This window comes from Dermacentor silvarum, chromosome 2, assembly GCF_013339745.2.
Source record: "Dermacentor silvarum isolate Dsil-2018 chromosome 2, BIME_Dsil_1.4, whole genome shotgun sequence".
NCBI classification, from domain to species: Eukaryota; Metazoa; Arthropoda; class Arachnida; order Ixodida; family Ixodidae; genus Dermacentor; species Dermacentor silvarum.
Genome location: NC_051155.1, coordinates 236,186,168 through 236,430,720, shown reverse-complemented (window position 1 = coordinate 236,430,720; position 244,553 = coordinate 236,186,168). Strand labels below are relative to the sequence as shown.

At 47.2% G+C, this 244,553-nt stretch overlaps 1 protein-coding gene and 1 non-coding gene across 13 annotated transcripts; both read left to right on the top strand.

Moving 5' to 3' along the window:
* Positions 1 to 19,304: 19,304 nt before the first annotated feature.
* LOC119442887 (electroneutral sodium bicarbonate exchanger 1-like) lies at positions 19,305 to 234,576 on the top strand. 12 transcript variants are annotated; one of them, XM_037707936.2, is made up of 25 exons: positions 19,305 to 19,818; positions 172,652 to 172,758; positions 173,289 to 173,432; positions 178,700 to 178,835; positions 181,305 to 181,465; positions 182,227 to 182,424; positions 184,369 to 184,512; positions 187,573 to 187,721; positions 188,751 to 188,996; positions 190,228 to 190,374; positions 191,307 to 191,407; positions 194,629 to 194,803; positions 195,341 to 195,474; positions 196,337 to 196,514; positions 202,007 to 202,285; positions 204,734 to 204,847; positions 206,507 to 206,668; positions 208,140 to 208,318; positions 210,999 to 211,071; positions 211,977 to 212,045; positions 213,307 to 213,483; positions 214,114 to 214,266; positions 218,137 to 218,178; positions 220,897 to 221,129; positions 230,542 to 234,576. In XM_037707936.2, exons 2-25 carry the CDS (start codon positions 172,674 to 172,676, stop codon positions 230,738 to 230,740), a joined length of 3,678 nt encoding a protein of 1,225 aa, XP_037563864.1. In that variant the 5' UTR covers positions 19,305 to 19,818; positions 172,652 to 172,673; the 3' UTR covers positions 230,741 to 234,576. The 12 variants fall into 12 exon arrangements, 11 of the variants coding, with proteins under 11 accessions (XP_037563864.1, XP_037563863.1, XP_049518394.1 ...); XM_037707935.2 differs by lacking the exon at positions 19,305 to 19,818 and adding an exon at positions 59,215 to 59,822; XM_049662437.1 differs by lacking the exon at positions 19,305 to 19,818 and adding an exon at positions 87,150 to 87,319.
* On the top strand, positions 129,798 to 129,979 carry LOC119443277 (U2 spliceosomal RNA). Its single transcript, XR_005190228.1, has one exon. It is a non-coding gene; the product is annotated as a U2 spliceosomal RNA (small nuclear RNA).
* Positions 234,577 to 244,553: the final 9,977 nt, after the last annotated feature.

Sequence of the window (244,553 nt, the reverse complement as noted above, 5' to 3'; positions counted from 1 at the left end):
CCCAAAGAACTAGCGTCGAAGCCACTGCGCATGCGGAAGACCAAACTGTGCTTGGATTTTGCGTCAGGCACGCTATTTCACCAGATTTAGCAGGAGCCCCAAAAGATGCCCAAAAAGCTTTTGTCAACAAAACAAGGCGGCGCCCCTCGAGCGACGGATCTAACCTAGCACCGAAACTGGGCTCAATTCGTGGTAACGCGCAAGTTCGTAAGCTAGGAGAAGTGATGCGGTTATCGCTTTCTCTCAACTACCATTTTAATGAGGATTGATTCATTAAACACCGCTGATTCCGAATCATGGCTCGTAGGCCTAACACGATAAGACTTGGCTGCGTGAAGGTACGTAAGGTGGTTACTCAAAACTAACCGCAACAAGTTTGCTTGCTGCTAATAGAATATTTCTGATTTGTAATAAACACGTAAATCTAAATTACTCTTATATAAAATGTTATATTTTATTTTAATATTTATGACCCAAACCAAACACCCTCAAAGCTCTTTGGGGCCCCAAACGTTTGGGGCCTCTATTCTAAATCTTTATTAGCACATCAACATAATTTGCTTTTTGACAGCAAACCGGATTTTCACAGCATAAACACTACAATTTGTTGTTTACCTTTGCTCTTTGTGTGCTGTCGCGGCTTTTACCATTTCGAGCGAGTTGTGTTTCGGGACGTGCTCGTCGCCGAAAACGACTGCGCGAAAACGACAGCGTGTGCCGTTTTGCGCAGTAAATTTTTAAAAGCTTCGCTTATACCGTTCGAGAGCGAGTGGCATCTGCTGTCTGAACACTTTCATTTTAACGCAAGTTCTTGCCGTGCTAAGACCTAAGATGGCGGCCAGTTTTGAATGTAAATGACCAGTTTAATGAAAGCTATTAAAAAAAATGAAAACAAGACAAATAGGACGATGAGACAAATAACACGAGAATATCATAGCGCGAAAGACTTTTTTTAAGCTCATAAAAAAGAAGCCGCCCTCTGCAGTACCTGGCAACGCTAACTACGCTGTCCCGCAGCATCGTTTATTTTAATTGTTAATTTTACTGATTTACCCACCTCATCAGAGTGGTTGGAAACAAAGTATTGTGCAAAGCGCTTTGGTGCATATAAGTTCTGTTTTGCTTTGAGTGGATATATTAGGACAAAAGAATCACTGAAAGCATCTGCATAATAAGTGCTCTAAATAAGTTTTGCCATCGCGGGATTTGCGTCCCACGATGGCTATTTCCATCGTGCACCTACCGAAAGACCGAAAGGTCGGCTCGGTTGCGAATGCGACGACTCTCGCTATCATTCAATTAAAGCCCTTTGGAATGCCTAAATTGCCATTTATTTTTTCTTGAAAATAGCATGTACTTGTATTTGTTGTATATATTATGTATATAGTGTAAATTGCCATTGTGAAGTGCAAAGTTGATGTCACATGTATTTGCTTGATCCTTAACAGATGAGCGGGGAATCGTTGTAAATATATCATAAGATATATAATATATATATATTATAGAAAATATAATATATATTTCCCACCTGTTATGGTCTCAGAGAAGACTGGCAGTATGGGAAATAATAAATAAAGAAAGTCACAATTTGATTGCTTTGCTTAATATAACAATTGTCTGTCCCAGAGGTTATAACCATTCTCTTTCTCTTCAGAGTGAATGAGTTGTTCGTCGGTTGTTGTTGTTGTTGTTGTTGTTGTTGTTGTTGTTGTTGTTGTTGTTGTTGTGTTGTTGTGTTGTTGTTGTTGTTGTTGTCGTCGTCGTCGTCGTCGTCGTCGCGGTTTTTCGAGGTGGATTTAATGCATGAACAGATTTAGCAATAAGGTTGTTCCGTGGAAGCATAAAACGCCCCGCCAAAACCATGATATCAGTTATTCGAGTGTATAATTTGTTTGCGGCACTCTGAATACTCATGAAAAATTGACTACGTGTTCGGGAAGGCGACTTCCCAAAGGAATCGTGTCTAGCCTTAATTTTGTTAAACGGATTCTAGACGCGCACTCAAATGAAAAGTGACGCCTTTTAGATGCATTTACTCGGTAAACCATTTCGGTCCACTAAATTTAACACCGGGTGGTTTTTTTTTTTTTTCAGAGGCTATACAGAATTTATGAAACTCGCCTGTGGCAGATAGCATAATTCTAGACACTTTTGTTGAAACAGTAAGTGGAACAAGTGAGCATCTTAACAGCGAGAGTGATGGCGCATTTCTCGAAGCACGTGCCATTATTAGAATTCGTTCCAAGCGACTTTGGTTCCAAGTGGATATGCCTTGCAAACTCACCGGCTACAAATCGTAAAGTGCAATATATGCCGCCAAGTAATGAGTTACAACTTATTTCATCATCATCATCATCATCATCATCATCTTCATCATCATCATCATCACCACCATTAGCAGCAGCAGCAGCCGCAGCAGCAGCAGCCTATATTTATGTCCACTGCAGGACGAAGGCCTCTCCCTGCGATATAGAATTACCCCTGTCTTGCGCTAGCTGATTCCAACTTGCGCCTGCGAATTTCCTAACTTCATCACGCCACCTAGTTTTCTGCCGTCCTCAAGTGCGCTTCCCTTCTCTTGGTATCCATTCTGTAACCCTAATGGTCCACTGGTTATCCATCCTACGCATTACATGGCCTGCCCAGCTCCATTTCTTCCGCTTAATGTCAACTAGAATATCGGCTATCCCCGTTTGTTCTCTGATCCACAGCGCTCTCTTCCTGTCTCTTAACGTTATTCCTAAGATTTTTCGTTCCATCGCTCTTTGTGCGGTCCTTAACTTGTTCTCGAGCTTCTTTGTTAACCTTCAAGTTTCTGCCCCATATGTTAGCACCGGTAGAATGCAATGATTGTACACTTTTCTTTTCAACGACAGTTGCAAGCTCCCAGTCAGGATTTTGCAATGTCTGCCGTATGCATTCCAACACAATTTTATTCTTCTGTAAGTTTCCTTCTCATGATCAGGGTCCCCTGTGAGTAATTGACCTAGATAAACGCACTCTTTTAAAGACTCCAGAGGCTGACTGGCGATCCTGAATTATTGTTCCCTTGCCGGGCTATTGAACATTATCTTTGTCTTCTGTATATTAATTTTCATCCCACTCTTACACTTTCTCGGTTAAGGTCCTCAATCATTTGCTGTAATTCGTCCCCATTATTGCTCAACAGGACAATGTCATCTGCAAACCGAAGGTTGCTGAGATATTCGCCGTTTATTCTCACTCCTAAGCCTTCCCAGTCTAAGAGCTTGAATACTTCTTCTAAGCGTGCAGTGAATAGGAGAGATTGTGGCTCCTTGCCCGACACCTTTCTTGATAGGTAACTTTCTACGTTTCTTGTGGAGAACCAAAGTTGCTGTGTAATCCTTGTAGATATTTGCCAATATATTCACGTATGCATCCTCTACTCCTTGGTTACGTAATGCCTCTATCACTGCTGGTATCTCTACTGAATCAAATGATTTTGCATGATCTATGAAAGCCATATAGAGAGGTTGATTGTACTCCGCAGATTTCTCTAGAACCTGGTTGATGACATGGATATGATCCATCGTAGAATATCCCTTCCTGAAGCCAGCCTGTTCTCTTGGTTGGCTGAAGTGTGCCCTGATTCTATTTGAAATTGCCTTAGTGAATATTTTATACAATACTGAGAGCAAGCTAATGGGTCTATAATTATTCAATTCTTTAACGTCTCCCTTCTTATGGATGAGTATAATGTTGGCGTTCTTCCAGCTTTCTGGTACACTTGAAGTCTTGAAGTCGGGAGGCATTGCGTATAAAGGGCCGCAAGCTTTTATCCCGGGCAACACCTGACAATTCTTCAAATAGCCCTGCTAAGCTAACCTCACTCGAAAGAGTGCGCGTGTTCAACGTTGCCTGGTTCAGTTTCCATTGGCGGCCTGTCCGGACCCAGAGAGTCTTATCACCCTCTGCCGCGTAGCAGGTCTGACCACTGCCTTGGTCAGGTGCTCCTCAGCCACTGGGGAGTGAGGGCCATGGGTAAATTGTTGGAGTCATTACGGAGGTAGCGGCCGAATACTGCACCAGGGACTTCTTGTACAAGTAATGTATGCCGCTTTGAGTAATTAGTCTAGCTCAAGGGCTACAATTATCCAAGTTTAATGCAGCAATATCTCTCGCCAGCTGATTAAACAATTATGTATAGCATAAAAAAGAAAGAAAAAAAAACACCCCGTATAAGACAGTCAAGCAGCTTGACTTGCAGCATACCATAACTAATTTCTTATTTGTATCCAGTTATGGTAAGTCTATCTGATCATTCTTTTTTTTTTTTTTTTAACACGATGGTGCTTTATTTCAGGTTCCACCGAAAATCTGTCCCATGTACTCACGTCACGCAATCATCATCATCATCATCATCATGCAAAGCCCCGAGATGGTGATACTTTGTCGTTTTGTGCCTACCTAATGGTTATGAAGGTAAGCATATAAAGGTTAGAAAGGTTTGCTTTATTAAATGAACTGTGCTCTTGATGATGAATATTTGTTGTGATGAGAACATTTAAGTATCATTTGTTGTATCAATGAGTAATTCTGTAGAAAATATGGCCTGCAGCCGTCAGCGTCTACGGGCGACGGTGTTGGGGGCACGCGATGCGGCCGGAACTCTAACGACGCAGTTTCTACCACACACGCACTCACCGCCATGACGCCTGGTAACCTCCGGGGCGCTGTTTACGTTGCACAGCAAGTCGTACAAGTAGTCAAGCAATATAAGTACCTCGGCGTATGTAAGGAAAGACTTACATAAGCACCCACCAAGATAATCTGAAAATAAAGGGGAAGCGGAATGCAGCAATAATGAAACATGTAGAGCACTGTGGGGCCACAGTAAATATGAGGTGGTGCGTGGAATCTGGAAAGGAGTAATGGTGCCAGCGCTAACGTTCGCAAATGTCATTCTTTGCTTAAAATTGGACATCTTGTCGGGGCTGGAAGTTAACCGAAGATCGGTAGGCCGGTTGGCTTTGGGAGCCCGCGGGAAAAACTACAAATGAGGCAGTGTAGGGTGACGTAGGTTGGACCTCGTTTGAAGTCAGAGAAGCGCAGAGCAAAATTAGTTTTGAAGAAAGGCTCAGGAACATTGTTCAGAATAAATGGGCGGCTAAAGTGCACAAGTATATGTTCCTGAAAAGCGTGGACACAGAAAGGAGGAAGAGGTCAAGAATGTTGGCAACCAAATACAGGGAAAGTGAAAATTTATTTAGACAACCAAGATTCATCAAAACGAAAGTGAGAGAAACAGAGACAGTTAATTGGATGTGAATAATGAAAACAAAAAGGACCATGAAGATTTACAAGAATTAGAATTAGAAGAAATTAGAAGGTAAAATCAGTACGATAACACGAAGGGCAGTGCCTTACTATTTGAGGCTCTGAGCTGGTTGCCTGAGGACAAAAACATACCGGAGCAAATATTCGCACCAAGATGAGGCGCGTGTATGCTGCAGCAAAAATCCGGAGACCACTAGGCACATCCTAATGGAATGCGAAGGAATTCACCAAGTGAGACCCGTAGGTAACGTACACTTTCCAGAACCACTTGAATTTACAGTGGACGGAAGCATCAACCGGTCAGCTGTCGAGATAAGCAAGAGACATTTATAGTATTGGTGGAAAGAATGCAAGGAAAAGATTCATACGACCGGATCCGTTACAAGCATAGGTAGCGGCACAAGGTATAGATAGAGATGTATTCGAAAATGCTCGAATAAAAAAGCATGTATAGCATACCTGAGTAACTTAACAGGCTAGGTGACCATCCCCGTTTCAAAGGGGATGCGATTAAATCATCATCATCATGAAGCTCGCGTTCAGAGGTTGGTGGCGCAGACCACCGCCACGGTTGAAAGCGGACGCTCATAGCATCCATCCATCCATCCATTCATCCATTCATCCATCCATCAATTTTTTGTTTCCCTTAGGGTTTTTTTTTTTTTTTCTGTGGTGCCTGTGCACCAAACCCTACAGTTATTTGCATTTAATAATCACGTATTGTTTGTTCACTCCTGCATGAATCTACGACAAAGAAAGAAAGAGAAAAGAGGGCCGCACTATATCACTATATATATATATATATATATATATATGAACAAATGAACAGCAAACACGCAATTATTGCTCTAAGTAACATTCTTATGTATCCTTTTGTTCTATTTCTCTCTCATTTTTAGTATTTGTGCACGCTGAATTCAAGAAAATCTCTATTTCTTTCTGTTGTGCTTGTCGAAACTACGTCTCAGATGAAAAAAAGTCTTTTAGTGTTCTGGTTTTCTATCTCTCCAAATATTGGGGCTGCAATAAATGTTTGCATATACACCCTTGAATTTATCTATATGTTTCCTACGTCCTGCGTGTGGGCTTACCCGTCATAGTTGCTTTGTAGCTGTGGTGTTGGGCTGCTAAGTACGAGGTCGCGGGATCAAATCCCGGCCACGCCGGCCGCATTTCGATGCGGGCGAAATGCGAAAACACCCGTGTACTTCGATTTAGGTGCTCGTTAAAGAACCCAAGGTGGTCCAAATTATTCCGGAGATTCCCACTACGACGTGCCTCATAATCAGATCGTGGTTTTGGCACGTAAAACCCCACAGTTTAAGTTAATTTTTTTTTTTGCGTCTAGGCTTGCCAACTATTACAAACGCAATGGTTAACGTCCCCGCATTTACTTTTTCTATCGTCCCGTCTCGTCTCCGTCTTGCCTCGGCGGCTTATTCACGCGTTCCTGACTAGTTTATCAATCAGCAAACTTCCTATAGCACACTTTATTTATTTCGCTAAGCGATCGTCACGCAAAAAAGCTCGCTATAAGAACTTATCTTGATAGCGAAATCAAAAGGCTAATCGCGTATCGTCGATGGAACTATGTCCTCATCCATCGGCAAGTGTCTCGTGTTATCTTTCTGCTTGTTCAGCGAGGAGAAATAAAAAAAAAATATGTTGTCTGACTTAGTTTGATTGTTTCTTGAGGGCATGTCACTTACGCGGTGGAATCAATGGTGTCAAACCACCAGAAAAAGAGAAAGCGTGTTGTTCACTTTCGAAGAGCACGTGGATGCATGTCTGACGTGACGCGCGCCGTGTGTTTTCCGCGAGATCTTTTTTTCTGGACACTTGACAACTTTCGCATGGAGCAGCGGCGGCTGACTGCGGGACACGGAAGTGCGCGAGACTCGCGTTTTTCCATCGTCGGCTACCGAATGGCATTCACCGCGGAGGCGATACCATCTGCGACTCAGGCGCGCGTGCAGCGGACTTGATATATGGAGAATGCTGCCTCGATGCCTCCTTCTTTCCTGCTCCGCATACAAACTCATTTTGTGCATGTGCGCGCCCGAGAAGGAGTCCGAAAATCCGTGTTTGCACGTGCTTGTTTGTGCACATGTGTGTGTGTGTGTGTGTGTGTGTGTGTGTGTGTGTGTGTGTGTGTGTGTGTGTGTGTGTGTGTGTGTGTGTGTGTGTGTGTGTGTGTGTGTGTGTGTGTGTGTGTGTGTGTGTGTGTGTGTGTGTGTGTGTATAAATGCACATAGATATATGTAGACGTGTGCGCGTCTATAAGAGGGTGCGCTTGTATTGTGAGTACATGTGTGCTTTTAGGAAAAGCGCGAAGGAACAAAGACAAAAGAACACAGGATGAGTTATGATTCTGCACAACCTCGCCCAATTCGCCATTTAGCTGAAGTACACGTGTGTGCGCGTTCACATGGATGTGTGTATATGTATGTGTGTGCGCGTAGGTGTGTGCGCATGCATTGTGTGTGTGTCTGCGCAGATGGGTGCGTGCCTTTGAGCATATGAGTGTATGCAGTTTGTACTGCGCGGACCTGAAAGCAGCCGCGCCTCACCGAGAACATATACGCCACGTTTATACGATCTGGAGATAAGAATTCCACGTCGGGGACGAGACGTCAGGTGACCCGGCCGTGTTTACAGACCTGGTCAACGTATCGGGAGCAGCGTGACCACTCGGCGTCTGACGAAATTAGTCCCTGAGACCGGTGTGTTTTCAAGAAACGATGGCTTCGACCTTCGACCAAGCCTTCGACCGTAAACAAAGGAAACATGCCATCTAGCTATGCTCTATGCGTGGCCCATATATGTCCTTGTATAAGACACGTAGGTCTTGCGCAAGAAGTTCATGCTTTCTCCGTGAAATTCAGGACAATTAATCAGCAATATCTCTGAAACACTTGACTACTTTAGAGGGAGATGGAACGAGAACACACACGCGCACGCACAGCTTCGATCTCCGTTGCTACAATATTTATATATTGATCAAAGCTGTGGAATCATTATTATTGGCACCACCATGGACGACATTTGTGAATCGGCTTGAGACTACGTGACAGCCACCTATCACCATCATCATCATCAGCCTATATTTATGTCCACTGCAGGACGAAGGCCTCTCCCTGCAATCTTCAAAATAGCCCTGTCTTGCGCTAGCTGATTCCAGCTTGCGCCTGCAAATTTCCTAAATTCATCACTCCACCTAGTTTTCTGCCGTCCTCGACTGCACTTCCCTTTTCTTGGTATCCATTCTGTAACTCTAATGGTCCACCGGTTGTCCATCCTACGCATTACATGGCCTGCCCAGCTCCATTTTTTTCTCTTAATGTCAATTAGAATATCGCCTATTCTCGTTTGCTCTCTTATCCACCCCGCTATATATTCCTGCCTCTTAAAGTTAGGCCTAACATTTCTCGTTCCATCGCTCTTTGTGCGGTCCTTAACTTGTCCTCGAGCTTCTTTGTTAACCTCCAAGTTTCTGCCCCATATGTTAGTACCGGTACAATGCAATGATTGTACACTCTTCTTTTCAACGACAGTGGTAAGCTTCCAGTCAGGATCTGGCAATACCTGCCGTATGCACTCCAACCCAATTTCATTCTTCTGTAAATTTCCTTCTCATGATCAGGGTCCCCTGTGAGTAATTGACTTCGATAAACGTACTCCTTTACAGACTCTATAGAGGCTGACTGGTGATCCTGAATTCTTGTTCCCTTGCCAGACTATTGAACATTATCCTTGTCTTCTGCATATTAATCTTCAACCCCACTCTTACTGTTACAGCCACCTGTCATATAGAGCCAAAGAAAAGTAATCAAAATAAATGGTGCGCGATACAAAGTTTTAGGGTCAGAGACTCAAAATTTCATCACCTGTTTTCCGAAAGCGGCTTTAGCCTTAAGATGCCCTATAACACTATAGCTCTAATGAATCGTTTTCATACAGGAATGTAAGATTCGACACCCAGTCTACGGGGTGACCGAAGTTTTACAGAATTATTAAAAATAGGCTGTTGCAGATGACATAATTGACCGAAATTGTTACTTGTTGACAGAAGCTTGTTTCATCCTGGTAATTCATTTCAAGCAGGCATGTCTTGCAAGCTGACTCGCTACAACTTGTAAACTGCAATATTTGCTGTAAATTAATTAATTAAGGAGTTAATTAGGGAGCTTCTTTAATTCACATAGTATGTGTTTCGATTTCTCGTGCTGTAATTAATGTCCGCCTCTTTAAGTAATCCAGCTCAAGAACAAGAATTATGCTATCCGCCACAGGCGATTTTTAAAATATTCTGTAAAACTTAAAAATGATCACCGGCATATTTCGTGTATAGAGTTGCGGTTGTTCAACACAAAAGGCATAATTTGCTGCGTCAGGATGCGTTTTAACATTCGATATTCTTGTATAATAACAATCATAGCGGTTCAACGGCCCAAAGTTGCACAGCAGGCTATGTGACTATCTTTGTGGACGGATACAAATTAATTTTGAGACCGCTTAGTGATCTTTTTTTTTTTTTTGCCACACATATAAATTTATGTAGACGACCCTTTTCGCCATTCGGCTCTTTAATTAATTTATTTTATCCTCAGGTTCTGCACATTTGCTCTTATTAGCTCGCCGCGGCCGCGGCAATCGTACCTGCGATCTGGCGCTCGGCAGCATGCAGAACGGCATACACGGCGACGTGGAAAGCTGCCGCCGGCTGGCGATATTTTTCCAGCGTTCGCAAGGATTCTCAACGCACGAGACACTGCACTACGTGCTGTGCCCTCGCTTAAGCCCTACACAAACCGAAAGGAGAAGTGATAGAGCTTCTGTGTATATATAATCTGCTGATCGTTGTCTCTGCAGCGATTTGGCAGCACTTATAAGTCAATTGAATATACAGCGGGCAACAAATTTTCGCGATTGGCAAAGCCTCCCGCTGGGTGTCCGACCGCTCGCAGCGATGTCTCCGTCGCTCAAGAAAGATGGCTGTGATTGCCAACTCTTTTCTCGCGCGCGCGGCGCTTTCCAGCTTCACGTGTCAGAAGCGCATCGCGCGAGTTGGTTACGCGGTGCCAAACGGTGATCGGCTGTTATTTGATTTACGCAGTCGCAGCTTCGCGGGAACAGATATAGGAAGATAGAGTAATAAAAGAAAGCTGGACGCGGGGCGGTGCGAGAGCTGCGCACTTTCGTCGGAAATTCAATGCAGCGGAGAAGGTTGCGCGAATGCCAATGAACGGCAGCTGAGAATCGAGAGATAACCTTGCTCGCGCGAACGCCGCCGCTATATACTCGCCGCCGAACCTCGCGCCGTCTATAGGAGATACGACGATCGCTTGGAGCGTTGTTATCGTTGGCACGGAAGTCGACTGTGGATGTAGTACGTATAGGTAATATACGGAGCTGAACTTCATCGACTTAGCGGGGCCGTATGCATTCTTCTTATATCACGCGCGCTATATAAGAAGCCTGCGGTATTTTAAAGCCTTGCGATCATCATATTTCGCGCGTACGCGTGATAACTGGGCGACGCGAATGGGTGTTCCAAGGTGAAAGACGGGAAGCGGAATCCGGGCTACTTGTCGTGCATGCGTAATTGACTGATATCACCGCCGGTTCTTAGAAGTGGCGTACGTACGAACGGAGGGCAATCGCTGTTCGTAGTATACGCTTGCAATCCGTGCCGGAACCTGACTGTGTGGAATCTGGATTTATGTGGTGGGGGGTCATCAAGATCTTACAATTGGATGCCTTTTTACGTGTCACCTTCGACGACTCCGTCTTTGTTCCTTGAGCGCCTATCGTCAATTGAGAATAGCATCACTTCCTACACAATGTACAAATTTATAGAGCTCAAATATTTTAGCGCACCTGGAATACAATAAGATAGCTCGTGCATATCTGCCTCTAACAAGTATGCAGATCTTCACGACACAAACAAATGATCATACAACAAATAATCAAATCTATCATACACAGAAAAGAATCATTCTCTTGATTTTATTTCATTCAACAACCTGCAGCAGTTGAAACGCATGAAAAACTCGCATGGCAACATATTTTACTTGTGTTGGTCACATATTGAAAGTGTGCGTGTCTCTCGGGATGACACGGAACAAACTTGTTCGAAAAGGCAAGCATCACGCCTCCCTCTTAATTGTGGCACCGCTTAGTCGGGACTCGGAAAGAAATGCAGCGAAACAATCGGCATCCGCGAAGTTAAATTTCGTCGCTGGTGATTACATCAGCTTCTATCACTACATTCTCAATGTCGACTGGTCGCCTAGCTTAAAACTAACGTCGAAGTATGTCAGTTATCAAGTCCGAGAATTCGCTGGCGTCCTGCAGGGGGGAATGCGCATGTACAGCGGTGAGCACTGTTAGGGTGAACACGCGAGCGCGTGGCCGACGGCACTGTCAGCGCCCCGTTACGGTCATCACTGGAAACATTGCGCATGCGCATCACGCCTTCCGCGAAATAATTGTTCCACCGCGCGCATGACGTCATGAATGCACTTGTTCGTCGTCTGCTAGCCGCATTTTTGTTTTCTAAGCCCATGCATCCCGCATTTTAAGATTTCTTTAAACATCTGTGCTTGAACAGAACAAGACAAAAAAAACTTGTATATCTATGGGGGCGTGTCTATTCGTTCCCTTCAAAGTTGTTGTGCATGCAACGCCGTATATAAAACAACCAAACATCTTTCGCAGCCGTTCATTCTGTCGCCAGATCGTATTATGGCTAGGGTTCCCGATGATGAACGGCGCTCAATTGTCGATCTTTCCCTGAAAGGTTATTCCCAGCGGTATATTGGCGCTTTAGTTAATAGCCCCTGAAGACTGTGAACAGGATAATTCAAGCCTACAAGTATGAAGGTCGCATTCAGGATGCACCCCGCGCGCCCCGCCCTAAAGCTACCACAGACGATGAAGACGCCCTCATAGTTGCAGCTGCTGTTCGTAACCCTTTCTTGCCAGCCCCAGCAATACGCGAGGACTTGGATTTGGACGTTTCGGACACCACTGTTCGACGTCGCCTGCGTACTGCGGGCCTTCGCAGTCGCGTCGCAGCGCAGAAGCCACTACTAACGGCGGCAAACAAGGACGCACGACGGCAGTTCGCTGAGCTGCACGAAGCATGGACATCAGAAGAGTGGGGTCGCGTCATCTTTTCGGATGAGTCGACGTTTTCGACGCGACAAGACCAAAGATTGCGTGTTTGGAGACTACCAGGCACACGGTGAGGCAAACTTCCTGCTTTGAAAAGCAATTGTTTTAGTTAACGTCACAATGCCACGCAGGAACGACCCGGACAACGTGCAAGGTGTTTCTGCCAGTGGGAGATCGAGTGTGAACGTGTGGGGTGCTGTTTCAAGATATGGTTTAGGGCCCCTGCAACGTATACGTGGACACTTATCGTCGGAACAATACTGCAACATTTTGAACAATGTGCTGTTGCCATATGCGAGCAGTTTATTCCCAGACGGTGATTACCTGTTCCAACAGGACCGGTCACCGATACACACGGCGCGGGCTGTCAAGGAGTTCCAGGCGGAGCAGCACATGCAGCTACTGGAATGGCCTCCGAAAGGAGCGGACCTGAATGTGATAGAAAACGTGTGGGGCCGTCTGAAAGCTTCTTTGGCAAGGAAGCCCCTTTATTCCGCGACTTCGGACCAGTTGTGGGCGCAAGTCAGCAACGAGTGGGAAAGGCTGAAAGCCGATCGGGAATATGTTCGATCACTTTACGACTCGTTACCGTCCAGAATAGCTGCAGTCGTTGCTGTAAGTGGTCACATGACTCGCTATTAGATTTGCTCATGTTTTTATATTTGTTCTCATGGTCTTGTTTAACTTGAATTGCAAAAGTGCAATTTTCTTGAATAAAAAGTTTAATAATTATCCCTCTTACACTCACTTTTTTCCTTCACGCGCCAATCTTCAATCCAGATGGACCTTGAAATGCAGAAGGTATCAGCTCAGCGAACAAAAAATGCGGCTAGCAGACGACGAACAAGCGTATCGATGACGTGATGCGCGCGGTGGAAAGAGTGTTTCGCAAAGCACATGCTGCGCATGTGCAATGTTTCCAACGATGGCTGTTACGCGGCGCTGATAGTGCCGTCGGCCACGCGCTCGCGTGTTCACCCTAACAGTGCTCACCGCTGTACATAACGGTAAAACAAAATCGGCCTGAACGGTATCTATTTTCGTTTTCGACTGCACTCTGCAAATCACTAATATGTAAAGGGCCCACAGGAAAGCCAAGAGCGCATCGGAGAAATCGAGGGCTGAATTCAGGGTGTACCGATATCACTAAGAAACTTTATGACAGTGATCACAGCATAACTACATTACCTCAATCGAAAAATATTTTTCTGGAAAACTTTGAAATTTCTGGAAATATACTCAAATCTGGTCAACATCAAGTGGAGCAGATGATAGCTATATCTCTGTTAGCTAAGCAATCTTGAAACTAACGATGCCGTCTCAAGTATGTTTGCAAAACGCTTTCATTCAGTTTTCAGCACTTCAGTACCACTTACTATTGGCGTGCGATCAGTAGTAGTCTAGTAAATAGTCGGTACGACATCTAGCGTGAAGTTCTCCGGACAGCATTGAACCGACTGGACCCAAGACCATTTTCGGAAATGAAGATCCTTGGACCATGGCCATACGTGTCGATGGGACAAAAAGCCACAAAAGCATCGTTGCAGTACCTGGAGTAAACAGGTCTTGGCGACTGTGTGTAGACTTGGTGCGAACCTTCAAATGTGCGCAAAACTGTGCTCTCTCTATCTCCTTTCGCTCTATTTTCATCCCTATATCCCCTTCCTCTAGTGCAGGGTAGCAAACCGGACGTGCGTCTGGTTAAACTCCCACGCTTTCCTTTCTTCTTTTTTTTTTTCTCTCTCTCAATAGGCCTAAGCCACTAAGCCACCACGACGGGTTCTCGTTCCAATCCTGAGAAAGCCGGCAAACGCGACAGATTTGCGAAGAAAGCATCGAAGCAAAAAAAAAAAAAAAAAAAAAAAAATCTCCAGAGATGACAGCTGAGCAGAATGCTTGGCAGCTCGACTGGAAAGAAGACGTGGTATAGCGCTTTCTAGTGCCCTTCATGGAAGCCACATTGTGTTCTTCACATAGGTTAGCACGCACAAACTGGTAAAACATCGCGATAGTACGTGCTTTTGTTAGCTTTTTCGTGCCGACGCGAGGTGGCGTCAAGACGTAAAGACGTCTTTCAAGTGCTTTCCGTTACTTGTGCTCGAAGCTGTCTTCATAGTAGCCGAATTCGACGCCGGCGAGAATCGGAACACACCCACAGTCGAATCTGGTGCGCATACGTATAGAGTCTGTAACTTTATCAATCCTAAACCGTAACCCAGCGACTGCGAACAACTCGGCAGGAATAAATCGCTGGCCTCACTGTACTGGAATGAACGTCAAAAGTTATGACGCGCACCCATCCGCACGGTGTCGGCAGAGCTGAATGGCGAAGGCAAATTGTCCCGTTTCTGTCCTTCTAGTTATCGTGGAGCTGCGTATACAGTGTTCGTGTGTCGTACGCTTCTGATTAATGCAGTACGCCGTGCAGTCTTGCAACACACGTTCCTCTTCTTCAGCAACAGGCCCGTTGTTTAAGCCTGGGCCTCGCTGTTCTCTCAAGCGCGCCATGTCTTTTCCTCGTATTGGTATGGTTAATAATGTTATGCGCGATAAACATGCGCGATAAATAACATGCGCATACTCTATGGACTGCGCCAAAAGGGCCAGACGTAGCGGAAACATATACAAGCAGAAAAATATAAGCAGGGAAAGTGCTAAAGAAAAAAAATACAACAGGAAAAACACAAAAGTAAGAAATTACGAATAAAAAAATAAATAAATATAGATTCTGTCAGTGACGTTGAATGAACTGAAGTCATCGCATGGCAAGTAGAAATGTTTCTTTCATGCACTTTTTGTTTTTAGTGCTGTTGTCGTTGTTGTTGCGCATGTTGCAGTAATCAGTTGTTAATTAAAAATTAAATTATGGGTTTTTACGTGCCAAAACCACGATCTGATTATGAGGCACGCCGTAGTGGGGGACTCCGGAAATTTGGACCACCTGGGGTTCTCTAACGTGCACCTAAATCTAAGTACACGGTTGTTTTCGCATTTCGCCCCCATCGAAATGCGGCCGCCGTGGCCGGGATTCGATCACGCGACCTCGTGCTCAGCAGCCCAACACCATAGCCACTGAGCAACCACGGCGGGTCGTAATCGGTTGTGTTTAATTAGCAGTCCAGATACAAGCAGTGAATATCTATTTGCACTATCGCTCAGAACACTGCTGTGTGCCAAATTCAAAATACACTGCGGCGACTCGTTTCTGGTATAGACTCCCGCTGTTGCCGCCGCAGAGGATGTATTTGCTCGCCAAATATAAGACGTTTAATTGGTCGTTTCTTCATAGGCGTACCTAGTGAAAGTCTATGTCCTTGCGCCATGACTGAGGATCAATCGTGTAATATAAAAACGCCACACACGAAGACACAGAGACGCGGGTTATAGCAGTTGTCTTGTTCAAAGGGGCACCATGTTCACCCGATTGAACATTCACATTCATTTCGTTTCGTCACTGTGGTACATTTGTAGCACAAAATGCTGGGGGTGCGAACTAAGAATTCAGCCACTGAAGGCTTGACGGATTGTGTACCCCATCATTGGGACTCTCACAGAGGCAAAAAAAAAAAAAAAGTTTGTATGCGACTAACATATACGGTTGAAAGCTGTTTTTAGCAAGCCAGATTTAATGAACTTCTAGATCTAATAAAGAAATTCAACTTCCCCAAATGTTCTCGATCGGGTATAGTGTATTTACCAATTCAATCTTACGAAAGAAAAATGATCATCGCTCCTTATTTTACGAAGCTACCCCGAAGGGGCGGTAAAACAACTAAAAATACCACAGGCAACGCGCGCATGGCAGAAAGAAACGATAAAACACAACCGCTTTTCGAATCAGCCTATTATTGCTCACCTAAACGGATTGCAGGAAAAGAATATATATCTCATACACGCGCCACGCTAGTGCGTGTTTTTGTGTGTGACAAAACACTGGTGCGCTCCTGCAGTGGCTGTGACTACGGTATCCTGTGGCAGGAAAGCGTACTGATAGCGTACAGGACTCGAGCCAGCTCGCCGGGAAGTACGTCAATGAAACAAGTTCGCTTGGAAAGTTGTAAGAAGCTCTTTTTGGGCGTGATATCTAGACACGCGATATAGGAACGTTCCCCTAATGGGGCTCTTTTCACTCTCGCGATCTACGAGAGCTGCGTGACGCCCTTACTGGAAAACTGTATGCAAGCCAAAACAGTTGACTTTTTCGCTGAAAATGACTTCTCCGTTTAACGTCGCCGTTCTCGTATTTTTTTTTTTTTTTTCGATTTTACGAAGATTCGACCATTCTCCGTCGACTTCGTGAAATCTGGGTTCAACTGCAATGACACAACCATACTTGTCAGATATAATACTATAGCAGTCTAGAAACAGACACTGCAACGAAATATTTTTTCTTGGCAACATCAAAATTCGAAGAGAAAGAAAACCACTACAGCAAATAATACTGATTGTTTAGGAAAGTAGGCTATATACGTAAACGACTGAAGCGTGAGAAGCGCTGGAAAAGTGGCATATAGAAGACTGCTTTTGTTTCATTCTTGTACAACACAACAGTTATCTTCACTTGTATCTATAGTTGCGTTAAAACGCTGTGTGTGCTGTCCGAATTGCTTTTTGAAGCATTTTGCGTTGTCTGATTAAGTTACAATCGTAGGTCTTTCAACAAGCGAAGGTTAGAACGGCGGCGACATTCGAATAATGTGTATACAGGGTGTCCCAGCTATCACGCAGCGCGATTTAGAAAAAGAGGAACGGCGCGTTACGCGAAGCAAACCTAGTGCGTATTGTTTCCAGTGCAGTGGAGTAGCCGCCATTAATTTTTTCGTTACTGAGATTTAATTAGGTAATGGTAATTAGTCATCTAACTCGAGTAGTACTGTCCTAATTATCAAAGTGTCAATGAGAAAAGTGTAGAGCAGCATGCAAAACTCCCGATATAGCTTTCTGTTGCTCAATACGTGCTACATAAATGTGGTTTTCCGAGTGTGAAAGAAGTCCGCGAATACACGCAGAATTGCCGCGCGACTGGCCACTCGAGGCAACTTGCGTGTATTCGGGGGCTTCTTTCACGCTCGGAAAAAGACTTTTATGTAGCACGTATTGAGCAACAGAAAGCTGTATCGGTAGTTTTTCATGGTGCTCTACAATTTTCTCATTGACACTTTGATAATTAGGACAGTACTTCTCGAGTTAGATGACTAATTACCATTACCTAATTAAATCTAAGTAACGAAAAAATTACTGGCGGTTACTCCACTGTACTGGAAACAATACGCACTAGGTTTGCTTCTCGTAACGCTGTTCCTCTATTTTTAAATCGTGCTGCGTGATAGCTGGGACACCCTGTATATCAGCCGGACAGACTTCAAAACTGGTGCGCGCTGGTATACGCTGTTGCAATCGGCGATGACAACTGGCGGGCAACGTCCTACAAGGAAGGTAATATAATTAGAAGTCTGAACGGCTATACTGCCTGGTCAAGTAAATTTTAAGCACGCGAGCGCGCACTTACACTTGCTTGCTTGCCATTGCCAGCCTTCGACATACGTCTGGTCGTTTGAAATCTTAACAAGTAAAGAAACTTTAGTCGAATAATCTATTCACCTAATTAGTTTTGCCACGATATATCATTGTATAACGGTGGCAGCGGGAACCGTGTGTAGAGTAGTATTTTATTGTCAAAGAGTTATGCCTTTCCATAAAAGATATTTTCTTCAGATATACGTATTTTTGTCTATGTGCAATTCATATTGATTGGCGGGGACGATTTACAAAGCTGTGGGATGTATGCAGCATTACTTGAAGTAGAAATAAATACTTTCTGCAGTAAGCAAGTAATATGGTTAGAGCTTCGATGAGTTCACGCATATTGTTGTGTCGATGTTGGCATTCAGACACTGGCCTTTTTAACAACATGCGTAACAAAATAGTCGAAAGAAAAAGGAAAGAATTAATAGTATCGCGAACATTTTTCTGTAAGTCGTGACGGGGTTGATGACTCGACACCTCACACAAATGCTGAACATTTATCTCGATCTGCGCTTAGCAGAAGTTCATAAGACCCGAATAAAATATAATATTCTTGTAAAACACGTGTTATCATCAAACTAATCACGAGCTCAGTGAATATATTGAATATATCCCTATCCACCACGTCTAAACGTACTCACTGCGTTCCCCGTACTCTTCGCATGTGGTTGCCTGTTCTGAAACTCAACAAAATCTGATAATTAAAAATAAATACTTAAACTTCGAAGCTTCTTGGTGTCTCTTAACGATTATGCGCAAATTGTTTAAAAGACGTCCAACACAAATGGGAAAAAAAGAAAGAAGAAACTTAATTAGCGTTAAGCCTCAAGGCACTCGTGCTTTCAAGATATCGCATGGCCATTCGCTGACCTGCTTTCTTTCGCGGATAATTCGGGTCGACGTAACAGGACCTCGGCTTATCGCGCCCGGCGGAAAACCCCGGCCCAGAGCGAGAGCTGCCGCAGTGGCGAGAGCGTTCACTTTTATGCGAAGCCGCCTCTATCTTTCAAACTAGCGCGCAGCTTACTCGAGTCGCCGAGATAGCCAAGGTCTTCGCTTCTTTTTTTTTTTCGCGTCTCTTCTATTCCCACGGAACCGCGCCGGCCCGGCAACCGGAAGCATCCGGTAGCAGACGACGCGGGAGCCTTGTGGCGGGAAGAATCACGTGGCTACCGACGTCACCACAGAGCCTTAGCCTCGGTCCCGGCGCCCAGCAGAACGTCAGCGGAAAGCAGCGCCGCCATTGGCCGGAGCGGAACAAGCGTCGATCGCCGGCCATCCGACCGCCTTCTGCACTGCGGCGAAACCAGCCAGCACCTTCCGCTGGAGGAGCCGTTGTAGGGTTTCAAACGAGGATAACCTCCCCACAAAAGAAAGACGAAAAGGACGCCTTGCCCACCCTTGGAAACAGGCAACCAGCCTTTCGACTGGTCACACTCGGCCGGGCTGTCTGCACGGCCCTTCGATTGTGCCGTTGTTCGCTGTCCGGCCGACCGCCGCGGACCGAGTGCTGCTGCGACAGTGGTGTAGCGTGTAGTGCGCGGCGCTTCGCGAACTGTGGTTCACGTGTGCGTTGCAGTCAGTGCCGCATCGTCACAGATCGGACGACTTTCTGGCGGCATCGTTGTCGTGCCCGCAACGCCGTGTGCTGCTGTTAACGTGACTTGGTGAACGCTGCGGACGCGAATGAAGTTCGGAAGTCACCGGTACCTTGGCGATCCTCGGCCCAGTGGAAGCTGAGTGACGCTTGCCGTTGCCGCCGCCGCCAGCACTTCCCCGACACCGTTGCGCTCGTTGCTGTCTTTAGAAGAAGCTGTGAGTACCCGGTAGAGCGCAGACCTTCTCACCCTAATCTCCCTGTCCCTCCCGACGCTGATAGATGGTGCCACCGCGCATTACCGGCCGAAAGTGTTTGCTCGGCGCCTCGAAAGACGTCGTCGGCGACATTTTCAATCGATCCGCAGCAAACCATCGCGGTGACGGACGGTGCGAAACGGCGCGCTGAGGCGCCGGCCGAGGTTCATTCAACCGTGTGCGTGCCGGTTGAATATGTTAGCCATCCCTTTGGAACCCAGCAACAAGCAATCCCTCCCTACTCTGTTCGGTGTTCTATGAACAGTTCTTTCGCGCGCGCGCGCGTAGAATGCCATTTCGCGTCGTGACGGCAAAGTGAATCGCGCCTCCCGGCAGCATTTTTCTTACGGCGGCCGCGTCAGAAATGTCAAGTGCTCTTGAAGAGCCGCCAAAACCTTGGGCGCGGGCGTTTTTCGGGTCTGGTCATTTATAGCTCCGGCGGCCGCAGCCTCCCGTGGCTCAGGCGGCTCCGAGCAGCTAGCCGTGCTGCAAAGGCTGAGTCCTTTTTTTTTTTTTTCCTCCTCTCGACTGGCGCCGCCGCTTTTCGTCTTCCTCTTCCTTCCCGCCGTCCGTCTCGGGAGGTGCGCGCGCCAAGTTTCGACAGGGAAGCTCTCTTTCTGCATAACTGTCGGTCTGGTGTGGTTGAAGTTGAGGCTGCGTTACAAGGTGCAGCAAGCGGCTGTCACGTGCGTGCGCGTTACGTCGGTGACATCACTACGCCTGTGCGGAACCTCGGTCAGATGTGTCGGTGCGCGCGACTTCGGCCGCTGCGTCAGGAGCTGCTCGCTTGTTTGAATCATCCGGCTTGATTCTTCAGCTGCGCGTAACATGTGACGCATGACCTCCTTGTACGAACTGATCTTTGCTTCTAGTATAACACCGTATGAGCTATGAGTCACAAATGAATCATTCTTCGCGGTTCTTCGATGCGCAGCAGCCTCGTGTCAGCGTGAGTACTTCGTGACGCTGTGCTGATGTGTAAATTAGGTCTATGAATGGCCGGATACGACTGTGTCACTCGTGTGGGGAAGTGCTGCTGTAAAGCCGGGTGATCGGTGGAAACTTCTGCTGATGTGTCCCCGGTCGCTGTAACAAGGTGTCACTGACACACACGCGTATGAATGACATCGTTATCGTTTCTGTTCTCGAAATCTGCGAGGCTACGTCGTCAGAGCGTAAACTGGATTTAGTCCGTTATCCACGATCTACAAATAACCGCGTATAGCAGTTGGGACCACCGGGAAAAGCGACATCTGATATGTTGTCGTCACGTTCATTTTACGCGCTGTTATTTGCTGGCGACACGTGCAACGCGAGTGCAAAAACACGTACGTGATAACCTTTTGTATCAGTGCCACTTGCCAGCAAGCCGGAAATAAATCTGAACAGCCTTTCTCTTGTGTCGCGACCTAAACTGACAGCTTGCATGGGCATCACCTACGTAACGATCCCACGTCCTCGCGTTACGTAGGCGTATGCCACTAGCAAACTATATGCTGCAGTGAACGTGAGTCTGTATGTTCAACACATCGGAACCACGTCCCGGCGTTTCTATTTGTGCAGATACACTCGTCTCTGTTTTGCCATTTTTATGTGAAAGAGGTCCCTATTTTTTTTTATTAACTTCTCGTTGATGTTAATGATGTCGAACCTTTGATAAATCCACACCGTCCTGTCCTTCCCGTTTTCTTCCCCATCTCAAGTTGATGGGGACGGTCGAATTCCGCGTTGTGTCGTTCCTGGCTTTAAAATTGTCAGTTGCACCAACTCTGGGTGCCGTGACCCATGCATACTTGTGACAGCCCACGACAAGTTGTGGACCAGCGCTTTGTGTCGCGTATCATCTCATCTAATGTATTAGGAACGTATAACGAAAATAAATTGGTGAAACATTTTACGGCCAGATGCTACGCCAGCCAACCCTCAACCTTTTTCCGGGCTTGGAACGTACTGGACAGGCTGAGTAGATGAAACTAAAGCCCCTCCATCCAAGCGTGTATGGAGGGGCTTTACATGAAACCATGGTGAAGGCTATACTTTTGGTGTTTTGCTTTCAGCTTCATTTTCATCGCCCACTCGCCGGCGCAGTTTTCGTCGTCTCTAGGCCCAGCATCCAAGTTTGCTTTTTGTTTTTTTCCCCTTTGAACTTAAAACTCCAACGTGAGCACCTTCGGACCGTTCAATGTATGATTATTCTGATCTCTATCCCTCATCGTTCCTACAGGTCATTCCATAATTGTAATTTCAACCACACTGAAATTATTGATTGGTGGGATTTGAAGAGAGAGGTGGCAGAGGAAAGAAGGACAAGGAGGTTAATCGTGTCCGCGTCCGGTTGGCTGCCCTACTTTTGGGGAAAGAGAGGGGGAGAATGGGAAGGAGTGGCAGACGCACGTCCAGTTTGATACCCTTCGCAAGGGAAAGGGGTTAAGGGATGGTAAAAAAAAAGAAGAAAACACTGCAGGTGTCGCTTCGTCCGGAGGTGCACATTGAGGCTCAAGCTGGGGCCGTATTCTGAAACGTTCGCCTAGGCGAAATTTCTTTTTTCGCTTTCAGGCGTGCGCCGATTGGTTATTTTAGCAAAATTGGATGAGCTGATTGGATGGTTGAGCCCGACGTCATTCAATTTTGCTCAACCAGCCAATCAGCGCGTACGGTGATTTCGCCTAGGCGAACGTTTCAGAATACGGCCCCTGATGGCCGCGGTATTTGAGGCTCGAGCTAGTTGCTTAATGACAAAAACATACAGGAGCAAATATTCGCAGCAAGACGAGAGCGTATGTCTGCTGCAGCGAAAGTCAGGAGACCACTGAGCACGTCCTAATGGAATGCGAAGGGATCCACCCAGTGAGAACCGTAGATAACGTAGTACATCTTCCAAAAGCGCTTGGATGTAAAGTGGACGGAAGCATCAAGCGTTCAGTAACCGAGAGAGGCAAGATACATTTAGAGTATTGGTGGAAACACATCGGGGAAGAGGTTGATACGATCGGATCCGTTAAAAGGCATAGGTAGCGGTATATCAAGTAGACAGAAAACTTTTGAGGCTGAGAAAAAAAAAAAAGATTAAGGACATGTACACAGAAATGCTAGAATGAAAAACATCTATAGCATACCCGATTAACTCAAGTAGTCTAGTTGACTATTTGTCACCGCCCGTTTCAAAGGGGATGCCAATAAGTCATCTTCATTGTCTTCATCGCATCGAAACTATACTGTCGCTTAAGTCTGTCGACTTCAGGAACTGCAGTAATGCACTTATAGATTTCTACGCTTGGGAATCATATGGTCACCACGTGATCAAGAGAATCCAGGTGAGCTAAAATGGTACGGAGTAGTAGGCTCTGGTTATCACAGAGGGGACAGGTGCAGATGAAATGTTCGATAGGCGCCCCAAATCGTTACAGGGGCTATAGGGAAACGTCGTATAGTGAAGGACTCCGGAATAATTTTGACCACCAGAGGTTCCTTGACGTGCACATTGCATTCATTTGCCATAGCCGTGATTTGAACGCGCAACCTTGTGCCCAGAAATCACGTAGCCGCCCAGGCAGGGCGGATCCCCAGAAACGTTATTGACTAATGACTCTCCTGCGTCGACTAAACTAATAAACTCGATACCTCGCTGCCCTGCCTTTCAAGAGCAGTGGCTGCAGACTATAGATGTCGACCGTAGCATCACCGCGAGAATGTACAGCGTCGGAGACGGGATGTGCACATATCCTTACATTGTTCGCCTGCTGCGCAATTGGTCAGCGTCCTCGAAATCCTTCCTGTCTCGAGGACAGTGCCAGCCCCTTACTCCACTGCGCGAGTCTCAATGGCGGGCTCTCTTCGACCGACGACCTTTCTTTCTGTAATTGCCTGAGGACATCGATCAGTCTGACGCACGAGGGAGATGCAAGAAAGTGAGAGAGCAAGAAAGGTGTGATAGTAGTACGCGATAACCATGAGGGAATGAGTAATGCTTATTCGATCTGACATTGGAAAATGCCCCTTTGTCATAGCCGGCCTAAAAAAAAAAAGAAAGAAAAATTAAAAGGAAGAAAAGAAGAAAAGAAAAATACACTATACATACACGAAAGCATGGAGTTACGGAGGATCTGAGCAGTTAGAGAAACTGACTGCTTAGTTGTCTTCTCTTCAACTTTTTTTAGTCTTCCTTTACTGCTATCATATTTGTTCGCAAGAAACGTCTTCGACTGCCGCGCGATGGCTCGGCTAGGAAGATAACGTTATAATTTCGCGTTTTGACATCGTCGGGGTAATTTCGGCTTGTAATTAACCATTATTTTCTATAATTGATAAATCTACCTATCTTGCGTACATATTTGTGTTACTTGGCCGGGTGCCCTTGAACTCTCTTCACTGCAAGACAGCCTCTGTGATTGATCAACGATCTGATATGCGCAGTAAACGTTTACATGCGGGCTTGGCATGCACTGTTCGAGACAGCCGAGAGATCTGCTATGGGTATACAGCGGTAACGTTAAAATCTCTGTTGATCAAATATCACTCGTCTTGTCCCGTCTTTTGCGCTGTTCCGTTCAAAGATGTTGCCGTTTTTACCAACTATGTATAGCTCCGATTGAGATCTTAGTGACATACGAGCCGCAAAGGCAGCAGCTAAACTTTCGCTGTAAGCGCAGTGTAAAACACAGTTTACTTTATGAATGAATGAATGAATGAATGAATGAATGAATGAATGAATGAATGAATGAATAATCTTCAGTTCTAGAGGATGGCCCAAGACTTATAATTGCGGAGAAGGTAACAGGAACTGTTGTACATTGGTAAATAACAAAAATACAAAAAAAATCATAATAGAAAAAGAAGTAATGAGAAATGGGTTTTAGACACTTGCTTAGGACACTTGGAACACTTGCCGCTGTGTAGCTCAGTGGTAGAGCACCGCGTACGTAGTGCGGAGGATGCGGGTTCGATTCCCACCATGCAACAAGTTGTCTTTTCGTCCACTTTTCTTTCTCGTTTCCACGTTTCGAGTAAAAACAGCAGTAAATTTCCCCTGCAGTTTCCTTGGCTTCAGTGTCTTTTTATTTCACGTGTTTGTAACTGCAACTGAAAATACAGTCCCTCGACTTCCCCTATTATCTCTTGCTCATTTCATTAAGGATGATTAAGTTATCCACAGTCTCCACATTTGCACTGTCTCGACGCCCCCATCTGCGCTCGCAGTGTTGGTGAAATGCCGCCTATTTGTGTTCGCTCCTGCAAGACGCACGAATGTACTATACCTCTTCTACATAGCACGCGGCCTTGCACGCGACGTCGTCGCAATGTCCCTCGTCATCCTGCAGCGACCGTGAGAGCGCGGCTGTTGCAGCGCAGGGGGCGTATACGTGATCCATCACGTCGTCTTCGCCTCCGAGCGTGGGCGGAGGATCACGTACTCTCCACGTGGCGACCTTACTCCTTCGGGATGACCGGCGCGGACTCCTGTTTGTGCTCTTCGCAATGACCGCGACGCAGTAGCGGTATCCGGGATCCGTCGAGTACATTGTATGCCTGCATTCCGGATATGTCTGTACCCGCGAGTGCCGCATTCACGTCGCGCCGCCTTGTGCTATATATATACGCCCGCAGTCAGATTCGTTTAACCGTTTTGTGGCTTCATTAGGTGCCGCCCACACACTGTCGACTGCAAAGTCGCCCGTAAGCTTGCGGGCGTTTTGAAAGTTCTTCGCTGCTGCGCCCTTTATTCAATTTGTACTCCGGGAACAGTTCTTTAGTGCGTCGCGATGGAACCATTAGTATACTCGTTGCTGTACTACCTGTGTTTCCCTGCTTTGAGGTTGATTCATATGGCGTGTCTGAGTGTCTGCTTTTCTGTGTGCCAGGCAACAGTAGTCAGGAAAGAAAATGAAACTAAAACGTTTGTCCATCAGCGCGCTTGGTAACGTCGGAGAGATCGCGACGGAAATCTACACCCGAAATTTCTCGTGATGGCTCGATTTGCTGCCGTTTCCGAAGTCATCTGGGAGCGCCTGGTTGTAGTAAAGCGAAATTCAAACGGAACGCAATAGTGGGCAACGGGGGTGGTTGAAACCAAGCACTAAACTTACGAGCGAATACGCCTGGTTTTCGTACGGGAACGTCCCTCGACGTACCCCCAACCGTTGAAGCATCATTAATCTCAAGCCAACGTCGAGTATCTCTTAGTGTAAACAAGTTTAACGCGGCCTGATAAAACTGAACAAAACAAAAATCGGGCAGATCTCATCTACGTTGACTAACTATATCCAAGTATGCTACGAGACAGAACGCGTCACGTATCAGGCGTGTACTGAACTGAACTGACTGAACTAAACTGAACTTGTGGTCGTGCCCTTTGTAACGGGTGAGCAGTATTCAAAAATACTCAGGCCAAGAAATAAGGGAAAAAATGTAAAAAAACAGAAAAAGGACAGCCGGGCTCCTGTCGTCATCTAGTTGTGCTCTAGCGAAGCTCGACATAGCCTCCGAAATGCGTGGCGCGCCAGTGCGTGCGAATTAATTACTCCCTCCCCGTGGCGCAACGTGTTAAAGCGCCGGGCTGCTGTGCTTGAGGAAGTGGTGGGACACGCGGTGTGACGCGAGTTCTGTGAACGAGGTTAGGCCCGCTTAATAAGACTGCGCTACCTTCGGGATCGGCCGATATTTCTGGTTGGATAGTTAGATAAGCGGAAATAAAACTGGTCCGACAATGCCAAGAATGCTATATTGGCATTAAATATCCGCAGACTTCAGCGATTACTCTGGCGCTGAATCAATTTACTATGACAGCAGCATCGCACTCTCAATACATGCACGGACGCCACCACTGTCAGCAGAGTAAATTCCAGACAATAACCAGAAGCGAGCTGCAAGCTCTGCCAGTACGAACACGCAGACATGGCACACGTCTTATGGAAATGCACAGAGGTCAGAGAGGACAACATAGAACCGGGCCTTCTCGAGGAGCGATGGCTAAGCGCTCTGACTATAGTTAAGATCTACACGACCAACTATGGGCAATCAAGCGGGCCCGAGCAGCGGTGGAAAGGCCATGCCTCACCGCACATGATGCCCGGGTGGCCTGAACCCGGGCCGGCAACCTCGCAGGTGCTTTTACCAATAAAGTTTTTTCCCGTCCGTCCGTGAGTTGATGTGTGGCGCAAGACCTTACAGGAATAAGTATAACACATTATGTATTAAGTGTACGGGCATTAAATTCTTATTTGATGACGGAGAGAAGCAATGCTCTCACTGGCTTCACAGTGTGGCTCAAAATGCCAGGATAAGCCGCTTTGCTATGGCTTGATTGTCTGCAGCGCAAGCACAGCGGTGGTGGCATAGTCTTCTTTTTCTTCGCCCTTTATGGCGAGAGTATAGCTGAGGTTGAGGAAATGGGTGGACGACGACACGGTAATGACGACGACATCCATTGTCGTCGGCGGTGACGTATAACGGAAAGGACGGGCGTACACAGGAAATGCTCAGTCTCGTCGAACTTTCGCTGTTTTGACGAGACAGCGAACTTTCGCTGTACGACGAGATTAGGGGCGCGATCTTGTACGCGTTCCAAAATGGAACGGAGGCGTTCCGTTCCATCGAACCGCACACGATTGGTCAATTTGAACGTCGCGGTTGAAATTGACCAATCGTGTGCGGCTCGATGGAACGGAACGCCTCCGTTCCATTTTGGAACGCGTACAAGATCGCTCCCTAGCCTTCAAACGCGACTGATATGCCGCTGGCCGCTAATGGTGACCGTCGTATTAGAAGTGCTTTCGGTCTCCATATTCGTCATGGAGCTGGTTAGGCCAGGCAACGCATACGGCAGATTATCGGTGGTCTATTAGAGCTACAGAATGGGTGCCAAGGTAAGGGAAGCGCAGTCGAGGACGGAAGAAAATTACGTGGGGTGATGTAATTATTAAATTGGCAGGTCTAACTGGGAATCGGCTATAGCGCTAGACAGGGGTATATAATTGGAGGTAGCTGGAAGCGGCCTTCGTCCTGCAGGGGACAAAAAAAAAAAAAAAAAAAAAAAAAAAAAAAAAAAAAAAACAGGCTGATGGTGAAGATGATCCGTAAAGAAAAGATGTATGGTACTCAACTGATTCAAGTCGTCCGAGAGCTGGCGGATCCAGCTTGCTGTGTGTCATTGTCAAAGCCAGTCGCGCTCCCGAAGGCCTTGATACGACTGTCTAGATAGCACTTGTCGCTGTTTAGTGCGGATAGCTCCACGGATCTGGCCAGACAAATGCAACTGGCGCCGCATTTAGCAACACTTATACCAAGTGTTTGCGTATAGCACGTGTCGGAACGGCAGCACGCAGCACGCAGGCCTCAACCAGGGCCTGTAAATTGTCTCGCGAGTCTATCTTTGTGAGTGTGTGCACGCACGCACGCACGCACGCACGCACGCACGCACGCACGCACGCACGCACACACGCACACGCACACGCACACACACGCACACACACACACACAGTTGTGCTTGTGCGTGTTTTCGGTTTATCAGGCATATGGCTGCCCGCACCGTGCCTTTTGTTTACATATCTTAGTTCCTTCTTATCTCAGCAAAAGAGAAGTCTTTGAGGGCTTTGATCCGATGATGCCGACTACTGTTCTATACGCCCATCAGCAAAACAGAAGTGAATCGCGATGCTAACGCTTTAAGAGGCCATGGGCTTTCGAGAACATGCGTTATGTTCTTTATAGTTCGACGTGGTGATGAAGAAGGAAGAACGTATGCCGCGCCCAGCTGCTTAATGTGAGCGATCTGCGAGATATGTCGTGCTTGCGTGCGTATACGTGTGTGGTTGGGTGCACAAGCTAAAACAATGCCCTGCGTGCGATCGCCAGCAGTTGGTGCGATGTCTCCCATCTGCACGTGTCTTGTACTCACGTAGGCTCTGACGATTGCTTGTTCTTCGAGAACGGCGCCGTGTCGTTCCCTCTAGATGGCGCCGGTATGTACGGACATAGCCTCCTATGGTACGGGTCGTGATTCCGGGCGTGATATTCCGCTATCGCGACTTTCCGCTATCGCGAAGAAATTGTCCGGAAGATGACAGCGGAGAGAGACTTTCTCGAGAAGTCGAAAAGGAAAGAAAGGAAAAGAAAGAAAAAAATAGGGAAGTTCTTCATGCACAGACATTCAAATTCAGCTTTACATTGATGCCCTGGGCGTAATGCCTTCTCTGTTCGAGTATAGTCCTATCGTGCGGCGCCCTCGTCGTCTGCTCGAAATGGTCGTAAATTCTGCAGACCGTCGATCGCCGAAGCGGTCTGCCTTTCTCTTTCCTCTGAGCATGTTGCTCGTGTCTACCGGTGAATGCTATAGTCCTGATAGATGCGTGTTCACACTGCGTCCCCTTGTTATAGTTGTCCTTCTCACCCTCACCTTTCTCGCTACTTTCAGCGCCGTCCGCGCTTGTGCTTTCGGAGATGTACCCAAAGTCATAACCCGTGTTGGGCTATGAAGGTCGGGGCTTTTGCTACAGTCTTGCCGCCATGTGTTGAAGTGGCCGCGGGTTGTGCTGCAGCGAAAACGAAAGCAATATGTAGAGAAGAGGCGTAGGCTGCATGCATGCACTGTGTGCACGTGACTTTGTGTCTATATGCAAAGAACAAATTAACGTGCGAGTCTATACAGAACGCGCTTTGTCCTTTTGCTTGCCTGGTAAATGTTGCAGTTGTTTTACTTGTCCGATCTTAAGGCATTGCGTTGCTAAGCACGAGGTCGCGGGTTCAAATGCCGGCCGCGGCGGCCGCAATCGATGGGGGTGAAATGAAAAAAAAAAAAAAAAAAAAACGAAAAAAAAACGAAAAAAAAAAAAAAACGCCCGTGTGGCCGTGCATTGGGTGCACTTTAATGAACCCCCGGTGGCCAAAATCATCCCGGAGTCCCACACTACGGCATTGCCTCATTCTGATATCGTGGTGTTGGAATTCAAATTTTCAAGTTCAGGAATTTATACTTCGTTATCGCTCCTTATTTCACCGTGCACGCCCACGAACGACACTATCGAGGTGGATGCGCAATTTCGCCCGGAAGCGTACGCATAAAACAGCGCGTTACTTGGCATTCGAGACAGTGTTTTATACGTCCGGACGCCTGGTGAGAAAAAACATAAAAAAAATTATAATAATCGTAAGTGCCAGCTCGGATGGGGTTAAAGGTTGTCATCGTACGCGCCAAGAAAAGGGGCGCGTCATGTGAGGTGCACTTCGGCGACCTTGTGCATGTTCATGCAGCGCGCGTATGGCTTCGTTCGTTAGCGAGTAAACGCTTACATAAAGAAACGACGGCCACGTCTTTCCTGGAATCGCGTTGTGTGTGTGTGCATCGCTTTCGCACGCCAGCAGCCTTCACGCTTTGTGACCTTCGCTGTCTGTCGGAGAGAAGGGAGGAAGAGTTGACGATGATGGAGCCTCGCAGCGATGGACGTTGTGGCATTTACTACTGTTGACGGGAGCACGGGGCAGCAAACACACGTCTCGCGATTCGATTATCGTGTCCGATCGGTACGCTTAAATTGGCCGAGAGTTGCAGAGAGAGATGTACGTAGTCGCTCGTCAAACACTGCCGGTCCGCGCGTGTCGCGCGTAAACATACACACTTCGCGCGTTTCCTAATCTTCGCGCCATTTCTGTGATCTGTACGGACGATGCGTGTGTGTAGCGGGCGCAAACACTCGCGATGTGATGTGTTTACCAAGGATAGGTATGCAGCTGCTTTTGGATTGGCATGCGTGTTGCCAGCGTCGCGCACGTCACATGACACTTCGGTTTGTTCCGGAACGTGCGCGTCGTGGCCGAACTGCGCACTTATACTCTTGCGCGGAGACATATATATTTCGCTGCTCATCTCGTGGGTGTGGGACGCACGCTCCACCGGGCGCCGCCGCTCCTCATCTCTTATTTGCCAGCCGCTGCAGCTCCTGTAGCGCCGTTCAGTACTGCGGGACGTGGGCGTCCGGCCATCGTTCGGGTGTTACCGCAAAACAGCGCGGCCTTTCTGACTGCCAGTGGTCATTAGAGAGTTGTTTCTGTTCCCCACGGGATGGTGCCGCATTAGCCGCGCTCGGACAATGCGGTAATATACGCTGGCCTGCAGCTGTTTACCGTAAGGCAGTATGATTTGACAGAGCTAAAACGCCATACTTCGACTTCATGTAACACAAGCGGAAACATGTTGCGCCGGCCGGTGGATTGCATCGGTGCCAACGTCTCGTGAAACGTCAGCAACGCAGAGCTGCCAAGTGCGTTCCCCATTGATCCACGTCGCTTGGTGGCGTATCGCACCGAGTTACGGCCTTTATATGTTCATCTGTATGTGCAGATATATGGTGCACGACGCTTCAAATAAATATGAATTACCGAGTACATGCTTGCTGACAAACCTCCGGTATTATTTTGGCGTTACGATGTTCTGCAACACGTAATCGACACAATAAGAAATTTACAATAAGTTCTGCTCTTTCAATCCCCCTTCCCGAGTGCAGCAGGGCATATAACCTACCGGACTCAGCCTGGTTAACCCCCCTTTCCCTTATCACTTCTCTCTCTCTCACACACACAATAAGTTAGCTAATTGATTTTAATTAAATAATTGAATGCCAAGGATTAAAATGTAACTGGCGGTTTCTCAAGTGGACTCTGAATGGGCTTGTTCGCACTGAATGACCCGTATTTTTTAAAGGTTCGTGCATAAGCACCCGACCTGTATATAGAAAAAAACGCGGAATAATAATAATAATAATAATAATAATAATAATAATAATAATAATAATAATAATAATAATAATAATAATAATAAGAAGAAGAAGAAGAAGAAGAAGAAGAAACAGGAGTAGAAGGCGGAGGAGGAAATAAGATTTATTAGCTAGACCTGAGCTGCGGAGGGTTGAATACGGGTGTGAGCCGCGCATCTAAATTTAAGCATTTCATGTCAATCGCTCCACTCAAGTTGAGACTTCGGAAACCCATCCTATACATGTGACACAGCATAGGCGTGCCCTATATACCACCGCGAGTGCCGCATTCCATCGCGAAATTGAACGGTGCGCGAAGATATGGGCAGCTTTATTTCACGCTCAGCTTACTGCAATTAGAGTCCAAGTTAGGCTCTTTTGTCTTCGACAAGACGAGTGGGAAATGCGTCCAGGCCGGCTTTGGCGCCGAGAATGCGCAACGCCCACTTCCTGCTGCCTTTGAGACCTTGGAGTAATCGCACTGGGCAAAAAGGAAACAAAGGAAAATAAGCGACAACTTTGACGTCTGGCGCAAGCCACACAAGTGGTCGACTGGCGTGCAAAGCGGTATAGTATAGTGTTGACACGCAGAACGCAGTTAGTAATCCGCGGTTGTCCTTCTTGTGACTCGCACGTTTCCGTTTTTGAATGGAAAAAAAAAAAAAGAAAATCTGAGTCTGCTTTCGGAGTCCTTCGCTTTTGTTAGTGTACTTGTGAAAGCGCTAGGCGTTGTTGTCCGATGTCGTATAAAGAATTATAATAACAGCTTGGCTACGCGATCTCACGGTCACCGGAAGCCGCCGTGTTGCCATAGTTCTCCGTGATGCGCGCTTGCGATGCTGCGGTGACAGACCGTGGACACGCGTATATAGTCAAAGCGAGTGCAAAATAAATAGCAGTGTCCTTGAAGCATTTCAAGCCCCTTTGATTACTGGATGCGGCGCGTTGCTGCATATAAACTTGCACAATTGTCGACTGGTTATTCGCATTCAACGCGCTATTGAAAAGCGAAGCTTCAGGTAGAAAAAGAAAAAAGAAGCGTCGTTGCCAGAATCTGCATGCCGACTTCGTCGTATGCAGATTCCCCGTCCGATTGCCTAACCTAACACGTGCGCCCCTCCACACTAGAGATTATCAGCAAGGCGGAGACGTGCTGTTGTGAACGTGTTTTGTACTTGGGGTATCCCGGGAGGCCTATATAGGCGGAAGCAACATCGCTGGTGGCGATGCTTTGCGACATTGTCATCAACTAATGACCTCTAAACAATAGCTGCTATGACTGCATTTTCCTACTTTTTTTTTTTCGCAAGCGTTTTACATACTTAAATTATATAAGAACACCAAGGCCCGTTGTCTCACAAAACTTCCTGGCTACGCCATTGTGGTGTAGCCAGAATGTGCTTACTTTGTGGGCCTTCATTTTCGGGCGCAGGTTGCGGGCGCGTCACCACAATAGTATTACAGCAGTTTAAAACCTTGACCCAGATTTATTTATTATCACCACTCCTTCGCGGGGAAAGAAGCAATTCGCCCCATAGAAGGGATTCCCGCATGTGCGTAACAAATAACATTATAATATATAAAAAAAGTACGAGTCGGTCATTTCCCTTGGACGGTATGGTAGACAGAGGCCACGCTTTGGCCACAAAGCCAATAAAAATGCACTGGCACGCGTGTCTCAGGGCGTACGAGGGCATTTATGTGCAGATTTATTTCACTGCCCGGAACGCGGAAAAGCTGACGTTCTCTGACCGAGTTGGCTGAAACGTTTCGTATAGGGATTGCGCTATCTTCGGCACTGGACGACACGTTCGCTGTAATTCACTTTCCCTCTTCGGTGCCAAGAAATGTGCGAGCCTATGTCAACCGCGGAGAACGAAGGAATGCTATCAGCTAGAGCAACGTCGCGTGGGTTCCACTGGTCTAATAGGAAAGTCTATAGTGTTGCCCCTCCCTCCTTCCCCTCTTTGCGATGTTTGGTTTTGTGCTGGGCTGGAGTTCGCCGTCGCGAAATCGCATCAGTGCCTTCAATTCCGCCATTTAAACAACTGCCCCTAAGGCACTAATGAAAAAGTTAATGAATTCATTTTTGTTAATTAGTCTTCTGAAGCTCACGTTATTAGCAGAAACGTAAATGTCCGCCTCACCTAGGAACTCGTCTGCAAGTACGCCACGTTCACTGCGCTTATAGCCTTTTAATAAAAATGTGCATTGTCCTAAAAAAAAAAAAAGTGTATACATTCATGGTGACGCTGTTGCTTCAGGTGGTAGTGCCCCCAGCAATCACTGCCAGCAACTGACCCGTCTGAGCGCCGCTCTCTGATACACAAAGTGCGCTATTTCTCCGCGAGTCCAGATAGTCCCGCAAAAATTCGAAAAGGGTGCGAGACCTATGCTATCGCGCGATTCGCCATGTGCCTGCGCTGCATGTGGCGATCCGGTGACATATGTACTGCCTGTCTCCATCCAGCCCGCAAGGACCGGGTGGAGCTTTATAGGTTTGTATGGATATATTATAGCAGCGATGGACAGTGTAGAATACGTCCAAGGTGCCACAAAAACCCCCATTCCGGAGGCTATACGTGACAACGCGGCAGACCGGCGGGACGACCGAAGAGCCGATTGAAGCAAAGTTTTATTATTTGATTCAACTTTGCACGACTCCCCCGCCTTCTGATATTGGCAGACCGTTACGTCCTCGGCCAATGTTAGTGGTGATGACGCGCGGCGATGCTGGCCATACACCAGCGCCACCGCCTACTTACAGCGTCTCATTCACGTCGCGGTCTCTCGTCGTCGAGCCGGGCCCTTTCATCCCTCCGCGCCAGTTCTCGGTACATAAATGCGGGGTATTGGGACAACGGTTCGGTTGGCAGAGATAGGAACCCGCTTGTTGCACACGGACCGCACAAAAGGAGCAGCGGTCGTGTCCGGCCTAGTCCGACCGCGTCGTCGTCCCCCCTTTTGTCGGCGCGGCGAGCAGTCACGCACGCTGGGCAGCATGCTGTCCAGTGCCACAATCGCGCTGTCCTCGTGGTATGTATATACGCGGCCCGCCAGCGACGCAGCACGGAAGCGCGCGGTTGATAGTCGCGTGCGTTGCACGCGCCGCGACGAAAGGCGAGGAAGTGGGTTGGTTCGCGGAAGGCGGCCTCGTGTGGCTCGTTGTCGCTGTGGCGCCGCTGAAAGTTGGCAGCCAAGTACAGTGTAACTGAAAGTGTAAATAGACAACCAGGGAGTCACCAGAACGAGAGTGAGTGAAACAGAGACAGCGAATTGGATGCAAGGAATGGAAACAAAAATGACCGTGGAGATTTACAAGAATGAGAAGCAATAAATTATAGAAGGGAAAATCTGCACCATAACACAAAGGCAGGTGCCTTGTTATTGGAGGCTCGAGCCGGTTGCCTGAGAACGAAAACATACCGGGGCAAATATTCGCACCAAGATGAGGCGCGTGTATGCTGCAGCAAACATACGGAGACCACTCGGCACATCCAAATGGAATGCGAAGGGATTCACCCAGTGAGACCCGTGTAGGTAACGTGCGGCTTCCATAAGCGCTTGAATTTAAAGTAGACGGAAGCATCAAGCCTGTCAGCAGTCGAGATAAGCAAGAGACGTTTAGAGTATTGGTGGGAACAAAGCAGGGAAGGGATTGATACGACCGCATCTGTTACAGGCATGTATAGGTAGCGGTACAAGGCTAATTGGAGAAGTTTTGAGGAAGAGAAGAAAGGTTAAAGGGAGGTGTACACAAAAATGCAGGCGCAAGTTGGAATCAGCTAGCGCAAGACAGGGGTGATTGGAGATCGCAGGGAGAGGTCTTCGTCCTGCAGTGGACATAAAAAATAGGCTGATGATGTTGATTATGATGGTGATGGTGACACAAAAATGCTGGAATGAAAAGCATGTATAGCATACCTGAGTAATTCAAACAAGCTAGATGACTATTTATCACCGCCCATTTCAAAGGGGATGCCAATAAATCATCATCATCATCGCTGTCCTTGTTCCACGTGAGCTGGCCCGATCGGGGCTGTATTACGAAATCTCTGCAGCTTCGAAAATGTCGGTTCGAAAAGTTACGCTTCAAGATTTGTAGAATACTACAAATATACCGTAAACAGTATACACGTTTTCTTTTTCTTGCAATTGTGGATATTTAGGCTTCTTGGAGCGACATCGTGACAGATTGTAACGCAAATACACAGAAAGAAGAGGCGACCACAGCGCTCGTCTGTCGTCTCACTCTACATGTTTGGCGTAAATATATACCGAATAAGACAGCAGTCTCCGCAGACAAAAAAGAAAAAAAAAAAAAGAAAAGAAAGCGTAATGAAATTAGTGTCCAATTGTTGGCTTTGGTTATTTCCTTGCTTTTGTACTTTTCTCTTTAGAGATATTTGTCTTATATATGTGGTTGAGGCTCCTTAGCAGTCGAATTGCCCGTATTGTTGTTGAACAGCAGCACTGTAAGGGGGAGGCTAATGTGACGTAACACTTTCATGCATGTGAGATGAAAGAACTAAAAGAAAAGGAATGAATGTAGGAAGGAACAAAGGTCAAGACAGAGAGAGAGAGAGACAGAGACCAGCTTGAAAACAGCCGCGGGAGGGAGACGCTATATGTTCAATGACACCTGATGAGATTAGCCCATCCACGTTCTTGCCACTTCCCCTTAAGTTGCCGTAAAACGTTTCCTCTATCATTTTCTCGTTTGCCTGACAGAAGGCAGCTTCGCTTGTTCGGCGAGTACGAGAATGTCTACAATCAGCGCCGCACGTTCAGATATACCGCGCCGACAGTCGACCGCGTCTCTGAACACAACGTCGTGGATCCGATTTCCGGCCTCTGAGACAGCATTTAGATGAAGACAGAATGTAAGAACTTGTTTGCGAGCCCTCGGAACACGGTTGTTCTTGCATTCTATCCAATGCTCCTTAATTGCACGTTAAAGGTTGTCAAATTTATTGCGGAGCTGTCCACTATATGACTTTTCTCATTGCCCCATGCAGCCCAGTGTTGCTTTCAGACGTTGAGCACCATAAATCAATCAATCAATCAATCAATCAATCAATCAATCAATCAATCAATCAATATATACATACGTACATAAATAAATAAATGATTTAATTAATTGACTGGCACCGAGAGTGCAGGGGTATACTCACAGCGCCTTTCAAACTATAGCAGTCTGGGGCTCAGTCAGCCAGCACTCATCGACCGAAATTAAAATGCTGCATAGAGAATAAATCAAGGCCGCAGCATGACAACGGACACAGCTTGCGGTCAGCTATAATATATAGTTAAAGCTTTCAGCACGTGAAACCTGTGCACGGAGCAAACCCACTATCACGACTGTTCGCCTATAGGGGGAAAAAAAGAAAGAAAACGTTGCAACAAAGATACTGGGATGTTTGCATTTGTTTTGTTGCGTTCTGCCCACCGGCCCGTTTCATTGTTTATTAGGAAAGTCAACATTGGTCCATCGATCGAGGCGCACAGGCGGTCTAGTAATGCCCGCGTCCCTCCCCTCCCCACTTGAAACCCTGTAGCCCATCGGTTGCGTGTTCGGTCATAGTGTCGACAGAAACGCGCTCGTCCGCGGAACTTGGATATAAATTATAGCCTGCTTCTCAGTGGGGAAGAACTCGGTGCGTTGTCTCTGCGGTGTTCCCCGAACGCTACACTACACGCTCGTTATTAGCTTTTGCAAGTTTATGCGCTTTCGTGCTTTTGCGCAAATCTCCGTGCGCCGGGTGCACGCTGACTGAGCTTTCTCGAGCGGAAAACGACGACCTCAACAGAAGCCGATGCGCGCACACCGCGGTGCTGGAGGAAGTGCGATCACACACCTTGTCTCTACTGTTGTCTAAACGGTGCGACGTCTTTGCTCGTCATTACATATACGCATGTTCGCATTCACCTGTTCCATTCGGCGCGGTCATTTACTACACGAGTCGATATGCCGCTTCCCTGGTCGCACCGTTACGCGCGTATTGCACCATTTTGAAGTACTGACATTCCCTTTGCATGCACTGTCTATCGCCAGACATTCTATACGTATGCAGCGCATACAAGGATGATACGCAAAACAAAGAATGAGACACGCACCAGCGCTCGTCTCGTCTTTGTGCGCGCTGCATGTACGTATCGTGGATGACCTGTACTCGCCCGAGCCACCACCCCGTCACCAGACGTTCACGGAATGATATGAGCAGATGATATGAGAGTGATATAGAAAGCCGGGTGTAACCAAGCTGCAGGTTTTTTTTTTTTTTTTTTAACGTTACTCCATTTCTCTCCTCGAGATAAACACAGCGTTAATCCATCGATTGAGGCCGGGAAAAAAAAAAACCAATTGCCATGTGACGGGTTCACGAATGACCTACTGTCGCGTACAAGTGTCAGCGTGACGATACCGATCGAAGGAAGCTTAGCGGAAATAAACTGGTCCACGCGACGCGGGTGCCAGCAGGCTGGAGAACTGCATCGCTCTCTTCCTTTCTTTTCAAGCTCGGAAGTGCACAGCGCGTCGTGATCGGTAGTGTGTATACGAACTTATTACCCGCCACTGGCCATGTGCTTGCATGTTACAAGATCGTAAAGGTTACCATATAGTATAGTACGCTGCCCAAGTACAACCGCTCACATAGCCTTGTAAGGAAGCTGCTAAACTGTAAACCAACCGGGAAGGTTCATGTCCCCTGCGATGGCGGTAAAGGAAGATCGAGGTTTGGTGGGTGTGGCGAGCTCATCAAGCAGGTGACGTTGATTACATGGGCTATCTGTTTATTATGAAGACTGATTTGCAAGCGACGGAAAGGACAACCTCTTACAGAAATGTCCGATGGCTACGAGCAGCGTAGATCCAATCGTGTTCCAATTTTTATCTAATCCGAATCAACCCCCATCCCATGGTCTCCCAGGTCTTTAAAGAGACCCCAAACATATCGGTCTCTCTATACGTCAGTCGTCCGATCACAGAGCGACGCAAGCGGTGTATATAAACATATCGGGGCCTCGAGGGGACGATGTCCCGAGTTGCACAATGTCCGAGGCCATTATCATAAATTCTCGCTGCGCACGGGCCTCTTGTTTCATCACCTGGGGGACGCAGTCTTCGAAGGGAAAACGGTCCCACGATCCTCGAGACGTCTGGGCGGTTTACGGACTGTTTTCGACAGAGGCGCGGGGAAGTGATTTGGCTCTGAAGCAATGACATTGCTTTTGTGAACCGCACCGCTGAAGTTGCGCCTCAGCTCATCCGCTCGCGCGATGTCCATATCCATGGCTCCCTCCACGGCTATAATTCACCGCAGCCGGCGCTCAAACTTCACCGGGACTGCATACGATCACGAGTCTGCACGTATATGTGACGTATACATGTGTCTGAGTACGGCAGAGTACGTCTGAGCCGCCGCAATTATACAGTCGCAAGTCGCCAGTCACCGGCGAACGCTAAATCAGTTCGGCCCCTGATTTGACGGTGGCCGCTATAGTACACCTTCTGCAGTGCTGCGCGGTATTAGAGAAGACAAAAAAAAAAAGAAAAAAAAAGAAAAGAAAAAGAAAAAGCCCGGTTCGGACGACCCGTTTGACGTGCGCCGCCTACGAGTCCGTTACACTGGGCGTCTCCGCGCTTCAGCCCAACGAGAGCACGGCCCTGGGGATGGCCGCAGTGACCTGGAGACGAGCACGTTTCGTGCACGGAGTGCCCTTGAGCCGCTGCGCTGCGCCCAGATTGCTGCGCGGGGCTGGGGCACCACTGCCGCAGGGCTGCACTTTGTACGCTTCTTTCTTCTGCGCGGCTCAATGTCGGCGACGGCCGGCGGGGCTTCGCTTCCCTCCCCCGTTCAAGGTCCAGAGCGCTTTTTCTGTCTCTCGACTTTATTTTTTTTTTTTTTTTCATAGCCGCTATGCATAGCGCGTAGAAGCCGCTCCAGTGAAAGCAAGAAAACAAAAGGAATCAACAGGCTCAGACCTGTCAGGAAAAAAAAAAAAAAAAGGTAAGAAACAAACAGAAGGAACAGGTGTACAAAGAGACAGAAACAATAACTCGCGAGCGGAAAACAAAACAGAGCGTGGAAAGATGCGAGGAAGGGAAAGAAAAGGCGCGACGATGATCTTGATGCATGCAGCGGATAGCGGGCCTGGTTCCACGCCGGCCCGCCGGAATTCCTCCGCTATATGCGGGCATTACGCGATAGTGTGTGGGCGAGGACAAGAGGGCGTTATGTATGTACATTGCTCGCCTGTTGACTCGCTCCTTTGTCCTGCGATCTATGCACTGTTGCGAAGTGCACAGAAGAATAGCAGCTGCTGCAAGAACGAGCCCCCGCGTCTGGCGCATTTTTGTGGCGGGTCTTTCCCAGACTAGAGAAAGTTTGGCCAAGAAAGAAAGAGGAACAGAGAGAGACCTGCCAAAGAAATCGAAGAGGAGGAAATTGAAACACGTCACGGAATTCTCTCAGTGTGCATGGTGAAAGAAAGGGGAAAATAAATGAAAAGGAGGAGGCGGCTTACTGCAAGCGATTTTGACAGCAATCCTTCTCTTTGTTACTTGTTGGTATCAAACGCAGAAACTGTATACTCGTGATTGCTAGAAACAGTATAGGCGCAGACGTTTTGCGACCGTGTACTGATTCTTGAATGTCCAAGTTACGCGGCGTTCAGGCGCCGTCTCTACAAAAGAACGCGCCGAGTTTTCAAGTTAATGGTTCGAGGCCAGGTATAGTTAAGCTCCTCTCAGATACTGCAGCTCCGCCCTGGTCCCGCCCTTGATGTCCGATGTCATGATACACCTCAAGGTCTGCACCTCTCCACAAGTTCGCCGCCAGCGCGGGCACGCCGGGAGCTAAGGGCACTGTCACACTACAGACACGACGCCGATGAAGACGCGACGTCGGTGGCGATCGCTAGACTGTCGTGGTCGTGCAGAAGTCTGTCCTTTTAAGTCGGCACACGGTCTGGAGATGAACGAGGTGGCAGACAGGCTTACTGACTTGTGCGACACCGACAGCCGAAAAAAACTCTTCGCAGTGTGACAAACCTTCGAGTCTGATTTGCGGACAAATCCAGTCAGCCAACCAGCGACTCCATGGTGGCTTTTCCGCGCATAGTTCTGTGGGCTGTTTTGCGTCGTTGCGTGACTCTTGCAACGACCGCTCGCATTATTCAGTTTTGGCTCATTAAATCGGCCGTATCTTGCAGTATATAGTGTGACGGCACCTCAACTAGATCGGTGTGAGGAAACACTTTGCGTGGTTGAGGCGAGGGCTGCACCACTATATATACTCCGATGACAAACGTCACCGTGGCAGATGCGCCGATGATCCTGGCAAATGTGATTTCTTTCTTTTAACGAATGACGTTTATGATACAGAGACTCGTTCCAATCTTGACTTTCAACCTTGACACCTCCAGCGCCGCGCAACTAAGTTTGCATCGCGTTATTGTTTTTATTTTAATATTAAAAGCCAATGAAGCCTGTGAAACGCTCGCACACAATGCCACGGACGTCTCGCGCATGACGTTCAGCCGAATTTATTTAGCTGACCGTTATCTACGCCGCGGTTTTCTCGAGTTCGCGTACCGCTACAGTGACGCTCTGGTGAGCCGTATACTTGCTCGCCGCAGGAAAGAAAAGCTGGAGAAAATAAAGGTAAACGTTATAATTAAAGGACAAGCTCTTTCGACATCGCGTGTGGCTGCTGCCGGCCGTTCGTGCGTGGACTCCTCCCACGCCACCAGTTATGTTCAGTCCGCAGTCAGCGCGACCAGCTCAGCTGCTATTGCCATTCGCACTCATGGCCGTTTGTCGGGCGATATTCGCTTCCTTGCGAAAGCGGAGTGTCGAAAGACGCCGTTGCGCGCCCAGCGTAGTACATACACCTCTGTAACGGTCGCCTGCAGCGATCGTTGCCGTTCGCAGCCGCGCGCGATGGCGACCATACTTTCGACTCGAAGGCGTTATGTTTGCCTGGGCGGTGTTGCACGACGATCGTTGGCTGGTTTGCGACGGCGTATCTGCACCAACCTTTTCCGTGGCCACTGTCACTTTACTTCGCGCAGGGACTCCTGCATTTACTTCGTGATACGCGCAATAGCATTATCGACGCACCATATATACGCAAGTGCGCCGCCGGCGAATGCTCTGTAAATAATACATTTGCTGGAGCGCATTGTGAGGCCGCCTGCGGGCGATGAGGGCGTTCTTGATGACAGCACGTGAATGGCAATTCCTCGACGCACCACCAAAAGCGGCAGTGGAAAAGTGAATAAAGGAAACAAGAGAGAAGGAAATGCGGTAACGACAAAGAATATCGACAGGTAAAATGTAAGGTCACTGCGAATAAAGCGTGTTCCCCGCCCTCTCCCTTTAGCCACAAATAGCTAGGACGTATTGATATGAGTTCAATACAGTGCGTCTGTTCCTTCGCGGCGTCTGTTCCTTCGCGGCGTCTGTTCCGTGTAAATCAGCATCCGTTCAGCTGCAGTTCCTATTTCTCTCCCGCTCTGCGCGTGTGTAGCTGGCCGTGTGACACCTACATTGACACAAGCGCCCCCAGTGTCCTCCGGGTAAACGTTCGATAACTCGTCTCCGGTTCGCTTTCTCCGACCTTGGAGCGGGAAAGGCGTGCCGGTGACTCGCCGTCGCCTTTCTCTTCTTATATATATATATATATATATATATATATATATATATATATATATATATATATATATATATATATATATATATATGAACGAGAAGGCAAACCGAGGGGCTCGATATTTTAATCATGACCAAAGCTCAATGCGACTTTGGCAGGCCTACCATGTATTGGTGTATCATGTAATAAATTATTATTATTATTATTATATTATTATTATTATTATTATTATTATTATTATTATTATTATTATTATTATTATTATTATTATTATAAAGCCAACAGACAATGAAGCCAAGTAAAGCATCGGGGGAAATATCTGTATTTCTACATTTCCATTTTTCCACCACACATCAACACTTCTACATCATGCACTATGCTTGGATCGGCAGAGAGTATGAAATCTATGTAATTTATAGTTTCTCCATTAGGGCTTTTCCAGGTCCACTTCGTGTTACTGCTTTTCCTGAAGAAGGCATTCATTATTCGGAGGCTATTCCTTTCCGCGAATTCTACCAAAATCTCTCCTCTAGTGCTCCTAGAATCGATGCAGTATAGTTGCCAATTGCTTGTTCTCCAACCAGCTTTTCCCCACTTTTGCATTGAAGTCGCCATGACTGCAGTATACTGAGTTTGCACCTTTCTCATTGCTAATTCAACATCTTCACAAAAATGTTCTATATTTCCTCAGCGTCATGACGGGAGGTTGGAGCGTAGGCTTGTACTACCCTTAATTTATATCTCCTTTTTAGCTTGATTACGACGGCTGCTACCTTCTCATTAATACTGTACAAGTCATCAATGTTGCCCGCTATGTCCTTATGGATGAGAAATCCTACGCCGTATTCTCTCTTATCTGGAAGACTTCTGTAGCAGATGACGTGGCCGTTAGTCAGCGTATGGATAGGCCTCACCAGTTCTTCTAACCTCAATAAGGCCAATAACATCGCAGGCAATGCCTGATAATTCCTGAAAGAGCCCTGCTAAGCTAGCCTCACTCGAGAGGGTTCGCGTGTTCAACGTTGCCAGGTTCAGTTTCCAGGGGTGGCCTGTACGGATTCAGAGATTCTTAGCACCCTCTTAGCCATGGACGTCGCAGGTCTGACCGCCGCCTTGGTCAGGTGCTCCGTAGCCGCTGGGTACTGAGGGCCATTGGTTAATTGCAAGAGTCATGTGGGAGGCATGTGTCATGAGCATGCGTACTTGGCCATTTTTATATCTCGCGCACTCTGCCTTGTCATGAGCGATGGAGGTGTGAGTCAGGGCAAATGTTTATCTCGTCCCTTCCATTTCGCTCACACCACTGCTTACACGCTGTGCGTTTTGGCGCTACTGTCAACTCTGGAAAGCTTCGGCGCAAAATGATCATCTGCAGCGCTGCCGAAGACGTCACGCGTTTAAGGCGATCGATACACGGCACGTTCTCGCTTGTCCTGGCGGACGAGTCTCTTTATGCCGAACAGGCTGTAAGCGGATGTGGACGCATACAGAAATGTCAAGCAATAAAACGTCCCAAACACAACGCCGTTTCAAACGTCCGCACATGAACTTATTGTTCTTATTGTGCTTACGTACTATATGATACAAAAAAAAGATTACGTGCCTGTGAAAATAAGGGAGAAATATATGCTGGCTATCCCGTAATCGAGAGTAGATGTAAGCATGAAATGGCTACCGGTAAGGCAGATTGGTTGGAGATGGTACTAGCCACAATCTTAAAATGGGTATAGTGCACGTTCGCAAGGGCACACCCCACCACACAACCATCCGCGGCGCGCCGGACGCTGCTGGCCGGGTCTTACCGGGTCACGCAGCGTGGCGCCATCTCCCGGAAGGCGGCGCAAAACCCGCGCCGCGGAACTCGCGGACCGCTGGCGTTGGAAAGAGCACGGACAACCATGCCTCAGCGCCAAAAGATGACAATCAGGTTCATTTGAAAGTCGAAAAGATGACAAGGATACAGAAATTTGCTCATCAGGTGCAAGAGTGAGTGCAATTACCCGCTGTCATCTGCGCACGTTATCTGAACAGTTACGATATTATCAAGAATAAGAGATGAATGCGCACTGTATACGCGCAAATAACTAGCTGAATCGTGAGGGTCGAGTACTAAATAGCTTACAATGTACTACGTGACAGTGAACTATTTAGTGGAACCGCACCGAGGAACTTCACTTAGCAAGGCAACCACTGCTGGAACAAAGAGCAATGACTGAATTCATTGTTAGGATAACATAGTTTTAGAACAAGGCACATAGCTTAATCAGCTCCGAACTACTGTGAATACCTAGTCACCGTCTATTTAAGCGATAGGGTTGGGCAAGGCCGTCACCACGTGATCAAACATGGCAGCCCCACGCAGTTCGCCGGCCGGGTCACGCAGCGTGGCTTAACTTTTGAAAGAGCTGGCTAGGTGCATGGTGCCCTGTATCTGCCTTTTGAACGTCGATATTAGAGATGACAAATAAAGCTTCAGCGTACTAAAAGTTACAGCTTGAGTGATATTGTGAACAAACATTAGCAAGAACTTGGAAGCAATGTTTTTATAACTAGTTTGGGCACTAACTAGTGTACGTAATACGGTCATTTACGAAGGGTTGGGGGCCAGAGAGCGCAGTTCCTTAACTTTTGACTGGCTACCTGGTTGATCACGCGTACGATGCCCGAATAATGGCTCTGGCGTTTGCCTCAAGGTCACTTGAAGGTAGCCGACAACGGGAGCTAAAATCATGTCATGCTTAATAACCGCCACTTTAGAGAATGCATCAATACAGAAGCGCGTAGCGTCGCTTCAATGCCGCTGGCAAAAAAAAAAAAAATGACAGTTTTTCCTTCAGAGCTGAGTGACGCGTGTCGTGCGCGGCCGCTGCTTCATTTGCATGATGCCATGCTCACAGTGTCCGGCTGCGTTGCGCGTGCGTGCCGACGATCGGGCGCCAGCGTCGCGCGAGAGGACAAGCGAAGCGGCGCCTGCCGTGCGGGAGGCACGGACGCCTTGACGTCTATTGAGCGGGCGGCGACGTCGCGATGGTCAATTGGTGCGCTCGTTGACTGCCGCCGTCGATATTACTATTATTATTGTACTCCAGGGGAAGGCATCGAGAGAGCCACGCGTCCGCCCAATCAAATCGACTGACAGTCGGGGCGCAGCTCGTTGTTGCTTGGCGGCTGGCCGCCGTCCAACTGTGCGCATGAATGCATGCGGACGACCGCAGAACGACTCCGCAGGATCAGTGGGGACTACGACGTCTGCATGCGGTGGTTCGGCCGCGTACGGTATGACTGCGTATAGGACACGCGGATCCTTGCTGCGCGGTGAAGCCATTTCGCGGGAGATGCCGCTTTACCAGCAGAAAGGCTGTCCCGCGCGGGTTTTAGAATGCGAGCCAAATTTTTTCCGTATCATGTGCGGTTCCTGTGGTCGCGATAAAGCCCTGTTTGTTTATCAACATGCCCAACTTCCCGCGCTTGTTTGTTTCGGTCTTCCTAGTATCTATCGGCCTTCGCATTACTTTCTGCTCTACTGTTAGCTACACATGTGTGTACATGCATATACCAGATCTATATGTCTTAAAGCGTACTAATTATAAATAAATAAATAAATAAATAAATAAATAAATAAATAAATAAATAAATAAATAAATAAATAAATAAATAAATAAATAAATAGCGTATACATGTGTTATTACACATGCGCCAGTACCTCTCTCCACTTTTCCAAAAGTCCTCCTCTTCCTTCACTATAACAACTTTCGCTGGCAGGTTGTTCTGTATACTTCTCATAATATTGCGAAGAATCATTTGCCTAATTCCAGGCGCATTGCGGTATAGGTGGGTAGGTTCTTGTCTCGCATCGTTTCGGGCTTCCTCAATAATATTAATACTACTACTACTAATAATAACAATAGTAATAATAATAATAACAGTAATACTAAATTGCCCGATGCTGGGGTCAGCTCGCATTCCCCACCTCGTAGTGCCTATAGCGCTATATGCGTATAGCCTATAGACGCTCTGTGATACTGCACTGGATCCCTACTGGTAACGGAACTGTGTGCAACGTTTCTTCGCCGGAGTAAAAGCCACACACAGTCGTCGTGCCGTCATCGTCTTGCTGCTGTCGTCACACACGCACCCGCCCGCTTCATGCGCACAACTGCTCGCCTTACGCAAAAGTGTTGGTCCATCTGGTATATACCGCTTTACTGAACACGAAACGGTGCTATCCCTCTCTTTACTTTTTTCCTTTTTATCCCTTAAACGCCCTTCCCCCGGGTAGGGTAGCAAACCGAACGTGCTTCTGGTTGACCTTTCCTTCCTTCTTGTCCACCAACCTCCAAACGGTGCTATAGATAGCTAGCTACCTGCAAAATTATATATATATATATATATATATATATATATATATATATATATATATATATATATGTGTGTGTGTGTGTGTGTGTGTTTATGTATGTATGTATGTATGTATGTATGTATGTATGTATGTATGTATGTATGTATGTGTGTGTGTGTGTGTGTGTGTGTGTGTATGTATGTCCTTGCGTGCGCCATGGTGATGAGGCTTAACGCTACGTGAACTCGGCGCTTTGCGTCGCAGTCAACGGAATACGCGTACAAAATTTGCGAGTTCCAGGAGAGAGTGCGTGAGTCAGCACGTTATAACGATGCACCCTATATAGCAGCTGCGGCCCCTTGGTGACCGCAGCTGTGGAATCGTGCATTGTTTTCGCGCCGCGGTGGTCCCGAGGTGTATGCCACTGAGAGAGCACCGCCAGCTTGTTGCCGTGTCATGCAAATATGCAAATGGGCGTGTCGACGTTGCGGTGATTCATCGCAGTGCAGCTGCTTGTGCAATTTGTCAAGAGCTCACGCAAATCGTGCATGCAGTGCAAATCACGCAAATCGTATACCAGTTGGAAGAGTCTCTCGTTTTCACCGTTGCGCACACCATTCAGAGCGACTGGTTTGTCGATAAGGCACAATCTGCCGGCAAGCGTCTCCGAGGTCTCGCTGTTCGCGCCGCCGATCTAGACGCCATTACGAGGTCACCGGCCGCGTGAGCGCAGACACGTCGTACGTTCGCGTGTTGCTCTGTTGTGTTTCGTATCTCACTTCGTTGTGCACCATTCCTGCTACTCTTTTTTAAAAATTTAATTGCCTGAGGCTGATACATGCTACGGTTTACTGTGATGAATACTGTCTTTGTGTGCTCCACGTGGAACTCGCGGCGTCCGATGGCTAAAGATACGTCCGCACACGCCGCAGCGAAAGTGGGCAGGCAAGAAAGGGTCCACCGCATCCAACCTGTAGTTTGCGGCCGTTAGTGTGAATATTGATCTGCCTGCAGCGTTGCGCTGACTGCACTTCGAGCTCGTGGGCTGTTCTTTGTATTTTATTTTATTTATTCAATTCACTGCCAGTTCCGGCATAGAGAAAAGAAATGCTGTGAAAGAACTTCGAGCGTAAACTGTACACTTTAGTAAAGCGTTTCCCATTTGTTTTGCACCATAACATATACGTAATGGTAACACGGTAACAATAACGTACCTCTATAGCTGCAGTCCTCATTTTCTTTTCTTTGCAACGGTTTTGTTAATTTTGTTTTTTAGCTTCGACTTCCCATGCTTTCGCCGATTGACTCTTCGCAAACACTCCTACTTCTTTTACCGACGCACACACAAGTGAACACACACTTGTTTAGCCAACACGCACAACAAGGAGTGCACGTGTAGACGGCCCAGCGCCTGATTCCCTCCGTACTCCTTTTGTGGTCGTCTGTCTCGCGCAAGAATCTGCTTGTTTACTCTCACGCACCAACTAGCCCAGTAAGATGTTCTTCGCATCTCTCTCGCCTCTTCGGCCGGTGACGTTCGCGCTGCAGGAACTGCGAGGAAGATGACGCGGGAGTGGGAGGCAACAACGATCTCGGTGCGAGCGAAGGTGCCCGAGATATCCGAGACGGGCCACTTCCTCTGCGATTCTCATTTCGCTGCGGCTTGGAGGACGCGTTTGATAATTGGCTCATTTTCGATGCGCGACCTCGATTTCTCGAGCCCTCGGCAACCACCGCGCGGAGGTGAAGGACACACTCTGTGGCTTTGCGAGACGCGTCACCGCGATGCGAAACCGATTGGATTGTCAGTGCCTGCAGGATCGAAGGCGGTCTGCTCATCGACTGCTTGCGTCGCGGAACACTTTTAGTGGACTTGTGCGCGGGGAGCCGCACGAACGTTTTTTGGGCCGGCAACCGCGGATGGGTGCTATATATCCTTGTCTTGCGATGACAATACCACCGTGTATGCGGCGCGCCTCTATGATAGAAAACGCCAGATTTCTACTTTAAGCATGAATTTTGCTTTGTTCCTATACGCTGAAAAAAAAATTAATAATTGAGGAGGCTGTAGACTTAAGTTCTTGACCTATTATTGAATATGAAAGAAGGAAAGCTTCTGGAAAGTTCTTCATTTGGTAAATTTTGATTTGACCTAGCCGACTTTTTTTTTTTCTTAATCACCGAATCACCTCGTGCGGTGTAAGCATGCATCTGCGGACGCCGGCACAAATACATCAAATAACGACTTGTGTCCCATTCGGAAAGGTGAGACACGTCGTGCCTCTGAAGAGCGAAACGGAATGAGTGAGCCGTATCTGTAGCATCCTGATTGGACGAATTTTCCGGCTGTTATTTTGGGCTCCTCTACGGTTCCTATATATATATATATATATATATATATATATATATATATATATATATATATATATATATATATAGGAACCGTAGAGGAGCGCAAATAAAGCCGGAAAAAATATATATATACACAGGTGAGAAGGTGAGATGTGTTCTATGTACTGCTGCACATGCGCACTCACTGGACCCCAACATCGTTCTTGCGGCACGTCGCGATAACTAAGGCAGCCAGGTCGGCGTAATTACGCAGCTCCCTACTTTCTATGGGACCTGGGTCATTCGTTGCGATTGGACTCAAGATTAACTACATTGTGAGAATTGTCCGAAGTTCAATTCGGAATTCAACGATGTGCGTCGGCAAATCCAGCTGGGCAGTACGTCATATACCGAAAGCGGATGGCACCCATACAGTGTTAGCAGAGTCGGAAGCGGCTCCTGGAAAGACCAGCGGAGACATCAGGAACTTTAAATCGTAAGCCGTCCGTGCGTCACGCTTCAGAGCGATGCAACAGTTTTGCTTCCGCCAGGCACGGGCGTGCTTTCGCTTTATCGAGGATCAAACATCGGATTCGATCGTGCGTGCCAAGCGAGCCGTCGACGCTTCTCAACCGCACCCTCGATTTTTTCCGCGCCATTTTCCCGTGACGGCGGTGCATCCGGGCAAGAACGATTTTTCCGTCATCGAGGAATAGCGCTTTGTTTACGCTCCGTTAATGGATTAATGGAGCAGTTCCAGCTGTGCGTGTGTGTGTGTTTCCCATTAACTTATCGTACTAGCATTGGCAAAAAACCGATAGAAGTTCTGAACCTATACTACGCGCGGCATCCGGGTGCTTTTCAGTTGTTGAACGATCGCCGCACGCACGGTTATGAGTGGTTTCTTCTTCCTTCTGCTGGTGCGAGCCCGGCTTAAAGTATTGTAATGTGCAATGAAACAACCAAGTGAACGAACGAACGTCGTGGTCACCGAGAGAATACCACAGGGTCGTCGACACCGTTTCGTTCATCCTCACAGACCTCAGTCAGCCGTGTGTGTAGCATGTAGCCCGGCTCTGACATCTTCGTACGGCGCATACCTATATGTACAATCAGGAATTGGCCGCGAATCGGCTGGCAAATGCGAACGGGAAGAGTCGTGGTCACGTGCAGTGTGGAAACGTGAAGTACAGGGCAAAAATGAAGGAAGTGATCATCCGTGAAGGATTAGAAGAAGAAAGAAATAGCAAGGCACACTAGGGCCGGCTGCTCGACGGGGCTGTCGTCCTCGTAACGTGTTGTTGGCTGGAAATTTTCCTGCCGCCGCCCCGGTCGCCCGTGCCCGCGGAGAAGACAGCCATCGTTGTTGCGTCGTCGTGGATTGATGAGGGGCGACGCGCCGTCTGTGCCGAAGACTGTTGTCCCTGCCGTTCCTCCTCCCCCACGGTGCGCGTGCTGTGCTGTGCGCAAGCTCTTTTCTGGCGTTCGCAGCGGACAAACACCACACACTGACGCGCGCACTCCTCCCATGCACACAGTGCACATACACACACGCACATACGCGAACTCGTGCAGGCACTCGCTCGCTCGCACGTAACGCCCACCACAGCTCGCGACAGCCGCTGCTCCCACACCCGGGGCCATGCCCGTGGTTGCCGGCCGCCGTGCGCTAAGTACCGCCAGTGGGCCGGCCTCGGTGATTAGCCGGGCACGCGTCGACAACTTGTTGCGCTCGCTCGCGTGGCAGCCGCGTGCCCCTCGCGCACGCCGCCGCCGGCGTGCGCGCGCTCCCGTGGCCGACAAGCCAAGTGCGTCCCTCGCGGCGCCTGCGTCCCGTCCCGCTGTTACGACGCTTGCTGCGGTCGTGCGGCACTCAGACGTATCCATTCACATCTGCACGGTACACCGTCTTTACTGTGGCGTTGATCATCGGGTTCTTTGGCGGGTGTTTAAATGCATACTGCGCTTCGAGGTCCAAAGGGCCATCATCCGACAAGCAAGACGGCGCGCGGAAGCCAGTGGGGCCCTTGCCTAGGGATTCCACCCATTGAGCGTTTTATCCTTCAATAAAGTTGTTGTTCTGTTCCCGTGCACAGTTGTTTTCCAGGAAGTTGCTTTTCCACTTAGGTAGCTTAGAGGGGGCGTGCTATAAGACTAGTAGCGTTATGACAGCTGGCTCGCTTCGGGCTTCCTTCCCACGCAGAGGCGTAGTGTTGTTGTTGTTTCTGCATTCCTGCGAGTTTTGGGCCTGCGAACAGCATTTTTGCCGCTGCGTGCTGACGCTTATCGGCGCTGTTGCACCCCAACACTGGTCTTTGTGAAGCACTTTAGAAGGGGCTAGTAGGACGGAAAGTACTTTGAGATGATTAGAGCCATCGGGACCACCTGAGCAGCATTGAATGTATGGAGCCTTTCACGCTTCGAGGGCGTATATGGACGCGAAAGACGCGCGGCGAGCAGAACGAAAACCGGCTGTGTACACCGAACGGACGGGGTGGCCGCCATTTCGCGCACCATAGACGCTTCCTCCGAGGTGGAGTAGGCGGGTAGGTCTCTATTGATGACAAGTCTGTACCACAGTGCGTCTACTGATGACAAGCACCTGAGTGCTGCGAATTGGCCCGTAGCACGTGCGCGAATAGGCGGTCCCGTTCTCCTTTCCTTTCGTGGAAGGGGGGGAAGCGGTGCTGAAAAGGTGCGGCCTTCCTCGCTCGTATACTGGCATGAGCAATATTGCAGGTCTACACGGAGGAGCTCACAAGGTGTCCGCCAGACTGCTGCTTCAAAGCAACGCGAACACAAAGCCTGCGAAACACGCGCACGCACAAGCACGCAATCACTGACACACTCAACACACACAAGCAAACGCAAGAAGCGAGCAGTATAGCCGAGAGAAAAAGTTTACTTTTCGCTTCCAGTAAATGCACGAGGTGGACGAGGGTGGTTCTTTGAGTGACAGCAACGTAATTTGATCGCGCCAAGATGAAGCTCGCGATAGAAACCTGATAGTTTGCCGCAGTGCCGTGTCACCGGTGCCGCTAACGAGGGACTGGCCTTCGGATAGCGCCTTTTGTCAAAGCCCGTCGTCGCTGGCCGGTTTTCAGAGAGCCCGCGTGGTCATGGGTGCCTCCATAATTAAAGGAACATAATTGGCTCGCGATTAAATACACTTAGCGGCCTGGCATTCGGGCGAGTCTATAACGTGTCTGCATCAGCTTTGCTCGCTAATACTGATCAAACAGAAACACGAGCGTTTATTATCTGACACTCGTTTTTCTTAGCTCAAGGACATAAAATGAGGGGTTGCGAAGAATTAACGAGAAAAAACAATAATAAACAGAAGTAGTCGGGAAAAAAACAAGAAAACAAGCAAATAAGAGCGTGTCATGGTCGCTTGCAGCATCCCCGAGGCATCCGTGAGGTAGCGGATCTCGAGGCGCGAGCAGAGCATGCTGTATGTACAGTGAAAGCATGGCATAAAAATAACGATAATGACAAAAAAAAAGTAGCTGATGAGGCTCATGGCGTAATTGACAGTCCCTTGTCGCGCTGGTTCTATAATATAGCCCGGGAGCGCGGTTTACTTATATATACGCTGACAGGTACGCACGGAGCAGCCGAGGGTCCACTGCAGCCACAGGCCGAAAATGCTTCGTCTGGTCGTTTGCTTTAATTGGTCGCTTGTTCCTAATTAGTTGGCTATTCGCGCTTAGACCTATGTCGCAGCGGTGTTGGACATTGAGGCGGGGGAACATGTTTTGCCTAATTACATCACCCCAGCGATTTTGTTGCGATGCCTTCCTCTCGATTCTGTGCCATGCACTCTTATCATCCACCGTTCACGGCCAGCTGATCCGTTGATAACGCGGGCGGAGCGTCGCTCTGACCACTGACGGAGGGTGCATAAGAATAGCATCGGAAAAGGGCATCGGTCATCGATCGCTACAATATCGCCGCACTGTTGGGGCCAGCTGTGTAAGATACGCGCGCAGGCTGAATGCCGGACTATCGAGCCGTCGCTTCTGCTCTTCGAGTGCCAGACGATGGTGCCCGAGAACGCACGACCCGTAATTTGCATGCACTATACGAGCGCAGAGAGCTCATAAGCGCGGGCCTCGTTTTCTGTCGGCAGTGTCCCTTGGATTGCATTCATTCCTTATCACCTGTCGCGCCGAGTGGCCGATCGCGGCTATATAACGGCGATGTGTCGCTGTGCGAACCAGTGACGCGTCAAACTCAATTGAAGATTCACTGCAAGATAAGACCTCTTGTAGATATGCTAATGGCAGCATACGCGGGATCGTATATCCGGCGCTAATGCCTGCTGCTGTCCACCGCCGTGGCTTGTGGCTATATCGTTCTGGATGGTGAGCACGGAATCGCGGGTTTCACTCTCGGGTCCGGCGGCCGCATTGTGATAGGCGCGGAAGGCAAACACGCCTGTGTATATTTATATAATCGCAACCCAGGTGGTCAAAATTGATCCGGAGCTACGCCCCCCGCCCCCTTCTTTCACCCACACTGCAGCGTCTCTGATGGCCCCCGGTGTGCTCCTTTAGGAAATTAAACCTCACGAATTAGAAAAGATCACCGGCGACGAGCGTGTGCTGCAAAGGTTAGGCGACCATATTTTCACCGCGTCCCTATTGCAAAAACATGCACGTAGCTAAATATAGCGTAACCGCTCGTGGGGACTGTTCAAACGGAAGGAAACGGACGCAGGAACCATTTGCCCTGTCCCATGCACTGCCACTCTATTTAACTACCACACGAACCAACCAATCCACAGTTAGCTCCCTTGTGTAAAACAACGTAAACAGTGGTTTTCGCGTGCACTGCAGTGACGTCGGCACGCCGGCAGAAACCGCCGCTGAGAATCGGGTGCTCCGTCATCCAAAGTTATTCAATCATAGTGGTTCCTAAACTTCACTTGACACTGTGGGCAAGCTCGGGTACCTTGCTGGGGTTAATTGATTGACGCGCCACCAGTGAAATCATTATGAAACACGTCTTCGCCATCTCTTGCCTCAGGAGTGCTTGAAATGGCTATAATTTCACCTAAATGAAGGTGCTGATTGAAAATGTAGTTTATTTCGCTTTGCTAGTAGATATTTTGTTTCTTAAAATGAATGATTGGTGACGGCAAGTTGGTGATCCGTCATAGCTAGCGCAAAATGCAGTCAAGGACTGAAAGAAGAAAGCATAGACAGCGACGAAGCGCTTCGCTCGCCCTTCCGCTTTTCCATCCTTGTGTATATAGACAGCCTGTCTGCGCGCGTGTGTATCCTTGTGCGTATTTGTGCGCCAGCTGTCAACTTATTTTGTTGTTGTGCTCGAAAAGTGGCGCTTAATATAGCCAGTCTCGTTGTCCATATAGCTGACGCGACAGACAGCAGATCCCCTTCCGCACCCTCGCGCGCTGTCCGCTTATGTCACTATATGTTGTCTGGAATTGGAAACACGTACGGGGCCTGTATGGGGATTTTCGCAACTGGTATACATGATTGAGGAAGTCCCCGGCTTACTTTCTTCGCAATATGGACGCGGCTTCAACACGGACGTCTGGTTCTTGCAGTCCGCTTGCGTACCGTCGCCGGTAGAGCAGGTGGTCATCTGCAGACGGCACTTTATCTATCTATCTATCTATCTATCTATCTATCTATCTATCTATCTATCTATCTATCTATCTATCTATCTATCTATCTATCTATCTATCTATCTATCTATCTATCTATCTATCTATCTATCTATCTATCTATCTATCTATCTATCTATCTATCTATCTATCTATCTATCTACTCACGCCGTCGTGTCGTTTCTTTAACTGGATATATATCAGGATATACATGACATGTATGCATAACATGAGATGACAAGAATGACCTACGTTCATGATAGGACATGAATGACTGTCATGCCGTATACGTCATGACATGCATGGCATGGCAGCATGCTATGATGCATTTGTGGCATGAATGACAGAATATGGATGACCTAACTGATGTCATGCCATAACATGTATGGTATGAATGAATGACGTGCATGCGTCGACATCAATGACATGACATGCCATGACATAAACATCATCATCGAAGCGCGAGAGAAGGGCCCGGCTGCATGCACGCCTCATACAACATGACGCGTTTCGCCGTTGTCATTACGGTGTGTCGCTACATTTCGTCGACAGTCAACGTGAGATGATTCCTGCCCGATTTTTTCTTCGCAAGTTTCGCATTCCGCTATTGCGGTGCTATTCTGGAGACTCTCCAGTTCCTCCAATATGTCGAAATTCGCCCTGTCGCAGCTCCCGGTGGCCGTGCGCCATCTCTGATTGACTTAGCATCAAAATGCAGGCATGACGGACTTTGACAGTATGACAGACTTACGAGGTTTAACATCCTCACAACTGCTCAGTGAGTCACGAGGGAGACGCTAGTAGAGGGCTCCGGATTAGTTTTGACCATATGGGGTTCTTTAACACAGCCAAACCACGGTATAGTCGAACGTTTCTGTCACTGCACGAATGGGGCCACCGCGGTCAGGAATCGAACCCGCGTCCTCGAGCTCAGCAGTACAGTGCCATATCCATCCACTAAGCTATATATATACATGTCCTGTTCTATACTGCTACCGCCAGCGATTCGCTCACCTGCCAACAGCTTTCCACATAGCTAATCCGCGCACCGTGCATGCACATGACGCAGCGGCTTTGCGAGCACAGGCGGCGGGATCAGAACTTTTCACGAGCGAAATTAACCATGAAACAAATTGTTACTCTCACAAGAGGAACTTGCAGCATTCCAATGCTGCCTTTGTTATAGCAGAGTATCGTCACGGCGACGGACAGACCCGTCGCGCGAACCGCCTGGCCGAATGGTCTGAAAACTTATCGCGTAAGAAGTGTATATATCCGGCCATTCGCGCTGCGCACTTTCTCGCCGACGCCGTGTACTCATTCGCGCGTATATTTGTTTTGTTCTGTTGGCCGAGCCGTGCGTCTGGGCACGTGTGTAGCCACGCACGGCTGCGCGAGAAAGTGAGAGAGCTCCTCGAAATAGACGGCTCGCATAGTTGCGCAAGTGCACCTCCCTAGGAGCGCATCTCTGTAGCTCGCCTATGCTTCGGGATCACGGATGCTGTTGAGCCGGCTATGGCGATGGCCGTGGTACGGGTATAAAACGCGTCTGCATTCAGCTTTCTTCTGACGCCTGACTGATGGGCTGAAAGCGGAAAAAAAGAAAATAATAATAAGAAATGAATATATTCGAGGAACCGGCGTTGTGAACAGACGGTCCACGTAAGCTCTGAGCTCGATTGCAGGTGCTTCTTCGAGCAGTCAGGTGATCCGGCGGTTCGGCCCTGACGAAACCCGCTTCCGTGTATTCTTAGGGCATGGAGACAGTAGCGGAGTGAACCTTGAAGTTCGCTCTTGCAACGCACGGTTCGGAGAGAAGCGTGTGAACACCGTGCCCAAAACTTTGCTTCTGTGAGTGCACGAGAAAAGTTATTGGCACCCTTTTTTATCTTAACCTCTAACTTCTTATTCACTCATTCCCTTTCCAACATCCGCCGCTTTCTTGCTTCCTTTATTATGGCACATACGCACTGCGGGGCACTGGCCAAGAAGACGGCGGTTTCTCGCACACTATCCTTTGTTTCTAAGTACTCTATTTTATTTTATTTTTTCGAGCAGGCAGGCGTGGTGCCCCTCCTGGTGCCAGTTGCCAGTTAGTTCTTTTTCTTTCTCCTATCTGTGACCATTTTTATTATTTGAGGCAAAAAAGAGGCAAAAGTTGCAGTGGAATGCGAGTGTACCTAGTGGCCCATTTTGTGGTCGAATGTTTCGAAACTGTCTCGGGGCTTAGATTGAACGGCTTACTACTGACGGGATTCAGTTGCGCAATTGCAACGGGCGCCCCAAAATTGTAATTAACTAATTATAAAGCAGTTCATACTTTTGCTCATAGCTTTACGTCGTAATTTATAGTTCAGCTTACGTTGGCCTATTCAGGTAAACGAGCTATAGAGGCAAAACAGCGATTTACAGCCGCCGCCTGCTTTTCAGAAAAATACGTTCGAATACGTGGAGAGAAAAAAAATTATAGAAAACATGAGAGGTATAGAAAACAACACTCGTATCAAACCATCGCGATGGCGTGTTTAGATAGGGGCGAAAGTGACCGTGCGGTTTGATTTAGGTGTCCGTTAAAAAAACCCTGGGTGGCTACAATTAATCCTCGGAGCCCTGCAGTGTCTCTTATAGGCAACGTGACCGCGTAGCATTTGGACGTAAATGCCCATGAGTTACGCTATTTTGTACGTACTGCTTGGCTGACACTCCAACAGAGATACGCACGATGAAATGTTTTCCCTTCTCGCGTATATTTCTCGGCTATCGCTGCAAATCGCAGTTTTTCCCCAGTTTCGTCAAGGGGGGCGACTCGTTCGTCGGGGCTATAAATGCACACTTATCCCCGTCGTAATGCTCCATCGTAGCACGCCGAGCGTCGTTCGGCAAGCCCGAAACGCCGCTTTTGTTCGCTTTCCGCCTCTCGTTATAGCTCTGTAAGACCGCTTTATTCCTCGTTGCGAGTGCCGATTCAAGCTATGCGACACTCATCGCGTAAAACCGTGGAATTCCCGCGGCAAGTCCGAGCCTTGCATAACTACGCGAGTGGGCTTTAATTTGCTTCTTCGTTAATTACGCATGCCAGGTTTCTATGGGAACGTTTTCTTTTACGTTACCTAGCACCGGGCCCGGTTGTCAAATGCTCGCATTTGGCTTCAGATTGGTTTTCTTGATCTGTTTTTGCTCGCAGGTTCTACGAAGGCAGCTCTGTACTTGTTGCGCAAAGCATTGGTTACGTGACTAAGGTGCTAAATTTGGATGTTCCCAAGAACTTTGTGTAAGAATGCGTAGATTTGCTCCGCCGAAGGTTCCCTTTCGAGTCGCTGTTCGGTACGCACGGAGTGCACGAGCATCACTGTTTCGCAACCCCATTGACGTCACTGGAGCCGCCGATGCGCTGCAGGTCCAGCGTGGCCCAATAAAGCGCATCAATTGCAATAGTTGTGGTTTCGTTGCTGTTATCGCTCTACATTTTTTTTTTTTGAATGCGTATCATCGCTAGAGTGAAAACATTAGCGTGGCATTATACATAGAAATGATACTGAGCAGGCTGAACAACACGATGAATGCCGCCTTACACACCTTGTGGATAACTCGAAGATGTGCGCCTCGAGGGAGCGTGTAGGAAGGCTCTTTTCGCTTTTGCGCTGCCGGTTTTGCGAAGGCACCCGCTCAGCGAGTGTTCGTGTATGTGGCATCTCCGGCGAAAATGTCTAAACGCTTGGGCCGAACGCGCATTTCGGCCAGCTGAAGATACTCGTGCTAGTATAGGTCGCGGGTACCAAGATTTGTGAATAGAGTCCTTATTTACCTCTTCTCTTCTTTTGCGTGTGCGCGTCCCCCGTACTGCATTGCTTTAGTGCGCCTTCTTCCCATCCCGAACACTCCCTTCTCTTTCGTATACAGGATCGTCTCTCTCCCTCTCTTTATGGACCACAAATCGTAGCCCGGTGCCAGACGCAGTGCATGTTCTCCTCCCCTGTCCCTTCTCCTCCCCTGATCCCGTCCTGTGCTTCGCCAAGAGCACCTCTTTCACCCCCCCCCCCCCCCCCCCCCCGCCCTCGTCTCACTCGCCCACGAGGCGCGCCCCGGGCCCTGTCTCACGGGGGCGCGATAGATCGCTAGAGGCGCAGAAGCTGCTGGCACGGCCGACGCACCACCACCCACGCCAGCGCGCCGCTGCCACAGCAGCAGCAGCAGCAGCAGTCAACGCCGCGCACTGCGCCTCGGCCGGCGGGTTGCACTGGCAGCCCTTGTCACCATGGGGCGGCTGGCCGGTTGTTGCTCAACGAGTACTATACGAGCCGCGCCGCCAAGGGCCTTCCTTTCACTGGCGTTTCTGCGGGGGACACACCACTGTTGGCCCCCCCTCCCCCTTCACTCCCCCGCTGGTGGTGGTGGCGGTGAGAGTCGTCGTCGCGAGGATGGAGAGGCACCTCCTCCTCCCCTCCCCCACCATCCTCAGCTGTGCGCACACACACCGCGCGTCGTCGTCTCCCTTCGATTTCCCCGCGGGTGCAAGCGGGCGCGGGCGCGAGGGAAAGCGAGAAAGAGTGAGACAGGGGGGGGGGGGGGGGGGCGAGAGAACCTTAATTCCTCCGCTTGAAGGCACCACGCCAGCGTCGCGCTTAGCGTAACGCGGACGCCCGCCGCCTCTCAGACGACACCGTCGCGCGCTCAACGCAGATCCTTCCGAGTCGCGCCGGCCGCGGCTGCCCTTTTAATTTGTGCTCGCACCCTCGAGAAAGCAGGGAGCCGAACCGCATCAGAGGAGTGCTCCGGATCGCCGCCGCTGAGCTTCGTCGTTTTCTGAAACCGCTGCAACGCTACGCCAGCTGGTTTTGCAACTGCCGCAGTGATTTTTTGTTTTCTGTGTTTGTGTGGGTGGCGCAGTGCCTGCGCTGCTGCGTATACGTGCGCGTGGATCGTAATCTGTCGCCGCGTCAAACTTCCATCGCGCGGCGGATGCATGCCGGGCTCGTTTTAATAAACGGCTCGGTTGTTCAACGTGTGGTTTCGCGGCGCTCTTTTCCGGTGCAGTGTTCCTTACCAGTGCGCATTGTGTGCTCGGGATTGAACTGAACGACCCGAAGTTTACCTTGTCAGTGTCGAACCTTGGTTGGGTAACAGCCAGTAACAGCTGCAGCCGCGAAAGATCGGTAACCGTGGAATACGTCCAGCCGCAAGCCGCCGAAGTCGTCGTCGTCGCCCCAGCAACGCCGAGAACCGGCGGGAACTGCAGCCATGTCTATACGCTTACCGAGGTTAGAATGCAGATTTTTTTTTCTTAATTAGCGCCGTTCACAATTGTTTCGTTTACTTATATGGTTTGCATCTTCCGTGCTCGTCTATATATAGGGCTAAGGAGTGAATTGAATTTCGTCGCACAATAGTATATAGACTTACTCGAAGACAGATTCTTGATGGTTACACGAGGTGATATAGAGCGCCAACATCTTCCCGAGTCTCGAGTGCTCTGTCGGGAGTCTTCTATAACCGCGACCCTCTCAGCTTGGTTTCTTGCCTTGTCTGTGGATTTCGAACCTTCAGCTATAAGATACCCAACTCTACTAAACCATTACGCGGCAGATTAATGGCACTTGCTTATTTAACTGAATCTGAAATTTCTTGACGACAACGTCGTACTTTTTCCCAGACAAGGGCTCTCCTGGCTCGACTGTTGACGCTGTTCGGGCCGGTAAACATGTTTACCCGGCTTGTCTGGCTACTCGCCGTGCCTGCTGAGCGAGTGCTAAGTGTTCTGCTGTCGTCGCTGGCTGCTCACGACGCGCAGATTTATTGCCCAATCTTTATGTATGGGATAACCACGGCTCTCGCTAGCCGTTGGAGGAGTAAATGCCTATGCAACCCTTCCAGCTCTCACTTTCGTTTCTTGTACATTTATAACACGTGGCAGTGATCAAGAACAAGAAATTTAGCCACTCACTTCGTGCATGACCGCTTCCTGTCAGGCATGGAGATCACCTTCAGTTCACCCACCACCGCTAACATTATTATTATTATTATTATTATTATTATTATTATTATTATTATTATTATTATTATTATTATTATTATTATTATTATTATTATTATTATTATTATTATTTGGTTATGTACATGCGACGGTATAATTCTAGCAGACCAAGCACCGAGGGATATATCATAACTTTAAGCAAAATGACAACATATAACCCGAACCTGTGACAACAGTTAAGGGACTTCACAGCAAATAAATAAAACGACACCACTCACGTAGCGCCCCCTCACAAAGCAGACGTGCGGCATAATGCGACTGTTAGGAGCACACGTACTGCAATGATAGCATTACATGCAGTGTGCGTGTTTCTTTATGGGCCAGGAAAGGGCGAAGGACGCAGATAGAGAATGGAAAATTCTGAAATAAATCCGGTTTGCACGCAGCTGAAGGGCATTACGGCATACTGGATTTGTCGTTTCAAAGCGCTGTCAGAGCTCTCTGGCGGTCGTGTACAATGACAGTGAAGGTATATTGCACATTATAGGACATTGGAAGTGTCGGTGGCGTGCCTATTTCTGCGATAAAGCTTCGAAGGAGCACTCAAAAACGACCACTCGAATGTGTCGGTAATATTCCTCTTCAATGTACCTTTGAGGGTATGCACGGCACGCGCATTTGCGGCGCTTACGAATACTCGATCTTCACTGGAGTTGTCGTCGCGGAGCAGCTTCGAGACATTTTTTTGACAAAGATCCTTCGTGGTGTGAAGGCTTCAACAGTGCCACCGCCGGCTGTGGCGTTCTGCTGGTTACTCAAGCACGAGTCGCGGATCGCGTTTATATTGAGACGAAATGCAAGAACGCTCGTGAATACTTGGATTTAGGAGCACGCTGAAGAACACCAAGTGGTGCCCTTCGCTACAACGTCCATCATCATAAACCACTGCGCATGCAGTGGCCTCGTCGGCGCCATGATTTTTTTGCCAGTGAATTTTAGGGGGAAGTTGGAGGGTGCGCCTCTTTATTCTCGCCATTCAGCCTTTTGATCTCGAGGGCTATTGAAGGGTTTGCCATGGTACAAGCACAACACGCTTCTTAATAAAACGTCCTTCATCCCACTAGGAGTTACTACTACTATACCGGCATGCTTTGCGGAACCGGTGCGTAATGAAACTCGCCGTCAAATCGCTCTACCGAGATTTGAAGAGTGCTGGCTTCGCTTAGCCATCAGGTTTCGTCACAGTATAGAAAGGCACCCACTGAGCGCGAACCATTTACGATAAGCGTCGAAGTGATCGCTGCCGGGACCGCGAGAGGCAAGTACCAATCAGTGGTATATTTTACGGCAGTTTCCAAGGCCTAACGAAGCGGTGACAGAGGTGAGGAAAAAAAAAAAGAAAAGAAAAGAAAGTAAGGAAGAGAAGAAAAAGAAAGGATAAATGGTTGATTCCCGCCGTTTAGTTAACTCGTGATGTCGATGACTGCGCGCCTGCAGTATATACCCAACTCCCCTCTTTGTTCCCTATTTTATTTCCCCATATATTGGCCTGCTTACAAGATTCATCCTGCTTCCCTAATTGGCTCACTATGCAGAAGTGTTGGTGCGCCAGGGAGGCTACAGCGGCAGCAGCAGGGCAACGCTGCTGTAACTGCATGTTCGCACGACGCGAAGCTAATGCGCGCGAGACGGGTCCGCTCGTTCCCCGGCGACGTGCGTATAATTAACGTTGAAGTCTCTCGCGCGGCCGCCAGTCAGTGGCACACGTCCCGGTCTACTCTGTCCTCTCTGGGGGGCACCTTTTTTCTGTGTGCTTTCTTTATTTCTTTTTGTTTATTTCTTTATGTTTTTTTTTTTTATTTTTACGCGCGGTGTGTTTCCACCTGTCACGACTTCGCGCCCTGTTGCCTTGCGAAACCCTGAAGGCACCGGATTCGAGAACGCGCTGTGCGTTTGAGGAAGGTGAATCTATAAGTGGAAGAACCAGGTGGAAAGCTTCGAGGTAATGCGCTACTTCGTTTCAGTTGTGTGGGAGTAGAATAAACTGAGGAGACGGAAATGCAGGTGGTTGTGTACAACAACAACAACAACAACAACAACAACAACAACAACAACAACAACAACAACAACAACAACAACAACAATAGTTTCGCCTGAGCTATACTTGGTTAGAGGCAGCATGACAGCCATATGTCGTGATGCCTCTTCTTTGAAGGCTGTGCGCTACATGAAGGCTACGCACAAACGCTAACGGACACAGACCTTCGTCGCCAAGTGATATACTAATGAACATTGGATCGAAAATCTTAATGATTAAGAAAGGACTCAGTACAAATAATGCAATGCGTGCACGATGCTGGACCCGTGAGCATCAACGCCTTCTTTTGAAATTCTGAAACAACAGAACTGCAGGCATCACAACCACATAACTTTTGTTAATACTTGTGCAGCTACCGTCGTTTTCCGATTCGCTTTATCTTCACCGATAGCTGCCTACTTTCTTTCACCGTACGTAGTTGATCGCCGAGATTGAGAGAGAGAGAGAGAGAGAGAGAGAGAGATGGTAGGGGGAGAAAAGAAATTCAGGTGACAGGTGTGAGTGGTAACCAGAATATTAAACTGTTGATAAATGGGCCCGTTTGAGTGTCTCATGAGAACACCTGCTCTATGAGAGGCGCCCGAGAGGAGGGAGGCCCTTGTTTATTCTTTACTATCGGGATTCATTTAACGTGCACAAAAAAATTAAGTGCAGTGGAGTTCTTGCTTCCCGCCCTCGTCAGATGAGGCTGAGAATCCAACCGGCGACCTCGGGCTCAGCAGAACGCCCATGCTATTGCGTAAGCAAGGGCCACTGGTTTTAGCTGGAGGAGCGTACGGTTGGTTACCCTATACAATGGGGCCAGTCGTTCTTAAAGAGCGCAGACGCGTCTTTAACGCTGTTTGAGCCAACTAGGGGCAAGAGCAGTGTTGTATTATATTATAAACGGAGAGTGGTAATTTCCCAAGTGCTGTTTTAGGGAAAAACATCTTAAGAGACAGTGACTGGCGTACTGCGTGCCAGTATTCCGGATTGAGCTTTTCGTTATCTTGCCACACTTGACGAGTTGAGGTTGTGAACTCGTTGATGTACCTGTATGCTTTATTCATGCAATGATCTGGTGGAGAGAGCACCGAGGAGATCGACATTTAATGTGAGGGATACTTGCAGTCACCTGTAGAGCTTAAATGAAAGTGCTGCAGAACTAGAACCATAGACCAGCGCGCGGACGGCGCCACATGAACGCCAGAGAGAAAGGGGGGGACCTGAGTTGGCCGCTGTCAGAGTCCGGCTGGCAATTCGGTTGCGATGCCGAGTACATTAGACTGGGCCCGTTGATGCGATTTATGTGGGTCACCAGCTGTGCCACTCTGTGGTACAAGGTCCAAGTTGGTATCGTTATGTAAGAAGGGCGTTCATTGTCTCCGCCTTCGTTTGATCGCACCCGCATTCCTCGCTTAAAGCTATATACAAAATGCTCTTGGCTCGCCACGACTTTCGTGGCGTGAACGACTTTACTACCCGCCATTTGTTGCGTAAATCCGTGTTCTTGAACTGCGCTTGCGATTTGAACAAAGGCCGGATATCTGAGACAAGCGCATACGGCGTGACAGCTACACATAAGCGGCGTCCGCGTATAGCTTCCAGGCTCGGCTTCACAGTACAGCGCGAGCCTCGAAAACTGCCGAGCCTCGCACCTCCTGCATGGGCGTTGGCGGATCACGCGTAGCGCGCGACCTTTATGGCCCGCGGCATTTTGCATCGATAACGCGTGCTGGAAGACTTTCTCTCCGGAGGGTTTTGCGGGATGCAGTTTTATATCCCGAAGATCGAATTCGCGAGAAAGCGACCGCCTTATACAACCATTACGCAATCGTTTCTCTGCCTGTCTCATGCATAAATGATCCATTGCAGTTCCTGCAGGCTGCCGTGAACAATCGAATCGCGTTATATATATTTGTTGCGCAACTTTGGCTGCCACAGTTTTACGGTCGCTGCGGGGAAAGTGGCCTCCGGCATGCCTGCAGGATATATCTCGCCACGAACGCGTCTTGAGTGCCTCGCCGCGAAATCCGCGCGGGTCTGTCTGTATAGTTTGCAAGAACGCCATCGGAAACTTGTCCGGGGATCGTTTATTATTTCGCTTCAGATACGAAGGCCGCAACGTTTCACGGTGGCTGAATGGTTGCGATGCTCCCCTGCCATATGCACGCGGTTGCGTGTTCGACCTCCTGACGCGGCGATACTGGCGCGGATTATAAGCACCAAGCGCCCGTATATTTTCGTGTCAAGTTCCCGAGGAGGCCCGGCATTCGGTGCGTGCCTGAGAGGACCGAAGTCAGGCGTAACAAGCGTCGAAGGTGCCGATTACTCAATCGTTCAGGTGTTCTCGCGCCACCGCAAGTTAAATGATTGCAGCGACACCCGACGTTCTAAATTTATCGATGGTCTTCAGTGCGGCGTCCTTCATTAGCCACGGTGCAGTTCTCAGATGAGAAATCGATCAATGGAAGGATGTTATATATATATAGTTTGGAGGTCGCCCGCGGAGACTGAACGTTCCGGAGCACCCGCCTCTCGCAGTGGCTTTGTTTGGCCTTCAGCTGCTGAACACAAGGTCGAGGGTTCGGTTCACGGCCACAGTTGCCGCATTTCCATGGGGGGGGGCGGAATGCGAAAACGTTTGCGTACCGAGACTTCGGTGCACGTAAGAGAAAGAACGCCATGCGGACAAAATTACTCCGATACCCTCCACTAGGATACCTGTAAGGACCGTCACCTTTGCTCCGTGAATCAAATCATCTCGTGGAGCAAAATCTTGCCTTTGCCGCGAGCGCGAATGTATCATGTGCACCTTAATTAGCTCATGACCTCCTCCAAGAATGCGCGCTCCGTGCACGAGAATGGGAGCACAGTTTAGAAGGTTACGTGTACGCATCTCTCTATGCTTCTTATCATCTTCAGCTTACTTTCGTGTTTTCTCAACATCGCCATTCTCTCAACTATAGTATATATAGTATAGCAGTCCACAGTCAGCGTCGCCCGGTAGAACTCTCTGTAATATATATATGCTTACGATGCTCACACGCTTTGGAAGCAAGCCCAAGTGTTTGCCGTGTGAGAGGTGCAGGGCTTCGTTGAACACAAGCTCACAGTGTGTGTGTGTGTGTGTGTGTGTGTTGTGTGTGTGTGTGTGTGTGTGTGTGTGTGTGTGTGTGTGTGTGTGTGTGTGTGTGTGTGTGTGTGTGTGTGTGTGTGTGTGTGTGTGTGTGTGTGTGTGTGTGTGTGTGTGTGTGTGTGTGTGTGTGTGTGTGTGTGTGTGTGTGTGTGTGTGTGTGTGTGTGTGCGCGCGCGCGCGCGCGCGCGTCTCTCTACAGTTTTCTTTTTCACTTCAATCTATATGCATGCCCGTTAGGGTAAATTGAAAGTCATAACTTTAAGTAGACGCTAGACAGGATGTGCTCTTCGCTTGCCATAATTTCCTCGGGCGCTTGGCAGCACGCCGTGTGTGTGTGCGTGCGTGCGTGCGTGCATATATACCTAGAGAACCAACCTAATGCCGGTGCCGCTGTCGCGTGAAACATGGCGGGGGCAGCCGTTGCCCTGCCCTCGTGTGTGTGTGTGTCTCGCAGCACCCCGGTGTCGTTGCAGCCCGTGGGCCGATAAAGATCGACGTTCGCTCGACGCTGGCGCGCGGAGGGTAATCCACGGAGTGGCGGTGCGCAGAAATAAGAAAGCAACAAAAGAATAAGGAGAAAATAAGAAATAGCAAGTAGGGTGGCCAGTGTCCGTGGCGGCGACGGTGGTGGTCAACTCCATGAGGGGCAGCCACTGCATTCTCTCACAAGGACAGGGCACGGGACAGCTGCAGGCGCTGCCTCCGTTTGGCAATTGGTGGCCGGATGCCTTGAAAAAGCTTCGTTTGTTCTTTTACTTCGTATACCACTCTCGTTTCAAGGATTCCCCGCCGTCGTCGGGCGACTGCGCGGCCGGCTAAGTAGCTGGCCGCGTGACGGCGCTGTGTTGAAACCGAAAGGGCAAGGTTAACATCTCCGTAAGCCCGAGGGGGGTGACTGAGCCAACTGAAATGCATTTCGACACGGGACGCGGCCGGGGTGACCTGCATATAGTACACCGCAATTCGTCGTTTCACCGAGCTTCTGTTTGTTTGCGTCCAATTTCGATTTCGTTGTCCCTCCGACGCGTCGGGAACGTTTGCCGCTTGTATAGGGCGGCCTCGTTCCGTAGGCCTAGAGCGCAAGTCCTTTAACATACGTTTATTTTGTATTTATGTTGTTCGTTTTCACTTTTCGATAGCCCAAAATCACTTTTTAATTCCCGTTGCGTTGCTGAGAACGAGGTCGCGGGTTCTATAACGGGGGCGAAGGGGCCGGGTTGCAAAAAGGCTCGTTTACCGTGCGTTGAGTGCACGTTAAAGAATCTCCGACGTGGTCAAAAGTAATCGAGGGTGCCCCCACTAATCATATCGCGGATTTGGTACGTAGAAACCCAGAAGTCATTAAATTAGTAAATAAAATAATGATTCCGTTCATCGGCAAAAAAATAATAAAAAATAAAAAGAAAAGGAAAGAAAAGAGAATTATAGTCATCGCCTCGCCTATAAGCAGTTGGTGAGAGCGATAATGCTGTAGAAGCCATGTTTACGGCGCACTTCTTATTGACAGATTTCATCACTTTCCCTTGCGTCCATTTGGTCGAAACATTTCTGACGTGCGCGAATGGTGTGCGTCATTCTTTGTTTTTTACGATCGTGTCCGCACGACTGGCGAGCCGATAAGTTAGCTTCCATGTATTCAAACGCAAGCACCTAACCGTTGCGCCATTTCCTTAACAGAGGTTTCCCGGGTGTTTTGCCAACTTCAAGTCTCTCGAACACGTATTCATTCCTTCCGGAGTCGTGACCTCTGTTAGCGCTACCAGAATGTTCTTCTGAAGCGCTGCTTAATGTGTTGAAAAGCTCGTCGTATGTTCGTGACGGCAGTCGAGTTGATTGGCTTTGAAATAGCACGCACGTGTCGTGTTGCTTCTCCACTACCGCGAGGCGGCGCCTTCGCATTTGTCAAGGCTGTCGGTTTAGGCTCCGCTGACCTCCTTGAAGCTCTTGGGTTCAGGGATCGATAGCAGGGGGAAAGTAAACATGTCCGCAATAGAGATTAGCAAGAGGCGATTGAAGGTTTGGTGGCAGAAAAGTAGGAAGACCACAAACAATGCAGGAGTACAAAAACAAAGTTCCCAATTATGGTTCACAAAGTTTGCTGCAGGAGTTTGTTTTTATAAGACAGGTGAGACATTAGGCAAAATACATACAGAGAGCTTGATTGCACAACCCAATGCCCCGTTTCAGACCACGCTCATACCATCCATCCATCCATCCATCCATCCATCCATCCATCCATCCATCCATCCATCCATCCATCCATCCATCCATCCATCCATCCATCCATCCATCCATCCATCCATCCATCCATCCATCCGTCCATCCGTCCGTCCGTCCGTCCGTCCGTCCGTCCGTCCGTCCGTCCGTCCGTCCGTCCGTCCGTGCGTGCGTGCGTGCGTGCGTGCGTGCGTGCGTGCGTGCGTGCGTGCGTGCGTGCGTGCGTGCCTGTGACAGAACAGAAGCCATATTTAACACTTCTGCCCCGCACCTAGTCACAATCTCACAAATAAATTTCACCGTCGTAAGTTATACGAATAGTTATCGTATTTGCACTTGAGGCAAGTGATGCATTAAATTTTTCTTGAAAAGTGCAAAAAGATGTGTATCGTAGGTTGAACCAACTTGCGCACTTTTTTTTTTTCTTCCTGCTTAGCTGCTTGGTGGGACAGGCCACCGAAAGTTTCTTGGATCGCAGATTCGCTGCCAGCTACCACGGCGTTCGCACTGAAATACTCCAATACCAAAATGGAAGAGCAAGAGACTCGATATATCTCGTGTTCATTGGGTCATTCGTCGAGCTGGCGTTGCGTTTCACGGATGTATGGGCCGACGTCCGTCCGCGGCAGCATCACGACTTCAGTCTCAAGTCCGTGGTGTGTACAGATGAGGCGCGACAGGCCACTGAGGAGACGAACGCTCACCTTGTTCTAAGCGCTCCTCCTCTCCATCCACGAATAAATTCACCACCTGCTAAATAGGTGGCGCTTCATTACTGATCACCTGCAATTCCGCATTTGGGACATGTGCCCTTAGGAAGATAATGAACGGAATTTTGTTAATCAGCAGGACGTCACAGTTCGATTTCACATAAGAAACATTGCTTATGGCAGTTGCCATATAAAAAATAAATTGCCATGTCTCTCGAGCAATACGCTTATGAATAACATCCTCATTGAAACTACTGCTCTTAAACTAGTGCTTGAGTATTTGCTTTCCCGGGATACTTAGCATTGTTTAGCTCTTCTTAAGCTGTAAAACCGACATATATGCACGCATTGTTTTTGTATATCCTTGTGTTGGGTCTTCTGATATTTTGTACTCATTTGTCCGCGAAGTTTTATTTCACGGACTTGCCTGTGACTAAGTTTCTTTTTTAATGAATGTCTTTCTGCTTGTATGTCGACTTTTCTTATGTAATGTCGAACTTTATGTGATTATCTTAGTTTAACTCTTCGAAAATATTAGCTTGCTAACTCTTTTTAAAATATATTTCACCTAATCCACGCGGCTGTGCTGCCGCCAAGGTCTTTTAGGCGTCCAGGGCTCTGGTAAGCTGTCGAAAGATAGCTTTTACCGTTGGCTGAATTGTGCTATTTGCCACGGAGGACCTACAAGTCTGTGCAGTTCCAACGCCCATGTCGGTTCCTATATGTGAAGCGAAGCTCTCGTGAAGCGGGTAATTAAACGCTATAAAACTAAATGCGATGCGTGAAAATGTAGTCTAATGGTTAGATCATCGGGCTGTTGAGCCCGATGATCAGGTTCGATCATCGATGAGACAGGCTCGGTCGACCTCGCCCGTCGGACACGTAGCACTTAACTGCGTGTGTGGTGGACAGTTCAGCAAGACAGCAGCATTGTAGCATCCTCGGTAAGCGAAGTCCGCGAGTGTTCATAAAGGAATCTTCGCTTTAAAAAGACATCGCCTGGCATTATATGCGGCGCCAGTTGTTTGCCGCGCGCATTTCTCTATTATACACGTTTCGGTTCCACGCGTGGAGATCCGCATTCCCGCGCAGTCGCGTCTGTCGCTTCTGCATGTGCAACAGTGAAGCATTATAAGCACGACGTGGCTCGCACTTTCCGCATATGCGCCGCGTGCCGCGCGCAGGGTCGACCGCGAGTGCCGCGCTGTTTCTAAAATAAAAGCGGCGACGATCGCCTTTTGGCCCTGCGCTTGCGTCACGCGATGCAGCGCGCTAATCCGGCCTGGCCCTCCTGCATGAGGCGCCTCCGTAATTCGAGCTTGTCGTTTGTCATTTGAGTGTATACTGTGCGTGCACCGAGGTCTTGCCAAGACGGTGTATATGCGAAATCGGAAGGATATATGTTGCGTAGAGAGAGCGCGGAAAAGGGAATGTCATAAAACCGCGCGAAAGATTCACCTTGCTGATTCCGTACGCGTTCGCCTTTTTTCTGGCCCGCAGTCGTGGTCTGGTTAATAGATAGTTATAATGCGTCAGCTTATGTTTATCCTTTATTCTTTCAGATTCATCTATCGAATCTCGAATGACTTCGCTTGGATCCCACGTTCCCTTAGCTCTAAAGTATATGCGCGAATGCTTTTAGAGAGCTTAAATAAGGATCTGCCTTACCAAACTATAATTCGTCCCGATTTTGATGCCCCCTCCGGCTCTTTATTTCCGGCTCGCTGTATGCCTTTGCCTTTCGCCGCATTTGGCGTCCGAATATGTCGACGCTCCAGTTTTGCGTTGCACAATCGTCTCTTGTCACGAAGATTCAGCCTTAGTCTGTCAAGGACATAGGCTGGTCGCTGCAGGTGTATCAGGGATCCGTTCACAGCGTTCGAAACAAGCCTGCGCTGCTACACCGCCACCACCACGCACCATCGAAGCGCCCGTAAACTCGACGTCGGGCCGACAGTTATGGTCTAATTGCCTTACGAGTAATATCTCGGCCGCTTTCCTCAATGGGAGCTATTATTATTATTTTTTTTTTACTTTCTCGAAGTGTCGCCTACTATAGTACGCGCACGGCTGTTACAAAAGTTGTTGTTGAGGCTAGGCAGATATAGATAGGCTCAAAGTAGGCAAATAATGCTAACGGCGTTAAAAGAAGCGAAACCGTCGTCCACGTGGGCGATCACGCCTTTCCGCGCATGCCCTCGCGCCACCTTCCAGGCCCACGCCACCAAGGTCGCTTTCAAGCTCACTGCAGCAGCTGGCGGCACGCAGTTCTATATACGCGCTATATGGTTTCGCATTAAAGCGCGCGGCGCTGCCTGGCGCTCAGTAAGCGCGCGCGATTATACAACGCAGCGGGCGCACTGAAGGCGCGAGGCCGCCCTGTTCCGCGTGCAGTGCAATGCTGCGCGCGTCGGCAATCGCTAGGGCGGACGGTGCTACGGCGGGGCTTTTCCGCGGGACCGACGTCGCGGGGCGATCTCGTTCGGCGTGATTCAACTCTATGCGCCGTTTTGTATTCGGGCCGCGCTCTGTGCCCGCTATATGGAATCGAGCCTCATCGCCCCGCCGCCGCCTTCGAGTGGCGCCTGGCGCGCGCTGGAAAAAAAAAAAAAAAAAAAAAAAAAAAAAAAAAAAAAGCAACGATCGCGCGGCGTTTCGTCGGCGCCGAATAATGGTCGGGGTGCCGAACCACAGCGCAGCGGCGATTTGGCTCTATTTCTCGCGTTTGTCCGCGTATACTTCCATAAGGTGCCACGACGTGCGAAACTTATGTGGCCTTGTCGCCACCGCCGCCGCCGCTGCGAAGAAGGGGCGCTTGCAGTGCATCGATATATATAGTATAGCGATAGCGCGCGTGGCCGTGAAGCTCCGTGGACGTACACGGTATATGAGTATACCTTGTACATCAACCAGAGGGCACGACGACGTTTTCATCTGCATGGCCCCATGAGCTCATAGATAGTCGATCCCGGCCGTTAGGCAGGTGATGGAAATGAAACATCATTTCATCCGAAGGACCCACGCTTCGCCCTTCGTCTCGGTGCACGTTACGCACCGAGCTTTGCCGATCTCAAGCTTACAAATGTTCGCGCTTCTGGGCCGGAATACTGTAGGGATTCTTTCAGCTCCATTCTATTCCTTTCTTATCAACCGTCGTTTATACCGCTGATAACGAGGGCGGAGAACCTCTCGGACCACTGACGAAGCGCGAAAAGGAATTACATTGAAATAGAATCTCGATCGCAAACGTGTCCAGTCATATGCGTTGTTGTTAAAACGTTTATTAAAATAACCATAGAAGTTTCCGCCCCCAGAAAGTGGATCCATCAGGGCGGTGGAATGGATAAAGGAGGAGGTTAGTTCAGATATTATTGATCATTTTTGGGTCTTGTAGAAATTGAAGTAATGACTGGAATATTAGGAGCCGTCTCTCGAGGGGACTAGTGGTCAGGCACCATGCAGGCGTCGAAATCCTGAGGCCTCAGAGTAGGGGGGTGGCTATCGCTCTTCTCCGGTGCTCGGCTATCGCCTAGCAGCCCCAGAGCACATATTGCTGATCCATAAGCCCCTGGACAGGAGCGGCAAGTGGCTGATTGCCGTTGTCTGGAGGTGCATCCTGGCGCAGCGGGCTGATGTCACGCGCACTTCGACATTTCCACCTCTCGGACACCATTGCCTCGTGCACAAGCGATCGGGGGTGTCACAGTGAAGGGTCGTCCCGTGCCTCCCATTTTGTTTATACCACGCGCAAGGCTGTATATATACGTTGCGACGCTGTTGTCAATTCTCGCTACCTTTCGGGCTTGCAAGGTGCCTGCATAGAGCTTGACGGCCGCAGCACAGCTTAGCATGTTGGCCGTTTCATCTATAGCGTCGTGCGCTGCAGGGGACTCGACACCACACTTGGCGGGCGGAAATGAACATCTCGCGCTGCCGTAAACATTGCGTATATGCATAGGACCGTATTCGCGATTAATCACCTCTCGGAGATACCTATGCGTGACGTGGCGTCCGCCGAGTGACGTGCATCAATTTGCTGGCTGAGGCAATCAACGCAACGCGAAAGTGATATCCAGCTGGAAGGGAACGACCGTAAACACGGTCCCAACTATATAGCGCGTAGGGCCCGATAGCGTGACGCTCGGATATAGACGATTCGTTTCACTTATTCGCTTTGCCAGAACGGCTAATGTTGGATGGATAGACGAAAACAAACGAGAGTATACGTAGAGGATGTCCAGAAAGAGCTTATTCTAATTGGTCTACTCTAAATGGTCGCACTATGCATAAAAGGGATACAAGGGAATCTCTCTCTCTCTGTCTCTCTCTCTCTCTGTCTTTCTTATATCTAGCATTAGGAATGTCAAAGTGGAAGTGCGTGAAGTGTAGGAAGGCGGTGTGTTTATATATATATATATATATATATATATATATATATATATATATATAACGACGCCGGATTTCGTGGGACACGAAATCCGGCGTCAGTGTCGGCGTGGATGTCGGCGTCCGTGGCGGAGATTATCATCGCGAACCACCCCGACCGCGCAGACCCTCCGCGTGTTTCATCCACTTTCATTTCCGTTTTAATTTTTTTTTCATTTCTTTAATTCAATTAGTGAGTACAAGTAATTTCCCCTGTAGTTGTCCTTGGTGTCTATGTTTGTTGGCTTCTCGTATGATATGATTAATAAAAATGTCGCCCCTCGATTCCCTTTCTTCTCGCTCAGTGCAACTGACAGTTGCACTTCGCTGCTCGAAGAGGTATAGGACGTGTGTCGAGGTCGAGTGAGCTCCTGAAAAACACTTTTCAATTTGGTGAACGTGGTTTAAATCATGGATCCGACACCTCGGGGAGGTGCGATCGACGCTATGCTAGCGCATTTCTCTCGCATTTACCGCTAAATCGCCACTACTTGGGCGACGTTGGTGCCTCGAGGCGGCGCTGGCTAGTCCTTTTCACGTAGACCAAATATATACCAAAAGACGACGACAAGCTGGCACTGAAGAAATGTAACCAGAACAAAAAAAAAAAAAAAAAAAAAAAGGGGGGGGGGCAGTCAGATGACGCAAATGTGAAATAAACAGTTCTCAACAGAAACCACACAAAACACGTGGAACGTAGCCATCTTATACATAAATGTAGAAAAGACGCCATTCCTTAATGTGGAAGCCTAAGCCCGTAATCTGTTTATATAGCACGCCTTCCGTTGCATGCTTTTAGTTGTATTAATCTATAGCGTCGCCAGAAATTGCGGAGACTCGACGCTGTTGATCGTATTTATACAACTCAATGATAGACCGGCTTGTGGCAAACCGCGTATACAGCACGCCGCATCGATCGGCACTTATACTGTTTTTTTCATCTCATGCAGCGAACGTTTACCGGCTAAACATATTTCAGAAACAGCGCTTTCTTGATGTCGGCTGGGTAGCTCGAAAAATGAATGTGTTTCGTAAGAACGTTGGAAGTCGGGCGAGTGGGTTTTCATTAGCCATCGAGCCTGAACTCTAAAGCCGCAAAGAAACTGCGGACAAAACACGGGCAGCGTTTATCTGTTTCGATCTCCACTTGCTCGCAAAGAGGTACAGCGATCAGATCGCGGCACTGACGAGCAATCATGCTGCCTTGCTAAATAGACTCCGAGATCTGGCGGCGCGTGCGGGCACCGTGCACCGCACAATCTTGGAGGCTGTGGATTGATTCCTTTTGAAAATACCAGAGGAAAATATGGCACTGTATGCGTGTGCCGTGGGTATGGCGGCAAAGTCAACACGAAAATGGTGGGCAGTGGATTTCTTTTAACTTTATTATCGTGGGCTTCGAATGACCTTGAGGTTACTCGATCACACGAAGGTTTGTGATAAAGTTCGTTGGGCGGTACTTATTAGACTCATTTAGCCGTTTATTTTCGCCGCACGACTGTTCGTTGAAAAACTGCAAACCAAAAATGTATATTTAGTATTCTACTAACAAGAACATTTGTGGTGACTGTCACGGCCGAGCCGAGTCTTTAGCAACACAAGTACACTCGATGTGGAACGAAATATTTGTGGACGCAATACATCTGCCCTAAAGAAACGCTTAAACGAAGGACAACAAAAGAAGCCGAGATGTGCGTTCTTAATTGACGTGCGTTCTTAATTGATGAAGCTTCGCCTAATCGTGAAAAAAAAAAATCCCTCGCTACTTTATGCGTGATTACCGCGGCTGCTGAACGATTGGAGCATCGGAGTTCCCTCACGCAATCTTAAGTCTTATATGAAATACCGTGGCTTGCGCTGTCCGCCATGCTGCTGCTGGCAGTCGGCGTGGGGGCGTTGCGTGGACGCCGCCCGGCATGCGGCTTTGCGTAAACGGTTCTTCGCTCCCCCAGCCTGGCACCCGCGCCTCGTTTTCCAGCTATATATACTTAGGCGCTGCTGTTAAGTTTCCCGTGTCCTGCATCTTTCGGGCTACCTCGGAGAGCGCCAAGTCGCGCGCTGACGCTGCGGCTGCATTGGACTCATGCAGTATATGAGAGTGTTTAATAGCTTGCCATTAAATGGCGCTATTATAATATAGCGTCCAGTGGCAACATACGCAGCGTAATGAAATAGCGGGGCCGCACTGCCCAGGAAGGACGTGTTTTGCAAAGTCAGCTTTGGGCGTCGCGCGGGTCTCCCCTATTTTGGGAATTAAGCGCGGTACTGCTATAGCGCGGACAAAGAGCTAGCGCTTCGCGTCATAAACATATGGCGGCGGCCTTCGAGGCGACTCGCACCGACCGAGCCATCGTTAGCTGGACAGTTGTCCACCCTCAAATCCGAAGTAAATATATACGGGAACTTCATTTCGCTTTGTGTCGTCTCGCTTTAGCAAAGTTCTCTATTCCCGGCGCTTCTAAGCCTTAACAGAAGGGTACGCGTTACCATAACAACGAGCGAACGGGGTTCCTGGGTTTAGATCTTTCCGCTGATTTTCAGCGGCCCTTACAACGCGCACGCGAGTCAACGCATGCGCAGACGGTACAATGAGGGGCGCGCCAGCGCGTCACTCCGTGCGAGCATGCGTGACCTAGATAGCGATTACTACGCCTCGGTGCGCTATACGTTACTTCGCCGTACCACGCGCTTTTGTCTCGGATACACTCATTATTTCTTAATATTCCTTCGGTGTTGTATAATACGAATCTGTATGTATTGAGGAGCACGCGCATTCTGACAGTGGTTGAACGGGTATCAGGAAAATGAACGCGGTGAATCGAGTGTGACCGCTGGTACGCTGCCCATTCGAAGGTCGGATCCTCAAAGCCGCGGACTCGCTTGAGACGCTCGCCCCTTTCCCCGGTTTGATGCTTTATGAGCGGCTAGTTGCGCTGGTGCGAAAAAAAAAATGAAGAACAAGAAGAAAGAGAGAAAGAAATACTGACCTTCCCCTATTACGAGAAGACCTGCCAGCGCCGCTTGAAACAAGGTATATATATATAAAGATGGACTGGAGCGTGTTATACGATGGAGCTATTGCTCTGTGATGTGGCCTTGATGCCGCCGGAGGCAGTTTTAATGCCTTCGACGGCGCATTAACCGACTGCCATATATTCATCGGCCTTCAGTAGGAGAGCCGGATATGTGGCATCGTTTGAATAGCCTGGAACGACGTTGCCTGCTGTTCATTTTACTTAAAGCAAAAAAAAAAAAAAGAAAAAAGAACGAAATGCTTTCTAAAGGCGGACGTGAAGGTTTCCAATTCAGTATTTCTATAAGAAAGCGCATTGCTTCCTCACAAGTGTAGCATCAGTGTATCAAAGAGAACAACGCCGCAAACGTCAGTGAATAGAATATTTGCTCAAGGCTGTATACATTTCGGTTGTGAAGAACGCTACGTTGAATTATATAGGATGATGGTGTTTCTGCACTTGTACACTCGCGAGCAAAAGTTTAAAGGTCAATGGGGCCACGATTCTTTTTTTTTTTTTCTAGCAGCCCGGGCATTTGTGCCAGCTGAAATCAAGTCGTACAGCTTAAGTGTGCCTGTTCGACCAGCGTAATGTATTGGAGCAATTGCACGTTGCTGAGCTGTGCTAGAACAAATGTTATTTGCTGATGGCGCCGTATAGTCTCAGCAAACTCTCACACTCGCCGTGTATACGTCGAAGCGCTTATCATTTGCTCGCGCCAATTTATTCAACGACGAGTGCGCGATGCGAATTCACAGCGCTTCATTTGCGTCCTTGGCAGAGCGATAGAAAGATCGGGTCATCTTTGCATTACAAGGAACGTCGCCGCGCGCGTCTCATCTTTCCGGTATGCTGGAGCCGTGCGAGGGGACATACAGCATTCAACGCCGCACTTTGACCGTGCGTCCCTTTTCTTCTTCTTGCATGCTCCTTCCTTTCGCATTCCTTCTGTAAGACGTTACAGACGACTTTGGCATGATATCTAATTCCGCGATCCTTGTTCTTTCGGCTCGCGTTACCGTGGATATTACATGTTCTTTCTTTTTGCGATTCGCGATGTCTTTCTTCCTTCTTTACTTATTTTTCTTTCTTTCTTAATTGGTTTGAACAGCGTGTGTGTCGTGTAATTCGCGCTCTGTCTATATAAGCCAAGCACGCCTGGCTCATAGATGTCTCGTTGCTCCCGGAACTGGTTCTCAGGAACCCATTATACCGGTACGCCTCCGTAAATATACGTCCGATTACAAGCGAGGCCTTTGACGAATCTCTGGCCTTTTGCCGTATCTCCCTTCTGCCGTCTTCGTCCGATGAGACAAACTGAGAGAGGGGGAGGGAAGCGGCGAAGTTTACTCGCAAGGTAATCAAGGCTGTGCGTTCTTCGAGCCGATTGGTTCAGGCCGACCGCGTTTTCTATTATCGTCTTTGCGTGCGTCATGTTTGTTCGGGGGGAAAGAGAGGATGGAGGAGGGAAGTAAGTTTCTTCTTTGCTCGCTTTTTGTGTGTCTCGCAATTTCAGTTCTCGGTTCGCGAGACGTTATTGGATTCGAAGGAGGGCCTAATTCCGAAGCTCTATTTGTTTTCCCGGCGATGGGGGAACGAAACGAGAGAAAGCAGTGGATGAAATTTCTCACCGCGCCCACATTTCTATCGGACTGCGCTTCCGTCCGCTGTGCGATAGAATGCCGTCTTGCTTCTTCTTCTGCGTTTTCTTGAAAAAGAAAAGAAGAAAAAGTTGCTTCCGTTTCGAGCTCTTCTTTCCAGAATTGCGGCGTAGGTGCGCCGTTATCCAATAACTCCGTGCATATATTGCGGCCATGCATGATGGATTTGGTCGTTGGTATCCAATATTTTCCTGTTTTATTTTTTTTCCCTTTCTCCTGTGCGCAATATTGCAGCACAGCGAGCGCACATGGCTGACAGGCAGCCTTTGTGATTCGAGCTCTTTATCAAATGCAATGTTTATTTGCTTGCCCTGTTGTTGTTGTTCTTCGTTGGCATTACATCGGGGACGCGTGGCTAGCGATCCTACGTTCTTGTCTTGTCAAAATGAAGTTCATCCACCAATAGAAAGCGCTATAACATGCACCGGTACTGCCGACACGACGTCTCGGTACGACGCTAAAGAAGACGCGTCCTTCGCCCCGTCTATTCGCACTGCACGTATGAATTTCTTGAGCGACGCAACACCGAGCGTCCCAAAGCAATAATTTTTCACATTTCGTTCGAGCAGTTGTCGCGCTGGTGCGGTGCATAAACGAGAGAAGCAAGGAGGCTAAGCTTAAACCTCAGCTGTACTGCATGTCTTCGTGCTTCTCGCGTATCTTCGACGTTCTGATTACGTATACCTGCACGCATGAGTAGAGCTTTACCCCTTGCAAAGCGCTTCTACCGAAATTCAGTGGCTTCTGAGCCGGTAAAAGACGTAAAAGGTCAATATATATCGCTGCTGCTGTCGATAACTTGAAGTCGTTCGTCGTTTCTGAAAAGCGCTCGTCTTGGATATTCAGAAGCCGAATCTTCATTCTCGCATGGCAGTATCAAGAAGAGATGCTGATGCATTTAACGGCGACGAAGGCTTCCATATAATGCAGCGACAGGCTTAGCGGTGATAAGGGGTGTCTACGGATATATATATATATATATATATATATATATATATATATATATATATATATATATATATATATATATATATACACACGAAGGATGCCAAACCGATAACAAGTATATACCTTTCGGGCGCCTAGTATGCAAGGTCGCCGCGTACCTTGACGCGACGGAAGTTTTCTCTCGGTCATTGAATGAATATTAATTCCGGCATTACAAGTTGTCCTCACGTACGGGCGATAACATCATGGCAATTGCAGCCGTGCACGTAACGTGCACTACGAATGCCTCGTCGGGCCAGCTATATACATATATGCGCATGGCGCTGAGTAATTTCGATAGCGAACCTTGATCGGGCTCTATATATCTTGCTACGTACCGGCGACGCGCCGTTGCGACATGCGTGTTACACGAAGGCACACGCGTGTTGCGAAAGCACTTCACGCCGAACTGTTTACAAGCTCGACGGCCTTCCGCGTGGAGAGGAAAGAGAGCATTCCGTGAATGCTCTCTGCGCATGCGCTGCAGTTGCTTCGTAATCTTCTGCGCGTTAAAGAGAGACTCGTCCTCTTCTTATTCGGTATACGTAAAGTCCCTATATAAGAAAAGTACCGCCATCCTTTGATCAACGCCGCTTCGCTCTCTCCTGTATCTCCGATTGGACGATGATAGTGCGCGCTTTGACTTATATATATATATATATATATATATATATATATATATATATATATATATATATATATATTCCGCCTCAGAGCCATCTTGAAAGTACCTCTGCGCAGCCGCAGTCTCCGGCGGCGGCGGCGGCTGCGCCCGGCCTGAAAGTTTCAACGTGGACTTTCTAGAGCCACCACCGTCCACTTGCTTTCGCAAGCAAAAAAATAAAGAAAAATTCAAGCACTTTAGGAGAGGAGACGACGGAGGAAAGAGTAGATGGCGATACTTTTGCTATATAGGGACTTTAGGTATACATGTAGACATATGTCTGGCGCTGAAGCAGAAAAAAGAACTTGAAAGATTGACCCTGGCTATGTCAGTTCGCTGTGTAGCTCTCTACGCAGGAGTTTAAAACTTGCAAACCCACGTTCACTAAGCACCGCAGACATTCAAAAACCCAAGATTTCTCTTTTCCGTTATTGCTTTTGCAGTATAAAATTATCCAGTTTTGCTGGAAACGTTGCTGAGATTAGAAAATGTCGAGGCTAAGGTAAGGGAATGGCTGTGGCGTGTGTGTGGTATCGTTCGCGAATTCACCAGGAAAGAGTTAGTGCCTTGTTAGTTCTCTAACTGAGTGAGTGAGTGAGTGAGTGAGTGAGTGAGTGAGTGAGTGAGTGAGTGAGTGAGTGAGTGAGTGAGTGAGTGAGTGAGTGAGTGAGTGAGTGAGGTATGGTAATGAGAATATCAAAGTTGAGCTCCACGATGGGGGAGAGGGGGGGGTACGATAGTATGATGGCGCCCATAAAAACAATACAAATAATCTAAAGAGATTGGGGAACCAGTGGCTGTAGGATGTGATAGTGCGTGCGTTAAACCGAACTGCAGTGACATATACCTACGAAATAAAGGTCCCGAGCTGAGGCCGTCAGTGAATCCTAGAGCTGGAAGGTGGCCTGATTAACGACCGCGCAGCATGACGTGCCTACGCCCGCGATTGCGCGCGCTGCTACTGGCAGTCGTCGCTGCGATCAGAGCGGTCAGAAAGAAAAACAAAAACAAAACACGAAACAAAGAAAATGCGCAAAGAAGCAAGTGTATGCGTGGCCTATTACACCAGTTCTAGAAGGACCGCCCGGGGCCCGATATAGGCAGAAGCCAATATGAACGAGCGCGCACCGAAGGTCTGGCTGGGTGACCTCGATTGTTGCAACCGTGCATTTTCCTTTAGTGTATACCTTTTCCATTTTTTCCCTCGCTCTTTTGATCACGTTCTTTCTTTCTTTCTTTCTTTCTTTCTTTCTTTCTTTCTTTCTTTCTTTCTTTCTTTCTTTCTTTCTTTCTTTCTTTCTTTCTTTCTTTCTTTGTGTGCTGGCGGGTACACAGCTGCCCTTGCTAACCTGCATCGCTGAGATATATTTCCTGGTGACTGACTATAAAAATTGATGAGCACTTCCGGAACGCTGGAAGCACTTTTTTTCTTTCTTTCGCATCTGTAGCCTGGTTTGCAGCACCTTACATTCGGGCCTTGCCAAGTGTAGCTGCTAACGAGAGCACATTTGTGCCCTGTTGCGAGCCTTGCGCATAGTCTTCTACCTCAGTTCTGCTGCCTCGAGCAATGAGCCCCCACCCTTCTTCCTGTCATTTCTTTCTCTACGTCCCTCCATCGAACATAGGTCATTAGCTCTCAGAAGATGGTATCCGCCGATCTAGGCAGCGCGACAGGATGACAACATGGAAGGAGGGAACAAGCAGGACGAGTGGCCTCGAACGTTCCCTCCTTTTCTGTGCTGTCGCGGCCGTCCTAAATCAGCCACGAATCCACAATTCGCCAAACTATCCGTTCTTTCATATAAGGGATCACTGTGCACAACTAAATACAACAGTCAGTAATCGCACGCTATAGAGGTGCTGTAGTGAGTAAGGACTTAATTGAGAAACAAGGTGTTAGGGTGGGTGGCCTTCTGGTTAGGCGGCCACGAGCCCCTGGCCCCGCGGGCGGCTTCTTCAGCGCTCTTGATGACCTTGGCCTGCAGGTCAGGGTGGGAGCTGAGCGACACGGCCTCTCACTGCTCTGTATTATTTATTTCGGGATTCGCTTGATCTTCCGCTGGGCACGACCGCATAATGTGGAACAGATCCGCCTTTTGCTTTCAACAGTTACATGTATTATAGGGTATTACTGGTCCGGGTGGTAGTAGTGGTATGCTACGGGATTGGGGTAGGTATTTGTCTGGAGTCGCCTCCAAGCTTCTTCTTGTCAATTGTTGAACGATTTGTGTGCTGGCGGGTACACAGTTGCCCTTGCTAACCTGCAACGCTGAGTTATTTCCTGGTGACTTACTATAAGAATTGATGAGCACTTCCGGAACCCTGGAGGCACTTTCGAGAGAGACCGAGGAAGCGCTCGCGCGCGCGCTCGTGTGTATTATACGTCCGACTTTCGTGTGCTCTGCTTCCGGTCTCTGACTTCTTGCGGTGAATTGCACGCGTAATACGAATCACATAATAATAATAATAATAATAATAATAATAATAATAATAATAATAATAATAATAATAATAATAATAATAATAATAAACACAATTTGTGGCCACCGAATAGAATTACATTACATAGTGATTTACATTACTAGGTTTGACTATAGAGAGGCTTCAATCTTGGTCATAAGATCGAAGGGACACCGAATATAATACGCGAAGCACGTGTGACGTTCAACAAACCGAAAAAAAAAAAACAGAAAGGAATTTTTGCGGTATTTTAAAGTATACTTTTTCTTTATTAATATCATTATATATACTAAGAGAAAAGGAACGGCCTCGCTTGTTCATTTTTAATAATAGTAAAGAAGAGACAAATCAACAGCCCGATGGTGAAGGTGATGACGGTGGTGAAAGATGGAGGCAAGAGCGATTGGGAAGCTGCAATGCGCGCTAGTATCAACGAAGTTTGGCTCTTTCCCACGAGAAATTGGCCCGGCGCGTGCGACCGTTGCGGGAGTCACCACGTCGAAGGTCGTATACTGGTGGGTCTTCCGACGCTTGATGTATGCGGGTCCTATCAATAGCACCTGACGGCGTGAGATCTTATATAGGTACTTCCGCATTCTGAAGGTGAAGGATATAATTGTACAACGGACACCTTTCCGGAAGGAGATGTGTTACATCATCAAAAAGACTTGTTGCTGAGCTATATATGCTGCTGGAGGTGTGAAACACACACACACACACACACACACACACACACACACACACACACACACACACACACACACACACACACACACACACACACACACACACACACACACACACACACACACACACACACACACACACACACACCACACACACACACACACACACACACACACACACACACACACACACACACACACACACACACACACACACACACACACACACACACACACACACACCACACACACACACACACACACACACACACACACACACACACACACACACACACACACACACACACACACACACACACACACACACACACACACACACACACACACACACACACACACACACACACACACACACACACACACACACACACACACACACACACACACACCACACACACACACACACACACACACACACACACACACACACACACACACACACACACACACACACACACACACACACACACACACACACACACACACACACACACACACACACACACACACACACACACACACACACACACACACACACCGCAGAGTAGCGCGAAGTCAAACAAGCTAGAAGTATCAAGTTCGACGTGTTATGGTCGAGCTAGGTGGAAAACGGGAGTTAGGTGGAAAAATGAGAAATAAAAACGAGTGAAAGAGAATTGCAAGCTGTTTGTGACGCTTTTTCTCAATTGCTGTGTCTTCAGCTGAAAACCCAGCACTACAAAAACAACACACGATCACAAGTTACCCAGTACACAACTTTTAATCTCATAAATTCAGAGTGCTAGATTGAGAAATGCTATAGCTGTAACTTCATTGAACATTCCAATCTGGAAAGGCCAGTATTTTTTTCCAAGAAGCTTTCCTTTCGAACGGTCCAGTCTTCCTAGGTTGATTATAGCTTCAGTATTTCTTTGTTTAATCGTTGTCCATGGCCAATGTCACTCTCCTTCGCTCTGCGATGCTGAACTTCAGTTTAAACGTTGGATCGAGATAACAGGATATCACTGGTCGGTGCTCCTATCCGCTTCTCGGGGGCGCGTTTATCTCAGCGTGTAAATGCCGACCAGCGGGGGCGATAACGCGGCTTTGTTTGCCATCGCGTTGATCGTCGCTAATCCTCTTAACCGTTAACGCGTTTGCATTCGCCATCACATCCCTCGCCTTTTTCTTGCTCGTCTGTCGCGCCTTCTTTAATTGTTTTCTTTTCTTTTTAGCTTTATCGAAGCTTCGCGTCCTCACTCTAATCGTGTGGCTGTCGACGTTCCCAGAGACTGCCGCGCTCTGGCGCCGCTCCAGCTTAGTCGGCGGCGAAGCTCAACCGAAGCGTTGTCGTGAATGACACTTCACTGCGCGCCTTCGACGCGTCGCAGGTAAGCGTGACGGCTGCCGTGTAGGAAGAGAGCTTTTTGTAGCGATGCCAGTGACGTCGTCCGCTTGGTTGGTGCGAGGGATTCAGATTAGCACAGACTCCCTTTAATGCGTTGCATTAGGAGTGTCAAAGTGAAAAAAAAGTATGTTAGTGAGTTGTGGGAAGCCAGTCATGGTGGTAGAGGTAAAGGAGGATGGGGGAGCTTAAAGAGCGTGTATATGATTGTGTATGTATGTATGTATGTATGTATGTATGTATGTATGTATGTAGTGTATGTATGTATGTATGTATGTATGTGTGTGTGTGTGTGTGTGTGTGTGTGTGTGTGTGTGTGGTGGGTTGTGTGTGTGTGTGTGTGTATGTATGTATGTATGTGTGTGTTGTATGTATGTATGTATGTATGTATGTATGTACGTACGTACGTACGTATGTATGTACGTACGTACGTACGTATGTATGTATGTATGTACGTACGTACGTACGTACGTATGTATGTATCATCATCAGCCTATATTTATGTCCACTGCAGGACGAAGGCCTCTTCCTGCGATCTCCAATTACCCCTGTCTTGCGCTAGCTGATTCCGACTTACGCCTGCAAATTTACTAACTTCATTACCCCCCCCCCCCCCCCTATAGTTTTATGCCGTCCTCGACTGCGCTTCCCTTCTCTTGGTATCCATTCTGTAACGCTAATGGTCCACCGGTTATACATCCTACGCATTACATGACCTGCCCAGCTCCATTTTTTCCTCTTAATGTCAGCTAGAATATCGACTTTTCCCGTTTGCTCTCTGATCCACACCGCTCTCTTCCTGTCTCTTAACGTTCGGCCGAACATTTTTCGTTCCATCGCTCTTTGTGCGGTCCTTAACTTGTTCTTGAGCTTCTTTGTTAACCTGCAAGTTTCTGCCCCATATGTTAGTACCGGTAGAGTGCAATGATTGTACACTTTTCTTTTCAACGACAGTGGTGAGCTCCCAGTCAGGATTTGGCGATGCTTGCCGTATCCACTCCAAGCCAATTTTTTCTTCTGTAAATTTCCTTCTCATGACCAGGGTCCCTGAGCAATTGACCTAGGTAAACGTACTCATTTACAGACTCTAGAGGCTGACTGGCGATCCTGAATTCTTGTTCTCTTGCCAGGCTATTGAACATTACCTTTGTCTTCTTCATAATAATCTTCAACCCCACTGTTACACTTTCTCGGTTAAGGTCCTCAATCATTTGTTGTAATTCGTCCCCACTGTTGCTGAATAGGACAATGTCATCTGCAAACCGAATGTTGCTGATATATTCGCCGTTGATCCCCACTCCTAAGCCTTCCCAGTCTAAGAGCTTGAATACTTCTAAGGATGCAGTGGATATCATTGGAGAGATTGTGTCTCCTTGCCTGACCAATTTTTTGATAGGTAACTTTCTAGTTTTCTTGTGTAGAACTAAGGTAGCTGTGCAGTCTTGGTAGATATTTGCCAAGATATTCACGTATGCCCCTGTACTCCTTGATTGCACAATGCCTCTATGACGGCTGGTTTATACTCACGCACGCACGCACGCACGCACGCACGCACGCGCACACACACACGCTCACACACACGCTCACGCACACACTCACACACGCACGCACACGCACGCACACACACGCACACAAACACACACGCACACACGCACGCACACACACACACACACACACACACACACACACACACGCGCGCGCGCGCGCACACACGCACGCACGCACGCACGCACACACACACACACACACACAGCGCGCGCGCACGCGGATCCGGGACCTCAAAGAAGTGCGACGCACTGCTAACGCATTTCTCTCGCATTTACCGCTAAATCGCCACTGTTCTTTTTAAAGGTTTAGACGGACGCTAAGAGGAATGATAAGCTAGATTGGCATATTACGTTTATCAAAGTACAGAATAGGATATCATTGCCGCGAGAGGAAGCATAAACCACAAGCACATACGTGACGGTCGCATATTTTTTTCGGCTTCATTTGTGTGCTACTGAACTGTTCACGAATAAATTAAATTGCGTTCGTAAGTAAGCAAATGCTCAGTCCGTCAACTTTCGTCGACTTTCAGCAGCATTCACTCGAAAAAAAAAATAGAAAGAAAGAAAAGGAAATGGCTGCGATGCTCAAAAGTACGGTGAAATTGGCAACGCCAAGTTTCCGTCATCGGTGCAGCTGTTTTGACGTGAATAATAATTTTTTTTTAATCTGTGTTTTCGCGCGCCAAGGAAACGCAAGTAGCATGTTGTGAAAGAAACCCGCCGTGGTGGTGTAGTGGCTATGACATTGCGCTGCTAAGCCCGAAGGTGCGGGATCGAATCCCGGCCGTGGCGGCCGCATTTCGACGGGGGCGAAATGCAAAAACGCCTTTGTCTGGCGAATTCTCAAGGAACGACATCCTCGTGACGCCTGCTTTGCTGTTAAAAAAAAATCAGTTGGGAGTAGGTTCCAGGAAGCAACGATAAGGGATTGCCTATAAGTAGCGCTATTGCAGATAGAACGCGTGTGTATGATGCAATCGTCGCTTTCACACTACGCGTAACCGCGTCGTGGTGCAATATGGAAAGGCGGCTGCAATGCGCCTTGCTGCCCATTTTACAACGCGATAACACGAATACAAGCGTTGGAAATTTAGTGGGAGAGAGCGGAGCCAGGAGATATCTATCTATTTCTCTATGGCGAGGGGCCCATTGTCGGTGTGTTGTGTTTGCTAAGCTCAGCCTGTGTCTGCGCGCACGGAACTGAAACACGCCGGGAGTGCTTCATCAGCACTTGTAGAAAGAAATCGCCCCCTCTCTACGCAACCACGCTGCTCGACTGTCCGGCGATGCCACGTTTTATTCCCTTTATCAGGCGGAGAGGGAGGGAGGGGTTCTGGCAGGAGGTTGCACGATTTGGTTACTCAAGCGCGCCTCGCACACGAGCCAGCCAGCTTATCTCCGCGCCTTTCATTACGAGCCAAGCACCTTTCGCTCGGCGAAGATAAACGCGCCGCGTCACGTCACTGCTTCCGTCGTGTAAACGTTAACTGGGAGAGCCCTCCGAAGAACGAGCGGGGCCGCGCCTCAATGACCCCCCTCCTCCTACTCTTTTTTGACTTGGCGTGCAACCCGCTGCCGTTGTCGACGTCTCCGTCGCCGGCCAGTTCGCGTCGCGCCACACGGCAGCTGTCACGCCGTTGGATCCCTCCCGGGGCCGGAGAGCGAAGGAAGGAGCGTGGCCGAACGTTCTGCGTCTCGCCAAGAACGCGCGTCGAGTGAAAAGCCAGCCCTGCTTCGGCCGCAGTAGTGGTTTTTTTTTTTTCCGGCGCCGCTGTTCGCTCGCCAGTTAGTGAGTATATATGCGCCGCCCTTCTACATTTTTTTTTTTTCTCGGACGCTTTCTCGAGCATGCATTGTAGGAGCTACTCTGATGAGGACTGTAATCCTGTCCTGTCCTATGGTTCTGTCATATTTGTCTATTCGACCTTGTTGAATTTTGCGCGGTACGTTACTTGCTCAGCATCGCAGGAGCTTACGGGGAAGTGGTGCTTCTACTCCCAGTTCGCGCACTTCAGCGAGCCTTTGTAAATCGGCCCGAATATCGAGCGGCAGATGGGGCGAGTTTATATTTGGAGATTAAAGTTGGAGGATAAGAAAGGAAACTCGAAAGAAAGCTAAAGCCAGTGTAAAGAGAGATGAAACGGGAACTGATATTGGTGATATAGCGAGATAGAAAAGGCAGCAGTTTGGATTCAAGAGCAAACGCGGGTACCCGATATATTCTACTTTTAAGGGGAACAAACGGAGTTGTACAGGTCACGTGATATGTGGAACATAGTATAAACGGCCTGCTGTTAGCATTGAAATTAATATTAGGAGTAAAGAAAGGAAACACAGTAAAGCAGTCGAAGGTGGATGAAGATAAGATCGAAGGGCGAGATTAGGAAGTTTTCAGTACTAGGATTGTGTCGACCGACTCAGGAAAGAGGTAACTTCAGATCGCTGGCACAAGTCGTCTTGCTGCTGTCGAGTTAAATATTCGCTTATGACGACGGCGGTGGTGATATATGTACTAAATGAACGCTATAGATTCGTTGAGCTTCGTGTCGTACTCGTGATCCTGAAACACCGTTGTCGCGTGCGGTTTCCTTCGCTATTATTTGTCATCTGCACCGAAAATCTAGTGAAGAAAGGAGCAAGCCTTCGAGGGCCTACTGAAGGATGCTGTATAGGGTCGTTGAGCTGTTTGCCGTGGCGCGCCTCAAGGATCATGTGATAACTGTTAGCTCTATACAGCCTACGTTTACAGCACAACGAACTTAACCCTGCGTCGTGTCAACTTCCTAGACGTTCATGCGCGATGCAGTGATAAGGCTGCTTGATTTCGCGCTCCTGCGCCGAAAAGGTTCAAGGCGCGAATCTTAAGCACGGCTGGGGTTTGACCTCCCAAATACAGCACAAAGACAGTGAAGTTCGGAATCCATTTATCTCCGTTGCGGACTGCTTCTGTGAAATACAATTCTCGTAGACTGCTGATGAGACGCAGGCTGGTGATAAATACAACGTGGTTTACTGTATAATATGCACGCTCGGTGATTTCCAAATCAAATCTGCCGTGCCTCGCCCCTCAGGTATGATTAAAAGTGCTTGAACTCACGGATTCTACCGTAGTTAAACGACCGTCCCAAGAGAAGCGTATTTGTCCACTCCTCTGGCACGTTACAGACACGTATTCACTCGCCGTGCATGTAAACACCAGCCTAAACACTGGGTCGCCGAACTCGACAGAGTCGTATAGTCCGTGGCGTGTCCTCCCCGAGACCTCGAAGCCGTAAACGGGGTCTCGACCGCTCGTGATGTAAACAGGCGCCGCCGCTCGTGTCCTTTGGTTCGCGCCTGCCGTGCGGCTTTGCAACGTGTTGACGGAGGCACTTCATCCCGTCGAACACTGTTACTGTGCTCCGAAGGCGCGACCGCAAACGAATGCTATATTTACGTCTAGACCTCTTGCTCAGCCTTAGCCATTCAGCGACCGCGGCTGCCTTATGCTGCAATAAAACGTCCTCTCAACCTTCCACTAATTTTAACCAGCAGCTTTCTCTCCTTAACACCTCGGTTTGGTTAAGTACGTAACTGAAGTTTCTCGCTTAATAGACGACTTAGGTAACAACGAAGGTTCGCCTGTGGCATGCTACTACCTATCGAAGCTATGAAGTATGAAACGACGCCCGCAGAACACACACACCACGCCCGCCCAAGGCTTGTCACGGTACACCTGGTAAAGGCGATTGTCTTTCACCAAATTTAAAAACGCCTTTACTGCGCATGGCGCACAGGCGGGGTTGTTCTGTAGTCCAAGTATACTTACGTCTCGTATAGTTGAGGATGTAATGCGTGGTCTATGTCGTGTTCGTTGCATTAGACTCAACCTGCAGTACCTCGGCTCCCCGCGGTGGCGATGCCGCTGAAGAAATGTGGGACACTTGCGCTGCTCTAATCGCCTGGTACCGCGGATGACTGCGCAGTACCAGGCTGGTAGAGCAGCGCAAGTGTCCGGCCATTCTTTAGCGGCATCCCCGCCAGACTGCCTAAGAAGAGAGAGAGAAAAGACGTTCTCGAAGGCGTCTGTCACATTCCTGGCTGCCGGTGAGACTTGAGAGGCCTTGAACGGTGCGCCAGCTCCTGGCAACAGCACAATCAATGCCCAATGTGTTTGGCACGTCTTGTCGTGGAGAGAGAGAGAGAGAATAAACTTTTACCTTTACAAAGGCCTAATTCTTGCAGCTCGTTGGGTGGTAAACGCACCTCAGTCGCTCCATTGTTGCTTTTAACATCCCTGCCTTCCTTGTATCCCTCTCTCTCTCTCTAGCTGTTGCTGTTCCTGCCGTCTTAAAGCGTGCAGACTGCTCAAGAGGAAAGGGTGTTCTCGCCACGAGCAATTCACTTGTGGAATGATAGAGGTCGTGTCTTTCTTGGGCTCTTCGGATCCACAGTAGGGGCAGTAGGAAGGGTATAGAGTGGGATGAACGACTTTATTTAAGATGCAGCGTCAAGTTTAACTAGAGGCAAGGGAATGAATTAGTCTGCAGTTGCCGCCAAGCGACGGCATCTGCTCTGTTAAGTGAAGGATGGGGAGGAGGATACGTATAACGTCTCTGTCGGTAGTACTCCAGCATTGCGTTGTAGTTTAGTGGTTCTGTCGGTGCGTCGTCTGAATTGTACAGCTCTTCTGATGGAGCCCGGCCGGTCAGACCTCGGGCAACGGAAGGGTCACCTTTCACCGACCGAAATGTCTGGAGCAGTGCTGTTGAGATGCTCGGAAGTCAGAAGTGACAATGACAGCGTTTTTCTGTGAACATAAATTGTTTATACTCCTTCTCGTATATCGCGTTGCCGCTCGCACTTCCGTTGTCTGGTTGGAACATGGGCGAACGGTAAAAGCGAGGACGTGTACATTCGTTGCAATCCTGAGCCGTTCTCCCATATTTCGTGCGCAAGGTCTCAGTCTTCCGAGCAGTGCCTCATCTATGCCGTGGCTCTGCTTTCCCAGGGTTGTCAACCGGACGAATGCCCTATGCGTTTAACTCCTCTCTGTCTCTCTCCCTTCAATCCAGCGATTCATTATTCGGCGTGAGACTATAGGTTCGTCCGCGCTGTATAGCGGCGGCCTTAACTGCGACACAACAATCCAGTCTCGCGGCCGTGCACGGATGGTCGTCCTTGGTTGCCATGGTGAATGGAGACTCGTCTTTGACAGGTCACGTGCCGTGATATCGCCCGCGTTGTGCACCCCTTCCTCGCCGGTCCCTTCTCCGTCGGCCCCTTCGGCAGCCGTGATGCCACGCCGCAGCCGTCGAAGGGCACTTGGCCGTATTGAGTCGTCTCACATGCTGGTTGCGTTCGCGTCGCGGTGGCCTTCGAACCGTTTACCGAGATAGCCTCGAATGTGTGTCGATCCGGTTTCGCCGCCCGCTTCCGTCTCCCACCCGTCTTTCTTCTGGGGCTTTTTTCCCCCTCTCTCTTTCTCTCGCCCTTTTCAAATAAACCAATTTCTTGTCTCTATCTCGTCCTCCTTCCGGACCATGATCCTAAAAGCATGACTTAGTGGCGTCTCTCCCTCCTGATTGGCTTGATCTGTTTGCCTTGAGCGAGCGCATAGCACGGAAATTCCCATTACTACGTATACAGCCGATCGGAGAGAGCATATATGTTGTCTCCGCTGGGCTGCTAGTGTCATCCCGGTTTGCTGCACGGTTGAGCCGAGTAACAGAAGTGCTTGTGTGAGCTATGCAAACTCAGCTCTTTGGAAAGACGTACCTGAAACCATACCGATAACACGGGGTGTCCTGGTATATAGTCGCATCTACTAATAAAGGTCGCATTGGAGTAGCCGTCACTGTTGTGAGGCGACCAAACCTCTTTCTTTTGATTTTTTTTTATTCCACTAAAGAAGAAGATCGCATTGGTGTGCTGCAGCCAGGAGGTTGCCTTGGAGGCAGCTCTCTGCTGAAGCTGTCTGTGTTATTTCTGTAAGGACTATACAGGATAAAACCGCAGAGGGCAGGTCACGCCCGAAAACACAGGGCAGAAAGCGCACGGCAGGGTGGTAGAGGGGGCTACTTGCTGAAGGCCTTGACTAGTTGAGGAAAGCACCCATTTTTCAGTAATTATTTTCGGTAAAAATCGCAGCATGTAAATTATGTGACTTTTTAAATGCTATTTTATTACTAGCTTTATATTTTTAGTTTTGAGATGAATCTTCCTAATAGTATAATATTTTTATGCGGACGATTCGTCTCAATAGATTTCATTAATAAAAATCAAACAGCGTTACGCAGCGCCGTAGGACATGGGCACGGAAAGATATTTTTTTTTTTTTCATGGGGGGGGGGGGGGGGGGGGGGAGGAGAATCGGGCCTGGTGCACGGAGTAGACGTCGGAAATGTATACGTTTTAAGTAGCTGCCACTTAAAATGCTGCGTATACAGCAGGTGGCCTTCTCTGAGCGATGCTATCGAGGTCCACGAGTCTGTATAGCTGTGCAAGGTGTACCTCGTTAGCAAACCTAGTATACCTGGTTAGTCGGTGTACCGACGACACCGTATGTACGTACGTGTGACCGACGCACGGAGTGTAATTGGCGTTGCGGCAAAACGAGGGCAGCTCCTGGCGGTGGCAACCCCCCCGCGTTGTCGCAGCCATTCTCCCTCCTTGGCCGTGGCCGCGTGGCGTCCTTCGGAACGCCCGGCGTCTTCGACGCTGCCGTTTCATTAAGGATTCCGGTCGCCGTCAAGCTGCTGCGCCGCCGGGAATCGAAGAACGTAGCCACCCGCATGGCCGCTCATTCCGTGCGTGCGCGGTGACTTCGCGTCTTCGTGCTGCCGCCGTATACAAAGAGCGTTGGCCAGCTCGACCACTTTGCCCTTTTGATGCAGCGTTACATCGACGACGCCGCGTGCAGTGCCGTGTTAACGGAACTTTCCGGCTCCGCTTATGAGTATGCCGGTCATATGGCGGATGCAGCGCCATCATAGAACGGATCCGCAGTGGTGTTGTCGCGGAGCGGTGGGCTGTTTCTCGCGACCGTCGCTTTCAGGGCCCTCTCGCTACCCAACTGTGAGATAGGCTTCTTTCTTTCTTTCTTTCTTTCTTTCTTTCTTTCTTTCTTTCTTTCTTTCTTTCTTTCTTTCTTTCGCTGATTTGAGCTTCTTGCCATCTGGCGGACGCGTGTGTTGGCAGGTTAATTTGGTTGACTGCTGGAACCCAGTGCCCAGTCGAACTCAACTTATATTTCCTCCTTGCCTACGGTGTGTTGTTCTCGGTTGATTGTCGGTCGAGACAGATGGAAAATGTTTTCAGAAAGCTTTTGTGGTATCGGCTTCGACGTGACATGTTAATCTTGTATATTTTTGCCGCAACTTAATATTTTCTGATCTAGTTAAATCTGGTAAAGCAAGGAGAAGCGGCTATCCGGGGCTGAAGCAGCTGATTCAACTCTCCGAAATGTGATCCAAATGTGGTTGGGCTTTCTGTATTTGCTTGTAAAGGGCCCCGTGGTTTGCGTGTAAAGGGCCGCTAATATAGTGTGTTACGCGAAGTCTCGTGTCTCTCGATTGACTGGCAAACGTTGGCTCCCTTTCACCGCGTGACTTATCCCTTGAGGCTACGACCGCATGGTGACGCTATTATGTACTATCGACCAAAAAAAAGTTTACGGACCACGGGATCTCAGAAAACGCTAAATATCCGAGCAGCCTTTAAAAGTAGCCAGTAAAACCGTACATCGCAATGTTGTTCGCATATACCAGTAGAGGCTGGAAATGGGAATACTAGGCTGCGTTTTGAGGCTGCGGAATACTCAGCTATTTGTCAGATCCGTTGGTCCGTAAACTTTTTTGGTCGATAGGACGTATCAAGGGGGGAAAAAGAGAAAGAGAAACAAACTGAGTTTTTTTTGGCCAATTCGTCGTCTAGCTTGCATGATAGAGTTTGGGTAAGTGACCTGGGGTTTCTTTCTATATATGTAGAAGGTGAAGGGAACGCGGGAGCTGTGTGTGTGTGTGTGTGTGTGTGTGTGTGTGTGTGTGTGTGTGTGTGTGTGTGTGTGTGTGTGTGTGTGTGTGTGTGTGTGTGTGGTGTTGGGGGGGGGGTGGAGGTTAGGACGCGGAACTTTACACTTTTTGCATCAACGTGTGCCGGTGATATGAGAGTCTGGGTGCGGTGGCTGCCACCATTCCTATGTCTCGGTGCAGTGTTGGGAGTCGCTATCCTTCGCGATGTCTCTGCAATCGCGCGTGAGTGTATGCTGCCTTCGGAAGAGAAGCATTCGCGTGCTACAGTTCTTTGTTCATCGTTTTGATGACTTAAACGAAACACTCGAGCACGAGTGACCTCGGATCTGTCCGGTTTCTCGAACCATGTGTCGCTGTCTCGAGCTGTTTGCGGGAGAGAGACACGACTTCACTCGAGGAAAAATGCGCAGGTCCGCGTGGCACTCACTGTTTTGTCAGTTGGAGGAAACAATATATGCCTCGCGCGCTTCGAGCGCCCCTGTGATGCATGCATAGCGGCCGGCTTCCTTGTTTTAGGGTTACTTTGTGATCGCATTTCCATTTTCTCTCTCCACATTGACTTCACCGGCGGGACGATCGTCGACGGTATTTGCAAAGCTAAATACACCTCTCATTTTTTTTTCTCTCTCTTTTTCCAAAACCACGCAATCCACACTGGGGCCGTTCTAGCCGCGCGTGCGTGCGTGTGTTTGTGTCCAGGTCAGTCCCTAACCAAATTTAACCACTCCTCAATCTTTTGTCATCAAGTTAAGTCTGGTTTCGGAGTCCCGTCGTCAAAAGAGAAAACAGGTACGGTCTAGGAAGAGAAGTGCCAGCAGAGAAAACAGGTATACAACAACAAAACCATAAAGCGGCTCACCCGTTGGTAGGGGCAGCAAGAACGCATTTTGATACAGATAAACGACTCTTACGCTAATGAACGAGCATATATTACTTGTCTCCTTGATAGGCAGGATGGCATGTTTGTCTACTGTACCGTCTCACTCAAAAGCACGAAGCATGTCTTACCGGCAGCGAGCTCGTGCTGTAAATTGCGGCGCGTACGTCCTTGAGGGGCGATTGCGACGCAGTTCCGTAACCAACGTCACTAGATTTTAGTATAATGTTGATGTTATCTTGGCGCGTTGTACGCGTTCCTTTGAAAGCTATATGCAAATAGAGTGCCACACCGCGTGATGTGGTGGATACGCGGCTACATGGCCACGAGACATATACATACCCTGCTCGCTCGCTCTGTTTTTTTTTTTTTCTTTGTGCCTACATAAACGGAGGGGTGCTCAGCCATATGGTAATAAAGGGGTCCAACAATTATTGAAACCAATAGTAATTTATCGGAACAGGGTATAACGGGAGGGATACGCATTAGTTTTGAACAGCTGGGGTTCTTTAGCGTATACGCCAGCACGTATGAAGGCTCTCGCGTTCCGCCACCATATATCAATGTCGCAGCCGTAACCGTTACTCGAACCAGCGACCTTGTGTTCAGCTTCAGGACCGCTGAGTCATGCACTATGCACGGCAGGTATAGGTATATGGAAACCAAGGAGAACATAGGAAAGTTTTTTTCTGTTTCGAATGGGAACAATTATGTGTACCGGGTATTTTAGGTAACTTGAACCAAGCTTTAAAAATCAAGTGCTACACCTTAGACTAATGGTGTATTGTTTTTAGTCGCCCTTGAGGTACTCCGGCTATTTTTTGAAGTTTAATCAGTTGGCTAATTAGTTGCGTTTAATTATTCAAGAATTTTAAATATTTCTTTAGGGCATAAGTGGTATTTGAAAATTTATGGAGGGCGCCGTACCAAATGCAGTTGTTTTCGGGACGTTATCTTTTACGTGGTTCTTTATTACGGGCTCCGAACAAAGCCCGCGAAATATGAAAAAAAAAAGTCACTGCGCTCTTTCGCGTCTCGATGACAACGTAAGCGATCGATCACAGCGTCCGGCGCACGCCAGCACCTATACGTTACTGTAAGATAGTAGAAATCCACCACGGCTCTGAATGATGAGCGTCTGCTGAACACGGACGCAAACACTCTTACCGGCTTCTTTTTTTATTTTTACGACCTGCATTTGTAGACTTCATTCTTTGTAAACACGATTGAGGTCGCCGAAATACGGAGGCGCTTTTCAGGGGCTTTATTCACATTGGTAATAGACAGCGCGAGAAGAAACACATGGACGTATGAATATACCAGTATGAATAACAAACCAGCCCAGTCAGCCACCTTAACAAGTTTATTCACAGCCAGGAAAAATAAATACATAGAAGATAACATCATGGAAACAACTTGATTGGATGTTTTTGAGGACATTTTACAACTTTTACGAGCAACCTCAATTATGCTTTACAACGAGTACTTAATATTTAGAACATTTAAACGTAACTAGCTTATGACACGCCAAAAATTGATGAACTCGAGACTACTGTGGACAGCTTACTATTGATCTCATTTGCTTAAGTTGCATCACTATATTTTTAATATGTAGGTTAAGTTACGTGAAACACCCGGTGATTTCTCTCTCTCTCTCTCTCTCTCTCTCTCTCACTTTGTGATAACGAAGGCCCGCCAAAATGAAAGTTCTGGTGTGGAGAAAAGGAAGAAACTCGCACGCAACAGACACGCTCATTTTGCTCTCATTCCATCCATTCGCGACAATAATTAGATGTAAGCTTGACAAACTTGCCCCCAACAGCCTTTATGGGCCACTCGACGAAACTCGTTGCCAGTGGGCATTGTCCGTATAGTATGCGCGGTTATGTTATGGCCGTCTTTTTTGCCTATACACACAAACGCTATATACGACGAAACTGACCGCAGCGCCGCCGCATTTTCGGGACCTCACAGTTCGTATTATCTTCGTGCGAGAGCCGCGCGTATCGTTTGGCGGCCGCGAAAAAAGCGGAGCGAACTTGACCGCCTCGTCTCCCGGCTGCCCGATCGGCGTGTCGTTCAGGGGCGGCCCCCATAACCTCGACGTGTTTGGCTTGTGTTCAGCGGCTTGAGCGTCCCGGATCACGCCAGCAGGCCGGCGCCTCGTCGTCCATCGTGGCGGGGCTTGGAAGGCCCACCGCGAGGTCCGCAAACGTCGTCGAGCGCACGCGCCCTCTCGTCCGCACAGCTGCGTTGTGTACACGCACGCGCACCGGACCTCGCAAACAGTCGCGTGCCTGCGCGTGCTTGCACAGCGGGCAGTGTATAAGCCTGCCACACTCCCTGCAAGCACTTTACTACTATAGCACCCCCCCCCCCCCCCCCCCCCAACCCACAGGCGGCCAGCAGCAGCAGCAGTCAGCCACGCGCTGTGTTCTCACCTGCCGGCGTTTCGAGCCTCGGCGCTTTCTCTATCCTAAACCCCCGCTGATGGTCAGATGCGAATTGATAGCGTGATTTGCCGCACGAAGCTACGGTAGCTCTCCTGCAGACCGACCTTCTGTGGGGGAGTCCTCTTTTGTTTGGTAAGCGGCAGCGTTGTCCTCTGCACTCACGCACGCTTACTCGGTAGGTACACACGACGCCGTAAGCACGTGGAGAGTTTCCTTTCTTTCCTTTTTATATTTTGTTCCTTCCGTTTTTTATGTCTGGCGTTCTAGAGAACCGTTTAAGTACGATTAGGAAGTTGATTTGGATTGCGATAGCGCGACCGGGTTGCCTATACATGTCTAGCGCTCCCATTTGTCAAAGCAGTTTAGGCTTTTATCATATGCAGCACTGCGTCTTCCTATGCTGTTATTTGTCTTTCTTTTTTTTTTTTTTACGCGTATCGTAAACTTCTCGAGCGCTGCTGTAAACGCGCTGCAACGAAGAAAAGCATGCATCCTACACGAAGCGTAAACTTGCGTGGAGGTGCGCGGATGCTGCGAAGCGTATGCTTCTGCGTGTGTGAATTCGCAGTAAATGTGTACTCGTAGTCTGCGTCGTCTTATGCGATGGTGACCAGCCTGGTTTGATACAGCGTCGACCACGCAACCTTATTCTATGTCTCTCTCTAGGAAAATGTCTCAAGGAAAGGGATTTAAGTAAGCCAGAAGATAGCGCCAACCTTTACCTTCCCAAATGAACCACTTAGTAGTAGGAATATGACTCTATCGGATCGCACGCAGAATAAAACACGCACGAGGGCACTTTGACGACTCGCCGAAGCTGGATGAGCCCGAAAAGTAGTTGCAAAACCGTCAAGGCGACAAAAAAAATGAAAACTATGCCAGAAAAAGAAATTAATAATAAACGTGCTCTATCGTTTAATTATTAGCGACTGTAGGTCTTTGAGTGCAGAAGAATAAAAAACTACGACATCGTGACGCTGTAAACTTCCCACGGTCCTTTACATTCTTTCATTTTCGGTTCTCAATAACACCCCGACGTAGCCGTTTGATCAGTTTGTCAAAGCGCTGTCAGAGAACGAACTCTTCCTCTCGGTGGTGAACGTCGCTCTATACAGCTGCCACCAGGCGTGTACCTTCCCGTCTTATATACCATCACGTATGAACAACAGCAGCCCGCAGGCGTCCCTGTCTACAAAACGTGGCGGAATTTATGTCTATAATATGCGCTTCATTTTGCTTTCAATGCCACGGCCAATGTCGTCACCTCTCTCTGATCAACAGCTCCTCATCTAGACACCGTCCTTCAACGAAACCGTGTTCATTGGGCCGTCATCATCCTCTTCCTGTTGCGGTCTGCGATAGTTAGGGAGGGTCACGTGTTCGTGGCAGAAGCGCTCGAAGCTAGAGGATTGCGTGTTTGGGCTTCGTCATGTGAAACCCCACGGGCCATAAGCGTGACTTCTCGGGTCACCCTCTCACCGCCACTGCGTTCGCATACAAGGACAGCGCTAGGGACGTCCGTATAATGATCGGCTCCTGTATACATAGGCGAAAGTCGCGCGCGCTCGGGCGCGTTGATTAGCCACGTAGGTGAAAATTTGTTTTCTTATCCACCTTCTCCCTTCGGCTATGCGCCGTCCTTGGTGGCACTCGACAAGCTGCCGAGGGCTATACGCGTACCACCAGTTCAGATTTGTGGCTGCGACGCCGCACAATACTCACGTACGGAGTCCTTTGCGTGTACGTGTGCGTCTTTTTCTTGTCTTCCCGACTTGCTACCGGCTGTGCTTCTTTTACGAAGCGCTTCACCGCATCTGCCGCTCGAACAACAGTGCGGGTACCGCTCACGTGAGTTCCTGAATCTTTGAGCTACCGTTTATTTCTTTGCTGCCTACGACTTCTCGACGCTGGGAACGCTACCGGGAACGTTTGGAGGGCAAAGCTACCGCAGAAACAAGGAAGTGTGAGGCTGTCGATGCCTTAGAACGCATAAATAGTGCATGCATATAGTGAACGTACAAATAGTCAACAGCAGCAGGATGTGCGCACGCGAATAAGTGTGGCGAACGCGCCGCGCTCCTGCACACAGTGGGATGGGGCTTCACTGCAGCGCAGCTGATTCAGCGGTAAAGCGAGCTTGCAGGAGGAGTGTGCGCAAATCTGTAAAAACTGGCTGGATTTCTTTCTTTCTTTCTTTCTTTCTTTCTTTCTTTTTTTTTTTTTTTTTCGTTAGTTGTTACTGTGTGAGATGTTTAAGCATGGTACACTCATTAGCGTACACTTAATGTCCGCGTGTTCTGATCAAAAATCAATTCACTCTCACCGCACCGTTCTATAGCTCTGGAAGAGGGATGCGAATTCCTATCGAAAGACGCTCTCCTCCGGTGTCTAGGGCCAGGACCAACGGTGCGACGCGATGCCACAGGTACGCAACAACAAAAATGGGCGCACGTTGCTGAAGGTTAACGATAGTTCCTGCGGAGATTTGGGGCGTAGTTCGCAGCCTAATCGCGAATTCTCGAGACAGGTTGGCCGAAACTAGTGACGCCGATACATTTTTGCAGAATGCTGGGATGCGATGAGCAGTACGGCGACTTGATCGGGTCGCTCCTCTGATTGCTCGCTGCAGTTGTCGTTCCGTGGAGAAAGAGCGATCGCGCAGGCAACTCTCGTCCCGTCGGGAATATCGACGAACATTCGCGCCTCCCTTCCCTTTCCTCCAGTCTCCTCCACTGCTCTGGCTGCTCTCGGCGGAGGAGAAGCTCGTCGCGCGACATCTGTTGAGCGGGCTCGCAAGCCCTGCCAGTGCGGTTGGCTGAAATGCGGCACGCGCGGCGCCACCGTGCTCGCCCGTGCCCGCAACCCGTTTCTTCCTTCCTTTCTTTTTGATTCCTCTCCCCCATCGGGCTGAATGACGAAAAACCGAGGGATGCATGGTCACGTGGGGACGGTTGTGTCGGCATCGGGCGTGCGTGTGCGTGACGTCAGTGCCTGGAAAACTACGCATCTCGCGCCGAGCTGGCCATTTTGACCGCGCTCTTTATCACTGACGGAAGGAAAAGAGATTCCCCTCTGTTTGCAGGACAGTATTTGAGGAATTGGCTTTCGCACGAAGGAAGATTTGGGTTGTGTCAATTTTTTTTTAATCGCCGTTTTATTGGCTGCAGCAACGAACCTTCCCGCCTGCTGATTACATCTCTTAAATTTAGGGGGGAAACCGCGGGGAAACGTAGAACGGAAGTTGACTACTTACGCACACGCGTATGCACGTAGTCGTACGTATGCGTACACTACGCTGTGTGGGTGTGTGTTTCCGTTATCTTGTCCTGCGGTTTCTAAGGCAGGCCACGCTACCTATAGAAACTTTGGGAAATTCTAAAACATATTTCTCGCACCTTACAAGAATGTATGGAGGTTTGGAAAGACGCATTTTAATTTGACGCTACAGTTGGTATCAAAATGCAAGACTTTGGTCACCGACATTATCGTCACCGTCATAACATAGACAAGTGTGGTGACGTCATGCAGCGACAGGGCTACATGTGATGCTGTTACTCATAACAATAAGAAGCAGAGTGTTGCGCGCCTTTTATCTAGCAGACGCTTGCGTGTGGTAACTTGGCGCGATTTTACGTCGCGTTTTTCGCAGCTACTATTTGCACAAATGTGAACATCGCGTTGCCGTTTCATACCCACCGGTTGCGGCAGTTGAGATTTTTGCATTCGCGGGCGTCTAGCGGCGGACTGAATTATGCTTGGCGTCAGCTGAGGGCTTGGGTAAAAACTAAGAAAGAAAATTAGATCTGGAAGAGAGTAATATCGTTGGAAATTGTTGATTGCAGTTTCTATTCCTGGTTCTGCCCATAACCATTCAAATGGCTGTCACATGACTTGGTGTTTTCTGTATTTAGTGTATGACAGCTGACTTTACGTTCTAGGGTGTCTTATATGACATCTATTGTGATTTGCATTTATTGCTTGTGAGCTGACTTTCCGTTCTAGTGTATTGTGAGTTGTCTATTCTACATTTATGTGAGATGATCTTTTGTTCAAAATTGTTTTTGATGCGATTTGCGTGGTGAACTGTTTCGTGTATTTACGTCGCCGGACTGTCTGGCTTTTTCGTTGCTACCTTTCTTTTGTTAAGTGCCGGCTTGTAATGTCATATTAAGCATATGCTTGTTCTATGAGTAACCGGTGCTGCTAAAGGCGCCAGCGTCTCCTAAATATGATGTAAAAGAACAAAAAAAAAAACACGTTAGACACCGTTTTCGTGAAACTGTTTTTGTGTTTGAGCTCGTTACTTTATCAGAACGAAAAATTAAGCAGGCGTCAGCCACGGGACGTGTCTGACGATTCGCGAATTCGTAATGGGGAAATCGCAAGCAAATTCGCACCATGTGAAACATATTGACGCATATGCATCTTGCCAACATGATGCATCTACCTCCTGTGTTCTGGAACTGAAACTGGTTCATATAAACAAGTGCAATCAGGTGCGGATCCAGGTTTTTCTCAAGGTGGGAGTCTGACATCGAGATGGTTGTTGATGTTGATGACTGCACGTATGCTTACGATCAATAATAACAAGAACAAGAAGTATAATAAATGTATTCGCGTCCCAGTGAGCGTTCTAACGACACGTTTCTTTTTTAAACAAGAAGCGGTACGTGGCTTTCAAGCATGCCGCTCTACTTCTGCGCTGGCCCCGGCACTATACTGATTTCCTGAGGCATAGAGACAGCAATAATGCAGCTCTATGGCAGTTTTGGCTGGACATAAAAGTAACAAACATATTTTAAGGTTAAATGTATGCAGGCCAGCTGTGTGCGCTCCGACAGTGAAGGGCTAGTACTAAGTTAAAAAGAAATAAAGCGCTTATAAGGACAAACTTGCAACGCCAAGTGCACTTTCTTTTAACGGAAGTGCAACTTATTTACGACATTACCTAATATATTAACAGAACATTATATATTATGTTCTATTTTGTCATTACGTCTATTATATTAATAGACATGTTAATAGAACCTTGCGTTAATCCTGACAGCGATGCCGGGCCTCACATCGAGTTCGCGGGCGCCAGTTGACCTGAGTCAAATGCTGACACGCAGATGAGCATGGCATTGATTTATTACGGGAATAAAGGCATCGAAGATCAACTAAAAAGTCGGAAATACAAATTTAAAGTACTTTGTAATAAAATTAAAACTACGAAAGTGTTCTGCGGCGTCTTTTTTTAATCTTCAAGTACAGTGCGCATTGGTTGCTTTGGCCGAGCGAGAAGCGTTATACTCGTTGCTTAACAGGCACCTCTTAAACACTTTGCGGCGATTCGTCCTGGCGAACGCGGTTGCAACTTCATCCACGTCGATGACCATCGTCGCTCAGTGTATATGCGCTCATCAGGAGGATGCCCGCCAGGCGTTCACCGGTCATAGCAGCCCGCGCGAGTGTGATGGTTCGGCGCAGTGCAGAAAAGCTTGGCGCAGTGGGTCCACAGCGCCTCGAAGGGAGGTGGCCGCATTTGGTATAGGTCTACCAAGCAAGTAAGCGCTCGTGTGCGTTCCACAGGCACCAAACAGGCATGCCGGAGGGGCAGCTACCAGCGTTTCAGTGGTCACGCAGCGGGGAACCCTCCCGTATACGAAGCAGAGAGGTGCTTCGTATACGGGAGGGTTCCCCCCCCCCCCCCCCCCCCCAACCCCTTGTAAGTTGGCGGAAAGAGCCCAGTTCGACATCCGTGCCAGCTTTCTTTACTGCGAGTTTGTCACGTGCTGGTTGGTTCTCTTCAATAATCATTAAACCTTTCTTATTTATACATATCAAAAAAAAAAGAAAAAACACAAGAAACACACACAGAAACAGCTGAGAAGAAAGTCTTCATGAGTTTGTCACGTGCCATACGCTAGGCGACTGCAAAGACAAATTTGGAACGGGGTGGGGGGTCAGGACATCCGGACATCAACCCCATTGCATCCGCGCATGAGGACAACAGCAAATTGTCGGGGGGTATTTGGCGCTCACCGGTGATTTTTCTAATGCGTATAGGGCCTCTTGATCTTCACTCGACGCGAAAAATACGGCACGCTGGAAATGTCATGAACTTCGTTGAGCGGAAAATATGGTTGTAGGGAGAAAGAGAAAGACGGTGCTTCATTGAAAAAAAAAAACAGATGTTTCCGAAGGCGGTGTGTAATAACCGCCTCTGCGTGGGCAAGGAAACGGAGCTTGGAAAAAACCCCAGAGAAAAAGGGAAAGAAAAATAAAGAAAGAAGGCTCGAAAATAGGGGTAGATCGATGTGGCGGTATAGGAGGAAATTCAGTTATTACTGACAGGGTAGAAAACATTTTCTTAGTGTTTGTCAGCAAATCATTTGTCAAGTTAACAAGATATACAGACAGTATATATAAAGGTCTGGCGCTGGGTTGAAGGTGAAGGTATTATTATACCTACAGTGTTTTCTGAATATTAGCGAGGCCTGTGATTTCTATTTTTTTTTTTATTTTATTTTTTTTTTTTTTTTACTGTGGTCGAATAGTCTATCACCATGTATTATCCGGAAATTTTAATAAAATACCGTGTTGATACAGGACCACAGTTATTGCTCTAGGGGAGTTGGTGGTTTATAGTCCAAGGCGGCAAAAACAGCAGCAGCTTATAAACGCCGTGCAGTTGAGGCGAATAAGAATCAGATAATGATTCAGATTGCATTGTTGTGTAGAAAGTGTAGAAAGTCTGTATTTCGGACTCGCTCCATGCGCTCGTCACCAGGGCTTTCGGTTACATATTACTGAAAGTTGGGCGATCTGGTGTTGGTTGAGCATTCACTAGACAGCGCAAAAAGGCAGCACGTAAAGTAAAGTAAAGGCAGTGCCTGCTATCCTATATTTTTAGGGCGCCTCGATACCAAGCCCGGCACCTTAAGCTATCCAGTTGATATTCAGTGCTGTCTTGTTTTGCCTTTTCTTTGCATCACTGCCTTTTCACGCTGTTCCGTAAATGAACTATCGGTTAGTGCAGCTTGAAACATTGCCGCGACCGTGCTTAGCGCGGTATACGCGTGGCTTAATTGCATGCCTGTTTAATTTCGCAATCGCTCTTTCCACGGCATGGCGGAGCGGCTGTGTTTTCGTCAAGCGATCGATAAACGAGCTGACATTTCGGATGCCTCTCCTTTTCTCGTCGTTGTTGTCGTGATGTCGCACGTAGGTATACAGCGGCGGCAGCCCCGCGTGAATGCGAGTCGGGTGATTGTGACGTTGCTAAATAAAGTGTGCTTGTTCTATATGCTCTGCAGCTCATCAGCACAAAAATGGGTTTCGCTATAAGCGAGGAAAGCGATGAGATAAGGTCAAAGGATTAGAAAACACCCGAGTATTGGTGCATCCGTATCAGTGTATGAAAAACGAGGCGCGCCGCAGGGTCACCGTGAAGGACGCGCGAAACCTTTCGGGAAACAGTCGCCAAGTCCAACGTTTATTCAGTAGAGATATGCGGCGTCGAAAGTCTCCGTGGGGCGTGCGGTTCGCGAAAAAGCTGGATTTTCGCCCACGTTTGGCCCGCAGTCAGTATTGAAACGTCACGACACAGTGTTGGTTGTTGCCAAATTCCACTTTGCGTCCCCAGTCCTGCTAACGTTGGTCTTAGACAGTGCCTCGACGCTCTGTTTAGCTAGTAGTAGTCTACTATAGTAGAAGTAGCGAGTAAAATAAATGCACGGACACAGCTCGAAGGAAGAACTCCTTAACTTTTACTGTCGTTTCGTATGCCCCGTTTACATTAACGAGGGAGTAATTAAATTATAAAGAGAGAGACAGAGCTGTCCGGCCAAAGGTAGCGTTGTTAGAGGGACGCGAACAACGTATACGCACGGACACGGACATACAGCGCAATCCGTGACCGGCGCATGTTTGGGCGCTAAATATACAAAACAAGAAAGTTTGGCCTTCCTCGGATGGGCGCGGGTATAGAGGAATTACTTTAAGTGCTTTTCGGACTCTTGCTTAGCGTGGCTTTCAATCGGAGGATTTCGTGATGCTATCCATTTAGGCATGAGCGCAGGCTGTGCTTTACAACTGTATAGCCTCTTTTCGCCGCGTGGCACGCTGGCCAGGGTAGCCGTGTTCCATTGTGTTGCTTTTCTGTCCAACCGCCCCCTTCGTAATATGGTGGACTTGTTCACTGCGAGGACCAGCGTCCGTTATAGCAAGGACACCACACCTCTCGCACTGTGGCTCGGCCGTGACACTCTGCTTTCAAAAGTACTCAGCAGTACTCGGGGACAGCCGTTGTAACTCCTCTCTCCAATAGCTATTCCTGGCGCACTAAGACATCAGCCATCATCGTCACTACTCTGCTCTTTATTTACGGTTCGGCTCAGCAGAGGTGATATAGGGACCGATCACCGTGTTCGTATTTTCAGGAAAGTAAAGAGAGAAAACTAGAAAAGCCCACGTTTCCGCCAAGGTTGGTGGAACTTGCCATAAGAGCATCCTATAGTTTCGCTTCGCTGTTGAATGCGCTAACGCTTGAAGTGACTTGCGATGGTGACTTGAGATGTTTTTGATTAGCTGTATTGGGATTTCATCGGGCCCTGCTGCTGTGTTGTTAGGGACATTTTCTGCTGCCTTTTTCCAATAAAAGTTTTCTATGCTAAATTTTGATCTCTCTGGCCTCTCTGCTGTTGCTGGATCTGTAGATGTCGCTCGGGACTGCACGAGCGACATCTACAGTTTGAAATAGGCCACATCTGAGCATGCGCGGTGCCAATGACGCGCCTGCCTCACATTTTCTCTCCTTGTTTATCGCCGTGGCTGCAACAACTGCTTTGGCCGGCAGAAGCGCTGTCAACGGTGTAGCGCCGCCAAAAAAGAAAAACGCGCGGAATCGTCCGGCTCGGCGCCCTTATACTCTAGTTCACTATTTATACTGCAGGCTTATTCTCAGGTTGCGGTATCGTCATACCGCCATTGCGTCGGACATATATCTCGCGCATCGCGCCGTGGATTTTGCATAACGCATTGCTTTGATTGCCGTCTGTTAGAAGTGAATTTTACAAACCTACTTTCATCGTTTATTGGTCGTCAACCCGCCAACGTTAATTGCGAATAATTGTAGGTTTCGATCGCACATAGAGAAAATTGCTGCCTAGATATCCTGAACTTATGAGATTTATTGAAATCAACACATGCAGGTACCTCAAGAACGCTGTCAAATGTAAGCACAACATACATGAGTAGTAAGCGGAGGCATTTCCTTGTGCGTTTCGGGAGCGAACGTTGTCAATGATAACATTGTCAATAAGAATAAGCTTAAAGCATAGCTTGCACCGGGTGCCGAGAACGATTCGCTGCGTTTTTTGTTTGTTTGTTTACTTGCTTGTTTGTTTTTGTTTTTGCGCTACATCGTTAACAGCGCTTTTGACGGCCAAAGCAGTTGTTACAGCCGCGGCGATAAAAAAGGATAAAAATACAATGCCGGCGCATCATTGGCGCCGCGCATGCTCAGATGTGGCCTATTTCAAAGCTGCATACAGATGTCGCACGTGCAGTCTCGAGCGCGACGTTCCGTCGTTCTAGACATGAGTGTTGACCTCTGCACATTAATCGCCACTTCAGTCTCGCATATGGACGAACTTAAGTTATAGCGCCATCTGTCATGTACTCCGCGAATGACGGATGTTGCCTCCTAGGTCTCGGTGCAGTATACTTCGCGTCTTTCTCTGCCTTCTTGCTTTCCATTTTTTGTTTTGTTTATTAGGATATTAGATATATGACATACAAGAAGCTTCGTACAAGATGACGCGAACAAGTCAACACTCTATAACTTGCTACTACGTAATATTTTCCATGATCAGGTACCTCGGAGGCGTTTATGATACACAAAAGGCTTGATGCACAAAAGGACAAGTAGGTTCGTGAACCATATTGCAAATACTAAATATAACTTGCAATCACATGCGTGCGAGAACTATCGAGACCACCCGCGGTGTGATTCAAAAACTTACGACGGCGTTTTGGTGGCTCCGAACATTTTTTGGTGTCTCCGAACATTCTGCTTCTTAGAATACGCAGCCAGATGTGCACTGCCTCGCCCTTCGTGTTGCTGAGTGGTGCACGCAAGTAGTTTGGTCACGCTTATGCGCGAGAAGTTTGATCATATCCTTTATATGAGCCGCGTTTCTAAGTTGGACGCATCTGTCCGACGCTGTCTGTGCGACATCCGCTGATGTTTTTCTGTACAGTTGTGTTCCTTCTCTCAGTTCAATATCGACTCGAGAATGTTAGATTGTTTCCCTGGCAACGTTTCGTTTGATCGGGCTTCTGTTCAACACGTAAGGCACGCCAGCCGAGTGTGTCCGTACGGGGATCACGCGGACTAATCCAATATAGCGAGAAAGAGGAAAATATGAGGAGACTTGTTCTCCTGTTGAACAGAGCTGTATTTCGTAACTGTAGATGGTTGCTTTCTTTCTTTCTTTCTTTCTTTCTTTCTTTCTTTCTTTCTTTCTTTCTTTCTTTCTTTCTTTCTTTCTTTCTTTCTTTCTTTCATTGTATTGAGCAAGGAACCGGTAAAAGCAGCGAAGCCATATATAGGAGCTGAGTACAGGGCGTTGAAAGGGATCGGGTTTGCGCCTGGAGACAAGCAATCCGCGGCGCTGCGTTTGAGGGTCACCGCGACCTTGTCCTTTCTTGCCATGGTGTTCTTCTACCTCTGGTTTCGCCTCCCACCGGTACTCCCGCAGGGGGATTTTGCGTAAATATGCTTTCACCTTATTGCGATGGCGTTCTTTTTTGCGCGTGCTTACCTATATACACATATCGACGTTCATCGGGTCGGCGCTCTTCTTTGTAGCTATAATACCTCGGTACAAAATAAAGGTAGAAAAAAAAAACAAAAAAAAAAGCTCGCTTTCCACGATCGATCGCCCGCTTCTTGCCGTGGCCGCTGGGGCCGCCGTGGTTGAACGGAGCCGATATGTGCTAGTTAAGGAAGGCTGCACAGTGGACGCACGCGCTCATAGTATATAAGCGCATTGGTCGCCAGCCACGCTGCATGGGCGAGCGTTCACCCCGCGGTCTCGTCCCATTTTCTTTGTCATTTTATTTCGTCTCGGTCTGCCGCCGCGGCTGTCTGCTGCAGCAACAAACGGGTGAAAGGACCGCGTGTCGCTGGTCGAGTGGACGCCGGCGCAAAGCGCTCTGGTTTCCTCACTCTCCTTTCTCTCCGTCTGCCGGGGGTCGAACCACCGCGGAGGCATCGGGGCTCCCGCGATTGTGACACCGCGCTGCGCGTCGGTGGTCATGCGTGCTCCTGAGGAGGGAGGCGATTGTCGGCACGGGCTGTGGTCGCCGGCCGCGCTTGCGCCATCCGTCTGCGCGGAGTCGTGTCGTCGTGCGCTTTAGATCGTTCTGTACTGCAGGAACGACCTGCGAAGGGTGTCGGGAACTTTGCCCGGTCGCTCACCTGCCTTGCTTTGAAAATAAATAAGTATACGCGTATAGGCGCCACCTTGCGCACATTAAGTGCTGTTAGAAACGAGGCCAGCAGCCAGGACACCTGTAAGGGTATAGTAAAGATGGTAGTGTTGTCGATCCTTCAGTTGAGCTATTCGGCAAGGCAGCAGCCCTCAGCCACGGCCAGGGAAGTCCGAAAGGGATCGCAAAGAAAACTTAAGGGCGCCTGTACCGACAACATACGATGCTGCTTACACGTCGTAGACTCGGGATTCATGCGCGGGGGGCTTTCTATTTTGCCAAGGAAGCATCACGATTATGATGGGGATAAACGGAGGCCGACAGCTCCACGGGACGGACGCAGATAAATCTGGAGGAGGTCTTCATAACATCACGTAAAATGCGTCTCGAGCGAAAGTTGCACCGGCCTGCTCCTGCAGTTTCTCCTGCGCCCACATTTAATGCGACTTGCATTCCTTGGACACTTCTGGCATTTTTCGGTCTGCCTGTGTCACGTCTTTCGGTGGACTAAAGACAGACAGGGACAAGTCGCTCGTTTAAGACAAACATTTATAATTGCAAAAAGAAACGATAAAGAAAACAGCACAAAGAAAACAATTTACAACACGAGTGAATTCTAGTAATTCCACAGTCATCAGCTATCTTGAATTGAGTCCAAAATATTTACATTAAGTCCCTCGACGTGGCCACGTCACCTCGTCGTGGGTTGTAACCCCCCCCCCCTGAGGCCGAGTGTTCTTCTTTCCCTTCTTTCCTTGCGCCTTTGAGTACTGAAACTATAAGATGTAAGACGCGCAATCGTCTGCACACTCGCAAACTTGTGCAAAAATCGAATTTTTTGACAATTTCCCGTGAAGAAATTGAAATTAGTGCTGTTTAGATGGTATTGGCAAACTGTCAACCCCCCCCCCCCCCCCCCCCCCCCCCCCTGGCAGAGATCCTGGGTGCAGCTACTGAGTTGGGAGGCCGCGTTTAGTGAAGCTTCCTCTGTGGCGTCCGAAGGTGTACACGCTGTGTGTGCATGGTGGTGCTTGTGGCACATGCGTGTATATTAAGGCCGATTAGCATTCTTAGCCAATACTTCCCCCTCTACGGATTGTAAACAAACGTGACCTCAGCAGTACGGTTTGCCGCTGCTTTGCTTGAATGATAATCGCATTCAACGTCGACAGTTATCGTGAGATGGGTTCTGCCGGGATTTTTCGTTCGTCTTATATATACCGTCGGCCGGTTTCCGCACGTGCTTGCTCCGTCTCGGTTCCTTCCAGAGATCCGCACTTTTCGTATCGTAGCCGCAGCGAGACATGTCCAGAGCCAATCATTGAGCGCTACATGGAACGCGCATCCAGCGTATAATCTCGGCAGGGCGTCGCCTCATTGGTGCCGTGCAATGCCTACATTGTCTCTATATCCTTTTCCCGACTTTCAGAGCGCACAGACGCGATGAGAAGTGTGTCGCCTCCTCGGCCTTCAAGGCGCGTTGTACTTGCGCCGATACGCTCAGGCCGGTGAGCGCGCGCCGGCATGCAACGTCGTCGTCCCCTTTGCGCTGCGAAACCGCGTCGGCGCCGCGCCGTCGGTTGGCGATAACCCGTTCTTCGACCGTGGATGCCCTTCTCCACGTAGTGGTGCGCGTGTCGGCGTGTGGCGCAGCACACGAGGGCGGGTTTCAGCCCCGAAGACGGCAGCAGCCGTTCTTTTCAGGACCTGCGGCTGGAGCTTGGGAGCCTGGCTGATTTGCCTCACAGCCGATGTCGGCAACTGGCGTGTTTGGAATTTACTTGGCTCGGTTTGGTTTGGCGCCTATATGTATGGCACAACCCACTACGGGGGATCGGCCATGAATCGGGTGGCAGTTGGTATAAAAGGGAGAATACAGGAACTCGGATTTTCTAATTTAAGAATGAGATATTAAGTGAATACTAATCGTTAATATTTTCTTGGCGCCCATTCGCTTCTGCTCCTCTTTCTCGTTCAGGATATACTGCATGCTTGATTGATTGATTGATTGATTGATTGATTGATTGATTTTTACGTTCACCTTAAGTGTGAGGGATGTTGTTGTGGTGGTCACCAGCTGATTTCGACTATCAGGGGTGCTTAAGCACTCGTCGAAATCATTAAGCGCGTCGGAGTTATTTTACTTGGTTCGACACTGTCGCCGTTGACGGCTGTGGTCTGGAATCGAACGCACGACCTCGGGCCCAGCAGATGACCGCGGCGGGTCCGGCCTGTTTCGGTCGGAGAAAATGATTCCAATAGTTATAGCTATAGTCTTACAACATGCGCATGCCTGGAAAACCAACTTCGTCTTCAGGCGTTGCGTTCTTCGTCCTGAAAAACCAGCTCGCTGTCCTCGACCTGGCGCGCCCCCAAATTCGCCGTATCCTACAGGATGAAAGCTAACGTCTGCATCCTCTTATCATACCATCACACTCCGCTGAGCTAGGGCACAGCGCATGTGTACGAAACAGCTGGAAGCTGCAGGCATAGGATGAAGCAAGAAGTAATGCTCTTCGCAGTCGAATATAATCTATACCTTTGTGTGCCGTGTCGCTACCTTCCTTCTCGAAGGCTTCTCCATTAAGTGCATACTTGAGGTGCGTGACTTTTAAACGCCGATGTTGTACCGTTTTCCTTTCTATCTTTCGTGCGGCATCGCTGGAAAGAATGTCGTATGCGCCACAGCAAGCGATGCCGCGACCCTCAAGTCGAAGGCACACTCATGACTGCTGCTGCTCGTTGGCACCTATTCGATCAAACAGCTGCGCGATGACAACAGTGGACCACTCAAGCCGTGACATTCTATAGTCTCAAGCTTCTGTACGTGCGTGTGTGCGTGTTCTTTCTTTTTTCCGTGACGTATACGGCAATTCGCTCGCATTCGTGGATGAGCGTTGGCGCTGACAAGGCATAACTGCCATTTCTGCTTCGCTTCCACTTGCCATATGGCATTGTACAGACTTCTCGTATAGGGAAAGAGACCGCATTTTTGATCGGTCGCTTTCGGGGATATCGCGCATTCAGCTCACGCCAATTGGCTAAGCCAGCTGAAATGAATGTGGCTGAAGGAATGGCGCTCCTCCCGCTATAGTGTTATTTTCACGTCGCACATTCGAGAGTGTATTGAGACGATTCCCGTCACTTTAGCAAGGCGCCGCTCTATAGGCCCCGCGACGCGCGGTATCGTGAAAGTGCCTCTGAGAGTGATCGATGCGCTGAGAAGACGGCCCCAGCAGCACGTTTTACGATGCTCAAAATGACGACAGTCGGGACTACAACGCACCCGGCGTGCGTTCTGCGCTGGCGCTAATGATATCGACGGGAACTAACGTTCGCCTTGTAGTTCCGCGTCGACAGCGTGGCCAGTTGCTACTTTGGCTCATGCTCCGGGGACCCGGAACGGCCGCTTATCTTTTGCAGCTCACTCACCACTTCTCTCTCTCCCTCTCCCCCGTTTCTTCCTTACTATGGGGAGGTTTGACGCGATGCAGGAGTATGCGGCTGCAAAACGTGAATGTATGTAGGCTTCAGTTTCAACCGTCCAGTAGCAACCACGTGGGCTTCGCCACACGCAGTTTCGAAAATTCGAGCCTTAGGGAACGTTCGAGCGAAGAGTGTATCAGAAATAGGTGTGTCGGACATTTTGTAAGAGGCCGCGCTCTTTTCACGCATTCCAAATGAAAATAATAATAATACTAATAATAAAAAAAACAAAGGTAGGAGAACAACGCATGCATGCATAGGCTCAATCTCCGAAGTATTTCCTCATCGTTAAATCATTTTTCTGTCCAAGCACGTCAAACTGTCGTAGCGCGTCCTTGAAACGTCTCGAGCTGAAATGGGTTTGATTTCGAACTGTCGCGCGGTGCGCGTGATATGCGGAGAATTCGCTTGAGCGGCGCGCATTTCTCCGACATACGCCGGAACCCTTTGCAATCGCCATGTCGCATTTCGTGACAGTGCGGGTGTACCGCTTGACGCCATGCCGACGGGCGTGTATGCAACGTTGCGTATACCCTCGCAAGAGGTGATTTCATGCGCAGAAAATATTGGGAGAGTATCGTGGCAGTAGAACGTCATTAACACAGCGATAGCTCAACATGTGCTTCTTAAGAGCTACTTTTACGCGCAATGTCCCTATTTACTTTCGGCGAAGTTAGCCTGTAGCCCGTTAACGGAAAGCGCCAATGGTTCCTCTGATGCGCGAAGGTCCTGGCCGGCGTTTCAGTGGCCCAATCTATCGGTAACTCAGTTCCGTGTACGCTTGCCGCCAAATTATTTTGCGCTTGCTTCTCCCTTGTGCATTCAGTTTGCGATTACGGCGGCTTGTATACCGATGAGGCCTTGCCGAGAGGATTGATTCTGCGTTGGATGGCTGTCTCCGCCAATGTACACTCGTACAAGGCCGCAGAGGCAAATACAAAACAAAGGCATAACGTGGTAAAGCGTTATCGTTTGAACCAGGCGACGGGAGCGAACGAGCAGCAGCAGGTGGGTACCAAGTCGATGCAATGCGTGAATGAACGCGCTAATGTATGAATGAAAGCCCCAATCTCTAAGGCCTCTCTGCTCTTGGGCGCTTGCGAAAAGAGCGGCGACGGTGGTTGAGATACGAGGGCAGGGCGAAACGGTAGTTGACCGGGCACCGTCGACTATCGGAAGACAAGAACGTACAAAAAAGTAATTTCGAAGGAGCAGTCTCCTCTGTGAAATGGAGGGGGGGGTGTAGCGAAGGGAAGAAACGTATGTGCGTAACCGCAATCTGCTGCTCGTCGGGGTTGAACGCCGAGGAGTGTGCGAGAGGGGAGACTGCCAGTGAACCCCCTTCCCTTTTCTCCGGGTGAAATCTGAACCCGTCGGATCGCATCTCGCCCCGTGCGATTGCTTTCCCGGCCGACGTCCTTCTTTAATTTTTTTCTTTTTCTATCATTCGTACGCGGCGATGCCGATTCCTATTCCGCTGCCGTCTCGCCGCTCTTCTACCAAGAAGGCAGTTGCGTCACGCCGTATATCTGGGACCCCGACCGAGCGCGGCGATCTCCTCCTCTCAGACGCACCCCGCTCGCCAATGCCTCTTTGACGAGATTTAATTCCACCGCCGCCACGGTGGCCGTATAAGTTGCCTCTTGGCGTGAAGTGCCATGGGCTAGAAATCCAGCAGTCTTCTTCGGAACCAGCTCGCTCAGAAAGGCCACCTTGCGTTAAATAATAACAACAATAATAATAATCATAATAAAAAAGAGAGGGGGCAAACACAAGTGGGGGCAAATAAAAGCGCGAAGCTTCCGCAACGGGCGTTTCTCACTCTTCCTCTCATTTCTTTTTTTCCTCTCTCTCTATATATTTCCCCGCTCTCTTTCTTTCCCAGCCGCCCTTCCGAAACGGCCGTGGGATTTCGCTCGATGCGCTGCCGCCAGCGGCGAGGAGGTCGCCCGATCGCGTTGCTGGCGGCAGCCTCGGCAACATCGCCTCTCCCGCGTGGTGAGAGAAAAGACGGGGAGCGGAGAGGCGGCACAGCCGGCCGGTCGCGAAGCCTCTCACCAGCGGCTGCGGCAGCCAAGTCTAGCGGCGCCAGACGCGTGCGGCTGTGTCGGCGGAGAGGGCCGGGACGGGCTCCCCCAACTTTCGTGCCGCTTTTCGCGCACCCGGCGAGGCACCACCACCACAGTCCGTCCCCTCCACATCATCTTCGGAAGGCGTCGTGCGGGGAAACCTGAAATCAGGACCGGGCGCCCGCAACCCACTCGCTGCCTTGCTCTCCACTGCGTGCAACAGCGGCGGCGTGCCCGTCGCGCCTGCAGAATCGCCTGCCGCCGAGCTGCGTGCGCTCGGCGCGTGGTTCCGGCTCGCTCCGAAACTCTGGTTTCGCGGCTACACTCGAGCCAGCGCAGCAGCGACGAAAGCTGCGCGCACCGTTGGCGTGGCGTGTGCGCGCGCTCAGAGAGGTAGAGCCAGTGACACCGGCGGCCTTCTCTCAACGTTGTCGTGACACGGCAGCGTAGGCTCGCGTCAACGCGACGGCACGATTTCGGCGAGCTCCGGGTGGCACTGTCGTCACTTGAGTGTGGTTTGGAGGGCCGACTGCATCGATCACCCTGCTCAACAACAAAAAAATCTGCCTAAACGACGCTGAAAAAAAAAAGGGGGGAGGCCTCCGGGTCTGTGACCGAGCCCGTAGCTTGTGCTGCTCGCTAGCCTCGTTCTCGTATACCCGGTGTAGCTCGCGCGCCGTGCGTGTGAATTTGGCACACGACTTTGCCGCGCACCGACTGTCGTTTGGCGGTGTGGGTGTGAATTGCCTGTCACGAGTGCAGTTTCCTGTGGCTCTGCGAGAACCGTGCGAGTGAATACGATAACACCGAAGAGCATTCGAGAGATTTGATCCGGTCCTTCTCCTTTCACCCCGAGTCGGGCACCTCGCCGCACGACAGCGTCCATCGTTCGTTCCTTCGGCCAGCGCTTCCGCATCGCCTCCTCAGTGAACGGCGGGACCCGGACTGATATGCGCCTGCTTGGCCGCGCGCGGAAGCTCTTCGAATCGCAATCGCACGTGTGCCGTCACGCTCTCCGCGCCGCTTCTCCGGTGGGCTCTCCCGCAGTGCAGCGTCGGAGAGGAGCAGAGCAAGGGCGGTCCTGCTGCCGACACCGGACCCACGTGCACCGCCGCCACCACCACCACCACCGGCGTGCCTGGTCGCTGGCGACCGGACCCCGCTGCGCGCCCAGTTGAACGCACTCTGCACCGTGCTAGAAGAGAGGGCGTACCGTGCCTCCTCGCCCCCGGTTGTGATCCGGAGGCCTCCTTTTTCTGCCCGTCGGTGCGCCCAGTTCTTGCCGGCAGCGCCTCGCAAACGCGGGCGCCGAGGCAGTGTTGCACTGCTGCTGCTGCTGCCGCCGCTTCACGAGGCAGGGCATCTCTTGACGTAGCGTGCGTGCCCCGCGACCCAGTTGAAACGTGAGCTTCAACAGCGGCATCTGATTGCCGACGCCGTTGTGCCAAGGCAGGAGAAGCACTGCTGCTGCCTTTGAAAGCGGACACGTCGTGGACTCCTCGTCACGTGTGTTTATCGCCGCCGCTGGCTGCTGCAGTAGCGAGAGCCAGAAGAAGAAGACCGACTTGACGCCGGGGCGTTCAAAACGCTTACACGCGCGCTGTTACGGCCAAGTTGATACGGTAGAGTGCCTCGCCCGGTGTTTATATACAAACGCACTGCGAGTTGTTTTTCCAAACTTTGAGTCTCGCCGTTTACGTTTCTCTTTGAAAGCGCGGGTCTGTCCGTCAAGGAAGAGTGCCCAGGAGGAGCGCGTCGGACTCTGTCGCGCCGAAGAGAGAAGTGCTTCGCGGCAAATTGTGTGATCGCTCAGCGCCACGCACCGTACTTCGACACTGTAACGGATTACACTCGCCATGAGGGAGGATCCCAGCAGCGGAGAGCCCCTGCTCCCGAGCTCCTCTTCTTCCAAGCCAACCATCGTGGTCACGCGTCCAACGACGAGGTAGGGCTTCACTGCATTGCGAGCGGTCCGATTGAATAATGTCACTTACGCACTCTGTTGCTTCTCGCGCGAAGCTCGTTGTCAACGGTGACCGGAAGCGTACAGAACAAATAAAAAAAAAGAAAATGCCACGCTTGTCTCTTGACAGTAACATTTAATGAGGTGCCTTCCGCGTGTTAGTCATAGTATATATAGCTGCGGCCGTCGCCCACTTGACTACCATTTGCGAGAGCTGCGCGTCAGCCTTTATTCCTTTTATTACGCACAGGCTTGTAGTTAGTCGCCGCTGACGGTCGCTGTAGTGCACGACTTCGTTAGCCTGCGGGGGTCCGTGTGCAACCGCGCGCTGCTGCTCCGGGTGCCTGCAGGCGACCCACTTTCTCGCACCCGGCATACAAATGACGGCCCTAATGAAGCTTTGGCCGGTGCATACTCTTTTGGAGCTGCTGCTGCTGTTGCCCGCAAAGCGGCTGCACTTTCTTCAATTATACTCCTATACATGTTCATGTCAAATCCAAACTGAATGGTCGCGTAAGCGCCAGTCTGTCGTCGATTGTCAAGGGAGACGTCACACGGGCCCTCTTCGCATACGTGTAGTTAACCGTATCCGGAAAAAAGTGTCGACCCACTAGTGCGCTGGAAGATGCCCTCTCGCGTGCATCAATACGTTCGTTTAATTAAACGAGCGATTACTTCCTTGTATTAACTTTGGAATGACGCAGTTCCTGTATTTATTTCGTATGCTAATCTGAAAACGGCTGCAGTATTTTGGCTCCTAAGCAATATGCGCTTAGCAGGATTCATCCAACAGCATGCAGATAACGTTTTATTCACGTCGAGTCATGCCTGCGTTTGCGCAATATGCGTGGCTTCTTTGGTGAAAACGTTGACGGCACGCGGCCAAAATTTAGTTGTTGCGATGGAGCTGTGGCAGGCAGTATATGGAGTGTCTGCAAAGTGACAGTGCCCCGCGTAAATTATGCGACGACGCAAGTTTACCCTTCCATCAGGGAGGCGTCATTCTTTGACGTCTGGACATGGCCAAAAATAGTCCCGGAAGCCTAGATGTATTTTTGGCCTCAAGCGAAGTGGGCCGCGCGTGCTGCGAAGGACCACGAATTGATTTTCGTTTCCCGAATTTTCCTTTTCCCTTGAATTTCATTAGCTTCCGACAGAAACATCGCGGCCGTCGATTGTGCCTAATGTTTCGAGCCGGCAGATTACAGCGGCACCTTGTCCAATGACCGTAAAATCGTAGAAGCTAATTTACTTGCGACGACAATCGCTCACTTCACCAATGGAAGGGCACCGATGCAAATCCAAGCAACGGTGTTGCTAAGAGACGAAGTAGCCGTTACCATAGGGTCACAGGTAATCTTATTTCGTATCTGAACGGGAAAAAAAATGAGAAAGGAGCAAGTGCTCGTGATTATTTCGAAGTCCTACCGAAGCGTTAATCTTCTTCGAAGCAATTAAATGCAAATTGAGGTGCTTCGTCGAACGGTGGAGTAACTGGAACTGCAGCTTTAGAGAGTTCAGTCGTTTCTGCCGACCGTGGGAAGTTATCAGATAAAGGTTCAGCAGATAACGCTACATAAGCAGCATGCAAGAGTCTCTGAAATACATTATCGCTATCTAGTTCAGTGGCGCTTTAAAAGCAGCGGCCATCGGGAAACGCTTTTTACGTCTGTGTTTGTTATTGGCTTCTGTTTTACCTGACGCGCTTATATCAGTGGGCAGTGCTGCAGTTTTCTCGTTCGCCCATCGCAGCCGCCTCTTTGTGGGGCTGTCGAAACTATAGATGTGTTTGTTCTTATTCGTGGAAGAAATTCTCTGGGAACCTTCCGAGAAATCGCTTGCGAAAGGAGTTTCAAAAGTCGTCGTCGCAACACGCAATCACACTCTGAAGCAACGATATACCTGAACTATGCACTGTTACGTACGCGTCTTTGCTCTCGCCTAGCTCGTACCGGCACTCAGTCGTCATTGTGTTGTATTGGAACGGCTTTACTATTACTTTTCTTTTTTTTCGTCCCCGTACGCACTGTGACACTTCCTCGCGCCTAATGTTGTGCAAATCTCCATTGTGTGGGCGGCTTTGCACGACACAAAGGCATTGTGCTGAATGGGTCGCGTGGAGTCCAGCGCTTTGTATGCCATCGGTCGATTCGGTAACAAGAAGGGCGAATAATGCTTGCATGCACGGATCCGAGTCACGGACGACGTGCATGGTGCCGGTGTTCGGTGCATTGCTTGGTCGCCGCAGCTCTTGGTTCGCGTGTGGAGCATTCCGCACAGCGTACGGAGCTCCGCTGACGCTTATACATTTTTCTTTTCCGACAACAAGTGGACATTATAGAAAGGGGGAAAACAATAAAGAAAGAGCGCGCGCAGAGAATTGGTCACACCTTCTCACTGTATGCGATGCTGTACCTCAGTACTCGCTCTTCGTGAGAGGAAATAAATGTTTACTGCGGTTGAATCTTTTTGTTAAGGTGCGCATTGAACAACTGCCGTGTTTTGAGCGCTCGTACATAAAAATATATATATATATATTCATGTTGCCTGCTTAAAAGTCACTGGTACTCGGCTTTTAATTCCACTGCTGTGCCTTTTTTGTTTGCTAACTTGTTTGCAAATCGTACAGCTCTGCGTCGTGCAGGAACTGCAGCAATGGTTCTGAGAGCTTGTTCTCTGTCAGCCAACGGTTGTGTAGTTTTCCGGTACGCCCGGCTTTCACTATATAGACTTTCTTGGCATTTTCGTCCTGATGCAGCCGTGCCAGGGCGCAGCCAAAATAAGTGTATCGGCACCTCGAGAGCATCTGTCGTGGCCGCAGGGATACGAACACTCAGGACACGTTAATACGACATGGGCTTGTACGCGGACGATATGGCAGGATGACGTTTTCACGACATGCGAAGAGTACAGACGCAACAGCAGAGCCATAAGGGCGGACCGCTTCAACTGTAACCGATTTGAGCAGGGATGTCCTTACGCGCGAAGAACGTGGAATATTCGCTACCGCTAACTCTCTTCGTGTAACTAAATCGCTTTACTGCCGTCAATATTTAGATTCATAGAGTCGCGGTTTAAGGGCCGCTCACGCTGAAATTGGTCTGACTTCGTTATAGCGGAAGTACTGTGTATCGGAGGTAAAGCAGCCAGTCCGATGAGTGTGTACCGTCGACACGACCGTCGGTCGCTTGGCGTTCGCCGCTATATGCCTGTCTTTCTCGCTGTCTACGTCAATTTTGTCGCAGATTTGTTTGAATAGCAAGATATCTTCAATCCTACGGTTTTCCCGCGCTCTCCGCACCATCGCGTTCCCGGCAGAGAAGCAGTGGCGACGGCGCCGAGCTGACTTTTGAAGGTCGCGGCAGGTTGGATTCCTGATCGTCGCGAAATGCAAACGATGCGCGTGCCCATCGAAGCACTGAAGTTTTGGCGAACGTTCAAGAACACTGCGCAGCGGAGTGATGCTCTGCCTGAGATAGGGAACTCGGGCCGGCGGCCACCTTCAGCTGCGTTGCGCACCACTTTGCCGCTGCACTGGCAGTAAGGTTAGGTGCACGTTGAAGGAGGACGGTGGTAGCCACAGGCGCACACCTAGCCTTGCCCGCCCGAGCGTTTCCTTTTAACTTGTGTGGGGTAAGTAAGCCACACGTGGCGTAAGCATGTCGCTTACCACTAACACTGTATAAGAGTAAATGAACGAGGCAGTCAAACGGAGCTGTGGTAGCATGTCTCCACTACACCCAGTCCTCCTACATTAAGCCGATTGGGGGCTAGCTATTCGCAAGTACTTCTGAAGTTCACCACTTGCTGGACAAATCGGTCTAAGAAACTCCATGAGCAGGCGAAAATTCTTAAATTCAGTAGAGCGGCTCCGCGCGTCCATGGAGGACTAAGCGCACCTGGCCGGTGGCTTTTCAGTTTGAGCTGCCGAATTGTGAAATGCCGAGCTGTGTTCAGTACTTTTACGCAGAATACTCGATATTGGGTGGTTCCTGCTGTATTTGGTGGTGATTCTTGTTAGGAATAAGGGGATCGAGCTTGCGGATAACTTTGACGTTAAGCAGTGCCTACACAGCTAATCGTGTTGGTGTAAACGCGCCATTTATGTTTGTCCATCGTTAATTACTTTCGCACTGTGTAGAGTGCTGCAAGTGTGGCCGTTAGTATACCACGATCCACTCCGAGCTTTACGTAATACCTTTAATAGAGTAGAGTGTAATTGGTGGCTAATAACGGTAATTCATCGTATTAGAGAGATGCGAGCGCCCTTCTATATAGAATAAAGAAGGACGCGGTTTTGTACAGGCAGACTGAACATGAACGTTTCGCATGTTGCTGGTGTGGCTGGTGGATATGACTGTCGAAGTGTGTTCTTGTACCTGCGTATAAGCCAAGAGCAGGGAACTCGCCTACGCCGGATTCGCTGGCCACCAGTATAATCTCTCGTCTTTCGAAGTCACCCTCGGCAGGTTGGCGAAATCTCATTAAACCACCATGTAGCACACACGAAGGAAGATACGTAACCTGACTCGCATTACTTAACAGCGACCGAGGGTCGTGTGCTTCGTACGCGAGAGCTTTTCAGCATTCAAAGAGGATTATGAAAAAAAGAAAAGGAGGGAAAAAAAAACTTATAGACGCAGTCTTCTGCGCAGGCGACGATGCTTATACGGCTAATATATCCGCCTGCGCAGAACCCATTCCCAACCACAAAGAGAGATCGTTCAGTTGTCCGTCTGGCCTGTTGCGAAACGACATTCAAACTTGTGGTTTCTCGTCTCGAACCATCGTCTGCCGGCTGGCGCAACGCCATCGATTTTTCGCATTAAATAGCCAGTATATAGCTGAAGAGCCGACGGCCGGCTTTCGAGTGTGCGTGCTCGCAAGCCCACTCAGACGTCGAAGGACAACGTGCCTAGGACGTAAAAATAGCGGGTGGGAAAGGGAGTTGGAGAGGGGGGGGGGGGGGGGCACTCTGAGCGTTTCCTCGCACCGTGTGCGTACTTCGCTATGCGCTCCGTCGTCCAGCGGCCGGTGTCGATTTGCTGACGCTACGCATAGGTATGGGACGTGCGACATCGCCAAGCGTCCTAAGTTGGCCTTGAGGAAAGGAGAAATAATTGTTAAATGCTTTCCTATTCCGTTTTTAAAGTACGCGTCCGCATCACCATTACGTGTGCCTGGAGTAAGTCACGAAAGCCTACCTATCTACCGATTTGTTTTTTAGGATAACCTTTACCACCTGCTTACATATGGTCTGTTAAAAACAAGTCTTTCCCCAAAGACTGCTGAGGGCGGTAAGGTCTCCATTCGGTGTGACCGCGATAACCTTAAACGCCCGCCCGTAATCAATATACCACATCTACCTATCGATATGGCCTGTAAGAAAAAAGAAAAAGAAAGCAGTCTTCGTCAAGGTTGAGACCGATTACAATTAAAGAGAATAACAGCGTGCGACGCCAGTTTCAAATGCTCTAGTGGCATGCATTTAGTCGTGAGTGGGAAGTTCATATATATATATAGAAAACGTATACGTGCATTCAAAATGAGGGCCAAATGAAAGGTCCGAGCTATGCTCCGTCCTACCAACTCTTTAAAATGCAGCGAAAGCCATGGGCCGCGTCAGCCAACCAGATAGGAGAACCAGAGTAAGGGTTCCTCCCCATTGTCCGTCTCTGCAGGATCACCATCCGCGCGATCGACGATTGAGCGGAAGCTTCACTGAAGGGTTAGTGACGCGCAATGGGCGAGCCTGGAGCATTAACTGTTCAGCGGTCGAGATAAGCATGAGACGTTTATAATGTTGGTGGGAAAAAAAGTAGGGAAGAGATCGATAGAGCCAGGGTCGTTGCGGGTAGATAACTGTACGACATATAGAGACAGAGGTTTTAATGAAAATAGAAAAGATTAAGGAGAGACAGGCAAGACGGTAGACTGCACTAGATGTATAATAAAACGTGATTATAACTCAAGCAGGTTAGGTCACCATTTGTCGTCACCCCGTTTCGAAGGGCACGCCGGTAGAGATCATCATCATCGTCCCCACCACCTATCCCTTGTTCGACCACGGTTGATAATCCAAGTCTCCATCTTGCTGTGATCATTTGTCTTTCTTGGACTTCAACTTGGGCTCTCGGATCTCCGAGAAATATAGTTACCATTATAGCTCTTGTCGCCGCTCCAGTTTGCTGGGTTCGTTCATCTCGTTCCAGCGGTCGGCGGGGCAGTGACCGCGTCTTCGGCGTGCCGCTGTGGGTGACGTCTCTGTTTATCTGCTTGACCGCTGGGTGAGGCCGTTGCGATGGAGGCTCGAGACGCGGATATCATCCGTGATGCTGGTTCAGTGCAGGCGCAGCTCGCTTTACAGGCTCAAGCGCTCGTTCTCCCGGCTCAGGCGTGCTCGTTTTGAGCAACTTGCCGCATATACGTTGGCAGAAAAGGACGAGGCTATTTGTTTCCTTTTGGTGTTACAGCGAAGCTGTTAGGGCCTCCAGTTAGTCAGGATTTTTCGTGGGTGCGTTCTGTGCTCGCACAAAAACAGTGCCGCCACCTAGCGGCCCGCGGCCACTCGGACAGAGCTCACACGGCACCCGAAAAAAAAAAGGGCCTTTGTCTTTGAGTTTCCGCGTAGCAGAATAATGTTTTCTCGTCCATTCGAATTACAGTCCGAAGCTATCGTGTCTGCAGCTTGCGTGTAAGTCGTACTCTACGAATTGTCTGACGCAATCTAATTTGAAAAATTCAATTAGTTCAGTAAGGCACTTGCGCTTGGCGGAGGGGCTAGAAGAATGAGGATGTGCGCTGCACTTCGCTATACACGTGCGCATGCGCGCGTGACGTTGTTCGTCGTCTGTGGTGGTGGTGCTTGTGTGACGTCGGCAGCAGCTTCGCTCTGTACATCCGCTTTCACAGGGTGGAATGGGGGCTGTTTTTTTTTTTTTTAGTTTTTTTTTTTTCATGTGATGCAGCTTTCTATTAGTGCTATCGGCAGGGGTGGGTACGCAGCAGGGAAAAACAAGTTTTCGTCAAACAAAAGTACAAGTAAAAATCAAGGACAACGTTCTGTAGTGCTCGGTAATATTGAAAGGCAATCTGTTCCGCAGCTCAGTAGTCGGGATTAACACTATATATGAGTAAGTGCAAAGGTGAAAGACACATGCTTAGTGCACGCGGTTATATATTCCTCGTGGATGGAAATTTTACTCCCGCCAGGCGTAAGGATAGCGCATCGGCGACTTGGAATGGGGGTTGTGGAATTTCAAGGACTTGATATGGCGTCGATTAGAATGTGGGATGATACTGAGAGTTGATATATAGTGAACTCCTGTAGTAACGCAGCAGGGCTGGGATACTTACGCTCAATGAAACCTGCTGCGAGGAAGAAGTCTTGAACGAGTGAATGAATAACTGTTACTTTGTGCTTCAATGCACAAAGCGACGTTTTGTTAAGAAAGCAACTGGAACGCCAATGCATTTCTCCGCAAAGTTCGGGAATTAATATATCGAAACTGGTGTCATCCCGAAAATTCGTTCCAAGTGTATCCGCCTAGCGAATTCCACGGCTACAATTTGTAAATTGCAATATGGGCCATAGGGTAATTAGGTAAAAACTTAATTAGGGAATCTTGGTTAATTAGTCGATTATGCATTTCGATTTTTTTTTGTGCGAGTAATGTCCGCCTCTTCGAGTAGACCAGCTCATGAACTAGAATTGTGCTATCTGCCTCAGGCAACCTTTAAATTTTTTTTTGAAAGTGTTCGCTGGAACACCCTGTATATAAGTGAAGCAGACGAGCACTTTGGGAGATGCTTCAAACATTGACGCAGCTTCGTACGAATGACGTTATTTCCGACGGGTCCGCGTCACCGGAGCGCAAAAGGATTCTGGCCGTTCAGATATGGGACACCGTGGCCCACGCGAGTCGCACAGGCAGCCGTGATTGCGATAAAGAGGGGAAGGCCATGTAGACAAAACACAGTGCCCATGGCTGCGCAAGAATAATTGCGTTGTACGGGCTTTGGCAGTTGAGAAGGTTGCCACGGTGATATGTGTGGTTAACAGGCTAGCGCCGGAGGACACCGACACGGCGCGTCGTGTCCCTGAATGCACGCGGCGTTGCGTCCACATAGAGCGTGTTATATACATTCTCCTGCACTGACGATAACTGCGTCAGAAAGCGGATGCATGTCGGCGCTGGTCGGTTCTGCGTGCTGCATCTCATTCCGTCATGACCGTTGTTTTAGCAGGGCATATGCAGTTGCGCGTCTCATCCGGTCGTATTTTACGAGCACTGCAAGTCAATTTTCGTTATAACGGCGCAGCCGTCTGGCGATGCTCTATATAGCAACGTACCATATCAGCAGTGATTTAATTGAAGTACACACGCCCGCAGCTTCCTTAATTGTGGTGCCAGTACTGTGTCGCAGTTCTTGCTCTCGGCTGCTTTTTATTTCAACGTTATTGTTATCATAACAATTGTTGCTTAGATATAATAGACGCTTTTGTCGCCGTGTGCTGGTGACGGCTACTACTTTTCTCTCTCTTCAAATTATAATAATAATAATTAAAAAACAAGTTCTTGCGCTTGTTCACAAATAAATAACACAGAAGAAGCATCATCTCGGTGTGCATGTGTTGCGGCGGTGCAGGCCTACAGAGTGCAGTTTTTATTATCGATATAGCAGCCTACCCCTCAAAAAGCAGTTGTAAAACCTGTTCCCTTTTTATTGACGTTTTGGTGCAAACAGTATAATTTCTATTGAGGAACAGTCGAATGTCACGCGTGATATTTTTCGAGGGCACGAACACAGAAGGTGCAGTCGACAGCAGAGTTTATTTCACCGAACGTTGACGCCCTCCGCCTTCCCGGTATTCAGCTCCGGTTGAGCCGCTGACTTTGGTCGGGCCCCGAATGATGCCAGCGGCAACTCACGCATAGGGCTTTATTGTTGTTGAGAAACGAAGATTCGCTTACACTTGATGATTTTTGTCGACAACATTTTCCGAACTCGAATTGCTTGTGCATCTCATAGTGACAGTTTTTGCAGCGGCACTGACGGTTGCATGCTCGAGGAGCTTCTATACATTTACGTCATGACGGCGAAAATCTGCGTTAAGTTGAAGGACTCCAATTGAAGTTTTTTTTTTTTTTCGCCGCTGAGAAAATTACTGTCTCTGACGTGTCTCGTTGGCAAAAGGTTTCCAGCAGATCTACGTACGACTGGTAGTTAAGTCGCACGAAGCGATTTAGACAACTTGCTCGGTACTTTCCGTATATTCCTGATCGTGCCTCTGGATCACTTCGATACGTGAACCTCCATTTATCACCTCACCCACGCAGTCGACAGCTACAGCGTCTGTAGGGCTGGCTCACGATACGGCTTCCTATAATAAGGCGATTCTTTGAAGGCGTTTTGTTCGCGAGTAAAACGTGAAAACGTACCCGTCCTTGGTGGCACTGAATATATGGACCGCTTGTAAATTGCAAACTGCGCAACACCTTCGCACGAGGCTTTGCTGCTTGAAATTGAGCCGACGGCTGCCGAGATATTACAGAGGCTCGCGAACCGACCGACGGTGGCTTGCGCACATTTCTTGTGATTCTCCTTTGCACGCGCGAAAGCGGCATTGAAAGACTTCTTCTCTTCTTGATTCGGCGTTTTGCTTTAACTTGGCCTACGTGCATTTATTATTTAGCCCTTCTCTTACGTCATCGATGCGCGCCCTTAGAGCGATGCCGTATACGCTGCTTTCTGGCGGTTGCATCAACCACCTCGATGCTGCAAGAGCGTCAGCGAGCGATATATAGTGTATACAACGATACGGCTGTGCTTTGTAAGTCTATAGACTTACTGCTGGGGACGATGGTATCCGTGCTTCTTGTTGTCGATCCGTGAAAGATGCCGGAGGGTATTGAAAGTTCTTTGCATGAATAAGCTGTTTTTTTTTTTTTTTTTTTTGGGGGGGGGGGGGGGGGGGGGGAGCTCCTTGTAATACCGCCTCCCTCGATGCAGGCGTACTGCTATGTAGAGTTGCTTTATGCAGCTATGTAGTGGCGTATGTGGCAAGTACCGTCATCGTCACGTCCTCTTCGGGGAAAAGGAGAGGCGATCGAACTCGTCGGAGAAGTGGATATGTTCTTTCAGGCGGAATTCGATACGGGGTTCGCGACATCCGAGCCGCCGTGCCGTCCTTCAGCGTGCCTTTACCAATTCGTTCGCGCCGAAGTCGTCGTGGCTTCGTTGTCGCCTATACCTCTCCGGGCCAGCCACTGCTATTTTGGTTGACGTTCAAGGATTTGCCTTGATCGACTCCTACATTCCCCCCCCCCCCCTTTTTTTTTTCTCGTATAATTGAAATTCCCCTTGATATTTCGTCTCTCTCTGATATAGTAGTTTCACCCGAGCAGGCGTACGTGCCTGAGGCTGCACAGAATGTGAGCCTTCGCGTCAAATTGAGGCCGGGAGCTATGCTGCATACGCCTATAGTCGCTCATGCTTATGGGGCACTTGATCTCGTTTTCTTCTCTCTCTCTCTCTCTCTCTTTGCACCTTTTTTCCCTTCTCCTTCTTTTGTAATCCTGCCTCACCGCCCGGTGTCTCCCAACCGCACTCGCTCTGTTTCTTTGTGCTCTCAACTCGAGGTCTTTATTGCTTTTCGGCCTCTTCTAGTTAGGGGCTTGTTCCAGGACAGTATACTTTTTCTGAACTTTTCTTGTGTTTTTTTAAGTGCTAATACGCGTACGCGTTTGCTTCGTTCGTTTGCACCGCGGTTGTCACGTCACTCGTAAAAGCGGGCCGCGCTCCAAGCTCGCTTATGCGTGGTGACAATGCAAGGTCGCCTGTGTGCACGAGCCTTGTATATTATTCATTCACTTAGCTTCTGCGAGGAGAAATGGAGCGCAGTGCTGGGTGTCGCCCCCCTCCCCTCCCTCCTTCTTCCCTCCCTCCCTCTTTTCCCCTTTGTCCACCCTGACACACGAGAACGCGGTTTAATCACCCCGAGTACTGCAGAGTGCGTTCTGTGCTGCGGTGGCGTGTGGTCAAAACATCACTCGAATTCTTCCTTTCTCATGTCTGTTACAAATATATATATAGTGTGTGTGTGTGTGTGTGTGTGTGTGTGTGTGTGTGTGTGTGTGTGTGTGTAAGGATGCTATATATATATGAACTGACCCAACGGTTGGTCCTAACGCCTGTGAGCACTAAATGCATTTACATATATATATATATATATATATATATATATATATATATATAGTGTTCTCTATCTTTTCTGCTTCAATGCATAAAACGCCGATTTGTTAAGGAAGTGGAACGCCAATTCATTTCTCCGCAAAGTTCGGGAGTTAATATCCCGAAACTGGTGTCGTCCTGAGAATTCGTTCCAAGTGCAACCGCCTTGGGAACTCCACGGCTAGAATGTGTAAATTGCAATATGGGTCATAAGATAATTAGTTGAAAACTTAATTAGTGAATGTTTGTTATTTGTCTATCATGCATTTCAATTTTTGCGCAAGTATGTCCGCCTCCTCGAGTAGACCAGCTCATGAACTAGAATTGTGCTATCTGCCGCAGGCAACCTTTAAATTTTTTGAAAGTGTTCGCTGAAACACCCTGCATATTGTGTGTGTGTGTGTGTGTGTGTGTGTGTGTGTGTGTGTGTGTGTGTGTGTGTGTGTGTGTGTGTGTGTGTGTGTGTGTGTGTGTGTGTGTGTGTGTGTGTGTGTGTGTGTGTGTGTGTGTGTGTGTGTGTGTGTGTGTGTGTGTGTGTGTGTGTGTGTTTCTTCTCGTCGCCGTTGCGAACGCTGCTATGCGCGTTCGTTGTTTTCTGAATTTTACGTGTGATCTTCTCCGGCAAACTGTCATCCCGCGTGCGGCGTGACCTTTACGCACAAATTCTACGTTGCACTCCGTGGGGTCGGCGCCTCCTTGGTTGCTACGCACATTTTTCATCACATCTGCCGTAAATATTTTTGTTTCGGTGCAATAATAATAATAATATCAAAAGTTTAGCCATGTATAGCACTGATACATCAGAGCTTGCTTTTGAAACCCATACTCCTGGTTGATTGGAAACACCATACTGGAGAAATTTCGAATTGTTTTGGCCAGGTGTTTTTTTTTTTTCTGTCGCAGCAGTCGTGGGAATGCTGCCATCGTGGCTGAGCGCCAGGTTGCGCGTTCGTCTCCCTGCCGCGTCGGCCGCTTCCCGTCGGCGCGCGGAAAGCATAAAGCTCGCGCATATATGCATTTTAGTGCACGCTGACGAAATGGTGGTCGAAGGGTGCTGATGTGGTCAAAATTAAACCGGAAGGTTCCGTAATGGCGTCTCTCGCAGCGAAGGTATTGCTTTTGGGACGTAAAAATCAATATTCAACCAATCAATCGATCAATTGATGCTGCCATTGCGACAGGAAAAGGACATCTCTCTGGTGCCCAGTACTGGGGCGCCATAGCCACTGAGCCAAATTGTAATTGCAATTTTGTATTTTCTGCCACCTCCACAATGTATAGGCATACTTTGAGTGCATGCATGTCACATCCCGGTAATCTTTGCGGAATCCTGGTCATCCAATATCGCGCTTGGGTGCGGGTGCAAGCGAAGTGACTTTTTTGCCTATTCGCGTCACGAATGTGGTCGCCTGTATTATATATATATTGTCAGAATCTCGGCGCAGCCGCTACCACATGCCAACGCGAAGCGCTCAAGCCACATTTCCCCTACTCGAAACACAAGGCGCGGACCGTATACCTGCAAGAACTCGACTGCCTGGCGAGTTGGGAATCTCGCTGTCATAGGACACCTTTGCCTGAGAAAGCGGATTCTAGTGTTCCCGGACTCTGGCTTCAGTTCTAGTATACACACAGGGTGTCCCTATCGTGCACCAAGATTTAAAAACATGCAAGTGCCACGTATCTGGACAGAACCAAGGTAATGGCGTTTGCCGTCGCTTTGAGATACTCAAATTATTTTTTTACATTCTGTCTAATGTCAAATATAATTAGTCCTAATTAATCAACTCCTAAATTACTGTAATTAGACGAAAAGTGGAAAACACTCTTAGTTAGTGTAGCCGTAGTTTGGATGCACCTGATCTAGACCGTAAGGGATTTTGAGAGCTGCAGGGTCCGTTGCGACTAAATTATAGCGCGCAGTGTTTCTCTCTTAATAAGAACAGCCGCTAAAATAAGTTGTCAAGGCAGCTCTACGCACACTATTTCCAACGGCGCTGGGCACTTCCAGGAAACCTGCGTGGCTGCATCCGTCCACGTGTGTTCACCAAGCGAAGGGTTTATTTCTGCGATAGCAAACGGTTTCGCCAGCTCACGCACGATGTGAGACTTTGTATTTTCAGACTGAATGGAAGCAGAGCGAGGGAACTCACAAGGATATAGAGAAATTTTCTTGTCGCGCTTTGCCGTTTTCCCGCAACAAATTCGCCAGTGTCGTTCCGGGTTGTATACGGTCTGAAAGGTTTCTTACAACAATCCCAGCAGAAAAGAACGAACAAAAAAATCAGTGCCATTCCACTCTGTGAAGTCGGATGACCAGCGAAGCTGTGTATGTGGTGATTGACCGTTGCTCCGGTGAAACGTTCCAAGTTTGCGGGATCGGGGCCGCATGGACGGTTCGCATTTCTTCCCGCCTCGCGGTCCTGGCGGGCAGCACGCCCCGCGGCCCGCTCGTCGTCGGTGGTCTCCTTCCGCCGCCGCTGCATGCGCCCATTCCGTTTTCTGTTCACGCCGTCGTTCTTGGTAGGCGCGCTGTTCTTCTTCGGACCGTACAACACGCGGACTACCCATTTCATAGCCAGAGCAGAACTGAGGAAAGGAGCCTACGTAGAGCATGACGTCAGGAGAGACTCAGACTGGTAGGCACTCGTTTGAATACGCGGGATGGCGTACACGTGTATTGTGCGAACGTAGACAAAGCCGACGCGGGTCAAAGTGTAGTATCTGCTCCTACCAGTCTAATATCTGATGCGGGTTGTGTTTCGATCCAAGATATTAAACCTATTTTTGCAAGATGGCGGAGTGCTTGAAGCCTGCTTCTCCTCCGCCGCGGGTCGGCCCGGCATCGCACTATCTTCGGGTTCGGCCCACGGTTTTTGGTCTACTGACATCGATCCGCTGGAAACTAGCCATATGCAGCTTCGCTGTAAAAAAGATACACTGAAAAGCAATGCTAAATAGACTGTTAATGTTTCAAAACTCTATTTTCACTCATTTAGGAGAAAAGTGTACACAATTGCTGGAGAAAATGTAGGCCAAGCTTCTTCACTTCTATTTCAAAGTAGTTTCCCGTACGTATAGTCCGTTCTGACGCAGAAAAAGTTCTCGAAGCTCGCTATACGTATGTTGAGCCCTTGGTTTCTCTACGGAACGCGATCTCGCCGATGTATACGTAGTCCTTCACCGTTAAACATTTAACTATAGACTTCAGTAGACGCTGTTAAAATCCATGACGTCACGACTAGCTAGTGCGAGAACTTCAGGACGACGTCGCCGCCCGTCTATCGTTTTTTGCGTATTTTCTGGTCTAAACTAGGCCAATTCTCCGACGGTAGATACGAGGTGCCATTTTTCTATAATTGAATAAGGCGTGGTTTATTAACACATTTTAACTGAATATTCCTTTATATAGGGTCTCTTTAACGAAGAAGCGAAGGGTCAGAGGAAGCTAGAATTCAGGCGCTATGCTCGCACAAATGCCGCAAGATAATGCAGGTCTTGGCAGCACAGAGCCTGCGTACACACCCGCTCTGGCGGCGTCGTGGCTGTTGCGCAGTAGTAGTAGTAGTAGTAGTAGTAGTAGTAGTAGTAGTAGTAGTAGTAGTAGTAGTAGTAGTAGTAGTAGTAGAGGTTGTGGAAAAGAGAAAAGATGCATGTTTCTGCAGCTCTTATAGGGAGCACGGCTCAGCATCTGTGGGGCGGGGAATGGGGGGGGGGGGGAGAAAGTAGGGAAGAGGGGGAGAGCGTGGTCGTCTCGGGCAGGGACGACTGCTTTTGCGTTGCGCTGGCCCGAGGGCGCGGGATCAATTCCCTGCGACGGCGGCCGCATTTCTATGGGAGCGAAATGCAATAACCCCTTTGTACCGAACATTGGGTGCACGTTAAATTGCACCCCTCGTGGTCAGAATTAATCCAGAGTCCCCCACTATACGGCGTGCCTCGTAATCATCTCCGAGTTTTGGCACAGAAAACCCCGCGCGTCTCGATGCGCATCGCATCGAGACGCGCGCCTTATACACGAGGGCGTCAACGGCAGATGACGTGCAGCGCGCACAGTGCGCCGTATGTGCGCGTCCCACGCACCCCTTCGACATTATTTTATAGGCGAGGGCAGAGCACGAACCCAAGCACTGCGTCCGTTTCCGTTCCGCCAGTGCAGCTGCTGTGCCAGAACTGTCTTCTTGGGCGTGCGCGCGCGTATGTGCGGGCGAAAGGAAGAGCGGATCGACTGCGTGAGGAAGGGAAGGAGGAATGCACGGCAGCGCAGCGCACGCTGAATCCCGCGTGCTCGCGATTTCTGCCGCGTTCTGCAGCCTGCTGCAAAAGCGCGCGTGCGCAGCTTCTTGACAGTGCTCTGGTGCAGCTGTGATTTTTCGCTGCGCTGCGTGTCCTTGCCCCGGTGTCGCAACGCGACGCGCGCGTTTTGCTTCCCCGCGAAACGCCGCCGATGGCGGGGAATGCTTGCTGGATTGCGCAGGCCTGCCTTTCTGAGTCACGTCGCGCACGCCTCGGCCGAGTTTTCCACGTGTTTCTAAGCGCATGTTCGTCGGATGCCTACGTCTGTGCGTGCACGCAGACACTGCGGGCTTCGCGATTCTTTTGATAACCTTCGCGGCCGCTGAGTGACGGTTTTTGTTGCTGGGCGCCCGTGCACGTGGCACGCGCTGCAGTGCAGGGTATACTTTCCTCACCGAACACGTTGTGTTTTGAAAGCGTTCGATATAGTTAAAATTAAATTAAATTACGGGGTTTTACATGCCAAAACCACGATCTGATTATGAGGCACGCCGTAGTGGGGGACTCCGGAAATTTGGACCACCTGGGTTTTTTTAACGTGCACCTAAATCTAAGTACACGGGTGTTTACGCATTTCGCCCCCATGCGGCCGCCGTGGCCGGGATTCGATCCCGCGACCTCGTACTCAGCAGCCCAACACCATAGCCACTGAGCAACCACGGTGGGTAGCGTTCGATATCGTATGTATACCGAAGGCGTTTGGCAAACCAGGCTCATGGCCAGCTGTCATTCTGAGGAGGGGGAGATCCGAGGAAGGCGACTGTGACGCGAGTCATAGCAGCCTCCCGTGGTCGTGATAAACCCGCTCACACCTTTCATTCAGACTTGCTGCTGCTAAGGCGGGATGATGTGTGCCCGTTATACGGGTGCGTATATCGTGTTGAAGAGCCCAAAGCAAACGGGCGCTACTGGCTTCGAGTACAAACTGAACTTGGGTTCTGCGCTCGCGCACTGCGCACGCTGCAGTATACCTCTTAGACATTTAAGTCTCTTTAGGGTACGCAAACCTCCTGCTTTCCCCGTTTTCATAGCGCATTTTCCTGAATTCATTATACAGGCTCGAGAAACGTGGCGCTGTGTATTCTACCGACTTCAGGATGGGGTTGGCGCATGTATATTGTTAAAACGTAATTCGCAGTGCTCTCCAAACGGTATATATAACATTCCGGAGTATTCGTCATGCTAATAGTTGCTAGCCGGATACATGCAAGACCTGGCGAAATAAGAGGGAGGGCGAGCCAGAAATGGAAGCGAGAGGCGAACGGGGTGCGCGCGCGCACACATCCACACACACCTGGCCTTCGGGCTATATCGCCGGCTGACCTCTTTATTTGTTTTCATTGTATACCTGAGCGTATACACACGATTATCTCGGCCATTTTTTTTTTTTTTCTCTGGCCCCGTCTGGCCTTCGTATGACAGCCTGATTTTGACTGGCCGGCTCCAGTTCCTCATTGCCGCCGCGCGTTCACGTTGCGTCACCGGCGACGACGTCGGCTGCAGCTTCGACGCGTTCTCGTGGTTGGCGCCCGGTTTGCCGTTGTCTCCGCGTGGTAACTGCATCGGTCTGCCTCACGCGACCCAGCAACCCTGTGGCTCCTTCTCTTTTTCTTTTTTCTTTTTAAATGTGTCAGCCGTGCGGTCGCACGTGGCGACGCCCTAGATTCGCGGGGACATTAATGTCGCGCACTCGGGGTGACCAGTCGGCCTTGTTAGGGATTCAGGCCTATCCGATGACCAGGATTGTTAACGTCAAGGCTCAGGCCGCGTTTATATCGCGCTCCATTGCCGCTGGGAAACGGGTATTCTGGCAGACAGTTTCGGGTCGCTCGTTAGCTATATAGTGTACGGAGCGCGACCGACTCGTGATTGGTTGATAGTATAGTTTACACCCTAATCCGACTCTTATTATAGGATATGAAAGACTCTTTAGTGAAGAAAAGGTAGTTGAAAACTTCGCGCAGGATAACGCGACTGCAAATTAATTTCGAACGTGCAGCGAAAAGAATCGCTATACGCGCTTCATTGAGCGCTATTACCTTCGGCTTCTATGTGTAATTGTCGCTGCATGTGACAAGCAATAGAAATTCATCACTCAAACGCATGTGTTTCTCCATGATATGCGCCTGCCGGCGCAAGCCTGCGCGTCCTCACGAGCACTCTCACAAAGATCTGGAGACGAAAGCTGCGTTCGTGAGGGCGATTGTTTGCAACAATTCAGTGGCGACCGTAATGCGGGAACTGCAACATCATCGATAAGCACACTGCGGTGACTTCTGCTGAACATAATGTCGAGGATTCGTTTCCCGGCCGTGCCTGCCGCATTTTGATAGAGGCTTCCGAAATGTGAATACGCACTCGGGTGCTATAGTAAGGTACGCGTTAATGAAAGTCGGGTGTTCGAATTAAACGCGTACATCACGACCACGGCGTCCGTTATAACGTTTTGAGCTATAAAGCCGCGTCCATTCAACCTTATTGGTGCGCATTGAAGACGAGGAAGATATCTTCCAGTGCGAATTCCCTCTACGAACTTTCTTTAGAGCGTGCGCATTTGGGCTGGTTGTTTCTGTAGAGAAAGCGGCTCCACACGAGGCATGGTGTATGATCGTAAAGCGCCGTTCGATACCCACTGACATTATTCCCGATTGCTTGCGCACTCGGCAAACGAACGAGTGCGACGCTGAGAAGAGATAAGGCTGAGACGCATGCAGATAGTGGCGACGCGCTTATATATGCGCATGCTATCGCGCTGAATCACGAGGGGGCTCTATTCGTTTCCTTGAAATGTCGCCGAATCGGCACGTGTGTCCGAGGTAAATAGGTAGGGTGGGCGCTTTTTGCCTTCTGATGGGCCGTGAGCCAGGTGTGTATCTTCTCACACGTTCTCGTGACGTAATACGTTTCGGTTTTGCCGCTCGGTGTTGACTCTGCCGCACGATGGAAGAAGGCGGAAGTATAGTGAGAGCGCAGAGATGGTCATGCGCCATCTTCAGAGGAGAAGGCGACTGGAGGATGGACCAGACGTATACGGGTGGATTGTTTTGCTGCGATATCTGCTGTATACGGATTCTTAACTCGACTTGCATTTGTACGGAGTTGTCGACGGCGCGTATCATAGGACGGTCAGTACATAAGGGGGTTAGTGCGGTGTGCGGTGCCTAGCATGCATGTATAACCACATCTCTCGGTGAGCTATTTCACCTTTACATGCCTACACCTTGACACCTTGACAGCATTAGACCGGCTGGACCCAAGACCTTTTGCGGAAGCGATGATTCTTGGACCATGGCCGTGCGCATTGATGACGATAGAAAGCAACGAGGGCGTTTGCTGTACATTAATTACCTCAAGTCGACAGCTGTCTGCGACAGTTTATGGACTTGGTACGGAACTTGTGCTCTCTCTCTCTACCCCATTCTTTTCGTCCCCAAATCTCCTTCCCCCAAGTGCAGGGTAGCAAATCGAACGTGTGTCTGGTTATAACCAGCCTGCATTTCCTGTCTTCTCCCTATGTGTCTGGCGCTCTTTGGCCACATCTGGCCTTTGCGCCAATAAACCACAATAATCATCATCATCCCTCTGTGTCTCTTCATGTGCGGTGTCAGTAGCAGACTAGCAGTTGAATCACTCCGAGCTAAGCGTCCTTTCGTCAACGCACTTGATTTACGACTGATGCGAAAGATAACCGCTAAATTAAGCGTCGACAGGAACAACAGTCTCACTCGCGTGATCTACGAGGTGTGATTGGTGAAGTGTGCTGATCCCGACGACTGCATGTGCGTACCAGACGCGAATCGCGTGGTACTAGCAAGGGAACCTGCTGACGCGCTTATAATATCGAAACGCTGTTGAGACATGAAGTGAGAGCAAGGAGTATAACGATTCACTTTCGATAGTATCAGGGCGACAATAGGCTTCGGTCAATACAGAGAACAGGCTGGCTGGCTTCAGGAAGGGATATTTAACAATGAATCGCAGAGTACAACCGACCTCTTTATATCTTTTTTTCTTCTTTTTTTTTTCATTACGACAAGGCGTGTGATTCAGTAGAGATACCAGTTTTCGTGGAGGCATTCCGTAGTCGAGGAGTACTGGAAACATACGCGAATATTCTACAAAGGTCGGTAAGGATTCCGCAGCTACTTTAATTCTTCACAGGAAAAAGTATGGACTAAAACTAAAGTCAACAGTTGTGATCGTGAACTAACATTAGTGCGAATCAACGCATGTCCTTATCCAAAGCGTTCGCGGTAAGGTCTCTCTTGCTCACTTAACCTCGCTTTTCTATTGGTGTTGTATAATCCTCCGTTACTTGGGCAGGGCAACATCAACATGGACGGCTTTCGTAATGCACAGTTCTGGGTGCTGACGTTGGCTTTTTTGATTTTTGTATGACTCGTAGAGTGGATAAATCGGAGTGGTACAGACCTACAATCTGGGGCTTTCCTTGACCTTTCAGAGCCCTTTGCCGTCGTTCTATGAATTCCGCCGAGCGGCTTCCTCACTTGCGCAAAGCCGCTACGCGTCCTGAGTTGACTCTGGGCGTGCACTTGTATTAGGGCGTAGCGTGACCGTCACGCGTTTATCTCCCGGCTTCTCGCCACGCCGTCTGTTACATAGGAAGAGGGAGGAATTGAGAAGGAAAAAAAGAAAAGTCTGTCTGCAGAGATAGCTGGAACCTTCCGCTGCGCCGCATTGGCGTCATGCGCCACGGCGTAAACATATAGCATTCCGCGAGATGAATGGCTCAGTGTGTGCCTCGTGTGGTTTTAACCTTCCCTCGCCCCAGCAGCTCGCTTCGTCACATGTCGCTAGTTCTAATTGTGCGACACTTCAGCCTTGCCACCCACGGAGCCGGCCGCTATAGCCTAGCTAGCTGTGTGCAATTAGGTGTCGTCAATTTCGTCGCGCGAGCTTCTCATGCCTCTACGAGAGAGGGAGCACCGAGGAGGGAGGGAGGGAGGGAAGAGAGAAAACGAAAGAAAGGTCGGCCGCATCCTCCAGACTCCGCGGGACGCCGCAGCTAACAAACCGGCCGCGTCGTCTCGCTGCTCTCCCGTAGCACACGGTGCATTGTCTTAGCGGGCAGCGCTGACGCGTACGCTCCTGTTTTTTTGGCAACCGATTTTTGTGCCTTTTTGAGACGCCTTCGCGCGGCCTAACGTGCTGAGGCGGCTTTTCAGTCCTTTCCAAGGAATGACGACGTCTTCGGACGTCACGTGAAGTAGGGGGAGTTGGGGGGGGGGGGGGTCCTCAGTTGTTCGCTAGCAACCCCCTTCCCCCTCCCTCACGCCGCAAGCGGCAGCGAAAAATTTTTTGGACTGCACGCGAACACAGGGGATATAGTGCAGTCCGCTCGCCCCAAGGGTTCTTTCTCAGTGTGACGCGTGTTCGCGGGGTTCGGGGCTAGGACGATTGAGGAGGGGTAGAACGAACGAAAAGTTACGAAGAAGAGAAAAGAAGTTACGGGGCAAACACGGGAGCTTCGAGTCTTCTTAGGACATCGGCAGTCGACAGATAGTAGGATCTGCGTAGAGGAAAAACGAAAAAAAAAAAAAAAAAAGCGTGTGGTTGACGAAGACGTTGGTGGTTGTGTTGCGGCGCCGGCGTTCCCTGTTCATGTTCATCACGTCTCGTGGAGGAGCCTGTTGATACATACCAATGGATCCCATCTCGCCGCATCACCTCAGCGTCGACTACCGGTAAGGGACGACGCGTGGCGAGCGCCAGGCGGCACCTGTTCGCGCTGCTGCGTTATGGCGTTGCGCAATTCGAACGGGCATGCGCCATGCGGGACATGGGTGCAGGATTTTGCAAGGACACGGTGACCGCGGAGTGAGTAGCGAGTGCGAGCCGCGTGGCCAGCCGCATTTTCCAGTCTGCGATGAAAACAGGATGCGCTATTAACGGGGAGGAATTTCTCGCAAACTAACGCGAGGCAGCCGGCGCCAGTTTGATAAGATCCTTACGTGGGCTGCGAGGCACTTGACGCTTACAAATTGCCGGCTGTCCGTTCTCGCAAGCCAGCGCATCGTGCGTGCTTCTCGTTTGCAATATACGGAGGAATGCGCACGGTCTTTCTCTGTCAGGGCTGGGCAAAATCTGGGGTTGCACAACGGACATTATCGATCTTGAAGGTGCGTGAGGGATTAGACAAGAAGGAGTAAACACTCTGCGCAGTTTGCGCACTTTTTCTAATCCGTCATTACGCAAAGGCGTTTAGGTTTTATGAGCGTGTTTGCCTCGCGGCGGCATTCCTAGTTGTAGAGAGTTTAATTGCCAAACTATAGAACACCGAAGGAATAGTCCAGGCGCCTCACAGTCGCGTTATGTTGTAGCTGTGCGTGTCTAGACTACCGCGCGGTTGCAGTGCACGCGTGCACTGTCCCCGTGTCGGGCGTCTTGTTTGCGTCTTGCGCCGCGGCCATAGCGCGGCGTGGCCGATCGAAGCTCGCGCACGCGCGCATCAGGCCAAATGTGGCAACGGCACACGTTAACGCTGTGTACGTCAGTGAAAACAACTACGAAGAGAGCGCTGGCACCAGATTTCTCTGCTGTGAAATGTATACAAAATATAGCAGTATATAGAGCAGAGCGATGTATAGTTCTGGAGTGACGCGCGCACGAACGAAGCTACCAGTTTTACGCTTGCAGTAACTGTACTCCCCCGCTTGTCCCTTATATGCTTTAGTACGAGTACGTTTTTCGCAACACCTCCTAGATAAAGGGAAACCTTTCTGCTTGGATTCGTGACGTCACTATAGGTATAAGCACAAGGCCCATGCATTTCCAGAGGCAACGCTTAGCTCGTTATCTTTTTTTCCAAAACGGTCTTCAAATAGACGACGATGCCGCAGCCACAACTGTCTGTTGTCAGGGAGGAAGAAGGGCCGGAGGGGTGCTGTCGCATGCGCACAGAGTCCCTGCGCCATCACGAACTGCAAGAGTCCGTATCGCGCAACTTGTGGTCGGCCTTGTTTGAGTACCAAACGCACACGGTACGCTCGTATCTCCAGCTTCACCGAGCTCGCAAGATACACCGCTATTCATCACATAGTTTTCACTTGGCCCACGCCTGCTGCACCCGTAAACTGGCACCAGAAAAGGACATCCAAAATATAGGCGCAGCACTCGAGCGTGCGACTGAATGGGCCAGATGCGTAAGCGCCGAACGAAGAGAGTCGCGCTACTGTGTGCCTTCTTTTTTGCTTTATTTCTTTCCCCCCTGTCAAGCGTTCCGATACCAATCACAGGATTCGTGACTCTTTCGACGTGAGGCAGCGGCAGTCGCTCCAAGCACGCCGCCTCGCCTCTTGGCTTCCACCGCGGCGCGTGATGTGGGCGCCTATATACGCTCGCCGATAGGAATGCCGTAAAACACCGCGTCCTGCGCGGCACAGCTGGTCCCGCTGGAAGGCCCGACCTTGGGCGACCGATCAGTGGGTCAAGTTTCCGCGCGCGCGCACGCCCTGTATCGACGCGTCCCGAATCCAACGCGCCGCGAGGCCCCCACCGCATGCGCGCGGAGGCGAGCAGCCGCGCGACGCCTGCAATCGACGTCCCTGGAAAAGGAGCGAGACATTACGATGCGCGAACCAATGGGGCCGTGCTGCGCGCTTACGAACCAAGTATTAAGCATTAGCTTCGGGATTTCTCGCTGCAGCCGCTTAGATATACGGGGAGCAACGATAGTCCGAGCTTAACGTCTCGACGCGTGGTACGGAAAGAAGGTCGTGTAGCCCGGAACACCGTTTGGATGTCGCAGTTGGTCGGCGTCCTGAAAGCGTTACGCCGTTTTACGCCTGCGGTAGTCAGTTACGCCTGCGGTAGTCAGTTACGCCTGCGGTAGTCAGTTACACTTGCTGTTCGCACTGGTTCTTGTCAACTGCTTCCTCTTGTGTTCCATATGTCTAATAAAAAAATTAAAAATAAGAAGAAAGAAAGCATAAAAGACGCAAAGGTGCGCGCCAAGATCTCGGTGGCAGCAGCCTTCGTTCGCTAAGTGCATGCTAGGTGGCGCTACAATGGGGCCACCAATGGGGCCAACCGACCTCAAGTAGGCCGGTTGGCTTTGGGAGCACACGGTAATACGACAAGTGAGGCAGTGCATGGAGACATGGGTTGGGCCTCTTTTGAAGTCAGAGAAGCACAAAGCAAAATTAGTTTTGAAGAAAGGCTCAGGAACATGGATGAAAATAAATGGGCGGCTAAAGTGCACAAGTATCTCTACATGAAAAGCGTGGACACAGAATGGAGGAAGAGGTCAAGGAAGTTGGCAACCAAGTACAGGATAATCGAAACTGTAAATAGACAACCAGGGGTCATCAGAAAGAAAGTGAGAGAAATAGAGACCGTGAATTGGATGCAAAGAATGGAAACGAAAAGGACAATGGAGATTTACAAGGATGAGAAGAAAGAAATTAGAAGGGAAAATCTGTACGATAACACAAAGGGCAGTGCCTTGCTATTCGAGGCTCGAGCCGGTTGCCTAAGGACGAAAACATATCGGAACAAATATTCGGAACTAGGTGAGATATGTGTATGCTGCAGTAAAGATCCAGAGACCACTCAGCACATCCTAATGGAATGCGACGGGATCCACCCAGCGAGAACCGTAGGTAACGTGCAACTCCCAGAAGCGCTTGGGTTTAAAGTGGAAGGAAACATAAACAGATCAGCCGTAGAGATCAGCAAGAGACGATTAGAGTACTGGTGGAAAAAAAGCAGGGAAAAGATGGATACGACCTGATCTCTTAAAATCATAGGCAGCGGTACAAGCTAAATTTTTGAAAAAGGTATACAAAAATGCTAGATAAAGAACATGTGTAGTATACCTGATTAAATCAAGCAGGCTAGGTGACTATTTGTCGCCACCCCGTTTCAAAGGGGATGCCAATAAATCATCATCATCATCATCTATCAGCCACCTGTATATATCCAAGTGCTGTGGTCAGTGACCAATTTGCATGTGTTTCTGGAACGGTGCTGTCTCTTCACCAACGTGCTGCTTTGCTGGGATCCACGACTGTGTCCAGGTTGGGTGCACATAACTGAAGCTCGCTGCTGTCCTTCAACGAGTGATGTGTGTAACTGGCCCAACTCGCTGCGCTAGACCTTTTCTTCTTCTTCTTTCTTTCTTTTTATCGTTCCGCACACTAGCCGCCTTCCGAATCGCTCGATTTGTCTTGCCCACCAACCGTCGTGTCGTACAATTATTCATTCTAAATGCGACGGGAAATTAGAGGGTTAAGCCTGCTTCAGGCTAACAGGCCGCGCCCCCTATAGCTGCTCCCCAGTGTCTCGCGTCGTCCGATGCTCGACGGAGATTGGAAGAACGTCTGTGGAGGTCCCGCTATGGGGAGCTGTACGGCGCCAGCCAACGACGACGAACGACCGAGCGACCGTGAGCGGTCTCCGGAGCGCTGTCTTGCTCCAGTGAGCCTCGCGCATACATACGCCGATATTTATCGGTACCACGAGCCGAAGGGCACCACGCGCGCTCGTACTTCCGGTGCTGCTGAGGGCGATAGAACCCTGCTGCCTCTGTCTGAGCCGTTCGTACGCACCGCTTCTCCTCGAGTTCTGGGAGGGGGAACCGGTCGGTTGAATCCTTCCGGACCTTTTCGGCCGCTTCTGCCGCCTACGACGCGTCGACCCTTCGCGGATATGGCTCTCGAGATCTTGAAATGCGCCGTATCTGTTTTTTTTTCCCCCTTCAATCTAAGACATCCGAAACGTCACAGCGACTGCTAAGCGTCCAAGGTTCTCTCGGCTTCCTTTCGCTTTTGCTTCTATAGAGACGCGTGTATAGCGTGACTTCAAGGAGAGCAGCCTCGTGTGCGTTCCACTATAACGTTCCACTGACCTGCCTGTGACGCGCGGCGACGCGGCTTTGAAATCCTGACCCTGGGAGGTGTGTGTATCCGCGCCGACGGAATGCTCGGGAAGTTCTCGGCTCGTTTCTCGTGCTCTTCGGCAGTATACTGTAGTGTGATTTGTAGTTATCGTTTATTTCTGCTATCCCTGTCCTTACCCTCCGTATCATTGTACTTGAAACGTCGGCTCCTTCGACCGCCAGGGTTATGACTAACACTTCTGTATAGTGGCGTCCGTCGGCGCTCAGCATTACAGGCATACTATTTCGTTGTTGTATTTCTCCCCCTGCCACATAAAAGGACGACCATGCAGCCAGCCCTCAGCAAGTGAAACGCGATATAATCCTCGAGTTTGGCCTTCGCCACATGCTGCGGCTCAGTGAAGCCTGCGTTCCTCAGCTGACACCTGAATAGCGCCTGATTACAACGTTGCCTGATTAGCACACTGGCGCTCACACCTGTCTCATTGAACTGGGCACGCGTGAAAGCGTTTTGAGCGCGCGAACGCGGAGCGCAAAATGCACCCGGGGCCGCGCTCGCTCCCGTTGGCGTGATTTACGACTATACACATTCACCTATTTGTCCCGAGATGGATGTGTCATGGTGTGAATCGTGGATCCAGTGACTGTACATACCGGTCTGTAGTTTGGAGGTTATAACGGTTACAGGCCATCCTAAAGGAAGATGCTGCATTGATTGGTGTGCGTGGCAAGACCACGTGAGGTATACCAGGTGGACTACTATAGTTCGACCGCACATGTATATACTATTCCTCTAAATCCATCTCTGAACCCATTTTTGAGAGTTCTAGTCTGCAGTCTACAGATTTTTATACTTCTTCGCTTTCTCATATACTTGTCGTTTTCACCACATACAGTGTACAGACTGTCTGTAGACCAAAGTCGGTAAAAGTTTTTTTTTTTTTTAATCTCTGGTTTAATTGTTTTCCACAAACCTCAAAAGAGGTTGTTGCAGACAATTCATATATATTAGACAGCAAAAGTGTAACCTTAGGTCCACGCGCTTTCAAAAGACATTGTACATATTTCACATGAGACATATACAGTGCGGTGTATATATTAAAGGGTGAGTTACATAAGTGTAGATCTTTTCTCTACATGTATACAATCGCCCGGCTCTGCAACTGTATTGATGACTTGAGGTTGGTGGCGCTGTGACCTTTCTATATAACTGTGCAATGCATTGTGACCTTTCTATATAACTGTGCAATGAATGCATTGACATAGCTTCAGCCGTTGCATGCAAGTGAAGTGCCAGCAAGGCCAGAGCAGCAGATTAGAGCATTCATTATGTATCATGGTAATTTTTTTTTAGATTGTCTACATGTACAGGGGACCACACTTTCTAAAAAAATATGTGCGTGATGCCTGGACAAACTCGTAACAATCCCCATATCGACAGATTCTTCCTTGCCTTTCATGGGTGTTCAAATAGGGTCGCCGACAGTTTCGGGTCACGTATGCGTCACCATTTGTGCTGGCGCAGCAAAATTAACGAAGCGAAGTCTTCCGCTTTTGCATATCTCCCAAAAGTCTTCTTTCTGCCATGGATTATCACTTTCAACACGTATAGTATAGGTATATGAAAGCGGCGATGAGCCGTCGTGCCCGCTTTGTCCTAGGCCCGCCCGGCCTGTGGAATAATAACAAAAAAAAAAAGGGACGTGCGTATATCTGACGTTCAACTGACTGGGCTTGTTGTCGTGTCTTGAGATAGGGGCGCTCGGGGGCCTTTCACTCTATTATCTGCCGTCGGCGTGCAAACATTCTTTCCTTTCTGCTCTCGTGAGGGTCCGTGCGCGCCTTACCCGCGAAGCCTCGCTCCTCGGTGTGGACACCTTTTATCGGCGCGTTTTTCAGTCGGCGCGGTATCGCACCGTGTCTGCCACCAGGGCGACGGGCCTTCAGACGCCGAAGTCTCGGCGACAACGATCGGCAGCGACTTCGACTGGCAGCGACCGCTTCGCGCGTGCCCCCACACAGAGACACGGACGCCCGAAAATCGCAACCATGCCGTTCCTACAGCTCCAGAAAATGTACGTACGGATTGTGCCGAGAGAGATAATAGCCGCTTTACAGTAGTAGAGAAGGTGAGACGTATAAGCGTCGCGATGTCTCTATCTGGGCTGTCGCTATATAGGGTATACCGTTCACGAAGCGATCGTGAACGTCTTCGTCTACAGTCTATAGGCATTTTATACCTGTTGCGGCCACTTTCGTCGGTACGTTTGCGTGCTTAGTACTCAGTGCACATACAGTATAGTATGGCGACGGTCAGGTTAGTCGTAGCATTGCGAAAGTTGCAGCTTATGAGGACTGGCCCCATAAGCTGGTAGCCCCAGGTCATGCCCCAGGTACATATTTAGTGCGTCGTCTCATATCCGATTGTCTTTTAAAAATTCTCTAACTCGAACGTCCCCGTTTAGAAAGGACAGATTCGAAATACACGTATGCGCTCGTTGCACATCGTTAGAGCTCCCCCCCCCCCCCCCCCCACACACACACAACGCACACACACACAGAGAGAGAGAGAGAGAGGTGTGGGGTGGGGGGGGGGGGGGGCGATCAGTATGTAGCCTTAGCGCGTTGCACTTTCGCTTTATGCCTTCGTTTTCCGCCCTGTTTGCCGATGCGACAGAAAACAGCAGTAGAAGCATGGAAGTTGTTATTGTAATGCTTTTATTTACTTAGAAATGGCTGCTCGTCTAACGGAGACTCCCGACAGGGTGAGCATGCAGCAGCGGTAGTACTTAGCACATTCATCCTGGTGCTTAGTCCCATAGCTATAGAGGTTAGATTCTCGACTGGCCCTGTGTTACAACCAGTGATACTCGAGTCATAATCTGCGAGTAAAGAAAGAGAAAAAAAAAAAAAAAAGCAGAGAAAGAACAAATCTGCTCGCGTGCGTCAGAGTTCTTGTTCGCGAACGGGACCTCTTGAAACCGCCGCAAGATAGGTGTATAGATAAGGGGAGCGCAAAGCATCGACAGTGTGACTAGCTCCTGTCGTTAGTTTGTTTTTGCCCCCGTGTTTTGTACTGTTTTTTTTTCTTGTCTTTGTTTTTAATATGCGGTCGTGTCGCGACCCCCAACCTTGGTCACTCGCAGGGTTTATCGTTATTTTGAACACTTGCTCTCAGATGCACACGGTGCGCAGTATCTCGAGTGCGGTTCCGAACCATTCAGACAGCAAATTCAGGTCCGTGTATGCCGAAGCTCCTCGGCTTGTTTCTACGGTCACAGTCATGCAATTATGACGCAGTGCTCCGCGGATATACCTCTTGGGAGAATAAGAAACAGGCGGGAATAAGTAGGAGGAGTGAAATCGCAGCGACTCTTATAAGCTTTCAAACCACTCAGCGCATTATCAAAATTGACTGTGCGACGTGCAGTCCAGAGGGCGTATTGCATTGTAGCGTGTTACAAAAGTTACTATGTAAACTCTTCCGTTCAATTCAGTTTTCTTCTTCTGTGACTTATTTTCTTCTGTGACTGACTGCATAAATCCAAAATTTCTTGCGCTGCAGATCTCGTCTCATCAATAAGGTCTGTCGCAATAGCCCGGCCGCGGCGGCCGCATTTCGATGGAGCCGAAATGCAAAAACGCCCGTGTGCTTGCGTCGTAGTGCACACGTTAAAGAACCCCAGGTGGTCAAAATTAATCCGGAGCCCTCCACTACGGCGTGCCTCATAATCAGAACTGGTTTTGGCACGTAAAACCCCAGAAGAAGAAGAATAGCGCAGGATACGCCGGGCAGGCTCGTACGCGTGCACATCCCAATGCACAGGTGCGACAATCTCGCTTGCGTGCACCAACGTGGGCCTGCAGGTAACCGCATGAAATGCATTTTCGAGACGTATATATTTCCGGTGAGGCGGCGTCGCTATACGCGTGCGTCCATTTTGCACCGTGCAGATTAATCACGATGTTGCCATATAGCAAATTGCATATACCGTTTACTATTCGTTTTGACTGACATCCAGGAAGTACACATATCAACCGGCATTATTAGAGCGCTGCCATTGCGCATAGCGAAGCGTGCGCATCGACGCCAGGCTGACAGCGTCGAAAATGCCGTTCATGTAGTATAGTTCGCCTGTGCCCCGTTCTGGAGCTTGTCCGTTCGCTCCGCGATTCGATTCATGGGGTTTGCCTCCCAAACCGACACTCGGGCTATGAGAGACGCCGTAGTGGCGAAATCCTGGTTAGTTTTGAACACCTGGGGTTCGATGGCGGCGAAGTGCAAGAACATTCGTGTACTTCGATTTAGGTGCACGTTAAAGGTGTGCACCTAAATCGAAGTACACGAACGTTCCTGCACTTCGCCGCCATCGAAATGCGGCCGCCGGGAATCGAACCCGCGACCTCGTGCTCGGCAGCGAAACGCCGTAGCAATTTACCTCCCGTGGCGTGTGTCTGCATGCACGCATCACAGCGTATGGGGGCGTCGTGCACTCCGAACGAAGAAGGCTTCTCCCGCGGGCCTCGATCGATCGCGACATCTTCAAAGATGGGGTCGTTCCGAATTTTTTTTTGTTTAATACACGAGTATAATTTCAATCCAATCACGCATATGTCCCGATCGTTTCATGTTTCCTTGAAACACGTTCTGCAGCAAGGCCAATTATACGTAGTACATTCTCAGTGCGGGGCCTCAGGTGACTGGAGCGCCGTGGACGGTGGAGACGGCTTGTGCTTCTCTATGATGCATCACTTAGTATAGCAACGATTTCTTTCTTTCTTTTTTCTTTCTTTCTGTAATCACGGCTGTCATATCTTGCATTAATGCGAGCAACTTCAGTTTTTTTTTCTCCGCTTTCTTTCTCTGCACTCTGTAAAACGCTACATACAGTTACTGAGAAGTTAAAATTTTTTATTGCACCCCCCCTCCCTCCCCACTTGCTTTTCTTGCCGCAGTCTATATATATATATATATATATATATATATATATATATATATATATATATATATATTGTTGCTTATATTCTCTGAGACTGTCAGGTTTTGACTGGATCTCTATATGACGCCTCAATCTTCGGCCTACAGATTCCTGCGGTGCTTTGCCTGTCCACTTGTTCAGCTCGCTCAACTTTCCTGTAATGCACGTGACAAATCATCGGCTTCTGTTGCATATAACCCGAGCGGACGGGCGCCATTCCGAGCGTTCGTTCAGCGCTTCATTTTACTCAGTAAGGGAGCCCGACATAGGAGGAAGTATCGGTTCCTCGCCCATTGTATATTCCAATTTCACTGTTGCTCATTCGTTCTTTCTGTCGTGTTTTCAAATTTATATATTCGAATTTTACTGTTTCTCTTTCGTTTTCTCTTCTTTTTTCACCAAGAAAATTGCGATAGTAATTTTAGCTGCGATTACACGCAAAACAATGATTATTGTGGCAGTACGTGCATGCAGTTGTGCTTCCCACATTGACCTTTCGTGGGTAGCACCAGCTGGAGCAGCCGCGAGGCTCAATCAAGGTAGCGGGCTCAATTATAGGAACACGAAAATATCGCTTAATTTGCTTCGCAGCGGACTGTTCAAGCGTATTGGACAGTAGTGTCAACATCTTAAAAAAACTCGAGTGTGCTGTCAAAGATGGCCGCCGTACGCAAGCGGAACGTGACCGTTTCAGACTCGGTGCTCAGACATGACGGCGCTTCACTTCCTTCAGTTCCCAAAACGTATGCTGTACCATTACCACAGATTTCCTTGCTTACGTAAAACCCTGACTAGACTGCGTGCGCCCGCGCATGACATTTTACCGCCTTTTCCGAGATCACAGACCTGAAATAGTTTTCGCCGCGCAGGCTTCGTTAACGTACTCCGAAATCTCAGTACGCGGGTGTTCTCGCGCACCGCCCCCGTCGAAATGCAGTCGGGTTTTTGTCCCGCAACATCTCGTGCCCACCACTGTCACATGCAGCAGAGCTTGAAGTCGTAGAAGTCAATTCGGCGTAGCCTATAGAGTTAGTGCATATAGGCTCCAGTAGCTCTAGCGTAGCCTAGAGTAGCCTAGGGAGCCTACATAAAACAGCGGTGCATGTGGGCTCCCTTGCGTAGCCCTGCATGAAGCGCCCCCTAACCCGAACGTCACTTTGAACGTGTATATATCAGGACGCGCGGAACTTTGTTGTGAGGGCGTTTCGTCACTCGCGCATGCGCGTCTAGCAGTCCCGCTGTCGGTATGGGCCAGGACGTGCGTCCCCTTTATCGTGCACACCCTTTCGCGCGTCGGGAGGGACGACCTCGGAAGAGCTCACGTCTCGCTTATACATGTGGCAGGGGCCGCTCGCCATACTCGACCCAGCGTTCGCTCGTGCCGCTTCCGCGGTCGTGGGCACTCATATATATATCTACTGCGTGGGCGACGCGTCGCCTGCCTCCTGGTTGCACGCCGCGTGGTTCTCTCTTTATGCGCGTAGCCGAACGAGACGAACGGCCGATCTCGCGAGCTCTCTCGTCGGCGGCCGCGCCCAGCGACAGCGCCCGACCGGCCACGGCGTCCGCTTTGATGGCTGCGCACGCCCTGGTCGTGGGAGCTCGGTGACACGGAAGAGGCTTGTGGTGGTTGGGATTTACGAAAGCGTGCGTGCGTGTGTTTGTGGTGGGGCGTGGAGAGGGCTATACCCCGGATCTGGCGAATGAGACCTGAGAACGTCAGCGTCGTCGTCGCCAACATCCTGCGGCCGTATTTCACTAAAAGAAAATTCCAGCCAATCCTGATGCTGGAGATACTGCTGATGTAGGCGGCCGACCAATGGCAAATAGCAATTACGAACGCACCGCTTCGTGAATTCGACCCGCGTACCATTTTTTTTTTTTTGTACCATTCTACGCTCATCTGTTCAGATTCCCGTATTATTGTTGTGCACAGGGGATGCTTTATTTCATCTGCGAAGTAACTGTTTGATGACGTTGTTTATTTGGCCCTTCTGTTCTAGTTTGCAATTCATTTTTGCTTGTATATTTGATTGCAGCCCATCCGGCTCCTCTATAATGTAGTGTATGTATACTGAGGGTATAAATAATGAACTATTAATTAGATCTGTACCGCATTGCCGCACCAAGCGTAGATACGACACCGCGGAGATCGATTTCGCATGTGGAGACGCTAGCAGCCGCGTTTGTACACTATTAACGCGGATATCATTTTGTTATAGCCGCTGCAATCCTTGCACCAAATATCCTGTCGAAATGTGTACGCGAACTTACATTAATCAGTGAGGAAGAGTGCGAAATCAAAGCGGACTCCCAAGCACAGTTCGAGCGCCTGCGCAGTACATCATCTCAGCCATTGCTACGATGCAGCCAGTTAGGCGAAGAAAAATTTTAGTGACGTGGAATTTCTCATTCTTTTTTTTTTTTTGGTCGACTGTTCGCCACTTTTCATTTCTTCCTCTTCAGTCTTGCACCTGCATCATGCATGCCGCGCCCGTTGACCTTCTTTTCCAGTCCGCTAATGTCTGGTCCCGTGTTGTACCCCGGCTTGGGCGTTCTTTTTGGCGCATTATACGGTGAAGAAGTTCTATGTCTCCCATCCCCTTGTTTAAAAAAAAAAAAAAAGTCCAACGGAATTCGCGCCATCGGTGACACGCGTTTGAGTCGTGATCTCTCAGCTCATCGTTGATTACTTCCGTGTTCGGCTAGACGCTAACGCTGAAATGAAATATGTATATATAGGTCCTGCATATCAGACTTGCGAACTATTTTGCTCCCTCTTGCGTCTCCTACAACTTGATTGTTGTCGATTTGTGATGTTTGACGTCCTAAAGAGACACAGTGTCACACCACTTGCAAACACCCGTAACCGCACCGACGTATACACCGCATACGCGCAGCTATACAGCCCTCGCCCCCTTTGCTTTTGTGTTGCAATCGGAATTTCCTCTAGGCGTCCCAAAAAGGCTTGGCAGTTCTGCTGCGTTGAAATTTGCCCTATAGATCACAAACTTCTTTTTATAAACTTTCCTCTTGCATTTGCTGTAGCGGCTGTTTTCACGTACGTACACCATTTCCTCTCGCTTTCTTTTGACGGCTGCCGATGACGTTGGGCTTGGAGCAGGTACGTTAGTCCAGTTTTAGACTTCAGACCTCCGGCACTTTCTCGCTTCCTGTGAAAAAGCACGCCTGCTGCCGTCAGCAGCATAAGTGCGGGAGCAGTGAACGGAAACCACGTCCTGTATACAGGTGTATGCGCGCCTTGCACTGCATGTGTGTCCACACCACCGAGAATGCGAAAGCAAAACAGATATTTAGCAATAAGCTGTGTGAACCGTTGTAAGCACTCAGGTGTTACCAAATGCGATATACATATTAAAATGACAGCGGCTTGTCCTGGGTGAACGATGCACAATGGGACTATAGTATATAAGGCTGCTGCTTTATTCAGAGCACCACGGGCCGCTTGCCGCGAGGAAAATAACGTACGGTTTAAAACAGCTTCGCTCAAAGTTGGCGAAGTTATTTCGTGAAAAAGGAATGGTATTATAAAAACAAAATGCCTTGCCTTTGGCTCTCGACATCTAGACACTGTGCGGTCACATGCGCGAGGCTCTTCACCCATTGGTGAATTCATCAGCAGGTATACAATTCGCCGAGCCAGTGGCCGCATATTTGTCCTCTATAGGTAAACGACGCAGTTTTAGTGTATATGTACCATAGGCAAAATGGTCTGCATGCGCAGTAAGCTCGCAGGATTCCGCGGACGCGTTGTGCGCAAGTCTGTTGCCGTGCATACGCATATGTTCAAAATAATTAAGGGGGAAAAAAAAAAACGACATAGCCGCAGTTAGGCCGAGCGAATGTGAAAATGACTCTGCCAGCTATACGTTCGCCCGCCTGATCAGGACTTGTGAGCTGTTGTCGGCAGCCACCTGGAGACTGCAACAGATGCCGACAACGCCTGTATATATGTATAATATACACAACAAGCGCTGCGCTGCCTGTCGCTGTCCCCGCTGTGTTTCCGGGACTGGGGCTCGCATGCTGTCGCGTGGCGCAGAGTGCATTGTGTCTTTTGTTTGGGAAAATAAGTGAATGCACCTGCATCCTCATTTCGACAGAGCGCGACGCATTCGTTGCACTGCGCTATGCAAGCGGTTGTTTGTGATCTGTGAGCTCGGGTTTGAGGAGTCATTTCTTTCATTTCACAACTTAAGGCGACATGCTTCAGGGACACATAATTTATTATTATAGCTGCTGCTCGTATTGTCAGTGCTTGTTTTTTTTTTGTTTGTTTTTATGACATTTATGTGGAAATTATCGGCAGAGAGAGAGAGAGAGAGAGAGAGAGTGTGTGTGTGTGTGTGTGTGTGTGTGTGTGTGTGTGTGTGTGTGTGTGTGTGTGTGTGTGTGTGTGTGTGTGTGTGTGTGTGTGTGTGTGTGTGTGTGTGTGTGTGTGCGTGCGTGCGTGCGTGCGTGCGTGCGTGTGGCCACATTGCGTCTTTCCTGTTCCCACTGTCGTGGTAGTTTCATAATCCTTCACCGAGAGAAGCTCGCCGTGTCTCGTCTCCTTGCAACTGTTAACACTCGCGATGATTTGCCTCGCAATGGTACGGGCTGCTGAGTTCGAAGAAGCGGCGGCCCGCACACATTGCTGCCATATTTATCGACTCGTTTCTCCTCGCTGCCCCCTTCAACACTTTGCTCCCCGCTGGGCCACACTTATCTCCTCTCGAGATTGCGCACTGCGTTTCGCTCACGTTTTCTAGGGTCGACGTTGTGGGCAGCATGCATGCAATACCTCGTTGCAAGCCTTGCTTTCTGAGCCCGTATTTTGCAATGATTCCCTTTGTTTGTATATGCATTGTTCTTGCCCTGCGTCATTGGTTCGCCGATCTCGGCGTTGACCATTAATATATAGCCGCAATATTAGACGTTCGGCGTGACGGATGATAAGAGGTGAACCGAAGCAGTACTGTTGCAACACACGGTCTTTCATAGTATATATAGTAAGTTGTGCTTCGATCTCGTTCTGATGCATGCGTTTGTCAAATTGAAAACTCCAGCCACTAAATACTTCTCTTTTATAATGCCCTGGATCTCAGTACTTTCGCTCTCCGAGATCCGTGTCCGTATTCTTGATCGATCGCTTTCCGCGAGTATACCATCGCGAGGCCGTCTGACGTCGAGTCAGTGCACTCGAAAACTATGCGCTCATGCACGAAAGCAGCGCCAACGGGAAGTCGGGCTGGACTGAAGACCTCGATGGCAGCGCTCGACCTCGGATACGTCGGCGATCAGCGACTTTTCGCGCCTGCAGTTGCTGTTCGCGCAGGGATCCGACAAGTGTTGCGCATTCCACTCGCGGTACATGTGCAGGCTGCGTGCAAGCCAGTGCTGCTCTTGCATTCACGCGTGGCCTGTGCATCATCAATGCGCGCCGAGAGAATCGCGAGGGGGGAGGGGGGCAATGAGGCGTCGCTGACTGTCCGCGGTCACCGATTATGTATATTCGCACGGCGACGACTTTTAGTCTTCTCGTCTTCCGGGAAACGGGGCATATGTGGTGCTTGCGAAAACAGCGTCATCCGTGTGTGTGCCGTAATGCGCTTGGGGCGGAGCGGCGGAGTGCGCGCCGCCTGCTGTTTGTTTGTCGACGACGACGACGGTCGCGTTCCTTCACGCGAGCTGGCCATGTTTTACGAGGGCATGCAGCGCGGTTATGTCAGTCCCCGTGCGTAGCATGTGCGCAGCAGTAGCGGCAGGAGGGAGCGTGACGCCGTCGCCCTGTTGCACGGTGCGGGCCGGCTTAGTGTACGAGAAGTGTAGTGAAATAACCCGCCTCTTTCTCGGCGTTGGAGGGAACGACGGATTTCCGGCTGAGCTGGGGTTTTGCGCTCAGTCGTACAAGTGCATATATACACTGGTGTGCACGTTCTTGGTCGAAACGCGCGCGCGCGCACGAAGTCTGTAGAATTAGTAGAAGGCATTTTGGTCGTGTAGAGTTTTGAGACAGAAGCCTTGGCCACGCTCAAGGTCTAAATATCACCCTCCTTGGCTGCACCGTTGATTTGATTATGAGGCATGTCATATAGTGGGGGACTCCTGAATAATTTTGTCCACCTGGGTTATTTAACGTGCACTCAATGCACGGTACCGTACGGGTGTTTTTGTAGTCCTCCCTTATCTCTAGCTGAATGCGGCCGCCGCTTCAACCCCCGACCGCATGCTCGGCAGCTCAGCGGCATATAGTCGTCACAAGGAAAATATATAGCACCCCCCACCCAGCTTGCCAAGTTGAAAATCTTTGCCAAAGGAAGACGGTCCAGCAACTTTCAAGCTGTTGTTGATCGCGCCTTCCATGCCTATGTCGGCCGCATTCGTTATGGCGTTGACAGATAGTGGAGTTCCTTGCTTTGTCGCGATTTAGGCGTGATAAGAAGAGCACAACACTCTAGTGGTGTCAGTGCGTGCTTGTTCAATGGAAGCGCCGATTTCGACTACTTCGCGAGACCGGCATGGTGCAACAGTCGTGACAGAAGCCAGTTCGTAAGAAAATTTTCACGGGTTTCGAAGGATGGGCGCCCTTCTGCATCATTCGGTGCCGCCAAGCGGAAACATGCTCGGCTGGCGCTACCGCAAGAAGAAAATAAAAAGTAACGAAAAACGCTGCCTTGCGAGTTTTTGTTGCATGGACGCGAGCCAAGTCGCTGCAGCCACGCGGCTGCTGTGCACGTCAGCCGCGACTTGACTCAACGTTGCCACAGCGCACGACGGCTTAATCGCGTAGTTTACGCGCCGCGAACCCACCTACCGCCTCTGAATATCTCCGACGCCCATGATACAGCCGCCGCCAGACTTAAGCTGGATTCGCAAAGCGCGCTTCCATCGCCTTCATTTAAAGGTTTATACACCTATAAAAATAAACCAAACATCAGCTGTTTTGGGCAGATGACGGTGCAAACATGGTGTGCGCAAAATTACTCCTGAGGCAGTAATAACGTCGAGTTGCCCGCCAGTGTACGGCATACCAAAATATAACCCAGGAACACGTAGGTATGGGCTATTTGGTGCTCCATGAATGAGTGCAGCGCACACCTGAACAACGTATAGTACATGATGTTCGTTCCCTATCAGTTGCCCAGCTGTACGCTATACGTATACCTAAATAATTTGAGATGTTCTACTTTAAGTCCGACTACAACAATTCATCCCCAGGATCTCTGTCAGGGCGGGGCCGGGGGGGGGGGGGGGGGGTTAAATTTTTGTGGGGAGGGGAGCAAGCACTTTGCATAATATGCAATTTCCTTGCTTTCGCCACAGGAATCCAACAGCAAGTAAAATGCCTAACAATTATAATAATATAATGACACCAAGGATGATGACGATGTTTATTTATTCAGCGTTTTGCTCAAAGTAATTTAAGAGTGAATGAATAAATACAAGACAGTGAGAGAGTGTTAATCAGAAAAATTCGACCTCAAGCGACCTCCTGAATTGAAATGACAATGTGAACACAGGGCTGAAGGTACACGTTGGACTGGTGGGGCTGGACGCGGGGGGGGGGGGGGGGGGGGGGGGGTTGCAACACCCGAAACCCCCCTCCCCCCGGCAGGTGCGCCACTGTACCTGGCGCATTTACTGCAACTGACTTGAACATATGTCAACAAACCATCGCTTACTCTCCAATTCTCGTCATCTTTTTCTCTGCCTGCAGTGTTGCGTCGTGTCCTTTTCCCGTTACGAGATTTGCATGCACCGCTGCTTCTGCGTCGGTCGGCTGCCGTTGTGCGTTCGCACGATAGGCACGACGAACGTGTCGGTGTTTCCGTCGTCGCATAGGTCTCGCGATGCGTTAGAGGGTGTTCCAGCTCCGATTTGCCACGCACTCGCGAGTTCGCAGACCTACCTACACGGCTCCCGCTGTTCATAGCGCGCGCACTGACCTCCTCCTCATCCGCCGGCTTGTATCCTTCGGTGACGCCATCTCCGCGTCATGACAGCCCAGTTGCTACAGAGTACGACGGCCACATTCTTCTTCGCGCGTCGCACATCGGATGTACTACGGAACCGATGCGCGGAACGCTGCATTCCGGCTACACATTTCCGGCCGTGTTTCATCCGTCCGGTCGTTATGCGGAATCCGCCATCGCGGTTCGTTGATTCTTCGTGGAAACTGGCTGCACAGAGACTCGGCCTTGCACTCTCCCTCTTTCTTCCCCGCCATAAAGGGCACAAAATACGCTCAGTCACTCTCTCCGTCTCAGCGTTTGTGCCGCCCTCCGACGTTGCGGAGCTCCTCTGTGGCTATTGCCACTGGAAGCGACGTACTTAATTTTTCTCATAGGAACAAAACAGTGCCGCAAAGGTCCAGGAAATACTGTATTTTTTCCCCTTTCTTTTCGGGCGTTCTAGTGTTTTCCGAGCATTGAGGGTTGGAGCATGTCTGGGAGGGGGGTTAAGGTGAAATTAAATATTTTTTGTGGACTGGCGCAGCACCTCTCCTCCGCCTCCTTTCCTAGGGGAAGCAACGGTAGGTGAGAAGCAAACGACGTTCATATATAGGGTATTAACATAAAAGGAGATGGAAAAAGAAAAAGAAACCGCCGCCTTGCCTGTTCTTCGTACGAACAAAGTCGGAGAATGGAATGCTACGGCGTTATGTTCGTCGCGTTATCTCTCCAGGGGAGCATGTTTGTCCTGGATTCTAGGCTTCTGGGTCATGCGATTGGAAAAGCACGAAACCGTTTACTGTCGGTCACTCCCCATGTTTTCGAGAAAGCACGTTCAGAAGCGGTTATAGCCGAGCCCATCAAAGCAAAGTATTCGGCTGACAAAACATGGTGACTGCACTTGCTCAAGAAAGCACGACGCATAGAATCAGTAACGTCGCCATACGCGGTGCGCACTCTCGAGAGAAAAGAGAAAGCGAGTTGGTTATATTAATTACGCGAGCGAGACAGCGAACGAGTGTGAGCAACAACGTTTTTCCGTCTCCCACGCAGTAATTGTGACGGCAGCTTCAAAGTGAAAATACTGCGGTACGTGTGCGGAATAGGGTTTGGTACTATAGTGCATTACTACGCATGCGGTGCACTGCCTGACGGTCAGACATACAGAAATACCGCAGTTTATTTGCTTCACCTTGGAGCGCCTTTTTCGGTTATTACTCTTTCCTTTCCACGGCCACCTACCTACTCGGGAGCATTGATTGTACGTCTTTCTTTGTCATTGATTGGTTACGTGCCCCGCGATAGCTCTCCGCTGTAATGAGCATTTCGAGCGTATGACGTCAGACATGCGCGTACATCACGCTGCCTCCCGCTTGTGGGAAATGGTGAGAACGCCATCTGGGTCGACCGTGGAACGGCGTTTCCTTTTTTAACTCACGCACTTCCACTTTATATATATATTTAATTTCGCCAGACCCCGCCGCCCCAATCTTTGCTCCGCCGCACTCCACGATTTCGAGGCTGTTGAGAGCATCATCCGTTTCGCGGAAACGAACCGCGTACTCCTCCGGCATCTCTCAGTTGGAGAGGCCAGCCAGGTCACTTGACGCGTAGAGGGCGACTAACATTTGCGAGCCCTTTTGCCTTTTGTGTTTGCGTGTATGCGCTTCTCTGCGCGGCCTTCATATCTTCCCTGCGCCGTCCCCGTATATCGACCGAAGAGGAGCAGCAACAACTACGCAAGCGGCTCAGGCGATCGGCGGGGCTCGAGTGGCCGCCATTTCGTGAAAGGGTTGGTTGCCCCGCGTTGCCGCTGCGCGCTGCAAAACAAGAGAGCGCTCGCCCGAGCTCCCTACCCACCACCGCGTCCCCTGCAAGCACACGCACGCACACCTGGGAAGAAGCCGCGTCACGAAGGCTTCTTTCTCCCATGCATCGACGCGCGACGCACGCCTCATCCAATTAGGCCGTGCTCCCCGCAAGCAGTGCTTACAATGTTCCGTACTGGTCGCATCCGTGCGGTGATTCATTTATAATTCGCGTTTCGTTCTTTCTCGCTTACTTACGCGTTCACCTTGTCGTCACCGCTCTTTGCAATTGCTATACCGGTCTGTAGCAATCATCACCCCCTTGTCTTTTCTCCGTGGAGTTGTCGAGGGTTCTCAGTGTGTCTGGCATTTACATATGAGCTTACACCGTTCATATGAGACAGATAGAGAGAGGAGAGGGCGGGGGTCCGCTTGTGGCATCTCCTTGCAGGTGCTGAACTCGGCGCCGTTTTCTTTTCGCGGCATGCCGTTGTTGCGCCGTGGGAGGCCTGATCGAGAGACTCTTTTTTCGCGGTACGTTTAGTGATCAGAAACGCCGAAGAATGTGCAGAGAAACGATGGAGGGAAGGGGGCCTCCGAACTCGAGAAATTCGCTGCTGTTATGCTTTCCTTCGTTCGTTGGAAAGGGCTCGAGAGGAGCCCGCAGCGTTGCAGCTCCCGAAGTTCAACACCGTGTGAGTAAAGTTCATAGGACACTGCATAGGTATTTGGTACACAAGAGCTGCATAGGCGCTGCCATAATGCACTGTGTACCGTTGTGGGCTCGCCCACAAAGGTACATGGTGTAGCGAAAGCATCCGCCTTCTGCACCTTCTTGAAATGCTAAAAAAAAAAAAAAAAAAAAGCAGCCGGAATTTTGATCGACCATGAGCAATCAGGAGAAGCGCTGCGAGAAGCTTCATAGCACTATATACGGTCCATACATACGTCTGTAAGCGTGGATCTAAACCTTATATATACACGAACGTTTTGTCTCGCATAATTGCTCCCTATGCAAAGCCAGCGCATCGACCTATACTAATCTAATCTGCGACGGCTAGACTCGGGCGTTATGTAACAGCAGTGAATGGAACTACGTAAGTATGCACTTTATGTGACTTGCGCGCACTTTCTTTCTTTCTTTCTTTGCTTTGATTAAAAGGCAAATTTGGTACAAAATTCTCTTGGGAGACACGGCTAAAGGCTGAGGAAATGCCTGACTTGGCCGTGCCACCCTGGCAGCAAAGCAGCGACAGGATACAGTGGGAGAAAGAAAAAAAAACACATAATAAATGCATGCTTATGCTGTACAGGTCAAAACAGAAAAGCGAGTTGATTGTACATACAAGTAATCGGTGTCCGCATGAGTGAAATGGCAGTACTAAAAAAAATTGTGTAATGCACTATTAGCACTGTTACACTGCAGATATAAGGTACAACATGTCAAAGTGTTAAGGTACGTCAAGTGTTTTAGACATCGTGAGAACGTTCGTATTCTTCAGCTAGTAGTTTTCTTCCTATTCTTTTAAATGCTTTAGATGAAGTTCCACACTCCAATAAATGCAGTGTGGTTGGGTATTGGTTCAGCATGTCTGGTACTTGAGAAGTTAATCGCTGGTAATCACTTTTTAAAGACAGCCTAACTTATTATTCGATTAAGGTTTATATACAACTCCGTGCTTATTCAAAATCGCGTGGCTATTTCAACCTCCGTCGCTGCCGGCTTCGCGCATGATGTCAAACGCCTTACGAAGGCCGCCAGCGGCTGGCTTAAGTTCGTTCTTCTTTCTCAACGCTACCCAGCCATCACGAATAGCCCGCGAATGTTGCGCCACAACAGTGTGGCGCAACGTCGTTCCCTTTTGTTGTGTCTGAAACCGCGCTCTCATCTTCCACCAATATTTGAGGCAACGGATGCTCTTGCGCAAATGCGCAACTGCCTTTCGCCGCACAATACCATTTAGATAGGAGAAAACCTGCGCTCTTTACGCCGTGACCGTGACGTCATGGGAGTAGGCCGAAAGAACTCTATGGCCGAGAGCATATGCATATAGCAATCGGGAACGCGCCCTGCACGCTCGTTTTCTTTTTCCGACGCATGGTACACAGCGGTAGCTTCAACCTTCCCCCGTTACGTCACAGTCGGAGCCCGTATGTCTTCTGTAATCTATGAGGTGTCGCTAGACGTCACCAGCGCACAGACGTGACGTGATGCTGCTGATTTAGCATCGGGCGCAGCGACGCCGCGTCGTTTGTCAGTCCATAAATGCGCGCACTGTTGATGAATGCGCGCTCTTTCGGCGAAGGTTTTCAGCTTCATTATAAGCACACGTGCGCTGCTTGTGATGTGTATGCAGTCGTCTAACGCGGAACTATGGTGTTCGTTATTTCGCACGAAATACATTGCGTGCATAAGCTTTTCACAGCGAAGGTCCAACAAATACCGCAAAACATCCATCACGTTGTGAATAGCCGGCTGCGGATTGCGCGAGCGTCCGCAGCAGCGGAAGCTGCTGATAGGTACCGTTTCAGTTGTTTGTTCTATATAACGCATGACCATGTGTGGTCTTAATGCGGCGTCAGCCTGTAATTTCTTTCGTGAAATATGGTGACCAAATCGGCCGATTGACCAGTGCGATTCACACTGTACGCGTGCGTTCTCTTGGTGGTCATTCCGCACCACGTTTTTAGAGCGCAGCTCTTGTACGCCCGTTCCTGCGTTGAGCCTCGGCGTCCCTCGGCGTAACCGAGCGAACGAGCACAACAACGAAGGACGAAAGAGCGAACGCGGAGCGCAGCGGGGAATGGAAGACGGCGATAGCGAAGAGAGCACGAGGAGGAAAGCCGAGGAGGAAGGTGCAGCAGAACCATGAGGCGGAAAGTGGAGGAGCAGCTAGGGTATGGCGAAAGCGTGAGAAAAAAAAGCGTAGTGCCGCGCAAGACGTGTTCTGCGGCAACGATCGCTACGAGATGGCACCAAAGTAGCGCGTGGCGCCTGTTCACCGATGACGCCATCGATAAGGCATGCGGCGAGCGCGTCCACCGATACCATATATGGAAACAAAGCGCTGCATGCATGAGCGGAGGTCTGTCTGCGGCGGCTGCTGTGAATCGCGCCCACGCGTCACGCGCGCTGCCTCTCGCGATCTCCCGATTAGCGAGGCAATCGCCCCAAACTTCGCTCCGTTTGCAACGTGCCGCACTAGACAGATTAATTACAGATTGTCCGCGCCTGCCAATATATCGCCAAATTAAAACACGTATAGAGCCGCGCTCAAATTTCGCATTAGGGAGATCGTATAATCGACGGTGAAGGTTTGTTTTCCCCGTATTTTTTTCCCCGCGACCCCACTGAAACCAAATCAGTCAAGAGAGGGCGTTGGTTGCTCGGGCGCGTTAATGAGCCTAAATGCACGCATATAGGCTACCCAGGGCGCCTTTTGTTTTCCAAACGCTGCGGTCGATGAAACTGACTTTTTCGCCGCTGCCTTCGCACGCAAACGGCACCGTGCTGCCCCATGTTCCTTGCCTCACTCAATGTTCTTCGGCACAGAAGCCAGGGAAACGCTCCAGCGAGCTCCGTTGGTCGTGACCGGCACGATGCTGTCTCGTGATCGTGCTTTCGTTGATCGACCGTGCAACTGCTTTTCCACGCGTGCGTCGTTCAGCCACGAGCAGTTAGCGCGCCGCTCGCTTATCTTGCTTGTTTGCTTGTGTGTTTGGTCACGTCACGCTATCCCATAGCCGATTCAACGCGCCCGCAACTCAGAGCCCTCAGAGAGAGAACGAAGTTTTAAAGAGAAACAACAAAATCATCAAAAAGAATAAATGAAAACGCCCGAGATGTCTCGTTAAACATAGCTGGCGCGGTTCTGTGGGCGTATATCTTTTCCCCCTTCATGAATAGTTACCGACCGCCGGCCCGTTCAAAGATCTATAATGTAAGGTTCTGCGATGCCAATCTTCGACAACGCCTGCGGAATAACGCCCACTGCCTACGGACAAAGCACGTTTCCCCCGGTGTGTCGTGGATGCAGAAATTGCTTTCGGCCGTTGACTTTGCGAAGAGCATTTCGGACCGGAAAGAAAAAAAATAATAAAATGATACGTTTTACAGACCTGCTGCCGTTGTCATGCGTATACTGAGTCACCATAGGAAGCGAGCAGGTGCTGCCCCCGGCGTGTTCGCTTCGGGTTGTGTCATCTCCGGCGAGGTGCATCCGGTCGGCTTTCTCCTGTGCACCTGCGGACGAGCGAAATCACCTTGAGACGTCGTTTGACTTCTTTTCTTCTCCGTATTAGAACCGTATAGAGGTATACTACGTGCTTGCGCAAGCCTCTGATTTTCTCAAGTCTGAACTCCCCCGGCGATGGAATGAACGGTTCGAGGTTGCTGATTCGATAGAGAAACGCCCGGCGTTCTCGATAATGGCTGCCATTTACCGCTCGCCTATAACATTTGTTCTCGCCACGTGCGTTGTGACTAAATGTTGCATCAATATCCGGCCACGCTTTGTATTTCGCCTCCTCCTTCTTCTACGTTTTTATCTTTGGTACTCACGATTGCAACGTGATCATACTGACGACGAAAACGTCGTCAGTAAAGCCGAGGAAAGTCGGCGCAAGTTTTGAGGGGCATTTCTGTAAAAGAGCAGCATGTGTGGGAACACCACATTGTTGGAAGTGGCCATTTGAAGTGTGCAACCAGAAAGAGCGGATTTCTTAACGTTAAGGATCTTGGAGCTTGATGGGGAGGGGGTTCCTCGATACGCAGCTCTATTTGCGTTCTCGAAACTCTTGGAAATTCGAGTTGTGTATTTAGTGCTGATCTTTCTTGCTCTGAAATTCACTACACCACTTCGCTGCAAAATATAATTTTCAAAAAGTACAACCTTTTTCTATCCCTAAAACAGGCCGAGCACATTCGTGACGCGTATATATGAAATGCAGATCAGGCAATTGACTCAAGGCTGTCTAGTTTCAAGCATAAACACGTGTGGGTTTAGTCCCCAACAAATGAAACGAGCTAAATGCTAGCAGTTGACCTTCGGTAGGTGTTAGATTCTGTTAAACGTACCGTACGTGCGTTCTTCAGAAGACAGTTAGATTCGCCAGTCGCGGCCCGTCACCCTCAAACCTCTCGTCTTAAACAATAAATAAATATAAGTGAAAAGTTCCTGAGCATAATTACACGGTGCGTTCAATGTATACCAAAAACCACTCGACTGTAAACCCCCTGTGATAATTAAGGGATCGGTCCCACACTCTTTCCTTCTAATTAGATTTTTTTTCCTCTGAGCTAATAACTATCGTTGTGTTTATTTCATTTATACGGCAATTCACCTCGTAAATAAATTCGCTGAACACAAAGCAGTATAGTATCAATGACAGCATTGCCTCTTAACGCGCAAGATGCCTTTTCACGAGACGGGTAGCCTTGCTTTCTTCTTTGTGTGCGCGGTCAAACCGCGCCCTGGTTTAAGCGGCGTGGAAATCAGGCGCATACGACTTTCGGGTCACGTGCGCACGCTTTGCACCAGCTGCCACGCATGCGCACTCCGCATCGCTGTGACCCTTGACATATGAGGCTCGCAACAGCGTCGGCAGCTCGCGCCATCGCAACCGCTTCGCTGCACGTGCTCGCGTATAACCTCCGACATTGATGCAGATGCGAGTATCGTGCCGCTGGTGCAACACATAACTGAGTACACCTCGTGTTCGTTCCACCGCCGGCAATGCGTGCAGCTCCTATTTGCATATCCCGAAATAGCATATCCCGATGCTCCTATTTGCATATCCCGTGTGACTGGGCCCCAGTCACACTGCCATTTAAGGAACATAGAGATTTCAAAGGAACATTAGTTCCAAGGGCTATGTGTCAGTGCTACGTACGGTCTCCAGATGGTCTCCGTCGAAGCTTTTAACAGAAACCGGAACGTAACCTCAAACGCAAAAGTGACGAGGGACGAAAAAAAGATAACGATGCGCAGAAAAGAAAACGAGGACACTTCTATCCTCGTAACGAGGCTTGCATTCAGAAAGACCTATTGTGCACCTTTCACGAAATCGTCTCACACTACCGCTTGGAAAGGAGATGTTTCTCTCTCCCCCCACCCAAAACTAAACAAACCACAAGCTAGCACGCTCAGAGTGCTACAAACTCGCACGTACGTCCACGGTCCCTTAGCAGGATAGATCCAGACTTCCCGCCGTCGTGCCCCAAATCCGGAACCGATTCATGCTCTTTCGACCACATGCTCTGGCTGTGCCCAGCCCTAGAAAACTCTATCTACACTTGCCACCAAGGAACGGTGGGAGGAATTCCTCAGAAGTGACAAGCACCACATCCAGCTCCAGGTAGTCCAGAGGGCACACGACATCGCAACGGGACTTCGCCTCCCGGTGGCATCGTAGGCGGAGTCACCGACTTGACCTGAGGGAGCCTTGGGCTCCCCTGGACCACAGTTTCTTAGGACCAAATAAAGTTCTCGCCACTGTCACTGTCACTTCTATGTGTAGCAGCCGATAACCAAAGCGCACATGGCCGCCATGTTGCGTTGATGTTGCTGCTGGCAACAGGGTGTGCCGGCGCTGCTGTGCATGGCGCGTTCATGATTGAGATTTCGGGTGTCACGACAGTGCTCAGTGCTTAGAAACTTCTATAATACAATGAAACTTGTTTTAACAGCGGAGCGGTTTAAGCCGGGCGTAATGTGTCTGCTGAATAATAATAATAAAAAAAAAACTCGCCGAGCGAGAGCGGCGCCTAGCAACCACCTCGCGGAGCGGCGTGCGCTTCGCCTCCTCTCCGTGCCGTGCACATGTTGCCTTGACATGGGACGTTAAGGAGAGGCAAGCAGAGCATGGCGCACGGCGCGCGCTATGCTCGGGAGAGAGAAAGAGAAAATGAGAGAGAGAGAGAGAAATTGTAGCAGCACTAACGAGGCAACGCGCAGAGCTGCTGCCGACGCCGTCCGCGTTTCCCCGCGTTCGCGCCGAACGCGCGTGGTGTCCGTGATAGTCCGTGACTGCAGCAAGCGCCTCTGGCGGCGGCTCGGCAGGTTTCGACCAGCCACGCCCCAGCAAGTGTGGAGACGCAGCTTAGCCGTGACGACACCGGGGAGATAAAGCTCGGTGCCGCCGCGACGGCGGCAGAACTCTCGTTGACTCTGTGGCGAGTACATATAGTCCTGACATGGCACGACCAAAGAAGATCCGGACATCCGAAAAAGAAGCCGCTCATCTTGAAGCGCGTCGCGCGGCCATGCGATAATCTGCGCGTTGGCGGCGAGCCGATTCGGATTACCGTGTCTAGCAGCACTTCGCACTTCCTAGCAAAACTTATCCAAGCCTAGTAAAACCTGGAAGAAGATATATAAGTCGATCACCAGCTCCGCTGTTTACTCCATCCTTGCACCACTAGTGCAAGTTGCCCACGTTTTCTTTTTTTTTAACAGGTAAAAATTGAACGTCCGAATTTAACAGAATTTTTTTCTCTTCTGTCGGACGCCCTCTAGGCTCAAGAGTATTCCCTTGAGGTTTCAAAGGACAAACGCGGACTTACTCGACTCCCTTCGAGTAGGCCTTCTTTGATGCGCCCGTGTGACAGCGCGCGTCCTCCCTTGAAGCAAAGGATCTTTGGTTCAAAGGACTTTGAAAGTGCCCGTGTGACTGGGGTGTCGACTGAACTCCACTAGATCAGTGGGCATCGGCGACTGACCTAGTATAGTGAACACGCGTTTGAAAGCACGAGCAAAACGTGTCAGCGCGAACGTGGTAGCTGCACGTAGGAACTTTTGAATGCGAAGTATAAACAAGCAGAAACGTGTCGTATACGCCAAGATATGCAGATTCGTCGATTGCCGTGACGCGAGTCGGCCGCTAGTCGTTAACGGGTCGACGCGGGGTCATGTTGGCACAGAAACTTGGGTTTTGCGATTCGGTAACGACAGGCCTGCGTCGCTTGTCAGCCACTTCGCGTCGACCGTCCCGTTACGTTTGTTCCGGTTCCACGACAAGCAAGCAGTGTTGCGGCCTCGGTCGTGACTTGAGGGTTTTGCGGAAGAGCCGCGTTTTCCCCGTTGTCTGCATGCATGCTTACGTGACCGCACTCAGGCGCAGAATGTCGTTCATCTGCTCACACGTTCAGCCACTGGGGCACCTTCTTCGTGCAGGGAACGCCCCTTGTTGCTGGGCTGAATGAGACGGGCAACATAAACGAATAAGATAAACTTTACGGGCGAGACCGCATTTTCGGTGCGGAATACATGGCGAGGCAGCTGACTTCCTCCTCCACAACCATCCTGTCTGCGCTTCTGACCTACAGACGCAGTGCATTCAGCGCACTGTATATGCACGAATACACGCCTGTTGCTCCCATTAGACACAGAAGGGAGAAGAAAAAGAAAGAAGACGGCAGATCTTGAAGTCTAGGCTGTTCGTGCGTGTTTGTATCCATGCACTCCAAGAGAGAGGGAAAATGGGTTATTAGGGGCAAAGAAAGGCCATTGTATTTCGCTGTTACTTCGCAAATGAAGACGCGCAAAATATTCACAGACAAAAACGTACACGTATAGTACAATACGTGCGTAGAAGCGGGTACTTTCCGCCGCAAAACCTTCCCGCCCCCTACGCACTTTTATTTTTTCGTCATCGCAGGAAAGATGCACTCAGGCTTGTGCGCGCGCACGCCTCCCTATAACGACGTCAGCAGTCAGCGTCTTGGGCCTGGGCGTGGTTGCGGCAACCGGCGTTTTCGTATTCTGGACGCCGTTCTTCCCGTTGGTTCTTCCTTCGGCGCGGTTTCCTCTGACGCGCATTGCGCCACGTTAGGAACCTGCCTGTATAAGCTGCGCAGTGTTGAGATTCTAACGGCAGTCGTTCAATATGCTAAAGTAGTACGAAGACCGCGTGTGCGCGCGCATGCCTTTGAACATATTACTTACGGAGTTTCACGCGGGCGTAGTTACGCACCGCAGCAATTAAACATGCCGCGCTAATTAACGTATTAGCGAAGATCGGTCACCAAAGAGAGAGAGAGATAAACAAGGAAAGACAGGGAGGTTAAACATGGTCGCGCCCGGTTGGTATTACCAAAGGATTTTTCTTGCACAAGCGGGCTTTGTATGATACTGGACTGGTTACATTCGCGTCCTGGCCGCGGTAGCACAGTGGCTATTTATATGACGTTGGCTGCTGAGCTCGAGGGCGCAGGTTCGATGCAAGAACCGATGCGAAATGCAAGAATGCTCATGTACTGATATTTAAGCGCACGTTAAGGAACTCCAGATGATCAAAATTAAATATCCGGAGTCCCCGCTACGGCGTGCCTCATAAACAGATCATGGTTTTTGCACCTAAAGCCCGAGGCTTAAACGCCGCCGCGCCGCCTTTTCCTCCGAAATTCACTAGGCGCATTATACGTATAATAGTATAGAAAGAACAGAATCATTACAGTATACGGTGCGCCTTCTCGCTTTGTAGTTATGCAATGAAACAGTCTTGACACGAATTAATTGGTTCATCTGCAATAAGGCACACACCGCGAGATAAGTGCTTTCCTTCTGCATTTCCTTGCATGTCCTCAGTAAGGACGCGTTGAGACTTGACGTTGAATCTGTGCGTTGTACACGCGCAGCACTCGGTGTACGAGCCAGCATCTCAGCTGCTCGCTGCAGCCGCTTCCTGTGTAGTGCCGCGGTGTTTTCTTCTTTACTACGCGGCAGATAAGGGAGCCGCGCGTTTTTTCCGTCGACGAAGGCGCAAAACTATAGCGGAGCAGCGCGGTCCGGGGACGACACGTGAGAAGAGCCAGCCGAGGCGAGGCGGGTCACGTGCGCCGTGGTCGCGTGAGGCACGTCGACCGGCAAGCATGCAGCGGAAAGACTGCTTGCTCCGAGGATCCGCGTCCTCAAGGATGTCGGAGTGGCAGTGGCATGCCTGCGACCCCAGAACCCCAGAACGCTTTGGATCGCGTTACTCCTGTAGGCAGTCTGACATTGCCGAGAAAGAAGTGAATATATATATATATATATATATATATATATATATATATATATATATATATATATATATATATATATATAGGAAAATTGGCTACATCTCACTAGCCAACGTGTTCCAAATTGATGGTTGCCGTATGCGGATCTCCTCCCCTTCTTTTATCTTCCGCAATGTTCTGCTCGTATCGTGTTCCATTCCAACTTTTTTTTAAATGCGAAGCATTTCTTGGCGAACATTCGCCACTTTGAGAGTATCTATCTATCTATCTATCTATCTATCTATCTATCTATCTATCTATCTATCTATCTATCTATCTATCTATCTATCTATCTATCCATCCACCTACGTCTTGGTGCACTCATGGTCGTTTCGTTAACTTGGTATGGACCAAAATTGCCATAGTATGACAAGAGTTTATGACGAACATAAATAATAGGTCATCATGACATGAATGTCATGACATGCGTGTCATGTGATAAAACAGACGTACGCCTACGTCTCGGTGCTCTCATGGTCGTTTCGTTAACTTGGTAGGCACATTGCTTCGCATAACATCGATTCCCACAGGGCGTGGGATCTGCCGGCTTATCCCCCCCCCCCCCTCTTTTTTTTTTGTATTTCTTGTGTTGTTATTGTTGGCGCGATGGGCGCCAATATCTCACGGTGCTACCTTATAGCCGTATCTCGGCGCCAGTCAGCCGTGGGAAGAAATCTTGCCGAAGGGAGCCGCGATCCGACGTGCAGACACCGATCAGGTGTCTGCATGTCGGCTTCCGGCGATGGTTGACAAACGAACGAAAGATGCGAAGAGGTGTGCGTAGTCTACGGGGTGAGCAGCTGACGGGGATCGCGGGATGAGGTGAGGAACGTATATACGCCTGAGCTAGTGGTGGGCTGTGCCACGCTGCACTTCTGTAATTGCATGGTGCTGCTTATGCTCCTTATCGTTACGTAAAATAGTACACGATCAAAATAGAAAGGAAAAAGGTTTCGGGGAAAGGGACTCTGGATCGAATAAAGAAAGTGAGAAGACATGTACAATCAGTTCACAACGTCTAATAAGGCTAGATAGAGCATAGTTAAGAACGAGTGCAGTGCCACATAAAAAATTGTAGCTGCTCAGTCGAAGGGTGGATGTCTAGTGCATGTGGTATACACGATTGATTAATAACGTGTTGTATAACACTTGCCCTGTCTTTCTTTAAGCGTGTATACCTTCAAATGTAATGGTATGTAATGCACCCTCTACCGATAACCAGGTAATTTGGAGGCTGATAAAAAGAAATCAGAAGATACGAGAAGGTATCAGGGATGAGGAAGTGACGATGTCGGGTTGCTTGAGCTTCGCCAAATAATAGTAAAAAATACATATATAAAATATTGTTGGGAATCGATGTTATGCGAAGTATTGTGCAGGTACCTGGTTATCCAGCATTGCTTGGACCATGGCTCGGGGTTCGGCAAAGCGATGCCAGATGGACCAACGCGTTTGTGTATATCGATCGAGTAGTCGTGTGTGTGACAACGGCCGCACAATGACGACGACCGCGCTGAAGAAGATTGTGCGGTAGCGGCACAATTCCTATATATACACGCCGGTCATTCGACGCGAGCTTGCAACATGGCGATTGTTGGGTTATACGTGGATAAAAAGGACGAAGGCGCGTAAGCGAGAGAAACACGGACTGTGACGTCATCAGCGACTACGTGTTATACAATCGTACGTACGTACCATGGCTGTACCATGGGGTGTATATGCTGAAACAACGATGGCATTTGTACTCCGGCGAAGAAACGTTAAAGCGTGATTAAACTGGGTGATCGTGAAGTCGGTACAACGTTGCACAGTTTCTACGTAGCGTTAGCTACTACGAGGAAAGTACTGGGGAAATGTGGTCCGGTCCCGGAGATGGTGCAGTCTAACACGGCGCCGCAAAGCGCGACTTGTCCCGAGGAAAGAAGACGAGAACGTGGCACGGGACGCACGCGCCGAGCGTTTCAATGATCCAGCTGGTTCTTGAACGGGTAATGTACGAGTGCGATCGTGGTCTAGAACATATATAACACTGCCGTATTGATTCCAAAGACGCCATATTGTTTTAAGGCGTTCTCCAAAGGACCTCTAAAAAGGATCTTGATATAAATCCTCATCCGATTCGATATCTTATGCCATCTAAATGTGAAGACGTGCCTTCTGACAGGCTACTACTTATGGCGTTGCACAGTTTATGGAAAACTCGCATGTTAGATCGGGATGCATGACCAATTGTATATTCGCAGTTACATTTCATTCGGATGATTTCACAACTGAAAGACTTTATGACCAAAGAGACTTCCAACCAGACTGGTATTCATTGCAGTGTATCCTTTTGCCTCCCTTTTAGATAACTGATTACAGTAATAATTTTACTGTGTAGTGTTTGTTTTGTGCTTGTAGACGTGGCTATGACAATTTTATCTGCTTTTACCTTACGCATGTACGTTTTGTATTTTTGTATTCTTAATAAGTACCATGAAAGAAAAAAAAAAGGCGATCGTGGTCTAGTGTTTAGAGCACCGGGCTGCTGTGCTCGACATCAGAGGTTAGATTCGCGAGTCGATCACACATCTTTTTTTTTTTTTTTTTCTGCTTGTGACAGCAGCCACAATCGGGAAAGTCCATGACGGTTCGCAAAGACAGGTGCGCTCTGAAAGAAGAAAACAGCCGCCTGACACACACACACACACGCAGGCACGCGCGCACGAGAACTTTCTCATATGGCGTCGATCTATTCTTTGTCTAGTGAATCCGCGGTCGTTGTTGCTGCGTGGAGGCAATATATGGCTCTCGCTATGGTGACTTGAGCACGACGTCAGGGGCGGCTTCGCCGTTATACCGTGTCGTCACATTTAAGCGCCGTCCGTATGTGTGCGCCCGCTTCAAATGCAAAGCCTGTTTATCCACTTCGGCGCTTTTCTTCTTTCCGGTTGGCGCGTAATCGTTGAAGAGATGTCGCCGAGAGTGTGGAGCGCAGCTGCGCCATGCTCGCACGAGTGCGCTAGCTGCGCAGCGCGACCGGCCTTTCCGGCCTCGCTGCTTTCTAAGTGGAAGAAAGATTAGAGGCGCGCGTGATCGGTATACGGACGGATAGACGAGCTTTCGGATCACGCAGCGACGCCTGGATCTGGCAGCGGACTTCCACGCAAGAATCGGGAGAACACTTGCTCGGGTCGAACGGCGAATGAGCTGGGCACGGTCACACACTGCGCTGGTATACCGCTTACCTGAAGAAAGCGCACGCAGGATAACGTGATAAGTGCAGAGGAAATGGTGGTGAAATCAGCGAAAAGACGCTACACAAGAAGCTTTACACTCATCAAGGACTGCGCTCATCAAGGCGACATCTACGTATATACCTATCAAAAGTGGGGCTACACCCAAGCCTATGGTCCACACAACGCTGGTCCACACCACAGATCCTTGTTAAATTGCATCGGGCAAAACCAACTATACATGCATATATAACTTATACGCACCAAACGTTTTATGCCGCAAGGCAAGCTTTCTAATAATACATTTTAAAAAGCGGACAAGTTTGCACTCGGTCGTACAAAGCTTAGGCACAGAGAAAGTGTCAATCCTCAAGTCTTACTGGCTGCTACTGCTAGGTATGAACTTGGTTGCTGCTAGGTTTCAACTTGGTTTAACCTTAACTACGCATGTAGGGAAGTTATTGTCGAGCGATCATTTTCGGAGGTACCTTCCCTTTCGCGGCATTTCGCGTGACTAGCGCTGGACGCGTCGGCGCCTACGAGCGACAGCGTTCCTGGCATGCCACAAACGCAGGCAGGCAGGCAGGAGCCGCGTCTGAGTCGGGCGAAGCGAGCGCGCACCGGCGCCGATGGTTACTAGGCAACGCGGGCGGCGTCGGCAGCAGCTCTGCGCGTTGCCTCGTTGGTGCTGCTACAATTTCTTTCTCTATCTCGCTCTCATTTTCTCTTTCCCTCACCCGAGCATTGCGCGCCGCGCGCATGCTCGGGTGAGGGACTTCACTCTCCTTAACGTCCCATGTAAGGCAACATGTGCACGGCACGGAAAGGAGGCGAGGCACACACCGCTCTGCGAGGTGGTTGCTAGGCAACGCCGTGACGTCATAGCTCGGCGAAGTTTTTCGACAGCAGGCGCCCCTTTTTACGGTTAGCTAGAACCTTCGCTGTTAAAAATGTTTAACCTGTACACAAGCTGCAGGGACTTACGGGTGACTTGTTTTCCACCAGGCCTAACGAGGCGCATGCGCAGAAGCGTTTGTCAGTGTCGCACAAATTGATCGAACCGCGTCTATCGAAAAAATCGCATTACTTGCTGTCAAGAGAAGCGAAGGTGGACTGAAACACACTGAAACACATGCTTGATCATCCTATCATTTATAGGATGTACGATTAGGAGAAGGTGACAAACAGACGTTTGACGAGGCAGTATACTCTATTGGTTTGCCTTTGTTGAATATGTTTGCCTATCGTTTGATCCCTTGAAAGCGGCGCAATATGGACGCGCTTAGGTCCAAGCGGAATCGAATGATAGAGCTTGTGCCTTGGCCACGCGTTTTCAGACGTTCTTTATATAATTTCTTGTTCAAGCTATGATGAGCAGCCTCTACTCAGCTCCGTCTTTCTCACACCGCTACACAAAGAGAGCCAGAACTTGCGGATTTTCGAGGCGCTGTATACACTTACCAACAGCCACGCGTTCGATGCGATATATTCCGGGATCGAAAGACGACCATACAATGTGTGTGCAGTTCGGCCTGCGTCATGGATCTCACGCTCGCAGCTTGTATATGAAATTAGAGAAAGAGAGTTTCTATATAGGGAGAGGAACTCGCCCACCCCGCACTCAAATATGAGCTCGACATCGCGGTTGCCGGGCCACTGCGACCTTTCTGGTAACGACAGTACCGGCGGAGCTGCTAGCTTTGTCGCCAATGGCGTTTGCCCATTCCGGTGACACGAACGACTATGGCATGGCAACTTGAACTCGATCGACCGCGGACTATGGCGCTGAGCCGTGATCCCTAAAGTGTTGTAGAAAATAGCGTCTCTTCCTCTCCGCGGACTTCCCCGACTCTCGATTGCAATCTTGCGGCTGCAACTGCCAACCGGACTTCTCCATCGTGAAATATATTTGTTGTGGCTGGGCGTCGTTTCCCCCAACGCTTTTGTTCGCTCTTTGTCGGAATGGCTGACGGTGAGGCGTGCAACATTTCCGCAGAAGTGCAATGAAGAAAACCCTTTCCACGTGCAAAAGACGACCTCGGAATATATCTACGTCAGCTCAGCATGCCCGCATTCCTCGTGCCGCGCTGTCTACTAAAGCAGTTAATTCCGTAAACCGCTTTGTTGGGCTCAGATATTGGGTTTATGACCAAAAGCTAAATTCACCTGATGCTGTTATCTCTATATGTTGCTGGCTACATATTGCATCAATTCTCTTGCAGCAAAGAGAGAGACACTTTTCTTGCATTATTTTCTGTCAGCGAAAAATGCAACAGCTTTATGTACACGTTACGGGTGGCCTGTGCGTCTATGCTTCTAGTAGACGGGTGACAACACCTTGTCTTTCTTTTTATTTTTAAGCGATGCTTAATAAGCTCACAAGTGTCGGCGATGGTGGTGGCGTCACGCTGAAAAGTGGGCCGATCCTGGTGTTAGTGCAGAAAGGGTCCAAGCTCAATGGCACATACCAGGGACAAAAAGAAAAAGAGAGAGAGAAAGCAAGAGAGAGAGAGAGAAATAAAGAAAATCACCAGGAAGGTCAGATACACGCACAAGCTTCGCTTACCCCCATTTTCTCGACAGGGGAAGGGCTTGGTGTTTTTTATTATTATTATTCATGCAACATCTGCTCGTGACGTCAAAGTTTACGGCAGTTAGTTGCTGGCTCTCGATCAAGCTGGAATTACTCCGAAACTTTAAAAAAATACACCACGAAACATTGGTGCCGTTGGTGCCACGTTTTCGTGCGCGAAATTTAAATGAAGAGTGTGTGCGTGCGCGCGTGCGTGACATAAAGTACAGCACGCGTATCAGTTTTTCAGCCTTTCCCTGCAGCACTGGCGAGTCTTTGTACAGTCAATTTACGCTGCTTAACGCGAACGACCATAAACGGGTTTGAACCGCTATTTTTTCGCTCCCGATCGAGTTCTATCGGAAGTAAACCGTTTTCGCTGAACCGGAACGAAAAAGCTTCTGTACGCCCTAGAGTGCAGCGCACATACTAAACTCTATGGCAGCGTAGACACATCGCAGGTAAAGTTTAAATTTCGGTTACCAGTAGAACGGTCCCAAAGGTTACGTTACGTCACGCAGTAGTTCTACCGAAACGAGTTCGAAGTTTCGTTTCGTTTTGGAGGCTATTGTATGAAGTCTACACTGCAAGGCGCCGGGGTATTTCTCTCTCTCTCTCTCCCTTTTTTTTTAAGAATTCCCTACATTCCCTAGTTGATTCACTTCGTACGGGTTGGAGAAACGACATGACCGCAGCGAACAAATACCACGCGAAGTTGCAATAATAACTTTGCGTAGCTGGCAGTGCAGTGATGGTCCGTATATATGAAAACTGTCTTGTGATACGCTGTAATGACCCGTCGCCTCTTCCATTAATTCTGCGCAGACCGTGGCAGAAGCAGAAGAAGATGGAGACGGGAAACCAGGACGAAGCTCCTAAGGACCCGGGAGCCATGACTTCTCACCCAAGCTACACGGACAAGGACTTTGAAGGTGAGCGTGAGGACTGATCGAGCACCATATAATGCATGCGTACCTTGGACTGCGCGCGCTTCGACGCTCCCGATAAGCTGCTGAATTTTGTTTAAAAACGAATTTTCAAGATGTCGGCAACAAGATTCTCGTGCTGACATCGTGAGGACAGGCAAGCCAGGGCGATCTGTAAAATCCGCTCGAGCGCCGCACGGATGGGAGTGCACGCACCACACGGTCAGATTGCCCACTAGAATGCCAAGTACAAATTTGAGATCCCGCCACCCTGTGTGTAAATTGTACACCAAATTTTTCATCTGCGGGACAATGGTATGTACACACGTAAAATGGGTTGTTTAATGAGCATTAACTTTATTTATTGACGTGTGTGTGTGTGTGTGTGTGCGTGCGTGCGTGTGTAAATTGCACCACTTTTTCTTTGATACCTTTGCAGCTACTTCACGTATTGCCGCGGTCAGCCGCAGTTTTGTGTTTTTGACGTGTCTCATTAACATGTAGTGATGTGGCGCGATGTCGACCGTGAATTGCAGGTCACCGAGCTCACACGGTGTACGTTGGGCTGCACGTGCCAGGCTACCGCCGGCGCGGCCACCGCAGGCACCACCGGCACCACCACAAGAATGGTCACGCCCGCAAGGACGAAGGCGCCGCCGGCGACGGCAACCACCGATCAGGCAAGTTCTGTGACGTTCAGCGTGTGGGTCAATCTGGAATGCAGTGCGGCCAACCTCCGAACCCAGTTTTCCCCTAACTTGCATAAAAAAATTCCCTAGATTTCCCTACAGTTCTTGCAAAATGAGGTTGTTTAGCCTGCCAATATAATTTCTGTAAAGAAAGAATTTCGTTTGTGCTGTGCAAATAGACTGAAATTTTTTTAGTTTAAATTTAATTTGACTTTTAAATTTAAATTAAAAGTAATTTTAAGCTCGTTTTAAAATATTCAGATAACAAAGTCACGGGACTCAAGCTGAAATGATGCTGCAGTGCAAGTTGTGCCAACAACAGAGCCTCTTACTCATATTGGCATATTGGCAGAAGACGACGTAAGCACGTATGCATTTTGCCTCTTCTCTGGGACATTATCATAGGGACCGGCGGTGGTGGCTCAGTAAGCTAAGGCGTTGCGCTGCTCAGCATGAGGTTGCGGGATTGAATCCCGGCCGCGGCGGCCGCATTTTGATGGAGGCGAAATGCAAAAGTGCCCGTGTGCTTACGTTGTAGGGCACGTTAAAGAACCCCAAGTGCTCAAAATTAATCCTGAGCCCTCCACTGCGGCGTGCCTCATAATCAGAACTGGTTCTGGCACATAAAACCCCAGAGAGAAAAAGATAATTATCATAGGGATGTTAGTGCAGCTGTTTATATATATATATATGATTGAATCAAGACGATTTCCATGCTAAATTCTTCAATTTTATATTACTTCATTCTTTAGCCGCTCTCGGATGCAAGCAAGCAAACAAACAAACTTTGTTGTTGTCCAAAGTTGTTTTGCACCTAGACCAAAGTACCAAGATTACACGGAACCTTATTCGAATTGTAAAGATGGTGTGGACACCGGACCCACCTTACAGAATGTAACAGTGTCACAGCAGTGTGCCACTCCAAGACACAAATGAAGAAGGTGTGAAGATTTTTTCTGAATGCCGTGTACTGACCTAGCACCACCACATATACATACTTACGCGTCATTTCCAGCGAAGGACGAAGTTACATGGAAAATTTGTATCTTTCCTCTAGAGCGAAACTCGCCCAACCATCAGTGTACTAGAGGGCTTCTAGTACACTCTACCCAAGCACATGACCACTGGGACTCTGTCCAAGGTTGCTCTGCCTATGGGCAGATCCCAGTTATATTCATCTACGCATGCGTAGCCTGCTGTTTAGCGGCATGACCGCAGTGTCGTGCTCGGTGCTAGGTATATATGTGACCACTTATGCCCTGATTTGCCCTTGTTGCTTTGTTTGGTGTCCCAGCATACGCTTGTTTCGCCGGTTACAGTAAATAAATATTTTATTCAGAGTGCACAGACATCGATAGCCCAGTCAAAGTGGTACGAATGACAAAATCGCAGTAGCAGTACTTCGTTACAGGGCCTGGAATCCATGCACTGTCGTTTACTGGGCGAAATGCATTCACAGCATTGCTGTCCAATCAAAAGTAATAGTTTGCATGCTAATGTGAAGGTAATTTGCAAGTGACTGAAGTCAAAACATACCGTCAAGTCAGCAGCTTTGCCATTTCAATGTCCTGGCGCGAAATTTCCCTAGATTTGGACACACTTCCTTAGTTCCCTAAACACTACATAAATCCCCAGATATAGGGAAACTTCCTTGCAGTTGGAAGCACTGCTGGAATGGGCCGACGTTGGCCCCCACTTGTCGGAGTCCAAAAACAACACGGGCTACGCGGGCCACGTGCTGACATCAGCAGCAGAAGTGCTTTACCAATGGTCGGGAATATTTTGGCAGTACCTTGGCCGATGGACTGCGTGGTGCCGTTGCTACCGTTAGGGTGCTTCGATGCACGCTGCTGGCATCCAGGCAACCTAACTACCGGTGAAGAAAAAATGGCACCCGAAAAATAGAAGGAACTTTACTAACTCATCTCTCATTTTCCTCTCTCCCTCTCAAGGATCAGAGCTCAAAGCACTGAAATTGTGAAATGCTTGTAGAGGCCTTTGATTATAAATGTAAATGTGGTCTGTGAACAGGAGTTTCTGGCTATCTCATAACTTTGCAGGGTGGATAAGTTGCTCAACTTTGGCACTAATAATTAATGTTTGCTGGAGAACATCAATTTGACAGTACTTTGCTGACATGAAGATACTTTAGTGTCCTAACTCTGCAGCACCCACCCCCATTCACCTCTTCCTATATGTTGCACCAATGGCATAGCCAGAAATTTGTTCGATGGGGGGCAAGGAGGGCACCCACAAAATAAAAAAGAAAAAAAAAAGTGGCTGTGCATGGTTTCTTATATGACTGGACAAAAGCACACTTAAGTGTGATTTGTTGGATTGGCCTTGATTGAGATCGTTTCCAATGACAAAATGAGATGAATAGTGAGGTGGGAGGAAGTGAAGGAAGCTGCATTTAGAAAAAGTGTCATAGAGTGTACACCATTTATGCATGGCATGGGTATGGCCGAAACAGCTTCGCAATATGTTTGTAGTATGTGCAGCCTTGTTACCATATATACGTGGTGAAGCAGAAGTACACTAATATGCACTGATATGCCACAGTGAGGCTGAACTTTGCTGCAGTCTAGGCACACAGATGAATGAAAGTGCCTGTGGCACATTTGTCATTTCTGGGCTATACACCTACACTTGCGAAAAATTTAATTCTGCTTTCGTGACAGCCATGGCTTGTGTACTTCTGCCTAGAGGTACATTAAATATGAGCTGTTGCACCACATGTATCTTGCAACTGATCAGTTTTACTCTGCCAGTGTCTAGTGCTTCCATCAAGGCGCTCAGCTATCGTTTTCCTTTTTCTCAGTTCTGAGACTCCAATTGCGTGAGAATGGCACTGGCTATTAACTCTCATCTAGAGTCACTTATCTGAGGGCAGGAAGTTCAAGGGACTCAATTGGAACGGGGGAGGGGGGGGGGGGGGCAGTGGAGAGTTAATGGGGGCAACTGAAAGCGGTGCCTGCAAATAGATGTGATGTGGTTGATTTCTTCCGACTTGCGCATTTGGCCATTCGGGCCACGTGGAAAGTAGCGTCTTCAACTAGACTGGATATGTGGGTTTAAGACGCTGGCTGTTTGAACCACACAGGACTACTGCTCGTTCGGTCTCATAAGCAGTGCCAGTGTCAAGATACAGTAGCATACTTGTACAAATACCTTATGCTCCGATTGGATGTACATTCAGTGCTTCTTGTGAAGGATTTTAATCTAAAGATGTAAAGGTTACATGAAACTGATGGTTTCTGGCTGGTACGATTCGGCTAATGTTTTGTTAGCTCGTGTGCAAAGTTGAAGACAATGCCAGACAAGCCTACTTGCGTAGTCATGGTATGGGAAAGGCAGATGTACAACACACGGACACGTTTCACTTTGTGAATGCGGGTGTACGCCCAAGCTTATGGGTGCTATGTCAATGTCCTTGACTGAGATGTCTCGCAGATGCCAGAGACGATCGCAAAAAGAGCACACGTACCCGACCGGGTTATCGATAAAATCCCTGTTAAAGATTTTGGTGGCGCCTGCGTGAAGCCGGGCATTGTGTCCAGTCTTGCACTTTCGGGTTTCGTGCAAGACACTGCAATGGGCTTCCAAACGCGCTTCATGCTGTTCAGGAGCTTCTAAGCTATGTCGTCTTGCCTGATACACCCGCATTGTCGCAAGCCGCCTAGCATGTTCCTCGAGAGTCTCCTAGGCTTGCCAAGCCCATGCCTTTTTGCCAGACTTTTTCAGCTTGTGCCCAGCGCTTGGCGATGACTTCGGAGTCGTTCGAATCACACTTAGCTTGCTGCCGCTTGCGTTTCTGCTCCATCCCTCTCGCTCGGCGCTCGGCCTCTCGATCATAAGACAAATCCGGTACGTTCATAGCGCACACAAAACCCGTGCCAACTGCCAGAGGAGGTCAACTCAGCACGCCTCCGCCTACCGTCCTTCTCCGTGATGCTTCGCATCCTTTCACCTTTCCCGCTTCGCTCAGTGCCACCTAGACTTTCCTCTAGGTGGCGTTGCGTTGCCGCACGCCACAGTGCGCTCCTCCGTACTTTCCCAGGCGCGCGATTCTCTTATCCACCTCCAGGTGCCTTCATCCCCCGACACTTGCTTCCCTCGCGGCGACACACATAATCTCGGTGATTTCACAGACGGGGCATGTACGCTTGCACGTAAAAGGACAACACAAACTTCTGACTGTCATCTGGATCTGGAAGTAGTGGAAGAAAAGTAAGACACAAGACCTATCTGCACATGCTCAAGGGAATTGGCAGTGCCAAACCAGCAGTCATGGACAAGCGTCGGCACTCACGAAGAATAACGATTTAGGCACGATGACGGAATTACGCATATGCTACTGCTACGGATAGTATGCCACACCTCTACCATCAGGCGCACTTCTTTGCTCGTGTGTCTGATAGTACTTCATTGCAAACTTGCAGTTCCTACCAACTTGTTCAGCTTTCTGTCATTCTAAGATTCGTAACTACTTTACACTAATTCTTTTATGTAAACTTGGCTAGAAACACTTGAAATAGCAGTACTCGTAGCAGAGCTAACTGAGATGTTCTTTAATAACCTCAAATGCAATATTAAAAGCTATGTAAATATGTATCATTGGTAGTCTAAGTAAATGCATGTGAATGTAGAGATAAAAACAAAAGTACTTGAAGCGTGCAAGTAATCAGAAAAGATATAAATAGCAACAAATATGTAGTGCAAGTGTATATATGTACCTAGAAACAAAGCGGTACAGAAATCACAATTTTTATTGCTTCAACATATAGCATGCGCTTGCACTTGTGTAATGAGTTGGCATTTCCTGCAGAAATATCATAGAAATGCTATGCTTGTATCTTACTCTTATGCGCCAGAATTGTAGGAACTTGATTCCATCAAACCAATATGTATGTATATCCTGCAGGTTCAGATATCCGACATCTCATTCGTTCAGTTGAATTCCTTTGTATCTGGTCAGAATTATTGCTATTCTGTTGTGGCAAATGCTATGTTCATGGAATTTTCCCTTCAATTATGTGAAGTCTTACCAAGTCTTTCATAGTTGTTGGCATTTGCTGGTAATTGTTTGTAAAAAAACGATTACCTGCTCACATATTTAGGATACTGAATGCCCTGCTCTGTCAGCACTATTCTTGTACAAGCTGCACCAGTTATTTGGTCCTTTTCTTTTAGATAGCTGTCTGCTCGTTTGCCATGGATTATATGCTCACACTGGTGCATGTGTGTTCGACATGCAGTTACTCCCCCAGCAGAGCGGGTACACTTTATCCTTGGAGAGGAAGAAGATGGCCTACACGAAGCACATCCTCTGTTCAGCGAGATGGAGATCCTCTGTGCTGAAGGGGACGAGATGGAGTGGAGAGAAGCGGCGAGGTCAGTGCTGCTAACATAGAATGCTGATTATGCTCTTACGTTGGGCTTGCTTTGCCTTGCACATTCAAACATAACGTGGAAGATGTGCGGCACTGACTCTAGCGAGACAATGAACACCTGATGTCAGCAGGCAGTTTTGTGTTTGTTACATTTCTTTCCTTTTTCTCAAATAAACAAGACAATCTCAAAAATAAAATATTCCTTTCATCAGTCAGCAGTGCTTGCATGTTGTAGTCACTTTATTGCAACTATAGGTGTTATATGGTCTTCTGACTTAGCTGAGAGTACACTAAGCTGGGACCCTGCTTTCGCCACTGACATAGAGCAGGCTTTGTGGTGTCTGAGTGGCTCAATGTAATGTGGAGCTTTTACTGGAAACTCACACATTTTGTTTTATGTCTCAACAATTTTAAATACATAGAATGTTTATGTCAGCAGTGCTTGCTATACAGTCGAACTTCGACATAATGAACGCATATATAACAAATTTTTCAGATATAACAAAGTAAATCTAAAATGTTTATCACTGATATTGGCAAGTAACAAACATATGCTTATGACGAATATCTGAAATAACGAAGGTGCTGAATGTTTGATGCGACTTCCTTATACCTAGATTCGACTGTATTCACTTTATTGCTACTGTAGGTACAGTGGAATCTCGTTGATACGATCTTCATGGGAACCGGAAAATAAAACGTATCATCCAAAAATCGTATTATCCAAACATAATCGTATATAAGGAAAATAAATGGTATATAAGGGGAAAAAACGTATTATCCTGAGGAACGTAGTATGCAGAATTGTGTCAATGAGATTCCACTGTACTGTGGCTTCCTAAGGTATTCCTATGTAAAATATATGTATAGCTTATGGTTTTGTGACTGGAGATCCTGCCTGTGCCACTGTTGTAAAGCAGGCTTTATGAGTGGCTTAAAATATGGAGCTTTTACTGGAAACATGCACATTTTGTTTTATGCCTCACCTGTTCCCCTTTGTGTGGGTGAGCAGCACTTAGCATGGGTGAAAATCTGCTTTCCTTCTGGATGAGGATTATATCACAGATGAAGAAGTGACTGCACACACCATACCAAGGGTTTCAATGCTTATGAGAAAACCTGAGGATCGTGAAAACTAAATAGGAAGGGATGTAGAGCATATATTATTATTTGTGGGTTTGTATTGTTGGTTGTAGCAGTCTAGTAAGTGATAAAAGTATGTGGAATGGCACACTTAATGACAGATCACTGGTAGGTTAGGCTTGGCAGTGCAATAATGCAAAAAGAAACTTGCTAGTGGAAGAATGAGCATCTCTTTTGTCATTGCTGCTTTTAATTCATTTTAGCATTATGATATCCTCAGCATAAGGATATCTTTCGATCTTTGTAGTATTCTTTATTGAATTCTAAATGTACATTATTAAATATTGTTTCGGATGCTCCAAGTTGCATTGTATACCATATTAACTCAAAATTACTAGTTACATATTTTCCTCCATGTATTAATGCTTTGAAGTGTGCGTGCAGAGAGTGTGTGTGCATGATCGTCTATTGTAACTCTATGTCTTTGTTAAAACCATGCAGTGCAACTTGTCTTCCATGATGAGAAAGAGTGCTTAGAATTGAATCAAAAGCTTGAACGCAATAATATGCCCTTTTCTGAAATACAGCTGTCAAAAGGCAGCAGGGGGCTTAGAGTTGTGGGCTGCTGGATTTCGGCTTAATGCAGTAGTTCTTTGCTCCAGACATACCTAGACTTTATATTACCAGTTATATTTACAAAAGACAAGACCCTTGCAAATGCAACTTTGAAGTGTAGTGGCATAAAATTATAGTTAATCTAGTGTTCTCATTTTGATTTCTACATCACTCGCGTCTGTTGGCATGAATATCAAAACATCTTCAGTGCGGTTGAACAAGACGAGAGCAAGGACAAATTAACCCCACAATGTCCATCATGCAATTTTTGATATGCCAAGTTTGACACCTCAAAATGCTGATTTAAGCATGGGAAACAATGCACAAATCAGTAGTAGTAGTGTTTTTGACACACTGAAGTTCAGTTGTGGATAGCTGAGAAAACCAATGAATAATAAATTAATTTCTACAGTAATGAATTTCGTACTCAAATATAATGTCATTGGCTTTTTTTTTTGTTTTTTTTTTTTGTGTGTGTGTGTAAATGCACACTCTTCTTGGCTATAGAAATATAGGCGAACAAGTTGTTTTAGTTTACTTTGGTGTGGAATGGTTTTGGGGATTTGTGGGGGATTAACTGGTGGTTGTTATTCTGTATCGGTGGCCAGAGTGCAAGTTTTGTTTTCATAGAGGCCTTTCTGCACATTTTGTACTTTTTTTCAGGGCACTGAGTGAACCACATTACAAGGACAATGTAAAAATATAATAAGAGTACACACTAACTTCGTGCTGCTCACCCTCTGATTGAGTTTTCCTTTTTGCAACCATGCAGGTGGATTAAGTTTGAAGAGGACGTGGAAGAAGGAGGTGATCGATGGTCCAAACCACACGTGTCAACCATCTCGCTTCACTCGCTAATGGAGCTACGCAGCTTTATTCTCAATGGCACCATCATGCTTGACATGGAAGCCAGCAGCTTGGAGAATATAGCTGGTACACTACTTTGTGAAAACTCTCATCTCATTTGTAGTTTCTTGCACTTATGTGTTTACTTCCATTTGGCAAGTGTGGTGACTGTAACAACGTAAGGCGAGAAAGTTCTACTGGGCAAAGAGTGGAGTGTATAGGAGTAGTTTTTGCTTGCTCGGAGAGCTGATGCATATTAAAACTTGTGCAGTAGTCAAACAACAATATAACAAATTATTGGATATAATGAAGTAAATCTAAAAAATTTCTTGCTGCCACCAGCACATAACAAATATATGCTTATAATGAATATCGGATATATGACAGATTTTTCATGTCAAATGCGACTGCATTATAACAAGGTTCGACTGTAGAACATTATGTACATGCTAGTATAACGTGTCATAGTCAGAAACATTGTTTTGCCCTGAGCATGTTCTATGAAAAGAAGATTCGACTGAACTTACGTCTTCTTACTGTCTGAGCTGTAGTTGTGATGTACTGTAACCACACCAATGACTTCGTAAAATCTAGAGCCCTATTTTCTACTCTTCTACTTCTCGCTATGAGATGTGTGGGAACAGCGTCCGCACTCCCTATAGCGTTTACAATTAGAGCTAACCAATAAGCATCATACCTCGGTAGATATACTAGGGAGCATCGCTTGACTTTGATAATCATCCTCCAATGGTTTCTGCTAAATTTCTCCTTATACACCATTTCGTTATCTGCCTTTTGTTATGTTGTCTTCCTGGCCTTCACATTTTGTCTGTGTATAATGCTCACAGATTTGGTCTTGGAGAACATGGTGAACGGTGGTCAGTTGTCGGCGGGTGAGCAGCTGGAACGCACGAAGGAAGTACTCCTGCGCCGTCACCGGCATCAGCATGAACGGCACCGCACAGACAAAGGCTCACGGCTGCCCCTGATCCGATCTCTCGCTGACATTGGCCGCAATTCCTCCAAGAGCATGTTCGGAGCCCACAGTAAGCACCCCACCTGAGCCCTGTGTGACATACGTTGCCCATCCTCAGGGCTGTTGTGCAATACTGCTGTTCCAGTATGTATGCAGCCTTGAGTTTTTTTCTTGCGCCCGTCACCTTGGTTCTGTATATATGAGAATTCACTTTGTTTGTGCTTGTAGAGCCTTTGATTTAATAACGTTGTGGTAAGGTGGTCAGTTTGTACTTACAAAAGGAAAGAAAATGTGACTCTGGTGATTGTCTGAGAAGAAACACAGAACAGGGGCTAACTTGCAACTAAATTTATTTTGAGGGGCCAAGAAAATATAGAACTTCTAAATAATTTTTAGATACATATATAAAGTTTAGTTCATAGCCAGTGCCTGTTCTACGTACCTTCTACTATCATCATCGAAGTTGTGCTTTGAATTGTGTTTTGTCTTTCATTTCTTTTAGAATAGTTTTTAAAGTTATTGCAGCCAAATATGCTGCCATGAAATCGGTCTGTGCGTTGTTCTTTCCTTATGTCACTGTAATGTTTGCTCTCTTTTTTTGCGGTGACACTTCTCCGACTCACGCAGTTGACAATTTAATCCTCATCTTCCTAAGCACTGGAATTGTCAGGCATTTTTATCATTTTCATTCGCCCAGTGCACATCATATGAGGGGAAATTGAATTAACTATGTAATAGGTGGCACTGACTGCTCTTTTAAAAGTTACTGGAATTTTTAGCCTAGTGAAGCTATTGCTGGCTCTTGCTCCTTTTGATTTATGTGGACATTCTTGCTAGCTTAGGCTACAAAATAAACCCAAGTTGCCTGTCTGGTGAGATGTTGCTCATGTAGCCTGTGTTGAAGTAGTCATGAAGGTTGTTTGGATACTTGCTTGAGTTTGCAAGTGAGATGAACTTCACTGAATTTTTCTCTTGTCAGTTCATTTAGAGCAAAGATTTAGTTAATATTTATTCTAGTAATATCACCACAGTTGGTTGTCATTCTATCACTCATACTATTACTGTTGGAATTATTCTCGAATCAATTCATTTTCAAAGAGACTGCTTCATGGATTTAATAAATCATTTGTATTGTTTATTAGGGGGCTATAGAAATGTGTTGGCAATAACTTATTGGGATTCATGTTGCAGCAGCATTATAGATGCTAGCGGGACGTGTAAGGAGTGTAAAATGAGCAGAGTAGGCACTCATACATTGAATTATTGCCTGTGTGTATATCTAACAATGGTGAGTGTAAATTGCTAATGCTATTTAGTGTGAATGATTTCAGTTGGCATCATATGTGATGTGTCCTGTGACAGCTTCATACAAGTGAGTCTGTTTGGGAATGTGCTGCAAGATCCCCAGAAAAAGGTTGTCATTGTTTTTTTGCTGCAAGCAGTATGATGTGCTTGCCCTGAACTGCCTTTTTTGAGTTGTGAAATGACTACACAGAAAAATGTGTTTTGTGAGCTATCTGCATACTGAAAAGAAATAGTCATCAACCCACCCTTGTGCATACGTGAAAGGCAACACATGAAGGTGTTGTCTCTTAATAATGTCAACTTTTGCATATTGGAGTAAAAAAATTTGCCATGGAAAGATAACATGATTTGATATAAAAAGTAAAAGTATAATTTACTATTTAAGGTGTTTTGAGGTGTTTGTTGTTCTTACTTGCAGATTAGGCTATTGCACAAGGAATGTCAGGTTCCATATGACGGCAGTGGACATAGTAAATTAGCATATACTAGAGTGCATTTCATGAGGAGAGTTCCAAGTCGCTTATTGCATATGAAAAATAGCACTGCTTTGTGACTGTCACAGTCTGTTGGCCTCTGATGATGCCTTCTTTAAAAAAAATGTTTGCCACTGTGGTGCTTGTGTGTGCTGCGGCGCATTTACCGCATCGTTGTTGTTCTGCACTTGTTCTTTCTTCTTCGGTTGGCGTTGAACACCAACACTGACACCCAGCCAACGGGGGCAAGGATTCTAGTCCGTCACTTAACCCAGATCCATCGTCTGTGGTGGTCTCAACAACACCAGCTGCCACAAACGCCGAAGCAACAAACCGTGGAGGCTGGCGTCCAACCAGAAGCCTCAGAGAACTCTTTTGTGGTAAAGGTGCCTCACAAACACACGTGCAACCGCTCGCCCATGTCGATGTATCTTGTCTGTGGCTGCATTCCAAACCACCACCCTGCTGGAAGGCTCTTGCACAGAATCTGGAACAGGTTTTGCTTTGCCGTTGCTGATAATAGAGACCTTAAGCATACCACTTTCACTCTGCTGTTTCTCCTACCGTCTTAGCCACCTGCTAGTTTAATGCATGCTAGCCAAGTTCTGCCTCACTTGAACATGACTTCAATTAGCTGGCAGGCTCAAAGCTAGCAGGTAATGCTAAAGGTAGAGCGAATGTGGCTTGCTAAAGCTCTCTAATGGTGAGATTATCTTTCTCTAGTAGGTGGTCTTTATTCTCTGGGCGGACACTGCCTAAAGTTGCTTTAAGTGTTCCTGCTAAAATGTATAGCATGCATTGAGCAATTCAAAAGTTAAGTTGAAATTTTCAAGGATAATATTTTATTTTTTCGAGCGACTTACATCAACAACCATGCATGCGGAAGAGAAAACATCTCAGGCACACCTTTTGTAGAAAGAGTTGTGCTCCTAAAATGATCAGTTCATTTTTTTATTTGTAAGCCAAGGCGCTAAAGCAGTTTTGTCACTGTTCAGGATGTGCCTATGCAGGTTACATTTAGGCGTATCCATAGCTTGTCAGGGTTGAAATCCAAGGATGCTACTTCCTTGGATTTCAACCCTGACAAGCTATGAATACGCCTAAATGTACACTTTAAACTGAGCTGGCCTGAATGGCATTTCCAGACTTCACTGTCTTTTCCTTTAAGCTTTATTTCTCAGTCACTTTTTGGTGGGCTGGATGAAACTTGGGCATTGAAGATGTTAGGGTTGGAAAAACCCGTGCAATCCAGACCAAAATTCAGTCATAACAGTCAAGAGCATTTCCAGAGGGGTGACCAGGAAACTGGAGCTGCTACTGGTAACAAAGGCACCTTGGAGGCTGCGCAAATGCACTGGCGGCTAACCCGACACCTACCACACGCCTGATATGTTGTCACTGTGTTGTGGTGGTGGCCACACCCTGTTCGGCTTCTCTCATCTTGCGCACTGCCAGCTCTGCTAACCCCCACATATTCAGGCCCTGTCAATGACTGTGGGGCCCTATCTCCATGAATGCGATGCCCAAAGTGCTAGCATCAAATGTGACCATATATTTATTTTAAGTGCACCTAATAACAAGCACACTTGTACAAGATCTCAAGTCAGTTTCGACCTTACTTCTGCTTACCATTTCTTGAATTTTCGGCAGGGGAACAGGCCGTGGCTTGCACTTGTATATTCGGAGGTTATATATTCTCAACTATGCCAGGATGAAGTCAGAGATGCAGCCAGAAGGCAAAATTCATTGGGATGCAATTTTACTTGCGCTTCCAATTGATCAGTACCACTAGCTGATGATAACAGTAAATATTGTAATTTGCTGCTTGCAGCGAACTTTAAGTTTACTAATTGCACTCTGGATGCTGATGCTTCTGTATTTATATTGAACAAAGAAAATAAAACAATAGAAGTCAATTGTAAAAAATACAGCTCTAGTTTTAGTCTTTGGTAACAGTCATTTATGGCCAAATTAGCGCCTTATGTTGCTCACACGTGTTGCTCTGAGATAATTCGCTCTTTCAAAGAGTATGTGCTTGTGACAGCTGTCACATGATGCTGCTTTGGATTTTCATCGCATTCATGTGAACATGGCTGCTGTATGTGTGTATATGAAAAGGAGACTCCACTTTACACATAGTATGTTCATAGGCCTTATATATTGTCATCTAAGTCCGTCAGCTCTTTCTAACATACATTTTTTTATGTGCAATCTTAGTGTGCAAATGCCAAATACATCTGTTCTTTGGAGGAATTAAATCCTTGAGCTGTAATCCAGTGGGGGCTGTAGAGACAAAAGAAGCAGCAATGAAGGTAAAATATAATGCAACATATCTGCAGGCACTTTCTTGGCACTGGTAGATTACCTAGCCAGATATTGAAACTAAATAATTCAGCAAAGTAGACTTTTTAATAAGTGTGTTTGCACTTATACCCTGTCAAGTGGAGTCTTCTACTGTATGGGCTGTTGCTTCAATTTCATTGGTTGTTCTGTATTGCACAAAGTCTTCAAGAAAAAAAAAAATGTATATATGAAGCCCTGTTCCATGCTGTTGTGCTTTCATGATGTTCAGCACAAGAAGTGCTGAGACTTGTTGTGGCCTGTTTTGTGTCTGGCACCTGCACAGCTGTTGTGTGTTCAGTCAGTAATTTGCAGTTCTTAACTGTGTAATGTCATTTTCAGCTTCTGAAGTTAGTATTATGCTCTTAATGTATGCACATGTGTTGGAAGATGATCCTGTGTGGAATGAATGAAATGTCTGATCTATTTCCTGCTTTCTTTTTTTATTCTGCAATATAACGCTTTGTGACAGCAGCTTGCTCTTGCTTCTGAGTAAGCAACATAATGCTTGTAGTTAACAGAACAGTGCTTCATTATAAGAATTGTTGTTACTAGTGCAGCCTTCTCAATTTTTATAACTGTTTCGTTTTCTTTGTTTATGAATAAAACTAAAGTTTGCCCTAGTAATCTCTCTCACTGGATAGCCGTTGACAAGACCATTTTATTTAATGTGGTAAAGCTTTGCTGCAGTCCAGTTTGTTGAACAAGAAACGTCAAGTGAACTGCACAAAGAAAAAAATCTGGACACAAAAAGCACATATACTTGTACGACCGTGACAAGTGGAGACGACAAGCGACAGATGACCACAAGTGTCGCCATCGTATGTGTTGTTGTTTTGTTGTGTCCCCATTCACATTATGCAGTTCTGTTGATACTCTTATTGATCACTTTTGACTCGGGCAACTTGCTTTCTATATTTTAGAAAGCTTGACTAAGAACAGCAGTTCTTATAATGAGGCATGGCACCTTATTGCTGCACTTGTATCAGCAGTCTCCCTAATGAGAAAAAATGCACACTGTAAGTTGTAGTCAATGCCTGTCAGTTGCTGTAGGAGTTGTGACAGTTGTTTAACAGAGGTATTCCTTTTTCTATGAACAGGTGGCTCTGGCAACAACACAGAGGGCATGACTCAGAGCCCGAGCTCCAATTCTCTTCACATTCACGCTCCACACCCGGCACTGGCACACAGCGGCTCCACTCTGACAGATGCTGCCACCAATGCCAGTTCTCCTGACCTCCAACACAGGGTCAGCCTACGCAAAGCTCATTGTTATATCATGCTCTTCTATTAGGTTTGAGATATCATAGTTAGCTCTACAAGGTGTAGCATTGCAGTGAGGGGTACACAGGAGTACTGTAAAGAATCAAGTTAGGTCTTGCTCGAGAATACAGTGAAAAGTTGAATTGGCAGATTTCTAGCACATGAAGATGGTAAAAAATTAAAGCAAAGAAACAATTGAAGTCTAATAGCAGAGTAGCAAAATTGAAGTCTAAAGAGCAAAGAATAAATGTAATGAATCAAGTGATGTCTGGCAGGTGAATACACCAATGAATCAAAGGGAAGGATCAGTTTGGATTAGCGTGTGTCCTGGGTCCCTCTCATTCTGGTCCAGCCTCTGTCAGCTAGGTTTTTATGCAAGGATCATTCATGTCTTGCTTATTCCTATGGCGAAAATGTGTGTGGCTCATTGGTTATAAAAGTACCAAGTGCCAGTAAGCTGCACTAGGAAATAAATAGCGCATATTTGCATAGCGACAGGGGAAACACACATGGCTTGAGCCTTATTTGTTACAAATGAATTAAGAATATAGCACAGGAGTAACACTGCAATTTCTTGGGAAGAGGACTAAACATGGCCCTTTTGTTGTTTGTTGCACTTGGTGTGCAATGCGCTACTGAGGCTTTTTCTTCTTTTCTGAATTCTTGCTTCAGGAAACCTTTGTCAATTTAACAGCAGTGTATAATTGGGTTGAAACAAGATAAGTTCCTTGTGGGCATATCTTTGGTAGACATCTCTTTACCAAAGTGCCTTAAGAAAGACTCACCTGCTAATCAAGGCATCAGCGAACGTCTCTGGGTCACTTCATATTGAGCTGAGCACATATGAGTTCCAGCGATTGGCCTTATGTTATAGTTTTGGACCTGGTTATGTTATTTCATTCAATTTCATTGTGTCCTTCTGCCCTGCTTTCAAAGGATGCACAACTGGTGTTGTGGCAACTGATACGAGTATTACTCGCAAGTACTGATACCCCTTGGGCTTCTGTGCGTGCAGTTAAACCAGGCATTCATGAAGAAAATTCCACCAGGAGCCCAAGCATCCAACATTCTCGTTGGCGAAGTGGATTTCCTCGAGCGACCAATTACGGCCTTCGTGCGGCTGGCGGCTGCAGTGCCCTTGGGCGACCTCACTGAGGTGCCCGTGCCCACCCGGTTTCTGTTCCTGTTGCTTGGGCCTCAGGGCAACATGGTGCGCTACCACGAGATTGGCCGCGCCATTGCTATTCTCATGTCTGACGAGGTGAGTGTACAGTGTGCCTTCTGCTGTAAGTTTACATGATGTTGAACTGGCTCGTATGAGCAATGTCAGCTTCTCCCAAAGGGAATGCCAGTGTCTGTATTTATATCTGCTAACAGAATTTTCATTAACCTCCTCAGATCCAACAATCTCTTATTGACATGATACCTTTTAAAGTCAGTTCTTATTGGCAACCACTCTTTTATGAACCTGAAAAATGACTTCCTTGGTCAGATGGAACGGGCACATGCTTGCATCAGCACCTCCATGTATGTAAGCAAAGAGTCAATCTCTCCGGTTTGTTCAGATAAAAGTGCCTTTTGTTTGTCTAAAAAAAGATTTAGGTTTAACATCACATGGCAGTTCCTTGTGTTAACTTTTCATTCCGGATTGCTGCATCATCTGGTGGCTTTCAAAATGCACTATGTACACATTCATTTTTCATCGTCAATGACAATAGAGTGGTACATCTCACACAAAGTATCAATCTTTTTTAAAGCCAGTGGGAACAGAATAATTACATGCTTGAAGTACAGTGTCGCCTGAATCTATAGCTGATCATTTCTGGTTTAGTTATGAAAAAGATGAAAGCCATTGTCTGTGGGGACAAACACTGGGTCTGAAAAGGTTAATGACCTTGCAAGCTTAGAGCAGATAAGTGTGCTTGCACTGGCAAAGGATGCATGGACTGGATGGTATTTCAGTATTTCTTCTTGCTCATACAGCAAAGAAAACAAAGTAGCATGTGTTAGTGATTCAATTTTTTGGCACTCACTCATGAGCATGCCTAAAAAGTGTTTAGTAAGCTGTACGCAGGTTGATAACCACAAGAATAATTTCTCGTGCCCAGTGGGCTGATTTTCTCAAATAACCACTACATATCTATCCTTGGCATGGATTTATGGCCACATGAACGAACTTGGGCGTACTAGCAAGACATTTCGTATAGTTTTCACCACACTTTCTCAGCACTGCCACAGTGCTATTGCGAGTCCCAATATGTGTCCTGAACATGTTGCTGGCAGTTAGTGGCATTAATTAATTGACGGAGCAAATTGGTAATGGAATCAAGGTTGAAGTGAACAGGGACTGACACTTGTCCTGTTCCTATTGCCATCCATCACCATGATTTTATGTTTCTCACAGTGCGACTATAGTGGCCCTCCTTATTTTTTTTTGTCACTCCTCTGGCTGATACAGGTGTCACAATAACTGTGTGCTCCTGTTCTTTCAGGTCTTCCATGACGTAGCCTTCAAGGCCAAAAACAGAGACCACCTTCTGGCTGGAGTCGACGAGTTCCTGGACGCAGCCACAGTGCTGCCTCCAGGTGCTTGGGATCCTTCCATTCGCATTGAGCCCCCGCAGCATGTTCCCTCACAGGTGGGTGCCTTTCTTCTGCCCATTGTAGCCACATACAGGTCAGTGCACTCTTAAAAGAAACGTCTGATTAGTGTTCAAATATAGCTTCCAACATTTCTCGAATGCTGTAGGGCCATAGCAGCCTCTGCATTAAGTTAAGTCATATTGCAACAGCCACTGGAATAATTTCAAAATGTCTTAATGGTCATCAGCAGTGAAAAATTGGCCTTTAATACTCAGCTTTATTTGGTGCATTGCTTGATATTTTTAGAAGATACTTGCGAGGAATTTTAAGTTAAGCATTATTAGTATTAGTATTATTAGTATTACCACTAGTAAGTTAAGCTTCTGAAGTAGCAAAATGTCCTCTTTTATTACGGCAGGAGGCTTGCTGAGCTAGAAAAGACACAAGAATGAAAGATAAGTGGTGATCCCAACCTGAAGTACTGTAACAGCTCATCATAATGTCATGGATTTTGATGCTGTATACTCAGGTCTAGTTGATTGTTTAGCAGCAAGCAAAAATGATTATATAGCATTCCAAGGAAGCCAAAGATCAACTCTAGCAGATTTTTATATTAGAAAATACTTTCAAATCTGTGATGTTACACTGTATGACATTCCTTTTATTTATTGTATGCACAAGTGCACGTTTGCATATTGCATGGGCACCTTGTGGGATTCCGTTGAACTGATTTGCCATATTCAGTGTCCCTGTGCTTCAAGTTTTCAATAAGTTCACCCTTACGCTGTGATCTGCTAGCCTCTTGGTTAGCTCAGATGGTAGAGCGACCACCCTGAAAAGGCATTGATCGTGGGTATGAATTCCAGACCAACACAAATTTTTCCTCAACTGCAAAGCTTTCTTTCTGAGAAACCAGTGTGGGTTTCCCTTCTGACATTGTGCTACATTCGGGTGGATGACAGTTTCTCCTTTCATGCATGGGTTTCAGGAAGGGCGCAAGAAACAGGAGCCATCAAAGGAACCGGCTTTCTCCCCGGAGGAGGAGGAAGAAAAGGAAAGAGAAGAGAGTGGTCTTAAGAGAACCGGAAGGTAAGTGTGCACAGATAATGTGGAGAGGGAATTCCTTTGGTGCTGCACTGGACTGAGAGACAAAAAGAACTGAGTGATGGTAATGCCACACAGGTTAATAGGGGAGGGGGCAATAAAAAGCTCAAACAATGTGTGAAGAAAGAACATTTGGTCCTTTCTTCGCATAATTTTTTCTAACAGCTTATGTTGTGCAACCTTCTCTCTGACATGAAACACCAACTAAACTCACAAATTTCTGTGGCATTGAAGGTAGAGCTAAGGAGGCTAAGCAAACGTGTGACAGTAGTCCCAGAGTCTCATTTGCGATTGTTTAAGCTGGAGAACAGAAAACATAAACATGTTAGTTATTATAACACTTTCATAAAAGCATAATATAAAATGTACCACACAATGTGATATTTTAATTTTATTTTTCCACTTTACTCTTCTGCATATTGCCAAATGTGAAACCAAGTAGCAAGCTATGCCGATTAAGTATCTGCTCTGAGAAACTATGACAGAAAGTACTGTCAAACTCGGCCGGACTACTTGGCACAGTATCACAGACGCAGTAGCTCCGCCCCTGTAAGTTTTCCTTCGTTGCCACAGAAAGTCGTCTGGAGGCATGCTTCTTTTACAAGCTTTCCTAATTGAGGGATGAGTTGCAACATGCATGCTGGCATGCTTCTCAAGGACAGACTCTCAAATAAGACGAACTTTGTTAATGGGAACAATATGGGGACCTTTTTTGAAAACAATGCCTTCCTTAGCAAATTATTCCCAGTTTTTCATATCGGGTATGTGTATTTATAGCCTCTCTTTTGTGGGACGTTACTGAAGATGGTGCTATCTAAAAATGTGCGCCAATCTCAAAGACAGACCAGGTACCAGTGCTCTCGGTATTGATACTGGTGGTGCCAGTGGTTTCCAGTGGTATCAGTACCGATGGTACCACTGTGCAATACCGGTGGTATGGTGGTACTGGTGGTAAGGGGAGCGTTCTTGCATTCTTCCCTCGTGAAAGCTAGCGTTTTGAGATGCTGTCGTTGAGATGCTGCGTCTCTGGTCTAAGATGCAGACGCTGTTGTTTGAGATGCTGCAGGCCTCTCAGAATAAGTTATATGGTTCTTGCACCCCATTCTCACCCCAACTTGCTTAGAAAAACATTGTATTTTATTGACGTCAACTAGAGGTTGAATCTTCTTCCAACTTTTAGTTTCCCATTAGTTTACCATAGATTTATGTGTACTTTCGTTACATTGAAATTCTTGCAAGATGGATTTCCAAGGTCTTATCTAATGTTCTTAAAGAGAGTTTACTACATATTTTTAAAAACTGACTCATTAACATTCATAACATTCCCTATAAATGCTTTTCTTTTCCCCAATTTTTTTTGTAGATGTCCACTTTTGTGTCCATGGCTATACAGTTAAACCTGGATATAACGAAATCGACAAATTCCCGAAAAACTTCGTTATAAAGAGGATTTCGTTATATGCAGGTTCGGCACGAAAATTCGAGAAGGAAACGCTTACCGTATTTGCTCGATTCTAATGCACCCTCAATTGTAACGCGCACCTGTTTTCCGTTTTCGTCGAAGCACTCATCCTTGGAATGTCACACCAGGTACCGGATGCGTGGATGTGTGTCGTTTCGCACAAGCGCGAGGCATCAGAAACGAAGAGCGAGCGTCACGATGGCTTCGTATAGTGTTACAGTAGAACCCCGCTGTTACGTTCCCGGGGGCTGCGTTTTCCCGGCTGTTACGTCGTTTTCGGCCGGTCCCGGCACAGCTCCGATAGAACCCAATGCAATGGTAACCCCGCTGTTGCGTCGCAACTGGGGGACCGTTCCCGCATCATAAGTTGCGAACTGCCACCCCGCGCCGGCCCGAGCGCCCATTTTGACTTTTCATGTCGCTTGGCTTGGTGGCTTGACGATGGCATTGGCCGCCCAAAGTGCCAGGGGCGACAACTATGACGCATTTTCGGTTTCCGCCAGCAAAAGTATGGCCCTTGAGATCCGATGGTGTCTATGACGCGTTGTGGCCCTAAAATTGGTTTTGGCTCCTAGATATTCCGTATAAAGTCCAAGGGCGATAACGCAGTCGCCGCGCGCCGTATGCTGTATGTGCGAGTGAAAACGTGTGCGAGGGGAGCCGACGACCACGTCAAATCTCGCGCACGCAAGAAAAGCAGGGAGGAAGCGCGCCTTCTTCCGTTCCGCTCGAGGCACCAGCGAGGGGGGAGGGATAGCGGGGCGGCGCTGTACTGTACTCTGGCATCAACTGCGTACTGCGCGGCGGCGCGCCGCGGGCCGTATCTTGAAAGCGATCTTCGTTGGGGCAGAGTTGTAGGTGCCTCGGCGGCTCGTAGCTTTGTGCGTGCTGTGTGTTCTCGGCGCTCAGTTTGCGTTGAAGCGATAGACAACAGCACGAAGGTCACTTCGCTCGCTTCTCCAGCGGCGCTTCCACACGCCGCCACCGTTTGACAGCGCGTGTCCGCGCTCATCGAGTGTGATGTGTCGCAGCGTGTACCAGCGCGTCGGCAACATCAACTGGAAAAGGAGAGAGTGCCGGCTTTGCGGGCTAGGCCAGCTGCAGCAAGCGGCAGGATCAGGTTTGAATGAAGGGAGCGGGAATTAGGTCACGCGCGCGGCGGCAAGATCACCGGGTCGAGGGATGCAGGCCCGCCTCGCACACGCACGCACGCACACGTGCGCTCACTTCGCATTCCGTCGCGGCGGAGAAGGTGCTTCCGGTTGCTGCTCGCGCAAAAATGACAAAATTTGGGGCGAAATCTCTAGGTTGTCGGAGGGGAAAATTCGTTATATCAAGGGGGTCTCCCGCTGCCACTTCGTTACGTAGAGGTCTCAAATACATGTGCTTCTATGGAGTAACGGCGGGGAATAGAAAAACTTCGTTATATCCAGGAATTCGTTATATGGAGGTTCATTATAAGCAGGTTTAACTGTATGTATATTCACAAGCGAGTAACAGAGTTCCATCATCTGTTTTTTATTTAAATGGAGAAGAAAAAGTAGATGTGCAAGCTTGAAGAGATGGAGAGGAATGTTGGTATTGTAGACAAGGGACACACACGCTATCATTTAATTATAGTCTGTCAGAAGGGACATTAAGGATTGCAGGAGCTATCACATTCTCATATGTTTGACAGGATATCCACTGCAGTTGTCCCTTTCACTGACCACCACATCTCTAACATAAATATTCCATTCTGCAGGTTGTTTGGTGGCCTTATCAACGACATCAAACGCAAAGCGCCATGGTACTTGAGTGACTTCAAGGATGCCATCGCTCTTCAGTCTATTGCTTCCGTGTTCTTCTTGTATTTCGCCTGCCTTACGCCCATCATCACCTTTGGTGGTCTCCTGGGCTCAGCAACAGAGCAAAGAATTGTGGGTATTAGGATCTGTACTAGCTTCTACTTTTATGTGGAGTTTCAAGTTGTAGTATTGATGTGGTTTAAGCCAATCTCGAAGCTCATTCTTGATGAGAAAGAAGAAAAAATTCTCCAACGTTTGAGCAAATGTGCAAAAGATTTTTTATTATCTTCAATCCTTTTAGTTTTCAAAAATCCAGAGTAGTTGCCAGGTATCCCCAAATCAATATGGTGCTCTTTTGTCAGAGGCACTACTTATGAGTGCATTGCAATATATGTCGGTAAATTGCAATGGACAGTTTGGCAAAATGCATTAGGGGAATTTCTGATGGGAGTCAAGTAACTGTAATGACATGAATTTATATGCACATTCATTTTATTTTTATAGACAGACATGCTGTTAACAAGAACTAGAATGCTGTGATTGGAATTTGTATTTAAATAATGTGATCTGTGTTTATTTGAGAATGTGTTTTTCTTAGTTGTGTGCAGTGTCTGGCAGGTCTTTTATAGCAAGTGACCAAGTGAACCCTCCACCCTTGCGTGCTTGCAGGCAGCCATGGAGAGCTTGATGTCTGGAGCAGTGTGTGGAATCCTCTATGGCCTATTCAGTGGTCAGCCACTGACTATCCTGGGTAGCACTGGACCTGTGCTAGTATTTGAGACAATTCTATATGACTTCTGCAAGTGAGTTGTCATGCTGCCTCCTTTCTTATTTGTTTTATATTTATTTTAACTGCCATTACATGCCCACAGTGTATTTGTAGCGTAACCTGTTCTGAGATCGTGGCTAGAAGCTTGAAAGGAAAAGTCAACACCATGTGGATGGCAACTTATTCTGTCATGAATCTACTTCCTCCTTGCAGTTTTCCATGCTATTGTTAATCATGATCAAAAGTGCCAGGCAAGTGCAAATCAGAGAGGAGCATCTTACACATGCACTAACTTCAAGCGTCTTTAAATTTGTGATAGTGATAAGCCTCTGTACAAGTGACCAAATTATCACGAAAGGAGGGAGACGAGGAACAAACACAGTGATTGCGAATAGCATACTGCCACTTCTTGTGAAACACACATAATTCAAAAGTTAATGTCTATGTGTGTGCTTATGCGGGCATGCGAGCATAGGCAAGTGCATACGTACTCGTGTGTCTGTGCTAATTTGAGAGGCTCAAAGGTATGTGCTTCTCCCACACCACTGAAGTATCGCAGGTATTGGGCAAGTGTATGATTATTGCCATTTCAAGGGACTGAACCTGGACCAACACACTGACCAGTCAAGGGCTATTTTCAATAAAAAATTTAGCATGGAAAACAAATTTACGTTCTTTGAAAGATATGCATGATAGGCATATAGAGATAGCTCACTTGTAATTCAAAGGCCTTCTGTGGAATCCAGAGCTTGCATTGCAGTGCAAATCACATGAAGTTTGTGAATGCTGGCATTGGTTCCATGAACTTAACAGGAGTTCTCATGGATAAAATTATTAGGAAATGCACATTGAAACCAAGTAAGAAATTAATGCCTGTGATGTTTCAATTCTTTCAGGGACCATGACCTGGACTATCTTTCACTACGGCTATGGATTGGCTTATGGACAGCAGCCATCTTAGTCATTCTCGTGGCCTTTGATGCCAGTGCGCTAGTGTGCTACATTACACGATTCACAGAAGAAAATTTTGCAACCCTCATTTCACTCATCTTTATCTACAAAGCGATTGAAAACGTAAGTCGTTATTGAATGAAACTGATTTGTTCCAACAGTGTGAACTGCCAATGGCAATACAAGTAAACGTGCTAGTTTAATGCGACGATTGTACACTTGAGCGTCATTGAATGCACATGAATGCCTGCTGGCTTCAAAGTTGCCTGCTGTTGCCTCCAAAATACATCCGATGAAGCCACAGACCTCTGAGTCTGCTTCATGCATCCTACAAGCCTCCACACAAGCTGCCAGCATGGCAGCTACACCAATAGAACAGTCGTTAGTACATTCGGCTACTTCGATCCACAGTGGTGGCGATAAGAAAGCTCTTATTTTATAGTGATAGCTGTCATGGGCTCACTCTCCTGGTCGTTTTGATGTCCACCGGTGCCATTGCTGAATCCCAAAATCCTTTGTGAGAAAATTATGACAACAGAAAAATTATTATTGTTCCAAGAGGATTCGAACTTGTGACTAACAGATTCAACCTCTCAGCTACTTTACCAATGCTGCAGCAGTGGAGAATACTGATTGTGGAGAGCATGATCACACTAACAGCTGCCATGATTGACTAATGCCTGCTCAACAGCTGTCTATTGGATAGAGCTGGCGTCCGCACCCTCTCCATGCTCTAGCAAGTAACATTCCCAGTTGCGGAGGTGTTCCTAAATTAAGTTTTCTTCTTCTACATTTAATGACATTTAAGCAGCTCATCTGCTTCCTCTTCATTAGTCTTCTAATGCCTGGCTTCTTCTCATGTTTACTGTATGGCGCTGACGTGGTCATTTCTTCAAGGATAGCATGAGGCCTATTAATGGGGTAGCCAAAATATTACCGCAAAGGTAAGAGGAGGAAGAAAGTCAAGTCTTTATAAATCACAGCACTGGGAAGCGCAACTTCCATAAATGAATAGACTTACACTTCTTTCACTTCTCAAAAAGAGCTTGCTCGTTTGCACCTGCGAATGTTCACTCCAACAAAAGCCACACGTAACAGTCTAAAGCTTACTGTGCATTATACGAGGTCTGTTAGAAAAGTATCCGACCTCATTTTTTTCTTTAGAACACCTGATGGATATTAAACAAGCGCGCTTGCATCAGCCGACCTTGAACTTAGTACGCATGCGCGAATTCTTTCCCGCCTGCCGATAGCGTCAGTCGCTGAGACGCAGCGTTTGAGTGAGGTAGTGCGCAGTGCTGTCGTCGGTTTTTTTTATTGCAAGGAAAATGACGGAGCGACTGGAGCAGTGCTACTGCATCAAATTGCCAGAAACTGGGCGACAGCCAAGTGGAAACCATTCGGAAGATTCAGACGGCTTTCGGTGACGATACTATGAGCAGCACACAGATTAAGGAGTGGTACAACCGGTTTAAAGACGGCCGCACATCGGTGGAGAGCGAGCCACGCTCCGGTCGGCCATCAACATGCTGAAATGACAAGGTCATTGCCGAAGTAAACACTGTGGTGGTGCAGGACCGTCGTGTGACTATTCGAGAAATTGCGGAAGAGGTGGGCATCAGCACTTTTTCTGCACATTCCATTATGACCGAAGATAAGGCCATGAAGAGAGTTGCGGCGAAATTCATGCCAAAGCTGCTCATGGTGGAGCAAAAGCAACTTCGTGTTGAAGTCTCACAGGACATGCTGGATTCCACAAACAGTGACCCTGACTTCATGAACACCATAATCACTGGTGATGAGTCTTAGGTGTATGGGTACAACCCGGAAACCAAGGGCGCGATCTTGTACGCGTTCCAAAATGGAACGGAGGCGTTCCGTTCCATCGAGCCGCACACGATTGGCCAATTTCAACCGCGACGTTCAAATTGACCAATCGTGTGCGGCTCGATGGAACGGAACGCCTCCGTTCCATTTTGGAACGCGTACAAGATCGCGCCCCAGATCCCAGTCATCACAGTGGAAGCATTCCACGTCACCAAGACCAAAGAAGGCCCGCCAAGTGCGCAGCAACGTCAAAGTGATGCTGACTGCTTTCTTTGACTCCCACGGTGTGGTACACCACGAGTACGCACCACAGGGTCAAACAATCACCAAAGAGTTCTACAGGGATGTCCCCCGTCGCCTACATGATGCTGTGCGGCGCTAGAGACCGGAGTTGTGGTCAACAGGAAATTGGCGCATCCATCACGACAATGCTCCTGCGCATTTATCGCACTTGATTCAGACTTTTTCGGTGACAAACCAGACTTCTGTAGTTCAACAGGCTCCTTACTCTCCTCATATGGCCCCCTGCGACTTCTGGCTGTTTCCCAAAATCAAGAGGCCATTGAAAGGTGTGCGATTTCAGACAAGACAGGGCATTATGGCTGCAACGACAGCTGAGCTAAACTCCAATCCGAAAGAGGCCTTCTCAGAATGCTTCCAACAATGGCAGTACCGCTGGGAGAAGTGTGTGGAGTCCCGAGGAGACTACTTTTAGGGTGATTAGGTTTCCAACGCTCCAGTTAAACCTTTTTTTTTCCTTCAGCCAAAGGTCGGATACTTTTCTAACAGACCTCCTATTTTTCCAGCAATCTTATCACTGCTTGGCGTTACAGGCGAAACTGAATTTTTTTTAAAGCGAAGCTTTATATGTCTAGGCAAAATCGTATATGGCTAGGTGAAATTGCCAGTGTACAAAAACTATCATCATCAGCATTAACTCGAGCGTCATCGTCTTCTTCGGCAGCTGGCTCATTGGCACCCCTTGGGTCGCCCTCGTGCTCGTGTTCGGCACGCGCTCGTACCACTGCTCCCGTATTCGTCGTTGTCGTCTTCTTCCACAGCTGGCTGCGTTGCCGCTCATCATTCCAGCATAGAATTTCATTTCTCTTCTGTCGTCGTAATGGGGAGGCCACGTTTACGGGGGTATGAGCCATTGCTTAAGGGGGTATGAATCATTAATTGTCTTACATAACGGATAGATTTAATTTTGAAGCAATTTAATTTCGAAGAATCGCAAGTGGCAATGGTGGCCGAATGCTGCTAACCACGCCGCCGAGCAAGCTCGAGACATCGAACGCAAGCGACAACAGCAGACTGCGGGCATACCGTCAATGACGTCGTTCTCTCTGTCGCAGCCGAAGATGCGTGTAATCTCATAATTGAGAAATACTTTAATGAACCCTCAGGATTAACCCATTGATAAACACCGGGACCGCAAGTTTAAGCTTCGCTGGTTAACCATCTTCACAGAGTGGAAGTGCCAACAAATTTTTTTAAGTGCAATTTTTTGCGCTCTTTCCCTCCACTTTGAGGGTGATGCGTTCTTGCCAAGTAAACAACTTGGGTCACTGGTTATGTGCCACCGGGATTGCAACTGGATCGATAACTGCCATCTTGCCAGGCATGGAGGTTGCTGTATAAAAAACAGAGGTCACTTGGCCAGTGCATTCTTGGCCAGTGCATCAGAATGAGTATGTGCCATTGTGACACAAGAGATATATAGAAGCCTTAAATGTATTGCTGCGGCTGAGATGCGATGAGCGGCCACATTTATTGAGAAAGGCAGCCTGGCCATGGAAACGGACCCATTGAACATGACTGAGGAATTGGGAAATATTGCGGCCATATAGCTGGGCACCGAGCGTGTTCTCCACTGTGTGCCAAGAGAACTTCATCTTTATTGCCACCACATTAATGGTGGTACTACAGTATTTAAATATTGGTTGTCATTCTCTGTGCATACACGTCTAATCGACGTTCTTCCCTCAAAAGTATCATACATTGCTTTCATCCGCATGAGGCAGACATTGAATGCTTTTGCTGCTACTTCGCTAACACAAGCATGCTTTCAGTCATTTAGATTTGAGTATTGAGCTGGACCTGTCCTTCTCTCTTTTTTGTTATATTTTCTTTCTTTTTTTTTCACTTTTTTTTTTACTATATTGACACGTTTATCTCACTAGTACTATGTCACAATATGCTGAAGGAAGTTGGATGAGTGGGACAAGGTGACTCTTTGTAGTGGGGGGACTATCACATTAATGGAAAGAACTGGCAGACATACAGACAGAGCATAACCCGTTTGGAGCTTTTAACTGCTGTTGCAAGAATATAAGGAGTGCATGCTTAGTTATGTGTGCACATATAAGTTGGTAAAGTTATTCCGTGGTGATCAGCATGGGAGTCATAAAATAGGAGTGGGTGCATAGTATATCTGTTTATAAAATGCTTATCTGTAAGGGTGTGCAAATATACGAAACTTTTGAATATTAAATTGAATATTGGCTTATTTAATTCAGTGCTCAAAAGCACTATTCGATTAGGCCCTCAAATCAAATGGTCACTATTCGAAAATCTGAATATTTTTCTAATAGTTTTCAAATACTTAACGTTGTCGACTGCACACGATCGAGCATGAAATTGACACAGAAATGTGATAACGTTCATCCCAATGGGCATAACAGTGGACAGCAAGGTATTTCGTTCAGACAGCCAGACTTCTCCGGCTAAACAAGACCACTTGCAATAAAATGTTTAGGCATGCTATTTGGCAGTAGGTATTGTTTGGTACAATTTGTAGATACAGCACCTGTGTACTCTTATCCAATTAAATATGAATACATTTCATTAAAACATACTTCATACTATAGTGGCACAATCTGCCATGACCATTCAAACTAGAGAAAAAGCGCTTTTTTTTCTGTCTGCCATCGCAGTTATTTTCGGTCTTCCATTTGGTCGTGAAGGCATACACAAATATTAATTTGGCCGACAAGGCTACCTTTCTAAACTTTATATGATAATGCATTATCGCGTATGCTCCGAAGAGCCTTAAGTTTACGAACGGACTGCTTAGTAATTGTTCTTAATAATCCCTCTGTGCTTTTAATCATCATCATCATCAGCCTATATTTATGTCCACTGCAGGACGAAGGCCTCTCCCTGCGATCTCCAAATAACCCTGTCTTGCGCTAGCTGATTCCAACTTGCGCCTGCAAATTTCCTAAATTCATCACCCCACCTAGTTTTCTGCCATCTACTGCGCTTTGCGTCTCTTGGTATCCAATCTGTAACTCTAATGGTTATCCATCCTACGCATTACATGGCCTGCCCAGCTCCATTTTTTCCCTCTTAATGTCAACTAGAATATCGGCTACCCCATTTGCTCTCTGATCCACACCGCTGTCTTCCTGTTTCTGTGCTTTTAATAAAGCATGCTATATAATGTGCAGTGTAGTGACGAATCTTTTCTAATGTTGTGAATACTAGGGTGTGAAAATTATTTGATATTAATGGTACGAAGGCTGTACATTATTTGCAAATTATTAGAAAAATATTTGGTATTCTATTAAATTCTGCCATTAATTGATTCCTATTCGATTTGATTTGCTTCTAGCACTTTTCAACTATTATTCTATTCGGTCTCAAAAAGTACTTTTTGCACACTCCTACTTGCCTGTATATAAAATGCTTACTTTTAACTTTTATTTCAGTGCACTTCTCTAGAGGGGGACGTGCATGCTAATAGCATGCGTACTTACATTGCTTTTTGGTTGTCATGTGTGCAGGTGTTGAAGATCGGCCACAAGTACCCGATGAACCTAGATCTTGACCTGCGTGTTGACTGCTACTGTGTACCGCCAAATGGAACGGACTTGCAAAATTCGACTTATAACTGGACCATAATGAGCAAGCATGCCTGCAAGGACGCCGGAGGCACTCTGCAGGGTCTGGGCTGTCAGTACTATCCGGACGTGTTTCTGTTTTCAGTGCTGCTGTTCATCACCACATTCACACTGGCCGTCTTCTTGAAGGACTTCAGAACCAGCAGCTACTTCCCTACCTATGTGAGACCCTCCTGCTTCTTTTTTTGGTTTGCATCGCCAGATGTGCAGTTGTTAAGATGTTAAGTTCCTGCGGTAGTTGTACTTATTATTTTGGCTGCTCCGTTAACCTTTGAACACTTGCTCTTGAGGCCAATTGCATTCATGGTGCCATGGGAGGAACTCTTGAGCTGCTGCTGCATGCACAGGCTGCTGGCCAACAACGCTGGGGCACTCCTCTGGCTATGTGGCCCCTTGTGTGTGCAGGAAGCAGCTCATAAAACATTAATTAAATGTCTAGAGCAAACAGGGACTTGTACTCCGGTGCTCTACAAACAGTGCCCATAGTGATGGCATGCGGGACCATGCAACAAATATGCTGTGCTGTGACACTACATGCAAACTAATGGTAAATGTTGGCTTAGTTGCACACTGTATGGTATAATTGTATACAGTAGCATTGTGTTAATTTGATTCCGGTTAATTAAATTTTTCATTCAATTCAGTCCCAACCGAAGGTCCCAGCCGGCGCCGATGCATTTCTATGTGCCCAAACATTCATAGATTCGATCCTAAAGTTGGCCTTCGCCAAATAATTCGAACTTGACAAGCCAGCATACACATGCCTGACACCTATAGTGATACCAGTAGCCACCCCTTTAGTGGCAGCATGCCTTCGTGGAGCTTAGGGGACTGCGGATGTGTTGAACACACGTCAAAAAAATGTGCCATCGAAATCGCCTATTTTCGGCTTGCCCTAGGATGATTTTCAAACAATAACAATAGCTCACAATGTCTGAGAACGGTATTTACCCAATTCTAACGCATGTCTTTTTATTTACGAAGAAAGTTTGCCCAAAGATCACCTGCGCGGTACAATCGGATGTGAAAACAAAACTTCTTCTGCGGTGTTTGTATTTTTTACTGCATAATGTGGTTGTATTGTGGTGAAGCTGACTGTAGGAAACCGGCCGCCATTGTGCAACACATATTAGACCCTTGTCAATTTTACAGCGAAGCTGTTAAGGGCTAGGTTCCAGGAGATTGCGATCCGTAGACCGACCGGTGTGTACAATAATTTCGGCTCCACGTGCGTGGCGGTTTCCAGCCAGTTGTGCCTTAGCACAAGTGTAAAAACGGATGACTAACATGACTGATAGGTCATGACATCAATAATGTCACATGCTCGTCAGTTGCATCACGATTAACGATAATAAAATCATATGTGGCCTATACCCACATTGGATATGCGGGTATGAGCTAGGGACAAGAAATTAAGAAGGAATGAAAGAATATGTGGGTATGAGTCAGGGACAAGAAAGAAAGAAAGAAATAAAGAAGGAAGGGAGGAAGGAAGGAAGGAAGGAATGAATGAATGAATGAATGAATGAATGAATGAATGAATGAATGAATGAATGAATGAATGAATGAATCACGTGTGGCTCATACCCGTGTTGGATATGTGGATATGAGCCGCCGAGAGCAGGAGCGAGAGATATCTCACAGGATCCTAATGCTGCCTTGCAGTGTGCTGCGGCTATGAACGCTGTGGCTCATACGCTAGTATATGACGATGGGGCTGACTTGGCGCAGCAAACGCACTACTTGGCCATCGCGCCGGGTGAAAACAAGACGCCAGTGTCCTTGCTCTTTGATGAACATGCTGAAGATGCTCAATATAATCAATAATGATAATTTATTAATTCACTGTAGCAATATTCACTACAGCAGACCCACCATAGTCACAGCTTCGCTGGCTTCCCTCTTCACAGTAGTGGAAGGGCTCTGGTCTTTTTATTGGTAGAAAACCGGGTATGCATTAAATTTCTACTTTGTTTAGGAGCTTTAATGTCGCTTCTATGTTAGTTTTATACTTTGGGCACATTTGATTCGGGGGGCATGTCAGAATCGGGAAAATACTGCCAAATGAATCAGGCGGTGTGTTCTGGCGGTTCTTTCTGCATTTTGTTCAATCCGACCCACCAGATATTTCGATCCATTTCGTCGGTCTCGTAAGGTTCAAATTAATGAAAGTTGACTGTATAGTCTTCAACTACTTACTATCATCCCCTCTGATATCCTATCTCCATGTCCTTTGCTCTTATTTTGTCATTGGGACCAGCCCAGAGCGTAAATAAACAGGTAGTAATGTTTCTTCACCAGAGTAAAATAAATCGGAGGTTACGCCATTGCTGTTGACATCATATTATCATTGTCATTTTACTGCTGTCATCACATGCATGCTGGTGTCGCACACACAATTCCTCACCTTACACAGGCATGTTGATTCATCTGGTCACACTTAGCAGAATCCCAAAGGGTGCTGGATACCACCAGAATGGTTTGCTTAGCATTGATATTTAAAGCATGCGGGATCTGCAGAATTTTTTTTTCTAACTGGAGAACTAATTACTATTACTGCTGCAGCATCTGGATTCACATGTGTTGGATGTTGCGTGTTTTGGTTCACAGGTGCGAGCGCTGGTGAGCGATTTTTCCGTGGTCATTGCCATCTTACTCATGACTGTAACGGACATGCTTCTTGGCTTGGACACTCCTAAGCTGGAGGTGCCCGAAAAGTTTGAGGTGAGCTTAAAGAATCGGAAGAAGTTGCTTTATAGAAGCTGCTTACTACACGTATTTTCTGCATTCGTGTGAACATAACACGACCCTATGTAACAGAGTTCTTAAAAAAAAGGAAAAGGTATATTTACAGCTTACAATCAACGTCAAATTGCAATTTTTAACCTGTGGCTGCCTGTGTAAAGCGCTGTGCTGCTTTGCATATCTACCTGACAAATATTGGATGGGTTCTTTGATTGCCGAGGCACTTAGTGGCAGAAACCAGTGCGCTGGACACAAAAGATAAAGAATTCATTCAAGAAGAGGTACAGCGGCTTGCTTGAAGTAAAACTGCTGTAACCTTTTGCTCTGCACAGAGGGGATTGGGCGGGCTGTAATCGAGTCACATGAGGTTCATAATGAGAACAAACTATACAGCTTCCATATGTAAAAATCTGTCTTGAAAGCTGGTCTACAGCTACAAATGGAAAGCTGGTGATGCGTACTGCTAATGAAGTTGCCTTTGCCTGTCATTTATATGTGTACTGGAGGCAAAGAATCAAGTGTGTCGTCGAGTGTTTCAGGCAGTTTGCACTAGTCACAGTTTGGAGAGTGCACGTGTCAAATATGACGCATGCATGATTACGTAAAGCCAACACCGGTGCTAGGTAAAGATTGCGTAAAGCAACACCGTGCCAAGTGAGCTAGTGGCTCACTTGACCACACTGCAGAGGCCCCAAGGCACCGTCCAGTGTACCATGATCCAAAATGTAGCATGAAATGCTCTTTTGTTGAGATTACCAAAATGCAAAACACAAAAGAACAATCGCAGTAGAACTCATTTCACGATGAGCGTCGACATTAATGCAATTAGCAATGTAGTGACACACCGTATTGTCGCCGCAGCGGCGTGTCATGTACGAAGCGTGTATGTAGCCAGGCTCCTCTCTCACACTTCCCTCTTGACACGCTGAGTCATTCAGCAGTGCCACTGTAAAGTCCGCACGCAGCGCTTGTGTGAATATACATTCAGACAAGTTGTATCAGTATATATGATGTGGGTTCGATCCCCTGAGCTGCGGATAAATTTTATGATTTTTTTGCCACTGAAGAGTGGCACATACTAAGTGGCATGTTGTTACACAATTTGGTGTTAAAGAGGTTCGTTAAAGAGCCGCACATGCCCAGTATTACATACCCAGTCACCCAACTTGGCATCAAAGAGGTTCACTGAAGTGTGGCACACTACCTGATTTCACATAACCAGTGATCCAAGTTGGAGTGAACGAGGTTCACTGAAAAGTGGCACATAAGCATTGGCGCAAACCCAGTAGCACAAGTTGGCGTAAAGCGGTTTAACTGATGGGCGGCACATACACAGTGTCACATACTCGTTACCCAAGTTGGCCCAACAATTGGTTTAGCACTCGGTTCCCTTATCACAGCATCTCAATGCTCTAACCATTGGACCATGGACTACCCAGTGACCCATGTTGGCGGGAAAATGGTTAGAGACAGACACAGGCAGACGGACAGATAGACAGCTCCTGAAAAGTGCATGAAGTAGCCGAAGAATGCTAATCGCATTAAACGTAAAGCTCACTGTATCTATGCAAATATAATACATTTTGTATGCATCAACCATTATACTCAATGCAAGTGACAAACCATTCACACTCGTAGCCAACCTGGGAGGGCCGTGGCTGGTTAATTCCGGTGCTGGGTCGCAATCCCTGGTGGACGATCTTAGCGGCCATAGCCCCTGCAATGTTGGCCACCATCCTCATCTTCATGGACCAGCAGATCACAGCTGTCATCATCAACCGGAAAGAAAACAAGTTGAAGGTCTGTCATAATGCTCCATTGCCACTTTCATTTAGGTCTAGGCTGTTGCTTCTGTTAAAATCAGCAAGGTGCACTTTCATCATTGCCACTCATGGCTTCATCCTGATTTACAAGCACCCCCTGCCTTTCGGCGCAAGTGGTGTTGTGCTGCTGGTGGGCAGCATTAAGACTTGTGCAAAATGTGGCAGAAACACTTTGCTGTCAGCAGTGTTACTTTCTTTACTTTCAATACTAGGATAAAAATTTCATATACTTTAGATTTTGACACTTACTATATTCAATTCACATCTTTTCTGCAATCTACAAAATGACAAAAATTCGCGAGTAAGGTCTTTGCAGCCTTAGGGCATGGAAATGTGTGCCTAATTTAATTTATTGTGACAAGAGGAGGGCATGAAGCTCTTTTCTAACGAAGTTAGGTTTTGCGCACGATATGGTATAGGGGAAACAAGACGTCACTAAATGTTTAGATGCTGGCTGTGGGTACTTCAAGCATTAGTGATTGAAACTGAGAGGATATGGTATAGATCCTGAAATGTGTGAAAAAACTTCAAAAGCACTTTCTCCAATTAGTAACCACTTGTTTTATGGAAAATAAATAAACCAGGCAGTGTCTATTTGCAGTTCCTAAGAAAAAAAAAACATTTTTAATTAGAAATGCCACAGGAGGCATTGCCAAAAATCAGGAAGGTCAACAAAGCCATGCTAGAACTCCTGTAAGTAAGCCAGTCATGATTTAGGAGGTATATATAAAGGATCATGCTTGACTGCATTCTTTTCTTTAGAATACAGCAAATTAAATTGAAGGAATTATTAGTGCACAACCACTTAATAAGGACAGCTGTTTTTTAAACCGCATTTCAGTTTACTGGATTGTCAAACATAACATAACAAAGCAGGTACAGCACTGTTTTGTTACTTGCCATATTGGTTGTCATGACATGCATGGGACATGAAAATGTAGCTATCATGACTTGTGGGTCAGCAGAAAGTAATGTGTCCATTCATAAAAGTTTCATGATCAACATCAGGCCTGCTGCCATTTTCGTGTACATGCTACTCTATGTTCATGATGTGTCATGGAGACATGACTTCAGGAAACTGAACTCGGAGTCGCTCAGTAGAGAAAGCTTGTAGTAAATAATGTGGCACAATTTTGTGGATTCTACAATCTTCCACAAGATTAACAAGATTAGCTGTGACATTTAAATCATTTCAAGCAGAAAAGTTAATTAAAGCCAGAATGTCGATTTCAGTGCCTCCTTAAGTAAATTTAAGTAAATGTTTGTGCAGTCGTATTGCAATCTGTATAGTATCTGCATGTAAGCACTATTAAAGCAGTGATGCGAAGCATTCTTATAGCAAGCAGGCATAGAGAAGCTTGTGTGCCGACTCATTTTTGTTTACAGCTTTGACATTGGAAGTAACACTGTGCCTCTTGGGTGCCCCCATTGTGTTCTGCCCCCAACAGAAAGGTTGCGGCTACCATCTCGACCTCTTGGTGTTGAGCGTCCTGATTGCCGTCTGCTCCGTTCTTGGGCTGCCCTGGTTCGTCGCAGCCACAGTGCTGGCCATGACTCACGTTAACTCTCTTCGAATGGAATCGGAATCATCAGCACCAGGAGAGAAGCCACAGTTCCTGGGTGTAAGGTGAGATGAATTTTGCAGACTGCTCATGAGGAAGCTTATAACCAGCTTTTGTAAGGATTCATTTCCCAATTCATTCTGCTAGCCTCTCACTGTACTGCCTCAAGCACAGGACCACACATTGTTTTCACTGGGAGCTAGCATATAGCGCGATTGGCATGTGCACACCATTGCATGCTGTTCTTGCCATGTATGACAGTGGAAAACGGAAGAGTAATGAAAAAAATTGGGAAGAAACCATTGGAGGATGATTATTAAAATCAATCAATAACTTCCCAGTAGACATGCTGAGATACGCTGCTGGGCACGCTTATTGATTACTGCTATGAGGTGCACGTGTGGGTGCTGTGACTTTGATAACACTGTTTCTGGGATCGGCCCAGTTTACTCGGCCACTATCCACAGAAAAGAAAGTGGGGGGGGGGGGGGGGGGCATCGAACTTAAGAAGAATTGTGACGGATTGACATTCTGCAGCATGTGCCATAGCATGATGCAGTACAAAGGTTAACGATGATTGGCAAACACAAATTATTGTTCCTTAATGTGGGAGCCATCATTAATAATTTCATGTTGTTTTTTGCCTAATTGTTGAAATAACAAAGATATATCTATCTCGACATTGTCTGCTGATTGCTTTTCAATTTCTGCACAGCATAACATGCAGGAATGCACGAGGAAATGTTTATTCCTGCTTAGTGATGGCAAATATATTTTGTCTTCAGCATGGCAAAGCCTTTAGCTTGAATTCAATCTTATACTCAAGTTAATTTGCTTTCTTAAGGGGGCCCTGCAACAACTTTTCTTCAAAACTTCAAAACTGACAACACATTAGAGTGAGGGAGTGTGATGTCTTTCATTGGAAATATTTGCAGACGAAATTTTAAAAAAGGCGTAATAATAATAAAGATATAAATGCACAGTATTTATTTTCCCATTTCCTCTTCAACAAAGAATTTCCTTTCAGCACCGATAGCCAATGCCTTGTCTACTGCTCCTTTCATACTCTTTTTTTTCTTTCTGCGGTGGAATTATGGTCAACCTTCCTCAGGAAGGTGCTGCAGAGAAATACAGGAGCGGTGACGTGACTGGCAGAACATGGTAAAGGGGAACACAAAGGAAAATACAAAATCAATTCACACTGATAAAGTATTCGTTCAAATGATGTTTTGAATAATTTCGCAGTAATAGTTTCATTATTAAAATAGAAACAGAAGGCGCAAGTTAAATTTTTTATTTGTTTTTTTTTTTTTTTTTCATTTCAGTTCATGCCAAAGCTTTAGTGCCAGTACGTCACTGTGATGTTTCTATGGCCCAGATATATAAAAAAAAAAGCTTTTTTCGTATCTGGGCCATTGTGGCTTAGTTAAACCTCTCAAAACTAGTTCAGCCTTAGGTGCTTTTAGAATACAATATTATCCATCTTTGCCAATAAGAAATTAACAAAGTGGGAGCAGCCGTCAAAATTTATGATGTCACGATGTGCTGGTGCGGGAACTTCAAGACAGTGTTGCCAGCTGTCTTTATTTTTTGTCTTTTCTGGCTTATGAGACCTCCTCCCCCGATAAGAGTGTCACATTTTGGCATTGTAGAAGGGCGACTTACTAATACAGCTAAAGTTCTCTTTCTCTTTGGTGTTCCTTTAGCGATTGCCACTTCCTCATTTGCTAGAAGATTGGAGGGGTGAACAAGCATGCAAGAGCTTTCACTCAGAAGTAACTCATGATCATGAACAGTCTCCCAATGGCTGGCATCTATGGCAGTGTTGCCAGATGGTGCAGAGTGACATAGCCAAAACAGATGGGTATTATAGCCCAAAAGAAGCCAATCATGCAGTTGGCTACTTTTGTTGGCTACATAGGGCTTTGAAAGCTGCAGGACATAGCAAGCTATAATTTATGCAAGATTGTGGACTCCCTCCTGCATGCTGTCTTCAAAATGTGTTTTGCCCCTCTTTAGAGTATACAGTCACGTTCAATAAGAGCTGCAACATGGTGTCTGTGGTCAAAGGGACCCCAAAGCTGCAATGCAGCGCTGACAAACAAAAAAGTTTGGAGAACTAAACTCCATTCAAATTACTGGTGTTTAATAAACCAGTTTTTTATATGTCAGCACAGCACTACTGTCTTGGAGCCCCTTTTGACCACAGGCACTGTGTTACAGCACATATTGAATGTGATTGTACATCCTACTTCAGGTTAGTGTCAGTGAGTGCCTTTCAGGCAACAACCAGGGTCTTGAAGAGACTTTCTCTTGTTAAGGAAGTAATGCAGCACTCTGCGTGACTTATTATTATCACTGAGTAACCAATCATGATATTTCTTTCTTATTTTCTTCCTTCCTAAAAACTATGATCCTCTACTTCTGCATTCATTTCAAACATAATATTCAGCTAATTTTGTTTTGTTAGAGCGACAGCCACATGCATATTCTTTTATGCCGATTCTTAGCTACATCAGCATACCCGAAGCTTCATGCTATCATCTTATTTATGCCCCAGACTTGCCCTTTAGGCGTCCATTAATCAGTCATGTTAAGGAGATGTAAGTCTAGCTGCCAATCTCCTGTCAACAGTTGTGAGTTCAGCCATTTCACCTTTCGGAGCTGTAATGTGATGTGCTAGAAATCTTTTTCTTTTTTGATAGTGAAGGAGAAAATCATGTAATATTTTTATTCTCATTGCAGAGAGCAAAGGCTGACCCAGGTGTTTATCTTTCTTCTGGTTGGCCTCTCAGTATTCTTCACTCCTGTTCTCAAGGTATGCATTTACCTCCTTTGTAATGGCAAGCTACATTCATGTATTTAGCCAATTAAACATACCTACGCTGTCACGAAGTGTGAGGCCATGACTTCGGTAAAAAAAAAAAAAATTGTGCAGAAATCATTGATGATGATCGTCAATGCAAGCGAATAGAATGAACGAACGAGCAAGTGACCGAACAAACGAAGGAATGAGAGTGAGCAAGAGCGTGTGAGAGAGAGATAGAGAGAGTGAAGGAGCAAATGAATGTTTTCCTTGCCGAGTCCAGTCACTGACCTTTCCAGACCTCTGACTTTCATAGACCTCTGACCAACCACGAAAACGGTTGAAAGAGCCAAAGAAAGCTATTTGCTTTAAAATGCTTAACTGTCTTGCTGCACTTGCTCACACACTTGAGTTGGTACATGCAGCCGAAGCTGTTGAAAATGCTGTCAGCTATGCACCTTGGTTTCAAAAAAAAAACTCATAACACAAATATTTTATGTACCAGGCTACAGCAAAAACCTATAATTAATTTTACGCAAAAGGTTGCCTGTATTAAGCACCAAATAGTCATTTACCAAAGAGAGTCCAGTTTGCCGGCATTCATATATTATCTGAGCTGGAATCAGTGCTCAGTTTCTGGCTTTGTGTTCATCTAAAACTGGCTGCTGTGTGGGCAGAGAGTAAGAGGCATTAGTATTAGGTTATGAGTGGTCATCTGTGCTTAACCTTTATTAGCTGTTAAAGAACAGAAAGCTTTGCCAAATTTTATTTTATTGTGCTGCTTACCAAGCTGGAGCTGTCGTTATGTTTGAACAAAAGGTGTATGTAAGAGTTTGAGTATTTAGTTGCACTGAAACTTGAGCAAATAGCATTACGTAGTTGAAGCAGAATGTTCATGTCATTTTCTGTCTTTGCAGCGTATTCCTATGGCTGTATTATATGGTGTTTTCCTCTACATGGGAGTGTCATCTCTCAAAGGCTCACAGGTACTTTACTTTCCAGTTTGCCTTATTTTTATTGCAAGGAAATGGACCAGAGATTGAAAGGGAAATTTAATACCGGCCGGTGCCCATACATACATTTCTGTCGGCCCGAACTTTCGCTATTTCTATCTCAAAATTGGCCTTCGCAAGCATAATACGAACTAAACTGGTCAGCTTCGCCGCAATACAGCCGTGTTATGCGGTGAAGGTTATTGAGAATGGAATTGGGTCACTATCACGGGTCATAGTACGTGCTTTTTAATTATAGAGGCGCGCACGCTCCATCTCCAGTCACAGTACGAGCATCTAGACGCTTAATATGCACTCTGGCAACCATTTATTCAGAGCTATTTCTGACGTTGTGGCGATTTGAGCTCTCGTTTCGCCTGCCATGCGTGTCTCGTATATGAGACCGTTAACGGGGCCTAGTACACGTTTCTTAATTATGCGCACATGCCGTGCATTGAGAAGCGGATAAAAACCAACTGTGTTTTGGGAAAGCTAGCAAGAAGGAAGGTGGTAAGATGAAAAAAACACTGAAAGTCGAGGAGACATTTAAAGCCAACAAAAGAGTGGGGGGTCCTTTTAAAAATATGAAGGCCTGCCGGTAAACCTGTTAGGCTTCTCGGTGCTCGTACTGTAACCAGAGACGGCGCGTGTGCCTGTGTAAATTAAGGAACACGTGCCATTCCTGTTACAGTGGCATCTTTCCCCGCTTGGTATGCTTCACCACATAACACAGCTGTTTTGTGGCGAAGCTAACTTTAAAGGCAAATATTATCAAGTGAATTAATGGCATGTTTCGCCGCTTTCTTCTGCTGTTTGTTTAATTCGACCGCCGTATAATTCAAACGGTTTCGTCAGTCCCATCAGGATTGAATTAACGGAAGTCGACTTTGCTTTTGTCACACTACAGTAATCGTATAATATTAAAGTGAACTTTCTTTCATTACTGGGCTGCACACGTTGACTTTGTTCTACGAAAGTTATGCATGCATAAGCATTACTAATAGGAATTTGCCAGGCTTATAGCACCAAAGGATAGAAGTCCACAGTGAAATGAAGATAATTGTTGGTGTGTAATGGAAAATTATGTCAACAGCAGTAAAACTTCGGAAGCTTAGAAACTGCACACTTTGTCGAACTTAAGCAGGCTTTAATTTATCCAAATTTAGGGGCGTAGGAAATGCATCCATGTGATCTGTGTGTGTTGGGGGAGGGGGTGCCACCTATGTGAGTTTGTGTGTGCATCTATTTCGTGCAGTTCTTCGACCGCATACTGATCATGTTCATGCCACAAAAGTACCAGCCCGACTACATGTTCCTGCGGCATGTTCCCACCATGCGAGTGCACCTGTTCACGCTCATACAGCTCACTTGTCTCGTCTGCCTCTGGCTCATCAAGTCGTACAAGCCATCTTCCATCGCATTCCCTCTCATGGTAAGCACCGCTGTACTGTACTGTGCTTCTCATAGAGCACCTTTCACTGAGACAATGCTGTGCCACTCGTACGATTTTTTCATGTGTAAATCCTTCTGCTGTATATAACAACCCTACATATCATTACTACACGTAAAAAAAAAGTGGGGTAGGGGGAAAATTTATGTGTATAATCTGCACAAATAATAGCATACGACAACTTTAATATCTTAGGGATAAAAAAATTTTTTGGCACATAGCAATGCTCCAGAAACCATTTTGTTTTTTTATGTTGAGTCATCACAGCTTTTGCTGCTGCACGGTGTGGCTTTGCGGCTATACTAGATACATTGCGGTGAAGTTTTATTTTGAGTGGAGGGGGAATGTTTATTATTTTCTGCAACTTCTATCTATTGCTTTCTTTTTGATGCAGTCCTTCTCACATCTCATTTCGTGGTCAAACGACCTGTCTTCTTTTTCAAACACTGTCTGCAGAGTTTGCGATTTTGATTGGACCCTTTATTTTGAAAACATAGTTGAATTGCAGTATCTGTGAATAAATAAATAGATTAATTAATAAATTAATTAATTAACCAATAAATTGGTTAGTTTGCAACATTTTATATGACATGTTTCTGCCCTGCCTTCCAGCTCGTGGTCATGATTGGTGTGCGGAAGTTGCTGGACTTCATCTTCACTCAACGAGAACTGAAAGTTCTCGATGACGTCATGCCTGAACACACCAAGAAGAAGCGAGAGGAAGACAAGATGAAGGAAGCCGAACAGGAAGAATTCGAAATGAAGGTTTGATGTGTTCTGGCTCATTTTTTATAGATTGGTGCCTGTAACGCACTGCCATGGCTAGTCAGGAAAGCTACCTGCACTGTCAGTATTTAATATCTCTTGCTACATATGTCAGGATAATTCAATTACTTCCATTGTAAACTCAAACTGAGTAAAAAAGAAAACATAAGGTGATGTTTGAAATGACACCTGCTTCGCTTCACATTATGTCTGTTATTTCAAATCAAGTCAATCTTATTTGACATCAGCAGTTACAGATGTCTAGGACACACGCTAAAGTAAAGGCTCGAAGATTTAGCGTGACAGGACCCGTACCTTGTAAGGTACAAATACTAATCAAATAAATCAATGAGTGCATCATTAGCAGAAACAAACATATTCCAGATAGGTAGTTCAGAATGAGATATATGGCATAGAATATCTCTACTGTTAGGAATAACTCGTAGCACAAAAAATAAGCAGCAAAAGGAACACTCAAGCAATGTCATTAACAAAAATTTTTGTTCTAACAATACACCAGTCTGATTCTCCACATAATGGATATCACAAAAGATGCCTCCAGCTTTTCTGCATATTAGAGAGTTTTAGAACGTTTGGGGCCCCAAAGAAATATCGTGAAAAATACGCGAGATGCAAACTGCGTTTGGGTTTTGCGTTGGTTACGCAATTTTGCTGATTTAGCGGGAGCCTGAAAAGCTGCCCCAAAAGCTTTGCGTCAACAAACATGGCGGCACCCATCGAAGCGATGGCTCTAACAGAGCACCCAAATTGGGCTCGATTCGTGGTAACGCGTGAAGTTTGTAAGCTAGGAGAAGTGACTGCAGTTATCGCTTTCTCTCAACTAACGTGTGTAATGAAGATTGATTCATTAGACACCGCTTATTCTGAATTCGATTGTCGATCTCATGGCTTGTAGGCCTAACGTGGATTAGCTTGGCTGGTGAAGGCACGTAAAGTTGGTTACTCAAAATTAAGCGCAACAAATCGCTTGCTGCTGATACAATAATGTCTCAATTGTAATTAAACGCAAAACCACACAAGTAAAAATTACTCTTCTTATCATAAAATGGTATAGTTTATTTTAATATTTATAATAGTTTTTCTTTGACACTGTAGTGGCGCTGCAAGTGCAAGACGCTATTCGCAAACGCAAAGCCCTATTCTACAACTCTTCACTCCTGCATGCCGCAAAGCTCTTTGGGGTCCTAAACTACTGGGCCCCTATTCTAAGACTCTCTATTATGAACTGCACTAGACTACCAGGCATGAAATGTCTTGTTCCATACCACCTCCTTCAGATTTTGCTGACCTTGCACGAATTCATTTGTACTTGCTGTTGCCTATTTGTTATGCGTTTATTGTTTAAAGGGATGCTAAAAAGAAACACTAAATCAGTTTAGACTGATAAAGTATTCTTTCACAATTGTATTTTTGTTAATATTGTGGTAACAGGTTGATTATTAAAAGAGAAAATTAAGGTCAAAGTATTATTTTTTTCATTGCATGCCGAAACCACAGAGCCTGTACGTCTGTGTGACGTCACGGATGTCAATATGTTTTCTCGTATTTTGCATGTTGTGGTGCAGTAGAGTTCTTGAAACTTGCGAAATTTGGTTTTTGGCTCTGCTAAAATACAATCGTTATCGATAAAAAGTTAACTGGACTGAACCAGACGCTGTCCAAATCTGTGATGTCACGGCAGGCTGGTGTGGGAAGTTTAAGGTGGTGTCGCCACCTGTCTTTAGTTTTTGCATCTTTTCTGGCTTAGCAAGCCCTCGCTTGCAGTAAGAGTGGCTTTTTTGTTGTGGAAGGGTGATTTACTAATACAGCTAAAACAGTTTTCTCTTTCGTGTCCCTTTAATCAAAGACTTGTGAGATCACGGTACATGCTTCTATGTCTAGACTTCAAACTGTTTTGATTGTCTCATAGCTTTAAGGATAATGGAAGAAATTTAATATCAGTCAGAGCAAAAGCTAAGTGACTTTCTTTCTTTTTTTTTTCTCTTCCGTACATTGAATAGAGTTAGCTTGTTTGAATATTTTTAGAGAGAAGGCTGAGATCATTTTACTGTAGCATTACTATATGCCAACCTTAAAGGTTGTCTTAAACCATTGCTTCTCAGGCTTTGATGCTCTGTGGCCATATAGAAGGTAATTTATTTTTCCACCTCTAGACCCCACTTAGCCCTGCTCACAGTGGTGTGAACATTCCTATTTCAAAGAGCTGATGTATCTTAAATCAGACTTTTTACTCTGAAGTAACTAGTTGGACTAGAAATAATTGTTAATTAACGAAGATAAAGATACAATGCTTAATCACTCTGTAATGAATAAAGAGAGCTTGTTTGTTGAAACACAGTTTTCAAAAATCAAGGTTGAATTAACAGTGTGTGCTTCGTTACAGATTGCCGACTTTCAATAGAGCCAATTTGCCACCCTGACTTGGCAATTAGTAGCTCACAACAAATATTGCTAAAAGGCTCCTTTGTAATGATGATGTAACAACCTTTCGAAAACACTTCTCTTGAACTTATTGCTTATTAGAAGGAATGGCCAATATTACAGAAAGACATGTGATCATTATTGTGGTGTCGTTTCAAAGTTTGTCCTTCAAAGTTCAATGTCATTTAAAAAGTTGCATGACACTGCATGGACTTCTATGGGCTATGACTAACATTTGACTTTACTTTCCCTTTAAGCCTTGTGCATGATGTTGTCAGGAGAAGCATAGTGCATGCAAATGTACAGTGCTTGATGCTTGGAGGTGACATAATCTTTGTAGGCAGTAGTCATTACTACATATTAAATGTTCTGTTGGTAAGGGTGTGCAGCATAAAATGGTTCTTCCACATAAACTAATGGGTAATTTTGGCTGAAGTTTTGCATAGAGGTGGAATTTCACGGTGCATTCTATTTTATATCATGCTTGTATGATATAAACACTAAATCAGAAGTTTGTGCTGTCTTCAGTAATACTAGACTGAGAAAGTAATCCCTGTTGGAGGTACAGTGGTATCATTTGTCCTATTGGGTCTAAATGCCTGCTATGGAGAAGCAGGAAGGAATAGGTGAAGCAGTTTAACTTAACCTCATGGTGGCAGACAGTGTCACCATTTCTTCTGCTGAGAAAATCTAAATTTTTCGTGCAGCAATGTCACAGACAATGTGTGCCTCTGGATTAATCTGAAAAAACAAAAAACAAAAAAACAGACGAGTACTGCATCCAAGCATGATAGCAAAAAAAAAAAAAAAAATGCACCATGAAGTGCCACACGCATGTGAAACTTGAGCACAAACGTACCTGCAGTTTAGCTGAAAAAGCAATTTATACCATGGTTTCCTTTTTGACACAACACTTAATATGGTACTTTAACTAAACAGTCAGGATACTGTTAACTCCAGTTAGGTTTACATTGAACAGGTTACAACAGTTTTAGAACAGTTCTCACTTAAAAGAAGGTCTTTCATGCATTTTTGTCATGGGCTTTTGATAGTAGTGTACTGTGCAACTACTATGCTAAAGATGTGTTTCCTCAACTGGGGTTAAATGTACGGCTGTTTAAATGTTGAAAATGCAGATGCCCCAGCATGTTGCATGAGGCATGAGTTACCATATTTGTGTGCTTAGGGGGTCGAACTAACCCCTCGAATGCTTGGGGGACTAAAGTGCATCCTTATCGCATTTGATTAGTGATCTTTTCTAATGCTAATTGCCAGTGCCTAGCTGCGTTTCTTGTTGCTGCGATGGCAGATATGTTTGACGCATTAACTCGTTGCAAATTGCATGCTTGTAGCAATTAGCCTAGACTTTTGAGATACTTTGTTTCGTGCTGCATTTAAGAATGAGCATGTCTTTGTTTCATACCAAAGCCTGCAAAACTGAGTGTGATGCAGGAGGAAGCTGGGGATAAGGTGAGCATGCTGTCTTTCTGAAAAACAACTTTCTTACTTATCACTGCTTCCCTTTCTTTCACTTATGTGTTTTCTGTGCACAAAAGGCATGCTACTTGCTACTGATTTTGCTACGATTAATTCACTGAGAATAGTGTTTGAGTAGTTTCTGCTGATGAGCATATATAACATTTTCACCAACTAGCTAGACTCTTTGTTGCAGCAGACAGTGACTTGTCACACTATGTTATACAATAACTGTATATAAACCAGAATGGCCAACCCGTGGCTGTTACCAGAGTACTCAGCACCGCTTGAATGAAACAACTGGCGTTAACCGAGTTGCCTCAGTTTAGTCTGATTGCACAGTGAGCTATAGTTGAATATAGTTTGCTATACCATTGCTAAATGTGTATATTCCAATGGGACAGTCTTGAATATTTAGCATTCTATTTAGAGCTCAGCATTCTTTTGTGAGGCAAATGTTTAGAAACAAAAGAGAGACAGTGTAGAACGAAATGAAACACTGTACAGTAATTTAAAGGGAACTAAGCAAAGACTGCTGGCAAAATATTTAGCAGAAGTGCACATTCATCAACAAATAAAGTGTAGCAATTGATGGCAGTGCATGACTTTTGCTGTATTCCGTGCATTGTGTTGGTGTGCTGGACGTAATATTTATACCCATGGTTAGCTGAATGTGACGAGGTTTCAAGATCGGGCTGCTCATTACATGCTTTTCACTTTCTTTCAAAGCAGCTGTCTGCACTGCAGAGCATAATGTAGTGAAAGTTGTGCACTCAGGTTATCGTGTTTTAGTCATGGAACACTGTACGGGACTTTATGTTCCAAACTATACTAGAATATAAAAGCTTGACCATGACTAACAGGAGCAGCAAAATTACTGCGTTACAGGAAATTTTTACTAGAATCTTCGCTTAACAATTCGGTCATTTTTACATTCTTTGGTGAATGCTAGAAACACAAGACTGCTCGTGTTCTCTGAATAGCACTTGAAGTAAATCTGAGTATCAGCTTTGCTTTTTTGCTATGGCAGGTCTCATTACACTGAGGGTAGCTGTGCCTTTTCAAATGTGTGTAATGGTGCAGAGCTTCACTTACGTGTAGAAGAGCACACTTAAAATACATAGCCTGGCTTTACCAATCGCATTCTCTCACTTGGTTTCAGTATGTGGTGATGCACCTTTATCCTTCCTGTATGACACCACAGTTGCTGCCTTTCTTTCCTTGTTTTGCTGCCACAGCAAAGTAGGGTTTTTTTTTTTTTATGCAAAGGATCATACATATATGCTGGGAAAGGTAGAAGGCATGTTGAAGCAAGGTTAGAAGGGCAGCAAGAGCCGCATAAGTCATGGTTGCGGGCAGGGCAAGAAAAAGAGAAAATATGCGGTGAAAGTGAAATGATTAACGCGGCGTTGAACTAGTGACTGAAAGTTTGTTGTGAAAAAAGAAAATGTACACTGAGCACATCACATGACTCGCAATCAAATAATCAGCGGCAGTAATTGGCAAGAAAAGCAGTGGCAGACAACAATAAGATATATTCTCTTTATCGTGCTGCTTTCCAATGCACATACAGACATCTTTGTGCAGTCGATCTAAGTGGCACACTGGCACATGCGCAGGGACCATAGCTCATTCATTGCAGTAATCATAAATGCAATAGTTTATTAGGTTTTCCACATAGGACACACTGGAAAACAGGGCTCATATTTGCAAAACTTCTCTTACATAAGAGCATCTTGTTGGACAGCACTTGGTCACACACCATTGATGTTAGTGGTTGCTGTGATAATGATGCAATCAGCGTGGCAATGACTGATTGTGGTCAACAATTATGTAAGAAAATTTTTGTAAACATGGGCCCGAGAGATCTTCAGAAACATGGTTGCAGTGATTAAAGCAGACAAGAGAAAAGCAAGCAAGAAGGGAGCTGAGGTATTTTTTTTTATCCATGTGGTAACGTCACTCAGCATAGTAGCTGGCTCGCTTGTCATTTTCTTATCCTTTCCTGAACAAGGCTTAATTTCAACCGTGTGCATCATTTCCTTCTGCCAACGCTATTTGGAGGAGCTCTGTGTGCACATGGACAGATCCATTCGAGACCTCTTTTTCTCAAGGAGGGGGAATTGGCATAGTAGTTGAGAAGGCTGGGCAAGGCCATCTTGGTGTTCCTCGTGGCATGAGATGCAACAGAATTCAACCCTTTACAATTTACTTTATACATAGCAAGCAAATCACATGATTGTGCATTGTTTTGTCAGTGTCGTTGGGATACAGGTGCATCACGATACTGTGTGCCTCGCACATTGTTCATTCTTTCCTTGGTGACTCATGCCATGGCCTCCTATATTTTTAGAATGCCTGCCCAGTTGCTCCATAATGCATGATAATCAGTGGTCCACTGCGGCAGTGCCACATTCCCAGTCATCTTGTGCCTGTTGTTGCTTGAGTTTTGACAAGTTTCACCGAGTGCTGCTGCCGCTCAGTGCTCACTCCCTTGCTTTTCTGCATGATGTGCAACGAAAGAAAGAAAGAAAGTTGATGTGACTCTAACCATGCCCCATAAACTATGATTAACTGCTGGGAAAGTTGCACCCTTTAATTGATCCACAGTGTTTGCTTCACTGGGCAGGCATTGAGAAAAGTACAGCTATGTTCGTGCCCTCAAGGCAATGCAGCACGGTTGACACGTGCACTGCCTGCTTTGTGGTGCAGAATGCGCTGCTTCCGGAGGCCAGTTCGGGGAATGTGGCCATCGCTTTGGTGAATGGCAACCTCATCAAGGTTCCCATGGAGAAATACAAGGAGGAGGCTGAGCTGCCACAGATAAACATCACCGAGCAGCTCTCGCAGACAGGCCTTTGGCAGGCCATCGACCAGCACAACCATCACAAGGGCAGCAACCCTTCCTCAGTAGGAGGGTCCAAGGCAGCTGACGACGGGTCCAGGTGGGATTTATTCTGATGCTGCTGTAGCGAACCTGTCCTTCCAACCTAAATGAACTGCTGCTCGCAGAAGTCTTTGGATTGAAGATGGTATGAGAAAGTAAGATTTCCTCAGACAACAATGTTATTTGATAACGGATCATAACACATTTGTCTTCTCTTTACCTTTGTAGGAACCGCTCTGGAGTACCTAATCCTAGCAATTTACAGTGTTTATTATAATTTTTTTTCGTTATGTTTTTGCCATATTTTTGTTTTTCTTTAAATTTATGTGACCTGGAATGTTGTCCACCTAAAATGCTAAATGAGATGTATTAGCTAGTTTTCCATTATTTGCTCCTCTTGTTCACACTACTCGCTCCTCTCGTTTCATTCATACCATACTTCTTTTTTTTTTCTTCTGTAAGTTATTAACTCACTCTGGTCTATTGAAATATGTGAGGATATAATGAATGAATAAATGCAGACTTGTGGCTGTGCACCCTTGTAGCAAAAAAAAAAAAAAAAAAGTTCTTTAAGACTCCAGTGTTCAAAAAAAAAAAAAATTTGTTGGCAGCTCAGTGACTGGGGAGCAAATGAGACTGGCTCACATATACGAGCATGTGTTTAGCCTTTTCATTCCTTTTCAAATTTGCTTTATGAGTTGTTGCCTTTTGCTTTGTTTTATTTTTTGTTAAATCCTGGGAAACCATGTTCTGGATTCGAATGGTCACTCTGCAAAGGAGGAAGATGCAGGCTAATCCAGTTAGCTGTTAACTAAGGTAGCTGGGAGTTTGCTGAAGGTTTACTGCTCCTGTTGCTACCTGGAATTTTCATACAGCTCCTACACTTGTGTAAAAGGAAAATTTTAGCCTTTTGGGCCTTATGCATCTTAATGAATCTGTACATCGCGAGAGCCAACACGGGGAAGTGCTTGTCTTGTCTCGTTTTCGTTCCCGTGTTGCCTATCGTGCTGTATAGGCTCATTATTGATTACCAAGTAGCCCAGTTCTACACCTCGTTATGCATCTTGATTGCAACTATTGAATGCAGAGTGCAAACTACAACTTCAGTCTTTGTCACACATGAAGCACAAGTGACAGTTTCAGTTTGTGTGTCTGCCACCTAGTTTTTTTTTTTTTTAACTGCAGTAATGAAAAGAAATGAAAATAGAAAGACAATCACATATTAGATAAGCCCAGTTGTAAACATTCATGTACCTAACTAGAAAATTGTAGCTTTTGGGATAATATCCCTTGCGATTAGAGCACAAACAGACGAGGACAAGAGAGAAAGACTGCAGGGCAAGGGCTGTTTATCAACTAGAAATTTATTCAGAAAAAGTTGACAACATAAGTACAACCAAACTTGGAACAACAAAAATCCCTGTAAGATCATGTGAGCACAAAAAGATAGATAACTTATAAGCCATGAATGAATGCTATTTCTTAATAGAACTTCTTCTTGGGCAAGTTGGTGGGGATCGGTAAACATTGTTTTTCGGCGCTACATGGGACATATGAAAGGAAGGATGCACATATGCACGCACACTGCCGCTTTGTGTGTGTCTCCTTCCCTTCATAGGTCCCATCCAGCGCCCAAACACAATGAATGCTAATTCATCATTTGACAACATTATCGATTCCTGACTGACATGCATGCCCTTCTGAATAAATTTTCAATTGGCAGACAGTGCTTGTCCTGCAGTCTCTCTATTGTTGTTCTTTGTGCACTGGTCATAACGGATTTTCAACTTGCCGACTTCCCCATCCCCCTAGAGTTGATTGTGATAGTATCTATCAGACTAAGCTAATAAATCCAAACAGATTTTTTGCATGCAGAGACTTACTTGAGCCATGAGATTCATATTGGCACAGCTGAAGCTTTTCAATATCATTCAGTATCATAAGCAGGTAGTGTTTAGAATTACCACATCCTTACAAAAATTTTAAAACTAGGGGTGTGCAAATCATGATATTTTCTAATTGATTCGAATGTGAGCATGAGAAAAATATGGGCTTCGAATAGTGAATAGAATACGAAATTAGAAGAAAGGTGAAAAAAGATTTCATTAAATTCTTTTTTTTTATGCAGATATCATTTTTTACGAGTTAATTAAGTTGGACAGCTTGTAAGTTGGAAGATTCACTGCAGTTTCAAGTTGCCTTACAACAGGAACTCGAAGTGGCCAGTCAACCATATGCATTGGCCCTTTCCATGGCAGGCGGGCAGGCAGGCTCCAGTAATTGTATTGACTTCATATAGTCAGCCATAATTGAATATTTGATGAAGTCGAAATTTGAATTCCTGAATGGAATATGTCAATTTATAAGAGAACTATACAGTTTGTATATGAAATTTTGAATATGTGCACACCCCTTGAAGCTCCCCTACCTACAAGGTCTACAGTTGTATTCTTTTCACAAGTGCTTTTTCAATGGCTATTGAACTTAAGGACAGTTGAAAGCCACTACATGAGCACTATAGACTTAGATCTTTGCTGTCAAATGTGTTCAGGCCCTCACAATGCAGCTAAAGGCTCTTATCAGCTTTGGCCAGCAGCAACATTGTCTCGCATTTGGTGAATGCATGAGCAAGATATTTAAAAGAAAAATGGCATTGCTACAAATTATATAACATCTCCTTTAAAACCATGAACATTACTAAAACAAAACAAAGGCACACTACAAGTATCGCAGGGTCAAGCACGAGGCTGAGTTCATGATACTCCACATATCCACCGGCTCTGTAGTGCGCTGCTATTTAGTCATTGAAAAGCTTGTACTATCGTATAATAATGTTGCCCATATCATGCACAGCCCAGAAGAAGCCACATTAATTAATATTACACATTAATATGTGCCTTTGCTTGTTTTGTAGTGTAACCAAACCTGTACTGCAGACAGTACATGCACTGCCACAGAAGGTGATGCCTATCCTAAAGGAGTGAATGAAGCACGCAGTATTTAAGTGATTATTTAGTTTTAGTTGTTATCGAAAGTGTATAGAGTTTAGATATTCTAGTAGCAACGCATGAGCGCATGGCTAGTAGCGCTTGTTTCACCGTCTGCTGATAACCAACGGCGTTATCACTGAAGGTATGAACGTGATCTTGAAAATTTGGCCACCCACTTTTGGTTTGCATTAATCTCAAGAACAACATGACTTGTGGTTTTTGCATGCAGTGCCTTGATCGCAAAGCATGGGAACTCCTTTGCAGTGTAGCACTTGCAAACTCTGCGCCGTCATCAGCGTTGGCGAGTGCCCATGCCCATGGACTGTGCCATGCACAAAAATTATGACTCGTGTCCTCCTTGAGCATGTCTTCCATCCGCAGAATCATTCCCATACTGATACAGTGCCATTGGTTATCAGCAGTACACTGTCGGCCATGCGCTTGTGTGTTACTGTTGACAGATCTGAGTTCTGTATTTGTGATGTGGGCATTACTGAGCTCATTCACGTTTTGTTTCCTTTCACTATGCTCTAGATTGTTGCTACTGAGTTAGTTACTTTTCTAGCCTAATGAAGCTCATAGAGAAAGCATTTTGCGCAGCAATGACACTTCTGTGTTATTGCTCTCAAATTTAACCCTTATTGTCACTAATACAGCAAGTGTGAACAACGTGCTTGTATATGCAAACATTGTGGCTCTGCAACTATGCTCCTGAACAATACTTCTCTCAATTTTCTCTATGTCCATAATTGATTTGACTGTGTAATTGGTATTCAACAACAAGGAATTTGTTTCTGAAGGAAGGCACATAAGTGACAACTTAAATGTATAAATTTAAGCATTGCTTCAAAGCTGCTAGAGGAACAGTTCTGATGGAGTTAGTAATATTTCGAACTACAAAACTGAGATAAAAACAAACAAATTCATGCAAATTAGTGGGTGAGTTAATTTCAAACAGTGTTTCTGTAAAATAATACTTGACAACGCAATAAGCAAAGGAATTGAGGTGGCATAAGTAAATTCAACGATGAAAAATATTTGCCAGCAATTTTTTTTTTCGTCTCCTGAAGTATTTCCAAGATATTAGGCTTCATATTTTTAGGCCAGTAGAAATTTTGTTTTAATTATGCAGATATTTTTATGGGCACAACCTAAGCAAGCTAAGGAGGCAGACTGCCATGTGTGAACACACATTAACAGATATTTATTACCTGTGAACAATATTTTCACGCTAGAACTAAATTCCTTATTTTGAATAATGAAGAACCTCTTGTTCTTCATGCTTATGTGTTGCATAACCAGTAACAGTATTTCAATGTAGACAATACAATGGCAGTAATTAGGAGCTGTGTTTATAGTAGGTGATCTTGTGATTCGTACTCTCATTGTGCTGGGTACTCTATTGCATATACAGGATGTTTCAGGAATTGTACTGTCTCCAGTTGTTAAAAGTAGATGATTCAAGACAAAATTCTCTCTTCTGTTGTCCAAAATTCGTAGCAGTGATATGCAAAAGAAATCGTCGGATAATAATCACTAATATCATTACTTTATTCATGGTGGCTTGCATGGTATGGTCTAAGTTGAGCGTTTATTATTTTATTGCGCACATCTTCAAAAACATGTCTGTAATCATAGCACTTAGTTTTTTTAGTGCTTTATTAATTCGATGTACCATATAATGCATGTTTTCAAAAGAATTTGCAGAATGTCATAGAGCATGTTTCTGTTTCCTGTAGTGAGAAAGACAGAAAGTAGTGGTTTATTGCTTTTGATTATGAGGATAATGTGTTCTAGGATGTTGTCTTGCATCCATTGGCTTACAATGCCTGCTTCATTTAATCTGCCTGAGCAGCGAAATTGGTTGGCATGATGGATGGGAAACTTTTTTTTGCATTCGCTGCCTTTGGTCTCGCATATTATTTTTCATGTGTATGTGTGGGGTTGCTGGATGCGGTATTGGCTCCTTGTTTAACAGTGGCCTGGGTTGTGTTGTGTTCTCACGGTTGCTTCCAAAGGAGAAGAGCTAGCGGCTTGCATCGAGCTATGGTTTAGAACTTTTGATTCATGCTTGAACCTTGTTTCCCACAAAATGGTGCCTTTTCAGCACTTCTCACGTGATCGACCAATGGAGAACAGTGAGGTGGTCAGCACTGGTACCTTTACTACAAAATGAGAGGCACAGTCTTGGTGACTCTTTTATTGCTAGAGCCAGGCATTCTTTATTGCAGGAAAGCTCACAGTTGCCCGGTGGTTGTTCATAGCCATAGAAAGAGACAAATATGCTGCCTTCTATTTCTCAGAAAGAAAAAAAAAGACTAACTTTTAAATAAATGCTAGTATTCCTGGCCCAGTTTCAGCGCCATTGCATTGCCATCAATAAGTATAGCCTTGATGATAGAAAAAGAGAAAGGAGATGAGCAATAATTGATCCTTTGCGGTCATGTGTTGGGCCCCTCCCTACACACAAAGAATATCCGTTCTGGTCGGGCACGTGACATCTGACATGTTCATCGATGTTTAGTGTTGGTAGCGCCAGCTTTCAGAAATCCTAACTAATAAGTGCACTATGCAATGTCTCCAGACAGGGACTGGACTTCTATTTTTTATTCTTCCATCCTGCTTTAAGGAAGTTTCGCGTAATTTATGGCGTAAAGTGTTGACAGGACGGCAACGTTTTTTGCACGTGCGTTTCATGGATGCAATTCAAGCGAGTTCAGTGAATCAGAAAATTATTTTAGTGCCGTGGATGAAAATATTTTGCCTTCAGATGATCAGCAAACGTCCTCGGATGAGAGCACTTTAGAAGACAGCGACAATGAGGACCCTACAGACTTGCAGAGAAAATCCTGGTCTCCACCCAGGAGAGTGCTTCGAACACTACCATACAGTGCTCAAGTACCGTTGAGAGCCTCAGGAATAAATACATATTCTTAAATAAATCACTTAACTTGCGTTTGTTTACCTGAGCACGTTTTCTGTATGGCGTCTAAATGCACGAAATAGCTCTAGACTGAAACGACCGCAACTTGGGTAAATGCGCATGACCACAAAGGGTTAAGAAAGATGTGGATAGAGAGAGAGGGATAGAGAAGAGGCGAACTGGAAATATTATTTGAACTGTAAACATTATTTCCCCACCGAGAGCAGGAAGGAATGCGGGAGAAGGCGTAGAGAATAAAGCCGGATGTGGAAAGAAGGGCACATTAGACATTAAGGTGCAGAAGCTTTAAGCGTTTAATGTGAATTGTACTCGATATGTGACATTGCAGGCCGATTGCATTATAGGAACTGCCACAACGTGCATTGGGTGTCCTGGGACATACTATCAATGAAATCTTGATGTACGGCCTCAGTGGTGCCCTGTGTTTTGGCATACTTTTAACGCCTTCTAAAGGTGAAATGAATAAAGGAAGCCCTAGAAATGGTCTCGTCACCTGAATGCCTTTGACAATTGCTGAAAACGGTTCCCTTAATGCGACTGCATATGCAGCTGGCAGGAACCACAGCCAGTGCCGACCATTGCTCTTTACTGATTTGCATGCAGAATAGCAGGAGAGTTCTTAGAGTTGATGCACTAGTGGCAACAAATGTGGTTGTGGCATAATTGTCCCACCTCAGCACAAAAATTGTGCCAGCACATCTGTGAAACCTTGCCACTAGGCTGCAAACAGATTTTTATGGAGCCAAGGCACAAGCTGTAGCAAACAGCTTTTTTATTTTTTGAGTACTGACCAAACTGAACCGGCAGGGCTGATTATGCTACAGGTCATCTGGGTCTTGTGGCATTTTGGCTTGCATTTGTGCTTTTGTTTGTTTGTGCGTGTTTAGTGTCTCACCTGTAGCATTCCTTCTCTTTCTTCTTTTTTTCTTTCTTTTGTCCTCTCTTTCACCTCTCCCGTTCTTTATCACTTATTTTTTTTTCTACCCGACTTGCACTGCTTTCACCACTGCCCATTGAAACTGTAGACAGGTACGTAGGTCTCCTAACCACTGCACAGGCGTGTCTGCATGGCTCCGCTGCCTTTGCCATGCTCACTAGCAGCAGCAGCGTTGACGGTGCAGCATTGCTTCATGGCCTGCATGTCCACAGCGTGCTCAGGAACTGCTAACGCATGGGAGAGGCTAGGCTGCGATGCTTCAATGATGCTTTCACTGCTGTCGTCTTGAGCAGCAGAAAACTAACTCCACCAAAATTTTTTCATGAGCTTGAATGGTTTAATGCATCTTGTTTACGTGTGAACAGGTTTTGCATGCAGAACGCTAAGCCATAGTGGTTTTATTGCAGCGCTTTGAGGTTGTTTGTACAGGCTTTATGGTTAATTTCTGTATCTATAACGCACAAAAAGATGATGTAAGAGGCACGCTGTTCGTTCACATTTGGAGCAAAATGAAGTGCACTAAGAAAGAAAATCGTGCCAGTTTGTACAAAAAATGTGGAAATGTGGAAAGTGGAATGAAAGAAAATTATTCATTGTGGGCAAGCTTTTGAGTTTAATTTTGGTGTGAATAGCAGAAATTTATGTACTGGATACTAAAGGCAAAAGCTTTTATAATGCTGCTCAACGTAAATGAAGTAATAAGAGATAGAGAGGAATGTGCTCCTGACCATAGGAGTATGAGTAAAGAAAAGGACTGTACAGCTTGAGAAGCACTGAAGGATTTAATTTCCCAGCTCACGTATACTGTGTAGCTGCTCTTTTTTTGTGTGTCTGTCTGTGCGTGCAACTTTTGCAACTTTATTGTGTCAATGCATCGCTATTTAGCATTGTGCCCCAGCACACCATCAAAAAGAAAACATAGTGTAGTTCATGAATTGACATTGAGCAGCTGCCCAAACATTCACATCTAATGACAGTGTCCTGCTTTTAAATAATACGCTTGTCAATATGCAGTATTTAGCAAGTGCGAGCTCTCCTTTCCAGAAACAGCTGTAGCACATCTTAATGTATGCTGCAAGCTTTTGCTGTTTTACTCTCCCTATATTGTGTCCACAGCTTATTTGGTACATATCTTATCAAACGTGTTAATTCCTGGCTATTCCTTGTGCCTAACATTTGCACAATGTGCAACCACCTGTATAAGCACATCGTACTTTCCTGTACTCGAACTCATACTAACCTCTTCAGGTGCATCAAGTAGTTGCCTGATTTGCCTAATCTCAGTCTTCATCAAAGTTCTTGATGAGCTGCCTAAAACACACATTCTCTGAAATGCTCCTCCAAGAACTGTATCACAGCTGAACATGTTACCAGAGCAGCTCTCACATGCTTCTGTCTAAACTTGTTTCCTTTGAAGTGCGGGCAAGAGGGTGCTACGCATATAGGCATAGTTGAAACATTGTTTGTTGGTATGCATTACTTAACTGACAATTTTCACAAATACTTAGTTAATTAAGCAAATTTGAATAACCAAGTTCTTAGTTAACAAAAGGTCAGCTTAATGGTATGCATGCATGTTTTCAGTCATTTTTGTTTTCATAACCACATACATTCTTTTGCAAAACATAGAGTACATTTACCTTCACCATGCAGCTATGCAGTACATTTTCTATTATTAAACCAGAAAACTGAAGATAGGAAGAAAGAAATAATGCAATAGGATGGATAAAAGTATGGAGTGCACAGTGACTGAAATATTTGAGCACTTAAATTGCTAGTAAACATATGTTTAATCGTGGGCACTCTAATATATGAATACTTAACATTTCAAGTATTTCAGTTTGTAAGTCAGCCTGTTTCCTTTTTAATGATTTATTATATTATTTTCTCCCTCACTTTATGTTCCTGTTAGGTCCATTGTTTCCCCTAGTTGCATAATCCGTACGAAGTCAGTCTCTATGTCTTGCCAGCGTTTTCTATGCTACCTCGTTGTAGCCCCCCAAAAAATGAAAGAAACACACATGAAAGAGGCAGCATGATGTCAAGTTGCGAAAGCTTCATGCATTTTTATCTCTCCTCTGACATTGAAAAATTCCTGGAGTTGTTAGCTCATAATTGCATCGATGTATGCAGATGAATGCTTGCTGGGTGTTCCTAGGTCAGCAACAAATAAATATCGCGAAGCTCATGGCGATTCAGCAACTCTATGTATTTTTGATATGACCAGATATTTAAAATTTTTAAGAGTGACTGTGAAATTTAATGAGATATCTGTGGGCTGTTATTGTTCTACGTCACGTGAGACAGGTCACACAAGAAACATACCATACAAGCATACCGAATAGTTCAACAGTGCTTGTTGTTTACAACGGAAGCAGTTGCTTGCTGCACCTGGGTCCCTGTCACAGCTAACTGGTGCCAGAACAGTGTCGCTACCTGATATACATACTACTTTGGTATCACTGCTAAAAGTGAGCTGCGTGCACTGATTCACTACCCACACCCCCTCTGCTCCTTCGTGGCCTCTCTCACCACAATCTCTTCTTGTGCTTCTCTTCCTACCCCCCTCCTGTTTTTTTTTCTTGTGGACGGGGCACAGAAAAAAGAAACGTGGAAGTAAGAAAGATGCGCTCAACGAAGAGGAACGCAAGCGTCTCTCTACCATGGCTGAAGAGGACGACGAGGAGGATTGTGGCATCACCATCCGCATAGACGCCCCTACGCCCGTGCCCTCCAAGCACGGTTCGCCCCAAGAGGCCAAGAAGCCCTTTCCCAATGGCAGCGAGACGTCCGTTTGACGCCAGATGAGCCCTTAGGTTTATTTTCTTTTTTTTTTTCCCAGACGTTCATTCCCCCCAAAGCCCTACCTCTTTTCAGGCGTTCCCCCAATGTGCCCCTTGCCCTCACCAGCACGACACAGGTTTCCCCTTCCAGGTGCCGAGGGTCTGGGGTACATTCGAGAAACGAAGGGCTTGCTGGGCATAGAGCGGTGCGCGAGAGGCAGGCCACGCCGGCAGACCTTCATGTGGCAGCCATCGAGAGTGCCGCGCTTCTCGAGAACACTATTTCCGATGGCCTGCGTGCAGGGCTCTGTCTTGGTGGTGCAAAAGAGCCCAGAGAAACCAGTCTGTAGCGTAGCAGGCACACGCACCTGTGCAGCTCTCTAGTTGTGCTTTACATGAGCCTTGCAAATGCAACCCGAGATGAAGGTCTGTGGGAATTGCTGCAGACTTCACTGTCTGCAGGAGTTTTAGAGTCTCCCCAGTGCTCTACCAGACGCTGGAAATCTGCACTCCAAACGTTCCCTCGGGTGTCCATCTTGGTGGCAGCCGGTGAGGCCGGTGGAAACACAACTAAAGAAGCTTTTTCTTTCCTTCTTTGTTTTTCTTTTTTTCTTCTTCTTCTTCTTCTTGTCACGTTGCTGCCATTGTCGCAGATGTATAATATGTGATTTCAGAGGACCCGATAAGCCGAAAAATGTGAAGTTGACAAAGGTCACAGCTGCTGTCGTGCTTTTGGAAATGTCGATCGATGGAGTCTGCTGGGCCACTTGGGACTACCTCATGAGCCAGCCTTCACTCAGAGGCATGTGGTTATGGTATTGTGAAATGGCTTGCCTTAGCTGCATGTTCTTGCTGTGAGACAGCTGAAGTGAGAAGCCCTGAGAGACACAATCCTGTCCAATGCACTGGACCAGTTCTCGGCAAGAGGATTTCTTTTTATAGTTGTTCTTGTTAAACATTGCTGTGGGCAAGAAGCTGTGCAGTCCTAGCAGTGGACAGTGCATTTGTTTGAATCTGCTTGAATGTCCATTAATCTGCTTGCAGAGAGTATAAGAGCCGGTGAAACGTTGAACAGTGTGGTAGCCCATGTGGCATTCTTTTAGATGTTCTTGCTGTTCTCTCGCGCAGGTCTTAGCAGTGTGTCGTGTTGAGCTTATAACTTGTTTCTGCCTGCATTGTCCCAACCCATTAAATTTTATTGTTGCAGCACACAAGCGAGTGCTTGAAGGCTAGACTCTTTTCAAGTTGCATATTTATTTGCTAGTCTGTAACAGAGTCCTCTCTCTCTTTTTCTTCTTTTTTTTTTTCTGCATAAGAGTTGCTCAGTTTTATATGCGTATCAAAGACAGGGAAATGACGACTCTTGTGTTCAGAACCCCGTGAATGTTCTTACCTTGCTTCTGATAAGTTTTTCAGAGCACAAGTCCGTAGAGTACGCAGCATACAACTGCTTCTTCTCAATTATACACTGCGCACTTTTGTATGATTGATAAGAGGTAGCTGTGTTTCCATGCTCAGTTATCGTTATTGCTGACTTTTTTTTAATCTCTGGGAACACTTTAGAGGTGTGTTCTCGACTAATCTACGAAGAACACACTTGAGACAAGGGATGACATTTGTTACTAGCTGCACAGAATATTTTTAGATACTGATGTCGAGTCAAGTCCTTTGTTAGGCTGTCTTTATTAAAGTAGAAAGCAGACAACTCACCGTGTCCTACTTCTTAAAGTTTAGCTTGTCCACTAGGGCAACTCAGGAAAGCAGTGTGTCCAAGATGTACTAGTAGTTTAGGGCTAGTGTAGTTGAGCCAAGTGACGCTGCTTTAAAATTAAATTCAGCACGATTAAACATTTTGTTTTTGTACATACATTCACCTCTTCCTTGCATGGCTTGAATAGGCTGTCAATCACATTTTTCGAGGTAGGGTGTGACGCATATTGTCCTAGTGCCATATTTCGTCCGGCGAGTTATGATAGGGTTGAAAACAGATGTGCTCAACTGGTGATTTCTGTGTTGGCCCCACATTTCATGTTGTTTTCTTCCGTGATTGAAAATCATGAGGCATGCATCGCATATGTAACAGTCATTGTGTACTGGAAGGTACAGCGCATTTTTTTTTTTTTTTTGTGTGTGTGTGTAAGAAGTCATTTTACTGAAAAAGATCTGCACCTTTATCTTATGACATCTTGCAGTCATGGGCCTTCATTTTTTGTTCACTGCTTATTGGGGGCTCGTTGGTGTGATGGGAAGCATTTATTAGTCTTTGCAGTGGCTGTGTTCGCACCCTGAACTGTTTTAAACAATTGAAGAATGTCTAAGGGTATACACAGTGTTGGCATGGAGAGCGTGTGTGTGTGTGAGTGAAAATGTGCGCGAGTTGTGTATGAATGCATAAATTGTTGTTCTCTAAATGTGTCTTCTTGCATACCTGCCTTATAGAAAAGTACAACGATAGAAAAGGGCATCAAAAAAGTAAAACTGCAAATGATATATTCATCAAAAACGAACACCTGATCATTGATGGGGCCTATAGCCAGCTCTGAAATTCAACTTGTGCCGTCAGCTTCTGACATCTAGGTGATTTCCTTTTTTTATAGATTGAAATGATGTCCTGTCTACACGTGCATGACCAGGTCATATTACACACTATTTCGAGAGTTGAAGGATTGTGAGAATGAGTAGAGTCTTTGACGTCTGTAGTCTTTGTTGCCAAAGCAAGAGAAGATTTCCGTAGCTTCGACAATTAATGTACTTGGCTCCGTAGGGCATCCGTTTCCATTGCGTTGCGAAGCGATTGAATGAGCTTCCGTTTTACTTAAGCAACAACCACCCATATAGGATTTGCGACGGGGATTCTGTCATGAACAACTCTGCACATTGCGAAGCAGCGAGCTTCTAACACATTGTCCATAGTACCAAGACAGTTATTTTTGTCTGCATAGTGATCCACTGCTTGTTCTCTAATAACAAGCAGACAAGCAGATGAAAGAGAACAAAAGCAGAGCCAGCCAAATCTTCACGACTGTGCTTTCGGGACTTCTCCGCGACCCGAAGAGTTTCTCCAATTCTTGTGCCATCTCATGATTATAGTGCAGTTCTCTTAGGCGTGCAGTAGCTGCACCTTGTTTGCTGTAGCCGTATTGAATCGAGGGGTACTGATGACAAAGGAGCTGAGGCCGTAGTTTCACGTAGGTGCCCTACACACACATACATACGCAGACATCATGTTGCATCGTACGTGCTCCACTCCCATGGGGAAGGGAAAAGAATGACAGGCTTCTGTATGAAAAACAGTTCAGAAATATGAAAAAAAAAAAGTAATGCTATGTCTCTATGTGTGATAAATAAAGTGTGTTAGAATTACTTGCTCATTATGGGCGGGCATTTCGGTCTCCTGTAGCTAGGGGACAGTAGTCGTGTTGTTTGAGCCTTGGGATGTAGTCATCAGAGGACATAGCACTCACTTGCAGAGCAGCGTAAGCAAGTTGACTCCTTAATTTACAATCAAATCTCGGTGGGTATAGTTTGTTTTCATTATTGGGAAGCCAGGACACAGTTGAGAGCAATGGCCTGAAATGTTGTACATTCTCTCCTTACAGGCTGTGTCTGTGCACCACTGGGTTGTGCACATCTTCCTTTGTTTGTCTCTTTTACTTTGTAGGGGAGGATGGGGATTGCTAGATGCAATAAAAGTGAAAAGCTGTAATCATTGTACGAAGGGTGGGTGGGTGTATAAGAAAAGAGGAATTTGCTACCGTTGCAATGTACACTATTCAGTAAAGACTGTAATTTTTTTTTTCAATGTGGCAAGAAAAATATGAAAATAAAGATGCTGCTTTTATAAAATATCATTCTTGTTTCATTGTGTGGCTTTTCATTCGATTTAGTTTTTTTGCCATTAAGAATTTAGAAAAAGACCTAGTCAGTCTCTTATTCTCTTGCACATTTGCAATAACGCTAACATTTTGACTAGATGGACTCAATGCAACTACCTTCTTTTATCTATATGCAAAATATTAACTAGGTTGCATCAACTGCCAAGTTTTTTTTTTTCCGACTGCTACACAGTCCCTGCCAGATTTTTATTGTGCGTTGGTGCACTGGACAATTTATGCTAAAGAGAAGCTGTTTTTTTTATTGCCACTTTCTCCCATTTCAGTATTTGTGAACAGTTCATAAATTCCTTCGTTTGTCACTGTCCAGATGGACAGGCATTCCACGCTGGTCATGCCCTCTACTGCCCTTCTGATACTCAATCCCGGTCATATTTTTTTTTTTTTGTCTTGTTGGCTCAGTGGACATTTTACGCTACATAGTAACTGGTTTCTTGTCGTTGGTTTCTTTAGATTGATAATTCATTAGGGTATTCATAAATCTCTTCGCCCGTCAAAGTTTGGATGAACCTGCCACACTGGCTTGCCATGGCTGCCTTGCCGTCACAGAGCAACATAGCTTTGCAACATTTGCTTCATTTGCAGTCAGGAATTTAACTTACAAGGTCCTTGTGTGTTTAGATGACTTCTCCATAGATGGCACAACAGGTGCGCAATGTTAATTTTTGCATGAGTTGTTTCTGGAGAGGCAGGGAACGCACTGAAAACGCAAAGGGAGTTTACTCGAGAGTGGCAGGGGCTGTGCAAGGGTGGGTGCCCGAGTTATCTCAGGAGTGGCAGTCAAAGGGTTAAGAAGAGTAAAATTGCAGTCACTTATATCTCATATAAATCCTGACTGGAAGCTTATCACTCTTGTTGAAAAGAAAAGTGTTCAATCATTGCATTCTACTGGTGCTAACATATGGGGCAGAAACTTTGAGGTTAACAAAGAAGCTCGAAAACAAGTTAAGGACCGCGCAAAGAACGATGGAACAAAAACTGTTAGGTGTAACGTTAAGAGACAGAAAGAGAGTGGTGTGGATCACAGAGCAAACGGGGATAGCCAATAGTCTAGCCAACATTACGAGAAAAAAATGGAGCTGGGCAGGCCATGTAATGCGTAGGGTAGATAACTGGTGGACCATTATATTGACAGAATGGGTGTCAAAGAAAGGGAGGTGCAGTCAAGGACGGCAGAAAACTAGGTGGGGTGATGAAATTAGGAATTTTGCAGGCGCAAGTTGGAATTGGCTAGCACAAGACAGGGGTAATTGGAGACGGCAGGGAGAGGCCTTTGTCCTGCAGTGGACATAAAGATAGCATGATGATGATGATATCTTGAAGTGTAGGTGATATTTAAAACCCTGCGTAGGTTGTCTGCACATGCAAGATGTAAAAGCGGCCATTGTCATTTATATATTGTGTGAGAAAAGGCCTGCGTGTGGATCGATGGCATGTTCCTTTTGATCCTCGTTAATAACATCAAAGACGTAGTTGGGTGACTGCAGTTTTAGTACTCCATAACCCTGACTCTTTTGCCCTTTCAGTCAAAAGTGGGTGGCACTGAACTGAAGCAGAAGTAACATCAAGCCGCAATGAAAAAATTGATTGGATAAAGGGCGTTGAACTGCTCTAATTGGGAAAGAATCGACCCGCCACGCAGCTATGGCGTTCTGCTGAGCACGAGATTGCAGCTACGATCGATATCCGGCACCGGCGACCATATTCCGGAGTGGATGTAACATAAGAAAACTGGTGTCTCAAGCTTAAAGGGACACTAAAGGGAAAAATGATTGCTTCAGTATCAGTAGATTACCCTTCTACAATACCAAAAACATCACTCTTACGGTGAGAAGCCGCTTGGTAAGCCAGAAAAAACGACAAACACAGAGGCGAGTGGCGACGCCACCTTGAAGTTCCCGCACCAGCTCACCGTGACGTCACGGATTTTGACAGTGTCATCTAGGTCTCAGTTAATTTATTAGCGGTAAATATTGACTACATTGTGTTCCAAAGAAACCCAAGACTGAATGTGGCAAGTTTCGCGAACTTTTACTGCGCCAATGTGGCCGCAATACGAAAAATTACTTTAGAAGCCGTGACGTCACATTGAAGCGCTGACGTTGGGGTTTCCGCGCGAAATTCAAAAAATTTAACTTTGAGTTTCATTTGCTCTTTTAATAATATTGCATTGTAATTAACGACAGCAGAGTTTTCAAAGAATACTTTATCAGTCTAAGTTGATTTATTCTTTTGCTTTAGTGTCCCTTTAAGGTGTGTGTTAAACAACCACAGGTGGTCAGGATGTCCACCAGGATGTCTTCTATAGCCCTTGTGTTTCTTTGGAATGTTAAACCTCTTCAATCAAATCAAATAGAATCAGCAATGGATAGAAGAACTGCAGTGCAAATGCAAATAAGGGTCACCATTAATGGTTGCAAATGTCATTTATTGTTGACTGGCAGTTTAACTTGCATTACCAATCCTTCCCAACAACTTTCTGCTTGCAGTTAAAAAAAAAAAAAAACAGCACGAAATGACAAAGAAAAATTTCAAGAGGCACAAGCATGTCAACAGCACAGACTTGTGTGGACACGCAGTCATGTAGACATGTGGCCTGATGTGGTATAAAACACCAGTCAAATAAAAGAAAGCAGACAAAAAGTAGTGTAACAGAGAGTAAAAATGTGAAGACTAGTGCACTCTTGTGCAAAATTGTCTGTATGTTGTATCTCATTGCCACGGCATAAAAAACCCACAAAGTGCTCCAGGATTGTGTTGTGAGGAAATGCAGAATCTTTGCCGGACAGCTGGAAGAAAATGTGGGTATACACATTGCCTGCCCATGAAGTGTCATAGCTTTCACCTCCTGCATTATTTACATGACATAGTTACGCAAGCAACAGAACACTTTTCAATTGAGAGGGTGAAATTGAGCTGCCATCTTGGTTTCTTTTCCTCATGACGAAAGCAGTGGTGGAATCTCGGGAATCAAAACCTAACCACAAAGCTGGGCAGAGAGGAGCCTGAATGCAAAAACAATTAAGAGAAGGTAACATTGAAGTGGTTCTGTTCATCTTCAATGTAGTGCATAGACTAAGATAAGGTTGGGAAACATTGCAGCATGAATGTTTTTTTTTTCATAGCCTCAGCAAAATTGTCTGTCAGCAGTACGTCAAACTTCATCATAATGAAGTCGCATCCAGCACAAAATTATCTTTGTTACATCCAATATTCATTACATGTGATATCGGCCATTTTCTTCATTCGTTCATTATATAGTTTGTTATACCCGTCTTCGGTATAGTATCGCGGTTCAACTTTTACAACATTGTTAAATAGTGGCACTACAAAACACGCATTTGAGAAGTGGAATTGCACCAGTTATGCATTGCTCCTTGTGCATAGGGTATAAAGTCTGTTCATTCCTGCTTTCATGCTGGGGACAGTAAGTGCTGGGTACAGTTTGAATGATTTATTCATGCTATTATTGCGGTTGCTTCTGAAGGTGGGAGCGCACAGTTGCAGACTGATGAGTCAGCAGTGCCCTGCTGTGTGCAAAGGTGCCATGCAGACTAACATACGAGACCATCCAACTTGCAAAGAATTGTGTGAATAGGCAATATACGTACACTGCTGTTGGAGTATGTTATCGATATAACCTAAGGTTAGATTGACTACTCATGAAGTGAAAAGATTTTGGGACCCACGCCACAGACTTCATCTATTCACAAAGCTACCAGAGCACCGAGTGTGACTGCAACGGACCATCAAGTGAGCATGCATATATTATTGTTCTTGTTGTGGTCTCAAATCATGGCTCATATTTACCCACAAGAGGGATTGGCTGAGGAATGAAGAGCACATTAAAAAAATGATTAAAAAAAGCAATCAAGGAACACACACACCACACGCGCGTGTGCACACACGCACACATACACACACAAAAAAATCAAAGATAAAAAATCACCTGAAAGTTCTCCATCTTGAATGCCTAACTGGTATGAGGAGGCATACTCGAGTTGAAACTCGGGTCTGCTACTGCTGAAAGCCATCAGCTAAGAACACAACAAGGGTCATGAGCTACGCTAGAAAAATACACAGTAGGGAAGAAGATTGCTTAGTCTCGCACCAAATTACCCACCACGTCCAGACGGGTGGCGAGGCTGCCTCAATAAAATTCCAAAACTGCTTTCAAAGAAGTGCAGCACTCAAGATCATGATGCAGAGCGCAGACACAATTAGGCTTCCCACACAATTACCAACAAGAATTCAGTGTGTACAAATGCAGCATGGTACTCCTCAACTGAACTTGAAAAGCCCGCCGTGATATAACCGTATGGTAAATGCGCCAGTATGACTATGCACCAGTATGACTATAAACCTAGTTCGGGTGAGCGCGAACTGTCCACGATCTTGTGCACAGTTCCTAAGGTACATGAGAAAGTGTGTCAGGGGCTGTGTCAAAGTGGAGAACGTGTGGTGATCTATACTGACAGCAGAGAAGCAACCAAGTGGCACGGCAAAACCCCCAGAATAGGCATGATTGCTTGTGACATAAAGATGGTGACTTTATTGCTTCAAAGGCAGCATAAAAGACTGCCAGAGTGTCAATGCGACACCCTGGCAAAATTGGCAGTGAAGCTGCTCATGCATTGGCAAGTGAGAGTTCTGATGACCACTATGTTCCAGCACCCCTTATTCTGCCTGCACCGGATAACCCTGACCTCGCCGCACAGATCTCTGCAGCTAAGTAAGAACGAAGCCACGCTCTTAGAGCACAAGTTACCCTCATTGAGTATCCACTGCCATAGAGTCTTCCCGCATTGCTCAAATCTTAATAAAAAAAAACTGTCAGCCCTTCCACTGGGGTGGAGATGGAAGACCAGCGAAGCTGTACTATGGTGGGAATTATGTATTTCCAATTATGACTATTAAGATGTGATGGTGTAATTGGATATTTGAATTGTTAAAGAATGAGAAGTATATATGATCCGGTGGTTTTCATTTAATTAGTGACCACAGGGACCATGGCCTTATGGTCGCTACGGTACACCGCCACAGGGTGTACGGCAAAGGTTGGCACGTTCTTCATAAACCCAATTGCTGTGGTGGTGGCAGCCATTGTGGCCCTGGACTAAGGGCCCCAACTATATTGATCCTTTCACATTAGAATACAGTTTATTTCTTCTTCTTCATAAACACGTCACCAATGCCGCGTGCGTTCGGTGCGAGCGCGGGCAAAACACCGCCACCGTCGACAACAGTTGTGCGCGTTGTGTTACCGTACACAACCGATGTCAAAACGCTGGATACGTGACGGAACGGCTAAATGCTGTTGTTGACACTGTTAGGGAAGAGGCGGGCAAGAGCCCAGAGAGAGTCTGCGACACAGGCGGCAGAGGCCGGCAGGGCTGCGTGCATGCGCCGCAGTGGGAGAGCGGGCACGCACACGCAGAGTCTAGGTTGCCTCGATGCCCTCCTCGCCCACCGCTCCTCTTCCACTGGGAAGTCGCGTTTGCTCTCCGCCGTGCGTTCACTCCCCGTGAAAGTGCGCGTCCCTCGCCATCACGCGCTTTCACTCGCACATAGAGCATACGGCCAATGAGAGTTTTTTTCTATTGCCGGACGCGACTATCGAAGAGTGAGCCCTTAACAGCTTCGCTGTAATAAGGTCGGGACAGGAGCTGCACTGATGGAAGACATTCTCGCTAAATGGAAGACACATAAGAGATGCCACCCTAACACAGCCATTGACAGTGAAGACGAAAGAACACAACAAGCAGAAGTCACCGAATGGGTAAAATGTTCCACTTGCCCAACAGGCACTCGTGTTAGCGCTAGGCACATGCTGTGGAACTTCTCTGGATACAGAGATACAGGCATATCTGCGACGAAAATCGAGCCCAAGACGCTGCTTTTCCTCTGTGAGTTTGCACGTGAAGCGACACCCTTCCTTCACTAGACCCCACACCTTTTAGGCTGAAGAGCCATCCCATTTCTAATAAGGATTAAAGATGTTCCATTAATTCATGACAAATTGACTTATATGTATGGACAACCAGGGATCAAACTTGGCATGCCAACAGCAGTGCTGAAACACACAGCTAGTGATTGGTGGAAATAGTTTTCAGTAGCATAGGCTACGATTTTCCATCCGCAAATTCACCGCTCATTTTGATGCACATGTGTCTAGCTTCTGACCTAACTGGGCACTGATATGCTAGAATGTAAGAGCGCATACGCTCTTCACAAGACATCCATGGCCATCTTTGTTGGATGCATTGGGCTAAAGCAAACATTGATAAAGGCGCCCGTCTGTTATTCAATATGTTGTGCCATGTTCATGACCTCCCTGCCAGAAGGTGTCAGCATATTGTAGTTGCACACTCAAATTGCCGTAGTGTCTACTGGCCTTTGCTGGTTGCCTATAGCCACCTATACTACCTCTACAGATGGGCTCGTTAATGGCTTTTTTCTATACAGAATTATGCAATAAAACAGCAAACGCTACCAAAGTATTCTCACTGTAACAAATATACACCTTCAAATGCATCATTTCTTTAATAAAGTGAAGAGTTTTCTTGAAGCATTCAGCTATTTGCTTACACTGCCAATCTTCGTAGAATATTTCTACACATTTTTTTTCTTAATTGCATTAGGCCAAAGTCGCATGCAGACTTCACTAGGGCCAATGCCAACTGGCTGGCTCTCCAGGGTGATTGATGCATGCGTCACATCACAAAGTAACAATTTGATTAGAAAAGCTACAACATATACATGTGCACTATTTTAATATAGGCCAACTTCACAAGCTCAAGCCAAATTGTCAACGTATTAGGATGGCCCTTACTTTCATCAAGGCGTAAATATCTCAAATTATGTCTCTTCTATAACATATTACACAACAAAACAGGAATCAATAAACATAATTACATAAAGTCACCTAGCTACATTTCATCATGAAGGGACTATCCTTTGAAATTATGCAAATATATGTGCCGAACAAACGCTTTTGGAAATGCATTTTGTGCTAGAACAATATGTACATGAGTGGAATAGCCTCCCGGGGCAGATTGTTATCTCCCCACTCACAGTCTTTCCTGAATTTTTAAAAGAGCATGTGTTAACATAGTGTTTTTTTTTTGTGTGTGTTTTTTTTTTTTCGACCACTGTTCTTGATGTCAAGGGCAATTGTCCTGCCTATGTATTCGTACCATATATTGGATGCTGTTAAACTGTTTCATTTGTATTGCATATTGTACTGTATGGTGTCACTTATGTATTTTTGTGTAGTAAACCCCCTTACAACAATGCCCCTAGAGGGTGCTGTAGGTACATGTATAAATAAATAAATGAATAAATAAATAAATAAATAAATAAATAAATAAATAAATAAATAAATAAATAAATAAATAAATAAATAAATAAATAAATAAATAAATAAATAAATAAATAAATAAATGCAGGAATGGAATGCACAAGTAATTGTCAACCTTACCAGTCTCTTTCACAAGTGTGGTTTTACATAGCAAACTTGCAGAAATTCTGAGCTGCCCATCACCAATAATGGGCATGAACTGCAAGGTCGAGGGAGATGAGAACTACAGTCGTTCCAAACGCCAAACGCGTCCTTTCAGCAATAACCAATGCCCCATTTTGGGTATGTGCCACGAGCACTCAGGATAACAGCAAAAAAAGATGGTGTGAAGTAGGTGAAGACATCCTACACCAAGCAATGTGAGGTGCCTCAGTGGCAGGTATCTCTGAGAGCAAGAACGTGAGGACTTCAAACAAGTATTTCAGAGATTTTTTAAGCATGCTCTAACACGGAAACAACACTGCTCCAAAGTATAACAGCAGGTAATAGTTGCTGTCGTTATCCAGCGAACATGTGGTGGATTATTCCAAGTTACAACTGATTAGCAATAAATGTACGTTGAGGACTTCTATAGAGCAAGTGCTGTTGAAAGGCAGAATTACGTGTTAAAATGAGAATAAAAGTAGTAAGAATCAATACTAATTAATTGAAAAGTACAAAAAAAAGAAAGAAAAATTTAACAGGGCAATTAGAGAAATAATGTGAATAAATTTTTGGACGACAGAGCAAACATCCCTGTGAATCCCAAAGTAGAGGCCCCGAATGGAATTATAAGAAGTACCATCTACATGTTAAGTTCAGGCAAAGTTTTTGAAGAGGTAGTTCCAAGATTGTTTTTCCTGTAGCAGCAAATTTGGGTCATCGTCCATGGAAAGCATCCTGGTGATGAAGAAGAAGGGGCTCATTAAGCTAGTGATAACTGCGGGCACCTGCACTAAAAGCACTGTCCACTTGTAAAAGACATGCAGCAAAGGTGCAAACAGCTTGACTGTGAAGGACACACGGTTTTCATGCGCTTTATGCGCAACATGCATCCCTGCCTCAATACACACAATTTCTTTATTTTCCATCAGTATGAGCAAGAAAGATGGAATTTATGTTTCCTTAAAAAAAAAAAAAAAAGCGCCATGGAGAAAAGGAAAGCAATCATTTTTAAAGCGACTGTTGAATCTGCATAAATTTTCAGCAATTTTGAGAAATACACGCAGCTAGCACAACTACATTTTCCAGTTTATAGTTCTTCAATGTAGCGATAAAAGCAAGAGAAACCAGTACAAAGGTTGAAATTTTTAGAGCCGCTCCAATCTAAATGTGGCATTAAGGGGTTATATGAGAGATGGACTGCCCGTTTCTTGATCACATTGTTCATTCGTGGCAGCACGCGCTTTGAGATGTTGTGTTAGACAGCACAGCCTTCAGGATCGGCACACGTTTCTCAATCCTTTTCTCATAGCAGCTAGCACTGCATAGACGCTGTGCAAGACATTGTGCCTTCATGAAGGTGCATGGCACAGCAGAATCAGTACCGGATCAGGTTTTAACAGATCGCGTACATTTCTCCAACGAAGTTAAAAAAGTAAATTGTTATGACATATCCCTTCTCTCCAGAATAATACTGTAAGAACGTAGAGATGTCTGTACAGCTCTTGAAATCTTTCTAGCTGAATCGGGGCAATTTACTCGTTAAGTTCTTGAATCTGCATGTCTTATTTTGCTCTTTCAATTTATGGTGAATTTCTGATTAGTGTTTTGCGCCGTCGCCGTTGTCGCGCTGCACGCATTGTCCCTTTATATACAGGGACCTTATGCACGCACTATCCCTAACATTTTAATTCATGTTTGCGCTACTCATTATTCATCAGTACCAGTGGCAGCACGCACCCAAGGAGGTTTATTCGTAGAATAAATAACCAACTTTGGTTTATTTGCGCGCACGCGCCAGAGAGGAAAAAAACGTTGGCTAGATCAAAGCCTCCTATATAATCTATGCCTGCCGGATGAGCGCGAAAAGGCCGTCGTCTATGGCGGCGCCACCTACGTAGGGTAAGAGTCAGCACATTGAAGGGAGTGGCAAACCTCGTCATGGGGATGTCGCAACCACGACCTACTGGAACAGTAGGTCGTGGTCGCAACTGCCGCATGATAGCAGTAGCAGACGACGAAAGTTGTTCACACTCTTGTCATAATAAAGGTTTATATCGGCGGTTGCGGTGTGGTTGCGGTGGTAGCAGACGATTTCTTTTTTGGAAGCTGCAGAATTGGAAACGTCGCTGTGAATATTTCGCTGCTTTCGCTAAGTTTTTTCTTGCAGCGATATCGTCGAAAATGCGAAGTTTACTTTCAAAAACTTTAAAAAAGCGCACCTTAGACCCCTACGTAAGTGGCGCCCCCATCCCAAGTTTTGACGACGACCGCTTTATATTGCTATATTATTACAACACTGAGATATATAAGTATTTACACAATGTTTATTTACTTTCACGTATTTTTGTCACCTATGAGCACCAAAAACGTAAAAAGCTCGCACGCGACAACCCTACGTATGTGGCGCCACCGCCATAGTTCCGACGACGGC

Bases quoted from the DNA above. Each gene is read 5' to 3' on its own strand.
- LOC119442887 (XM_037707930.2), top strand. From the start codon at position 115,762: ATGAGGGAGGATCCCAGCAGCGGAGAGCCCCTGCTCCCGAGCTCCTCT. The intron at 172,759-173,288 runs GTGAGCGTGAGG...CGTGAATTGCAG, and splicing joins CACGGACAAGGACTTTGAAG to GTCACCGAGCTCACACGGTG. The intron at 208,319-210,998 runs GTGAGATGAATT...TTCTCATTGCAG, and splicing joins CCACAGTTCCTGGGTGTAAG to AGAGCAAAGGCTGACCCAGG.